Raw genomic sequence first — 225485 nt, 5'->3', positions numbered from 1 at the left:
GGTGGGGGAGGGGGGGGAAGGAGATAGGATGGTGGGGGAGGGGGGGGAAGGAGATAGGATGGTGGGGGAGGGGGGGGAAGGGAGATAGGATGGTGGGGGAGGGGGGGGAAGGAGATAGGATGGTGGGGAGGGGGGGAAGGAGATAGGATGGTGGGGGAGGGGGGAAGGAGATAGGATGGTGGGGGAGGGGGGAAGGAGATAGGATGGTGGAGTGGGGGTTGTGGAGCAGAGGGGCAAAGTCGAGGAGCAGCCAGCAGCAGGCAGGACAATTCCTGCACCTCCCGGCCACAGAGAAACTGTTACACAGAGAATAAATAGAAAGAACCTGTTTTTATATCCGACCTTTCACGACCTCGGGACATCCCGAAGCTCTTTACAGACAATGAAGAGTTTTTAAACTGTTGTAATTTAAGGAACACCACAACCAATTTGTGCACAGCAAGCTCCCACAAGCAGCAAAGTGATAATGACCAGATAACCTGTTTTCATGATGCTGGTTGATGGATAAATATTGTCCAGGACACCGGACGGAACTAATTCCTTGCATCATTCCCTCTGGAGCTTCCAGCAGTCCCTTTAAGGACCACAGGTTGGGCCATTCTACAGACTGTTCCACTGGGCGGGACTTGCACAGCTCACGCACCGACCAATGGAAGACCAAGATTGCACGGGGGTCCCATGTACATTCTGGGATCCGGTTTGCATCAACTAATGAGGCCTCCCCCATGTTTAGTGCGGAACGCTGGATTCCTATTTCACGGCTGTGGTATAATTTCCCGGCGGCCCTTAGTGGGAACCACTGCGGGTGATTTTTGTCTCATTACTGCTCCGTTTACGGTGTAAATCCGGACAATAGTGAAACGTAAATCACTCCCAACTACTTTATGTAGAGGGTATGGGAAGTAATACATTGTGAGAAGTGGTTTGAGATATTTGTCAGGAACATTGGAAATGTAAGTTTCTCTTTCAGATGTAATTACAGTGTGTTTATTTCCATCGCATTCCTTATACTGGACGCTGTCTTATCTGTGAAATATTTTATTCACAACACTACTTTCCTTGTGGCGTTTGGAAACAGCTGCCCCCCCCCCCGCCCCGCTCTCTCGCCCCCCTCCCTCCCTCTCCCCCTGCTCTTTCCTCCCCTCCCCCCTCTCCCCTCTCCCCTCCCACCTGCTCTTTCTCCCCTGCTTCTCTCTCTCCACCCCCCCACTTTCTCTCCCTCCTGCTCTCTCTCCCCCTCCTCCCCGCTCTCTGTCCCCCACTTTTCCTCCACCCACGCTCTCCCCCCCCCGCCCCCTCAACCACCAGCTCTCTTCCCCCTCCCTTCCCCCCTCTCTCTCCGCCTCCCTTCCCCGCTCTCTCTCCGCCTCCCTCCGCGCGAAGGCAGATTATCTTCTTAATGGCCAGATTAGGAAAAGGCGAGTTGCAACGAGACCTGGGTGTCATGGTACATCAGTCATTGAAAGTTGGTATACAGGTACAGCAGGAGGTGAAGGCGGCAAATGGTATGTTGGCCTTCATAGCTAGTGGATTTGAGTATAGGAGCAGGGAGATCTTACTGCAGTTGTACAGGGCCTTAGTGAGGCCTCATCAGGAATATTGTGTTCAGTTTTGGTCTCCGAAGCTGAGGAAGGATGTTCTTGCTATTGAGGGAGTGCAGCGAAGGTTCACCAGACTGATTCCAGGGATGGCAGGACTGACATATGAGGAGAAACTGGATCAACTGGGCCTGTATTCACTGGAGTTTAGAAGGATGAGAGGGGATCTCATAGAAATATATAAAATTCTGACGGGACTGGACAGGTTAGATGCAGGAAGAATGTTCCCAATGCTGGGGAAGTCCAGAACCAGAGGACACAGTCTAAGGATAAGGGGTAAGCCATTTAGGACTGAAATGAGGAGAAACTTCTTCACTCAGAGAGTTGTTAACCTGTGGAATTCTCTACCGCAGAGAGTTGTTGATGCCAGTTCATTGGATATATTCAAGAGGGAGTTAGATATGGCCCTTACGGCTAAAGGGATCAAGTGGAATGGAGAGAAAGCAGGAAAGAGGTACGGAGGTGAATAATCAGCCATGATCTTATTGAATGTTGGTGCAGGCTCGAAGGGCTGAATGGCCTACTCCTGCACCTAATTTCTATGTTTCTATCCCGCTCTCTCCAGTGGTTTTCGAGTCTTTATCTCCGGGCGCTGATTCGGGCCTGAAATCGACGTAAATCGCCCCCCAGGGCGTAAACCCTGGAGCAGTAGCTGATTCTATGATCACAACCCAGAGCCCGAGTGGGCACTTTAAACAGGAAAGTGTTTGAATAAATCACAGCAAGAAACTGAATCACTGACTGTTGTATTTTAACTTTCCCCAAGCTCCAGCCTCGATGACTCTGGATCCGAACACAGCAAATCTCCGGCTCATCCTGTCTGAGGACCCGACCCGTGTGAGACATGGAGACAAACGGCAGCTGCTCCCGGTCACCCTGGGGAGGTTTGATCCCTGGGGCTGTGTCTTGGGATCAGAGGTGGAGGTGTGGAACAAGGTGGGGTCTGGAAGTGGTCAGAGAGTCTGCCGGGAGAAAAGGGCTATTCACCCCGAGCACAGAGACCGGATACTGGATTGTGGGGCTGGATCCCGGAAGAGGCTATTTTGCCGGCACCTCCCCCTCACTAACCCACCTCACCCAGAGTGTGAAGCCCCTGACGATCAGGGTGTACCTGGACTATGAGGGTGGACAGATGTTATTTTACAATGCAGACAACTTGTCCCATCATGTCCCATCTCCACACTTTCACTGAGAGAATCTTTCCCTACTTCTCCCCGGGGCTGAATGATGGCGGGAAAAACTCCGCACCACTGACAATCTGTGGGGTTAAAGGTCACCAACAGGCCCATCCCAAAATTTCAACCTGCCACCTGCTGGCCATTGGTCCCAGTCACAGGTGGTGCGGGGAGGGAGCTGGGGAGCGAGGGAGAGAAAGCACGTGCGCGGAGGGGTGTTGGGGGGGGTGGGGAAGAGAGAAGAAACAAATCGATGGTGAATTGTAGACGGGGAGTTACTGGGTGGAATGAGCTGTGTAACACAAGAATCCGGTGATCTTGCTGCCTGTAATGTTGCTCCATAGGCAGAAGGTGACACTACATGGCGGTGTTTGAGATGAATTAGTGCAACACCTCTTCTGGCAAGCCTGTTATTAAACTACACAACAGAAGTGACATTGTTTTTTTTTTAAGTGAATTGGGGGCTTAACGACATCCCAGAGTCATGTACTAAACATTTTTATTTTAAATTTGCACCTTACCCATCCCTGGAATTTAGAAGTTTAAGCCGTGATTTGATCGAAGTTTTCTAGACATTAAGAACCAAGAGTAAGCCTTTCCGCTGCGTGGGTTGTCTAGGACTAGGGGCATCGTCTAAAAATTATAGCCAGGCCTTTCAGGAGTGAAGTTAGAAAATACTTCGACACACAAAGGGTGGGAGAAGTTTGGAATTTTCTTCTGCAAACCACAATTGATGCAGCTTCAATTGTTAATTTTAAACCGGAGGTTGATGGATCTTTGTTAACCAAAGGGATTGTGGGATATGGGCCAAAGGCGGGTTTATGGAGACAGGTCACAGATCAGCCGTGATCGCATTGAATGGTGGGACAGGCTCCAGGGGCTGAATGGCCTCCTCCTGCTCCTATCATGAACTAACAGGACTGATTTTAAGAGCCCCCGCCTGGTGTAACCGGAGCGATAGTCGCCTGGAAATGGCACTAAAGTTTACGCTGGTGCTTCAGCCATCGTCACCGTGGGTGGGGTCCTGAGATGGGCAGCGGGAACGCCTGCCTGTTTCAGGGGGGGAAAACTCATCAAACCCGGGTCCCATGATGTACAGAGGACCCTGACTGCAATTCTGAGGTACAAATGGGCGGAGTGAGGGCACGTTGAGCGGCCAAACCAGCTGCTCTTCAAACACTCGCTGGAGGCTGCTCAGAAATATTTTTTATAAAACAGATCTCTTTCCTAAAAACAAACACATTCCTGACATCGCAACCATTATATTTCTGATTTACTTCATTTTGTTCACAAATATTTTCAACCTTTCCCGTGTTCCACTCCCTTCAAGGCCGTTCCTTCATCTTTGTCCATGAAAGTGTGAACATTTCATGTTGAAAGTCTCTTCTGTATTTTTTTTCCATTCGTTGCTGGGATATGGTGGTGCAAGGCCAGCATTTATTGACCATCCCTAATTGCCCTCGAGAAGGGGGTGGTGAGCCACCTTCTTTAACCACTGCAGTCCGTGTGGTGAAGGTGCTCCCACAGGGATGCTAGGGAGGGAGTTCCAGGATTTTGACCCAGCGATGAAGGAACAGTTGATATATTTCCCAAGTGAGGATGGTGTGTAACGTGAAGGGGAACTTGTAGGTGAGGGTGTTCCCCTGCAACTGCTGGCTGGTAGAGGTCGCGGTTTGGGAGTTGCTGCAGTGCAACGTGTAGATGGTACACACTGCAGCCACGGTACACCCGTGGTGGAGGGAGTGAAAGTTGAAGGTGGTGGATGGGGTGCCAATCAAGCGGGATGCTTTGTCCTGGATGGTGTCGAGCTTCTTGAACTTTGTTGGAGCTGCACTCATCCAGGAAAGTGGAGAGTATTCCATCACACTCCTGACTTATGCCTTTGAGATGGGGGAAAGGCTTTGGGGAGTCAGGAGGTGATTGAAAGTGATTTGACCAAATCAGTTGTGAATATACTCGTGCATTAATTTTCCAGTTTTAAACCATGACAAACCCAGTGTAACAGGTTAATGATTTAGATCACTGCTTTTGTTTACTAATGAATGAATTCTAATGGCCGATTGCTTCTAAAATAGTTGTGATTATTAGATTGTTGCATTATAAATCATGAATCAGACATCAAATGCTGCCATTTCATCTATTTTCTTATTTGAAGGGATATGGATAATATTTACATTCTTTTACTCGTGTCTGGTATTCTTAAGATGTGCCTACTTATTGAGGGTTTTACGGGTTAAGTGAGAAACCAGGAAAGGCCCTCCGTATCAGGGTTGAGAATGTCCATTACATGTCTCCACACTCTATACTGGGTGGGTCCCTTAAATGCTTCCAGAGACAGGCTGCCTCCCGCTATGTTTGGCTGATAGTACGCTTCACTAATAATGTAAATATGAAATATTGAACAGCAGAAAATAAAACCGCTCTTCAATATCCTACTTTATAATGTTGTTCAGTTATTTTTGGAGCGTGTCGTACCTCTGCTCCTCCGGCGGACTCTCCTGAAATAGACAGAAACACAAATGTTAACGCACAGCAGACCACTGGCAGTGCTCAAACAGACTAAACAAGGCTCGACTTTGCAGCATGAGAGAGCTCGAGAGTCAATAGTAAAGTGTGGAGCAACTCACTGATCTCAGCTGCCCAAAACCTGAAGTGATATGCTCCTCCTGTACCATGTGGGAACTCAGGGACACTTCCGGTGTCCCTGACAACTACGTGTGCTGGAAGTGTATCCGCCTCCAGCTCCTGACGGACCGCGTTGTGGAATTGGAGCTGAGGGTGGATTCACTCTGGAGCATCCACGATGCTGAGAATGACGTGAGTAGCACGTGTAGCGAGTTGGTCTTACAGCAGGTGAAGGGTCCACAGCCAGATAGGGAATGGAAGACCAACAGGAAGAGCAGTGCAAGGAAGGTAGTGCAGGGGTCCCCTGCGGTCATCCTCCTGCAAAACAGATACACCGCTTTGGGTACTGTTGGGGGGCGGGGGGGGAAATGACTTACCAGGGGAAGGCAGCAGCAGCCAAGTTCAAGGCACCATGGCTGGCTCTGCTGCACAGGAGGGCAGGAAAAAGAGTGGGAGAGCGATAGTGATAGGGGATTCAATTGTAAGGGGAATAGATAGGTGTTTCTGCGGCCGCAACCGAGACTCCAGGATTGTATGTTGCCTCCCTGGTGCAAGGGTCAAGGATGTCTCGGAGCGGGTGCAGGACATTCTGAAAAGGGAGGATGAACAGCTAGTTGTCGTGGTGCACATTGGTACCAACGATATAGGTAAAAAACGGGATGAGGTCCTACGAGACGTATTTAAGAAGCCAGCAGCTAAATTAAAAAGTAGGACCTCAAAAGTAGTAATCTCGGGATTGCTACCAGTGCCACGTGCTAGTCAGAGTAGGAATCGCAGGATAGCTCAGATGAATACGTGGCTTGAGCAGTGGTGCAGCAGGGAGGGATTCAAATTCCTGGGGCATTGGAACCAGTTCTGGGGGAGGTGGGACCAGTACAAAACGTACGGTCTGTGCCGAGGCAGGATTGGAACCAATGTCCTAGGAGGAGTCCTGTTGGGGATGAGTTAAACTAATACGGCAGGGGGATGGGAACCAATGCAGGGAGACAGAGGGAAACAAAATGGAGACGGAAGCAAAAGACAGAAAGGAGATGAGTAAAAGTGGAGGGCAGAGAAACCCAAGGCAAAAAACAAAAAGGGCCACTTTACAGCAAAATTCTAAAGGGTCAAAGTGTAATAAAAAGACAAGCCTGAAAGCTCTGTGCCTCAATGCGAGGAGTATTCGGAATAAGGTGGACGAATTAACTGTGCAGATAGCAGTTAACGGATACGATGTGGTTGGCATCACAGAGACATGGCTCCAGGGTGACCAAGGCGGGGAATTCAACATCCAAGGGTATTCAACTATTGGAAAGATGGACAGAAATGAAAGGCAGGGTGGCGCTGCTGGTTAAAGAGGAAATTAATGTAATTGTAAGAAAGGACATTAGCTTGGATGATGTGGAATCGGTATGGGTGGAGCTACGGAATACCAAGGGGCAGAAAACGCTAGTGGGAGTTGTGTACAGACCTCCAAACAGTAGTAGTGATGTTGGGGAGGGCATCAAACAGGAAATTAGGGGTGCATGCAATAAAGGTGCAGCAGTTATCATGGGTGACTTTAATATGCATATAGATTGGGCTAACCAAACTGGAAATAATACGGTGGAGGAGGATTTCCTGGAGTGCATAACGGATGGTTTTCGAGACCAATATATCAAGGAAACAACTAGCGGGGAGGCCATCTTAGACTGGATTTTGTGTAATGAGAGAGGATTAATTAATAATCTCATTGTGCAAGGCCCCTTGGGGAAGAGTGACCATAATATGGTGGAATTCTGCATTAGGAGGGAGAAGGAAACAGTTAATTCAGAGACCATGGTCCAGAACTTAAAGAAGGGTAACTTTGAAGGCATGAGGCGTGAATTGGCTAGGATAGATTGGCGAATGATACTTAAGGGGTTGACAGTGGATGGGCAATGGCAGACATTTAGAGACCGCATGGATGAACTACAACAATTGTACATCGCTGTCTGGCGTAAAAATAAAAAAAGGGAAGGTGGCTCAACCGTGGCTATCAAGGGAAATCAGGGATAGTATTAAAGCCAAGTAAGTGGCATACACATTGGCCAGAAATAGCAGCGAACAAGGGGAATGGGAGAAATTTAGAACTCAGCAGAGGAGAACAAAGCGTTTGATTAGGGCAGGGAAAAGAGAGTACGAGAGGAAGCTTGCAGGGAACATTAAAATGGACTGCAAAAGCTTCTATCGATATGTAAAGAGAAAAAGGTTAGTAAAGACAAACGTAGGTCCACTGCAGTCAGAATCAAGGGAAGTCATAACTGGGAACAAAGAAATGGCAGACCAATTGAACAAGTACTTTGGTTCGGTATTCACTAAGGAGGACACAAACAACCTGCCAGATCTAAAAGGGGTCAGAGGGTCTAGTAAGAAGGAGGAACTGAGGGAAATCCTTATTAGTCGGGAAATTGTATTGGGGAAATTGATGGGATTGAACACCGATAAATCCCCAGGGCCTGATGCTCTGCATCCCAGAGTACTTAACGAGGTGGCCTTGGAAATAGCGGATGCATTGACAGTCATTTTCCAACATTCCATAGACTCTGGATCAGTTCCTATGGAGTGGAGGGTAGCCAATGTCACCCTACTTTTTAAAAAAGGAGGGAGAGAGAAAACAGGAAATTATAGACCGGTCAGCCTGACATCGGTAGTGGGTAAAATGATGGAATCAATTATTAAGGATGTCATAGCTGCGCATTTGGAAAGAGGTGACATGATAGGTCCAAGTCAGCATGGATTTGTGAAAGGGAAATCATGCTTGACAAATCTTCTGGAATTGTTTGGGGATGTTTCCAGTAGAGTGGACAAGGGAGAACCAGTTGATGTGGTGTATTTGGACTTTCAGAAGGCTTTTGACAAGGTCCCACACAAGAGATTAATGTGCAAAGTTAAAGCACATGAGATTGGGGGTAGTGTGCTGACGTGGATTGAGAACTGGTTGGCAGACAGGAAGCAAAGAGTAGGAGTAAATGGGTGCTTTTTAGAATGGCAGGCAGTGACTAGTGGGGTACCGCAAGGTTCTGTGCTGGGGCCCCAGCTATTTACATTGTACATTAATGATTTAGACGAGGGGATTAAATGTAGTATCTCAAAATTTGCGGATGGCACTGAGTTGATTGGCAGTGAGAGCTGCGAGGAGGATGCAATGAGGCTGCAGAGTGACTTGGATAGGTTACGTGAATCGGAAAATGCATGGCAGATGCAGTATAATGTGGATAAATGTGAGGTTGTCCACTTTGGTTGTAAAAACAGAGAGACAGACTATTATCTGAATGTTGACAGATTAGGAAAAGGGGAGGTGCAACGAGACCTGGGTGTCATGGTACATCAGTCATTGAAGGTTGGCATGCAGGTACAGCAGGCGGTTAAGAAAGCAAATGGCATGTTGGCCTTCATAGCGAGGGGATTTGAGTACAGGGGCAGGGAGGTGTTACTGCAGTTGTACAGGGCCTTGGTGAGGCCACACCTGGAGTATTGTGTACAGTTCTGGTCTCCTAACTTGAGGAAGGACATTCTTGCTATTGAGGGAGTGCAGCGAAGGTTCACCAGACTGATTCCCGGGATGGCGGGACTGACATATCAAGAAAGACTGGATCAATGGGCTTGTATTCACTGGAGTTCAGAAGAATGAGAGGGGATCTCATCGAAACATTTAAAATTCTGATGGGTTTAGACAGGTTAGATGCAGGAACATTGTTCCCAATGTTGGGGAAGTCCAGAACCAGGGGTCACAGTCTAAGGATAAGGGGTAAGCCATTTACGACCGAGAGGAGGAGAAACTTCTTCACCCAGAGAGTGGTGAACCTGTGGAATTCTCTACCACAGAAAGTTGTTGAGGCCAATTCACTAAATATATTCAAAAATGAGTTAGATGTAGTCCTTACTACTAGGGGGATCAAGGGGTATGGCGAGAAAGCAGGAATGGGGTACTGAGGTTGCATGTTCAGCCATGAACTCAATGAATGGCGGTGCAGGCTCGAAGGGCCGAATGGCCTACTCCTGCACCTATTTTCTATGTTTCTATGTTTGGGCCTTTGAGAGGAGCAGATGGGAACTAATGGGAGGAAACGGTTGGAAAGCTAATAAGCAAAGACCAGTGGATAGTATTGGACAAATTGAGTCAGTTTAGTGAAGTGCATGGGCTGGTACTCAATATTGAGGGCGAGTCACTGGGGAGCTGGGACAAGGATTTTTGCAAACAGGTACAGGGGCAGCAAGAAACAGAAATAACTGCTGGGGGAAACCGAGCACATAAGATAATAGAGGATGCTCTCATGGCAAGAAGAATGCTTGTAAAGACAGAGAAAGCCACAACAATGTGCAGATATAGGAACCTAGGAACAGGAGTAGGCCATTCAGCCCCTCGAGACTGTTCCACCATTTAATTAGATCAAGCACTAACTCCGAATGCAGAAGGCCATGTAACGGAGGAACAAGTAGTTCAGAAGCCAGAGAACATAGTTAGGACAAAGATGCAGTTCACAGAATCATTGAAATTTACAGCAGGGCAGGAGGCCATTTTGGCCCATTGTGTCCGTGCCGGCCGACGAAGAGTTATCCGGCCTAATCCCACTTTCCAGCTCCCGGTCCTAGCCCTGTAGGTTATGGCACTTCAAGTGCACATTCAAGTACGTTTTAGTAGTGGTGAGGTTTTCTGCCTCTACCAACCTTTCGGTAAGTGAGTTCCATACCCCAACCACCCTCTGGGTGAAAACATTTCCCCTCAAATACCCGCTAAACCTCCTACCAATTACTTTAAATTTATGCCCCCTGCTTGTTGACCCCACTGCTAAGGGAAATAGGTCCTTCCTATTCACTCGGGTCTCTCCTCAGCCTCCTCTTTGCCAAAGAATAAACAATCCCAGCCTATCCAGTCTTTCCTCAAAGCTAAAATTCTCCAGTCCAGGCAACATCCTCATAAATCCGATCTGGTACTGTAAAGCCCATGTGTGTCTCAGTGTCATCTCCTGTACATGTACAGTACACAGCGGGTAAAGGAATAATTCACTCCCGGCTGCTTCTGTAAAGTCCGTGTGTGTCTCAGTGCCAGCTCCTGTACACAGCGGGTAAAGAGGAATATTCACTCCACTCTGCTATTGTATAGCCCATGTGTGTCTCAGTGTCAGCTCATGTACATGTACAGTACACAGTGGGTAAAGGGGAACAATTCACTCCACTCTGCTATTGTATAGCCCGTGTGCCTCTCAGTGTCATCTCCTGTACATGTACATGTACAGTACACAGTGGGTAAAGGGGAACGATTCATTCCTGTCTGGTACTGTAGAGCCCGTGTGCCTCTCAGTGCCAGCTCCTGTACATGTACAGTACACAGCGGGTAAAGGGGAACTATTCACTCCCCTCTGCTACTGTAAAGCCCGCGAGTGTCTCAGTGTCAGGTCCTGTACACTGTCCCACCATTTAATGTGTATTCCCTTGCCTTGTTAGCCCTCCCCAAATGCATGACCTCACACTTCTGCAGATTGAATTCTATTTGCCACTGTTCTGCCCACGTGACCAGTTCACTGATATCTTCCTGCAGTCTGTTAATGTGCAGGGAGATTCTGGCTGTAGGGAGGTGGGTGGTGATGAGTGTGGTAATGATGATGAGTCGGTTACCCAGAGATAGGTCTGTGCACATTGAAGATAAATGACAAAAGGTACTGGAGGAGCAGGGGAGGGCTAAATGACAATGTATGAAATCCTGTAAGGGCTCTGAACCGTCCCATGCAAGGATGGCCGAGAAAATCAAGGCATGTTATACTTCCTGTTTTTGGTGACAAAGATGTTTGCAAAGAAAATCGCAAATTATGTCAATCTGCTGCGAAAATAATACTGGGACGCTGAAACATAAATGGCGCTGTTCCTGTGACAAAAAATGGGAGAGAGCTGACCAAATAAAAACAATGGAACTGGTCAGGAACATTGAAGTAGCTGCAAGAAGCATTTACATTGGAGGAGGGAGAAGGCCAGGAGGAAAGGTGATCCACATGACATTGATTACAGAGTGGAATCTAGACAGCAGGTGGGTGATATACAAGAACCAGGTAACATTAACAAGGGTAAACTAGGGGCCAAAAGATGGAACATCTACAGTAAGCTGTATCGATGTGAACGCTGAATGCATTCGGGATCAGCAATTCCAAAACACGAGGTTACTGCAGCACTCGGGAACTCCAGTGTTGTGGGAATATTATAAACATGGCTGACTGCAGAGGATGGTGCACAGGGACAGGAGGAGCCTATTCCACTATTCAGATAGATCTGTACCTCAACTGCATTTACCCACTTCTGCTCCATATCCTTTGATGTCCTTAACCAACAACAATCTACCCATCTCAGTCTGGAAAATGGTGAATTGTTTGATTCAAGCATTCAATTTTGAGATGAGTGTTTCAGATTTCCACAACTCTGTGAATGAATAATTTTTGTAAAAGTATTCAGGCACAGCAGAGTAGACAGCAGGGATGTGATGTGGGCCTGGATGTCAAAGACACCGAGGAGATTAAAGCTGTTGATCCTGTGAAAGAGCTGTCCAATTTATTCCCACACCCAATCCTTTCCCCATAACCCTGCAAATTAGTTCTCTCCAGCTACATGTCCCATTGCCCTTTGAACATCCCGATGGAAACTGCTTCCACCACCCTTTCAGGTTCCAAATCTGAAAACATATCTCCACATTTCCCTCTAGTTCTCTTGCCAATTATTTTAGATCTGTGACCTCTGGCTACCGGTCTGGTTGCCAGAAGAAATAGTTTCTCCCGTTTGCTCAATCAAAACCCCTCAGAATTTTGATTACCTCCATTAGGTGTCCCCTTGACCGTTGCTGCTCCAAGGAGAACAATCCCAGCTTCTGCTATCTCTCCACTTCACTGAAGTCCCTCATTCCTAATAAACCTCCTCCTTACTCTCTCCAAGACCTTGACATCCTTCCTCAAGTCTGGTTCCCAGAATTCTACACAATTCTCCAGCTGCGGCCTAACCAGTGACTTGTAAAGGTTCAGCATGACTTCCTTGTTTTTGAATTTAATGCCCCCGTTTACAAAGCCAAGTATCCCACAAGCTTTCTTCACTGTCTTATTAACTTGCCCTGCCACCTTCAAAGATTTGTGAACATTTACCCCAGTTCATTCTGTTCTTGCACAACCCTCAAAATAGCACTATTTAAGTTACACTGCCTCTCCATGTTGTTTGCCCCAAAGTGCATCACTTCACACTCAGCCACATTAAACTGTACCTGCCATGTGTCTGCCCATTTCTCCAGTCTGTCTTTGTCCTCCTGAAGTCTGCTTCCATCCTGCTCACTATTCACTACGTTGCCAAGTTTTCACTCGTCAGCAAACTTCAGAATTGTACTTTCTATTCCCAAGTTCAGGTCATTTATCTACAGCAAGGAAAGCTTATCATGAATGGTCTCGGATTTCTCGCAGATTTGTCTCCATTCTGAGTAAAATATCATCTTTTCCTCATTCAGTTCTTCAACCAAATTCTGTTCCTTTTCATCCAAAATATTGTGCAATGTAGAAAATTCAGAGTCGATGAGTTTCTGCGATTGATTCAACTGTTCCTGTGAAGACAAAAAGAGTTCAAGGAGGAAGCAAAACTATTGGTCACCAGCACATTTCTCACAATGCTTAATAAACGCCAAGCCACGCTGCTGAAAATGCACAGGGTTATAGTTCTGTTAGCCAGCATGGGATACATAACACGCTAACTGTACAGGCACAGCCCACATCAGCCCACTGAGAATTCACCGTTATTTCAGAGATGTTCTCTTGCTGCTCAAACTCAAAATCGTCAAGAGGTTTTCTTCTGCCTCGGAGAATGTAGGATTGTCTTCATTTTCTCCTGGGATTGAAACTCCGAGATCTGAAGATAATTGGCAAATAGCAAAAAACAATCCAGGGGGTAAATGAGGGGATACATTCTTACACAGCAAGTTATGGTGATCTGGAGTGCACTGCCTGAAAGGGTGGTGGAAGCAGATTCAATAGTAACTTTCAAAAGAGAATTAGATAAATAGTTAAATAGGCGACATTCGCAGGGCTCTGGGGTAAGAGCAGGGGAGTGAGACTAATGGGACAGCTCTTTCACAGGCACGATGGGTCGAATGGCCTCCTCCTGTGCTGTGTGCGTCGATGATTCTAGGAGCTGACAAGAGAGCCACGGCGCTGCTAAAATTAAAAAAATTAAAAGTAAATTTATAATTTGTACAATCGGCAAAGTGTTAAACTGGGCAATGTGACCCTCTTTCACCTCCGCATTCCTGTCCCATCTCCTCCTCACATCCCACCCCCTCCTCCTCACTGCCCCATCCTCTGCCCCCATCTCCTCACCCACCTCGTCACCGCCCCCTCAACCACACTGTCCCCCTCCTCACACACCACCCACATCCTCACCCCCATCCCCCCTCAACCACACTGTCCCCCTCCTCACACACCACCCACATCCTCAACCCCATCCCCCCCTCAACCACGCCGTCCCCCTCCTCACACACCACCCACATCCTCACCCCCATCGCCCCCTAAACCACACCATCCCCCTCCTCACACACCACCCACATCCTGCCCCGCATCCTCCCTCCTCCTCACTCCCATTCCGCCTCCTTAAACCTATCCTCACTGCCTGCCCACCCATCATCATCATCATCATCATCATCATCATCCTCATCCTCATCCTCATCCTCCTCCTCCTCCTCCTCAATCCCCGCTCCTCTCACCCCAGCCCCCCAGGTATAAAACCAGGCAGCCGCTCCCAGCGCCGCATCACTGACGCCCGGCCCAAACACACTGCCCGAGCTCCGAGTCCCACTGAGGCCGGGCCCGCCTCCCTCACTCTGAGTGACAGGCCCTCCGGCCAATCCCCTTCCCCCGGGAGCTCCTCACCGGGCCGCCCCTGGCCAATCAGCGCCGCCGGGAGGCGGGGTTTGCGGCCATGATTTGGGTTGAGCGAGGCTCGCGCTCGGAGCTTGGCGGTTGGGTTGAAATATTTGAATGTTTAATGGGCGGTGACCTTTGCCCCTGTGTTCCACTCCAGGACATTGTGACGTATTTACTGAGGCGGCCTCCAGCAGCCTGTCCCCGCCGCACAGCACTGCCCCCCAGTCAGCAAGGTCCACGGCGTGGCCCTGGACACCGGGGACCATTCCCCAAACCTCGGGAGTCTCTTATCAACAAGGGCAGGCATTGACCACCAGATCCAACACCGCCTCCAGTGCGCCAGTGCAGCCTTCGGCTGCCTGAGGAAAAGAGTGTTTGAAGACCAGGCCCTCAAACCTACCACCGAGCTCATGGTCTACAGGGCTGTAGTAATAGACGCCCTCCTGTATGGCTCAGAGACATGGACCATGTACAGCAGACAGCTCAAGTCGCTGGAGAAATACCACCAACGATGTCTCCGCAAGATCCTGCAAATCCCCTGGGAGGACAGACGCACCAACGTTAGCGTCCTCGACCAGGCCAACATCCCCAGCATTGAGGCACTGACCACACTCGACCAGCTCCGCTGGGCAGGTCACATTTTCTGCATGTCAGACACGGGACTCCCAAAGCAAGCACTCTACGCAGAGCTCCGTCACGGCAAACGAGCCAAAGGTGGGCAGAGGAAACGTTACAAGGACACCCTCAAAGCCTCCCTGATAAAGTGCAACAACCCCACTGACAGCTGGGAGACCCTGGCCAAAGACCACCCTAAGTGGAGGAAGTGCATCTGGGAGGGCACTGAGCTCTTTGAATCTCAGCGACACGAGCATGAAGAGGTCAGACGCAGGCAGCGGAAGGAGCATGTGATAAATCAGTGCCACCCACCCCTTCCTCCGACAAATATCTGTCCCACCTGTGACAGGGTCTGTGGCTCTCGTATTGCACTGTTCAACAACTAAAGAACTCATATTTTAGGAGTGGAAGCAAGTCTTCCTCGATTCAGAGGGACTGCCTATGAAAAAAGTGGGATTGGCAGGACAACAACAACAACTTGTGTTTATATAGCGCCTTTAGTGCAGTAAAAGGTCCCCAGGCGCTTCACAGGAGGGTCACAGATTGTTTTATCTATTCCGAGGTGGATCTGCGATTGTCACCAAACTAATCTGCCTCCCACAATATCTACAGAATCCCGGGAATACCCACAACTTCCCCGAGAATGGTTTTCATCATCAGCAGCGCTCCCTGGAACCAGGATGACTTGCTTCCACATGGGCTTGCAGATGTTTCAATGAAGGAGCCGATATTCCAGTCCTGAATTCCAATTGAAGGGTGGAAGATGCCTGTGCCTGGATTGTTTTAATGTGTGGTGACCGTCTCACACCAGCCACCACACGGGATTGACAGAGCTCGGCTTTTATCCAGTGGCAAGGGTTAACCACGATGGCTGGAGACCTGCTCTGCTTCAAGGACCTAGTGCGCACACATCGCAGTGTGGGCAGGTCCGTGCTACCCCTAGGCTCTCGGCTCTTCTGGGCCCCGAACCCTCATTCACAGCACCTCCGCCACGATCTCTCACCATTTCTCCGCCACGATCTCTCACCGTTCCTCCGCCATGATCTCTCACCGCTCCTCCGCCACGATCTCTCACCGTTCCTCCGCCACGATCTCTCACCATTGCTCCACCACGATCTCTCACTGCTCCTCCGCCACGATCTCTCACCGTTCCTCCGCCACGATCTCTCACCGTTCCTCCGCCACGATCTCTCACCGTTCCTCCGCCACGATCTCTCACCGCACCTCCGCCACGATCTCTCACCGTTCCTCCGCCACGATCTCTCACCGCACCTCCGCCATGATCTCTCACCGTTCCTCCGCCATGATCTCTCACCGCTCCTCCGCCACGATCTCTCACCGCACCTCCGCCACGATCTCTCACCGTTCCTCCGCCACGATCTCTCACCGCACCTCCGCCACGATCTCTCACCGTTCCTCCGCCACAAAAACATGCGCCACACCTCCGCCACGATCTCTCACCGTTCCTCCGCCACGATCTCTCACCGCACCTCCGCCACGATCTCTCACCATTCCTCCGCCACGATCTCTCACCGCACCTCCGCCATGATCTCTCACCGTTCCTCCGCCATGATCTCTCACCGCTCCTCCGCCACGATCTCTCACCGCACCTCCGCCACGATCTCTCACCGTTCCTCCGCCACGATCTCTCACCGCTCCTCCGCCATGATCTCTCACCGCACCTCCGCCACGATCTCTCACCGTTCCTCCGCCACGATCTCTCACCGCTCATCCGCCCCGACCTTCCCGCTCCTCCGCTGTACCTGGACCCCGCCGATGTTCCTGCCCACGCTCCAAACTGTGACCTGGGTTTTGATGATGTCATCCAGTCGCCCACCTCGAAGCCGTCGCACACTTGTAGCAGCTCACTCTGGAAGCTGCAGTGGTATGCTCTTTTATCCTCCCGACCTGCGGTGGCTTTTTTTCCTTCAAAAATATACTTTATTCATATAAAATTTTCACAATACATTGGAAAATAGTTCAGTACCTTGCGGTCAGCAATTCCATACAATTCGTTTGGATGCTGACAGCAGTTCCATACGATGCACTAGCGTGCATTTCATTTCAAGGTACAGTTTAGTACAATCCGTAAATCACGTTACATGTAGTACTGTGCAAATAAGGGTGTTACATGGAGCAGATAATAACAGGTTTACATTACATTCTGGGATACATTTCAATACCGATCACGAATCACGTTACATGTAGCACTATGCAGATGAAAGCAGTACACGGAACGGATGAGAATATGTCCTCTCACAGGTCGGGGTGACCCACGATATTCCAGGACCCACGCTGCTCTTTTATCCTCCCGACCTGCGGTGGTGTCCTCTCAGAGGTCGGGGTGGCCCACGATGAATGAATGCCCCGGGAATAAGTTGCCCTGATGTTGACGCTCAGATTGTAATTATTTCTGTGGTGCCCAACTTTAATATTCTCCTGAAAGTCCCACTGCAATCCAGTTCCAGTTCCATTGAGGGTGCAAAAGAAAAGATAGCCAGCCGTGGCTAACTAAATAAATAAAGGACGGTATCCAATTAAAAACAAAGGCATACAAAGTTGCCCAAACTAGTGGAAGGACAGAAGATTGGGAAGCTTTTAAAAGCCAGCAAAGAATGACTAAAAAAATCATTAAGAAAGGGAAGATAGACTATGAAAGTAAACTAGCACAAAATATAAAAACAGATAGCAAGAGTTTCTCTCAGTATATAAAAAGGAAAAGAGTGGCTAAAGTAAATGTTGGTCCCTCAGAGGACGAGAACGGGAATTAGTGATGGGGTACATGGAGATGGCAGAAACTGTGAACAAATATTTTGTTTCAGTCTTTACGGTAGAGGACACAAACAATATTCCAACAGTGGATAGTCAAGGGGCTATGGGGGGGGAGGAACTGATCACAATCACTAAGAAGTAAGGTAATGGGTCTAAAGGCAGATAGATCCCCTGGACCTGATGACTTGCATCCTAGCCTCTTAAGAGAAGTAACAGCAAGGATAGTGGATGCATTGGTTATAATTTACCAAAATTCCCTGGATTCTGGGAGGCCTCAGCAGATTGGAAAACCGCAAATGTAACGCCCCTATTTAAAAAAGGAGGCAGACAAAAAGCAGGAAACTAGACCAGTTAGCCTAACATATGTGGTTGGGAAAATGTTGGAGTCCATTATTAAAGAAGCAGTAGCAGGACATTTGGAAAAGCATAATTTGGTCAGGCAGAGTCAGCATGGATTTATGAAGGGGAAGTCATGTTTGACAAATTTGCTGGAATTCTTTGAGGATGTAACGAACAGGGTGGATAAAGGGGAACCAGTGGATTTGGTGTATTTGGACTTCCAGAAGGCATTTGACAAGGTGCCACATAAAAGGTTACTGCGCAAGATAAAAGTTCACGTGGTTGGGGGCAATATATTAGCATGGATAGAGGATTGGCTAACAGAGAGTCGGGATAAATGGTTCATTCTCGGGTTGGCAATCAGTAACTAGTGGGGTGCCGCTGGGACCCCAACTATTTACAATCTATATTAACAACTTGGAAGAAAGGACCGAGTGTAACGTAGCCAAGTTTGCTGACAATGCAAAGATGGGATAAAAAGCAATGTGTGATGAGGACACAAAATACCTGCAAAACGACATAGACCCGCTAAGTGAGTGGGCAAAAATTTGGCAGATGCAGTATAATGTTGGAAAGTGTGAGGTCATGCACTTTGGCAAAAAAAAATCAAAGAGCAAGTTATTATTTAAATGGAGAATAATTGCAAAGTGCTGCAGTACAGCAGGACCTGGGGGTAGTTGTGCATGAAACACAAAGGTTAGTATTCAGGTACAGCAAGTGATCAGGAAGGCCAATGGTATCTTGGTCTTTATTGCAAAGGGGATGGAGTATAAAAGCAGGGAAGTCTTGCTACAGTTTTACTGGGTATTGGTGAGGCCACACCTGGGATATTGCCTTGGTTTCCATATTTACAAAAGGATATAATTTCTTTGCAGGACAGTTCAGAGAAGGTTCACTAGGTTGATTCCAGAGATGAGGTTGTTGACTTACGAGGAAAGGTTGAGTAGAATGGGCCTATCCTCATTGGAATTCAGAGGAATGAGACGTGATTTATCGAAACGTATAAGATTATGAGGGGACTTGACAAGGTGGATGCAGAGAGGATGTTTCCACTGATAGGGGAGACTAGAACTTGGGGGCATAATCTTAGAATAAGGGGCCACCCAGTTAAAACTGAGATGAGGAGAAATTTCTTCTTGCAGGATTGTAAATCTGTGGAATTCGCTGCCTCAGAGAACTGTGGAAGCTGGGACATTGAATAAATTTAAGACAGCGGAGACAGTTTCTTAACCGATAAGGGATTAAGGGGTTATGGGGAGCGGGCAGGAAAGTGGACCTGAGTCTATAATCAGATCAGCCATGATTGTATTAAATGGTGGAGCAGGCTCAGGACCGTACGGCCTACTCCTGCTCCTATTTCTTGTGTTCTTATGTAAAAGGCCGATGATAATCAACCCTTGATGAATCGACTGACTCTGGCAGATATGGATGTGATCTTTGGGTTTGAGCTTCCCGTGTGCTAATCTTCTCTTCTAATACCTGTAAAAGGAGTTTACAAAAGTCATCACTGTAAGTCCAGGATAGAACTTCAGAACATTCTCTCCTTCTTGTCCCGTGGGCCATGCAGCGCCGATACACCTGGGTAATCTGGGCCTGTCACTGATGGTAAAACCCGCAGCTCCCGCCCCGCTGGACACACACGTGACAACCAATGGCCCAATGGTTTTCCTCGTGCCCTCCCCGCCCCTGGTGCCAGGTTCAATACACGGCCATCCTGTGGAGTCGGTGCCCTCCCCACCAGGCTACATGACGTCACAGAGACTGCGTTGCCAGGTTACTGATGTCACACAGCTTGCGTTGCTGGGGTTCTGACGTCACACACCCCTTGCTAGATTACAGATGTCACACAGCTCGCGCTCCGGATTGGTGACGTCACTGGCGCTGAGCGAGCGGCGGCGCGGGTTCGAATCGCAGACACGTGACCCGGAGCGAGCCCGCCTCCGACTGTGGGAGTGGGCGGGGTAAATGGCAGATACAGGGCCGCGATTGGTGGGCCGCCTGTCAATCAGGTAAATCAACCAATTGCAGGGGCGGACAACGCCTCCCTGAGCGCGCTGTGCCGCGCCACTGCGCATGTCCAGGATCCCCGGAGGTCGGCCGTTGGTGAAGGTAAACAAGATGGTGGAAAGTGAGCGGCAACGGGGAGGAGAGGGGGCCGAGGGAGAGTGTCTCGGGGGGAGAGGGGACCGAGGGAGAGTGTCCCGGGGGGAGAGGGGACCGAGGGAGAGTGTCCCGGGGGGAGAGGGGGCCGAGGGAGAGTGTCCCGGGGGGAGAGGGGGCTGAGGGAGAGTGTCCCGGGGGGAGAGGGGGCCGAGGGAGAGTGTCCCGGGGGGGAGAGGACACGCGCACACAGACTGACAGAGGCTCACCCCCAGAATGACTGGGGAGGGAGGAGACAGATGTGTGGGTGGGGGGAAAGCTGAGGGACTCTGAAATCGTTCCCCTCCTCCTCCTCGCCCCCTCCCCTCGGCTCTTCATCACGGTCCCAGGGGCCCAGTGAGATCAGACAGTGTGTAACCCGGGGGCCCAGTGAGATCAGACAGTGTGTAACCCGGGGGCCCAGTGAGATCAGGCAGTGTGTAACCCGGGGCCCAGTGAGATCAGACTGTGTGTAACCCGGGGCCCAGTGAGATAAGACTGTGTGTAACCCGGGGTCCCAGTGAGATCAGACAGTGTGTAACCCGGGGGCCCAGTGAGATCAGACAGTGTGTAACCCGGGGCCCAGTGAGATCAGACAGCGTGTAACCCGGGGGCCCAGTGAGATCAGACAGTGTGTAACCCGGGGCCCAGTGAGATCAGACTGTGTGTAACCCGGGGTCCCAGTGAGATCAGACAGTGTGTAACCCGGGGTCCCAGTGAGATCAGACAGTGGGTAACCCGGGGGCCCAGTGAGATCAGACAGTGTGTAACCCGGGGGCCCAGTGAGATCAGACAGTGTTTAACCCGGGTGCCCAGTGAGATCAGACAGTTTGTAACCCGGGGAGAATTCTGGTGATTTTCTGTAAGTCCAGACGGGCGGGAGAGATCTGAGGAAAAGGATAAAATCAAACAGAAATACTGGACATATGCTTTTCTGAAACTTTTGGAAAAACACTTTACACCAGATTCCACTTCACAACATTAATCTTCTAATTTTCTGCCCTGTGATAATTAGATCTCCTGGTGAATGGCGGAGTGATTGAGAAAGTTCCACAACTGGAAGGAAACAGGGATTGTGGACTGAGGAATAACAGCAGGTGAACCAGCACAGGATTGTGAGAGCGCCAACCAGTGAGCTCTTCTGATTGAAAGTGCTTCAATAGATCGACTGGGGAGAAAGGTAAGAGAAAGTGCCATTTACTCAGATACACACTGGTCCTGTAGACAGTACACACAGGTTACAAGGTAAGACAGGAAATGAGACCGGGAGAGACTAACCACCGAGCACAATTAACCAGCATGAGGCCGTGCAATGGGATGTGAAGTGAGATCAGTTTCTGTCTCTAAACACAGTCACAGTGAATCTTGTGTGTGTTTTAGAGTAAAGGGCTTTGATCTAAGAGGTGACTCCAGTTTGAGGCACAGCCCAGCAGATGGACCGGTCTCTACATTAGATGCGGCTGAACTCACACCGACACCATCAGATCTCAATGTTCAAATATTTCCCATCTGGTGAGCGAGCCAATGGAAAGATTGAACCGGAAGTACATCGTCAATTCACTGATCACGGTGCACAGACCGATCTGAAAGACCAGCACGGCCTATCACCCACAGAATCAATTATTCATTCATGAACATTTATAGAAACATAGAAAATAGGTGCAGGAGTAGGCCATTCGGCCCTTCTAGCCTGCACCGCCATTCAATGAGTTCATGGCTGAACATTCAACTTCAGTACGCCATTCCTGCTTTCTTGCCATACCCCTTGATCCCCCTAGTAGTAAGGACCTCATCTAACTCCTTTTTGAATATATTTAGTGAATTGGCCTCAACAACTTTCTGTGGTAGAGAATTCCACAGGTTCACCACTCTCTGGGTGAAGAAGTTCCTCCGCATCTCGGTCCTAAATGGCTTACCCCTTATCCTTAGACTGTGACCTCTGGTTCTGGACTTCCCCAACATTGGGAACATTCTTCCTGCATCTAACCTGTCTAACCCCGTCAGAATTTTAAATGTTTCTATGAGGTCCCCTCTCATTCTTCTGAACTCCAGTGAATACAAGCCCAGTTGATCCAGTCTTTCTTGATAGGTCAGTCCCGCCATCCCGGGAATCAGTCTGGTGAACCTTCGCTGCACTCCCTCAATAGCAAGAATGTCCTTCCTCAGGTTAGGAGACCAAAACTGTACACAATACTCCAGGTGTGGCCTCACCAATGCCCTGTACAACTGTAGCAACACCTCCCTGCCCCTGTACTCAAATCCCCTTGCTATGAAGGCCAACATGCCATTTGCTTTCTTAACCGCCTGCTGCACCTGCATGCCAACCTTCAATGACTGATGTACCATGACACCCAGGTCTCTTTGCACCTCCCCTTTTCCTAATCTGTCACCATTCAGATAATAGTCTGTCTCTCTGTTTTTATCACCAAAGTGGATAACCTCACATTTATCCACATTATACTTCATCTGCCATGCATTTGCCCACTCACCTAAACTATCCAAGTCGCTCTGCAGCCTCACAGCATCCTCCTCACAGCTCACACTGCCACCCAACTTAGTGTCATCGGCAAATTTGGAGATACTACATTTAATCCCCTCATCTAAATCATTAATGTAGAATTATAAGAAAATATATTGATAACTACTTATATTGATAACTACTAATATTGAAGCATTGATCACTAGAGATGTGTAGTATTCTAATGTACTGAAACACAGATATGGAGAGTTGCAATTTATTGATTGGCGTTGTACTTGACCCCGAGATGAGCTTCCGAACCCATATTCCCTCAATCACCAAGTCCGCTTACTTCCACCTCCATAACATCGCCGGTCTCTGCCCCTTCCTCAGCTCATCTGCTCAAACCCTCATCCATGTCTCTGATCGTCCTCACAACTCACACTCTCCGTAAACTTAAGCTTAAACTGAGGGGGCTTAGTTTTAAGGTGGTTGATGGGGATTTGAGGGGGGGGGGGGCTTTTTTACCCAGAGGGTTGTGGGGATCTGGAACTCATTGCCTGGAAGAGTGGTGGACACAGAAACCCTCACCACTTTTAAGTGATGGTTGGATGGGCACAAAGTGCAGTAACCTGCAGGGTTACGGACCTAGAGCTGGTAATTGGGAATAGACCAGATCACCTCTTGTTGGCCGGTGCAGATATAATGGTAAGTGCTGCAGGGAATTGAATATGGCCAGGGTGATCTGGACTAGTTTCGATCGCCTGGATGGGTAGGAGAGGAATTTTCCCAGATTTTTTTTTCCCTAAATTGGCCTGGGTTTTTGCCTCTCCCAGGACTTCACATGGCTCTGGTTGGGGTGGAGTGTGGAATTTCTCGGTGCAAGGGGTGTCGCAGTTCTGTGAGGCGGACTGGTTGGGCTGGGTGCTATTTACCTTTCCGCCATTGTTCATAGGTTTACATAGAAACATAGAAAATAGGTGCAAGAGTAGGCCATTCGGCCCTTTGAGCCTGCACCGCTATTGAATGAGTTCATGGCTGAACATGCAACTTCAGTACCCCATTCCTGCGTTCTCACCATACCCCTTGATCCCCCTAATAGTAAGGACTACATCTAACTTCTTTTTGAATATATTTAGTGAATTGGCCTCAACAACTTTCTGTGGTAGAGAATTCCACAGGTTCACAACTCTCGGTGAAGAAGTTTCTCCTCATCTCGGTCCTAAATGGCTTACCCCTTAACCTTGGACTGTGACCCCTGGTTTGGACTTCCCCAACATTGAGAACATTCTTCCTGCATCTAACCTGTCTAAACCCGTCAGAATTTTAAACGTTTCTATGAGATCCCCTCTCATTCTTCTGAACTCCAGTGAATACAAGCCCAGTTGATCCAGTCTTTCTTGATATGTCAGTCCCGCCATCCCGGGAATCAGTCGAGTGAACCATCGCTGCACTCCCTCAATAGCAAGAATGTCCTTCCTCCAGTTAGGAGACCAAAACTTTACACAATACACCAGGTGTGGCCTCACCCAGGCCCTGTACAACTGTAGTAACACCTCCCTGCCCCTGTACTCAAATCCCTCGCTATGAAGGCCAACATGCCATTTGCTTTCTTAACCGCCTGCTGTACCTGCATGCCAACCTTCAATGACTGATGTACCATGAAACCCAGGTCTCGTTGCACCTCCCCTTTTCCTCATCTGTCACCATTCAGATAATAATCTGTGTCTCTGTTTTTACCACCAAAGTGGATAACCTCACATTTATCCACATTATGCTTCATCTGCCATGCATTTGTCCACTCACCTAACCTATCCAAGTCACTCTGCAGCCTCATAGCATCCTCCTCGCAGCTCACACTGCCACCCAACTTAGTGTCATCTGCAAATTTGGAGATACTACATTTAATCCCCTCGTCTAAATCATTAATGTACAATGTAAACAGCTGGGGCCCCAGCACAGAACCTTGCGGTACCCCACTAGTCACTGCCTGCCATTCTGAAAAGTAGCCATTTACTCCTACTCTTTGCTTCCTGTCTGCCAACCAGTTCTCAATCCACGTCAGCACACTACCCCCAATCCCATGTGCTTTAACTTTGCACATTAATCTCTTGTGTGGGACCTTGTCGAAAGCCTTCTGAAAGTCCAAATACACCACATCAACTGATTCTCCCTTGTCCACTCGACTAGAAACATCCTCAAAAAATTTCAGAAGATTTGTCAAGTATAATTTCCCTTTCACAAATCCATGCTGACTTGGACCTATCATGTCACCTCTTTCCAAATGCGCTGCTATGACATCCTTAACAATTGATTCCATCATTTTACCCACTACTGATGTCAGGCTGACCGGTCTATAATTCCCTGTTTTCTCTCTCCTTTTTTAAAAAGTGGGGTTACATTGGCTACCCGCCGCTCCATAGGAACTGATCCAGAATCTATGGAATGTTGGAAAATTACTGTCAATGCATCCGCTAATTCCAAGGCCACCTCCTTAAGTACTCTGGGATGCAGTCCATCAAGCCCTGGGGATTTATCGGCCTTCAATCCCATCAATTTCCCCAACACAATTTCCTGACTAAGAAGGATGTCCCTCAGTTCCTCCTTCTCACAAGACCCTCTGACCCCTTTTATATCCGGAAGGTTGTTTGTGTCCTCCTTCGTGAATACTGAACCAATTGGTCTGCCATTTCTTTGTTCCCCGTTATGACTTCCCCTGATTCTGACTGCAGGGGACCTACGTTTGTTTTTGCTAACCTTTTTCTCTTTACATATCTATAGAAGCTTTTGCAGTCCGTCTTAATGTTCCCTGCAAGCTTCCTCTCGTACTCTCTTTTCCCTGCCCTAATCAAACCCTTTGTCCTCCTCTGCTGAGTTCTAAATTTCTCCAGTCCCTGGGTTCGCTGCTATTTCTGGCCAATGTGTATGCCACTTCCTTGGCTTTAATACTATCCCTGATTTCCCTTGATAGCCACGGTTGAGCCACCTTCCCTATTTTATTTTTACACCAGACAGGGATGTACAATTGTTGTAGTTCATCCATGCGGTCTCTAAATGTCTGCCATTGCCCATCCACTGTCAACCCCTTAAGTATCATTCGTCAATCTATCCTAGCCAATTCACGCCTCATACCTTCAAAGTTACCCCTCTTTAAGTTCTGGACCATGGTCTCTGAATTAACTGTTTCATTCTCCCTCCGAATGTAGAATTCCACCATATTATGGTCACTCTTCCCCAAGGGGCCTCGCACAACGAGATTGCTAATTAATCCTCACTCATTACACAACATCCAGTCTAAGATGGCCTCCCCCCACCCTGCCGAGTTGATTCCTCGAAGTATTGGTCTGGAAAACCATCCCTTATGCACGCCAGGAAATCCTCCTCCACTATATTGCTTCCAGTTTGGTTAGGCCAATCTATATGCATATTTTTATGTAACCTTCAGGGCTGCTGACCGAGGGCCGTGCAGCTCTTTGTTGGCCGGCTCGGACACGATGGTCCGAAATGGCCTCTTCTGCGCTGTAAATTTCTATGTTTCTTCAACACTCCTGCCCGTATCCTTACTCAAGAACACAAGAAGTAGCAGCAGGAGTTGGCCATACGGCACTCCCATCTGCTTCGCCATTCAGTAAGATGTCTCTTCGATGGAGAATTTTAAAGATTCACAACTCTGAGTGAAGAAATAGCTCCTCCTCATAGTCTTAAATGACCGATCTCTTATCCTAATACTAGGACCCCTAACTCACGACTATCCAGCCCTTGTCAATTCCTCTAAGAATTTTATATGTTTAAATGATATCACCTTCCGTTCTTCTAAACTCCAGAGAATATAGGCCTATTCTACTCAATCTGTCTCAGCCCTCTCATCCCAACTTGTACCAATTTCCGTTCATCCATCACCCCTGTGCTCGCTGAACTACATTGGCTCCTGGTCCATCAATGCCTCGCTTTCAAAATTCTCATCCTTGTTTTGAAATCCGTCCAGGACCTTGCCCCTCCCTATTGCTGTAACCTCCTCCAGCGCGACAACCCTCAGATCTTTGCATTCCTCCAATTCTGGCCTCTTGAGCAGCTCCAATTTTCATTCCACCATTCAGCTGCCGAGGCCATAAGCTCTGGAATTCCTCCCAAAACCTCTCCACCTTTAAAATGCTCCTTAATACCTACCCTTTGAACAAGCTTTCAGTCACCTGTGCTCATATTTCCTTGCGTGACTGGGTGTCAAATTTTGTTTGCTAACAGCCCTGTGAAGTGTCTTGGGACATTTTACTACGTTTAAGGCGCAATATAAATGCAATTTGTTGCTGATAACTGAAGATATTTTGAATTGTAATATAACGAGACTACAAGCATGGGGAATTGAAATAGATTGATAACTGCAGAGGAAGAGGTTTGTTATGTATTGCTAATAGCGTGAATTCTTTTAACGTGAGGTGGCCCTTGACATTAGCTACCACACAGGCTTGGCAGAGTACAATCTTGGTCCAATGGCAAGGAGATTCAAGATGACTGGAGACCAGGCTCTGCTGCATGTTTCCTCTGGCACTGATTCTCACTGGAATACAGTTTCCTCTGGCACTGACTCTCACTGGGATACAGTTTCCTTTGGCACTGACTCTCACTGGGGTAGTTTCCTCTGGCACTGACTGTCACTGGGGTAGTTTCCTCTGGCACTGACTCTCACTGGGGTACAGTTTCCTCTGACACTGACTCTCACTGGGGTACAGCTTCCTCTGACACAGATTTGCTGTGTACCTAATTTGTGCTGTCCCTGCCCTGAAAGTGCATGATGGGACAGTTTAACCTGAAACTGATCAGGAGCTGTGGATGGAAAGTTTTCATTGCAGTGGCAGATCGTACTGCTGCTGAATTTTAATTGATAAGCTGCTCAGCACGATCGGGACGGACACCGAAGTTTGCCCTGCGGCAGAGTAGAGGGAACTTTACTCTCTATCTAACCCATACGCCACCTTGTCTGTGGGAATTTAGTGGCATTTTGAAAGCAATTGCTCGGGTACATCAAGAGAAATTTATTCTGCTGCTTGGGGTGTTTAGGACGAGGGGACATAACCTTAAAATCCGAGTCAGGCCATTCAGGAGCGATGTTAGGAAACACTTCTTCACTCAATGGATGTTTGAAGTGTGGAACCCCACAATAAGCAATTGATGCTCACCCATTGAATAATTCTGGGCCGGTTGTGATGTCTGCCCAATGCCCGTTGCTTGTTCCCTTGGATTGGATCATTATTTATTCCCTTTGGTTTGTTTTCAGTTTCACTGCTGGACCCACCACTTAAAGCACTTTGTCTGATCTGCCTCTGGGAATGAGCAGACTCCTCCCTCATCTCCCACACTGCACCAGCTCTCCTCCTCTTCCACCCCCCCCCCCCTTGGTTGTGTTCCACACTTTGGGCCTTGGACCTTCACCGGGGATTCTCAGTATGAACGGGGGGATGTGTGTTGAGACAGGATGTCCCAGCTCTCCTCCTTTAAAGGGACATGGAGAGGACCCACTGGGCTGAATGGCCTTGCTTTGACATCACTGCAGTGCCTAGCAACCAACCTCCCTGAGCCCTGCTCATTATGGGCTGGCAGTGTCTGATGGGACAGTGTAGAGGGAGAAAGATTTAGATTTATTTGGCGCCTTTCATGACCACCGGAGCCCTCAAAGCGCTTTACAGCCAATGAAGTACTTTTGGATTGTAGTCACTGTTGTAGTAAGGGAGCTTTACTCTGTATCTAACCCGTGCTGTACCTGCCCTGGGAGTGTTTGATGGGACAGTGTAGAGGGAGGTTTACGCTGTAGCTCACCTGTGCTGTACCTGCCCTGGGAGTGTTTGATGGGACAGTATATAGAGAGTTTTACTCTGTATCTAACCCGTGCTGTACCTGCCCTGGGAGTGTTTGATGGGACAGTTTAGAGGGAGCTTTACTCTGTATCTAACCCGTGTTGTACATGTCCCGGGACTGTTTGATGGGATAGTATAGAGAGGGTTTTACTCTGTATCTAACCCTGTGCTGTACCTGCCCTGGAAGTTTTTGACGGGATAATGTAAAGGGAGCTTTGCGCTGTATCTAACCCATGTTGTACCTGATCTGGCAGAGTTTGATGGGACAGTGTGGTGGGAGCTTTTCTCTGAATCTAACCCATACTGTACCTGCCCTGGGAGTGTTTGATGGGATAATGTAGACGGAGATTTACTGTGTACCAAACCTGTGCTAACCCAGCAAGTTGTGAAGAGGACGCCAATAATCTACAAAGGGATATATATAGGCTGAGTGAGTGGGCTAAACTTTGGCAGATGGAGTATAATGTGGGAAAATGTGAGCTTGTCCACTTTGGTAGGAGAAATAAAAAAGCAAATTATTATTTAAATGGGGAGCGAATACAAAATGTCGTGTACAGATGGATCTGGGGGTCCTTGTACATGAAACACAAAAATTTAGCATGCAGTTACTGCAATTAATTAGGAAGGCAAATGGAATGCTGGCCTTTATTGCAAGAGGGATGGAGTATAAAAGTAGGGAAGCCCTGCTGCAACTGTATATAGCATTGGTAAGACCATACCTAGAGTACTATGTACAGTTTTGGTCTGCTTGTTTTAGGAAGGATATACTTGCAATGGAGGCAGTTCAGAGAAGGTACACGAGGTTGATTACTAAGATGAAAGGTTGAGCAGGTTGGGCCTATACTCCTTGGAGTTTAGAAGACTTAGAGGTGATCTCATTGAAACGTATACAATTTTGAGGGGGCTTGACAGGATAAATGCAGAGAGCATGTTTCCCTTCGTGGGGGAATCTAGAACTAGGTGGCATAGTTTCAGGATAAGGGGTCGCTCATTTAAAACGGAAATGAGGAGGAATTTCTCCAGGAGGGACGTGAATGTTTGGAATTTTGTACCTCCGAGAGCTGTGGGGGCTGGGTCATTGAATGTATTTAAAGTGGGGATAGACAGATTTTTGAAAGATAAGGGAGTCAAGGTTTATGGGGAGCGGGCAGGGAAGTGGAGTTGAGGCCTGGATCCGATCAGCCATGATCTTATTGAATGGCGGAGCAGCCTCGGGAGGCCAAATGGCCTACTCCTGCCCCTATTTCTTGTGTTCTATACCTGCCCTTGGAGCTTTTGATGGGACAGTGTCAAGGGAGCTTTACTCTCTGCCTAATCCGTGCTGTACCTGCCCTGGGAGTGTCTGATGGGACAATATAGAGGGAGGTTTACTCTGTTTCTGACCCGTGCTGTACCTGTTCTGGGAGTGTTTGATGGGCAGTGTAGAAGGAGCTTTACTCTGTATCCAATTTTGCTGTACCTGCCCTGGGAGTGTCTGATGGGACAGTGCAGAGGAAGCTTTACTCTGTATCTGACCTGTACTGTACCTGCCCTGGGAGAGTTTGATGGGATAATGTAGATGGAGATTTACTGTGTATCTAACCTGTGCTAACCTAGCAAGTTATGAGGGGGACGCAAGGAATCTACAAAGGGATATAGAGAGTCTAAGTGAGTGGGCAAAACTTTGGCAGATGGAATATAATGCGGGAAAATGTGAGGTTATCCACTTTGGTCAGAGAATAATAAAGCAAATTATTATTTAAATTGTGAGATTACAAAATGCGGTGGTACAGTGGGATCTGGGGGACCTTGTACATTAAACACAAAGTTAGCATGCAGTTACTGCAATTAATCTGGAAGCAATGGAATGTTGGCTTTATTGCAGGGGGAATGGAGTATAAAAGTGGGGAAGTCCTGCTGCAACTGTACAGGGTGTTGGTAAGACCACACCTGGAGTACTGCGTACAGTTTTGGTCTCCTTATTACAGGAAGGATATACTTGCACTGGAGGCAGTTCAGAGAAGGTTCCCGAGGTTGATTACTGAGATGAAGGGATTTTCATAATGAGAAAGGTTGAGCAGATTGGGCCTGAACTCATTGGAGTTTAGAATACTTATTGAAAAGTATAAGATTCTGAGGGGGCTTGACAGGGTAGATACAAAGAGGATGTTTCCCTTCGTGGGGGAATCTAGAACTAGGGGGCATAGTTTCAGAATAAGGGGTCGCCCATTTAAAACGGAAATGAGGAGGAATTTCTTTTCTGAGGGTTGTGAATCTCTGGAATTCTCTCCCTCAGAGAGCTGTGGGGGCTGGGTCATTGAATGTATTTAAGGTGGAGATAGACAAATGTTTGAACGATAAAGGAGTCAGTGATTATGGGGAGTGGGCAGTGAACTGGAGTTGAGGCCTGGATCTGATCAGACATGATCTTGTTGAATGGCGGAGCAGCCTCGAGGAGCCAAATGGTCTACTCCTGCTTCTATTTCTTATGTTCCATACCTGCCCTTGGAGTGTTTGATGGGACAGTGTAGCAGGAGATTTGCCCTGTATCGAACCCGCGCTGTACCTGCCCCGAGAGTTTTTGACAGGACAGTGTAGGCGGAGGTTTACTCTGTATCTAACCTGTGCTGCACCTGCCCTAGGAGTGTTTCGTTAGACAGTTTACAGAAGAACATAAGAAACAGGAGTAGGCTATATGGCCCCTCGAGCCTGCTCCGCCACACAATAAGATCATGGACTCAGCTCCACTTTCCCGCCCGCTCCCCATAACCCCTTATCCCCTTATCGTTTAAGAAACTGTCTATTTCTGTCTTGAATTTATTCAATGACCCAGCTTCTACAGCTTTCAGAGGCAACGAATTCCACAGATTTACAACCCTCTGAGAGAAGAAATTTCTCCTCATCTCTGTTTTAAATGGGCGGCCCCTTATTCTAAAATCATGCCCTCTAGTTCTAGTCTCCCCCATCAGTGGAAACATCCTCTCTGCATTCACCTTGTCGAGCCCCCTCATAATGTTATGCGTTTCGATAAGATCACCTCTCATTCTTCTGAACTCCAATGAGTAGAGGCCCAACCTACTCAACCTTTCCTCATAAGTCAACCCCCTCAGCTCCGGAATCAACCTTGTGAACCTTCTCTGAATTGCCTCCAAACCAAGTATATCCTTTCGTAAATATAGAAACCAAAACTGCACACAGTATTCCAGGTGTGTCCTTACCAAAACCTTGTATAGCTGTAGCAAGACTTCCCTGTTGTTATACTCCATCCCCTTTGCAATAAAGGCCAAGATACCATTCGCCTTCCTGATCACTTGCTGTACCTGCCTACTATACTTTTGTGTTTCGTGCACATGTACGCCCAGGTCCCGCTGCACTGTGGCACTTTGCAATCCTTCTCCATTTAAATAATAACTTGCTGTTTTATTTTTCCTTCCAAAGTGGATAACCGCACATTTTCCCACATTGTACTCCATCTGCCGAATTTTTGCCCACTCACCTAGCCTCTATGTCCTTCTGCAGATTTTTTGTGTCCCGGTCACACATTGCTTTTCCTCCCATCTTTGTATTGTCAGCAACCTTGGCTATGTTACACTCAGTCCCTTCTTCCAAGTCGTTAATATAGATTGTAAATAGTTGGGGTCCCAGCACTGATCCCTGCGGCACCCCACTAGTTACTGCTTGCTAACCAGAGAATGAACCATTTATCCCGACTCTCTGTTAGTTAGCCATCCTCTATCCATGCTAATATATTACACCCAACCCCGTGAACTTTTATCTTGTGCAGTAACCTTTTATGTAGCACCTTGTCAACTTATCTATTTTGTTACAAATGCTACGTGCATTTAGACACAGTGCCTTTAAGTTTGTTTTTTTACCTTTAAATCCTGCTTATTTCCTATCTCCTTCAAACTCACTTTCTTTATTTTTGCTTTCTAATTCCAGCTTTACTCCTCTCCCTACTGAATCTATTTTCAGGTTCCCATCCCCCTGCCAAGCTAGTTTAAACCCTTCCTAACAGCACGAGCAAACCCACCCGCGAGGATATTGGTCCCTGCTATGTTGAGGTGCAACCCGTCTCCCCTCAAAGCAGTCCCAATGCCTCAGGAAACTAAAGCCCTCCCACCTGCACCATCTCTCCAGCCATCTGCTCGATCCTCCTATTTCTGTACTCACTAGCTCGTGGCACCGGGAGTAATCCAGAGATTACTACCTTTTGAGGTCCTGCTTTTTAATCTCTCTCCTAGCTCCCTAAACTCTGCCTGCAGGACCTCATCCCTCTTCCTACCCATGTCATTGGTACCAATGTGGACCACGACCTCTGACTGTTCAACTCTCCCCCCAGAGTGTAGAGAGAGCTTTACTCTCCACATAACCTGTGGTGTACCTGTCTTGTGAGTGATTGATGGGATACTTCAGAGGGAGCTTTGCTCTGTATCTAACCCATGCTCTACCTGCCCTGTGAGCTTTGATGGGTTGGTGTAGGGGAAGCTTTCCTCTATATCTAACCCATATTCTACCTGCCTTAGTTGTGTCTGATGGGACAGTGTAGAGGGCGGTTTACCCTGTATCTAATCCGTGCTGTACCTGTTCTGGGAGTGTTTCAGGAGACAGTTAGAGGGAGCTTTAATCGGTACCTAACCCATGTTGTGCCTGCTCTGTGAGTGTTTGATGGATAATGTAGACGGAGATTTACTTTGTATCTAACCTGTGCTAAATTAGCAAGTTGTGAGGAGGACGCAAAGAATCTGCAAAGGGATATAGAGAGGCTCAGTGAGTGGGCAAAACTTTGGCAGATGGAGTATAATGTGGGAAAATGTGTGGTTATCCACTTTGGTAGGAAAAATAAAACAGCAAGTTATTATTTAAATGGGAAGAGATTACAAAATGCGACAGTACAGAGGGATCTGGGGGTCCTTGTACATTAAACACAAAAAGTTAGCATGCAGTTACAGCAATTAATTAGGAACGCAAATGGAATGTTATCCTTTATTGCAAGGGGGATGGAGTATAAAAGTGAGAAAGTCCTTCTGCAATTGTACAGGGCGTTGGTGAGACCACACCTGGAGTACTGCGTATAGTTTTGGTCTCCTTATTTAAGGAGGGTAAACTTGCACTGGAAGCAATTCAGAGAAGGTTCCCGAGGTTGATTACTGAGATAAAGGTGTTGTCATAAGAAGAAAGGTAAAGCAGGTGGGGCCTATACTCATTGGAGTTTAGAAGACTTAGAGGTGATCTTATTGAAACGTATAAGATACTGAGGGGTTTGACAGGGTAGCTACAGAGAGGATGTTTCCCCTCGTGGGGTAATCTAGAATTAGGGGGCATAGTTTCAGAATAAGGGGTCACTCATTTAAAACTGAAATGAGGAGGAACTTCTTAACTGAAGGACGTGAATCTTTGGGATTCTCTACCTCCGAGAGCTGTGGAGGCTGGGTCATTGAATATATTTAAGATGGGGATAGAGAGATTTTTGAATGATTAGGGAGTCGAGGGTTATGGGGAGCGGGCAGGGAAGTGGAGTTGAGGCCAGGGTCAGATCAGCCATGATCTTATTGAATGGCAGAGCAGGCTCGAGGGGCCAAATGGCTTACTCCTGCTCCTATTTCTTATGTTTATACCTGCCTTGGGAGTGTTTAATGGAACAGTGCAAAGGAAGCTTTCCTCTATCTAATCCAGGCTGTACCTGCCCTGAGAGTGTTTGATGGAACTGTGTAGAAGGAGATTTACTCTCGATCTAACCAGTACTGTACCTGTCCTGGGAGAGTCTGATGTGACAGTGTCGAGGGAGGTTTACTCTACCTAATCCGTGTTGTACCTGCCCTGGTGGGAGAGTGTAGACGGGGCTTTCCTCTGTATCTGACCTGTGCTATACCTGCCCTGAGAGTGTTTGATCAGGGTGTGTAGAAGGAGCCTTGCTCTTATCTATCCTATGCTATGCCTGCCCTATGTGTGTTTGATGGGACAGTGTAGAGGGAGCTTTACTCTGTATCTAACCCGTGCTGTACCTGCCCTGGCATTGTTTGATAGGGGAGTATAGATGGAGCTTTACCCTCTGCCGAACCCATGCTATACCTGCCCTTGGAGTGTTTGTTGGCCGGTGTAGAAGAATCTTTTCTCTGTATCTAACCCGTACTGTACCTCCCCTGGGAGTGTTTGATGGGACGGGATCGAGGGAGCTTTACTCTGTATCTAACCCGTGCTGTGTGGGCCCTTGGAGTTTTTGATGGGACAGTGAAGTGGGACCATTACTGTGTATTAAGACCCAAGATTGCAAGCCATCAGGTCCAGGGGACTTTTCCATCTTGAGTCCCATTATTTTACTGAGCCCTATTTTTGTGATAGTGATTGCTTTAAGTTTCTCCCTCACTATAGCCCCTTGATTATCTATTATTGGGATGTTTTTAGTGTCTTCTACCGTGAAACCTGATACAGATTATTTGTTCAAAGTCTCTGCCATTTCCCTGTTCCCCATTATTAATTCCCCAGTCTCATTCTCTAAAGGACCAATGTTTACTTTAGCTACCCTATCCTTTTTACTTACCTGTAGAAGCTCATACTATCTTTTTTATATTACTTGCTAGTTTACTCTCATAATCTATCTTCCCTCTATTATTTCTTTAGTCATTTGCTGTTTTTTTTAAAAAATTGCCAATGCTCCGGCCTCCCACTGATCTTGGCCACTTTGTATGACATTGTTTTCAAATTGATACCATCCTTTACTTCCTTCGTTAGCCACGGATGGTTCTCCCTTCGCTTAAAGTCTTTCCTTCTCACTGAAATATATTTTTGTTGAGCTATGAAATATCTCCTTTATTGTCTGTCACTGCTTCTCAACTGTCTTACACTTTAATCTATTTTCCCAGTTGACTTAAGCCAACGTTTTTTTTTATACGTTCCCGGGATGTAGGCGTCGCTGGCAAGGCCAGCATTTATTGCCCATACCTAATTGCCCTTGAGAAGATGGTGGTAAGCCACCTTCATAAACTGCTGCAGTCCGTGTGGTGATGGTAGTGCCACAGTGCTGTTAGGGAGGGAGTTCCAGGAATTTGACCTCGCGACGATGAAGGAATGGCGATATGCTTTCAAGTCAGGATGGTGTATGACTTGGAGGGGAACGTGGAGGTGGTGGTGTTCCCATGCGCTTGCTGCCCTTGTCCTTCTCGATGTTAGAGGTCGCGGGTTTGGGAGGTGCTGCCGAAGAAGCATTGGTGAGTTGCTGCAGTGCATCTTGTAGATGGTACACACTGCAGCCACGGTACGCCGGTGGTGGAGGGAGTGAATGTTTAAGGTGGTGGATGAGGTGCCAATCAAGCGGGCTGCTTTGTCCTGGATTGTGTCGAGCTTCTTGAGTGTTGGAGCTGCACTCATCCAGGCAAGTGGAGAGTATTCCATCACACTCCTGGCTTGTGCCTTGTAGATGATGAAAAGGCTTTGGGGAGTCAGGAGATGACACACTCGCCGCAGAATACCCAGCCTCTGACCTGCTCTTGTTGCCACAGTATTTATTTGGCAGGTCCAGTTAAGTTTCTGGTCAATGGTGACCCCCAGGATGTTGATGGTAGGGGATTCGGCGATGGTAATGCCATTGAATGTTAAGGGACGGTGGTTAGACTCTCACTTGTTGGAGATAGTCATTGTCAGGCACTCGTGTGGCGCGAATGTTACTTGCCACTTATCAGCCCAAGTCTGAATGTTGTCCAGGTCTTGCTGCAAGCGGGCATGGACTGCTCCATTATCTGAAGAGTTTCGAATGGAACTGAATATTGTGCAGTCATCAGCGAACATCCCCAGTTCTGCTTTCATACCTTTGTAGTCGCCTTTATTTAGAATCAGGACACTGGTTTGAGGTCTGCCTTTCTCGCTCTCCAACTGAATTTGAAATTCAACCATGTTATGGTCACTTTTTCCTAGAGGATCCTTTACTATGAGATAATTTATTAATCTTGTCTCATTACACAGTACCAGATCTAAGATAGCCTGCTCCCTGATTGGTTTCTTCAACTTACTGTTCAAGGAAACCATCCCGGATACACTCTTATAAACTCTTCCTCAAGTCTACCTTGGCCAATTTGATTTGTCTAATCAATATGAAGATTAAAGTCGCCCATGATTATTGCCGTACCTTTCTTACAAGCCTCCATTATTTCTTGATCTATACACCGTCCAACAGTGTAGCTACTGTTAGGGGGCCTATGGACTACGCCCACCAGTGACTTCTTCTCCTTATTTCTTATCTCCAGTCAAACTGATTCTACATCTTGATCTTCTGAGCCAATATCATTTCTCACTACTGCACTGATCTCATCTTTTATTAACAGAGCTACCTCACCTTTTCCTTTCTGTCTATTCTTCTGAATTGTTTAATACCCCTGAATATTCAGTTCCCAGCCTTGGTCACCTTGCAACCACGCTTCTCTAATGGCTATCAGATCATACCCATTTGTATCTATTTGTGCCGTCAACTCATCTATCTTGTTACGAATATTATGTGCATACAGATAAAGAGCTTTTAATTTTGTTTTTTTACCATTTTTACCTGCTTTGACCCTACTTTCTGTTACACTCTTATTTTATACATTCTGTCCCTTCCTGTCACAGTCTGGTTATCATTTCCCCCACCGCTACCCTGCTCTATTGCCTTCTCCATGCTCTTTGCCTTTTTAAATTTCTGCTCACCTGAACCCTCCCCCCACCCCCAGTACTGATGCCAGTGCCCCATGAACCGAAACCCATTTCTCCCACACCAGTCTTTGAGCCACACAGGCAACACAGCCTTCAGGACTCACGCTCTTGGCTACAGAGAACAGTATCTATCCCCCTAACTGTACTCTTTCCTACCACTACAACATTTATTTTTAGTCCCCCCCACTTGAATGGCCTGCTGTATCACGGCACTGTGGTCAGTTTGCTCATCCTCCCTGCAGCCCCTGCCCTCGTCCAAACAAGGAACAAGAATCTCGTACCTGTTGGACAATTGCAAGGGCTTTGGCTCCTCCACCACTACCTCCTGGGTCATAAGAACATAAGAATTAGGGACAGGAGTAGGCCATCTAGCCCCTCGAGCCTGCTCCGCCATTCAATAAGATCATGACTGATCTGCCCGTGGACTCCGCTCCACTTACCCGCCCGCTCCCCGTAACCCTTAATTCCCTTATTGGTTAAAAATCTATCAATCTGTGACTTGAATACATTCAATGAGCTAGCCTCAACTGCTTCCTTGGGCAGAGAATTCCACAGATTCACAACCCTCTGGGAGAAGAAATTCCTTCTCAACTCGGTTTTAAATTGGCTCCCCCGTATTTTGAGGCTGTGCCCCCTAGTTCTAGCCTCCCCTACCAGTGGAAACAACCTCTCTGCCTCTATCTTGTCTATCCCTTTCATGATTTTAAATGTTTTTATAAGATCACCCCTCATCCTTCTGAACTCCAATGAGTAAAGACCCAGTCTACTCAATCTATCATCATAAGGTAACCCCCTCATCTCTGGAATCAGCCTAGTGAATCATCTCTGTACCCCCTCCAAAGCCAGTATATCCTTCCTTAAGTAAGGTGACCAAAACTGCACGCAGTACTCCAGGTGCGGCCTCACCAATACCCTGTACAGTTGCAGCAGGACCTCCCTGCTTTTGCACTCCATCCCTCTCGCAATGAAGGCCAACATTCCATTCGCCTTCCTGATTACCTGCTGCACCTGCAAACTAACCTTTTGGGATTCATGCACAAGGACCCCCAGGTCCCTCTGCATCTCAGCATGTTATAATTTCTCCCCATTCAAATAATATTCCATTTGACTTTTTTTTCCCCAAGGTGGATGACCTCACACTTTCCGACATTGTATTCCATCTGCCAAACCTTCGCCTATTCGCTTAACCTATCCACATCTCTTTGCAGCCTCTCTGTGTCCTCTACACAACCCGCTTTCCCACTAATCTTAGTGTCATATGCAAATTTTGTTACACTACACTCTGTCCCCTCTTCCAGGTCATCTATGTATATTGTAAGCAGTTGTGGTCCCAGCACTGATCCCTGTGGCACACCACTAACCACCGATTTCCAACCCGAAAAGGACCCATTTATCTGTTCGCCAGCCAATTCTCGATCCATTCTAATACATTTCCTCTGACTCCGCGTACCTCTATCTTCTGCAGTAACCTTTTGTGTGGCACCTTATCGAATGCCATTTGGAAATCTAAATACACCATATCCATTGGTACACCTCTATCCACCATGCTCGTTATATCCTCAAAGAATTCCAGTAAATTAGTTAAACATGATTTCCCCTTCATGAATCCATGCTGCGTCTGCTTGATTGCACTATTCCTTTCGAGATGTCCTGCTATTTCTTCCTTAATGATAGCTTCAAGCATTTTCCCCACTACAGATGTTAAACTAACTGGCCCCCACAGCTGCCTCGCATGTAGTCACACCCTCCTGTCCCTGACCACAGACCAAATTTGAATTAATTAATCTAAGAGGTGTGACTGCCTCCTGGAACGCAGCTCAGACTCCAACTCATCAACGCGGAGCCGAAGTTCCTCGAGCAGCCAACACTTACTGCAGATGTGGTCGCCGTGGACCTCAATGGGGTCAACCAGCTCCCACATGTAGCAGCAGTAACACATCGCTGCCCTGCCATCTCGAATAGATTTAATTAAGTTTTCACGTTTTGAAAGTTTAGATTTTTAATCCCAGCTCTTAATTTAAACCAATGCCCAAGAAAGGAGGGAGAGAGAAAACAGGGAATTATAGACCGGTCAGCCTGACATCGATAGTGGGTAAAATGATGGAATCAATTATTAAGGATGTCATAGCAGTGCATTTGGAAAGAGGTAATATGATGGGTCCAAGTCAGCATGGATTTGTGAAAGGGAAATCATGCTTGACAAATCTTCTGGAATTTTTTGAGGATGTTTCCAGTAGAGTGGACAAGGGAGAACCAGCTGATGTGGTATATTTGGACTTTCAGAAGGCTTTCGACAAGGTCCCACACAAGAGATTAATGTGCAAAGTTAAAGCACATGGGATTGGGGGTAGTGTGCTGACATGGATTGAGAACTGGTTGTCAGACAGGAAGCAAAGAGTAGGAGTAAATGGGGACTTTTCAGAATAGCAGGGAGTGACTAGTGGGGTACCGCAAGGTTCTGTGCTGGGGCCCCAGCTGTTTACACTGTACATTAATGATTTAGACGAGGGGATTAAATGTCGTATCTCCAAATTTGCGGATGACACTAAGTTGGGTGGCAGTGTGAGCTGCGAGGAGGATGCTATGAGGCTGCAGAGTGACTTGGATAGGTTAGGTGAGTGGGCAAATGCATGGCAGATGAAGTATAATGTGGATAAATGTGAGGTTATCCACTTTGGTGGTAAAAACAGAGAGACAGACTATTATCTGAATGGTGACAGATTAGGAAAAGGGGAGGTGCAAAGAGACCTGGGTGTCATGGTACATCAGTCATTGAAGGTTGGCATGCAGGTACAGCAGGTGGTTAGGAAAGCAAATGGCATGTTGGCCTTCATAGCGAGGGGATTTGAGTACAGGGGCAGGGAGGTGTTGCTACAATTGTACAGGGCCTTGGTGAGGCCACACCTGGAGTATTGTGTACAGTTTTGGTCTCCTAACCTGAGGAAGGACATTCTTTCTATTGAGGGAGTGCAGCGAAGGTTCACCAGACTGATTCCCGGGATGGCGGGACTGACATATCAAGAAAGACTGGATCAACTGGGCTTGTATTCACTGGAGTTCAGAAGAATGAGAGGGGACCTCATAGAAACGTTTAAAATTCTGACGGGGTTAGACAGGTTAGATGCAGGAAGAATGTTCCCAATGTTGGGGAAGTCCAGAACCAGGGGACACAGTCTAAGGATAAGGGGGAAGCCATTTAGGACCGAGATGAGGAGGAATTTCTTCACCCAGAGAGTGGTGAACCTGTGGAATTCTCTACCACAGAAAGTTGTTGAGGCCAATTCACTAAATATATTCAAAAAGGAGTTAGATGAAGTCCTTACTACCAGGGGAATCAAGGGGTATGGTGAGAAAGCAGGAATAGGGTACTGAAGTTGCATGTTCAGCCATGAACTCATTGAATGGCGGTGCAGGCTAGAAGGGCCGAATGGCCTACTCCTGCACCTATTTTCTATGTTTCTAAAAGAGAGAAAAACTGACCAATCAATCACTTCCCTGCTTTCCTGTGACATCACACTTTGAATCTTTTTACTTCTTACCCTCCCAGGTCACTTGGTGCTGTTTCGGCTGTCTGCTCGGCTGACTCACGCCCTTTGTAGGCTTACCGCTGCTCTCACTCTCGGGCCCTTTCTGAAGTCCCGCTGCTCGGCTGACTCACACTCTTTGTAGGCTTACCGCTGCTCCCACTCTCGCGCCCTTTCCGAAGGGATGGGCGCAAGTAGGTTTTTCCCCCTCGTGTTGGTTCTCTCACCACCTGCTGCAGGCCCAGTCTGACAGCTATATCCTTCAGGACTCGGCCAGCTTGGTCAGTAGTGGTGCTGCTGAGCCAGTCTTGATGGACATTGATGTCCCCCACGCAGAGTACATTCTGTGCACCTTGCTACTCTCAGTGCTTCTTCCACGTGGTGTTAAACATGGAGGAGCACTGATTCATCAGCTGAGGGAGGGCGGTGGATGGTAATCAGAAGGAGGTTTCCTTGCCCATGCTTGACCTCGAGCCATGAGACTTCATGGGATCCGGAGTCAATGTTGAGGACTCCCAGGGCCACCCTCCCGACTGTATACTACTGTGCTGCCACCCCTGGTGGGTCTGTCCTGACGGTGGGACAGGACATACCCAGGGATGGTGATGGAGGAGTCTGGGACATTGGTTGAAAGGTATGATTCTGTGAGTATGACGATGTCAAGCTGTTGCTTGACTAGTCTGGGACATCTCTCCCAATTTTGGCACAAGTCCCCAGATGTTGGTGGGAAAGACTGGGCTGGGTGTCCCGTTGTCGTGTCCGTAACCGGGGCGGAGCTCGATGCCGGGTGGTCAGTCCGGTTTTATTCTTATTATTGATTTTCGTAGCGGTGGATCAATTGATGAATCAGTATGGTCTTGAATGGCGGAGCAGGGTCGAGGAGCCAAATGGCCTACTCCTGCTTCTAATTCTTATGTGTTTATATCTTAGCCCAGATCATTTCTCTATATTAAGAGCAATGGTCCCAACACTGACCCTGGGGAACACCACTGTTTACATCCCTCCAGTCTGAAGAACATCCATTAACCACTACTCTCTGTTTTCTGTCCTTTACCCAACTTCCTCTCCACGCGGCCCCACTCCCTTTAATACTGTGAGCCTTAATTTGATCAACAAGCCTCCTGTCCGGCACCTTATCAAACACCTTTTGACAATCCATCTACACAACATCCGCTGCATTTCCTTTCTCACTGCACTGTGTTATTTCCTGCAATAATCCCTGCTGTCTGTCCTGAATCAACCCATTTCACCACCAAATGTTGCAAAGTTTACTTCTGTAGCCAGAATCCCCCGCGCAGGGGTAAAGTGCTCTATCAATGACAACAGGAGCCCAGACGTGGGACCGTGCTGTGCTCTGAGCAGGCGCAGTGTCAGTGGTGGAGGTGGTCTGAGGCGGAAGAGACGTTCCGCGAGTCGGTAGGAGCTTGTGGGCTCAGCGGAGGAATTGGACCCCTGGGTGGGCTGGGCAGCTTCATAAATACCTGGTGTTGGCCTCAGGCCCCGAATACGAGCCCACAGGCCCCATGTTTGACCCGCGGTGATAGACCCGACCGCTCGGGGTAACTAGCCAAATTCTTGGACAGGATCAGGGTGCCTGCGCGGCCATCTTGCTACAGGAGCAGAGGGTGGGCGGCGCTTTAGCGTCCCAGTTACCAGAAGAGAAACTCATTCCTCATTTATTCTCAGTCTGCACACTAGGGATATAGAACTGAACTCAACCAGAGAAGAGGGAGTGAGAAAACAGCAGATGGAAGAAAGAAATGATGGAGATGGTGCGATGACTTTGGATTTCAGCAGCAGGAGGAGGGAGAGTGTGTGGGACGGGAATTTACAGCTTTGGGGGAACAAGAGAGGAAAGAATGTTCCATAGAAACTAGGATTGTCTGTCCTCAATTTCTATCCTGCACTTCCAGTGCTGACTTTTGTAAACTCCTTTTACAGGATATTAGAAAAGGAGGATTTGCAGACGGGAAACTCCAACCAATCATATCGAGATCTGACAGAGTCACTCGATTCACCTATATATCATCAGCCTTTGAATGTGGAAGGAGAAACATTTGTCTGTTCTGTCTGTGGGAAAAGATTTTCAACATTAGTGTGACTGGTAAAGCACCGAGACACACACACCCGAGTGAGAGTGTTCCAGTGCACTGACTGTGGAAAGAGCTTTAACCAGTTATACAGCCTGAAAAAACATCGCACTGTTCACAGCGGGGAGAAACCGTACACGTGCTCTGTGTGTGGTTGAGGCTTCAACTGATCATCTAACCTGGAGAGACACAAGGACACCCACACCATGGAGAAACCGTGGAAATGTGGGGATTGTGGGAAGGGATTCAATTGTCCCTCTGAGCTGGAAACTCATCGCTGCAGTCACAACGGAGAGAGGCTGTTCACCTGCCTCGTGTGTGGGAAAGGATTCACTTATTCATCCAGCCTGCTGGTACATGAGCGAATTCACATTGGGGAGAAGCCGTTCACCTGCCCCGTGTGTGAGAAGGGCTTCACTCAGTCATCCAACCTGCGGACACACCAACTCACTCACACTGGGGAGAGGCCATTCATCTGTTCCGAGTGTGGGAAGGGATTCACTTGTTTATCCAACCTGCTGAGACACCAACGCATTCACACTGGGGAGAGGCCGTTCATCTGCTCTGCGTGTGGGAAGGGATTCACTCGATCATGTGAGCTGCTGACACACCAACGCATTCACACTGGGGAGAGGCCGTTCATCTGCTCTGAATGTGGGAAGGGTTTCACTCGATCAACCCATCTGCCGACACACCAACGCATTCACACTGGGGAGAGGCCGTTCACCTGCTCCGTGTGTGGGAAGGGATTCACTCAATTATCCATCCTGCTGATACACCAACGCATTCACACTGGGGAGAGGCCATTCACCTGCTCCGTGTGTGGGAAGGGGTTCACTCAGTCATCCAACCTGCTGAGACACCAGCGACTTCACAAGTGACTGCGGGGGTTGGACTCTGCTGTTATTGTTGCCGTTAATCACATCCAGGTCTGAACCATGTTCACTCGGACAGTTGGGGTTTGTTGCCGCTGGTGTAATTAATCCCTACAACTGGGTTGGAGTTTAATTTTCTGGATATCATAGAATGGTTACAGCACAGAAGGAGGCCTTTCGGACCGTCGAGCCCGTGCCGGCTCTCTGCAAGAGCACTTCAGCTAGTCCCACTCCCTGCCCTTTCCCCGTAGCCCTGCACATGCTTTATTTCCGATACTTATCCAATTCACTTTTTGAAAGCCACGATTGAATCTGCCTCCACCAGCCTTTCAGGCCGTACATTCCAGATCCTAACCACTCGCTGCGTAAAAAAATATATATTTTCTCATGTCGCCTTTGGTTCTTTTGCCGATCACTGTTGTACATTCCTGTCTGGCGTAAAAATAAAAAAGGGAAGGTGGCTCAACCATGGCTATCTAGGGAAATCAGGGATAGTATTAAAGCCAAGGAAATGGCATACAAATTGGCCAGAAATAGCAGCGAACCTGGGGACTGGGAGAAATTTAGAACTCAGCAGAGGAGGACAAAGGGTTTGATTAGGGCAGGGAAAATGGAGTACGAGAAGAAGCTTGCAGGGAACATTAAGGCGGATTGCAAAAGTTTCTATAGGTATGTAAAGAGAAAAAGGTTAGTAAAGACAAACGTAGGTCCCCTGCAGTCAGAATCAGGGGAAGTCATAATGGGGAACAAAGAAATGGCAGACCAATTGAACAAGTACTTTGGTTCAATATTCACTAAGGAGGACACAAACAACCTTCCGGATATAAAAGTGGTCAGAGGGTCTATTAAGGAGGAGGAAATGAGGGAAATCTTTATTAGTCGGGAAATTGATGGGATTGAAGGCCGATAAATCCCCAGGGCCTGATGGACTGCATCCCAGAGTATTAAGGAGGTGGCCTTGGAAATAGCGGATGCATTGACAGTCATTTTCCAACATTCCATTGACTCTGGATCAGTTCCTATCGAGTGGAGGGTAGCCAATGTAACCCCACTTTTTAAAAAAGGAGGGAGAGAGAAAGCAGGGAATTATAGTCCAGTCAGCCTGACCTCAGTAGTGGGTAAAATGATGGAATCAATTATTAAGGATGTCATAGCAGCGCATTTGGAAAATGGTGACATGATAGGTCCAAGTCAGCATGGATTTGTGAAAGGGAGATCATGCTTGACAAATCTTCTGGAATTTTTTGAGGATGTTTCCAATAAAGTGGACAAAGGAGTACCAGTTGATGTGGTATATTTGGACTTTCAGAAGGCTTTCGACAAGGTCCCACACAGGAGATTAATGTGCAAAGTTAAAGCACATGGGATTGGGGGTAGTGTGCTGACGTGGATTGAGAACTGGTTGTCAGACAGGAAGCAAAGAGTAGGAGTAAATGGGTACTTTTCGGAATGGCAGGCAGTGACTAGTGGGGTACCGCAGGGTTCTGTGCTGGGGCCCCAGCTGTTTACATTGTACATTAATGATTTAGACGAGGGGATTAAATGTAGTATCTCCAAATTTGCGGATGACACTAAGTTGGGTGGCAGTGTGAGCTGCGAGGAGGATGCTATGAGGCTACAGAGTGACTTGGATAGGTTAGGTGAGTGGGCAAATGCGTGGCAGATGAAGTATAATGTGGATAAATGTGAGGTTATCCACTTTGGTGGTAAAAACAGAGAGACAGACTATTATCTGAATGGTGACAGATTAGGAAAAGGGAAGGTGCAACGAGACCTGGGTGTCATGGTACATCAGTCATTGAAGGTTGGCATGCAGTACAGCAGGCGGTTAAGAAAGCAAATGGCATGTTGGCCTTCATAGCGAGGGGATTTGAGTACAGGGGCAGGGAGGTGTTGCTACAGTTGTACAGGGCCTTGGTGAGGCCACACCTGGAGTATTGTGTACAGTTTTGGTCTCCTAACTTGAGGAAGGACATTCTTGCTATTGAGGGAGTGCAGCGAAGATTCACCAGACTGATTCCCGGGATGGTGGGACTGACCTATCAAGAAAGACTGGATCAACTGGGCTTGTATTCACTGGAGTTCAGAAGAGTGAGAGGGGACCTCATAGAAACGTTTAAAATTCTGACGGGTTTGGACAGGTTGGATGCAGGAAGAATGTTCCCAATGTTGGGGAAGTCCAGAACCAGGGGTCACAGTCGAAGGATAAGGGGTAAGCCATTTAGGACCGAGATAAGGAGAAACTTCTTTACCCAGAGAGTGGTGAACCTGTGGAATTCTCTACCACAGAAAGTAGTTGAGGCCAATTCACTAAATATATTCAAAAGAGAGTTAGATGAAGTCCTTACTACTCGGGGGATCAAGGGGTATGGCGTGAAAGCAGGAAGTGGGTACTGAAGTTTCATGTTCAGCCATGAACTCATTGAATGGCGGTGCAGGCTAGAAGGGCTGAATGGCCTGCTCCTGCACCTATTTTCTAGGTTTCTATGTTTCTATCACCTTGAATCTGTGTCCTCTGGTTCTCCACCCTTCCGCCAATGGGAATATTTTCTCTCTACTCTGTCCAGACCCCTCATGATTTTATCAAATCTCCTCTCAACCTTCTCTGTTCTAAGAACAACCACCCCAGCTTCACCAGTCTATCCATGTAACTGAAGTCCCTCATCCCTGGAATCATTCTTGTAAATCTTTTCTGCATCCTCTGTCAAATAACTGTCAAATAAATCAGCTTTGTTTCCTACATACAGTGAGTCGATTCCTTGATTTCTCCATGGGGGAGACTAATTGATGTCCTGTTACCGATTGTTTCAGTTTTGAACCTATTTTCCGTTGTTAAAGGAAGACTTGTATTTATAAAATGTTTTTCATGGCCTCTGTTTTAGTGATGTTGATTGAGGGATAAATGTTAGCCAGGACACCAGAGATCTCTCTTCTTCGAAATAACGTCATGGAATCTTTTACGCCCACTTGAGAGGTCAGATGGTTCTGATTCTTTTTTTATTCGTTCACAGGATGTGGGCATCGCTGGTAAGGCCAGCATTTATTGCCCATCCATAATTGCCCTTGAGAAGATGATGGAGAGCCACCTACTTGAACTGCTGCAGTCCATCTGGTGATGGTACTCCCATAGTACTGTTGGGGAGGAAGTTCCAGGATTTTGACCCAGCGATAATGAAAGAACGGCGATATGCTTCCAGATCAGGATGGTGTGTGACTTGGAGGGGAACGTGGAGGTGGTGGTGTTCCCATGCGCCTGCTGCCCTTGTCCTTCTTGGTGGTACAGGTCGTGGGTTTGGGAGGTGCTGCCGAAGAAGCCTTGGCGAGTTGCTGCAGTGCATCTTGTACCTGGTAAACACTGCAGCCACGGTACGTCAATGATGGAGGGAGTGAATGTTTAAGGTGGTGGATGGGGTGCCAATCAAGCAGGCTGCTTTGTCCTGGATGGTGTCGAGCTTCTTGAGTGTTGTCACAGTTGCACCCATCCAGGCAAGTGGAGAGTATTCCATTACACTCCTGACTTGTGCCTTGTAGATGGTGGAAAGGCTTTGGGGAGTCAGGAGGTGAGACACTCGCCGTAGAATACCCAGCCTCTGACCTGCTCTTGTTGCCACAGTATTTATGTGGCTGGTCCAGTTAAGTTTCTGGTCAATGGTAACCCCGAGGATGTTGATGGTAGGAGATTCGGCGATGGTAATGCCATTGAATGTTATGGGACGGTGGTTAGACTCTCGCTTGTTGGAGATAGTCATTGCCTGGCACTTTTGTTCGTGAATGTTACTTGCCACTTATCAGCCCAAGCCTGAATGTTGCCCAGGTCTTGCTGTATACAGGCATGAACTGCTCCATTATTTAAGTTGTGAATGGAACTGAACACTGTGCAGTCATCAGCAAACATCCCCACTTCTGACCTTATGAAGAAAGGAAGGTCATTGATGAAGCAACTGAAGATGGTTGGGCCTAGGACACTGACCTGAGGAGCTCTTGCAGCGATATCCTGGGGCTGTTGATGATTGACCTCCAACCACCACAACCACCTTCCTTTGTGCTAGGTATGATTCCAGCCAGTGGAGAGTTTTCCCCCTGATTCCCATTGACTTCAGTTTTACTAGGGATCCTAGATGCCACACTCGGTCAAATGCTGCCTTGATGTCGAGGGTAGTCACTCTCACCTCACCTCTGGAATTCAGCTCTTTTGTCCATGTTTTGACCAAGGCTGTGATGAGGTCTGGAGCCAAGTGGTCCTGGGGGAACCCAAACTGGGTATCAGTGAGCAGGTTATTGGTGAGTAAGTGCAGCTTGATAGCACTGTTGACGACACCTTCCATCACTTTGCTGATGATTGAGAGTAGACTAATGGGGCAGTAATTGGCTGGATTGGATTTATCCTGCTTTTTGTGGACAGGACATACCTGGGCAGATTTCCACATCGTCTGATAGATGCCAGTGTTGTAGCTGTACTGGAACAGCTTGGCTAGAGGCGCGGCTAGTTCTGGAGCACAAGTCTTCAGCACAACAGCCAGTATGTTGTCAGAGCCCATAGCCGTTGCTGTATCCAATGCATTCAGCCGTTGCTTGACATCACGTGGAGTGAATAGAATTGGCTGAAGACTGGCTTCCTTAGGAAGCGGCTGATATTGATCATCCTCTTGGCATTTCTGGCTGAAGATGGTTGTAAACACTTCAGCCTTTTCATCTCACAAGATCAAGATGTAGAATCAGTTTGTGTGGAGATAAGAAATAATAAGGGAAAGAAATCACTGGTGGGAGCAGTCTATAGGCCCTCTAACAGTAGCTACACTACAGGACAGCATATAAATCAAATTATTTTAATTTGGATTGGACAAATCAAATTGGCAAAGGTAGCCTTAAGGAAGAGTTCATAGAGTGTATTCGGGATGTTTTCTTAGAACAATAGGATGTGGAACCAACCAGGGAGCAGACTATTTTAGATCTGGTAATATGTAATGTGACTGGATTAATTAATGATCTCATAGTAAAGGATCCGCTTGGGAAGAGTGATCATAACATGGTATAATTTCAAATTCGGTTTGAGACTGAGAAACTTGGATCTCGTACTAGCACCCTGAACTTAAATAAAGGCAATTACAAAGGAAGGGTAAGATGGTAGCTAAGCAGTGGCAGACATTTAAGGAGATATTTTATAACTCTCAGCAAAGATATATTCCAGTGAGAAAGAAAGACTGAAGAAGGATGAACCAGCCATGGCTAACTAAGAAGTAAAGGATGGTGTCAAATTGAAAACAAAAGCATACAATGTTGCAAAGATTAGCGGAAGGCCAAAAGATTAGGAACAACTAAAAAAAGAAAAAAGGGAAAGGAGATAGATTGAGAGTATACTTGCAAGAAATATAAAAAGAGACAGTTAGAGATTCTACAGGTATATAAAAAGGAAGAGAGCAGCTAAGTTGGTCCCTTAAAGGATGAGACTGGGGAATTAATAATGGGAAACCGGGAAATGGCAGAGAATTTGAACAAATATTTTGTATCGATCTTCACTGTAGAAGACACTAAAAGCATCCCAATCATGGATAATCAAGGGGCTATCGGGAGGGTGACAAGATGGACAAGTCCCCTGGACCGAATGGCCTGCATCCTATGCTATTAAAAGAAGTGGCTATAGAGATAATGGCTGCATTTGCAAAAATCCCTGGATCCTGGAGAGGATCCCAGTGGATTGGAAAACAGCAAATGTAATTCCCCTATTTAAGAAAGGAGGGAGACAGAAAGTAGGAAACCATTAGCCTAACATCAGTCACTGGGAAAATGCTACAGTCCATTACATAGAAACATAGAAAATAGGTGCAGGAGTAGGCCATTCGGCCCTTTGAACCTGCACCACCATTCAATAAAATCATGGCTGATCATTCCCTCTACCCCTTTCCTGCTTTCTCTCCATACCCCTTGATCCCTTTAGCCACAAGGACCATATCTAACTCCCTCTTGAATATATCCAATGAACTGGCATCAACAACTCTCTGCGGTAGGGAATTCCACAGGTTAACAACTTTGAGTGAAGAAGTTTCTCCTCATCTCAGTCCTAAATGGCCTACCCCTTATCCTAAGACTATGTCCCCTGGTTCTGGACTTCCCCATCATCGGGAACATTCTTCCTGCATCTAACCTGTCCAGTCCCGTCAGAATCTTATATGTTTCTATGAGAGCCCCTCTCATCCTTCTAAACTCCAGTGTATAAAGGCCCAGTTGATCCAGTCTCTCCTCATATGTCAGTCCAGCCATCCCGGGAATCAGTCTGGTGAATCTTCGCTGCATTCCCTCAATAGCAAGAACGTCGTTCCTCAGATTAGGAGACCAAAATTGAACACACTATTCCAGGTGAGGCCTCACCCAGGCCCTGTACAACTGCAATAAGACCTCCCTGCTCCTATACTCAAATCCCCTAGCGATGACGGCCAACCTTCGCCGCCTGCTGTACCTGCATGCCAACTTTCAATGACTGATGAACCATGACACCAAGATCTCGCTGCACCTCCCCTTTTCCTAATCTGCCGCCATTCAGATAATCTGCCTTTGTGTTTTTGCCCACAAAGTGGATAACCTCACATTTATCCACATTGTACAGCATCTGCCATGCCTATAAAAGGCCGCGAGAGGCGTCAGTAGGTGCGTCGGAGAGTCGTGAGTCCGGGGTCGGCGAGAGGCCTACAAAAGGCGTGTCGGTGCAGCTACAGGGAGAGGGGAAAAAAGAAAGAAATAGAAAGGTGACGTCACAGCCAAGGGGGTAAGTGGCTGGTGATTGGTAAGTAGTTTTCCTTGTTCTTTTTTCTCTTCTATATCAGTGAGTAACTTTTAGCACTGTTGTTGCCAATTTAAGTGTATCTAAGGGTTAAGTCATGGCAGGAGAGCTCGGACACGTGTTATGCTCCTCCTGTACTATGTGGGAAATCAGGGACGCCTCCGGTGTCCCTGACGACTACGTGTGCGGAAAGTGTATCCGCCTCCAGCTCCTGATGGACCGCGTTGCGGAATTGGAGCTGAAGGTGGATTCACTCTGGAGCATCCACGATGCTGTGAAAAGCACGTGCAGCGAGTTGCTCTTACCGCAGGTAAAAGGTCCACAGCCAGATAGAGAATGGAAGACCAAGGAAGGTAGTGCAGGGATCTCCTGCGGTCATCCCCCTGCAAAACAGATACACCGCTTTGAGTACTATTGAGGGGGATGACTCCTCGGGGGGGAACAGCAGCAGCCAAGTTCATGGCACCATGGCTGGCTCTGCTGCACAGGAGGGCAGGAAAAAGAGTGGGAGAGCGATAGTGATAGGGGATTCAATTGTAATTCTGCGGCCGCAACCGAGACTGCAGGATGGTATGTTGCCTTCCTGGGTCAAGGATGTCTCTGAGCGGGTGCAGGACATTCTGAAAAGGGAGGGTGAGCAGCCAGTTGTCGTGGTGCATATAGGTACCAATAACAAACGTAAAAAACGGGATGAGGTCCTATGAGGCGAATTTAGGGAGCTAGGAGCTAAATTAAAATGTAGGACCTCAAAAGTAATCTCAGGATTGCTACCAGTGCCACGTGCTAGTCAGAGTAGGAATTGCAGGATAACTCCGATGGCTTGAGGAGTGGTGCAGAAGGGAGGGATTCAAATTCCTGGGACATTGGAAGCGGTTCTAGGGGAGGTGGGACCAGTACAAACTGGATGGTCTGCACCTGGGCAGGACCAGAACCAATATCCTAGGGGGAGTGTTTGCTAGTGCTGTTGGGGAGGAGTTAAACTAATATGGCAGGGGGATGGGAACCTATGCAGGGAGACAGAGGGAAATAAAAAGGAGGCAGAAGCAAAATATAGAAAGGAGAATAGTAAAAGTGGAGGGCAGAGAAACCCAAGGCAAAAAACAAAAAGGGCCACATTACAGCAAAATTCTAAGGGGGCAAAGTGTATTTAAAAAAAAACAAGCCTGAAGGCTCTGTGCCTCAATGCGAGGAGTATTCGGAATAAGGTGGATGAATTAACTGCTCAGATAACAGTTAACGGATACGATGTGATTGGCATCACGGAGACATGGCTCCAGGGTGACCAAGGCTGGGAACTCAACATCCAAGGGTATTCAGCATTTAGGAAGGATAGACAGAAAGGAAAAGGAGGCAAGGAGGCGGGGTGGCGTTGCTGGTTAAAGATGAAATCAATGCAATTGTAAGGAAGGACATTAGCTTGGATGATGTGGAATCGGTATGGGTGGAGCTGCGGAATACCAAAGTGCTGAAAACACTAGTGGGTGTTGTGTATAGACCACCAAATAGTAGTAGTGAGGTTGGGGACAGCATCAAGCAAGAAATAAGGGATGTGTGCAATAAAGGTGCAGCAGTAATCATGGGCGACTTTAATCTACACATTGATTGGGCTAACCTAACTGGTAGCAATGCGATGGAGGAGGATTTCCTGGAGTGTATTCGGGATGGTTCTCTAGACCAATATGTCGAGATACCAATCGGGGAGCTGGCCATCCTAGACTGGGTATTGTGTAATGAGAAGGGACTAATTAGCAATCTTATTGTGCGAGGCCCCTTGAGGAAAAGTGACCATAATATGGTAGAATTCCTTATTAAGATGGAGAGTGACAAAGTTAATTTGGAAACCAGGGTCCTGAACTTCAGGAAAGGTAACTTTGACGGTATGAGGTGTGAATTGGCTAGAATAGACTAGCAAACGATACTAAAAAGGTTGACGGTCGATAAGCAATGGCAAACATTTAAAGATCACATGGATGAACTTCAGCAAATGTACATCCCAGTCTGGAGTAAAAATAAAACTGGGAAGGTGGCTCAACCCTGGCTAACAAAGGAAATAAAGGATAGTGTTTAAAGCAAAGGAAGGGGCATATAAATTGGCTAGAAAAAGCAACAAATCTGAGGACTGGGAGAAATTTAGAATTCAGCAGAGGAGGACCAAGGGTTTAATTAAGAGGGGGAAAATAGAGTATGAGCTGAAGCTTGCAGGGAATATAAAAACTGACTGCAAAAGTTTCTATAAATATGTGAAGAGAAAAAGATTAGTAAAGACAAACGTAGGTCCTTCGCAGTTAGATGCAGGTGAAATTATAGTGGGGAACAAAGAAATGGCAGACCAATTGAACCAATCTTAGGTTCTGTTTTCACGAAGGAAGATACAAATAACCTTCCAAAGATACTAGGGGACAGTGGGTCTAGTGAGAAGGAGGAACTGAAGGATATCCTTATTAGGTGGGAAATTGTATTAGGAAAATTGATGGGATTGAAACATAGAAAAACATAGAAACTAGGTGCAGGAGTAGGCCATTCAGCCCTTCTAGCCTGCACTGCCATTCAATGAGTTCATGGCTGAACATGCAACTTCAGTACCCCCTTCCTGCTTTCTCGCCATACCCCTTGATCCCCCGAGTAGTAAGGACTTCATCTGACTCCCTTTTGAATATATTTAGTGAATTGACCTCAACTACTTTCTGTGGTAGAGAATTCCACAGGTTCACCACTCTCTGGGTGAAGAAGTTTTTCCTCATCTCGGTCCTAAATGGCTTACCCCTTATCCTTAGACTGTGACCCCTGGTTCTGGACTTCCCCAACATTGGGAACATTCTTCCTGCATCTAACCTGTCTAAAGCCGTCAGAATTTTAAACGTTTCTATGAGGTCCCCTCTCATTCTTCTGAACTCCAGTGAATACAAGCCCAGTTGATCCAGTCTTTCTTGATAGGTCAGTCCCACCATCCCGGGAATCAGTCTGGTGAATCTTCGCTGCCTCCCTCAATAGCAAGAATGTCCTTCCTCAAGTTAGGAGACCAAAACTGTACACAATACTCCAGGTGTGGCCTCACCAAGGCCCTGTACAACTGTAGCAACACCTCCCTGCCCTTGTACTTAAATCCCCTCTCTATGAAGGCCAACATGACATTTGCTTTCACGTCACCGCGCAGTTTAAATCCAATCAGTGACTGGACGGGCCAAGTGATATACAAGGTCGACGTCACACCTGACTTGGACACTTATTTCCTAAGTTTAGAAGGTATTCGCCAGATTGACCTGGATCTCGTTCAGACACTACCTGAGAACCAGCGAGTGGCTAAACTTTCCTCAGACTTTTGAAACCAGGGGAAACTGGAGCAGTATTGAAATCATACTCACTCCAGTGGCCACTTTCCCCTCGTCTCGTCCAAGGCTAGTCTGGCTCTTAATTCGCAAGTTTTCGGCAGTCGTCCGTTGAGATCCCTCTTCTGACACCAAATGTTGATTTCTAGATTCTTTTCCTTCAATCTGTTTCAGTGAATACACTGAGGCGAACACCAAAGGAGCTTGTAACAAAGCAGTCTTTATTTCTCTCACCGGTCGAGACTTATCAGACAGAAGGAATACTCTCTTGATAGAGCGTACACACTTCCTACGGACAAGTAAGTTTTCATTGTGAAGGCACACAGTTATACATTTTTTGGTACAAGATAACAAGATACAATTAGAGTGACATCCTAGTTCAGCCTATCCCTTTTGATCCCTCCTTTCCTTTGTCCACTCATGAGCCGACATCTATATGAGCTGTTTTTACTAAAGCTCGGGCATTGTTTCTAAATGTTACAATTTTACTGGCGTGACTAGTAACTGAGACCTTGCAATTCTGCTAATTGTGCTGATGTTGTAATATTTGCAATCTGACATTCTCTTAGTTATTTTTCCATGGCTTATACATTTTCATATATTCAGTTCACTTCACTGTCTTTATTTTCATATATCCAGTTCACATATCCACACCCGGGGAGCTGGCCAAGCACGCCGTGTCGGAAGGGAAAAAGGCGGTGACCGAGTACACCAGCTCCAAGTAAAACTCCACGCTGTCCTGACAGAACACCCCAAACACAACGGCTCTTTCAAGAGCCGCCCACAACCTCGCTGAAAGAGCTGCACAAGCATCACCCTTTAGACTCAATTTACTGTAATTATTTACTGTAATTATTTCCTAAACAAATGTGTTTGAGAACCTTTGCAGTTCCAGCTGTGGATTTAGTTTTGAATTCTCATAAGCAGCTTCACTGACCGGTTCGATGTTGAGCCGCTGTTGAATTTCCCGCCATTCAAGCTACAAACACAGTTCCTCTCGCTCTTTCCCATTTACAGTGCCTGCCGAAGAATTAAGAGCTTGTTTAGGGGATGAGAATCAGATTTCAGTCACCTCATTCTCTCGCAAGCCCTTTTCAAGTTTATTTTTCAATTCCTATTGTGGGTCAATCCGTTTATTAACCCGGGACTCCCCGCAGTGTAACAACCCAGAATGGGAGTTCGGACAGAGACCAGAACGGGAGCAGTGTGAACACTCTGTCCCTCTTATCTTTTCACAGAAGGACCCCCAGTTCTGGTCTCACTCCCGGCTGTGCGGAGGATCGATCCATGATCTGTGATTCCCAACTTTTACACAGTTTGAGCTGGAATGTGTCCCTGTTACAGAGTCAGTGGGGATTGATTGCTGTCCGTTACAAACAGTTTGAAAGTGAACGTGAATTTAATCCTGATTGTAACAGCCTGGAATTTGTAAGGGAAATATGGAATAAAATAAAAGGAAGTAAAACCTGTTTGTAAACCTTTGGCTAATGATGAATTTATTAACATAATCCGCACTTAAAAAAATTATTGGGGTTTTTGAAATTAAAAATGGTTCGAGGTCTGACTGTTGACAGGAATTTCCGCCCTCGTTTCATTGGTGGTCTCAACAGACTATGGGTAAGGCGAGAGGTTAACATTCAGCGGCGATTTGAGTGAAGAATCATCATGTCTGGCCAAGGTAAAGGAGGCAAAGGACAAGGTAAAGGCGGGGCCAAACGGCACCGTAAAGTGCTCCGTGATAACATCCAGGGCATCACAAAACCAGCCATCCGCCGCCTGGCTTGCCGTGGCGGTGTCAAGCGGATCTCGGGCCTGATCTACGAGGAGACCCGCGGGGTGCTGAAGGTTTTCCTGGAGGATGTGATCCGGGATGTGGTCACCTACACTGAGCACACCAAGCGCAAGACGGTCACTGCCATGGATGTGGAGTACGCTCTGAAACGGCAGGGCCGCGCTCTCTGTGGATTCGGTGGCTGAACAACTCGACCCTTTCCCCCCAACACAACATAAAGGCTCTTCTCAGAGCCGCCCACCGCCTCACAGAGAGAGCAGTGACCTGGGGAACGGGGCGGGGGCGAGACAGTTGATTTACATTTTGTTCAGCATAGATACGTTTTTCGCCAAGATCTGTATTGTGGCGTTAGGTTTATTAAATCAGCATATGCACGATGGACGCAGTGTCCTTTTAGTCTTCGAATCATAGACATTTACGGCATATTCCAGGTGAAGGTAATACTGAAACAACTAATGTAGTTACAGCAGTGACCGATAAGAAAGGTGTTGAATTAACCGGTGGGAGGACAGTGAGGGTCTCTTGCCCTCACAGAAGGATTCCCAAGTCCTGATCAGAAGTGACCCTCAGGCAATCTCGGATATAAACAGGTCAATGTCTGGAACATGTAGACATCTAGACCGACAAAGACAGCAGCGAGTTTGCTGTTCAGATTATTGAATATATATATATATATAGGAAAACACGTGAATGAACCTTCCTCACAAGACCGCCGTCAGTCACCATGTTTGCCTGAGAGCAGAATAGAAACATAATAGAATAAAAGGAAAAGGAGGTGGGGTAGCATTGCTGGTTAAAGAGGAGATTAATGCAATAGTTAGGAAAGACATTAGCTTGGATGATGTGGAATCTATATGGGTAGAGCTGCAGAACACTAAAGGGCAAAAATCGTTAGTGGGAGTTGTGTACAGACCTCCAAACAGTAGTAGTGATGTTGGGGAGGGCATCAAACAGGAAATTAGGAGTGCATGCAATAAAGGTGCAGCAGTTATAATGGGTGACTTTAATATGCACATAGATTGGGCTAGCCAAACTGGAAGCAATACGGTGGAGGAGGATTTCCTGGAATGCATAAGGGATGGTTTTCTAGACCAATATGTCGAGGAACCAACTAGGGGGGAGGCCATCTTAGACTGGGTGTTGTGTAATGAGTGAGGATTAATTAGCTATCTCATTGTGCGAGGCCCCTTGGGGAAGAGTGACCATAATATGGTGGAATTCTGCATTAGGATGGAGAATGAAACAGTTAATTCAGAGACCATGGTCCAGAACTTAAAGAAGGGTAACTTTGAAGGTATGAGGCATGAATTGGCTAAGATAGATTGGCTAATGATACTTCAGGGGTTGACTGTGGATGGGCAATGGCAGACATTTAGAGACCGCATGGATGAATTACAACAATTGTACATTCCTGTCTGGCGTAAAAATAAAAAAGGGAAGGTGGCTCAACCGTGGCTATCAAGGGAAATCAGGGATAGTATTAAAGCCAAGGAAATGGCATACAAATTGGCCAGAAATAGCAGCGAACCTGGGGACTGGGAGAAATTTAGAACTCAGCAGAGGAGGACAAAGGGTTTGATTAGGGCAGGGAAAATGGAGTACGAGAAGAAGCTTGCAGGGAACATTAAGGCGGATTGCAAAAGTTTCTATAGGTATGTAAAGAGAAAAAGGTTAGTAAAGACAAACGTAGGTCCCCTGCAGTCAGAATCAGGGGAAGTCATAACGGGGAACAAAGAAATGGCAGACCAATTGAACAAGTACTTTGGTTCAGTATTCACTAAGGAGGACACAAACAACCTTCCGGATATAAAAGTGGTCAGAGGGTCTATTAAGGAGGAGGAACTGAGGGAAATCTTTATTAGTCGGGAAATTGTGTTGGGGAAATTGATGGGATTGAAGGCCGATAAATCCCCAGGGCCTGATGGACTGCATCCCAGAGTACTTAAGGAGGTGGCCTTGGAAATAGCGGATGCATTGACAGTCATTTTCCAACATTCCATTGACTCTGGATCAGTTCCTATCGAGTGGAGGGTAGCCAATGTAACCCCACTTTTTAAAAAAGGAGGGAGAGAGAAAGCAGGGAATTATAGACCGGTCAGCCTGACCTCAGTAGTGGGTAAAATGATGGAATAAATTATTAAGGATGTCATAGCAGCACATTTGGAAAATGGTGACATGATAGGTCCAAGTCAGCATGGATTTGTGAAAGGGAGATCATGCTTGACAAATCTTCTGGAATTTTTTGAGGATGTTTCCAATAAAGTGGACAAAGGAGTACCATTTGATGTGGTATATTTGGACTTTCAGAAGGCTTTCGACAAGGTCCCACACAGGAGATTAATGTGCAAAGTTAAAGCACATGGGATTGGGGGTAGTGTGCTGACATGGATTGAGAACTGGTTGTCAGACAGGAAGCAAAGAGTAGGAGTAAATGGGTACTTTTCGGAATGGCAGGCAGTGACTAGTGGGGTACCGCAGGGTTCTGTGTTGGGGCCCCAGCTGTTTACATTGTACATTAATGATTTAGACGAGGGGATTAAATGTAGTATCTCCAAATTTGCGGATGACACTAAGTTGGGTGGCAGTGTGAGCTGCGAGGAGGATGCTATGAGGCTACAGAGTGACTTGGATAGGATAGGTGAGTGGGCAAATGCGTGGCAGATGAAGTATAATGTGGATAAATGTGAGGTTATCCACTTTGGTGGTAAAAACAGAGAGACAGACTATTATCTGAATGGTGACAGATTAGGAAAAGGGAAGGTGCAACGAGACCTGGGTGTCATGGTACATCAGTCATTGAAGGTTGGCATGCAGGTACAGCAGGCGGTTAAGAAAGCAAATGGCATGTTGGCCTTCATAGCGAGGGGATTTGAGTACAGGGGCAGGGAGGTGTTGCTACAGTTGTACAGAGCCTTGGTGAGGCCACACCTGGAGTATTGTGTACAGTTTTGGTCTCCTAACTTGAGGAAGGACATTCTTGCCATTGAGGGAGTGCAGCGAAGATTCACCAGACTGATTCCCGGGATGGTGGGACTGACCTATCAAGAAAGACTGGATCAACTGGGCTTGTATTCACTGGAGTTCAGAAGAGTGAGAGGGGACCTCATAGAAACGTTTAAGATTCTGACGGGTTTGGACAGGTTGGATGCAGGAAGAATGTTCCCAATGTTGGGGAAGTCCAGAACCAGGGGTCACAGTCTAAGGATAAGGGGTAAGCCATTTAGGACTGAGATAAGGAGAAACTTCTTCACCCAGAGAGTGGTGAACCTGTGGAATTCTCTACCACAAGAAGTAGTTGAGGCCAATTCACTAAATATATTCAAAAGGGAGTTAGATGAAGTCCTTACTACTCGGGGGATCAAGGGGTATGGCGTGAAAGCAGGAAGTGGGTACTGAAGTTTCATGTTCAGCCATGAACTCATTGAATGGCGGTGCAGGCTAGAAGGGCTGAATGGCCTGCTCCTGCACCTATTTTCTATGTTTCTATGTTTCTATAAAGAACAGAGTATAAATCTGGAGGGGATGTAACTGATGACCTCATACAAGAATTTGAGATTGTGGCGAGCAATAAATCTGATTGGATGTTTAAAGAGACCAATCAGAGACATATGGAACAATGGAAATTGACAACGCAACCAATGAACCAATCACATTCATTGCCTTCACCCATCCCTCATTAGCATAGGGCTGTGGGCGGAGTGTGGGGGCTGCCTATATAATGCGAGCCCGGAGCAAAGCTCCCTTCAGATCTGTGCCTGACTGAACAAGATGATGCCTGGAGAAAAGAAACAAGCTTCAAAGAAAGGCGCCAAGAAAGTAATCAAGAAAACACCACCGAAGGGCGGCAAGAAGCGCAGAAAGTCGAGGAAGGGAGTTACTCCATCTACATCTACAAAGTGATGTTCACCCCGACACCGGCATCTCCTCCAAGGCCATGGGCATCATGAACTCGTTTGTGAACGATATTTTCGAGCGCATCGCGGGTGAGGCTTCCCGCCTGGCCCATTACAACAAGCGCCGCACCATCAGCTCCCGGGAGATCCAGACCGCCGTGCGCCTGCTGCTGCCCGGGGAGCTGGCCAAGCACGCCGTGTCGGAAGGGACAAAGGCGGTGACCAAGTACACCAGCTCCAAGTAAAACTCCACGCTGTCCTGACAGAACAAACCCCAAACACAACGGCTCTTTTAAGAGCCACCCACAACATCGTTGAAAGAACTGCACAAACGCGTCATCCTTTAAACTCAATTTTCTGTAGTTATTTCCTGAGCAAATGTGTTTGACAACCTTTAAAGATCCAGCTGTAGATTTCGATTTGAATTCTCAGATAAGCGGTTTTACTGTCCAGTTCAACCTGAGCTTCGCTGATGAATTTCCCTCCCAGTAAACTACACACACTGTCCCTGGTCTCCTGCTGACGAATTATGATCTTGTTTTAGGGGGTGAGACTCAAACTTTAGTCACCTCATTCTCTCTCTTTATAGTTTAAAATAAAATTGTAGTTCGGGGTCAATCTGCTTATTAACCGAGACTCCGTGTGTAACAAGCCAGAATGGGAGTTCTTACAGAGACCAGAACGGGGGCAGTTTGAACACTCTGTCCCTCTTTTCTCACAGAAGGACTCCCAGTTCTGGTCTCACTATCGCCTGTGAGGAGGATCGATCCACCATCTGTGATTCCCAAATTGTACAAAGATTGAGCTGGAATGTGTCCCGTTACGGAAAATTCCAGCCCATTACATACTGTTTGAAACTGAACCCGAATTTAATCCTGATTGTAACATCCTGGAATTTGCAAGGTAATATAGAATAAGACAAAAGGAATTAAAACTCTTTGACTAATGATGAATTTATTAATATAATCCGCACTTGTAAAAATTATTGGCGGGCTTTTTGAAATTGAAAATCCGTCAAAGATCGGACTGTTAACAATAATTTTCGCCCTCTTTTCATTGGCGGGCTAAACAGAGGGTGTTCGCTCCCTACATCCCTCCAGGATGTATAAGAAGGGCAGATGTGGGAGGAGTTTCTCATTATTTCTCTGAACTTGTGGATTGTGGAAATGTCTGGAAGAGGAAAAACCGGCGGAAAAGCTCGGGCCAAGGACAAATCTCGCTCCTCCCGGGCCGGACTGCAGTTCCCTGTGGGCCGTGTTCACAGACTCCTGCGGAAGGGGAACTACGCTGAGCGTGTGGGTGCCGGAGCCCCGGTCTACATTGCTGTTGTGCTCGAGTATCTGACCACTGAAATCCTGGAGCTGGCCGGCAACGCGGCCCGTGACAACAAGAAGACCCGCATCATCCCCAGACACCTGCAGCTGGCCATCCGCAACGACGAGGAGCTCAACAAGCTGCTGGGAAAGGTGACCATCGCTCAGGACGGAGTGCTGCCTAATATCCAGGCTGTGCTGCTGCCCAAGAAAACCACCACTTAGTCCAAGAGCAAATAAAGCGGACAAAATTTAATCTAATAACCCAAAGGCTCTTTTCAGAGCCACCCACAGTATCTGTGAAAGGCTGGTTACTGGTCTATGGATTATAATTGTTCCAGATCTAATTTAACATATTGAATCTCCTGCAATCAAACTGCGAATTTCCTGATCAGAAATGAGGCTAAAACATTTTCAGTTTAAGTGAACGCATTGAACCATGCAGAATTTTACCCTTTTAATTTGTATACAGGAATGACCCAGAATTACAGCTCTGTTCACTTTAAAATATTCCAAATAGTATCCCACCTGTCGCCGCATTAAGAGTTGGGTTTTAAAGGCGGGATTCAGACTTCGTGCTCTCTCCTGAAAATCTATCCCAGTCTGTGGATAATTTACTTAGATTCCGACCCATGTTGAGCAAGTGCAGTCGGTATACTGGGCACCTCAACCAAACCCACATGGTCAGATATTCACCTCCTGCACTGTATAAACCCCCAGTTACAGAGACCCTGTCTCTGTTTATATTACACTTGACCCTGTCTCTGTTTATACTGCACTAGACCCTGTCTCTGTTTATTCTGCACTAGACCCAGTCTCAGTTTTTTGAACCTCGACCATGTTTTAGTTACTGCGGCACTAAACAACATCCACAAATATTGGAAATCGTTGGGGAGGAAACAGTGAAAGTAACAGTCAGAAAACGGAAGACTGTAGAGCGAAATAGTCCAAATTTCGCTGGATAGTTGCAAGTGTTTCATTCCTTCCCAAACGAAGGACATAACCAGTGAGAGAATGAGAGATTTATTAACCTCACGGCAGGTATAGATATAGTTTCACTTTTACCATCACTGGCACCAATCATCACACACTGGGGATAAATCTCAGGAGCTTCTGTGCGATGGTGAGATGATCACTGGACAATAAAGCGCAGAGACTGGTGGGGGACTGCTCATTATATTGGGGATTTAATCCCCTTTCCCACTGAATACTGTGGACAGACATGGTCACCTTGGTAACAGAATGGTCAGAGTGACATCACTTTCTATACAAGACAATGGGTTATCAATAAATGGTAAAGGTATTAAACATTCTGCAATTACATTGGAAACAAAATGGACTGTGCAGTGATTGTAAAGCTGCCTATTTCGGTGACTTGAGCCTTTCTAAAATGTCTCACTGTTTTCGATGATCCATTTAACTTGCTGCAGAATTTGGAAAGATTTCAGAATTGTGCAGTGTGAAGAAGGTTTCGGTTAAAGGTGGAGTCAAATTTGTTTCAAAATATTCTGTTCTTATTCTTCCCAAACCCCCCAAATTTTAGAACACTGCAATACTGACTGGTAAGGTCCCAAGTTCGATCCGTGATCTGGGCTGTTAGTTGATCTCAGCCAAGGCAGCAGTTCAGGGGTTCTAATTATCCTCAGTACCACTGGACTAATACGAGTGAAAATCAGCCAGTAGCCCTGCTCTTCGTACCGACCCAGTGACCTCAACTGGGAAGTGTGTGGATGTCATTTGAGGGCAGGATTTGAGGCTGTGATGCCTACCACAGTGGAAATCCTGCCGGCACTCACTGAGTCGACTGACAGCGAGGCACTAGAGGTTAACTAATGTCTGTGGAATTTCACCACACCCACCCCCCACACACACCCCACCCACCCCCTCCACACCCACACCCACCCCTCACACAGATACACCACACACACACCCCCCACATACACACACCCCACCCCCCACACATCATTACACACACAACCTCCCCCCACACACATACCCACAAATTACATCCCCCACACCCACTCCCCCACACACACACACGCCCCACACACATACACACTCCCCACATACACCCCTCCACACACCCCCACCCCACACACACACACGCACCCACACACACCTCCATACACATCCCCGACACACACACCTATACACCCCCACCCCACCCCCCCACACATACCTATCCACCCCGACCCCACCCCCCACACACACACATCCCGCCACACACACCCCCAGCCCCCCCACACACACACCCACCCTGCTCATACACACACACCCCCATACACACACACACCCACCCACACTACACTCACATCCCCCATACACACACCCCCCCACACTCACACACGCACACCCCCCCCCCACACACACACCCTCACACACATGGATATACACATACACCCCACACACACACCCCACCACACACAGCAACCCCCCCCCCCCCCCCCACACACACACACACCATTACAGGACAAGATTTCAGGCTGTATTGTCTATCACAGTGGAAATCCTGCTGGTACTCACTGAGTCGACTGACGATGAGGCACTAGAGGTTAACTAATGTCTGTGGAATTGCACCCAGCCAAATTCAGCACTTTCTGGAGATAAAAAATCTCAGATGCTGAAATGACTGTTGATTTTAGACAGTGAGGTTTGAGGGAGAGTGTCTAGAATAAGGAATTTACAGCTTAGGGGGGACAGAATGTTCTATCGAATCTAGAATTGTCCGTTCTGAATTTCTATCTTGTACTTAAAGTAATAACTTTTGTAAGCACCATTTATTTGCAGGGTATTAGAAGGGGAGGATCTGCAGCAGGGAAACTCAATCCATACATTGCGTCAAGATTTGACAGATTCCCGGATTGATCAGGATCACCTTCTCATCAGCCTTTGTAAAAAGATAGTGGATGCACGGTTGTAATCTACCAAAATTCCCTGAATTCTGGAGAGATCCCAGCGGACTGGAAAACCGCAAATGTACATCCCTAATTAAGAAACGAGGGAGACAGAAAGCAGGAAACTATAGACCAGTTAGCCTACCATCTGTCATTCAGAAAATACTGGAGCCTATCATTAAGGAAGTAGTAGCAGAACATTTAGGAAATTATATTGCAGTCAAGCAGAGTCAGCATGGTTTCATGAAAGGGAAATCATGTTTGACAAATTTCCTGCAATTATTTGAGGATGTAACAAGCAAAGTGGATAAAGGAGAACCAGTTGATGTCACATATTTGGATTTCCAGAAAACATTCCATATGGTGCCACACAAAAGGTTACTTCACAAACTAAGAGTTCACGGGGTTGGGGGTAATATATCAGCATGGATAGAGGATTGGCAAACTAACAGAAAACTAACAGAGAGTCAGGATAAATGGATCATTTTCAGCTTGGCAAACTGTAACTAGTGGGGTGCCGCAGGGATCAGTGCTGGGGACTCAACTATTTACAACTAATATAAATAACTTGGCTGAAGGGACCGAGTGTAACATAGTCAAATTTGCTGATGATACAAAGATAGGTTGTGAGGAGGACACAAAGTATCTACAAGGTGATATAGATAGGCTCTGTGAGTGGGCAAAAATCTGGCAGATGGACTATAATGTGGTAAAATGTCAGGTTATCCCTTTTGGTAGGATAAATAAAAAAGCAAATAATTATTTAAATGGGGACAATTACAAAATGCTGTCGTACAGAGGGATCTGGAGGTTCTTGTATATGAAACTCAAAAAGTTAGCATGCAGGTACAGCAAGTAATCAGGAAGGCAAATGGAATGCTGCCCTTTATTGCAAGGGGGATGGAGTATAAAAGTAGGGAGTCCTGCTACAACTGTACAGGGCGTTGGTAAGACCACACCTGGAGTACTGTGCACAGTTTTGGTCTGGACTTGTCTCTATTCCCGTGCCAAGGGGATTGCTACACCAGACGGGAGGGGCAACATTTAGGGACACTGATTCCCCACCAATTCCCATTCCCCTTCTTTCTGGTGGATAATGGAGGGGCCTCTGTGTGTAATGTGCAAGTCAGTAAGAATTGTCAGCAAGCTCTTTTTAATTGGAGATGTTATTCAGTGGAAACTTTGACACAATTGTAGATTTTGTACCAAAGATCAATTTAGAATTAAAGTAAAAGTTCATAATTTAATTGCAAACTAAATTTCTGTTGAGAGTTGCTGAATTAAGGGGAAAGCTAACACACAGCATTTCTTAAGTGGACACTGCAGCCCCAAGAACACAATCAGCAATATATCCAGAATATTAAAGTCCAGCCCAGTTATAGGGTTATTAACATCGGCAGAAATAAACCCCAAATGTCAGAATTAAACATAGAAACATAGAAAATAGGTGCAGGAGTAGGCCATTCGGCCCTTCTAGCCTGCACTGCCATTCAATGAGTTCATGGCTGAATATGCAACTTCAGTACCCCATTCTTGCTTGCTCGCCATACCCCTTGATCCCCCTAGTAGTAAGGACTACATCTAACTCCTTTTTGAATATATTTAGTGAATTGGCCTCAACAACTTAATGATACATGAACATGGTTCAGTCGGGATGTGATGAAAAGCAGCAATAACAGCAGAATCCCACCCCTGTAGTCACTTGTGGAGTCGCTGGTGTCTCAGCAGGGTGGATGACTGGGTGAATCCCTTCCCACACACTGAGCAGGTGAACGGCCTCTCCCCAGTGTGAACTCGCTGGTGTGTCAGCAGTGTGGATGATTGAGTGAATCCGTTCCCGCATTCAGAGCAGGTGAACGGCCTCTCCCCAGTGTGAACTCGCTGGTGTCTCAGCAGGGTGGATGACTGAGTGAATCCTTTCCCACACTGAGCAGGCGAACGGCCTCTCCCCAGTGTGAACTCGCTGGTGTTTCAGTAGGTTGGATTGCTCAGTGAATCGCTTCCCACACTGAGAGCAGGTGAACGGTCTCTCCCCAGTGTGAACACGTTGGTGTTTTAGCAGGTCGGATGATGCAGTGAATCCCTTCCCACACTCAGAGCAGGTGAACGGCCTCTCCCCAGTGTGACAGCGTCGATGCATTTCCAGCTCAGATGGTGATCTGAATAGCTTCTCACAGTCATCGCATTTCCACGGTTTCTCCGTGGTGCAGGTATCCTTGTGACTATCCATGGTTGGACAATCAGTTGAAGCCTCGCCCACTCACACAACACATTTACAGTTTCTCTGCGCTTTGAATGGTGCGATGTTTTTTCAGGCTGTGTAACTGGTTAGAGCTCTTTCCACAGTCAGTGCACTGGAATACTCACTTGGATGTGTGTGTCTTGGTACCTTTCCAGTCAGGATGATAATTGAAATCTTTTCCCACAGACAGAACAGACAAACATTTCTCCTTCCACTTTCAAAGGCCAACGATATTCAGCTCCTGATGAATCAACTGCCCCTGTCAGATCTTGATGCGATGTTTGGTTTGTGCTTCCTGTCTGAAAATCTCACCTCCTAATACGCTGTAAAACGAGATAACAAAACTCATCACTGTCAGTACAAGACAGAAATTCAGAATAGCCACATCTAGTTTCCATGGAACATTTTTTCCTCTCTCGTTCTTCCAAAGCTGTAAATCCCTGTCCCACACATTGTCCCTCCTGCTGTGCTGAAATCCAAACCATCGCACATTTCTGGACAGTTTCTCCTCCACACATAGTTTTCACCACCAATTCAGGCTGGGTTTAGGTCTACACTCACTGGTTTCCCATCCCCCTCCTCCCCAGAATGTACAGATACTGGCTGGGTTCAGATCTACACTCACTGGTACACTTCCTTCTCCAAAAGAAGTAGACTCTGGCTGAATTCAGTTCTACACTCACTGGTTCCTCTCCCCTGAGTGTGGTGATTCTGACTGGGGTCAGTTCCACACTCACTGGCTCCCCTCTCCTCCCCTGTGTTCGGTTCTGCACTCACTCGTTCTTTGATCTCTCCTCTCCTGAGGGTGCTGACTCTGATTAGGTTCAGTTCTGCACTCACTGGTTCCCCTTCCTTGAAGGTGCTGATTCTGGTTGGGTTCAGTTGCAGACATTGACATCACTCACTTTGTTCCTGCACCAAGATGGCCGCGCATGCGCCTTGCTACTCACTAAACCAAGATGACGGAGCGCTGAACCTGCTTTCCTGCACAAACATGGCCGCCGTTAGCCTGGGCCTGTGAACGGGAGAAAGCCCCGAAACTGCAACCGGCGATATTCCGGTTCTTATTCCGGGTTTGCGGCGGGCACCGGTTATTTATGAAGTCGCCCCGGCTCCCCGCTGGTCCATTACTCCGCTCCGTCCCGCTGGTCCATTACTCCGCTCCGTCCCGCTGAAAAACACAACTCTGAGGCGCTTGTCCGAAACGTGTCTTCTCCGCCATTACATGCATCACACATGCTCCAAACCCAGCCAGGGCCAGCGCCTGCGCACTGAGCTCCTGTAGTCTGGGTGAGGCACATTCTTATCGCGGGGAATGCTGGGTGAACATACCGCCATTGGAAGCCCATGTTATTGAACGAACATGATTTACTGGAATTGCATTGGTCACTGAACCATGTTCATTCTGGCAGTAAGACTTTGTTTCTGATGATCTCAATAACCCGTATATGTGGGCTGGAGATAAATATCCGACATAAATATTGAATAAATCAGCTTTGTTTCAAACACAATGTGTCGAATATTTGATTTCTCCATAATCAGAGGAGACTAGTTGATGTTCTGTTACCCACTGTTCCAGTTTAGGGCTTTTTCTTACTCTAACTTATATCACTTCTCACCTAGTTCGCCTTCTATCATATCAAACCTCAAAGTTGTTCCGTTTGAGTACATGACTTGTGGTTGCAGTAGACTTGACTGCAGTGTCTCACTTTACACTCAGCTGCAATCCTTTGAACAACCCCTTTATTGAACTATCTTGCATAAGATTTGAAATCCGTTATTTCTGTATCAGTTAAGCCGTTTTGGAACCGATTTAATTTAAAGAACTCATCCGCACATTTTGCATGTGATAGCCTGTGAAATATTCCAATATTTGTAATTGCCATTGTCACAATCTCCGTTCCCTAGCCACTGACTCCATCCCTCTCCCCAACTTCTGTCTGATGCTGAACCAGACTGTTCGCAACCTTGGTGTTATACTTGATCTTGAAATAAGTTTGTGACCATATATCTGTAGCATAACGAAGATTGCTTATTTCCACCTCTGACACATCGCCCGTCTACACTATTGCCTCAGCTCATCCACTGCTGAAGCCCTCATCCATGCCTTTGTTACCTCTGGACATGACTATTTCAACGCACTCCTCCCACATTCTACCCTACATAAACTAGAGTTGATCCAAAACTCGGCTGCCCATGCCCTAACTCGCAACAAGTCAAGCTCACCCGTCACCCCTGTTCTTGCTGAGCTGCATTGCCTTCTGGTTAAGCAGTCAGTGGGTGGGAATTGCTCTGTATCTGGCCCGTGCTGGACGTGTTCTGGGAGTATTTGAGGCAGGGTAGAGGGAGCTTTACTCTGTATCTAACCCATGCTGTACGTGCCCTGGAATATTGTAGACTGTGGTTTACTCTGTTTCAACCCTGGTAGTGCTTGGGATAGGATGGAGTGAGATTTATTCTGTATCTAAGCCGTGCGGTACTGGTAGTCATGAAATCCGTGGTAGAGAAAATGCTAGAATCGATTATTAAGCACGTGGTAACAGTGCACTTCGGAAGTAATAACAGGATTGGGCAGAATCAACACGGATTTATGAAGGGAAAATTGTACTTGACAAATCTGTTAGTGTTTTTGAGCTTGTTGGTGTTTCGGGCAGTGGGGTATCGCCCCTTTGGAATGTTGCATTCCTTACTGCGACTTTTGGTCGGCTCACGCTTTCTGGAGTTCACTACTCAGGCTTTCTTGCCCTTGTTCCTTCATTTATCCTCTTTAGTTATTTTCATTATTTTGAATTAATTTGATTAAGATTATGATCCTTTAGGTTCTAGTTTCTTTTTTGGTAAATTGAATTCTCTGATGCCCCCTGTTTATTGTGTCTGGACCACTGTGCTTTATGTGTCGTTCTGGACACTGATGCAATGCTCTGTATATAGATTTGATCTGGGGTGGGGTTAATATGGGTAATATACATTCTGTTCTAGCTTCCTTGTTTTAGTTGCTTGGGTTTTCTCCTGTCCATTATTTGCTGTATCAGAGTTGCTGTGGCTTTGTGTGTCGTTCTGGACACTGACGCCTTGTTCTAATTTTATTCTGGATACTGGTGTACCATTATATTTCTAGGGTTAGGGCCTTTGTTGTTTGGCACAGTGGGGTAATGTTCCTTTTGGAACTTTTATGGAAGTGTTTTATTAATAATTAAATTGATGGTAAATTGAGATTAACCAAGAGATTACATTGATGAAGATTGGATTGTATTTATATAAAGTCCCTCTTTGGGAGGTGTTGGGTTAGGAAGGGTTATTTTTTTTGGTGGGGTGGGGGGGGGGTTGGGTTTGTCAGTTAAAATTGGTTATTCGGTGGGATGTTAGTTCCTTACTTTGTATTCAATTTGATATTTGTGGAGTTAGGTAACTAATTAATTGTAAGTAAGCCAATTGTATTATTTGGATTTATTAATAATATTATTACCGGTGTTTTAAGTTAGGGATATTAATTGGGGGGTTATTGTTATTGTTTAAGCTGTTCAAGGATCCTGTGGAACCTGCCTATTGGAAACGGAGACTTGTTGCTGCTGTTGGGCAGAATGATGATTGGTCACAGCGTGGTGCCGCATGTCCCTGAGTCTGTGTCTTCCCATTTTATTCATTTAAACATTTGTGAATTTGTGGATTAAGTTTTGGTTACATGGGTGGGGAGGGCGGGGGTGGGGTGAGGATTTGGTGGGTTTGCTAAAGTTTTTTGGTTGTGGAGAACGAGTCCGTTGTTTATTTAATGGGGTTGGAGCGAGCAGTGGCTGAGGAAAAGAGTGTTTGAAGACCAGGCCCTCAAACCTACCACCAAGCTCATGGTCTACAGGGCTGTAGTAATACCCGCCCTCCTGTATGGCTCCGAGACATGGACCATGAACAGTAGACACCTCAAATTGCTGGAGAAATACCACCAATGATGTCTCCCCAAGATCCTACAAATCCCCTGGGAGGACAGATGCACCAATGTTAGCGTCCTCGACCAGGCTAACACCCCCAGCATCGAAGCACTGCCCACACTCGACCAGCTCCGCTGGGCGGGCCACATTGTCCGCATGCCAGACACAAGACTCCCAAAGCAAGCGCTCTACTCGGAGCTCCTTCATGGCATACGAGCCAAAGGTGGGCAGAGGAAACGTTACAAGAACACCCTCAAAGCTTCCCTGATAAAGTGCAACATCCCCTCTGACATCTGGTAGTCCCTGGCCAATGAACGCCCTAAGTGGAGGAAGCGCATCCTGGAGGGCGCTGAGAACCTCGAGTCTCATTGTCGAGAGCAAGCAAAAATCAAGTGCAGGCAATGGAATGAGCATGTGGCAAACCAGTCCCACCCACCTTTTACCTCAACGACTCTCTGTCCCATCTGAGAGAGAGTCTGTGGTTCTCGTACTGGACTGTTCAGTCACCTGAGAAATCACTTTTAGAGTGGAGTAAGTCTTCCTCGATTCCGAGGGACTGCCGATGATGATGATGACCTCCGTTTGTTTTGCTGGGATCTCCGATTTTATATTTTTGAAAACAAAATTATTTTTGTTTTTCTGCAATTGTATCTTGCTGTGAGGTCTCGGTTAGGTTGTGTGTGGGGGGGAGGGTCACGGTTAGGTTGTGTGTTGGGGTGGTGGTCTCGGTTAGGTTGTATGTTTGGGGTCTCGGTTAGGTTGTGTGTAGGGGGGGTTCTCGGTTAGGTTGTGTGTGGGGGCCTCGGTTAGGTTGTGTGTAGGGGGGGTTCTCGGTTAGGTTGTGTGTGTGCGTCTCGGTTAGGTTGTGTGGGGGGTCTCGGGTAGGTTGTGTGTGGGGGGGGGGTCTCGGGTAGGTTGTGTGGGGGTCTCGGTTAGATTGTGTGGGGGGGTCTCGGTTAGGTTGTGTGTGGGGGGGGTCTCTGGTAGGTTGTGTGTGGGGGTCTCGGTTAGGTTGTGTGTGGGGTGTCTCGGTTAGGTTGTGTGTGGGGGGGGTCTTGGGTAGGTTGTGTGTGGGGGTCTCGGTTAGGTTGTGTGGGGGGTCTCGGTTAGGTTGTGTGGGGGTCTCAGTTAGGTTGTGTGTTGGGGGTCTCGGTTAGGTTGTGTGTGGGGGGGTCTTGGTTAGGTTGTGTGTGGGGGGGGTCTTGGTTAGGTTGTGTGTGGGGGTTCTCGGTTAGGTTGTGTGTGGGGGGGTCTCGGTTAGGTTGTGTGTGTGTGGGGGTCTCGGTTAAGTTGTGTGTGTGGGGTGGTCTCGGTTAGGTTGTGTGTATGTGGGGGGGGTCTCAGTTAGGTTGTGTGTATGTGGGGTGGTCTTGGTTAGGTTGTGTGTATGTGGGGGGTCTCGGTTAAGTTGTGTGTGTGGGGTGGTCTTGGTTAGGTTTTGCGTGGGGGGGGTCTCGGTTAGGTTGTGTGTGTGTGGGGGGTCTTGGTTAGGTTGTGTGTATGTGGGGGGGTCCTCGGTTAGGTTGTGTGTATGTGGGGGGTCTCGGTTAAGTTGTGTGTGTGGGGTGGTCTTGGTTAGGTTTTGCGTGGGGGGGGTCTCGGTTAGGTTGTGTGTGTGTGGGGGGTCTTGGTTAGGTTGTGTGTGTGTGGGGGGTCTTGGTTAGGTTGTGTGTGTGCGGGGTGGTCTCGGTTAGGTTTTGCGTGGGGGGGGTCTCGGTTAGGTTGTGTGTGGGGGGTATGTCTCGGTTAGGTTTTGCGTGGGGGGGTCTCGGTTAGGTTGTGTGTGGGGGGGGTCACGGTTAGGTTTTGTGGGGGGGGCCATGGTTAGGTTGTGTGGGGGGAGGGGTCATGGTTAGGTTGTGTTGCGGCGGGGAGGGGTCACAGTTAGGTTGTGTGTGGGGGGGGCGAGGGGTCACAGTTAGGTTGTGTGTGGGGGGGGCGAGGGGTCACAGTTAGGTTGTGTTGCGGGGAGTCTCGGTTATGTTATGTGTGGGGGTTCTCGGTTAGATTGTGTGGGGTTGTGGTCTCTTTAATTTTTGTGGCTTTTAGGGATCGAGTAATCAGGTCAATTCGTTTTTAGTTATTTTTGGGCCTAGAGATGATTATAAGCCTCGGGTTGGATTTAACATGCGGCCGAGGAGGCGGGTTGGAGCGGAGGTCTTGTTGTTCCCCAGGAAAGGATTGGTCTCCGGATTTTGAAGGTGGTTGATTTTAAGTCGCTATTACCTTCTTTCAGGAAGATTGATTTATGTACTTTGATGTGCTGATTTTTATTTTTTAAATTTTAAATGTTATTAGTTGTTTTTTGTTATTTTTTGATTTATTTTAACAGTGTCTGTTTTTGGGTGAGGGTTGTTTTAATGAGTCATTCAGTTGTAGGATGGGGAAGGGGGGTTATGTCCTTTTATGGTCTTAGCTGGTTGATCAGGATCCTTGCCGCGTTGGAGGATCGTGTGGGGGGAGGGAAAATTTAGGAAGCACTTTTTCCTTTGATTGTTTTTAAATTTACTTTCATAATCTTGTGTGTTTCATCATCATAGGCAGTCCCTGGGAATCGAGGAAGATTTGCTTCCACTCTAAAAGTGAATTCTCAGCTGACTGAATAGACAAGGATCCGCAAAATCCTACAAATCCCCTGGGAGGACAGACACACCAACGTTAGCGTCCTTGACCAGACCAACATCCCCAGCATTAAAGCACTCACCACACTTGATCAGTTCCGCTGGGCAGGCCACATTGTCCGCATGCCCGACCTGAGACTCCCAAAGCAAGCGCTCTACTCAGAACTCCTTCACGGCAAACAAGCCAAAGTTGGGCAGAGGAAACGTTACAAGGACACCCTCAATGCCTCCCTGATAAAGTGCAACATCCCCACCGACACCCGGGAGTCCCTGGCCAAAGACTGCCCTAAGTGGAGTAAGTGCATCCGGGAGGGCACTGAGCACCTCGAGTCTCATCGCCGAGAGCAAGCAGAAATCAAGCGCAGGCAGCGGAAAGAGCGTGCAGCAAACCAGTCCCACCCACCCTTTCCCTCAACGACTATCTCTCCCACCTGTGACAGGTACTGTGGTTCTCATATTGGACTGTTCAGCCACCTAAGGACTCATTTTAAGAGTGAAGCAAGTCTTCCTCAATTCCGAGGGACTGCCTATGATGAACATTCCAATATGAGAATTACAGTCTCTGTCACAGGTGGGACAAACAGTCGTTTTGGGTAAGGGAGGGTGGGACTGGTTTGCCGCACGCTCCTTCTGCTGCCTGCGCTTAATTTCTGCATGCTCTCGGCAATGAGACTCGAGGTGACACTCAAGGTGTGTGTGCACGTAGTGGTTCGATGGCAATAGTATTGGGTAGGGTTGGGGAGTGGGGAGCAGAGAAATCACAGTCCCGCAGCAAACACTTATCCTACTAGTTCTAAATAGCAGTACAATTAGAGCTGGTACGGAGAACATTTTTTGTTAAGAACGAAGGGAAATGAGACATAGGCTTTTTTTAAAGAAAAAGACCAGCACGGTGGGTTGAAAGTGTGGAGAGAGTGAGGAAGAAGTCTTCTAAGGGTGGGGGGAGAAAAGTAAGGTGGGGGTTTTTCGGGGGCGGGGGGTGGGATTTATACTCACTTCACGATCCATCGTCTAGGTTGCTAATTGTAGTCTATAGGCCTAATGTTTCACCCTTACTGGGGCCTCATCAGAGACCAGGAAAAGCAAGTGGGTCGGGGGGTGGGGGGGGGGGGGGGGTTTCAAGGGTCAGAGGGTATCAGATTGATAACCTTACAGTGAGAGATTATGGAGGGTTTAGAGCTCCCTAACTTCCACCAGGTCAGTCGGAATGAGAAGGACTGGGATGAGGTGTTAATTGTGAGCTTTGTTTGGTGTTATGGTTCTTGTTTATACTCCTGGTGTGTTGTCTCTGTGTGCTCAGTGGTCCTCTCTGTTTTAGGTATAAATGTGGAGCTCTGCCCCCTTTTTGTTGTGTTTGTGTTTGTGTGATGACTCACCTGGTTGAATGTCCTGTTTCGGGTTTTTTTTTTTGTGGGGGTCTAATGTTTTGATTTACTGACAGTTTGTTTCTTTTAAGTCTTTTACCCCATTTTCCCCTTACGTCCTGTAAATTTTTGATTTTAATAAATTATTTTTTTTAATTAACATTTTTTGGATTTTTGTTTTGTACTTTTTTTGGTTATGTTACAGTTTGTGGGTTAGTTCTGTGATGTTTTTGTTATTATCATCTTCGTTCAATCCAGTGTTTTGTTTTATTTTCGATTTGGTTCCCTACGTCGTCTGTTGTCCCCGATTGTTGTAAACCCTTCTGTTTCCTGGTCTGCTCAGGGGGAGGTCGGTTTAGGCCTCTGTTTTACACACATTTCTGTTTAGTTCCTGTTTCCTTGAGCAGTAGGGAAGGGCCGGGGGTTGATTTAGAGTTGGGTCTTGGGGTTAGGGTCTGCATTAATATGTTTTAGGTTAGGGTTCAGTCTTTGGGGGGGTCTAGGGTCTGCGGTTAGGATTGGGTTTGCGAGCTGTGGTGTGGGCTGTTCAGGTTTCGGTTTCCGGGGTTTAGGATCCAGAGTTAGGGTTGGGGTTTTGGGGTTGGGGTCTGGACTGTTATGTTTTATGTTGGGGTTAGATTTTAGGGGGGTTAGGGTCCTGGGTTAGGGTTTGGTTTTGGGGCTGGGGGCTGTGTTTACAAGCTTTAGGTTTAGGTTTATGAGGGTTAGGGTTTGGAGTTCGGGTTAGGTTTTGGGGCTGGAGTATAGATTTAAAGGTTACAAGTTTTCGGTTTAGGTTTATGAGAGTTAGGGTTTGGAGTTCGGGTTAGATTTTGGGGCTGGGGTATAGATTTAAAGGTTGCAAGTTTGAGGTTTAGGTTTATGAGAGTTAGGGTCTGGAGTTCAGATTAATTATTTTTGTTGTTTTAAATTATTTTAATTAAGAGTATGATTCTTTCTGTTCTCGTTTCTTCTTTTTGGTAAATTGGATTCTCTGTTAAGGTTTGGGACTAGTTTTAGTGTTTATTGTTAAGGTCTGAGAACTAGGATTGGGTTTAGGGGTTATGGCTAAGGCCTGGGAGTTAGGCTATTCTGTCATCTGTGCTTGGGTATATGGGGCACATGATCAAAATCTCCAGGGAACGCCAAAAAGGGCCCATGGCCAACTGTGAAGAGGACTTTAAGTGCCTTCATTGTCAATACACAGGTTAGTAATTGGGGCAGGTAGATGTGAAATTAAATTTAATGCAGAGAAATGTGCTGCAATAGATTTTGGGAGGAAGAAAATGGGAGGAAATGTAAATTAAATGGTAAAACTTTCAATGGAGTAGAGAAGCAGCGAGATTTAGGGTTGTAAGATTCTAGCTAATTCCTTGTCTTATTAAGGATCGAGAGTCTAGTGTTAGAACACAAGAACATAAGAAATAGGAGCAGGAGTAGGCCATCTGGCTCCTCGAGTCCGCTCTGCCATTCAATAAGATCATAGCTGATCTGATCCTGGCCTCAACTCCACTTCCCTGCCCGCTCCCCATAACCCTTCACTCCCTTATCTTTCAAAACTTTGTATCTCCACCTTAAATATATTCAATGATTATCAGCAACTTTAATATCTTAAGAACTATAATTTGAGCAGATCCTCTGTGCTCTACCACATCAGAGTAAAGATACAATTCCTGCGTATCCACAGTAACTGACACCAGGTCAGCCCGCTGGATGCCCTGAGCTTGATCTCCGGTGTCTCCAGTCCCGACTGCCCCCTTACATCAGTCTCCCCTCACTTTTATACCCTGCACTGATCCACCTCTGGCACCGGACTCTTCTTTGTCTTCCCTGCTGGGTTTTGGCAGGAAGCGAGGAAAAGACAGCTGGAACTTCTCTAATCTGTGATTTACAAGGTCACTTTCCCTGGTTCCCAGCACTTACTTTTCTTTAGTAATTTTCTCATTATCTTTGAACTCCCCTGCCTGCTGTTAGTTGTTATTATAGTTTCACAATTATAGGTCTAAACAAAACACGTTATAATCTAATCTATTGTGTTACTCACTCTGGTTTGAGCTTACATTGTGGTTACTGACAGACAAACCCTGTTCTTTCCCCTGATCTGATTACAGATTCCAACAGTGGGTTCAGTGAATGGAATGTCTTACCAGTGTTGCCATGGTGACCTGTCTGCAGTGAATCGATTGTTTGAGTTTCGAACTCAGACTAAACTTCTCTTTCCCATGATGCACATTATATCAGCCAGTTTATGTCAATGTGTTTTAGTCATGTTATGTTAATATGTCTAAAACCTACAAGGGGATCAGTTACACAAATCTTTAAAAGTAGGAGGATACGTTGATAAAGTGGTTAAACAGCACATGGGATCCGAGTTTTATAAATAGGGGTGTGGAGTACAAAAGGGCAGAGGGCATGTAAACCTGCACAAATCAGTGGTTAGGCTGCAGTTCGAATATTGTGTCAGGTTTTGGGGATCTGACACCAGGAAGGATGTCGAGGCTATGGAGAAGGTGCAGAGAGATTCACTGAGATGGTGCCAGGGAAGAGAGGTTTTAGTTATCAGGGGAGATTGGAGAAACTGGGGCTCTTTTCATTAGAACAAAGAGGAATTGGAGATTTGAGGGAGGTGTTCAAAGTTTGATCAGGTAAATGGGGATAAACTATTTCCACCAGTCGATGAGTCGGTAACTTGAGGGCATCAAATTCAAATCATCACCAAAAGGCTCAGATCCAGGGAGGAACTATCGAGCACAATGTACAACAATGTTCGGGACACTCACTGTCCCTCCGGATCTGTGTCCAGGGGAGGAACTGATGGGTTTCTCTTATCTTTGGGATAAATTTTGTTCTCATCGAGGTGATGGATATCACTGCCATGGAATAGTGTATTCTGAGCACCAAGTGTCTGCCTGAAACACTCTCCAGTCAGGTACAGCACGGGTTAGATACAGAGTAAAGCTCCCTCTACACTGTCCCATCAAACACTCCCAGGGCAGGTACAGCATGGGTTAGATACAGAGTAAAGCTCCCTCTACGCTGTCTCACCAAACACTCCCAGGGCAGGTACAGCACAGGATTGCTGCACTGTCAGTGTAGCCATCTTTCAGATGAGTCATTCAACCGATGCCCCATCAGCTCTCAACCAATATCATTCAAACAGATTATATGGCCATTGCTGTTCATGGCAGCTTGCTGTGTGCAAATCATCTGCTGCATTTCCTATACTGCAACAGTGAATGCACTTCAAATGTACTTTGGTGTTGTTGTACTTCATTGGCTGTAAAGCACTTTGGGACATCCTGAGGTCAAGTGAGGTGCTACATAAGGACAGGTCTTTGTTAAATGAAGGAGAAAAGTTCCAAAAAAGGAACAGTTGGTAACAGAACAACAATTATTCTCCTCTTATATTGGAGAAATCAAGGAATGGACACACACTGTGTTGGAACCAAAGCTGATTTATTTGTCAGATATTCATAAAATTAAACTCCAGCCCAGTTACAGGGGAAACACAACCCAACTGTCAGAATCAACACGGTTCAGTCCGAATGTGATTCACAGCAGAATACAAACCCTGCAGTCACTTGTGAATGCACTGGTGTCTCAGCAGGTCGGATGATGTAGTGAATCGCTTCCCGCACTCTGAGCAGGTGAACGGCCTCTCTCCAGTGTGAACTCGCTGGTGTGTCTTCAGGTGGGATGAATTAATGAATCCCTTCCCACAATCAGAGCAGGTGAATGGCTTCTCCCCAGTGTGACTCCGTCGATGAATTTCCAGCTCAGACGGGTAACTGAATCCCTTCCCACAGTCCCCACATTCCCATGGTTTCTCCATTGTGTGGCTGTCCTTGTGTCTCTCCAGGTTGAACGATCAGTTGAAGTCTCGTCGACATACAGAACACGTGTACGATTTCTCCCCACTGTGAATGGTGCGATGTTTTTTGAGGCTGTGTAACTGGTTAAAGCTCTTTCCACAGTCAGTGCACTGGAACACTCTCACTTGGGTGTGTGTGTCTCGGTGCTTTTCCAATCACACAGATGTTTGAAATCTATTCCCAGACAAAACAGACAAAATTTCTCCTTCCACATTCAAAGGCCGATAATATTCAGGTCCTGATGCATCGAGTGACTGTCAGATCTTGACGTGATGTTTGGTTCCAATTCCCTGTCTGTAAATCCTCCCCTTCTAATACCCTGTAAAAGGAGTTTACAAAACTCACTACTGTAAGGGCAGGATAGAAATTTAGAACAGACAATTCTAGTTTCTACGAAACATTCTTTTCTCTCTTGTTCCCCCAAAGCTGTAAATCCCCATCCCACACACTCTCCCTCCTCCCGGAGCTGAAACCCAAACCCATCGCACCATATCCATAATTTATTTCTTCCCGCTGTTCTTTTCCTCCCCTGAAGGTACTGACTCTGGCTGGGTTCAATTCCACACTCACTGGTTCCCCTCTCTCTCTCTCCTCCCCTGAAGGTGCTGACTCTATCTGAGTTCAGTTCCACACTCACTGGTTCCCCTCCTTCTCCTCCCCTGAAGGTGCTGACTCTGGCTGGGTTCAGTTCTACACTTACTGGTTCCCCTCCCTTTCCTCCCCTGAAGGTGCTGACTCTGGCTGGGTTCAGATCCACACTCACTGGTTGCCCCTTCTCTCTCTCTCTCTCTCCTCCCCTGAAGGTGCTGACTCTGGCTGGGTTTAGTTCCACACTCACTGGTTCCCCTCTCTCTCTCTCCTCCCCTGAAGGTGCTGACTCTTGCTGAGTTCAGTTCTACACTCACTAGTTCCCCTCCCTCCGCTGAAGGTGCTGACTCTGGCTGGGTTCACGTCTACACTGTATTCTATGGGTATTCTGAACACCGAGTGTGTGCCTGAAACACGTTCTGGTCAGGTACAGAGTAAAGCTCCCTCTACACTGTCCCATCAAACACACCCAGACCAGGTACATCACAGATTAGATACAGAGTAAAGCTCCCTCTACACTGTCCCATCAAACATACAGAAAGTGAGTTTGAAGTCAGAGGAAACAAGTAGGAAAAAAGGGTAAAAACACAAATTGATAAGCTCTTTGTCTAAATGCATGTAGCATTCATAACAAAATAGATGAGTTGACGGCACAAATAGATCTGATAGCCATTACAGAGACATGGTGACCAGGACTGGGAACAAAATATTCAGGGTTATTTGACAATTCGGAAGGACAGACAGAAAGGAAAAGGAGGCAGGAGGAGTTTATTAGACTGTTAAATAAAGGATGGGATCAGTGAGTTAGTGAGAAACGATATTGGCTCAGAGGATCAAGAGGTTGAATCAGTTTGGGTGGTGATAAGGAATAATAAAGGGTGGACGTAGTCTATAGGCCCCCGAACAGTAGCTACACAATTGGACGGAGTATAAATCAAGAAAATATGGAGCCTTGTAAAGAAGGAACGGCAATAATCATGGGTGATTTTAACCTTCATATGTGTTGGTCTCTGTATTTAAGGATATACTTGCATTGGAGGCTGTTCAGAGAAGGTTCACGAGGTTGATTCCAGAGATTAGGGGATTGACTTATGAGGATAGGTTGAGTAGGTTGGGCCTCAACTCATTGGAGTTCAGAAGAATGAGAGGTGATCTTATTGAAACTTATAAGATAATGAGGGGGCTCGACAATGTGGATGCAGAGAGGATATTTCCATTCATAGGGGAAACTAAAACTAGGGGACATAGTCTTAGAATAAGGGGCCGCCCTTTTAAAATTGAGATGAGGAGAAATTTCTTCTCTCAGCGGGTTGTAAATCCATGGAATTCTCTGCCCCAGAGAGCTGTGGCAGATAGGTCATTGAATATATTTAAGACGGAGATAGACAGATGTTTGAGCGATAAGGGAATAAAGGGTTATGGGGAGCGGGCAGGGAAGTGGAGCTGAATCCATGATCAGATCAGCCATGATATTGAATGGCGGAGCAGGCTCAAGGGACCAAATGGCCTACTCCTGCTTCTATTTCTTATGTTCTTAAAGACTCCCAGGGCAGGTACAGCACGGGTTAGATGCAGAGTAAAGCTCCCTCTACACTGTCCCATCAAACACTCCCAGGGCTGGTACAGCACGGGTTAGATACAGAGTAAAGCTCTCTCTACGCTGTCCCATTAAACACTCCCAGGGCAGGTGCAGCACGGGTTAGATATGGAGTAAAGCTCCCTCTATACTGTCCCATCAAACACCCCCAGGGCAGGTACAGCACGGGTTAGATACAGAGTAAAGCTCCCTCTACACTGTCACATCAAATGCTAAACCCAGCCCATAATGATCAGGGCTCAGGAAGGTTGGTTGCTAGGCACTGCAGTGATGTCATACAGCAGGGCCATTCAACCCAGCGGGTCCTCTCCTTATCCCTTTAAAGGAGGAGAGCTGGGACATCCTGTCTCAACACACATCCCCCTGTTCATACTGAGAATCCCCAGGGAAGGCCCAAAATCCAGAGTGTGGAACACAACTAAGGGGGAAAGAGGAGGAGAGAAGGGGAGGTAAATCAAGGAGTCGGGACTGAGGGCCACCAAGCTTCAGTTTTAGAGCCTGTAGACTTCAGATGGGGGAAGAGTGAGTTCTGTAGTTTCAGGATCCAGGGAGAGAGAGCAAGGCACAAGGCACATTGCACAAATTCCTACTATTTTAACCTTCTCTCCTCTTCTACCCTGAAGGTGCTGACTCTGGCTGGGTTCAGTTCTATATTCACTGGTTTCTCTCCCTCTCCTCCCCTGAAGGTGCTGACTCTGGCTGGGTTCAGTTCTACACTCACTGGCTCCCCTCTCCTGAAGGTGCTGACTCTGGCTGGGTTCAGTTCTACACTCACTGGTTCCCCTCCCCTGAAGGTACTGTCTCTGACTGGGTTCAGTTCTAAACTCACTGGTTCCCCTCCCCTGAAGGTGCTGACTCTGGCTGGGTTCAGTTCTACACTCACTGGTTCCCCTCCCTCTCCTCCCTTGAAGGTGCTGACTCTGGCTGGGTTCAGTTCTACAATCACCAGTTTCTCTCCAATATGTGACCCATGTGCCCAATCTCCACGTGTGAACCTCGACAGTGAGTGTCGATAAGCTATTCCACTGTCCTCAACTGAGGCCTCACATTTGCATTTTCCAGCAGGGTCACAGGACTCTCCTCCCAATGGCTCAGTGGGTAAAGGTAACGTCAGTGTGACTGAGTCATAGGAACAGGAGGGACTCAGGTTTAATCCTGTCTGCACATCCTCCCCTTCTAATCCCCTGTAAAAGTTGTTTACAAATGTCATTGCTGTAATAGGAACATAGGAACAGGAATAGGCCATTCAACCCCTTGAGTCTGTCTCACCATTCAATTAGATTGTGGCTGATCAGTATTTTAACTCTGTCTACCTGCCTTGGTTCTATCGCCATTAATACACTTGCCTAAGGACAATCTATCAATCTCAGTTTTGGAATTTTCAATTGGTCCCCAGCCTCCGTTTTATGGTGAACAGAGTTCCAGATTTCCACTAGGCTTTAAGAGCATAAGAAATAGGAGCAGGAGTGGGTTAAACCGCCCCTCGAGCCTGCTGCATCATTCAATAAGATCAAGGCTGATCTTCTACCTCAGCTCCACTTTCCCGCACTACCCCGTATCTCTTCATTTCTTTAGTGTCCAAACATCTATCGATCTCAGCCCTGAATACACTCAACGACTGAGCATCCACAGCTCTTTGGGGCAGAGAATTCCAAAGATTCACAACCCTTTGAGTGAAGACATTTCTCCTCATCTCAGTCCTAAATGGCCGTCCGTTATCCTGAGACTATAACCCCTAGTTCCAGACTCTCCAACCAAGAGAAACAGCCAATCAGCATTTGTGTGAGGAAGTGCTTCCTGACATCACCCTGAACGGCCTGGCTCTGATTTTAAGGTTGTGTCCCCTTGTTGTGGACTCCTCCACCAGAGGAAATCGTTTCTCTCCATCCATCAACTGCTTTAATCATTTAAACACCTCAATTAGATCACCCTTTAATCTTCTATATTTCTCATAATTTACAAACTTCATCACTGTAAGTACAAGATCATAGAATCACAGAAGTTTACAGCATTGAAGCAGGCCATTCAGCCCATCATGAACATGCCAGCTGACAAAGAGCTATCAAGCCAAATCCCAATTTACAGCTCTTGGTCCGTAGCCTTGTAGGTCATGGCACTTCAAGTGCATATCCAAGTTTGTTTTAAATGCTACGAGGGTTTCTGCCTCTACCACCCTTTCAGGCAGTAGGTTTCAGACCCCCACCACCCTCTGGGTGAAGAGATTTCCCCTCTAAACCTCCCACCACTTTAAATCTATGCTCCCTGGTTGTTGACCCCCTGCTAAGGGAAATAGGTCCTTCCTATCCACTATATCTATGCACCCCCATAATTTTATACACCTCAATTAGGCCTTCCCTCAGATGCCTCTGTTCCAAAGCAAACAACTCCAGCCTATCCAATCTTCCCTCATAGTTAAAATTCTCCAGTCCAGGCAACATCCTCGCAAATCTCCACTGTACCCTCTCCAGTGCAATCACATCTTTCCTGTAATGTGGTGACCAGAACTGCATGCAGTACTCTAGCTGTGGCCTAACCAGTGTTTTATACAGTTGAAGCATAACCACCCTGCTCTTGTATTCTATGCCTCAGCTAATAAAGGCAAGTATTCCGTATGCCTTCTTAACCACCTTATCTACCTGAACTGCTACCTCCAAGATCCCTTTGTTCCTTTACACTTCTCAGTTCCTACCATTTAATGTGTATTCCCTTGCCTGTTCGCCATTCCCAAATGCATTACCTCACACTTCTCCAGATTGAATTCCATTTGCCACTGTTCAGCCCACCTGATCAGTTCATTCATATCTTCCTGCAGCCCACAGCTTTCTTCTTCATTATCAACCACACAGCTGATTTTTGTATCATCTGCAAAGTTCTTAATCATACCCCCTGCATTCAAGTCTAAATCATTGATATATACCACAAAAAGCAAGGGACCTAGTACTGAGCCCTGCAGAACCCCACTGGATACAGCCTTCCAGTCACAAAAACACCCATCGACCATTACCCTTTCCTTCCTGTCGCTGAGCCAATTTTGGATCCAACTTGCCACTTTGTCTTGGATCCCATGGGCTTTAACTTTCCTGACCAGTCTGCCACGTGGGACCATCAAATGCCTTGCTAAAAATCAATATACACTACATCAAATGCACGACCCTTATCAACCCTCTTTGTTACCTCCTCAAATAATTCAATGAAGTTAGTCAGACCCGACCTTCCCTGAACAAATCCATGCTGACTGTCCTTGATTAATCCGTATCTTTCAAACTGAAGATTTATCCTGCCCCTCAGAATTTTCTCCAATAATTTTCCCACCACTGAAGTTAGACTGACTGGCCTGTAATTACTCGGTCTATCCCTTTCTCCCTTTTTAAACAACAGTACAACATTCGCAATCCTCCAGTCCTCTGGCACCACACCTGTAGCCAGAGAGGATTGGAAAATAATGGTCAAAGCCTCTGCTATTTCCTCTTTTGCTTCTCTTAACAGCCTGGGATACATTTCATCTGGGCCTGGGGGTTTATCCATTTTCAAAGCTGCTAAGCCCCTTAATATCTCCTCTCTCACTGTTTATTTCATCTAATATTTCACACTCCTCCTCCCTGATTGCAATGTCTGCATCACTCCTCTCTATTGTGAAAGCAGATGCAAAGTATTCATTAAGAACCATACCCACATCTTCCGTCTCCACACACAGGTTACCTTTATGGTACCTAATAGGCCCTTCTCTTCCCTTAATTAGCCTCTTCCTCTTAACGTATTGATAAAACATCTTTGGGTTTTCCTTGATTTTACTTGCCAACATTTTTCATGCTCTCTCTTTGCTTTCCTAATTGCACCCCTGCACTTTCTAACTCCTGAGTTTCTGCAGTATTGAGCCCTCGGTATCTGTCATAAGCCTCCCTTTTTTCTTTATCCTACCCTGTATGTCCCTTGACATCCAGGGAGCTCTAGATTTATTAGTCCCATCCTTTTTCTTTAAAGGAACATACTTGCTCTGAACGCTCACTATCTCCTCCTTGAAAGCCTCCCACTGCTCTGAGACTGATTTACCATCAAGTAGCTGTTTCCAGTCCACTTTGGCTAAGTCCCATCTCAGCTTAGCAAAATTGGCTTTTCCCACAATTGAGAACTTTTATTCCTGGTCTATCTTTGTCCTTTTCCATAACTACCCTAAATCCAACTGAATTATGGTCCCTACCACCAAAACGCTCTCCCCTTCCATCTGCCCAGCTTGATTCCCTAAAACAAAGTCCAGAACCACCCCCTCTCTTGTTGGACTTGTTACACACTGGTTAAAAAAGTTCTCCTGAATGCATTTTAGAAAGTCCGCACCCTCTATACCATTTTTAAAAAAGGAGGGAGAGAGAAAACAGGGAATTACAGACCGGTCAGCCTGACATCGGTAGTGGGTAAAATGATGGAATCAATTATTAAGGATGTCATAGCAGTGCATTTGGAAAGAGGTAATATGATAGGTCCAAGTCAGCATGGATTTGTGAAAGGGAAATCATGCTTGACAAATCTTCTGGAATTTTTTGAGGATGTTTCCAGTAGAGTGGACAAGGGAGAACCAGTTGATGTGGTATATTTGGACTTTCAGAAGGCTTTTGACAAGGTCCCACACAAGAGATTAATGTACAAAGTTAAAGCACATGGGATTGGGGGTAGTGTGCTGACATGGATTGAGAACTGGTCGTCAGACAGGAAGCAAAGAGTAGGAGTAAATGGGGACTTTTCAGAATGGCAGGCAGTGACTAGTGGGGTACCGCAAGGTTCTGTGCTGGGGCCCCAGCTGTTTACACTGTACATTAATGATTTAGACGAGGGGATTAAATGTAGTATCTCCAAATTTGCAGATGACACTAAGTTGGGTGGCAGTGTGAGCTGCAAGGAGGATTCTATGAGGCTGCAGAGCGACTTGGATAGGTTAGGTGAGTGGGCAAATGCATGGCAGATGAAGTATAATGTGGATAAATGTGAGGTTATCCACTTTGGTGGTAAAAACAGAGAGACAGACTATTATCTGAATGGTGACAGATTAGGAAAAGGGGAGGTGCAAAGAGACCTGGGTGTCATGGTACATCAGTCATTGAAGGTTGGCATGCAGGTACAGCAGGCGGTTAAGAAAGCAAATGGCATGTTGGCCTTCATAGCGAGGGGATTTGAGTACAAGAGCAGGGAGGTGTTGCTACAATTGTACAGGGCCTTGGTGAGGCCACACCTGGAGTATTGTGTACAGTTTTGGTCTCCTAACCTGAGGAAGGACATTCTTGCTATTGAGGGAGTGCAGCGAAGGTTCACCAGACTGATTCCTGGGATGGCGGGACTGACCTATCAAGAAAGACTGGATCAACTGGGCTTGTATACACTGGAGTTCAGAAGAATGAGAGGGGACCTCATAGAAACATTTAAAATTCTGACGGGGTTAGACAGGTTAGATGCAGGAAGAATGTTCCCAATGCTGGGGAAGTCCAGAACCAGGGGACACAGTCTAAGGATAAGGGGGAAGCCATTTAGGACCGAGATGAGGAGGAATTTCTTCACCCAGAGAGTGGTGAACCTGTGGAATTCTCTACCACAGAAAGTTGTTGAGGCCAATTCACTAAATATATTCAAAAAGGAGTTAGATGAAGTCCTTACTACTAGGGGAATCAAGGGGTATGGTGAGAAAGCAGGAATGGGGTACTGAAGTTGCATGTTCAGCCATGAACCCATTGAATGGCGGTGCAGGCTAGAAGGGCCGAATGGCCTACTCCTGCACCTAGTTTCTATGTTTCTATTCACACTAATTCTATCCCAATTAATATTAAGGCAGTTGAAATCCACGACTATTACTGCCCTATTATTTTTGCACCTATCAGAAATGTGCCTACATATTTGCTCTTCTGTCTCCCTCTGACTGTTTGGGGGTCTATAGTACATCCCCAGCAGTGTGATGTTTTGTTCTTCAGTTCTCCCACGTGGCCTCATTTGATGATCCTTCTGACATATCATCCCTCCTCACAGCTGTAATTGTTTCTTCAATCAATACTGCGACCACTCCCCTCCTTTTTTACCCCCTCTCTATCCCATCTGAAAACCCTGTAACCAGGAATGTTGAGCTGCCATACCTGCCCTTCTTTCAGCCATGTCTCAGTAATAGTTATATTATACTCCCCCGTGTCTATCTGTGCTCTCAGCTCATCTGCCTTATTCCCTAGACTCCATGCATTGAAGAATATACCATTCAGTACTGCCAAACTGCCTTGTGGTCTATTTTATAGCCCTTGTTTCCCATGTATTCCAAATTCACTTTTTACTTTTTTGATTTCCAATTTCAGCTTTGCTTCTCTCCGTTCTGAATCCATTCTCAGATTCCCATCCCCCTGCCAGATAATTTAAACCCTCCTCAACCACACTACCAAACCCTACCATGAGGATATTAGTTCCGGCTATGTTGCCAAACACCTTAAATCCCTGTCCTCTGGTTACCGACCCTTCTGGCACTGAAAATTGGTTCTCCTTATTAAGAGGGTTTATGGGCTGGAGGAGGTTACAGAGGTAGGGAGGGGTGAGGCCTTGGCGGGATTTTAAAGGCTGAAGCCACCAGCCATCTCCCCCAGTGCAGAATGTGACTCACTACTAACAGGAAGGATTTTCGTTTAACTACTAAAGATGCATAATGAGGGGTAAATCAATCTCTATATCTTTAACTAACAGCGATATGGGGGAAATGAATGACCTTTAAACACCTGGTCCACTTGGCACTGAAGTGTCTGAAACACATTATAGGAAATCCAAGAAAACAAAATACTGACAAATATTAAATTGTTATGCTGACAAAAGAAATATCGATTTAACTTTTAAAAGATGAATTGTTTAACAGGGGTTCACACAGATTTACCTGACAGGCCGACTCAGGATCCACCCCTCAAACACCGCGATTGATTGCAGAACACGCTGCTCCCTGGGCCCTCCGGCCTCTGAGCTCCCTTCCTGTTGGTTCCCAGGGCAATCAATCAGCAATCGCCAACATTATGCTGCCAGATGAAGTTGAGGGGCTCAGAGGAAGAAATAAAATGAGGTTGTGAATCTGAGTTAAGAAATAAAATTGGAGAAGCATGATTAAACTTATAAACAAAACTATTTAAAGTCAAATCAAATGAATTGTTGCAATTAATATATTCCTTTTGGGCCAAGTGATGTGTGGGCTGCACAGAGTGTCTGTGCCCGGTTACACAGCGTGTCCCCGGCTCTCCGCTCCAAGTGCACATGTTTCAGCTCACATCCAACTGACTGGATAAACCTCGCCCGTCTAAACCCCAGCACACAAATATCAGCATTTGATGTTTTGCTAAATATCTTGGTTCCTGCAACAAGGTGGCCGCACATGCGCCATGAACCGTCCAAGATGGCGGCCAGTGACCCCGCTGACCCGGGCCTGTCACCGCGGGGCCATCCCAGGGCCTGGGACCTAAAGCAGGTGTTTATGAGGCTCACCAGCCCACTCGCAGCTCCAATTCCTGCCCCGCACCGACAACCGACCGTCTCCTGTCCAACATCATCTGGGCTCCACCAATGTAACAAACAGGGTGGATAAAGGGGAACCAGTGGATGTGGTGTATTTGGACTTCCAGAAGGCATTGACAAGGTGCCACATAAAAGTTTACCACACAAGATAAAAAAAAAACATGGGTTTGGGGGTAATATATTAGCATGGATAGAGGATTGGCTAACTAACAGAAAACAGAGAGTCGGGATAAATGGTTCATTCTCGGATTGGCAATCAGTAACTAGTGGGGTGCCACAGGGATCAGTGCTGGGACACCAACTATTTACAATCTACATTAACGTCTTGGAAGAAAGGACCGAGTGTAATGTAGCCAAATTGTTGGGGTGGAATCTATATTGAAGAATATGACTCAGACACCCATCTGCTCAAGTGGAAAACACACAAGTTTATTATACGTATACAGAGATTCGGTCGAGTTGGAGATCAGTCTAAAAGCTTCGCAGCCTGTTGCGCCTGAATTCGCTGGCTGGGCCTGGCCGTTCCATATTTAATCTCACAACCCACAAGCACATGCGTCATTGTGGTTACAATGGTAGAAGAAAAACCTTTCACAATAAAGTACATGGGACCCTGAGGTCAGCGTTTAGGGCATTCGGTTCCTCCTTATCAGAGAAAAACATGCACACATCTGTTTGCACTGCAACCATACTTCGTCCAACTTCTTCTTTCCCCATGACTCAGAATCAGCAGACTTTATTTGACCATTTTAACATCGCCAGAATGCATAAAGCGGGGTTTCTAAAAATTCCCACTACACTGATGATACAAAGATGGGAGGAAAAGCAATGTGTGAGGAGGACACAAAAAATCTGCAAAAGGACATAGGCAGGCTAAGTGAGTGGGCATAAATTTGACAGATGGAGTAAAATGTAGGAAAGTGTTAGGTCATGCACTTTGGCAGAAAAAAAAATCAAAGAGCAAGTTATTATTTAAATGGAGAAAAATTGCAAAGTGCTACAGTACAGTGGGACCTGGGGGTACTTGTGCACGAAACAAAAGGTTAGTATGTAGGTACAGCAAGTGAACAGGAAGGCCAATGGAATCTTGGCCTCTATTGCAAAGGGGATGGAGTATAAAAGCAGGGAAGTCTTGCCACAGTCATACAGGGTATTAGTGAGGCCACACTTAGAATACTGCGTGCAGTTTTGGTTTCCATATTTATGAAAGAATATACTTGCTTTGGAGGCAGTTCAGAGAAGGTTCCTAAGTTGATTCCGGAGGTGAGGTGTTGACTTATGAGGAACGTTTGAGGAGCTTGGGCCTCTACTCATTGGAATTCAGAAGAATGAGAGGTGATCTTATCGAAACGTATAAGGTTTTGAAGCGGCTTGACAAGGTCGATGCAGAGAGGATGTTTCCACTGATAGGGGAGACTAGGACTAGGGAGCATAATCTTAGAATAGGGGACCTCCCATTTAAAACTGAGATGAGGAAACATTTCTTCTCCCAGAGCATTGTAAATCTGTGGAATTCACTGCCTCAGAGAGCTGTGGAAGCTGGGTCATTGAATAACTTGAAGAGATAGACAGTTTCTTAACCGATAATGGATTAAAGGGTTATGGGGAGTGGGCAGGGAGGTGGACCCGAGTCCTATTAAGCCATGATCCTATTAAATGGCGGAGCAGGCTCGATGGGCCGTATGACCTACTCGAGCTCCTATTTCTTATGTTCTTATGTTACCCTCCCCTTAAGTGCTGACTCTGGCTGGATTCAGTTCCACTCACTGGTTCCCCTCTCCTCCCCTGAAGCTGCTGACTCTGTCTGGGTTCAGTCCCACACTCACTGGTTCCCTTCCCCTGAAGGTGCCGACTCTGGCTGGGTTCAATTCCAGACACGAACATCATTCACTTTGTTCCTGCACCAAGATGGCTGCGCATGCGGTGTGCTACTCACTGAATCAAGATGGTGGAGCGCTGAACCTGCCTTCCTGTACGAAGATGGCCGTCATTAACCCTGGCCTGTGACCGCCGATATTCCGGTTACTGTTCCGGGCTTGCGGCGGGCACCAGTTGTTTATGAAGCCTCTCTGACTCCCCGCTAAAAAGGACACTTCTGAGGAGCCCATCCAAATCTTGTCTCCTCCGCCATTACACGCACCGCGCATGCTCCAAACATAGCCAGGGCCCACGCCTGCGCACCGAGTTCCTGTAGTCTGGGTGCGGCACATTCTCCCCCGCGGAGCATGCTGGATACATAAGACCATGAGGCATAGGAGCAGGAGTGGGCCACCGGCCCCCCCGAGCCTGCTCCCTATTCAATAAGATTTGATGGAACAGTCTAGAGGGAGCTTTACTCTGTATCTAATTCGTGCTGTACCTGTTCTGCAGTGTTTGATGGGACAGCATACAGGGAGATTAACTCTGTACCTAATCAAAGCAGTACCTAACCTGGGAGTGCTTGGGACAGGCTGGAGGAAGATTTAATCTTTATGTAACCCAAGCTGCATCTGCCTGGGAATGTCCGGTGAGACAGCATCTAACCTGTGTTGCATCTGCCCTGGGAATCGTTAATGGGACAGTGTAGGAGGAGCTTCACTCTTTATCCAACCAATGCAGTATCTACTCTGGAATGCTTGGGGCAGGGTAGGGGGAGATATACACCGTATCTAACCTGTGTTGTGCCTGCCTTTGAAATGTATGGTGGGACAGTGTTGAGGAAGCTTTACTCGGTATCTAAGCAAGGCAAGTATATCCTTCCTGAGATAAGGAGACCAAAACTGTGCACAGTACTGCAAGTGTGGTCTCACCAAGGCCCTGTACAAATGTAGAGTGAGATTTGAGAGGGTTACCCTTTATCTAAATTAAGCTGTACTTGCCCTAGGAGTGTTTATTTGGAAAGTGTAGAAGGAGCTTTACTTCGTATCTCACCAATGCAGTACCTACCCTGGGAGTGTTTGATGGTACAGTGTAGATGGAGCTTTACTTGTATCTGAGTCAGGATAAATCGGTAATTTTTCTATTGGCAAACTAGCTCCAGCGTTGTCATAGGCATCAGTGCTCAGTCCTCAATCTATATTAATGACTTGGATGAAGGGACCGAGTGTAATCTAGCAAGGTTTGCTGATGATACAATGATGGGTGGGAAAGAAACATGTGAAGAGGACACAATAATCTGCAAAGGGATATAGACAGGCTAAGTGAGTGGGCAAAAATTTGGCAGATGGAGTGTAATGTGGGAACATGTGAGGTTATCCACTGGGGCAGAAAAAATAGAAAAACAAATTATAATTTAAATGGAGAAAAATTGCAAAGTGCTGCAATACAGTCACAACTTGGGGTCCTTGTGCATGAAACACAAAAAGTTAGTATGTAGGTACAGCAAGTAATCAGGAAGACAAATGGAATCTTGGCCTTTATTGCAAGGTGGATAGAGTATAAATGCAGGGAAGTCCTGCTACAACTGTACAGGATATTGGTGAGGCCACACCTAGAGTATTGCATACAGTTTTGGTCTCTCTATTTAATGAAGGATATACTTGCTTTGGAGGCTGTTCAGAGAAGGTTCACTAGGTTGATTCTGGAGATGAGGGGGTTGACTTATGAAGATAGGTTGGGCCTGTACCCATTGGAGTTCAGAAGAATGAGCGGTGATCTTATTGAAACATATAAGATAATGAGGGGGCTCGACAAGGTGAATGCAGAGAGGATGTTTGCACTTATAGGGAAAACTAAAACTAGGGGACATAGTCTCAGAATAAGAGGCCACCCATTTAAAACTGAAATGAGATGGAATTTCTTCTGAGAGTTGTAAATCTATGGAATTTCTGCCCCAGAGAGCTGCGGAGGCTGGGCCATTGAATATATTAAAGACGTAGATGGACAGATTTTTGAGGGATAAGGGAATAAAGTGTTATGGGAAGCGGGCACGGACCTGGAGTTGAGCCCAAGATCAGATCAGCCATGCTTTTATTAAATGGCAGAGTGGGCTCGAGGTACCATGTGGCCTGCTCCTGCTCCTATTTCTTATATTATAATCTACCCTGTGCTGTACCTGCCCTGGGGTTGTCTGTTGGGACAGTGTAGAGAGAGCTTTACTCTGTATCTAATCCGTGCTGTACCTGCCCTGGGATTGTATGTTGGGACAATGCAGAGAGAGAGATTACTCTGTATTTATCCCGTGCTGTACTTGCCCTGGGAGTGTTTGATGGGACTGTGTAGATGGAGCATTATTCCGGATCTAACCAATTCTGTATCTACCCTGGAATGCTTTGGACAGTGTACAGGGAGAAATATTCCATACCTAACCAGTGTTGTACCTGCCTTTGGAATGTCTGGTGGAACAGTGTTGAGGGAGATTTACTCAATATTTAAACCATGTTGTACCTGTTCTGGGAGTGTTTGATGCGGCAGAGTAGAGGGAGCTTTACTCTGTATCTATCCCATGCTGTAGTTGCCTTGGGAGTGTTTGATGTGACAATGTAAAGGAAGATTTATTCTGTACCTCTCTTGGAGTGTTTTATGGGTCAGTGTAGAGGGAGCTTTATTCTGTATCTAACCAATGCAGTATCTACTCTAGAATGCTTGTGACAGGGTAGAGGGAGATATACTCCATATCTAGCCTGTGTTGTACCTGCCCATGGAATGTCTGGTGGGACAATGTTGAGGGAGCTTTACTCTATATCTAAGCAAGGCAAGTATATCCTTCCTTAGATAAGGCGACCAAAGCTGTGCACAGTACTCCAGGTGTGGTCTCACCAAGGCCCTGTACAATTATAGAGTGAGGTTTGAGAGGGTTACCCTTTATCTAAATTATGCTGTACTTGCCCTAGGAGTGTTTATTTGGAAAGTGTAGAGGGAGCTTTACTCTATCTAATCAAAGCAGTACCTGCCCTGGGAGTGCTTGATGGGACAGTGTAGAGGAAACTTTACTCTGTATCTAACCTGTGCAGTCCCTGCTATGGGACTGTCCAGTGGGAAAGTGTATAGCGATCCTCACTGTGTATCTAACCTGTGCTGTACCTGCCCTGGGAGTGTTTCATGGGACAGTGTAGAGGGAGCTTCACTCTTTTTCTAGCCCGTGCTGTACCTGCCTTGGGAGTGTTTGATGGGGCAGTGGAGATGGAGCTTAACTTTGTATCTGAGTCGGGATAAATGGATCATTTTTCTATTGGCAAACAGTGACTAGTGGGGTGCCACAGGGATCGGTGCTGGATCCTCAACTATTTACAATCTATATTAATGTCCTGGATGAAGGGACCAAGTGTAATGCAGCCAAGTTTGCTGATGATACAAAGATGGGTGGGAAAGCAAATAGTGAGGACACAAAAAATTTGCAAAGGGATATAGACAGGCTAAGTGAGTGGGCAAAATGTTGGCAGATGGTGTACAATGTGGGAAAATGTGAGGTTATCTACCTTGGCAGATAAGATAGAAAAGCAAATTATAATATAAATGGAGAAAAATTGCAAAGTGCTATAGTGCAGTGGGACCTGGGGGTCCTTGTGCATGAAACACAAAAAGTTAGTATGCAGGTATGGCAATAATCAGGAAGGCAAATGGAATGTTGGCCTTTATTGCAAGGGGAATAGAGTATAAAAGCAGAGAAGTACTCCTACAACTGTACACGGTATCGGTGAGGCCACACCTAGAGTACTACTTCCAGTTTTGGTCTCCGTATTTAAGGAAGGATAGACTTGCACTGGAGGCTGTTCAGAGAAGGTTCACTAGATTGATTCTGGAGATGAGGCGGTTGACTTATGAAGATAGGTTGGGCATATATGATAATGAGGGGGCTCGACAAGGTGGATACAGAGAAGATATTTCCATTCATAGGGGAAACCAAAACCAGGGGACAGGGTCTCCAAATAAGAGGCCGCCCATTTCTTCTCTGAGGGTTGTAAATCTTTGGAATTCTCTGCCCCAGAGAGCTGTGGAGGCTGGGTCATTGAATACATTTAAGGCAGAAATAGACAGATTTTTGATCGATAAGGGAATAAATGGTTATGGGGAGCAGGCAGGGAAGTGAAGCTGAGTCCATGATCAAATCAGCCAGGATTCTATTAAATGGCGGAGCAGGCTCGAGGGGCCAAGTGGCCTATTCCTGCCCTTGGAATGTCAGGTGAGACAATATTAAGGGAGCTTTACTCTGTATCTAAGCAAGGCAAGTATATCCTTCCTTAGAAAAGGAGACCAAAACTCTGTACAGTACTCCAGGTGTGGTCTCATCAAGGCCCTGTACAATTGTAGAGTGAAGTTAGAGAGAGAATTATATTGTATCGTAATTGTGCTGTACCTGCCATAGGAGTGTTTATTTGGACAGTGTAGAGGGAGCTTTACTTGGTATCTAACCAATGCAGTACCTGTTCTGTGAGTGTTTGATGGAAAGTGTAGTGGGAGAAGTTACTCTGCATTTAACCCGTGCTGGAGCTGCCCTGTGACTTTTGATGGGACTGTTCAGAGAGAGTTTTATGCTGGACTTAACCTGTACTGTACCTTCCCTGGGAGAGTTTGATGGGACAGTGTAGAGGGAGCTTTACTCTGTATCTAACCCGTGTGTAACTGCCCTGTGGTGTTTGGGATACTGTAGACTGAGATTTACTCTGTATCAACCCTGGACATGATGGAATGGGATTTACTTTGTATCAAACTCTTGCAGTTCCGGTAGTCCTGACATCAGTAGTCAGGAAAATGCTAAAATCTATTAAGTACGTAGTAACAGGGCATTTCGGAATTAATAACAGGATTGGGTAGAATTAACACGGATTTATGAAAGGGAAATTGTCCTTGAAAATCTGTTAACATTTTTTGTGATAGATAGCAGGATAGATAAGGGGGAAACCACTGGATGTGGTATATTTAGATTTACAGAAGGAATTCAATGAGGTGCCACACAAGAGATTATTAAACAAAGTTATGGCTCATGGGATTGGGTGTGAAATACTTGCAAGGATTAAGGATTGGAAAACAGAGAGGAGGAATAAACAGGTCATTTTTGGGTTGGCAGGCTGTAACTGGTAGGGTCCGAGCATCCCTTGGGAGCACCGAAGCAAGCCTCCCATGCTGTACCATCACTCGAGTTTGAATAAAGGAGCTAAGGTCACACTTACTCATGTCTACACTACTCAGTTACATTGCTTTATTATGAACATAAAAACTGGCAATGAGATAACGAACAATCACGCGAAAATGAAGAGAACTGTTGGTATCCTGGAGACATTCTCAGAAGGGGACGATTGGGAGGCCTTCGTGGAGCGACTCGACCATTATTTCGTGGCCAACGAGCTGGAAGGGGATGAGAATGCTGCCAAACAAAGGGTGATCCTCCTCACTGTCTGTGGGTCAACAACCTATAGCCTCATGAAGAATCTTCTAGCTCTGGTGAAACCAACAACCACATTGTATGAAGAACTGTGTACGCTGGTCCAGGAGCACCTAAATCTGAAGGAAAGCGTTCTGATGGCAAAGTATCGATTTTACACATATCAACGGTCTGAAGGCCAGGAAGTGGTGAGCTATGTCTAAGGCGCCTTGCAGGACATTGCGAATTCGATGGATTCCTTGAGCAAATGCTAAGAGACTTCTTTGAGGTTTGGCATTGGCCACGAGGTTATCCTTCGCAAACTATTGACTGTTGAAACACCGAACCTGAGCAAAGCCATAACGATAGCCCAGGCATTTATGTTCACCTGTGATAACATGAAACAAATTTTGCAACATAGAGGTTTTGGCAAGTACTGTACACAAAGTAATGTCGTTTTCAGACAGGAATGCAAATGGCAGAACGTACACACCTGCAGCTGCACGACCTCAGATGACCCAGAGTCTACCATCAAATGTTAATGCACGGCAGTTAACACCTTGTTGGCGCTGCGGAGGTGATCATCGAGCCCATCAATGCCGCTTCAAACACTATGCTGTGGAACAATGGGACACCTCCAGCGAATGTGCAGACGAGCTGCGAACCCTGCTAACCACCACGTTGCAGAGGAGGATCGATCCATGGTGGATCAGGCTAAACTAGAGACTCGAACCGAGGAGGCAGAAGTGTACGGGGTACACACCTTCACCACGAAATGTCCACCGATCATGCTAGAAGTCGAACTGGATGGATTTCTAGTATCCATGGAACGGTACATGGGTGCGAGCCAGTCTATCATGAGCAAAAAGCTCTTCGACACCCTGTGGTGCAACAAGGCACACAGGCCCAAACTTAGCTCCATTCATACCAAGCTAAGAACTTACACTAAAGAGCTGATCCCTGTAATTGGCAGCGCAGCAGTAAAAGTCTCCTATGATGGAGCAGTGCATGAACTCCCACTATGGATTGTAGCAGGAGATGGGCCCACACTGTTCGGCAGAAGCTGGCTGTGAAAAATCCATTGGAACTGGGATGACATCCGAGCGCTCTCGTCCGTCGACTATGCCTCATGTGGCCAGGTTCTGAGCAAGTTCCCGTTGTTGTTTGAGGCAGGCATCGGAAGTTTCTCAGGGGCGAAGGTGCAGATCCACTTGGTTCCCGATATATGACCCATCCACCACAAGGCACGAGCGGTGCCATATATGATGCGAGAGAAAGTGGAAATTGAGCTGACAGGCTGCAGCGAGAAGGCATCATCGCCACGGTGGAGGTCAACAAGTGGGCCAGTCCGATTGTTCCAATTCTCAAAGGCAATATCATGGTCAGAATTTGTGGGGGCTATAAAGTAATGATTAACTGTTTTTCGCTACAAGAGCAGTACTCGCTACCCAAGGCAGACGACCTATTTGTGGCCCTGGCTGGAGGAAAGACGTTCACCAAATTGGATCTGACCACGGCCTACATGATGCAGGAGCTGGCAGAATATTCGAAAGGTGTCACCTGCATCAACACACATAAAGGTCTGTACATCTACAATAGAGGCTCGTTTGGGATTCGATCAGCCTGCTAAAGTTGGTTCTGCGCACCGTGGTTTTCCAGGATGACATACTGGTCACAGGTCGGGACACCATTGAACACTTGAAGAACCTGGAAGAGTTTCTAAGTCAGCTAGACCGCTTGGGACTCGGGTTGAAACACTCAAAGTGTGTTTTTCTGGCACCAGAGGTCGAGTTCTTTGGGAGAAAAATCACGGAGGCCATTAAGAATGCACCCAGACCACAGAACGTGACAGAGCTGTATCATTCCTGGGACTCCTCAACTATTTGATAATTTCCTACCTGGGTTAAGCACCTTGCTAGAACCCATACATGTGCTGCTACGCAAGTGAGATGACTGGGTATGGGGGAAATCACAAGAGGCTGCTTTTGAGAAAGCAAGAAAACTGTTATGTTCCAACAAACTGCTTGTTCTGTATAACCCATGCAAACATTTACTGCTAGCTTGCGATGTATCTTCGTATGGGGTCGAGAGTGTGTTACAGCAAGTAAACAAATCAGGAACATTGCAACCAGTCGCCTATGCATCTAGGAGTCTGTCCAAGGCCGAAAGGGCCCACAGCAGGATTGAAAAAGAAGCTCTGGCATGCATTTACGGGGTGAAAAAAATGCACCCGTATCTGTTTGGTCTCAAGTTTGATTTAGAAACCGACCATAAGCCGCTTATATCGCTACTCTCAGAAAACAAAGGGATTAATACCAAAGCCTCTGCCCGCATCCAAAGATAGGCGCTTACGCTGTCTGCATATAACTATGTAATCCGCCACAGACCAGGCACAGAGAACTGTGCTGATGGTCTGTTGGCTACCATTGCCCACCACTGGGGTGGAAATGGCACTGCCTGCAGACTTGCTCTTGGTGATGGATGCATTCGAAAATGAAAAGTCACCCATTGCAGCTTGCCAGATCAGGACCTGGACCAGCCAGGATCCTTTACTGTCCCTTGTAAAAAAAAAAAACTGTGTCCTCCATGGGAGCTGGTCCAGCATCCCAGCGGAGATGCGTGAAGAGGTCACGCTGTTCCAGCGGCGCAAAGATGAAATGTCTATACAGGCGGACTGTCTTTTATGGGGCAATCACGTAGTTTTGCCTAAGAAAGGCAGGGAAACATTCATACGCGACCTACACAGTACCCATCCAGGCATAGTAATGATGAAAGCAATAGCCAGATCCCATGTGTGGTGGCCCAGCATTGACTCAGATTTGGAGTCATGCGTGCACCAATGCAACACTTGCTCTCAACTGAGCAATGCACCCAGGGAGGCAGTTTGTGGTCATGGCCCTCTAAACCGTGGTCTAGGATCCACGTTGACTTTGCGGGCCCGTTTCTAGGCAAAATGTTTTTGGTTGTTGTGGATGCTTATTCAAAATGGATTGAGTGTGTAATAATGTCTGTAAGCATGTCCACTGTCACCATTGAAAGCCTATGAGTCATGTTTGCCACACAAGGCCCGCCTGATGTCCTTTTCAGCGACAATGGGCCGTGCTTCACCAATGCTGAATTCAAGGAATTCATGACCCACAATGGGATCAAGCATGTCACATCTGCCCCGTTCAAGCCCACATCCAACGGCCAGGCAGAACGGGCAGTCGAAACCATCAAGAAAAGCTTGAAACATGTGTCGGAAGGCTCCCTGCAGAACCACCTGTCCCGAATCCTGCTCAGCTACTGCACCAGACCCCACTCACTCACCAGGGTTCCCCCATCCGAGCTGCTCATGAAAAGGGCGCTCAAAACAAGGCTCTCGCTTGTCCACCCTGATCTCCATGATCACGTCGAGGACAGGCGGCATCGACAAAGCATGTACCATGATCACGCAAACTTGTCACGCAATATTGGAGTTAATGACCCTGTATTTTTATTCAGCTATGGACATGATCCCTAATGGTTTGCTGGCACTGTCATAGCCAAAGCAGGGAGTAGGGTGTTTCAGGTCAAACTTGCTAATGGACTAACTTGCAGAAAGCATTTGGACCAAACCAAACTGCGATTCACAGACAGCCATGAGCAACCCGAAGAGGCCACCACCAACTTCGGCCCTCCAACACGCACACAAGTGGCAACTGACATCACGGTTGACCACAAAGCTGAACTCACCATCCCCAGCAGCCCAGCAAGGCCAGCTGTCCAGCGAAGAACAGACCAACTCACCCACACCTGCATTTGTACCGAGACGATCGACAAGGGAGCAAAAAGCCCCAGATCGTCTCACCCTGTAAATAAGTGTACTATTGACTTTGGGAGGGAGTGATGTTATGTATGCAACCTGTATCAATCCACCACCAGAGGGCATATCTGTTGGAGTCCTAATGGATCCCAACATCCCTTGGGAGCACTGTATATAAGCAGGCCTCTCATGCTGTGCCATCACTCTGGAGTTTGAATAAAGGAGATAAGGTCACACTTACTCATGTCTACGGTACTCAGTTATATTGCTTTATTATGAACATAACAACATTGGCCTTTATTACAAGAGGATTTGAGTATAAGAGTAAAGATGTCTTACTGCAATTATATAGGGCCCTGGTGAGACCGCACCTGGAGTATTATGCACAGTTTTGGTCTCCTTACCTAAGGAAAGATAAACTTGCTATAAAGGGAGTGCAAGGAAGGCTCACCAGACTGATTCCTGGGATGGGGGTATTGTCCTATGAGAGATTGAGTAGACTAGGCCTATATTCTCTAGCATTTAATGAGAGTCAATGCCCACATCACATGAACTAATTTTAAAAAGAGATGAGTGAGGTGTTTAAATTTGATCAAGGACACCAGACAAATTATTAGAGACACTCACTGTCCTTCAGGACCTGTGTCCAGGGGAGAAGCTGATGGGTTTATCCGATCATCTTTGGGTTAAATGTTGTGCTCATTGAGCTGAGCACCTCATGCCAGCATCAAACTCTCTCCAGTCGGGCTCAGCACGGCTTAGGATACAGAGTGAACCCATCGGTCGCTCCCCAACACAGATACTGAGGGACAGGGAGTGTCCGGGACAATAACATTTCTCACTCAATAAGATACAAATTGATCCTGTACCTCTCCCCATTAATCCTGGGCTCCACACGTGTCGAATCCTGCTCCTGTTTCCCTTCCTGCAACAGCACTGAGCTCAACCCAGCCCATAATGAGCAGGGCTCAGGGAAGGTGGTTGCTAGGTACTGCAGTGAAGTCATAAAGCAGGGCCATTCAGCCCGGCGGGTCCTCTCCTTGTCCCTTTAAAGGTGGAGAGCTGGGACATCCTGTCTCAACACACATCCCCCTGTTCATACTGAGAATCCCCGGGGAAGGCCCAAGGCCCAGAGTGGAACACAACCAAGAGGGAAAGAGGAGGAAAGAAGGGGAGGTAAATCAAGGAGTCGGGACTGAGGGCCACCAAGCTTCAGTTTTGGAGCCTATAGACTTCAGGAGGGGAAGAGCGAGTTCTGTAGTTTCAGGATCCAGGAAGAGAACAAGGAACAGATGGGGAAACTGGTGTGGATTCCAGCACAGTGAGGATGTAGGGGGAGGGAGATTGTGTCGGGCCGTGTATTAGGGGTGTAAGAGGGACAAGAGAGGAAAGGTCAGAGGAGCAATTACTGCAGCAGTGTCCATCAATAGTGAGAGAGAGAAGGTGGGGGTCAGAGTGGGCCCTGGACAGGCCGGTAAATTGTTTGTTTGTTGTGACCAGCTTTCCTTCTGTCACAAATAGCCTCCTGTAGCCCAGTGACACAAACAGCCCATTAAACGCCACCAATGTCCTTTGGTCTTGTGAGGTCTCCCTTTGTGAAACATCGGTTGTTGTTAAAGCTTCTCATTCTGACTCGCTCACTGTCCGTTTTATTCCATGGGCTTCATTTTTGCTGGTATTGGTAACACGCCCGGGATCACGAAACACAAAACCCAGTCTGTTAATCGCTTTCAGCTACTGGACTTAGCATATGCCCCACAGCATCTCTTCCACGTTCAATGTATGAATAGAGCATCACACCTGCAAAACTGGTTTAAGTTTATATCCACGCAGCAAATATATTTGAGAAAAGCCTGTCGGCCGATGAGGCACTGTTCAGGTGCCAGTATGCTGCTGGTTTGCCCGGCATTTTGCCTGTAATGGAAAATAACTGAACATTTCTCCCTTTGCTGTAATTAAATGTGTCTTTTAATAAGCCTCACGTCCTTGCTCATGTCTGCTGCAATTGTGTAGAAAGGGGATGTGTGAAGTGATGGTTTTTGTATGGAGACGTGAAGCAAGAAAACGCTATCTGTGTATGGCAGTGACACAGTCTTGTGGTCACAGGCAGAACAATGCAGCAATATCCTTCTGGTTATTGTTTGAGCAAGGTCAGTTCATGAATGCTCAAGCTAAGAGGTGGCAGGGATTGGGAGCAGCGCCAGTAAATACAATCTAATAACTTTTGCTGAATGTGGCCCACGCCAAGTGCCAGGATATTGGATCAGGCCCACCATAGAAAATGAGTTTGACACCCTGAGGTAGACAATGTCAACCGGATTCCCCCATCCACCAACCTAACAACTTCTTTACAAACTCAAGCTAGTTTGTAAGACATGACCATGTTTACCAGAATCCATGTTCAGTATCTCTAATGGCCCCTTCCCTTTCCCCATGATCAAAAACAGCACCTGTCAGGATCCCTTCAAGCACCTTCCCGATGATCGAGGTCATGTTGATGGGCCTTTAGTTCCTGAGCTCAGACTTGTGCCCAATTTGGAAAATGGGAACTACGCGTGCTGGCTTCCAATCTCAGAACAATCCCTGACTCTACTAAGCTGTTGAGAAATATGGGCAAGGGGCTGACAGAGCACCCGTCCCATCTCTTTAAACACCCTTGGGTGGATATTATCCGCACCTTACATACGTCAAGATTAACCCGCACGGCGACTTTGCTGTTAGTGATGAGAGATGAGAGAGACCAAAGTGCCATTTGCCCCTCTCAGTGACCCTGAAGGACTGCGTCCAGGATGAAGTTCTCCCCCAATAAGATCCCCTCCCCCCTCCCCCGCAGATTGTCCTCTCTGAGCTCCAGCCAGCTGATGCTAAACACTCAGATGGGAAAGACAAAAATCTACAGCAATGTGTTGAAAGCAACACTCATTTATTTGATTATCCCAAATATTAACCTCCAGTCCAGTTAGAGGAGTTATTATCAGCGGAAACAAACCCAACTGTCAGAATGAACACGATTTAGTCCTGGATGTAATTAACAGCAGCAATAACAGCAGATTCCAACCACTATAGTCACTTGTGAACTCGCTGGTGTGTCAACAGGTGGGATGACCGAATGAATCTCTTCCCACACTCAGAACAGGTGAACGGCCTCTCCCCAGTGTGAATTTGCTGGTGTCTCAGCAGGCTGGATAACTGAGTGAATCCCATCCCACACACAGAGCAGAGGAACGGTCTCTCCCCAGTGTGAACTCGTTGGTGTGTCAGTAGGTTGGATAACCGAGTAAATCCTTTCCCACACTCAGAGCAGAGGAACAGTCTCTCCCCAGTGTGAACTCGCTGGTGTGCCAGCAGGTTGGATGACTGAATAAATCCCTTCCCACACTCAGAGCAGAGGAACAGTCTCTCCCCAGTGTGAACTCGTTGGTGTGTCAGCAGGTTGGATAACCGAGTAAATCCTTTCCCACACTCAGAGCAGAGGAACAGTCTCTCCCCAGTGTGAACTCGCTGGTGTGCCAGCAGGTTGGATGACTGAATAAATCCCTTCCCACACTCAGAGCAGAGGAACAGTCTCTCCCCAGTGTGAACTCGCTGGTGTGCCAGCAGGTTGGATAACTGAGCGAATCCCATCCCACAATCGGAGCAGGTGAATGGCCTCTCCCCAGTGTGAATTCGCCTATGTGTTTCCAGCTGGGACGGGTAGTTGAAACATTTCCCACAGTCCCCACATTTACACAGTTTCTCCCCAGTGTGACTGCACTTGTGTCCCTCCAGGTTGGATGATAGGCTGAAGCCTTGTCCACACACAAAGCATGTGTGCAGTTTCTCCCCGCTGTGAACGGTGCTTTTTGCTTTCATGGTCAAAGGTCGATGATATTCCGTTCCCGGTGAATCGAGTGACTCTGTCAGGTCTTACTGTGATGTTTGGTTTGAGCCTCCGGTCGACAAATCCTCCCCTTTTAATACCCTGTAAAGTGAATTTCAAACAGGAAAAAGGGTGGATGAGAGGGAACCCACAAAAACATAAAGACAGGTTGTGAAATTGAACTTAGTGAACCGGGTCATTTGTGGGGCCGGCACTAGAAACTGTGACCATGAAAGTTGCCAGTTTGTGGTAAAATCCAAATGGTTCATTAATGTCTTTTAGGAAAGGGAACCCACCTCCATTGACAGTTCCACATGGGGAATTGTTGGTCCCACTGGGCCCAGAAGTACTGGGGGTGAAACCCAGCAGCTTCTCCTCCACCTCCACTCCAGCTCAAACTGATGCAACAAACAGACCCACACAGGAGGCCAGGTATCCAAAGCGTCTTTGTTACATTTGTAGCAGAGGTGAGCGGCGATCTTTTCTAAATTGCCCTAGATATGGAGACTTGAGAGTCTAGATTTTGCTTTGTACCAGAATCCAGGTCTCCGATTGGAGCATGGGCAGGACCATTGGAATGTCCCAGGTACAGCAAGCAGCAGAGAAGCAGTGAGGTTGGGGTGGAGTAGCGGTGAGAGTTTGGGGCAGAGGGATTGGGGCCAAGGAGAGGCGAGAGTTCAGGGTGGAGAGATTGGGCCCACGAGAGGCGAGAGTTCAGGGCGGAGAGATTGGGTCCCACGAGAGGCGAGATTTCGTGGCCCGGAAGAGGCGAGGGTCCAGGGGCAGCACGGGCCAGCCCACACTGCGATCTGTGGGCAGTAGGAGTATGTGCGCCAGGTCTGTGCAGCAGAGCTTGGTCTCCAGTTGTCTTAGTTAACCCTTTCCACTGGACCAAGACCTAGCTCTCTCCAGCCCGTGTGGTGGTCGGTGTGCAGCAGCCAACCACGTTAAAAGAATCCACGCACAGGCACCTTCCATCCTTCAATATGGAGTTCTGTACCTGGAATATCAGCTCCCATATTGAAACACCTGTGAACTCATCCCTTTTTGGTGTGGAAGTGGGTCATCCTCGACACAAGGGACTACCTAATTCTATACTATGCAGGAGGCCAGGGAGCGACTTCCGCATCCAGCGTCCACCCTGACACAGAGCGGCTGGGAATTTCTGAGCCTGCTGTATAAATGGAAGTTTTGTTTTTCTGGTTTGAGGGAGGATCTACCCTCAGGGTTTGCTGGTGCCGGGCCCGGCGGCTCTGACTCGGGGACTGAGAGCCGCACTCGGTGTTGCCCGGGGCCAGAGAGCCGCACTCGGTGTTGCCCGGGGCCCGAGAGCCGCACTCGGTGTTGCCCGGGGCCCGAGAGCCGCACTCGGTGTTGCCCGGGGCCCGAGAGCCGCACTCGGTGTTGCCCGGGGCCCGAGAGCCGCACTCGGTGTTGCCCGGGGCCCGAGAGCCGCACTCGGTGTTGCCCGGGGCCCGAGAGCCGCACTCGGTGTTGCCCGGGGCCCGAGAGCCGCACTCGGTGTTGCCCGGGACCTGAGAGCCGCACTCGGTGTTGCTCGGGGCCCGAGAAACATGGAAACATAGAAAATAGGTGCAGGTGTAGGCCATTCGGCCCTTCGAGCCTACACCACCATTCAATATCATGGTTGATCATTCACCTCAGTACCCCTTTCCTGCTTTCTCCTTTAGCCGTAAGGGCCATATCTAACTCTCTCTTGAATATATCCAATGAACTGGCATCAACAACTCTCTGCGGTAGGGAATTCCACAGGTTAACAACTCTCTGAGTGAAGAAGTTTCTCCTCATCTCAGTCCTAAATGGGTTACCCCTTATCCTTAGACTATGTCCCCTGGTTCTGGACTTCCCCAACATTGGGAACATTCTTCCTGCATCTAACCTATCCAGCCCTGTCAGAATTTTATATGTTTCTATGAGATCCCCTCTCATCCTTCTAAACTCCAGTGAATACAGGCCCAGTCGATCCAGTCTTTCCTCATATATCAGTCCTGCCATCCCGGGAATCAGTCTGGTGAACCTTCGCTGCACTCCCTCAATAGCAAGAACGTCCTTCCTCAGATTAGGAGACCAAAACTGAACACAATATTTCAGGTGAGGCCTCACTAAGGCCCTGTACAACTGCAGTAAGACCTCCCTGCTCCTATACTCAAATCCCCTACCATTTGCCTTCATCAACACCTGCTGTACCTGCATGCCAACTTTCAAAGACTGATGTACCATGACACCCAGGTCTCATTGCACCTCCCTTTTTCCTAATCTGCCGCCATTCAGATAATATTCTGCCTTCGTATTTTTGCCACCAATGTGGATAACTTCACATTTATCCACATTATACTGCATCTGCCACGCATTTGCCCACTCACCAAAATGTTCAATTCACCCTGCAGCCTTTTCGCGTCCTCCTCACAGCTCACACTGCCACCCAGCTTAGTGTCATCTGCAAACTTGGTGATATTACACTCAATTCCCTCATCCAAATCATTAATGCATGTTGGAAATAGCTGGGGTCCCAGCACTGAGCCTTGCAGCTCCCCACTAGTCACTGCCTGCCATTCTGAAAAGGACCCGTTTATCCCGACTCTCTGCTTCCTGTCTGCCAACCAGTTCTCTATCCACGTCAGTACATTACCCCCAATACCATGTGCTTTAATTTTGCACACCGATCTCTTGTATGGGATCTTGACAAAAACCGCACTTGGCGTTGCCCGGGACCTGAGAGCCACACTTGGTGTTGCCCGGGGCCTGAGAGCCGCACTCGGTGTTGCCTGGGGCCCGAGAGCCGCACCTGGTGTTGCCCGGGGCCCGGGAGCCGCACTCGGTGTTGCCCGGGGCCCGAGAGCCGCACTCGGTGTTGCCCGGGGCCTGAGAGCCGCACTCGGTGTTGCCTGGGGCCCGAGAGCCGCACCTGGTGTTGCCTGGGGCCTGAGAGCCGCACTCGGTGTTGCCCGGGGCCCGAGAGCCGCACTCGGTGTTGCCCGGGGCCCAAGAGCCGCACTCGGTGTTGCCCGGGGCCCGAGAGCCGCACTCGGTGTTGCCCGGCGCCCGAGAGCCGCACTCGGTGTTGCCCGGGGCCTGAGAGCCGCACTCGGTGTTGCCTGGGGCCCAAGAGCCGCACCTGGTGTTGCCTGGGGCCTGAGAGCCGCACTCGGTGTTGCCCGGGGCCCGAGAGCCGCACTCGGTGTTGCCCGGGGCCCAAGAGCCGCACTCGGTGTTGCCCGGGGCCCGAGAGCCGCACTCGGTGTTGCCCGGCGCCCGAGAGCCGCACTCGGTGTTGCCCGGGGCCCGAGAGCCGCACTCGGTGTTGCCCGGGGCCAGAGAGCCGCACTCGGTGTTGCCTGGGGCCCGAGAGCCGCACCCGGTGTTGCCTGGGGCCTGAGAGCCGCACTCGGTGTTGCCCGGGGCCCGAGAGCCGCACTCGGTGTTGCCCGGGGCCCAAGAGCCGCACTCGGTGTTGCCCGGGGCCCGAGAGCCGCACTCGGTGTTGCCCGGCGCCCGAGAGCCGCACTCGGTGTTGCCCGGGGCCCGAGAGCCGCACTCGGTGTTGCCCGGCGCCCGAGAGCCGCACTCGGTGTTGCCCGGGGCCTGAGAGCCGCACTCGGTGTTGCCTGGGGCCCGAGAGCCGCACTCGGTGTTGCCCGGGGCCCGAGAGCCGCACTCGGTGTTGCCTGGGGCCCGAGAGCCGCACTCGGTGTTGCCCGGGGCCCGAGAGCCGCACTCGGTGTTGCCCGGGGCCCGAGAGCCGCACTCGGTGTTGCCCGGCGCCCGAGAGCCGCACTCGGTGTTGCCCGGCGCCCGAGAGCCGCACTCGGTGTTGCCCGGTGCCTGAGAGACGCGCTCGGTGTTGCCCGGCGCCTGAGAGCCGCAGTCGGTGTTGCCCGGCGCCTGAGAGCCGCGCTCGGTGTTGCCCGGGGCCCGAGAGCCGCACTCGGTGTTGCCCGGCGCCTGAGAGCCACGCTCGGTGTTGCCCGGGGCCCGAGAGCCGCACTCGGTGTTGCCCGGCACATGAGAGCCGCACTCGGTGTTGCCTAGGGCCCCCGAGAATCGCACTCGGTGTTGCCTAGGGCCTGAGAGCCACACTCCGTGTTGCCGACGCCGCGCTCACTCTGTTCAGTCCCCGGGAGCAGCTCCACACAGGGAGGTGCTCTCCAGGGACAAGCCCTTCCCATGCGCTGCCCCCCTGCTGATGAAGATAGAGCGTATTCCCCCAGGCGGAGCACTCTGGGTAAGATCATCCGCCATTGTTTGGGAGTGGTACAGCACAGGAGGCCATTTGGCCTATCGTGTCTATGCCGGCTATTTGGTTGAGCTGTTCAATGAGTCTCACTCCTCTGCTCTTTACCCATGGCTCGGTATATTTTTCCCTTCAAGTATTTATCCAATTCCATTTTGAAAGTTACTATTGAATCTGCTTCCATCACCCTTTCAGACAGTGCATTCCAGATCATAAAAATCCGCTGGGTAACAACTAACCTCTAATTTTTTTGCCAATCATCGGAAGTTTGACTCCTCTCGTTACCTACCCTAATGCCACTGGAAACACTTTCGCCATATTTATTCTGTCTAAATTGTTCATAATTTTGTACATTTCCATCAAATCTCCTTTTACCCTTTCCTGCTCTCTGGAGAAAACTTCACCACTCTCTCCACATAATGGAAGTCCCTCATCTCTGGCACCGTTCCTTCTGCACCCTCTCGAAAAGCTTGGCATCATTCCGAAAGTTTGGAGCCCAAACTTGAACACAATACTCCAGCTGAGGCCTAACCAGTGTTTTATAAAGATTTAGAAAACTAAACATCAAATGCTGATATTTCTCTGATGCGGTTTAAAGGGCGACGTCCATCCTGTCAGTTGGATGTGTCAATAAGACTGTGAACCGTAAGAAGCTCATTTGCAGTGGAGAGCCAGACACACGCTGTGTAACTGGGCGCAAACACTCCCGCACAGCCCAGACATCACTTCTTCCCATTTGGCATGTAAGTAATGTGTTATTTGCAACAATACATTTGATTTGATTTCAAATAGTTTAGTATATAAATTGAATCATGCTTCTATGATTTTTTTTCCAAACTTACATTCAAGGCCTCAATTTTTCTATTCATCTGTGTACAGTCACAGGATTCCAACCCTGGGACTGTACATGGGGATTCCAACTCTGGGACTGTACCTGGGGATTCTAACCCTGGGACTGTACATGGGGATTCTAACCCTGGGACTGTACATGGGGATTCTAACCGTGGACTGTACATAGGAATTCCAACCGTGGGACTGTACATGGGGATTCTAACCCAAGGAGTAAACAGTTCTGGGGCTTCTTTGTTACATAGAAACATAGAAAATAGGTGCAGGAGTAGGCCATTCAGCCCTTCTAGCCTGCACCGCCATTCAATGAGTTCATGGCTGAACATGAAACTTCAGTACCCTCTTCCTGCTTGATCCCCCGAGTAGTAAGGACTTCATCTAACTCCCTTTTGAATATATTTAGTGAATTGGCCTCAACTACTTTCTGTGGTAGAGAATTCCACAGGTTCACCACTCTCTGTATGAAGAAGTTTCTCCTCATCTCGGTCCTAAATGGCTTACCCCTTATCCTTAGACTGTGACCCCTGGTTCTGGACTTCCCCAACATTGGGAACATTCTTCCTGCATCTAACCTGTCTTAACCCGTCAGAATTTTAAACGTTTCTATGAGGTCCCCTCTCATTCTTCTGAACTCCAGTGAATACAAGTCCAGTTGATCCAGTCTTTCTTGATAGGTCAGTCCCACCATCCCGGGAATCAGTCTGGTGAATCTTCGCTGCACTCCCTCAATAGCAAGAATGTCCTTCCACAAGTTAGGAGACCAAAACTGTACACAATACTCCAGGTGTGGCCTCACCAAGGCCCTGTACAACTGTAGCAACACCTCCCTGCCCCTGTACTCAAATCCCCTCGCTATGAAGGCCAACATCCCATTTGCTTTCTTAACCGCCTGCTGTACCTGCATGCCAACCTTCAATGACTGATGTACCATGACACCCAGGTCTCGTTGCACCTCCCCTTTTCCTAATCTGTCACCATTCAGATAATAGTCTGCCTCTCTGTTTTTACCACCAAAGTGGATAACCTCACATTTATCCACATTATACTTCATCTGCCATGCATTTGCCCACTCACCTAACCTACCCAAGTCACTCTGCAGCCTCCAAGCATCCTCCTCGCAGCTCACACTGCCACCCAACTTAGTGTCATCCGCAAATTTGGAGATACTACATTTAATCCCCTCGTCTAAATCATTAATGTACAATGTAAACAGCTGGGGCCCCAGCACAGAACCTTGCGGTACCCCACTAGTCACTGCCTGCCATTCTGAAAAGTACCCATTTACTCCTACTCTTTGCTTCCTGTCTGACAACCAGTTCTCAATCCACGTCAGCATACTACTCCCAATCCCATGTGCTTTAACTTTGCACATTAATCTCTTGTGTGGGACCTTGTTGAAAGCCTTCTGAAAGTCCAAATATACCACATCAACTGGTTCTCCTTTGTCCACTTTACTGGAAACATCCTCAAAAAATTCCAGAAGATTTGTCAAGCATGATTTCCCTTTCACAAATCCATGCTGACTTGGACCTATCATGTCACCATTTTCCAAATGCACTGCTATGACATCCTTAATAATTGATTCCATCATTTTACCCACTACTGAGGTCAGGCTGACCGGTCTATAATTCCCTGTTTTCTCTCTCCCTCCTTTTTTAAAAAGTGGGGTTACATTGGCTAACCTCCACTCGATAGGAACTGATCCAGAGTCAATGGAATGTTGGAAAATGACTGTCAATGCATCCGCTATTTCCAAGGCCACCTCCTTAAGTACTCTGCGATGCAGTGCATCAGGCCCTGGGGATTTATCAGCCTTCAATCCCATCAATTTCCCCAACACAATTTCCCGACTAATAAAGATTTCCCTCAGTTCCTCCTCCTTACTAGACCCTCTGACCCCTTTTATATCTGGAAGGTTGTTTGTGTCCTCATTAGTGAATACCGAACCAAAGTACTTGTTCAATTGGTCTGCCATTTCTTTGTTCCCCGTTATGACTTCCCCTGATTCTGACTGCAGGGGACCTACGTTTGTCTTTACTAATCTTTTTCTCTTTACATACCCATAGAAACTTTTGCAATCCGCCTTAATGTTCCCTGCAAGCTTCTTCTCGTACTCCATTTTCCCTGCCCTAATCAAACCCTTTGTCCTCCTCTGCTGAGTTCTAAATTTCTCCCAGTCCCCGGGTTCGCTGATATTTCTGAACAATTTGTATGCCACTTCCTTGGCTTTAATACTATCCCTGATTTCCCTTGATAGCCACGGTTGAGCCACCTTCCCTTTATTATTTTTACGCCAGACAGGAATGTGCAATTGTTGTAGTTCATCCATGCGGTCTCTAAATGTCTGCCATTGCCCATCCACAGTCAACCCCTTAAGTATCATTCGCCAATCTATCCTAGCCAATTCACGCCTCATACCTTCAAAGTTACCCTTCTTTAAGTTCTGGACCATGGTCTTTGAATTAACTGTTTCATTCTCCATCCTAATGCAGAATTCCACCATATTATGGTCACTCTTCCCCAAGGGGCCTCGCACAATGAGATTGTTAATTAATCCTCTCTCATTACACAACACCCAGTCTAAGATGGCCTCCCCCCTAGTTGGTTCCTCGACATATTGGTCTAGAAAACCATCCCTCACAATTGTGTGAGACGTAAACCGTAAGGTCGGCACTAAGCAGCGCCTTTGGGAGAGACGGTGAGAAATCCGTGGTGTGAAGAGTGAGAATAAAATATCTGTGTCAGGACTTCACCCATGAAGACCCGGTTGGAAACAGAGACTGACATCGCTCACTTTGTTCCTGCACCAAGATGGCCACGCATGCGCTGTGCTACCCACCGAATCAAGATGGCGGAGCGCTGAATCTGCCTTCCTGCATCAAGATGGCCGCTGCTAGCCTGGGCCTGTGACCGGGGGAAAGCCTCGAAGTTGTAACCGCCGATATTCCGGTTATCATTCGGGGCTTGCGGCGGGCAGCAGTTGTTTATGAAGCATCCCCGGCTACCCGCTGGTCCATTACTGCCCTCCGCTCCGCTGAAAATGAACCCTTTTGCGGAATTCACATTTCGTGCGTGTGACCTCCGCCATTACACGCACGACCTCCGCCATTACACGCACCACGCATGCTCCAAACCCAACCAGGATGCGCGCCTGCGCACTGAACTCCTCTAGTCTGGGTGCGGCACATTCTCTCCCGTCTGGCATGCTGGGTAAATATCCTGCCATTGAAGGGCATGAGTGAATAGTACAGTATTTCCTGGCATTGAATTGGGCAGTGAACCATGTTCATTCTGGCAGTTATTGTTTGTTTATGATGATCTTAATAATCCCTATACACGAGCTGGAGATTGATGTTGTGTATAAATATTGAATAAATCAGCTTGCTTCAAACATTTGATTTCTCCATAATAAGAGGAGACCAATTAATGTTCTGTTACTGACTGTTCCAATTTGGGCCTTTTCTTACTCTAGATTACTTCACTTCTCACTCAGTTCATCATTTAACACTTCAAATCCCAAGGTTTTTCTGTTTGAGTGTTCTTGTGGGTGTCATAGACTGAACATGGTGTGTCTCACTTTACACTCATCTGACATTCCTTTCAACCAACCATTGAAAGAACGATCTTGCTTAAGACCGAAAATCTATTATTTTGTATATTGTTTAACGCTTTTTGAATGTGATTACTGCATGTAATAGTCTTTGAAATGTCTGATCTTTGTAATTGTCTTTGCTGATTTTGATAGTTTTGTTGATATAATTACTTGTTACTAACATACCTTGCAGTATTTCTTGCATCAAGATAATTGTTTAAATACTTCCATTATCAGGTCTTTAGATCCTCCACTGATCCCTGTCAACAATCCTTGGTTAGGGGCTGGCGTTAGTGTTAATGGTTGCAGTTATTTGTTAGAAATGGGCTTAGTGGTTGGGATAGTCAATAGGATATTAGGCAGCTGGGCATCCCTGGCCCAAGATCACCATAAGTGGAGGAAGAGCATCGAGGAGGGCGCTGAACACCTTGAGTCTTGTCGCCGAGCATGCAGAAAACAAGCACAGGCAATGGAAGGAGCATGTGGCAAACCATCCCACCCACCCTTTCCTTCAACGACTGTCTGTCTCACCTGTGACAGCAACTGCAATTGCCAGATCAGACTGTACAGTCACCTGAGAACTCACTTTTAGAGTGTAAGTAAGTCTTCCTCGATTTCAAGGGATTGTATATGATGAGATGATGGAGGCTTAGGAGATAGTGATTAACTTAGAAAGCATTATTGACAATATAAGTGTCAGTGGACGTGCCATTTTCCATTTCATGCTTTTAACCTCATGCAGACGAGTCATAAAACAGCCTCATAAACGGTTCATTCAAGGAACCTTCATTCCTGCAAGCCTCATTTCCTCCCTTCTTACGCATCTCGACAAATCTCACCGAACATTTAATTAGGGACATTAGATTTTGGGATTTTGGAACAAGAACAGATGGATACATTTGTTGTGCTGGTTACAGCTGATTATCAGCCTGTCTGAAAAGTGCTTCTGACAATAACTTCTCACCAAATTGGCAGAAAAAATAGAAAAGCAAATTATAATTTAAATGGAGAAAAATTGCAAAGTGCTGCAGTACAGAGGAATCTGGGGGTCCTTGTGCATGAAACACAAAATGTTAGTATGCAGATACAGCAAGTGATCAGGAAGGCAAATGGAATGTTGGCCTTTATTGCAAGGGGGTTAGAATATAAACGCAGAGAAGTCCTGTTACAAATTTACAGGGTATTGGTGAGGCCAAACCTAGAGTACTGTGTACAGTTTTGGTCTTGTATTTAAGGAGGGAATACACTTGCATTGGAGGCAGTTCAGACAAAGTTCACTAGGTTGATTCCAGAGATGAGGGGGTTGACTTATGAAGATAGGTTGAGTAGGTTGGGCCGATACTCATTGGAGTTCAGAAGAATGAGAGGTGATCTTATTGAGACATAGAGGATAATGAGGGGGTTCGACAATATGGATAGAGAGAGGATATTTCCACTCATCGGGGAAACTAAAACTAGGGGGCATAGTCTCAGAATAAGGGGCCGCCCATTTAAAACTGAGATGAGGAGGAATTTCTTCTATCAGAGGGTTGTAAATCTGTGGAATTCTCTGCCCAGAGAGCTGTGGAGCCTAGGTCATTGAATATATTTAAGGTGGAGATAGACAGATTTTTGAGTGAAGGGAATAAAGGGTTATGGAGAGCGGGCAGGGAAGTGGAGCTGAGTCCATGATCAGATCAGCCATGATCTTATTGAATAGCAGAGCAGGCTCGAGGGGCCAGGTGGCCGATTCCTGCTCCTATTTATTATGTTCTTGTACCAGGCCCCATCAGTCGCCATGTGATTCCACTGCCATATCTTCATCCATTACTCAATTTTTGCCCTCACTCGAGCTGGTTTCACCACCATGAGCATTACCCACACTGAGGTTCTCTAATTCCTGAGTAGAGCATAGATGCTGGCATGGACTGGTTATTTCAAATGGCCCGATTCCGTGCCATATATCCTATGTAAATTTGTAGTTTCAGTGGATTTGGTGCTTCCATGTAAGTGGTCCAAGGATTTAGTGTCACAGTATAAGTGGTCCCTGGATTTGGTGTCACAATGTAAGTGGTCCCTGGATTTGGTGTCACAATGTAAGTGGTCCCTGGATTTGGTGTCATAATGCACGTAATCTCTGGATTTATTGTCAAAAGCACCTCATCACTGGGATTGAGGGCAAATGCGCAGCTCAGCAATGCAGTCAGTACAGAATGAGCCCACTCAAATCTATTCCCAATTAACACACCCCACATTAATTCACCAGTAACAGCCCAGTGCCCGCAAGTAACTGTAGCCCCGCATCTAACTTCATTGAAACAAACAATTCTAAACATTTTAAAGGGAAAATAAACCCCATCACAGCTCAACAAAGGTGATTAATGGGCAGTAAGTCCCCATCACTCAATACCTCCTTCACCCCTACTCACCAACTCCCTCTACATACACCTTCACCCCTACTCTCCAACTTCCTCTCTACATACACCTCCTTCACCCCTCCTCTCCAACTCCCTCTCTACATACACCTCCTTCACTCCTACTCTCCAATTCATAAGAACATAAGAACATAAGAATTAGGAACAGGAGTAGGCCATCGAGCCCCTCGAGCCTGCTCCGCCATTCAACAAGATCATGGCTGATCTGGCCGTGGACTCAGCTCCACTTACCCGCCCGCTCCCCAGAACCCTTAATTCCCTTATTGGTTAAAAATCTATCACTGACTTGAATAGATTCAATGAGCTAGCCTCAACTGCTTCCTTGGGCAGAGAATTCCACAGATTCACAACCCTCTGGGAGAAGAAATTCCTTCTCAACTCGGTTTTAAACTGGCTCCCCCGTATTTTGAGGCTGTGCCCCCTAGTTCTAGTCTCCCCAACCAGTGGAAACAACCTCTCTGCCTCTATCTTGTCTATCCCTTTCATTATTCTAAATGTTCCTATAAGATCACCCCTCATCCCTCTGAACTCCAACGAGTAAAGACCCAGTCTACTCAATCTATCATCATAAGGTAACCCCCTCATCAGCCCAGTGAATCGTCTCTGTACCCCCTCCAAAGCTAGTATATCCTTCCTTAAGTAAGGTGACCAAAACTGCACGCAGTGCTCCAGGTGCGGCCTCACCAACACCCTGTACGGTTGCTTTTGTACTCCATCCCTCTCGCAATGAAGGCCAACATTCCATTCGTCTTCCTGATTACCTGTTGCACCTACAAACTAACTTTTTGGGATTCATGCACAAGGACCCTCAGGTCCCTTTGCACTCAGCATGTTGTAATTTCTCCCCATTCAAATAATATTCCCTTTTACTGTTTTTTTTCCCCCAAGGTGGAGGAGCTCACATTTTCCGACATTGTATTCCATCTGCCAGACCTTAGCCCATTCGCTTAACCTATCTCAATCGCGTTGCAGCCTCTCTGTGTCCTCTACACAACCCGCTTTCCCACTAATCTTTGTGTCATCTGCAAATTTTGTTACACTACACTCTGTCCCCTCTTCCAGGTCATCTATGCATATTGTAAACAGTTGTGGTCCCAGCACCGATCCCTGTGGCACACCACTAACCACCGATTTCCAACCCGAAAAGGACCCATTTATCCCGACTCTCTGCTTTCTGTTAGCCAGCCAATTCTCTATCCATGCTAATACATTTTCACTGGCTCCGCGTACCTTTATCTTCTGCAGTAACCTTTTGTGTAGCACCTTATCGAATGCCTTTTGAAAATTGAAATACACCACATCCATCGGTACACCTCTATCCACCATGCTCGTTATATCCTCAAAGAATTCCAGTAAATTAGTTAAACATGATTTCCCCTTCATGAATCCATGCTGCGTCTACTTGATTGCACTATTCCTATCTAGATGTCCCGCTATTTCTTCCTTAATGATAGTTTCAAGCATTTTCCCCACTACAGATGTTAAACTAACTGGCCTACAGTTACCTGCCTTTTGTCTGCCCCCTTTTTTAAACAGAGGCGTTACATTAGCTGCTTTCCAATCCGCTGGTACCTCCCCAGAGTCCAGAGAATTTTGGTAGATTATAACGAATGCATCTGCTATAACTTCCGCCATCTCTTTTAATACCCTGGGATGCATTTCATCAGGACCAGGGGACTTGTCTACCTTGAGTCCCATTAGCCTGTCCAGCACTACTCCCCTAGTGATAGTGATTGTCTCAAGGTCCTCCCTTCCCACATTCCTGTGACCAGCAATTTCTGGCATGGTTTCTGTATCTTCCACTGTGAAGACCGAAGCAAAATAATTGTTTAAGGTCTCAGCCATTTTCACATTTCCCATTATTAAATCCCCCTTCTCATCTTCTAAGGAACCAACATTTACTTTAGTCACTCTTTTCCATTTTATCTATCTGTAAAAGCTTTTACTATCCGTTTTTATGTTTTGCGCAAGTTTACCTTCGTAATCTATCTTCCCTTTCTTTATTGCTTTCTTAGTCATTCTTTGCTGTCGTTTAAAATTTTCCCAATCTTCTAGTTTCCCACTAACCTTGGCCACCTTATACGCATTGGTTTTTAATTTGATACTCTCCTTTATTTCCTTGGTTATCCACGGCTGGTTATCCCTTCTCTTACTGCCCTTCTTTTTCACTGGAATATATTTTTGTTGAGCACTATGAAAGAGCTCCTGAAAAGTCCTCCACTGTTCCTCAATTGTGCCACCGTTTAGTCCGTGTTTCCAGTCTACTTTAGCCAACTCTGCCCTCATCCCACTGTAGTCCCCTTTGTTTAAGCATAGTACGCTCGTTTGAGACACTACTTCCTCACCCTCAATCTGTATTACAAATTCAACCATACTGTGATCACTCATTCTGAGAGGATCTTTTACTCGGAGATCGTTTATTATTTCTGTCTCATTACACAGGACCAGGTCTAAGATAGCTTGCTCCCTTGTAGGTTCTGTAACATATTGTTCTAAGAAACAATCCTGTATGCATTCTATGAATTCCTCCTCCAGGCTACCCCGTGCGATTTGATTTGACCAATCGATATGTAAAATCCCCCATGACTACTGCCGTTCCTTTTTCACATGCCTCCATTATTCCCTTGATTATTGCCCACCCCACCGTGAAGTTATTATTTGGGGGGCCAATAAACTATGCCCACCAGTGACTTTTTCCCCTTACTATCTCTAATCTCCTCCCACAATGATTCAACATTTTGTTCATTAGAGCCAATATCGTCTCTCACAACTGCCCTGATATCATCCTTTATTAACAGAGCTACCCCACCTCCTTTCCCCTTCTTGTCTATCTTTCCGAATTGTCAGATACCCCTGTATGTTTAATTCCCAGTCTTGGAATGTGGGAAGGGAGGACCTTGAGATAATCATTGTCACTAGTGGGGTAGTGCTGGACAGGCTAATGGGACTCAAGGTAGAAAAGTCCCCTGGTCCTGATGAAATGCATCCCAGGGTATTAAAAGAGATGGCGGAAGTTATAGCAGATGCATTCGTTATAATCTACCAAAATTTTCTGGACTCTGGGGAGGTACCAGCGGATTGGAAAGCAGCTAATGTAACGCCTCTGTTTAAAAAAGGGGGCAGACAAAAGGTAGATAACTATAGGCCGGTTAGTTTAGTGGGGAAAATGCTTGAAACTATCATTAAGGAAGAAATAGCGGGACATCTGGATAGGAATAGTGCAATCAAGTAGACGCAGCATGGATTCATGAAGGGGAAATCATGTTTAACTAATTTACTGGAATTCTTTGAGGATATAACGAGCATGGTGGATAGAGGTGTACCGATGGATGTGGTGTATTTCAATTTTCAAAAGGCATTCGATAAGGTGCTACACAAAAGGTTACTGCAGAAGATAAAGGTACGCGGAGTCAGTGAAAATGTATTAGCATGGATAGAGAATTGGCTGGCTAACAGAAAGCAGAGAGTCGGGATAAATGGGTCCTTTTCGGGTTGGAAATCGGTGGTTAGTGGTGTGCCACAGGGATCGGTGCTGGGACCACAACTGTTTACAATATGCATAGATGACCTGGAAGAGGGGACAGAGTGTAGTGTAACAAAATTTGCAGATGACACAAAGATTAGTGGGAAAGCGGGTTGTGTAGAGGACACAGAGAGGCTGCAAAGAGATTTAGATAGGTTAAGCGAATGGGCTGAGGTTTGGCAGATGGAATACAATGTCAGAAAGTGTGAGGTCATCCACCTTGGGGAAAAAAAACAGTAAAAGGGAATATTATTTGAATGGGGAGAAATTACAACATGCTGCGGTGCAGAGGGACCTGGGGGTCCTTGTGCATGAATCCCAAAAAGTTAGTTTGTAGGTGCAACAGGTAATCAGGAAGGCGAATGGAATGTTGGCCTTCATTGCGAGAGGGATGGAGTACAAAAGCAGGGAGATCCTTCTGCAGCTGTACAGGGTGTTGGGTGAGGCCGCACCTGGAGTACTGCGTGCAGTTTTGGTCACCTTACTTAAGGAAGTATATACTAGCTTTGGAGGGGGTACAGAGATGATTCACTAGGCTGATTCCGGAGATGAGGGGGTTACCTTATGATGATAGATTGAGTAGACTGGGTCTTTACTCGTTGGAGTTCAGAAGGATGAGGGGTGATCTTATAGAAACATTTAGAATAATGAAAGGGATCGACAGGATAGAGGCAGAGAGGTTGTTTCCACTGGTCGGGGAGACTAGAACTAGGGGGCACAGCCTCAAAATACGGGGGAGCCAATTTACAACCGAGTTGAGAAGGAATTTCTTCTCCCAGAGGGTTGTGAATCTGTGGAATTCTCTGCCCAAGGAAGCAGTTGAGGCTAGCTCATTGAATCTATTCAAGTCAGTGATAGATTTTTAACCAATAAGGGAATTAAGGGTTCTGGGAAGCGGGCGGGTAAGTGGAGCCGAGTCCACGGCCAGATCAGTCATGATCTTGTTGAATGGCGGAGCAGGCTCGAGGGGCTAGATGGCCTACTCCTGTTTCTAATTCTTATGTTCTTATATTCTGTATTGTGCAGTGATTGTAAAGCTGTCTATTTCAGTGACTTGAGCCTTTCTAAAATGTCTCACTCTGTTTGATGGTCCATTTAACATGCTTGTATAATTTGGAAAGACTTCAGAATTGTGCAGTGTCATGAAGGTTTCGTTTAAAGGTGGAGTAAAACTTGTCTTAAAATATTCTGTTCTAACCCTCCCCCAACGCCCCAAATTTTAGAACACTGCAGTACTGACTGGGAAGGTCCCAAGTTCGATCCTTGATCTGGGCCGTGAGCTAATCTCAGCCAAGGCAGCAGTTCAGCGGTTATAATTGTCCTCAGTATCACTGGGCTAAATACAAGTAAAAATCAGCCTGCTCTTCGTACCGATCCAGTGACCTCAACTGGGAAGTGTCTGGATATCATTTGAGGGCAGGGTTTGAGGCTGTGATGCCCACCATAGTGGAAATCTGCTGACACTCACTGATTCGACTGATGGTAAGTTACTAGATGTTAACTCATAAGTGGTCCCTCAAAACGAGGATGACTTGCTTCCACGCCCCAAAAAAAAGCAGTTCACAGGTGTTTCGAAAGAAGAACCCGAACTACATCCTCAAGGGTGGAAGAGTCCTGTGCGTGGATTTTTTTTAACGTGGTGGCCATTGCACACCAACCACCACATGGGCTTGACAGAGCTAGGTCTTGGTCCAGTGGCAAGGATTACTCAAGACAACCGGAGACCTGCTCTGCTGCATGGACCCAGTCCGCACCCATATCGCAGTGTGGGCTGGCCCGTGCTGCCCCTGGGCCCCTGGTCCCAAACTCATGCCTCCCCTGGGCTCCGATCACATCCCTCCAGTCTCTCGCCGCTCCTTCGCCCTGATCTCATCGCTCCTGCTGCACCTGCCCACGCGCCAATCACCATCCTGGACCTTGCTGACGTCATTCTTCGCTGCTGTTGCCCTCCTGCACCAGCTCGTGCTGTACCTTGTAGTGGCATGTCTCCATACTGCTCCCTGGGCCGTCACTCGCCGCTCCTTTTATGGCTCCGACCTGCCGCTGATGGTCTCCTGCAGTTCGGGGCCTCCACGCTGCGTAGATGAAAACGTGAAAAAAAAAAACGCATTAAAACGTGCATTAGGCTGGCTAATTTCGGGCATAATGTCTCCTAGTTCTAAACTCTCCTACCAGGGAAAAAACAGCCTCAGCATCTACCCAGACAGCCCCTCTCAATCTCAGACATAAGGATACACGAGTTCAGTTCTCTTTTAAAATACAAGTTCTGATTCCTGCAGGTAAGAGAGTTCATGATAAATTAAGGGTCAAATAAGGGTCTGTTATGAGTGATATTGCAGCAACTGTTTTAAAGATGAAAGCACTGGCACAAAACCGATGGGACCAAACAGGGCAGTTTTATGGACTGAGAAAATATGTTAAAGAGTAAGACTGTAGAAATGCAGTGGCAAATATTTAAGGAGATATTTCATAATCACAGCAAAGATTTATTCAAGTGAGAGATAAAGATGCTAAGAGAAGGATAAACCATCCCTGGCTAACTAAGGAAGTAAAGAATGGTATCAAATTGAAAAAAAAAGGCATACAATGTTGTGAAGGACATAGAAACATAGAAACATAGAAACATAGAAAATAGGTGCAGGAGCAGGCCATTCAGCCCTTCTAGCCTGCACCGCCATTCAATGAGTTCATGGCTGAACATGAAACTTCAGTACCCCCTTCCTGCTTTCTCGCCATAACCCTTGATCCCCCGAGTAGTAAGGACTTCATCTAACTCCCTTTTGAATATATTTAGTGAATTGGCCTCAACTACTTTCTGTGGTAGAGAATTCCACAGGTTCACCACTCTCTGGGTGAAGAAGTTTCTCCTCATCTCGGTCCTAAATGGCTTACCCCTTATCCTCAGACTGTGACCCCTGGTTCTGGACTTCCCCAACATTGGGAACATTCTTTCTGCATCTAACCTGTCTAAACCCGTCAGAATTTTAAACGTTTCTATGAGGTCCCCTCTCATTCTTCTGAACTCCAGTGAATACAAGCCCAGTTGATCCAATCTTTCTTGATAGGTCAGTCCCGCCATCCCGGGAATCAGTCTGGTGAACCTTCGCTGCACTCCCTCAATAGCAAGAATGTCCTTCCTCAAGTTAGGAGACCAAAACTGTACACAATACTCCAGGTGTGGCCTCACCAAGGCCCTGTACAACTGTAGCAACACCTCCCTGCCCCTGTATTCAAATCCCCTCGCTATGAAGGCCAACATGCCATTTGCTTTCTTAACCGCCTGCTGTACCTGCATGCTAACCTTCAATGACTGATGTACCATGACACCCAGATCTCGTTGCACCTTCCCTTTTCCTAATCTGTCACCATTCAGATAATAGTCTGCCTCTCTGTTTTTACCACCAAAGTGGATAACCTCACATTTATCCACATTATACTTCATCTGCCATGCATTTGCCCACTCACCTAACCTATCCAAGTCACTCTGCAGCCTAATAGCATCCTCCTCGCAGCTCACACTGCCACCCAACTTAGTATCATCCGCAAATTTGGAGATACTGCATTTAATCCCCTCGTCTAAATCATTAATGTACAATGTAAACAGCTGGGGCCCCAGCACAGAACCTTGCGGCACTCCACTAGTCACTGCCTGCCATTCTGAAAAGTACCCGTTTACTCCTACTCTTTGCTTCCTGTCTGACAACCAGTTCTCAATCCACGTCAGCACACTACCCCCAATCCCATGTGCTTTAACTTTGCACATTAATCTCTTGTGTGGGACCTTGTCGAAAGCCTTCTGAAAGTCCAAATATACCACATCAACTGGTTCTCCTTTGTCCACTTTACTGGAAACATCCTCAAAAAATTCCAGAACATTTGTCAAGCATGATTTCCCTTTCACAAATCCATGCTGACTTGGACCTATCATGTCACCATTTTCCAGATGCACTGCTATGACATCCTTAATAATTGATTCCATCATTTTACCCACGACTGAGGTCAGGCTGACCGGTCTATAATTCCCTGTTTTCTCTCTCCCTCCTTTTTTAAAAAGTGGGGTTACATTGGCTACCCTCCACTCCATAGGAACTGATCCAGAGTCAATGGAATGTTGGAAAATGACTGTCAATGCATCCGCTATTTTCAAGGCCACCTCCTTAAGTACTCTAGGATGCAGTCCATCAGGCCCTGGGGATTTATCGGCCTTCAATCCCATCAATTTCCCCAACACAATTTCCCGACTAATAAAGATTTCCCTCAGTTCCCCCTCCTTACTAGACCCTCTGACCCCTTTTATATCCGGAAGGTTGTTTGTATCCTCCTTAGTGAATACCGAACCAAAGTACTTGTTCAATTGGTCTGCCATTTCTTTGTTTCCCGTTATGACTTCCCCTGATTCTGACTGCAGGGGACCTACGTTTGTCTTCACCAACCTTTTTCTCTTTACATACCTATAGAAACTTTTGCAATCCGCCTTAATGTTCCCTGCAAGCTTCTTCTCGTACTCCATTTTTCCTGCCCTAATCAAACCCTTTGTCCTCCTCTGCTGAGTTCTAAATTTCTCCCAGTCCCCATGTTCGCTGCTATTTCTGGCCAATTTGTATGCCACTTCCTTGGCTTTAATACTATCCCTGATTTTCCTAGATAGCCACGGTTGAGCCACCTTCCCTTTTTTATTTTTACGCCAGACAGGAATGTACAATTGTTGTAATTCATCCATGCGGTCTCTAAATGTCTGCCATTGCCCATCCACAGTCAACCCCCTAAGTATCATTCGCCAATCTATCCTAGCCAATTCACGCCTCATACCTTCAAAGTTACCCTTCTTTAAGTTCTGGACCATGGTCTTTGAATTAACTGTTTCATTCTCCATCCTAATGCAGAATTCCACCATATTATGGTCACTCTTCCCCAAGGGGCCTCGCACAACGAGATTGCTAATTAATCCTCTCTCATTACACAACACCCAGTCTAAGATGGCCTCCCCCCTAGTTGGTTCCTCAACATATTGGTCTAGAAAACCATCCCTTATGCACTCCAGGAAATCCTCCTCCACCGTATTGCTTCCAGTTTGGCTAGCCCAATCTATGTGCATATTAAAGTCACCCATTATAACTGCTACACCTTTATTGCATGCACCCCTAATTTCCTGCTGGATGCCCTCCCCAACATCCCTATTACTGTTTGGAGGTCTGTACACAACTCCTACTAACGTTTTTTGCCCTTTGGTGTTCTGCAGCTCTACCCATATAGATTCCACATCATCCAAGCTAATGTCTTTCCTAACTATTGCATTAATCTCCTCTTTAACCAGCAATGCTACCCCACCTCCTTTTCCTTTTATTCTATCCTTCCTGAATGTTGAATACCCCTGAATGTTGAGTTCCCAGCCCTGATCATCCTGGAGCCACGTCTCCGTAATCCCAATCACATCATATTTGTTAACATCAATTTGCACAATTAATTCATCCACCTTATTGCGGATACTCCTTGCATTAAGACACAAAGCCTTCAGGCTTGTTTTATTAACACCCTTTGTCCTTTTAGAATTTTGCTGTACAGTGGCCCTTTTTGTTCTTTGCCTTGGGTTTCTCTGCCCTCCACTTTTCCTCATCTCCTTTCTGTCTTTTGCTTTTGTCTCCTTTTTGTTTCCCTCTGTCTCCCTGCATTGGTTCCCATCCCCCTGCCATATTAGTTTAAATCCTCCCCAACAGCACTAGCAAACACTCCCCCTAGGACATTGGTTCCGGTCCTGCCCAGGTGCAGACCGTCCGGTTTGTACTGGTCCCACCTCCCCCAGAACCGGTTCCAATGCCCCAGGAATTTGAATCCCGCCCTGCTGCACCACTGCTCAAGCCACGTATTCATCTGCGCTATCCTGCGATTCCTACTCTGACTATCACGTGGCACTGGTAGCAATCCCGAGATTACTACTTTTGAGGTCCTACTTTTTAATTTAGCTCCTAGCTCCTTAAGTGGTTTGGGAAATTTTTATAAACCAGCAAAGGACGACTTAAAAAAAATGATAAAGACAGAGAAGATAGCATATGAAATATAAAGACAGACAGTAAGAGCTTCTACAGGTATATAAAAAGGAAACGAGTAGCTAAAGTAAACGTTGGTCCCTTAGAGGGGGAGATTGGAGAATTAATGGGAAACATGGAAATGGCAGAGATTTTGAACAAATATTTTGTATCAGTCTTTACGGTAGAGGACACTAAAAACATCCCAACAGTTGATAATCAAGGGGCTATTTGGGAGGGGGGGTGGGGGAAGTAGACTTAAAACAGATCACTATCACTAGAGATAAGGTACTAAGCAAACTAATGGGACTAAAGGTGGACAAGTCCCCTGGACCTGATGGCATGCATCCTAGGTCTTAAAAGAAATGGCTGCAGAGATAGTGACAGTATTGGTTGTAATCTAGCAAAATTCCCTGAATTCTGGAGAGGTCCCAGCGGACTGGAAAACTGCAAATGTAACACCCCTATTCAAGAAAGGAGGGAGTCAGAAGGCAGGAAACTATAGACCAATTAGCCTACCATCTGTCATTGGGAAAATACTGGAGTCCATCATTATGTTGTAGTCGTAGCAGGACATTTAGAAAATCATATTTCAGTCAAGCAGAGTCAGCATGGTTTTATAAAAGGGAAATCATGTTTGACAAATTTGCAGGAGTTGTTTGAGGATGTAACGAGCAGAGTGAATAAAGGAGAACCAGTTGATGTCATATATTTGGATTTCCAGAAAGCATTCGATAAAATGCCACATAAAAGGTTACTATATAAGATAAAAGTTCATGGGGTTGGGGGTAATATATCAGCATGGATAGAGGGGATTGGCTAACTAACAGAAAATAGAGAGTCGGGATCAATGGATCATTTTCAGATTGGCAAACTGTAACTAGTGGGGTGCTGCAGGGATCAGTGCTGGGGCCTCAACTATTTCATTTTATATTAATGACTTGGATGAAGGGACCGAGTGTAATGCAGCCAAATTTGCTGATGATACAAAGATAGGTGGGAAAGCAAGTTGCGTGGAGGATGCAAAGAATCTACAAAGGGATATAGATAGGCTCAGTGAGTGGGCAAAAATCTGGCAGATGGACTGTAATGTGGTAAAATGTCAGGTTACCTCCTTTGGTCAGAAAAAAGAAAGGAAATTATTATTTAAATGGGACAATTACAAAATGCGGCAGTAGAGGGATCTGGGGGATCTTGGTGCATGAAACTCAAAACGTTGGCATGCAGGTACAGCAAGTAATCAGGAAGGCAAATGGAATGCTGACCTTTATTGCAAGGGGGATGGAGTATAAAAGTAGGCAAGACCACACCTGGAGTACTGTGCACAGTTTTGGTCCGGCCTTGTCTCCATTCCCGTGCTGAGGAGATTGCTACACCAGACGGGAGGGGCAACATTTGGGGACATTGATTCCCCACCAATTCCCATTCCCATTCTTTCTGGTGTTTAATGGAGGGGCCACTGTTTGTAATGTGCAAGTGAGTAAGAATTGCCAGCAAGCTCTTTCAGTAGCAACTTTGACACTATTGTAGATTTTGAACAAAGATCAATTTAGCATTGCAGTAAAAGTTCATAATTTTATTGCAAACTAAATTTCTGTTGAGAGTCGCTGAATTAAGGGGAAAGATAACACACAGCGTTTCTTAAATGGACATTGCAACCCCAAGAACACAATCAGCAATATATCCAGAATATTAAAGTCCAGCCCAGTTTAGGGTTATTATCATCAGAAACAAACCCCAACTGTCAGAATGGGATGTGATTAACAGCAGCAATAACAGCAGATTCCAACCTCTGCAGTCACTTGTGAACTCGTTGGTGTCTCAGCCGGAAGAAGACCAAGTGAATCCCCTCCCACACTCTGAGCAGGTGAACGGCCTCTCCCCAGTGTGATTGTGTTGATGAATTTCCAGCGCAGACGGTGATCTGAGTACCTTCCTACAGTCACCACATTCCCACAGTTTCTAAATGGTGGGGTTATCCGTGTGACTCTCCATGGTGGGACGATCAGTTGAAGCCTCGTCCACACACACAACACGTTTTTGTGCGATGTTTTTTCAGGCTGTGTAACTGATTAAAGCTCTTTCCACAGGCAGTGCACTGGAACACTCTCACTTGGGTGTGTGTGTGTCTCGGTGCTTTTCCAGTTACAGTGACGTTTGAAATCTTTTCCCACAGGCAGAACAAATAAATATTTCTCCTTCCACTTTCAAAGGCCGATGATATTCAGGTCCTGATGAAACGATTGACTCAGTCAGATCTTGACGTGATGTTTGGTTTGTGTTTCCTGTCTGAAAATCTCCCCTTCTAATACTCTGTAAAAGGAACCAACAAAACTCATCACTGTAAGCACAAGACAGAAATTCAGAATAGACAAACTGTAAGGGATTAATTGTAAGAGTTGCAAATAGGTGGTCAGAATTATGCTGAAGGTAGTGAACTTATCTGTATTAGGAGGGTCTGTATAATTGCCTATGTATGTAACACTTGCTTATGTAGGTATAGCACAAATGTATAACGCATTAAACTCAATCCGTAACCTCTAATACTTAAGCAGCAAACTCAGCAGTTGTTGATCAGAAGTCTCTGAGGAAGAGATAAGGAAGCCAGTTTAGGCATCTATTATACTGTGGCAAAGTGCAAGTTGGAACAACACCATAGAAGATGGGAATTGCATATACCACTCACAGTTTGATAAGAGTCGACAAATCAATGTAACTTTGCTGATAGAATTAGACCTATTGAGGATTTTGTAGGAGGGTGCTCCTCTCCAAAACCTGTATAAATTGTACTTGAAACCTCTTGTATTTCGCAGGTTTTAGGCTGAACCTTCCCGTGCATTACTCGTAATAAAACCGGTAAACCTGAGGTTTCGTTTGTTTACTTCCATGGTCGTTATACAGTGGGAGCTGGGCGAGGTGTCGATTAACTATATCAGTTAATCCACCTTGAGGGAAAGAAGCCTCCTTTTACCCCAACTGACGGGCAGGTGTCGATTAACTATATCAGTTAGTCCACCTTCGAAGGAGAGAAGCCTCCTTTGTACCCCTACATTTGGCGTAGTCGGCAGGATATAGACCCTCTGACCTGGATGATGTGACAGCTGAATGGCAGTGAGTATGATTGTGTATCACCTGCAGCTGTAGCATTGACGGGGAAGGAGGTAATCTGTATAAAGAATTAGAAGGCGTAATCTGTAGAACAAGTTATAGCGAACCACAGAATGACAAAAACCAAGGTCGGGAATAGGTGTATTGCCTGAAAAAGAAGGAATACAATCTAAGGGGGAGAGGACCCCAGCGATCGTTAGAGGAAAAATAAGGTGAATGTCCCGAAGCATGACACAGTAATAACACGGAGAAGCCGGTATTGATCGTGCAAACAAAGAAGGAATACAACCTAAAAAGTGGGGTGGGACCCCAGGATCCTAGGAAAACTGGCCAATGGGATAAAATGCTAGCTGAGAAAAATGGAAAATTAATAAAAGAAAAGAAAAATGGTGGAAAAACACATTGAATTTACAAAGGACAGCGTCTTTTTATCAAAAGATAAAAATACGACCTTGAAAGTTGTTAGAAAGAGAAACAAAGATGTTTAGGAAAATGGACTGGAGGAAGATCATCAAAATACAAAATCTAATTTGAAGAAAGGAGATTTAAATTGGCTGTGAAAAAGATATTGGTTTAAATATAAAAACTTACGAGTTGAACCCGACACAGAAGTTTTGTGCCGAGAAAGAGAAACAAAGATGTTTAACTATGGATTAGAGGAAGGTCATCAAAAAATTATTACATTCGGATTCAAAAGGAAAAAAAAAAATCTAAGTTATGCAAACTCAGCAAAGGAAGGAAAAAACTGGGAATGAGAGAATTCTTAAAAAAGATGGAACCAGCACGGAAGTTTAGATTTTGTGCCGAGAGAAATAAAACACAAGATTTGCTCAGTGAAATGCTGGAATGTACATAACTTGTGTGAAAATTGGATTTCAGTAAACAAAATAGCTATTAAAAAAGTATAGTCTCATATTAAATCAATGAAAAAATCTTTGGCAAGTATTTGAATTGGAATTTGGATAAATTGGAGTTTACTCTAAAATGCTGTCTTTCCCGATGAGATGGTTTTATAATGACAACTTTACGAATGATTTCTGCTGTTTTAACGGATTCCTAATTTCGAAGCAAGTTTTGAATGCGCAAAGAATTGGGGAAAATTTTTTGGATGATTATGCAAAATCACGTAATGACGTCAGGGCTTCTTACAAACCTGTAAAGGAGTTAACCCTTTCCATTGACAGCTGTTTTATACTGGATATTATTAATTTGGATTTCTTAATAAAAGAAAAACTCATCTGACAGACAGAGGAAATGGTGGGATAGTCAGAATAAAAATAAAATGAAGAAAGCCTATGTAATAATACTCCCCTGCTACAGAGGACAGATAGATACTGAAACAAAACAAATTCAAGAGTTAGAAGCTAAGATCAATAAGCTGGAAGAGATAAAGACAGGACCAGGCGGATAGTGCAGTGCACAGCCATTGCACCATCACCTATGGTAATAGAGCCAATGTACCCCACGGTGGGTAAGTGTAGTCCACAAACATAACCTAACAGTAAAGCAGACCGGAGTAAAGTGGCCCCCGGCACATGATAATGGCTATTTATCAGTGGCACCGATATGCACTACCACCATTCCCACCAATGGACATAAAGCAGCTCACATTACCATGCAGGTGGTACCCCTCAGCCCACTGGAGAGACAAATTCTATTGAATAAGTTACCAACCCCTAAAGCAAAATAGTAGAAATACAGAATTCTGACAAAAGATTAGAGTAGAATACAGTGACTCAAAAGGCAGGTGAAAGGGTAGGGGAGGACAGGGAACAAAAGTGGATTGAATACAAAAACCACTCTGGGGCTGATGACCCCAACAAAAATGATGCAGCATTCTTGAAAATGTTTAAAGATGGACTAGGAGAGGCACATCAAAAGATAATTATGTTAGTATTTAAGATAGGAGATGATTACGATGAAACTTTGGAATGGGCAGATCATGAAGAAGAGTTAAAGTCAAAACAAAGGGAGAAGGTAGCAGCAGAGATGAAGGGGGAGGAGACACGCCCCGGCGCAGCTCGCCTGATGTTTTAGCTGCAATAAGGGAAGAGGCGCAGGAAGGCGAGGCCCACTCCAGGCAAAGAAGGGAGCACCCTTTTGCAGTATGTGGATGATATCCTTATTGCCTCCAGCACAGAACAACACCTATTAGCTGCAACTACAATGCTAGGAGCTGTACAGAGTGCAGGATTAAAAATAAATCCTAGGAAAGTGCAGGTGGGAAGGAGTGAAGTAACATATCTAGGATACATAATATCACAAGGGAAGAGACAGATGCCCAAGGACAGAAAGGAAGCAATTCAATCAATGCCCAGGTCAGGAACCGTGAAAGTGGTCAGGGCTATTCAACTACTGCAGAAAGATCAGGAAATTGTGGTTGTAAGTTTAAAACAAGCTCTCACAGGTGTTCCAGCCTGGGATTACCCGACCAGAATAGACCCTTCCACATCTATACCCACCACAGTAAGGATCATTACATGGGGACAGGCACAGGCCAGTGGCATAGTAATGTCGGGACACATACCCAGCATACCTTAGTAGAATTGCTTAACACAGGAAGGCTAAATCTGGTATCCGACACACGAAGGGCAAGGTGGGAAGCATGCTCTTACCCCCCAACGGGACGGTAACAATAAAAGACAGCTGTAACAACCCTGCAGGATGGATCATTACGCAGGGGAAGGAGCAGCAGTGTAGCCCGACAGGAGAAGACGAGGGAAGTAGTCAGGCTTGAGGAGGCAGACATGGATCTATATGTAGATGGGTCTCAGCACTATGTGGGACTCCACGGACGGGCCGTGGTAGATAGCAGCAAACAGGTCAAAAGTGAAGGACGGTTTGAAGGGGGTCAATCAGCTCAAGTGGCTGAATTAGTGGCTCTCACTGAAGCTCTGAGGCTGGCTCGGGGAAACGGAGTAAACATCTATACAGACACTCGATATGCTTTTGGAGTAGTGCATGATTATATGATAGCCTGGAGCAGACGGGGATACATGATCTCAGGAGGAGGGCCGATTGTTAAACACTTAGTGGAAGCCTCCCTCCTACCCAAAGAGTGTGTGATCAACATCAACAGGGGAACGCATGGGCAGATGAAGCAGTGGCAGAGACAGGTACACTGGCCGGGGAAGCCCAAGTTGGAGCATGTACAATCAGGCCTGAGGAAGTAAACATGCTTAAGGCACAGGGAGAAGCCACTCCACAGGAAAAGGAGGGGTGGAAGCAGAGGGGCCCAACAAGAGACTGACGGGATATGGAAGAAATAATGGGAATGTGGTGGCCCCGGAATGCATCCAGGGGAGACTATTAAATTTATACCACAGGTATGTCCATACAGGTAGAACCAACATGATAAGCCCGATGTCCAGATGCCGGTGGTGAAAGGAAATGGGTAAAGAGATAGAGGACCACTGTAGAAGGTGCGTGATATGCACAAAATACAACCCGGGGGGAAAGTAAAGGTCAGAATGGGGCATCAGCCCCGATCGAAAGGACCCTGGGAAAACTTGCAGATAGATTTAACTGGACTGTTACCCAGCAACAAAGGGAAGACATACTGCCTAGAAGTAATAGACCAGTTTACGAAGTGGGTAGAGGCTTTCACCACTAGAAATTGTTCAGCAGGAACCATGGCCAGGATCCTAGCAGAAGAAATAATGCCACTACAGTAGACTTAAATCAAGGTACATACTTCACAGGGAAGATAATGAAACAGGCCTGCGCTTTACTAGGGATCAGGCACAAATACCCCATATCAGAGACTGGATAGGAATGGGTAGACAGGATACCCTGAGTACTAATGAAGCTCAAGGCAACCCCTAGTTGGATGACAGGACTGACACCCTTTGAACTAATAGAGACAGGATACGGAAATTTGTAATGGAACTCTGTAAACAGTGACATGATTTAAAGACACAGGCTAGAGATTAGCAAATCAAGAACTTGGAGAACGACACGAAGGAACTGAAGGTCCAACACCCCAAATAGGCAGTCAGGTGATTACCCCAGAGAGGTCCAGGCTGGCACCCAAATGGACCAGACCCTATCGGGTAATAATGGTAAGTTATGGTAGTTAGAAGGGGCATTGGCAAATGGAAACACTGGACCCAGTTAAAAAAGCATGGTCACTAACTAACCGGTGACGACCAGGAAATATTGTTTTTTTGTTGGACTCTAGTGCTCGTGGAAACAACGTGGGGTAACGCTGCCTCATATCAAGGACAACAGGCTGAGGGACGGCAAGGCCTGTATTACAGGGACTTGGGTGACATTAGTTTAAAAAGAATCAAAAAAAACTGATGGTGACGGATGGACCAACAGTAGACTTAAATAACGGGCATAAAACAACGTAACAAGAAAACGAAACAACATTGGGGATGGGCCAGTAATACGGGACCAATAATTAGTGGGAATAAGACCAGAGTGTGTTTTATAATCAGGAGGGACAGAGATATTGCACCCGGGGGAAGGGGGTGCAGATTTTACTCAACATCTATGAATGGTGGTGGAGGGATATCTCCCGAGATAGACCCACCAACACGGCCCCACCCACTACTTTAGCAACAGTGAGCACTACCAGGGCCCCGACTATCACACCCCCAGTGCCACAAACGTGTCCAACTATGAACACTGGGGCAAAAGGGGGATTGATAAGGCAGACCAAGGCTAAGATACACTTTGGGATACGTGGCGGGAGTTACAACGGTAAACACTACAGACCTACACACGATAGATAATCGAGTTAACGCTCCAACACACACCTTACAGGGATTGCTGGAAAGGGATGAGGATAATGAAAAGATACAGGCACAACTGGGTAATGGCGCAGAAAGGGAATTATTACAAGTGGCCCACACATTGTGAGACCACGCCAGAACTATAAATTCGATGAATAGAGCAGAACGGAACTTAAGTAAAACCATACAGACAGAACTAGTATGTACAGCGTATGGAATACAACATAACCTAGAGCAGCTTCAGAATTGAAAGGTGCCGGATTGGATAACACTTGATGTATTTACCAACTGGACATGACTCATGCCTGCGAGGTGCGTAGAAACAGTCATGCTTGGGTCCCAAAGGCCTGATGTGTAAACGGACATTTAAATATAATAGATTTTGTATTATCTATACCACAGTATGATTTGACAAAGGGAGGTCCTCTATACCAAACAATGCAGGAGAAATAAGAAATCAAACTTGCGTGCGGTACCATGACAAACCAGAAATGTAACTGAAGAGAACAGGACTAAAAGTCTCAGCATAGATGATTGTTATAAAAATCACCCCCCTAATACAGGATTACTAAATATAAACGGGTTTATTATAACCCCTGAGCTTAAGGAGGAAAGATCGATGGGACGATGATGGACCTTACCTGAACAGGTTATGCGAAGGCCATCGGGCCACAAGGAAAACCGACACTCGAACTGAAAGAGGAACAAACTCGACTGAATTGGACACCATTCGACAACATAGAGGATACCCCAGGCGGGGCAGAAATTCGGCAGAAGAGAGAAGATCCCAAGTGGAGGAAATATAGAAGAAACAGAGGATCGCCCAGGCGGGGCATAATTCGAACACGGAGATAATGTTGGGTAAAAAGGACTTATACACGAACTATGCTGGACTAAATGTAATGGTTGTAGTGCAAGGGAACTCATCTTGTTAGTATTATCCTGTAAAAAGGTGTAACTGACGGAAGAGGCAGGCCTGAGCCCGTACTATAGTTAAAACATTGAATAAAGAGAAATCAAACAGTCCGGCAGAAAGGACTTACTTAGTATAACCTTGATGGGAAAGCCAACAGGTACATCCTGCAGCTCGGGAAGTAGCGCTACCCAAGTGAATGGACAACCCTGAAAGCTCACCCGTGAGGTATTAATTGGGAAATGGCCTATCTTGGGCATATAGCCAAGGGCCATTAGGGGGGGGAATTGTAAGGGATAAATTGTAAGAGTTGCAAATAGGTGGTCAGTATTATGCTGAAGGTAGTGAACTTATCAGTATTAGGAGCGTCTATATAATTGCCTATGTATGTAACACTTGCTTATGTAGGTATAGCACAAATGTATAACGCATTAAACTGAATCCATAACCTCTAATACTTAAACAGCAAACTCAGCAGTTGTTGATCAGAAGTCTCTGAGGAAGAGATAAGGAAGCCAGTTTAGGCGTTTATTATACTGTGGCAAAGTGCAAGTCATGGAACAACACCATAGAAGATGGGCAATTGCATATACCACTCACAGTTTGATAAGAGTCGACAAATCAATGTAACTTCGCTGATAGAATTAGACCTATCGAGGATTTTGTCGGAGGGTGCTCCTCTCCAAAACCTGTATAAATTGTACTTGAAACCTCTTGTATTTTGCAGGTTTTAGGCTGAACCTTCCCGTGTGTTGCTCGTAATAAAACCGGTAAACCTGAGGTTTCGTTTGTTTACTTCCGTGGTTTATATACAGTGGGAGCTGGGCGAGGTGTCGATTAACTATATCAGTTAATCCACCCAGAGGAAGAGAAGCCTCCTTTTACCCCAACTGATGGGCAGGTGTCGATTAACTATATCAGTTAGTCCACATTGAAGGAGAGAAGCCTCCTTTGTATCCCTACACAAACCTAGTTTCCATGGAACATTCTTTCCTCTCTTGTTCTTACAAAGCTGTAAATCCCTGTTCCACACATTGTCCCTCCTGCTGTGCTGAAATCCAAACCCATCGCACGTCTCCAGACTGTTTCTCCTCCCAGTTTTCACCACCAATTCTGGCTGGGTTCAGTTCTACACTCACTGGTTCCCCTCCCTCTCCTCCCCTGAAGGTGCTGACTCTGGCTGGGTTCAGTTCTGCACTTACTGGTTCCCCTCCCTCTCCTCCCCTGAAGGTGCTGACTCTGGCTGGGTTCAGTTCTGCACTCACTGGTTCCCCTCCCCTGAAGGTGCTGACTCTGGCTGGATTAAGTTCAACACTCACTGGTTCCCCTCCCTCTACTCCCCTGAATAAGCTGGATCTGGCTGAGTTCAAGTCCGCACTCACTGGTTCCTTTCCCTCTCCTCCCCTGTAGGTGCTGACTCTGGCTGGGTTCAGTTCTACACTCACTTGTTCCCCTCCCTCTCCTCCCCTGAAGGTACTGACTCTGGCTGGATTCAGTTCTACACTCACTGGTTCCCCTCCCTCTCCCTCCCCTGATCATGCTGACTTTTGCTGGGTTTAATTCTACAATCATTGGTTTCCTCTCCCTCTCCTCCTCTGAAGTACTAGCTATCTTCGATCTGGTCTTTGAGACAGGATTAATAAACAATCTCCTAGTAAAGGATCCCCTTGGAATGAGTGAGCAAAGCATGATTGAATTTCAAATTCAGATGGAGAGCGAGAAAGTTGGATCTCAAACCAGCGTACGAAGCTTAAATAAAGGAGATTACAAAGGTATGAGGGCAGAGTTGGCTAAAGTGGACTGGGAAAATAGATTAAAGTGTAAGACGGTTGATGAACAGTGGTGTACATTTAAGGAAATATTTCACAACTCTCAAGAAAAATATATTCCAGTGAGGAGGAAAGGGTGTAAAAGAAAAGATAGCCATCCGTGGCTAACTAAAGAAATAAAGGATGGTATCCAATTAAAAACAAGGGCATACAAAGTGGTCCAAACTACTGGGAGGACAGAAGATTGGGAAGCTTTTAAAAGCCAGCAAAGAATGACAAAAAATGATTAAGAAAGGGAAGATATGTTATGAAAGTAAACTAGCACGAAATAGAAAAACAGATAGCAAGAGTTTCTACAGGTATATAAAAAGGAAAAGAGTGGCTAAAGTAAATGTTGGTCCATTAGCGGATGAAACCAGGGAATCAGTGATGGGGAACATGGAGATGAACAAATATTTTGCATCAGTCTTTACGGTAGACGACTAAAACGATCCCAACAGTGGATAGTCAAGGGGCTATAGGGGGGGGAAGGAACATACCACAATCACAATCACTCACTGGTTCCCCTCCCTCTCCTCCCCTGAAGGAACAGTGTGGATGGAGCTTTACTCTGTATCTAACCCATGCTGCACCTGCCCTGGGAGTGTTTGATGGGACAGTGTAGATGGAGCTTTACTTTGTATCTAGCTCTTGCTGTATCTGCATGGGAATGTTCGAACGGACAGTGCAGAGGGAACTTTGCTCTGTATTTATTCTCTGCTGTACCTGCCCTGGGAATGCTTGCGAGGACAATGTAGAGGGATCTTTGCTTTGTATTTAACGTGAGCTGTCCCATCCTGGGAGTGTTTAATGGGACAGTAGATGGAGCTTTACTTTGTATCTAACTCTTGCTGTATCTGCCTGGGAATGTTGGATAGGACAGAGCAGAGGGAGTTTTACTCCATATGTAATCCATGTAGGACTGGCCCATGAAATGTTTCATGGGACAGTGTAGAAGGAGCTTTACTCTTTACCTAACCAATGCTGTACCTGCACTGGGAATAGTTGAAGGGCCAGGGTAGAGGGACCTTTATGCCATATCTGTACCTAAACCATGCTGTATTTGCCCTGGGAGTGTTTGATGGTAATTGCAGAGCAAGCTTTGCTCTATATCTAAACTGTGCTGTATCTGCCCTGGAAGTGCCTAATGAGTGAGTGTAGAACATAAGCACAAACAAACATAAGAAATAGGAGCAGAAATAGGCCATATGGCCCATTGAGCCCTGCTCCGCTACCCAACACGATCATGGCTGATCCGATCATGGACTCGGGTCCACTTCCCTGCCCACTCCCATAACCCTTTATTCCCTTATCGGTTAAGAAACTGTCTATCTCTGTCTTAAATTTATTCAGTGACCCAGCTTCCACAGCTCTCTGAGGCAGCAAATGCCACAGGTTTAGAAACATAGAAAATAGGTGCAGGAGCAGGCCATTCAGCCCTTCTAGCCTGCACCGCCATTCAATGAGTTCATGGCTGAACATGAAACTTCAGTACCCCCATCCTGCTTTCTTGCCATAACCCTTGATCCCCCTAGTAGTAAGGACTTCATCTAACTCCCTTTTGAATATATTTAGTGAATTGGCCTCAACTACTTTCTGTGGTAGAGAATTCCACAGGTTCACCACTCTGGGTGAAGAAGTTTCTCCTCATCTCGGTCCTAAATGGCTTACCCCTTATCCTCAGACTGTGACCCCTGGTTCTGGACTTCCCCAACATTGGGAACATTCTTCCTGCATCTAACCTGTCAAAACCCATCAGAATTTTAAACGTTTCCATGAGGTCCCCTCTCATTCTTCTGAACTCCAGTGAATACAAGCCCAGTTGATCCAGTCTTTCTTGATAGGTCAGTCCCACCATCCCGGGAATCAGTCTGGTGAATCTTCGCTGCACTCCCTCAATAGCAAGAATGTCCTTCCTCAAGTTAGGAGACCAAAACTGCAAACAATACACCAGGTGTGGCCTCACCAAGGCCCTGTACAATTGTAGCAACACCTCCCCTCGCTATGAAGGCCAACATGCCATTTGCTTTCTTAACCGCCTGCTGTACCTGCATGCCAACCTTCAATGACTGATGTACCATGACACCCAGGTCTTGTTCCACCTTCCCTTTTCCTAATCTGTCACCATTCAGATAATAGTCTGTCTCTCTGTTTTTACCACCAAAGTGGATAACCTCACATTTATCCACATTATACTTCATCTGCCATGCATTTGCCCACTCACCGAACCTATCCAAGTCACTCTGCAGCCTAATAGCATCCTCCTCGCAGTTCACACTGCCACCCAACTTAGTGTCATCCGCAAATTTGGAGATACTGCATTTAATCCCCTCGTCTAAATCATTAATGTACAATGTAAACAGCTGGGGCCCCAGCACAGAACCTTGCGGCACCCCACTAGTCACTGCCTGCCAGTCTGAAAAGTACCCATTTACTCCTACTCTTTGCTTCCTGTCTGACAACCAGTTCTCAATCCACGTCAGCACACTACCCCCAATCCCATGTGCTTTAACTTTGCACATTAATCTCTTGTGTGGGACCTTGTCGAAAGCCTTCTGAAAGTCCAAATATACCACATCAACTGGTTCTCCTTTGTCCACTTTACTGGAAACATCCTCAAAAAATTCCAGAAGATTTGTCAAGCATGATTTCCCTTTCACAAATCCATGCTGACTTGGACCTATCATGTCACCATTTTCCAAATGCACTGCTATGACATCCTTAATAATTGATTCCATCATTTTACCCACTACTGAGGTTAGGCTGACCGGTCTATAATTCCCTGTTTTCTCTCTCCCTCCTTTTTTAAAAAGTGGGGTTACATTGGCTACCCTCCACTCGATAGGAACTGATCCAGAGTCAATGGAATGTTGGAAAATGACTGTCAATGCATCCGCTATTTCCAAGGCCACCTCCTTAAGTACTCCGGGATGCAGTCCATCAGGCCCTGGGGATTTATCGGCCTTCAATCCCATCAATTTCCCCAACACAATTTCCCAACTAATAAAGATTTCCCTCAGTTCCCCCTCCTTACTAGACCCTCTGACCCTTTTTATATCCGGAAGGTTGTTTGTGTCCTCCTTAGTGAATACCGAATCAAAGTACTTGTTCAATTGGTCTGCCATTTCTTTGTTCCCCGTTATGACTTCCCCTGATTCTGACTGCAGGGGACCCAAGTTTGTCTTTACTAACCTTTTTCTCTTTACATACCTATAGAAACTTTTGCAATCCGCCTTAATGTTCCCTGCAAGCTTCTTCTCGTACTCCATTTTCCCTGCCCTAATCAAACCCTTTGTCCTCCTCTGCTGAGTTCTAAATTTCTCCCAGTTCCCGGGTTCGCTGCTATTTCTGGCCAATTTGTATGCCACTTCCTTGGCTTTAATACTATCCCTGATTTCCCTAGATAGCCACGGTTGAGCCACCTTCCCTTTTTTATTTTTACGCCAGACAGGAATGTACAATTGTTGTAATTCATCCATGCGGTCTCTAAATGTCTGCCATTGCCCATCCACAGTCAACCCCCTAAGTATCATTCGCCAATCTATTCTAGCCAATTCACGCCTCATACCTTCAAAGTTACCCTTCTTCAAGTTCTGGACCATGGTCTCTGAATTAACTGTTTCATTCTCCATCCTAATGCAGAATTCCACCATATTATGGTCACTCTTCCCCAAGGGGCCTCGCACAATGAGATTGCTAATTAATCCTCTCTCATTACACAACACCCAGTCTAAGATGGCCTCCCCCCTAGTTGGTTCCTCGACATATTGGTCTAGAAAACCATCCCTTATGCACTCCAGGAAATCCTCCTCCACCGTATTGCTTCCAGTTTGGCTAGCCCAATCTATGTGCATATTAAAGTCACCCATTATAACTGCTACACCTTTATTGCATGCACCCCTAATTTCCTGTTTGATGCCCTCCCTCAGAAGAAATTCCTCCTCAGCTCAGTTTTAAATGGGTGGCCCCTTATTCTAAGATTATGCCCCCTTGTTCTCCTCTCCCCCATCAGTGGAAGCAGCCTCTCTGCATCCACTTTGTCAAGCCCCCTCATAATCATATGTTTCGATAAAATCACCTCTTATTCTTCTGAATTCCAATGAGTAGAGGCCCAACCTACTCAACCTTTCCTCATAAGTCAACCCCCTCATCTCTGGAATCAATCTAGTGAACCTTCTCTGAACTGCCTCCAAAGCAATTATATCCTTTCATAAATATGGAAACCAAAACTGCATGCAGTATTCTAGGTGTGGCCTCACCAATACCCTGTATAACTGTAACAAGACTTCCCTGCTTTTATACTCCACCCCTTTGCAATAAAGGCCAATATTCCATTGGCCTTCCTGATCACTTACTGTACCTGCATAATAACCTTTTGTGTTTCATGCACCAGGACCCCCAGTAGGTAACCTTTATCATTGTTGTTGCCAAATTAAGTTAATCCAAGGGTTAAGTCATGGCAGGAGAGCTCGGACACGTGTCATGCTCCTCCTGTGCTGTGTGGGAACTCAGGGACGCTTCCAGTGTCCCTGACGACTACATGTGCGGGAAGTGTGTCCTGCTGCAGCTCATGATAGACCGCATTGCATCACTGGAGCTGCGGGTGGATTCACTCTGGAGCATGCGCAATGCTGAGGATGTTGTGAATAGCACGTTTAGTGAGTTGGTCTTACACAGACAGATAGTGAATGGATGACCAACAGGAAGAACAGTGGAAGGAAGATAGTGCAGAGGTCCCCTGCGGTCATCCCCATCCAAAACAGATACACCGCTTTGGATATTGTTGTTGGGGGGGGGGGGGGGGGGGGGGATGACTCATCAGAGCAGGGCAGCAGCAGCCAAGTCCATGGCACCATGGGTGGCTCTGCTGCACAGGAGGGCAGGAAAAAGTGTGGGAGAGCTATAGTGGTAGGGGATTCTATTGTAAGGGGAATAGATAGACGTTTCTGCAGCCACAATCGAGACTCCAGGATGGTATGTTGCCTCCCTGGTGCAAGGTTCAAGGATGTCTCAGAGCAATCGCAGGACATTTTGCACCAGTTGTCGTGGTGCATATAGGTACCAACGATATAGGTAAAAAACGGGATGAGGTCCTACAAGCTGAATTTAGGGAGCTAGGAGTTCAATTAAAAAGTAGGACCTCAAAAGTTAGTAATCTCAGGATTGCTCCCAGTGCCATGCGCTAGTCAGAGTAGGAATCGCAGGACAGCTCAGATGAATAAGTGGCTTGAGCAGTGGTGCAGAAGGGAGGGATTCAAATTCCTGGGACATTGGAACCGGTTCTGGGGGAGGTGGGACCAGTACAAACCGTACGGTCTGCACCTGGGCAGGACCGAAACCAATGTACTAGGGGAGTGTTTGCTACTGCTGTTGGGGAAGGGTTAAACTAATATGGCAGGAGGATGGGAACCTATGCAGGGAGACAGAGGGGAGTAAAATGGGGGCAGAAGCAAAAGATAGAATGAAGAAAAGTAAAAGTGGAGGGCAGAGAAACCCAAGGCAAAAATCAAAAAGGGCCGCATTGCAGCAAAATTCTAAAAGGGCAAAGTGTGTTAAAAAGACAAAGCTGAAGGCTCTGTGCCTCAATGCGAGGAGTATTCGTAATAAGGTGGACGAATTAACTGCACAGGCAGCAATTAATGAATATGATATAATTGGCACCACGGACACATGGCTCCAGGGTGACCAAGGCTGGGAACTCAACATCCAGGGGTATTCAACATTCAGGAAGGATAAACAGAAAGGAAAAGGAAGTGGGGTAGCGTTGCTGGTTAAAGAGGAAATTAACGCAATAGTAAGGAAGGACATTAGCTTGGATGATGTGGAATCGGTATGGGTGGAGTTGCGGAATACCAAAGGGCAGAAAACATTAGTGGGAGTTGTGTACAGACCACCAAACAGTAGTAGTGAGGTTGGGTACAGCATCAAACAAGAAATTAGGGATGCATGCAATAAAGGTACAGCAGTCATCATGGGCGACTTGAATCTACATTTAGATTGGGCTAACCAAACTGGTAGCAATACAGTGGAGGAGGATTTCCTTGAGTGTATTAGGGATGGTTTTCTGGACCAATATGTCGAGGAACCAACTAGAGAGCTGGCCATCCTAGACTGGGTGATGTGTAATGAGAAAGGATTAATTAGCAATCTTGTTGTGCGAGGCCCCTTGGGGAAGAGTGATCATAATATGGTAGAATTCTTTATTAAGATGGAGAGTGACACAGTTAATTCAGAGACTAGGGTCCTGAACGTAAGGAAAGGTAACTTCGATGGTATGAGACGTTAATTGGCTAGAATAGACTGGCAAATGATACTTAAAGGGTTGACGATGAATCGGCAATGGAAAACATTTAAAGATCACATGGATGAACTTCAACAATTGTACATCCCTGTCTGGAGTAAAAATAAAATGGGGAAGGTGGTTGAGCAAGGGAAATTAAGGATAGTGTTAAATCCAAGGAAGAGGCATATAAATTGGCCAGAAAAAGCAGTAAGCCTGAGGACTGGGAGAAATTTAGAATTCAGCAGAGGAAGACAAAGGGTTTAATTCGGAGGGGGAAAATAGAGTATGAGAGGAAGCTTGCCGGGAACATAAAAACTGACTGCAAAAGCTTCCATAGATTTGTGAAGAGGAAAAGGTTAGTGAAGACAAACGTAGGTCCCTTGCAGTCAGATTCAGGCAAATTTATAATGGGGAACAAAGAAATGGCAGACCAGTTGAACAAATATTTTGGTTCTGTCTTCACAAAGGAAGACACAAATAACCTTCCGGAAGTACTAAGGGACCGACGGTCTAATGAGAAGGAGGAACCGATAGATATCCTTATTAGATGGGAAATTGTGTGAGGGAAATTGATGGGATTGAAGGCCGATAAATCCCCAGGGCCTGATAGTCTGCATCCGAGAGTACTTAAGGAAGTGGTCCTAGAAATAGTGGATGCATTGGTGATCATTTTCCAACAGTCTATCGACTCTGGATCAGTTCCTATGGACTGGAGGGTAGCTAATGGAACACCACTTTTAAAAAAAGGAGGGAGAGAGAAAACATGTAATGATAGACCGGTTAGCCTGACATCAGTAGTGGGAAAAATGTTGGAATCAATTATTAAAGATGAAATAACAGCGCATTTGGAAAACAGTGACAGGATCGGTCCAAGTCAACATGGATTTATGAAAGAGAAATCATGCTTGACAAATTTTCTAGAATTTTTTTTGAGGATGTAACTAGTAGAGTGGACAAGGGAGAACCAGTGGATGTGATGTATTTGGACTTTCAAAAGGCTTTTTACAAGGTCCCACACAAGAGATTGGTGTGCAAAATTAAAGCACATGGTCTTGGAGGTAATGTACTGACTTGGATAGAGAACTGGTTGGCAGACAGGAAGCAGAGTCGGGATAAACAGGTCCTTTTCAGAATGGCAGGCAGTGACTCGTGGGGTGCTGCAGGGCTCAGTGCTGGGACCCCAGCTATTTACAATATAGATGAATGATTTGGATGAAGGAATTGAGTGTAATATCTCCAAGTTTGCAGATGACACTAAACTGGGTGGCGGTGTGAGCTGTGAGGAGGACGTTAAGAGGCTGCAAGGTGACTTGGACAGGTTAGGTGAGTGGGCAAATGCATGGCAGATGCAGTATAATGTGGATAAATGTGAGGTTATCCACTTTGGTGGAAAAAAAACAAAAGGCAGAATATTATCTGTATGGCGGCAGATTAGGAAAAGGGGAGGTGCAACGAGACCTGGGTGTCATAGTATATCAGTCACTGAAAGTTGGCATGCAGGTACAGCAGGCGGTGAAGAAGGCAAATGGAATGTTGGCCTTCATAGCTAGGGGATTTGGGTATAAGAGCAGGGAAGTCTTACTGCAGTTGTACAGGGCCTTGGTGAGGCCTCACTTGGAATATTGTGTTCAGTTTTGGTCTCCCAATCTGAGGAAGGATGTTCTTGCTATTGAGGGAGTGCAGCAAAGGTTCACCAGACTGATTCCCGGGATGGCAGGACTGACATATGAGGAGAGACTGGATCAACTGGGCCTTTATTCACTGAAGTTTAGAAGGATGAGAGGGGATCTCATAGAAATATATAAAATTCTGACGGGACTGGACAGGTTAGAGGCAGGAAGAATGTTCCCGATGTTGGAGAAGTACAGAACCAGGGGACACAGTCTAAGGATAAGGGGCAAGCCATTTTGGACTGAGATGAGGAGAAACTTCTTCACTGAGAGTTGTTAACCTGTGGAATTCTCTACTGCAGAGAGTTGTTGATGCCAGTTCATTGGATATATTCAAGAGAGGTTAGATATGGCCCTTACAGCTAAAGGGATCAAGGGGTATGGAGAGAAAGCATGAAAAGGGTACTGAAGTGAATGATCAGCCATGATCTTAATGAATGGTGGTGCAGGCTCGAAGGGCCAAATGGCTTACTCCTGCATCTATTTTCTATGTTTCTATGTTTCTGTCCTCCCACTATTTTCAGCCACTTTATATGCCGCTGTTTTTAATTGGATACCATCCTTTATTTCTTTAGTTAGCCACAGATGGCTATCTTTTCTTTTACACCCTTTCCTCCTCACTGGAACATATTGTTCTTGAGAGTTATGAAATATTTCCTTAAATGTACACCACTGTTCATCAACCGTCCTACACTTTATCTATTTTCCCGATCCACTTCAGCCAACTCTGCCCTCAAACTTTTTTAGTCTCCTTTATTTAAGCTTAGAACGCTGGTTTGAGATCCAACTTTCGCGCCCTCCATCTGAATTTGAAATTCAACCATGCTATTATCACTCATTCCGAGGGGATCCTTTACGAGGAGATTGTTTATTAATCCTGTCTCATTACACAGGATCAGATCTAAGATAGCCTGCCTCCTGGTTTGTTCTGTTACATACTGCTCAAGGAAACCGTCCCTTCTGCACTCCATGAGCTCTTCCTCAAGGCTACCCTGACCAATTTGATTTGTCCAATCAATATGGAGGTTAAAATCACCCATAATTATTGCTGTTCCCTTTTTACAAGCCTCCACTATTTCCTGGTTTACACTCCGACCAAAAGAGTTGCTGCTGTTAGGGGGCCGATAGACTCCGCCCACCAGTGACTTTTCCCCTGGTTATGCCTCATCTCCACCCAAACTGTTTCAACATCCTGATCATTTGAGCCAATATCATTTCTCACTATTGCATTGATTCCATCTTTTATCAACAGAGCTACCCCACCTCCTTTTCCTCTGTCTGTCCTTCCGAATTGTCAAGTACTCCTGAATGTTTAATTTGCAGTCCAGGTCACCTTGCAACCACATTTGTGTTATAGCTACCAGATCATACCCATTTGTAACTATTTGTGCCAACAGCTCATCTAATTTGTTATGAATGCTGCGTGCATTCAGATAGAGTTTTTAAAATGTGTTTTCTTACCATTTTCTCTTGCTATGGCACCTCGGGCATACTCTCCTGAAATAGACAGAAACACAAATGTTAATACACAGCAGACCACTGGCAGTGCTCTAACAAACTTTGCAGCACGACAGAGCCCGAGAGTCAATAGTAAAGTGTGGAGCAACTCGCTGATCTGGGAAGCTAATGATTAAAGGCGAGTGGATAGTATTGGACTAATTGAGTCAGACTTTAGTGAAGTGGATGAGTTGGTACTCAATATTGAGGATGAGTCACTGGCGAGCTGTGACGGGGATTTTTGCAAAAGGTACAGGGTCAGCAAGAAACAGAAATAAGTGCTGGAGGAAACCGAGCACATAATATAACGGAGGATGCACTGACAGCAGGAAGAACACTTGTAAAGACACTGAGAAAGCAAGAACAATGTGCTGATATAGGATCATAGGAACATGAGTAGGCCATTTAGCCCCTTGAGACTGTCGAACCAGTCAATTAGATCAAGGACTAACTCTGAATGCAGAAGACCAAGTCATAGAGGAAGAAGTAGTTCAGAAGCCTGAGAACACGGTTAGGACAAAGCTGCAGTTGGTGAGATGCAGGTGGTGAGTGGTGATGAGTGTGGTAATGATGATGAGTTGGTTACCCAGGGATAGGTCTGTGCACATTGAAGATAAATGACAAAAGATACTGGAGGAGCAGGAGGGGCTAAATGACAATGTAAGAAATCCTGTAAGGGCTCGGAACCCTCCCAAGCAAGGATAGCCGAGAAAATCAAGGCAATTCCCTGTGTTATACTTCCTGTTCTGGGTGACAAAGATGTTTGCAAAACAAGTCGCAAATATGAATAACTGCCAGTCAACTTGCGGCTAAAATAATACTGGGACTTTGAAAAGTAAATGGCGTTGTTCTTGTGACAAAAAATGAGAGAGATGACCAAATAAAAACAATGGAATTGGTCAGGAACGTTGAAGTAGCTGCAAGAAGCATTTACATTGGAGGAGGGAGAAGGCCAGGAGGAAAGGTGATCCACATGACATTGATTACAGAGTGGAATCTAGACAGCAGGTGGGTGATATACAAGAACCAGGCAACATTAACAAGGGTAAACTAGGGGCCAAAAGATGGAACATCTACAGTAAGCTGTATAGACGTGAATGCTGAATGCATTCGGAATCAGCAATTCCAAAACACGAGGCTACTGCAGCACTCGGGAACTCCAGTGTTGTGGGAATATTATAAACATGGCTGACTGCAGAGGATGGTGCACAGGGACAGGAGGAGCCTGTTCCACCATTCAGGTAGATCTGTACCTCAACTGCATTTACCCACTTCTGCTCCATATCACTCGATACCCTTCACCAACAACAATCTACCCATCTCAGTCTGGAAAATGGTGCATTGTTTGATCCTCGCATTCACTCTTTTAAGGGAGAGGGTTCCAGATTTCCACAATCCTGTGAATGAATTTTTTTTTTTTATTTTTTAAAGTATTCAGGCACAGCAGAGTAGACAGCAAGGATGTGATGTGGGCCTGGATGTCAAAGACACGAGGAGATTAAAGCTGTTGATCCTGTGAAAGAGCTGTCCAATTTATTCCCACACCCAATCCTTTCCCCATAACCCTGCAAATTAGTTCTCTCCAGCTACATGTCCCATTGCCCTTTGAACGTCCCGACGGAATCTGCTTCCACCACCCTTTCAGGTTCCAAATCTGAAAACATATCTCCACATTTCCCCTCTAGTTCTCTTGCCAATTATTTTAGCTTTGTGACCTCGGGCTACAGATCCGGTTACCAGAAGAAACAGTTTCTCCCGTTTGCTCAATCAAACCCCCTCAGAATTTTGATTACCTCCATTAGGTGTCCCCTTGACCTTTGCTGCTCCAAGGAGAACAATCCCAGCTTCTGCTATCTCTCCACCTTACTGAAGTCCCTCATTCCTACTCTCATCCTAATAAACCTTACTCTCTACAAGACCTTGACATCCTTCCTCAAGTCTGGTTCCCAGAATTCTACACAAAACTCCAGCTGCAGCCTAACCAGTGATTTGTAAAGGTTCAGCATGACTTCCTTGTATTGAATTCAATGCCCCCGTTTACAAAGCCAAGTATCCCACAGGCTTTCTTGACTGTCTGATCAACTTGCCCTGCAACCCTCAATATGTGAACATGCATCCCAGTTCGTTCTGTTCTTGCACATCTTTCAAAATAGCACCATTTAGATTACACTGCCTCTCCATGTTGGTCCCCCCAAAGTGCATCACTTCACACTCAGCCACATTAAACTGTACCTGCCATGTGTCTGCCCATTTTTCCAGTCTGTCCATGTCCTCCTGAAGTCTGCTACTATCCTGCTCACTATTCACTACATTGCCAAGTTTTGTATCATCTGCAAATTTCAAAATTATACTTTCTATCCCCAAATTCAGGTTATTTATCTACAACAAGGAAAGCTTATCGTGAATGGTCTCAGATTTCTCACAGATGTGTCTCCATTCTGAGTAAAATATCATTCTTTTCCTTAGAGTTCTTTGACCAAGTTCTGTTCCTTTTCATCCAAAATATTGCGCATATAGAAAATTCAGAGTCAATGAGGTTCTGCGATTGATTCGACTGTTCCTGTGAAGACAAAAAAAGTTTGTTAAAGAAGGAAACAAAACTATCGCAGGTCACCAGCACATTGATTACAATGCTTAATAACCACCAAGCCACGCTGCTGAAAATGCACAGGGAAAGAGTTCTGTTAGCCAGGCATGGAGTGCATAACACGCTACCCGTACAGGCACAGCCCACATCGGCCTGCTGAGAATTCACCTTCACTTTGGAGATGATCTCTTGCTGCTTAAACTCAAAATCATGAGATTTCCTTCTGCCTCAGAGAATGTAGGATTGAGTTCATTTTCACCTGCAATTTAAATTAAATGAGGTCTGAAGTTAATTGGCAAAAAATCCAGGGGGGAAATGAGGGGAAACATTTTTACGCAGCGAGTTATGGTGATCTGGAGGGCCCTGCCTGAAAGGGCAGTGGAAGCAGATTCAATAGTAATTTTCAAAAGGGAATTGGATAAATAGTTGACTAGGAGACATTCACACGGCTCTGGGGAAAGAGCAGAGGAGTGAGACTAATGGGACAGCTCTTTCAAAGAGCCAGCACAGGCACAATGGGCCGAATGGCCTCCTCCTGTGCTGTGTGTTTCTATGGTTCTAGGTGCTGACAGCAGAGTCGGGGCTCTGTTAAAATTAGAAAGATTAAATGTGAATTTTAAAATAAATTCTTAGCTAAACCAACTATTTTAATTTCACTTCATAATGGTTGTAGCTGATGCAAAGCTGAAGTGGAGTCAAACTCTCTCCTGGCCCACGGTCAATGGAAACTATTGATCTTCAGAGTTTCTCTGCACATCTCCCCTCGCCATCAATCTCAAACTGCTTTGCATCAACACAGAGTATGTGGCATGACTGTCCCAATCACACTGAGCCGGGACATACTGAGTTAAGACAGGCAGAATCAGCTGAACTATGAACAGAAGTACTGAGCTTTCTATACTTCAACAACATTAGATTCACAGTAAGATTGCTGCCCTCCTCCAGCTCACAAGATATCCTGAAATTTAAATAAAATGCAAAGTCAGGTAACACCAAGTTTCCTATTGGGAAGTTCACCTCAGTGTCCTGGGTCAATATTTATCCTTCAACCAACATCACTAAAACAGATGAGCTGGTCATTGTCACATTGCTGTTCATGGAATCTTGCTGTGCGCTAATTGGCTGCTGCGTTTCCTACTTTACAACACTGACTGCGTTTCAAAAGTACTTCATTGGCTGTAACGCACTTAGGGATGTCCTGAGCTTGTGAAAAACGCGATATAGTCTTTCTTTCTACAGGATTAACACACACCATTATTGCAGCATGACATGTCCTCTGCTAGAAACTGTCAGACACAAGTCAGCGACAGTGTGTGACTGAGATAGTCCTGATACAGCATCATTTCCTGTCGTTGCTGATTCCATAATTTCTTACCCATACTTCAGCTATGAGCAGATTCTTCACACCACGAGTCTAATTTAAGCACACACATACACACCTTACAATAGATGACAGCCCCCCCCCTCACAAAAACAGAAGATCCCATGCATAGATTGCCTTTAACCCATGACTAAGATTACCCACCATTATATTATGGGGATTATTTGCATCCTTCCTCCACCTCACCATTCCCCCTCCTCATCCCATCCCCCTCCCCTCCCCATCCACCTTCCTCTTCTTCCCCCTCCTCATCCCATCCCCCTTTCTCTCCGCATCCACCTTCCTCTTCCCCCCCCCTCACCCTCCTCATCCCATCCCCCTTCCTCTCCCCCTCCCCCTCCCCATCCCATCCCCCTTCCTCTCCCCCCTCCCCATCCCATCCCATCCCCCTTCCTCTCCCCCCTCCCCAATGCATATTGGGCCCATACTCTCTGGAATTAAGAAGAAAGAGAGGTGATCTCATTGAGACACAAAATTCTGAGGGGGACTGACAGGGTAGATGCTGAGAGGTTGTTTTCCCTGTCTGGAGAGTCTAGAACTAGGGGACATAGTCTCAGGATAATAGGTCGGCCATTTAAGACCGAGATGAGGAGGAATTTCTTCACTGAGAGGGATGTGAATCTTTGGAATTCTCTAACCTAAAAGGCTATGGATGCTGAGTCTCTGAATATATTTAAGGCTGAGATCGATAGATTTTTGGACTCTGGGGGAATCAAGGGATATGGGAATTTGGCGGGAAAGTAGAGTTAAGGTCAAAGATTAACCATGATCTTATTGAACGGGGGAGCAGGCCCGAATGGTAAAGGGGGAGGGAGGGGACCCTGATAATAAAGGATGACAATAAAGAACCTAGTTTCCCCTTAATTGCATCTGTGCTATTCGCCTCAACAACTCCATGCAGCAGCGAATCCCACATTCTCAACACTCTCTGGGTAAAGAAGTCATCCTCTTAAAACTGTGCCTTCATATAGTGTGACAGGAGGGAGATAATTGCACCAAGATCTGCCCCCAACTCCTCCTGTCTATTTTTCTGTATTACCAGTTTGGTTTTTTTTAAGACTCAGAAGGTTATGGGTTTAAGTCCTGCTCCAGAACCTTGAGCACAAAATCTAGGCTGACACACCAATGCAGTGCTGAGGGAGCGCTGCACTGTCGGAGGTGCCGTCTTTCGGATGAAATCTTAAACCGAGCCCCCCGTCTACCCCCTCAGGTGGATGTAAAAGATCTCACGGCACTATTTTAAAGAGCAGGGGAAGTTATCCACAATGTCCCTGGCCAATATTTATCCCTCAACCAACATCAACAAAAACATATTATTTGGTCGCAAACACATTGCTGCTTGTGGGAGCTTGCCGTGTGCAGATTGACGGCCACGTTTCCGACATTACAACCACAAGTACACTTCAAAAGTAGTTCCAGATCACAACAACTCGCTGTGTTTATAAAAAAAAGTTGCATTTCACCCCGCTTCTTAAATCGGTGTCAACACTGAGCCACGTGAGGAGATATTAAGACAGGTGACCAAAAGCTGGTAAAAGAGGGAGGTTTTAAGGAGCGCTTTAAAGGAGAGGGGTAGAGAGGCGGAGAGGTTTAGGGAGAGAATCCAGAGCTCAGGGCCCAGGCAGCTGAAGGCACGGCTGCGGTTTGTGAATTTAAAAATTATCCGCTATATGGTGCCCACTCCAAATAACAGACTTGGCAGGTCCGGAATTAGGTGCATTACCTTCCAATAGATGAAACATTTGATCTGTGCCCTCTGCAGCACATCCTGTACCCAGCAGCCAGGCCTGTGGCTCACTCACTGGGCAGCAGACCCTGTCATTGCAAACACTATTTCAATGTGTTTCCCCTCTGTAACAATCCACAACAACATTCAACACATTATATATAGTACAGACTGGAGCAAACACATCCCCCTCCTCCTCAATCCCCCCTCCCCTCATCCCCCGGGTATAAAACCAGGCGGCCGCCCTCAGCCGCTCCCACCGGCTCCAACTCACCGACACAAGGGCCCAGCGCCGCGTCACTGGCGCCCGGCCCAAAACACACTGCCCGAGCTCCGAGTCCCAGTGAGGGCCGAGTCCGCCTCCCTCACTCTGAGTGACAGGCACTCCGGCCAATCCAGTTCCCCCGAGAGAGACCGGCCCCGAAAACCCGCCTCACTCACTCTAAGTGACAGGCGCTTCGGCCAATCCCCTTCCGCCGGGAGCTCCTCACCGGGCCGCCCCTGGCCAATCAGCGCCGCCAGGAGGCGGGGTTTGCGGCCATGATTTGAGTTGAGCGAGGCTCGCGCTCGGAGCTTGGCGGTTGGGTTGAAATATTTGAATGTTTAACGGGCGGTGACCTTTGCCCCTGTGTTCCACTCCAGGACATTGTGACGTATTTACTGAGGCGGCCGAGAGCTCGGGCCTTACACTAAACATCCGTAAGACAAAGGTCCTCCAGCAGCCTGTCCCCGCCGCACAGCACTGCCCCCCAGTCAGCAAGGTCCACGGCGCGGCCCTGGACACCGGGGACCATTCCCCAAACCTCGGGAGTCTCTTATCAACAAGGGCAGGCATTGACCACCAGATCCAACACCGCCTCCAGTGCGCCAGTGCAGCCTTCGGCCGCCTGAGGAAAAGAGTGTTTGAAGACCAGGCCCTCAAACCTACCACCGAGCTCATGGTCTACAGGGCTGTAGTAATAGCCGCCCTCCTGTATGGCTCAGAGACATGGACCGTGTACAGCAGACAGCTCAAGTCGCTGGAGAAATACCACCAACGATGTCTCCGCAAGATCCTGCAAATCCCCTGGGAGGACAGACGCACCAACGTTAGCGTCCTCGACCAGGCCAACATCCCCAGCATTGAAGCACTGACCACACTCGACCAGCTCCGCTGGGCAGGCCACATTGTCTGCATGCCCGACACGAGACTCCCAAAGCAAGCGCTCTACGCTGAGCTCCGTCACGGCAAACGAGCCAAAAGTGGGCAGAGGAAACATTACAAGGACACCCTCAAAGCCTCCCTGATAAAGTGCAACATCCCCACTGACACCTGGGAGACCCTGACCAAAGACCGCCCTAAGTGGAGGAAGCTCTTCGAATCTCAACGTCGCGAGTGTGAAGAGGTCAGGCGCAGGCAGCGGAAGGAGCGTGTGATAAATCAGTGCCACCCACCCCTTCCTCCGACGAACATGTGTCCCACTTGTGACAGGGTCTGTGGCTCTCGTGTTGGACGGTTCAACCACCAAAGAACTAATTTTAGGAGTGGAAGCAAGTCTGCCTCGATTCCGAGGGACTGCCTATGAAAAAAGAGGGATTGGCGGGACAACAACAACAACTTGTGTTTATATAGCGCCTTTAACGCAGTAAAAGGTCCCCAGGCGCTTCACAGGAGGGTCACAGATTGTTTTGTCTATTCCAGGGCAGATCTGCAATTGTCACCGAACTAATCTGCCTCCCACAATATCTGCAGAATCCCGGGAATACCCGCAACCTCCCCGAGAATGGTCTTCATCATCATCATTGGCGGTCCCTGGAACCAGGATGACTTGCTTCCACATGGGTTCGCAGATGTTTCAATGAAGGAGCCAATATTCCAGTCCTGAACTCCAATTGAAGGATGGAAGATGCCTGTGCCTGGATTGTTTTAATGTGTGGTGACCGTCTCACACCAGCCACCACACGGGATCGACAGAGCTTGGCCTTTATCCAGCGGCAAGGGTTAATCAGGACGTCAGGAGACCTGCTCTGCTGCAAGGACCTAGTGCACACACATATCGTAGTGTGGGCAGGCCCATGCTGTCCCTGGGCTCTCGGCTCTTCTGGGCCCCGTACCCTCATTCTCCGCACCTCCGCCACGATCTCTCACCGTTCCTCCGCCACGATCTCTCACCGTTCCACCGCCACGATCTCTCACCGTTCCTCCGCCACGATCTCTCACCGCACCTCCGTCACGATCTGTCACCGTTCCTCCGCCACAAAAACATTCGCCACACCTCTGCCACGATCTCTCACCGTTCATCCGCCCCGACCTTCCCGCTCCTCCGCTGTACCTGGACCCCGCCGATGTTCCTGCCCACGCTCCAAACTGCGACCTGGGTTTTGATGATGTCATCCAGTCGCCCACCTCGAAGCCGTCGCACACTTGTACCAGCTCACTCTGGAAGCTGCAGTGGGATGCTCTTTTATCCTCCCGACCCGCGGTGGGTTTTTTTTTCTTCAAAAATATATTTTATTCATATCAAATTTTCACAATACATTGGAAAATAGTTCAGTACCTTGTGGTCAGCAATTCCATACAATTCGTTTGGATGCTGACAACAGTTCCATACGATGCACCAGCGTGCATTTCATTTCAAGGTACAGTTTAGTACAATCCGTAAATCACGTTACATGTAGTACTGTGCAAATAAGGGTATTACATGGAGCAGATAATAACAGGTTTACATTACATTCCGGGATACATTTCAATACCGATCACGAATCACGTTACATGTAGCACTATGCAGATGAAAGCAGTACATAGAACGGATGAGAATATGTCCTCTCGCAGGTCAGGGTGACCCGCGATGTCCCAGGACCCACGCTGCTCTTTTATCCTCCCGACCTGAGGTGGTGTCCTCTCACAGGTCAGGGTGGCCCACGATGAATGAATGCCCCGGGAATAAGTTGCCCTGATGTTGACGCTCAGATTGTAATTATTTCTGTGGTGCCCATCTTTAATATTCTCCTGAAAGTCCCACTGCAATCCAGTTCCAGTTCCAGTTGAGGGTGTAAAAGAAAAGATAGCCATCCGTGGCTGACTAAAGAAATAAAGGATGGTATCCAATTAAAAACAAGGGCATACAAAGTGGCGAAAACTAGTGGGAGGACAGAAGATTGGGAAGCTTTTAAAAGCCAGCAAAGAATAACTAAAAAATGAGTAAGAAAGGGAAGATAGACTGTGAAAGTAAACTAGCACAAAATATAAAAACAGATAGCAAGAGTTTCTATAGGTATATAAAAAGGAAAAGAGCGGCTAAAGTAAATGTTGATCCCTCAGAGGATGAGAACGGGAATTAGTGATGGGGAACATGGAGATGGCAGAAACTGTGAATAAATATTTTGTATCAGTCTTTATGGTAGAGGACACTAACAATATTCCAACAGTGGATAGTCAAGGGGCTATAGCGGGGGAGGAACTTATCACAATCACTAAGCAGTAAGATAATGGATCTGATGACTTGAATCCTAGGGTCTTAAGAGAAGTAATGGCAGGGATAGTGGATGCATTGGTTCTAATTTACCAAAATTCCTTGGATTCTGGGAGGTCCCAGCAGATTGGAAAACGGCAAATGTAACACCACTATTTAAAAACGGAGGCAGACAAAAAGCAGGAAACTAGACCAGTTAGCCTAACATCTGTGGTTGGGAAAATGTTGGAGTCCATTATTAAAGAAGCAGTAGCAGGACATTTGGAAAAGCATAATTCGGTCAGGCAGAGTCAGCACGGAATAATGAAGGGGAAGTCATGTTTGACAAATTGCTGGAATTCTTTGAGGATGTAACGAACAGGGTGGATAAAGGGGAACCAGTGGATTTGGTGTATTTGGACTTCCAGAAGGCATTTGACAAGGTGCCACATAAAAGGTTACTGCGCAAGAGAAAAGTTCACGGGGTTTGGGGTAATATATTAGCATGGATAGAGGATTGGCTAACAGAAAACAGAGAGTCGGGATAAATGGTTCATTCTCGGGTTGGCAATCAGTAACTAGTGGGGTGCCGCTGGGACCCCAACTATTTACAATCTATATTAACAACTTGGAAGAAAGGACCGAGTGTAACGTAACCAAGTTTGCTGACAATGCAAAGATGTGATAAAAAGCAATGTGTGAGGAGGACACAAAAAACCTGTAAAACAATAGACAGGCTAAGTGAGAGGGCAAAAATTTGGCAGATGGAGTATAATGTTGGAAAGTGAGGGTCATGCACTTTGGCAAAACAAATCAAAGAGTAAGTTATTATTTAAATGGAGAAAAATTGCAAAGTGCTGCAGTGTGGCGGGACCTGGGTTATTTGTGCATGAAACACAAAAGGTTAATATTCAGGTACAGCAAGTGATCAGGAAGGCCAATGGTATCTTGGCTTTTATTGCAAAGGGGATGGAGTATAAAAACAGGGAAGTCTTGCTTGTTGTACAGGGTATTGGTGAGGCCACACCTGGAATACTGCCTTGGTTTCCATATTTACGAAAGGATGTACTTGCTTTGGAGGCAGTTCAGAGAAGGTTCCCTAGGTTGATTCCAGAGATGAGAGGGTTGACTTACGAGGAAAGGTTGAGGAGAATGGGCCTATACTCATTGCAATTCAGAAGAATGAAAGGTGATCTTATCGAAACGTATAAGATTATGAAGGGGCTTGACAAGGTGGATGCAGAGAGGACGTTTCTACTGATAGGGGAGACTAGAACTTGGGAGCATAATCTTAGAATAAGGGGCCGCCCATTTAAAACTGAGATGAGGAGAAATTTCTTCTCAGGGTTGTAAATCTGTGGAATTCGCTGCCTCAGAGAACTGTGGAAGCTAGGATATTGAATAAATTTAAGTCAGAGGTAGACAGTTTCTTAACCGATAAGGGATTAAGGGGTTATGGGGAGTGGGCAGGAAAGTGGACCAGAGTCTATAATCAGATCAGCCATGATTGTATTCAATGGCGGAGCAGGCTCCAGGGGCCATTTGGCCCACTCCTGCTCCTATTTCTTATGTTCTTATGTAAAAGGCCGATGATAATCAGCCCTTGATGAATCGACTGACTCTGGCAGATAGGGACGTGATCTTTGGGTTTGAGCTTCCCGTGTGCTAATCTTCTCCTTCTAATATTCTTTAAAAAGAGTTTACAGAAGTCATCGCTGTAAGTACAGGATAGAACTTCAGAACATTCTCTCCTTCTTGTTCCTGTCCTATGGGCCATGCAGCGCCGATACACCTGGGTAATCTGGGTCTGTCACTGATGCGAAAACCCGCAGCTCCCGCCCCTCTGGACACACACGTGACAAGCAATGGGCCAATGGTTTTCCTGGTGCCCTCCCCTCCCCGCCCCTGGTGCCAGGCTCGGTACTTGGCCATCCTGTGGGTAGGTGCCAGGCTCAATACACGGCCATCCTGTGGGGTTTGTGCCCTGCCCTGGTGCCAGGCTAGACACACGGCCATCCTGTGGGGTCAGTGCCCTCCCCTGCTGCCAGGCTAGATACACAGCCATCCTGTGGGGTCGGTGCCCTCCCCTGGTGCCAGGCTCAGTATATGCCCATCCTGTGGGGTCGGTGCCCTCCCCTGGTGCCAGGCTCAGTATACCCATCCTGTGGGCTCAGTGCCCTTCCCGCCAGGCTACATGACGTCACAGAGACTGCATTGCCAGGTTACTGATGTCACACAGCTCGCGTTGCTGGGGTTTTGACGTCACACACTCATTCTTGCCGGGTTGTTGACGTCACTGGCGCTGAGCGAGCGGCGGCGCGAGTTCGAATCGCAGCCGCGTGACCCGGAGCGAGCCCGCCTCGGACTGTGGGAGCGGGCGGGGTAAGTGGCAGATACAGGGTCGCGATTTGTGGGCGGCCTGTCAATCAGGTCAATCAGCCAATTGCAGGGGTGGACAACGCCTCCCTGAGCGCGCTGAGAGGCGGCACTGCGCATGTCCAGGATCCCCAGAAGTTGGCCGTTGGTGAAGGTAAACAAGATGGCGGAAAGTGAGCGGAGCTGAGAAGCATCGGGGGGAGAGGGGGACGAGGGAGAGTGTCCCCGGGGGGGGAGAGAGAGGGGGCCGAGGGAGAGTTTCCCCGGGGGGGAGAGAGGGGGCCGAGGGAGAGTTTCCCCGGGGGGGGAGAGAGGGGGCCGAGGGAGAGTGTCCCCGGGGGGGAGAGAGGGGGCCGAGGGAGAGTGTCCCGGGAGGCAGAGAGGGGGCCGAGGGAGAGTCTTCCCGGGGGGGAGAGAGGGGCCGAGGGAGAGTGTCCCCGGTGGGGAGAGAGGGCGCCGAGGGAGAGTGTCCCCGGTGGGGAGAGAGGGGGCCGAGGGAGAGTGTCCCCGGTGGGGAGAGAGGGGGCCGAGGGAGAGTGTCCCCGGTGGGGAGAGAGGGGGCCGAGGGAGAGTGTCCCTGGGGGGGAGAGAGGGGGCCGAGGGAGAGTCTCCCCGGGGGGGAGAGAGGGGCCGAGGGAGAGTGTCCCGGGGGGAGAGGAGGGAGAGTGTCCCCGGGGGGGGAGAGAGGGGGCCGAGGGAGAGTGTCCCTGGGGGGGAGAGAGGGGGCCGAGGGAGCGTGTCCCCGGGGGGGAGAGGGGGCCGGGGGAGAGTGTCCCGGTAGGGGAGGTGAGACATGGAATGGGGGTGAGGGCGAGAGAGACACGGACACGCGCACACAGACTTGACACAGGCACATCCCCAGAATGACTGGAGAGGGAGGAGATAGACGGGGAGGGTGGGGGGGTTCGACAGACGAGGGGGAGAGAATGGGGGGTCTTGGGAAACTGTCCCCCTCCCCTCCTCCTCGTCCCCCTCCCCTCGGTTCCTCGTCCCCATCCCCGGGGCCCAGTGAGATCAGACAGTGTGTAACCCGGGGGCCCATGAGATCAGACAGTGTGTAACCCGGGGGCCCAGTGAGATCAGACGGTGTGTAACCGGGGGGCCCAGTGAGATCAGACTGCGTGCAACCCGAGGAGATTTCTGGTGATTTTCTGTAAGTCCAGACGGGCAGGAGAGATCTGAGGAAAAGGATAAAATCAAACAGAAATACTGGACATATACTGTTCTGAAACGTTGGAAAAACACTTTATATTACATTCCACTTCACAACATTTATCTTCTAATTTTCTGCCCTGTGATAATTAGATCCCGGTGAATGGTGGAGTGATTGAGAAAGTTCCACAGCTGGAAGGAAACAGAGATTGTGGACTGAGGAACAACAGCAGGTGAACCAGCACAGGATTGTGAGAGCACCAACCAGTGAGCCCCTTCCGATTGAAAGTGCTTCAATAGATCGACAGGGGAGAAAGGTAAGAGAAAGTGCCATTTACTCAGATACACACTGGTCCTGCAGACAGTACACACAGGCTACAAGGTAAGACAGGAAATGAGACAGGGAGAGACTAACCACCGAGTACAATTATCCAGCATAAGGGCCGTGCAATGGGATGTGAAGTGAGATCAGTTTCTGTCTTTAAACACAGTCACAGTGAATCTTGTGTGTGTTTCAGAGTAAAGGGCTTTGATCTAAGAGGTGACTCCAGTTTGAGGCAGAGCCCAGCAGATGGACCGGTCTCTGTACATTAGGTGCGGCTGAACTCTCACCGACACCATCAGATCTCAATGTTCAAATATTTCCCATCTGGTGAGAAAGCCAATGGAAAGATTGAACCGGAAGCACATCGTCAATTCACTGATCACGGTGCACAGACCCATCTGAAAGACCAGCACAGCCTCTCGCCCACAGAATCAATTATTCATTCATGGACATTTAGAATTATAAGAAAATATATTGATTACTAATATTGAAGCATTGATCACGAGAGATATGTAGTATTCTAATATACTGAAACACAGATATGGAGAGTTGCAATTTATTGATTGGTGTCGTACTTGACCCCGAGATGAGCTTCCGAACCCATATTCCCTCAATCACCAAGTCCGCTTACTTCCACCTCCATAACATCGCCGGTCTCTGCCCCTTCCTCAGCTCATCTGCTCAAACCCTCATCCATGCCTCTGATCGGTCTAATACCTCGCACTCTCCGTAAACATAAGCTTAAACTTAGGGGGCATAGTTTTAAGGTGGTTGGTGGAAGGTTTAGAGGGGATTTGAGGGGGAGGTTTCTTTATACAGAGGGTTTTGGGGATCTGGAACTCACTGCCTGGAAGAGTAGTGGATATAGAAACCCTCACTACTTTTAAGAGATGGTTGGATGGGCACTTAAAGTGCCGTAACCTGCAGAGTACGGACCTAGAGCTGGTAATTGGGATTAGACGAGATCACCTTTTGTTGGCCGGCGCAGATATAATGGTAAGTGTTGTAGGGAATCGAATACAGCCAGGGTGATCTGGACTAGTTTCGATCGCCTGGATGGGTAGGAGAAAAATGTTCCCACATTTTCTTTCCCTAAATTGGCCTGGGCTTTTACCTGTTTTTTGCCTCTCCCAGGACATCACATGGTTCTGGTTGGGGTGGAGTGTAGAATGTTTCGGTGCAAGGGGTGATGCAGTTGTGTGAGTTGGGCTGGGTGCTATTTACCTTTCCGCAATTGTTCATTGTTCATAGGTTTATATGTAATCTTCAGGGCTGCTGACCGAGGGCCGTGCGGCTCTTTGTCGGCCGGCGCGGACACAATGGTCTGAAATGGCCTCCTTCTGCGTTGTAAGTTTCTATGTTTCTTCAACACTCCTGCCCGTATCCTTACTCAAGGACACAAGAAGTAGCAGCAGGAGTTGGCCATACGGCCCCTCCCATCTACTCCGCCATTCAGTAAGATCTCTATTCGATAGAGAATTTTAAAGATTCACAACTCTGAGTGAAGAAATAGCTCCTCCACATAGTCTTAAATGACGGATCTCTTATCCTAATACTAGGACCCCTAACTCTAGACTATCCAGCCCTTGTCAATTCCTCTCAGAATTTTATATGTTTCAATGATATCACCTTCCGTTCTTCTAAACTCCAGAGAATATAGGCCTATTCTGCTCAATCTGTCCTCAGCCCTCTCATCCCAACTTGTACCAATTTCCATTCACCCATCACCCCTGTGCTCGCTGAACTACATTGGCTCCTGGTCCATCAGTGCCTCGCTTTCAAAATTCTCATTCTTGTTTTGAAATCCATCCAGGACCTTGCCCCTCCCTATTGCTGTAACCTCCTCCAGCGCGACAACCCTCAGATCTTTGCATTCCTCCAATTCTGGCCTCTTGAGCAGCCCCAATTTTCAGCAATATTGGTGGCTGTACCTTCAGCTGTCGAGGCCATAAGCTCTGGAATTCCTCCCTAAACCTCTCCACCTTTAAAATGCTCCTTAATACCTATCATTTTGAACAAGCTTTCAGTCACCTGTGCTAATATTTCCTTACGTGACTGGGTGTCAAAGTTTGTTTGCTAACAGTCCTGTGAAGTGTCTTGGGACATTTTACTACGTTTAAGGCGTGATATAGATGCCATTTGTTGCTGATAACTGAAGATATTTTGAATCGTAATATAACGAAACTACAGGCATGGGGAATTGCAATAGATTGATAACTGCAGAGGAAGAGGATTGTTATGTATTGCTCATAGTGTGAATTCTTTTAATGTGAGGTGGCCCTTGCACATTCGCTACCACATGGGCTTGGCAGAGCAAGGTCTTGGTCCAATGGCAAGGGAATCCAAGATGACTGGAGACCAGGCTCTGCTGTATGTTTCCTCTGGCACTGACTCTCACTGGGATACAGTTTCCTGTAGCACTGACTCTCACTGGGGTACAGTTTCCTCTGGCACTGACTCTCAATGGGGTACAGTTTCCTCTGGCAGACTCTCTCTCGCATACAGTTTCCTCTGGCACTGACTCTCGGGTACAGTTTCCTCTGGCACTGACTCTCTCTCTCTGGGGTACAGTTTCTTCTGGCACTGACTCACTGGGGTACAGTTTCCTTTGACACAGATTTACTGTGTACCTAATTCGTGCTGTCCCTGCCCTGGGAGAGCTTCATGGGACAGTTTAGAAGGAGCTTTAACCTGAAACTGATCAGGAGCTGCGGGTGGAAAGTTTTCAGTGCAGTAGCAGATTGTACTGCTGCTGAATTTTAATTGATAAGCTGCCAGCAGTGCGGTTGGGACGGACACTGAAGTGTGCCCTGCGGCAGTGTAGAGGAAACTTTACTCTGTATCTAACCCATATGCCACCTAGTCTCTGGGAATTTAGTGTGAATTTGAAAGCAATTGCTCGGGTAGATAGAGAGAAATTTATTCTGCTGCTTGGGGTGTCTAGGATGAGGGGACATAACCTTAAAATCCGAGCCAGGCCATTCAGGAGAGATGTTAGGATACACTTCTTCACTCAATGGATGGTTGAAGTGTGGAACATCCCACAATAAGCAATCGATGCTTGCCCATTGAATAATTCTGGGCCGGTTGTGATGTCTGCCAAATGACCCGTTGCTTGTTCCCTTGGATTGGATCTTTATTTATTCCCTTTGTTTGTTTTCAGTTTCACTGCTGGACCCACCACTCAAAGCACTTTGTCTGATCTGCCCCTGGGAATGAGCAGACTCCTCCCTCCTCTCCCACACTGCACCGTCTCTCCTCCTCTTTCCCCCTTGGTTGTGTTCCACACTCTGGGCCTTGGGCCTTCCCCGGGGATTCTCAGTATGAACAGGGGGATGTGTGTTGAGACAGGATGTCCCAGCTCTCCACCTTTAAAGGGACATGGAGAGGGCCCACTGGGCTGAATGGCCCTGCTTTATGACATCACTGCAGTGCCTAGCAACCAACCTCCCTGAGCCCTGCTCATTATGGGCTGGCAGTGTCTGATGGGACAATGAAGAGGGAGAAAGACTTGAATTTATTTGGCGCCTTTCACGACCACCGGAGCCCTCAAAGCGCTTTACAGCCAATGAGGTACTTTTGGATTGTCGTCACTGTTGTAGTAAGGGAGAGTTACCCTGTATCTAACCCGTGCTGTACCTGCCCTGGGAGTGTTTGCTGGGACAATGTAGAGGGTGCTTTACTCTGTATCTAACCCGTGCTGTACCTGCCCTGGGATTGTTTGATGGGACAGTGTAGAGGAAGGTTTACTCTGTATCTAACCTGTGCTGTACCTGCTCTGGGAGTGTTTGATGGGACAGTGCATACGGAGTTTTACTCTGCATCTAACCTGTGCTGTACCTGCCCTGAGAGTGTTTGATGGGACAGTTTAGAGGGAGCTTTACTCTGTATCTAACCCGTGCTGTACATGTCCCGGGACTGTTTGATGGGATAGTATAGAGAGAGTTTTACTCTGTATCTAACCCTGTGCTGTACTTGCCCTGGGAGTTTTTGACGGGATAATGTAAAGGAAGCTTTGCGCTGAATCTAACCCATGTTGTACCTGATCTGGCAGAGTTTGACGGGACAGTTTAGAGGAAGCTTTTCTATCTATCTAACCCATACTGTAACTGCCTTGGGAGTATTTGATGGGACAGTGTGGTGGGAGCTTTTCTCTGAATCTAACCCATACTGTACCTGCCCTGGGAGTGTTTGATGGGATAATGTAGACGGAGATTTACTGTGTGCCAAACCTGTGGTAACCCAGCAAGTTGTGAAGAGGACGCCAATAATCTACAAAGGGATATAGATAGGCTAAGTGAGTGGGAAAAACTTTGGCAGATGGAGTATAAAGTGGGAAAATGTGAGCTTATCCACTTTGGTCAGAGAAATAATAAAGAAAATTATTATTTAAATTGTGAGATTACAAAATGCGGTGGTATAGTGGGATCTGGGGGTCCTTGTACATTAAACACAAAAAGTTAGCATGCAGGTACTGCAATTAATCTGGAAGGCAAATGGAATGTTGGCCTTTATTGCATGGGGGGTGGAGTATAAAAGTAGGGAAGTCCTGCTGCAACTGTACAGGGCGTTGGTAGGACCACACCTGGAGTACTACGTGCAGTTTTGGTCGTCTCATTTAAGGAAGGATATACTTGTACTGGAGGCAGTTCAGAGAAAGTTCCCGAGGTGGATAACTGAGATGAAGGGGTTTTCATAATGAGAAAGGTTGAGCAGATTGGGCCTGTACTCATTGGAGTTTAGAAGACTTAGAGGTGATCTTATTGAAACGTATAAGATTCTGAGGGGGCTTGACAGAGAGGATGTTTCCCCTCGTGGGGGAATCTAGAACTAGAGGGCATAGTTTCAGAATAAGGGGTCGCTCATTTAAAACTGAAATGAGGAGAAATTTCTTATCTGAGGGATGTGAATCTTTGGAATTCTCTACCTCAGAGAGCTGTGGGGGCTGGGTCATTGGGGATAGACAGAATTTTGAACGATAAGTGGGTCAAGGATTATGGGGAGTGGGCAGTGAAGTGGAGTTGAGACCTGGATCCGCTCAGCCATGATCTTATTGAATGGCGGAGCAGGCTCGAAGGGATAAATGGTCTACTCCTGCTCCTATTTCTTATGTTCCATACCTGCCCTAGGTGTGTTTGATGGGACAGTGTAGGCGGAGGTTTACTCTGTATCTAATCCGTGCTGCACCTACCCTCGGAAAGTTTCATTAGACAGTGTACATAAGAGCATAAGGAACAGGAGTAGGCCATACGGCCCCTCGATCCTGCTCCGCCATTTAATAAGATCATGGACTCAGCTCCACTTCCCCGCCCGCTCCCCATAACCCCTTATCCCTTTTCGTTTAAGAAACTGTCTATTTCTATCTTAAATTTATTCAATGTCCCTGCTTCTACAGCTTTCTGAGTCAGCAAATTCCACAGATTTAGAACCCTGTGAGAGAATAAATTTCTCCTCATCTCTGTTTTAAATGGGCGGCTCCTTATTCTAAAATCATGCCCTCTAGCTCTTGTCTCCCTTATTAGTGGAAACATCCTCTCTGCATCCACCTTGTCGAGCCCCTTCATAATCTTACATGTTTCGATGAGATCGCCTCTCATTCTTCTGAACTCCAGTGAGTAGAGGCCCAACCTACTTAACCTTTCCTCATAAGTCAACCCTCTCATCCCCGGAATCAACCGAGTGAACCTTCTCTGAACTGCCTCCAAAACAACTATATCCTTTTGTAAATATGGAAACCAAAACTGCACACAGTATTCCAGGTGTGGCCTCACCAAAACCTTGTATAGCTGCAGCAAGACTTCCCTGCTTTTATACTCCAACCCCTTTGCAATAAAGGCCAAGATAGCCTTCCTGATCACTTGCTGTACCTGCATACTATCCTTTTGTGTTTCGTGCACAAGTACCCCCAGGTCCCGCTGTACTGTGGCGCTTTGCAATCTTTCTCCATTTAAATAATAACTTGCTCTTTGATTTTTTTCTGCCAAAGTGCATGACCTCACACTTTCCAACATTATACTCCAACTGCCAAATTTTTGCCACTCACTGAGCCTCTCTATGTCCTTCTGCAGATTTTTTGTGTCCTGCTCACACATTGCTTTTCCACCCATCTTTGTATTGTCAGCAAACTTGGCTACGTTGCACTCAGTCCCTTCTTCCAAGTCGTTAATATAGATTGTAAATAGTTGGGGACCCAGCACTGATCCCTGCGGCACCCCACTAGTTACTGGTTGCTAACCAGAGAATGAACCATTTATCCCGACTCTCTGTTCTCTATTAATTAGCCAATCTTCTATCCATGCTAATATATTACCCCCAACTCCGTGAACGTTTATCTTGTGCAGCAACCTTTTATGTAGCATGTTGTCAAATGCCTGCTGGAAGTCCAAATACACCTTATCCACTGGTTCCACTTTATCCACTCTGTTCGTTACATCCTCAAAGAACTCCAGCAAATTTGTCAAACATGACTTCCCCTTCATAAATCCATGCTGACTCTGCCTGATCGAATTTTGCTTATCCAAATGTCCTGCTATTGCTTCTTTAATAATGGACAAGGGCAACATTTTCCCAACCACAGATGTTAGGCTAACTGGTCTATAGTTTCCTGTTTTTTGTCTGCCTCCTTTTTTAAATGGGGGCGTTACATTTGCAGTTTTCCAATCTGCTGGGACCCCTCCAGAATCCAGGGAATTTTGGTAAATTACAACCAATGCATCTACAATCCCTGCCGCTACTTCTCTTAAGACCCTAGGATGCAAGCCATCAGGTCCAGGGGATATATCTGCCTTTAGTCCCATTATCTTACTGAGTACCACCTCCTTCGTGATTGTGATTGTGTTAAGTTCTTCCCCTTCCTCCCCCATAGCCCCTTGACTATCCACTGTTGGAATATTATTGGTGTCCTCTAACCTAAAGACTGATACAAAATATTTGTTCAGAGTTTCTGCCATCTCCATGTTCCCCATTATTAATTCCCCGGTCTCGTCCTCTAAGGGACCAACATTTACTTTAGCCACTCTTTTCCTTTTTATATACCTATAGAAACTCTTGCTTTCTGTTTTTATATTTTGTGCTAATTTACTCTGTCTATCTTCCCTTCTTCATTTTTTTCGTCATTCTTTGCTGACTTTTAAAAGCTTCCTAGTCTTCTGTCCTTCCATTAGTTTTGGTCACTTTGTATGCCCTTATTTTTAGTTGGATACCGTACTTTATTTCTTTAGTTAGCAATGGATGGCTATCTTTTCTCTTGCACCCTTTCCTCCTCACTGGAATGTATTTTTCTTGAGAGTTGTGAAATATCTCCTTAAATGTACACCACAGTTCATCAACCGTCCTACACATTAATCTATTTTCTCAGTCCACTTTACCCAACTCTGCCCTCATACCTTCATAGTCTCCTTTATTTAAGCTTAGTGCGCTGGTTAGAGATCCAACTTTCTCACTCTCCATCTGAATTTGAAATTCAATCATGTTATGATCACTCATTCCGAGGGGATCCTTTACTAGGAGATTGTTTATTAATCCTGTCTCATTACACAGGATCAGATCTAAGATAGCCTGCCTCCTGGTTGGTTCTGTTACATACTGCTCAAGGAACCTGTCCCTTATGCACTCCATGAACTCCTCCTCAAGGCTGCCCTGACCAATTTGATTTGTCCAATCAATATGGAGCTTAATATCACCTATGATTATTGCTGTTCCCTTTTTACAAGCCCCCACTATTTCCTGGTTTATGCTGCGACCAAAGAGTTGTTACTGTTCGGGGGCCTATAGACTATGCCCACCAGTGACTTTTTCCCCTTATTATTCCTTATCTCCACCCAAACTTTCTCAACACCCTTATCATTTGAGCCAATATCGTTTCTTACTATTGCAGTGATTCCATCCTTTATCCATAGAGCTACCCCACCTCCTTTTCCTTTCTGTCTGTCCTTCCGGATTGTCAAGTACCCCTGAATATTTAATTCCCAGTCCTGGTCACCTTGCAACCACATCTCTCTAATGGCTATCAGATCATACCCATTTGTCTCAATTTGTGCCGTCAACTTATCTATTTTGTTACAAATGCTACGTGCATTTAGACACCGTGCCTTTAAGTTTTTTTTTTACCTTTTTTTCTTGCTTGTATCCTCTCTCCTTCAAATTCACTTTCTGTATTTTTGCTTTCTAATTCCAGCTTTACTCCTCTCCCTATTGAATCTTTTTCAGGTTCCCATCCCCCTGCCAAGCTAGTTTAAACCCTCCCCAACAGCACTAGCAAACCTACCCGCAAGGATATTGGTCCTTGCTATGTTGAGGTGCAACCCGTCCGGCTTGTACAGGTCCCGCCTCCCCCAGAAGCAGTCCCAATGCCTCAGGAAGCTAAAGCCCTCCCGCCTACACCATCTCTCCAGCCATCTGTACTCACTAGCTCGTGGCACCGGGAGTAATCCAGAGATTACTACCTTTTGAGGTCCTGCTTTTTAATTTCTCTCCTAGCTCCCTAAACTCTGCCTGCAGGACCTCATCCCTCTTCCTACCCATATCATTGGTACCGATGTGAACCAGAACCTCTGGCTGTTCAACTCTCCCCCCCCAGAGTGTAGAGAGAGCTTTACTTTCCACATAACCCGTGCTGTACCTGTCTTGTGAGTGACTGATGGGACACTTCAGAGGGAGCTTTGCTCTGTAGCTAACCCATGCTCTACCTGCCCTGTGAGCTTTGATGGGTTGGTGTAGGGGAAGCTTTCCTCTATATCTAACCCATACTCTACCTGCCCTAGTTGTGTCTGATAGGACAGTGTAGAGGGAGGTTTACTCTGTATCTCATCCAAGCTGTACCTGTCCTGGGAGTGTTTGATGGGACAGTGTAGAGGGAGGTTGACTCTGTATCTAATCCATGCTGTAGCTGCCCTGGTAGTGTTTGATGGAACAGTGTAGAGGGAGGTTTACTCTGTCTAATCCATGCTGTACCTGCCCTGCAAGTGTTTGATGGGACAGTGTAGACGGAGCTTTACTCTGTTTCTGACTCGTGCTGTACCTGCTCTGGGAGTTTTTGATGGGACAGTCTAGAGGGAGATTTCTTCTGTATCTAATTTTGCTATACCTGCCCTGCGAGTGTTTGATGCGGCAGTGTAGAGGGAGCTTTACTCTGTATCTAACCCGTGCTGTACCTGCTGTAGCAGTGTTTGAGGGGACAGTTAGAGGGAGCTTTAATCAGTACCTAACCCATGCTGTACCTGCCCTGAGAGTATTTGATGGGACAATGTAGAGGGAGCTTTACTTTGTATCTAACCCGTGTTGTACCTGCTTTGCGAGTATTTGATGGATAATGTAGATGGAGATTTACTCTGTATCTAACCTGTGCTAACTTAGCAAGTTGTGAGGAGGACGCAAAGGGATATAGAGAGGCTAAGTGAGTGGGCAAAACTTTGGCAGATGGAGTATAATGTGGGAAAATGTGTGGTTATCCACTTTGGTCGGAGAAATAAAACAGCAAATTATTATTTAAATGGGGAGAGATTACAAAATGCGATAGTACAGAGTGATCTGGGGGTCCTTGTACATTAAACACACAAAGTTAGTGTGCAGTTACAGCAATTAATTAGGAACACAAATGGAATGTTGTCCTTTATTGCAAGGGGGATGGAATGTAAAAGTAAGAAAGTCCTTCTGCAACTGTACAGGACATTGGTGAGACTACACCTGGAGTACTGCGTACAGTTTGGTCTCCTTATTTCAGGAGGGGTATACTTGCATTGGAAGCAGTTCAGAGAAGGTTCCCAAGGTTGATGACTGAGATGAAGGGGTTGTCATAAGAAGAAAGGTGAAGCAGGTGGGCCTATACTCTTTGGAGTTTAGAAGACTTGGAGGTGATCTTATTGAAACGTATAAGATTCTGAGGGGGCTTGACAGGGTTGATACAGAGAGGATGTTTCCCCTTGTGGAGGAATCTAGAACTAGGGAGCATAGTTTCAGAATAAGAGGTAGCTCATTTAAAACTGAAATGGAGGAATTTCTTATCTGAGGGACGTGAATCTTTGGAATTCTCTACCTCAGAGAGCTGTGGAGGCTGGGTCATTAAATGTATTGAAGGTGGGGATAGACAGATTTTTGAATGATAAGGGAGTCCAGGGTTATGGAGAGCGGGCGAGGAAGTGGAGTTGAGGCCAGGATCAGATCAACCATGATCTTATTGAATGGCGGAGCAGGCTCGAGGGGCTGAATGGCCTGCTCCTGCACCTATTTTCTATGTTTCTAAATGGCCAACTCCTGCATCTATTTCTTATGTTCTATACCTACCCTTGGAGTGTTTGATGAAACAGTGTAGAAGGAGATTTACTCTGTATCTAACCAGTACTGTACTTGCCCTGGGAGTGTTTGATGGGACAGTGTACAGGGTGCTTTACTCTGTATCTAAGCCGTGCTGTACCTAACTGCAGAGTGCTTTAGGCAGACACTAGGGGCTCAGAATATCCCATTCCCCAGCAGTGACATCCATCACCTCGATGAGAACAACATTTAACCCAAAGATCAGAGAAACCCATCAGTTCCTCCACCGGACACAGATCCGGAGAGACAGTAAGTGTCCTGAACATTGTTGTACAGTGTGCTCGATAGTTCCTCCCCGGGTTTGAGCCTTTTGGTGATTATTTGAATTCGATGCCCTCGAGTAAGGAAGTGGCCCTAGAAATAGTGGATGTATTGGTGGTCATTTTCCAACATTCTATAGACTCTGAATCAGTTCCTATGGATTGGAGGGTAGCTAATGTATCCCCACTTTTTAGAAAAGGAGGGAGAGAGAAAACAGGGAATTATAGATTGGTTAACCTGACATTGGGAGTGGGAAACATGCTGGAATCAATTATTAAGATGAAATAACAGTACATTTGGAAAGCAGTGACACGATCGGTCCAAGTCAGCATGGATTTATGAAAGGGAAATCATACTTGACAAATCTAGAATTTTTTGAGGATGTAACTAATGGAGTGGACAAGGGAGAACCAGTGGATGTGGTGTATTTGGATTTTCAAAAGACTTTTGACAAGGTCCCACACAAGAGATTAGTGTGCAAAAGTAAAGCACATGGTATTGGGAGTAATGTATTGACGTGGATAGAGAACTGGTTGGTAGACAGGAAACAAAGTGTAGGAATAAACGGGTCCTTTTCAGAATGGCAGGTAGTGACTAGTGGGGTACCGCAAGGTTCAGTGCTGGGACCACTGCTATTTACAAGATACATTAATGATTTAGGTGAAGGAATTGAATGTAATATCTCCAAGTTTGCAGATGACACTAAGATGGGTGGTAGTGTGAGCTGTGAAGAGGATGCTAAGAATCTGCAGGCTGACTTGGACAGGTTAGCTGAGTGGGCAAATGCATGGCAGATGCAGTATAATGTAGATAAATGTGAGATTATCCACTTTGGTGGCAAAAACAGGAAGGCAGAATATTATCTGAATGGTGACAGATTAGGAAAAGGGGAGGTGCAACGAGACCTGGGTGCCATGGTACATCAGTCATTGAAAGTTGGCATGCAGGTGCAGCAGGTGGTGAAGAAGGCAAATGGCATGTTGGCCTTCATGGCGAGAGGATTTGAATATAGGAACAGGGAGGTCTTACTGCAGTTGTACAGGGCCTTGGTGAGGCCACACCTTGAATATTGTGTGCAGTTTTGGTCTCCTAATCGAGGAAGGGCCTTCTTGCTATTGAGGGAGTGCAGTGAAGGTTCACCAGACTGATTCCCAGAATAGCAGGACTGACACATGAAGAAAGACTGGAGTGACTAGACTTATATTCACTGGAATTTAGAAGAATGAGATGGGATCTCATAGAAACATATAAAATTCTGACGGGATTGGACAGGTTAGATGCAGGAAGAATGTTCCCGATGTTGGGGAAGTCCAGAATCAAGGGTCACAGTCTAAGGATAAGGGGTAAACCATTTAGGACTGAGATGAAGACAAACTTCTTCACTCAGAGAATTGTGAACCTGTGGAATTCTCGACCAAAGAAGGTTGTTGAGGCCAGTTTGTTAGATATATTCAAAAGGGAGTTGGATATGGCCCTTACGGCTATGGAGAGAAAGCAGGAATGGGGTACTAAAGTTGCATGTTCAGCCATGATCATATTAAATGGTGGTGCAGGCTCGAAGGGCCGAATAGCCTACTCCTGCACCTATTTTCTATGTTATTGACTCACTGACTGGTGGAAATAATTTTTCTTCATTTACTTGATCAAACTTTAAGCACCTCCTTCAGATCTCCAATTAACCTTTTGTTCTAATGAAAAGAGCCCCAGTTTCTCCAATCTCCCCTGATAACTAAAGCCTCTCTTCCCTGGTATCATCTCCGTGAATCTCTCTGCACCCTCTCCATGGACTCGACATCCTTCCTGGTGTAATATCCCCAAAACCTGACATAATATTCGAACTGCAGCCTAACCAATGATTTGTGCAGGTTTACATGACCTCTGCCCTTTTGTACACCATGCCCCCCAGTGCTTCTCCCAACCAAACCTTGGTCTACCTACTATCAAGCGCGCTACCCAGTGCCGAGCCTGTGACCAACATCTCGCCATAGGCAACTAGGCCCATACAGCAGTGCCTGGTCTCCAGTCATCATGGACCCACTTGCCACTGGACCAAGACCTTGCTCAGCTTAGCCCGTGTGGTACCCAGTGTGCAACGACCACCCCACGTTAAAAGAAATCACGCACAGGCGTCTTCCATCCTCTAACATGAAGTTCAGGACCTGGAACTTCAGGACTCTCATGCACAACCCCAACAGCGACAGACCGGAACGCCACAGTTGCCCAGGAACTTAGATGCTTTGATATTGACATCACCGCCCTAAATGAGACCCAGTGGGCAGGGGAAGGCCAGCTCAAGGAACAATGTGGAGGTTACACCTTCTGGAAAGGCAAACCAGAGGCAGAACGCCACCTCCACGGAGTCGGCTTCGTTATCAAAAACGAGCTGATCAACTGCCTCAAAGACTCCCCCTGCGGGGCTAACGAGCACCTCAGGAAGCTTTGACTCACCCTATCCCGGAACCAGTGCGTCACAGTCAACAGTGCATATGCCCCAACACTTGATGTAATGGATGAGACCAAAGAGGGTTTTTATTCCAACCTCAAAACATCCCTGACCTGCGTCCCTGTGGGCGACAAACTGATCCTCCTTGGCAACTTCAACACCAGGGTCGGCAAGGACACAGCCCTTTGGGGAGGCATGATTGACAGAGGGGCTAGGGAAAGACAACTCCAGCGGTACCCTACTCCTGACAAAATGTCTAGAACACGAACTCCTCATCAACAACACCTTGTTCCGACAGAGGAACAAATACAAGGCACCGTGACAACATCCTCGCTCCAAATACTGGCACCTGCTCGACTATATCATCGTCCAAGCCCGTGATCGCAAGAATGTGCACATCACTCGGGCCATGACAGGAGCTGACTGCTGGACGGACCACCGCCGAATCCGATCCATCATTGACATCAACGTAGCCCAAAAGTGAAGGGCGCAGTAGAAGCAGTGTCACAAAAAAAGTCACTGCTGGGGCACTTAAGGACCCAACTAAGAGAGCCCTTTACAGTCAGCACCTCACAGCTAACCTGGCGTGCCTTGAGGACCCCAAGACGCAGAATTCCCACTGTGCTATTATCTGAATGGTGACAGATTAGGAAAAGGGGAGGTGCACTGAGACCTGGGTGACATGGTACATCAGTCATTGAAGGTTGGCCTGCAGGTACAGCAGGCGGTTAAGAAAGCAAATGGCATGTTGGCCTTCATAGCGAGGGGATTTGAGTACAGAGGCAGGGAGGTGTTACTACAGTTGTACAGGGCCTTGGTGAGGCCACACCTGGAGTATTGTGTACAGTTTTGTCTCCTAACTTGAGGAAGGACATTCTTGCTGTTGAGAGAGTGCAGCGAAGGTTCACCAGACTGATTCCCGGGATGGCGGGACTGACATATCAAGAAAGACTGGATCAACTGGGCTTGTATTCACTGGAGTTCAGAAGAATGAGAGGGGATCTCATAGAAACGTTTAAAATTTTGACGGGTTTAGACAGGTTAGATGCAGGAAGAATGTTCCCAATGTTGGGGAAGTCCAGAACCAGGGGTCACAGTCTAAGGATAAGGGGCATGCCATTTAGGACCGAGATGAGAAGAAACTTCTTCGCCCAGAGAGTGGTGAATCTGTGAAATTCTCTACCACAGAAAGTTGTTGAGGCGAATTCACTAAATATATTCAAAAAGGAATTAGATGTAGTCCTTACTACTAGGGGGGATCAAGGGGTATGGCGAGAAAGCAGGAATGGGGTACTGAAGTTGCATGTTCAGCCATGAACTTATTGAATGGCGGTGCAGGCTAGAAGGGCCGAATGGCCTACTCCTGCACCTATTTTCTATGTTTCTATGGTCTGTCCTCCAGGCCTCCATAACCAGTGCCTGCAACGAGATGCTCGGTCACTCAACCAGGAAATGCCAGGACTGGTTTGATGAGAATGATCAGGAGATTCAAGCGCTAATAGATTGCAAGCGCAGGGCATTTCTGAGCCTTAAACAGCAACCCAACTCTGGAGCAGCAAAACAGCATTACAGATGGCTAAAGGCTAAAGTCCAACAAAAAACCTGGTACCTAAAGAACAGGTGGTGGATGGAGAAAGCACAGGAGATACAGCAGCTGGCCGACAGCCATGATATACGAGGACGGGGTCTGCACCTGGGCAGGACCGGAACCAATGTCCTAGGGGGAGTGTTTGCGAGTGCTGTTGGGGAGGAGTTAAACTAATATGGCAGGGGGATGGGAACCAATGCAGGGAGACAGAGGGAAACAAAAAGGAGACAAAAGCAAAAGACAGAAAGGAGATGAGTAAAAGTGGAGGGCAGAGAAACCCAAGGCAAAAAACAAAAAGGGCCACTGAATATAAAGGGGCTGCAGGAGGGGTCAAAACTAAAAATCATGGTTTAAAAACTAGGATTAAAGCACTCTACCTAAATGCACGCAGCATTCGAAATAAAGTAAATGAGTTGACGGCACAAATCATTACAAATGGGTATGATTTGGTGACCATTACAGAAACATGGTTGCAGGATGGCCAAGACTGGAAATTAAACATACAGGGGTATCTGACGATTCGGAAAGATGGACAAGAAGGGAAAGGAGGTGGGGTAGCTCTGTTAATAAAGGATGATATCAGGGCAGTTGTGAGACACGATATTAGCTCTAATGAACAAAATGTTGAATCATTGTGGGTGGAGATTAGAGATAGTAAGGGGAAAAAGTCACTGGTGGGCGTAGTTTATAGGCCCACAAATAATAATTTCACGGTGGGGTGGGCAATAATCAAGGGAGGCTTTATGTCTTAATGCAAGGAGTATCCGCAATAAGGTGGATGAATTAACTGTGCAAATAGATGTTAACAAATATGATGTGATTGGGATTACGGAGACGTGGCTCCAGGATGATCAGGGCTGGGAACTCAACATCCAGGGGTATTCAACATTCAGGAAGGATAGAATAAAAGGAAAAGGAGGTGGGGTAGCATTGCTGGTTAAAGAGGAGATTAATGCAATAGTTAGGAAAGACATTAGCTTGGATGATGTGGAATCGATATGGGTAGAGCTGCAGAACACCAAAGGGCAAAAAACGTTAGTGGGAGTTGTGTACAGACCTCCCAACAGTAGTAGTGATGTTGGGGAGGGCATCAAACAGGAAATTAGGGGTGCATGCAATAAAGGTGCAGCAGTTATAATGGGTGACTTTAATATGCACATAGATTGGGCTAGCCAAACTGGAAGCAATACGGTGGAGGAGGATTTCCTGGAGTGCATAAGGGATGGTTTTCTAGACCAATATGTCGAGGAACCAACTAGGGGGGAGGCCATCTTAGACTGGGTGTTGTGTAATGAGAGAGGACTAATTAGCAATTTCATTGTGCGAGGCCCCTTGGGGAAGAGTGACCATAATATGGTGGAATTCTGCATTAGGCTGGAGAATGATACAGTTAATTCAGAGACCATGGTCCAGAACTTAAAGAAGGGTAACTTTGAAGGTATGAGGTGTGAATTGGCTAGGATAGATTAGCGAATGATACTTAAGGGGTTGACTGTGGATGGGCAATGGCAGACATTTAGAGACCGCATGGATGAATTACAACAATTGTACATTCCTGTCTGGCGTAAAAATAGAAAAGGGAAGGTGGCTCAACCGTGGCTATCTAGGGAAATCAGGGATAGTATTAAAGCCAAGGAAGTGGCATACAAATTGGCCAGAAATAGCAGCGAACCTGGGGACTGGGAGAAATTTAGAACTCAGCAGAGGAGGACAAAGGGTTTGATTTGGACAGGGAAAATGGAGTACGAGAAGAAGCTTGCAGGGAACATTAAGGCGGATTGCAAAAGTTTCTATGGGTATGAAAAGAGAAAAAGGTTAGTAAAGACAAACATAGGTCCCCTGCAGTCAGAATCAGGGGAAGTCATAACGGGGAACAAAGAAATGGCAGACCAATTGAACAAGTACTTTGGTTCAGTATTCACTAAGGAGGACACAAACAACCTTCCGGATATAAAAGGGGTCAGAGGGTCTAGTAGGGAGGAGGAACTGAGGGAAATCTTTATTAGTCGGGAAATTGTGTTGGGGAAATTGATGGGATTGAAGGCAGATAAATCCCCAGGGCCTGATGGACTGCATCCCAGAGTACTTAAGGAGGTGGCCTTGGAAATAGCGGATGCATTGACAGTCATTTTCCAACATTCCATTGACTCTGGATCAGTTCCTATCGAGTGGAGGGTAGCCAATGTAACCCCACTATTTAAAAAAGGAGGGAGAGAGAAAACAGGGAATTATAGACCGGTCAGCCTGACCTCAGTAGTGGGTAAAATGATGGAATCAATTATTAAGGATGTCATAGCAGCGCATTTGGAAAATGGTGACATGATAGGTCCAAGTCAGCATGGATTTGTGAAGGGGAAATCATGTTTGACAAATCTTCTGGAATTTTTTGACGATGTTTCCAGTAAAGTGGATAAAGGAAAACCAGTTGATGTGGTATATTTGGACTTTCAGAAGGCTTTCGACAAGGTCACACACAAGAGATTAATGTGCAAAGTTAAAGCACATGGGATTGGGGGTAGTGTGCTGACGTGGATTGAGAACTGGTTGTCAGACAGGAAGCAAAGAGTAGGAGTAAATGGGTACTTTTCAGAATGGCAGGCAGTGACTAGTGGGGTACCGCAAGGTTCTGTGCTGGGGCCCCAGCTGTTTACATTGTACATTAATGATTTAGACGAGGGGATTAAATGTAGTATCTCCAAATTTGCGAATGACACTAAGTTGGGTGGCAGTGTGAGCTGCGAGGAGGATGCTTTGAGGCTGCAGAGTGACTTGGATAGGTTAGGTGAGTGAGCAAATGCATGGCAGATGAAGTATAATGTGGATAAATGTGAGGTTATCCACTTTGGTGGTAAAAACAGAGAGACAGACTATTATCTGAATGGTGACAGATTAGGAAAAGGGAAGGTGCAACGAGACCTGGGTGTCATTGTACATCAGTCATTGAAGGTTGGCATGCAGGTACAGCAGGCGGTTAAGAAAGCAAATGGCATGTTGTCCTTCATAGCGAGGGGATTTGAGTACGGGGCAGGGAGGTGTTGCTACAGTTGTACAGGGCCTTGGTGAGGCCACACCTGGAGTATTGTGTACAATTTTGGTCTCCTAACTTGAGGAAGGACATTCTTGCTATTGAGGGAGTGCAGCGAAGATTCACCAGACTGATTCCCGGGATGGTGGGACTGACCTATCATAGCAACATAGAAACATAGAAAATAGGTGCAGGAGTAGGCCATTCGGCCCTTCTAGCCTGCACCGCCATTCAATGAGTTCATGGCTGAACATTCAACTTCAGTACCCCATTCCTGCTTTCTCGCCATACCCCTTGATCCCCCTAGTAGTAAGGACCTCATCTAACTCCTTTTTGAATATATTTAGTGAATTGGCCTCAACCACTTTCTGTGGCAGAGAATTCCACAGGTTCACCACTCTCTGGGTGAAGAAGTTCCTCTGCATCTCGGTCCTAAATGGCTTACCCCTTATCCTTAGACTGTGACCTCTGGTTCTGGACTTCCCCAACATTGGGAACATTCTTCCTGCATCTAACCTGTCTAACCCCGTCAGAATTTTAAATGTTTCTATGAGGTCCCCTCTCATTCTTCTGAACTCCAGTGAATACAAGCCCAGTTGATCCAGTCTTTCTTGATAGGTCAGTCCCGCCATCCCGGGAATCAGTCTGGTGAATCATAGCATCCTCCTCGCAGCTCACACTGCCACCCAACTTAGTGTCATCCGCAAATTTGGAGATACTACATTTAATCCCCTCATCTAAATCATTAATGTACAGTGTAAACAGCTGGGGCCCCAGCACAGAACCTTGCGGTACCCCACTAGTCACTGCCTGCCATTCTGAAAAGTACCCATTTACTCCTACTCTTTGCTTCCTGTCTGACAACCAGTTCTCAATCCATGTCAGCACACTACCCCCAATCCCATGTGCTCTAACTTTGCACATCAATCTCTTGTGTGGGACCTTGTCGAACGCCTTCTGAAAGTCCAAATATACCACATCAACTGGTTCTCCCTTGTCCACTCTACTCGAAACATCCTCAAAAAATTCCAGAAGATTTGTCAAGCATGATTTCCCTTTCACAAATCCATGCTGACTTGGACCTATCATGTCACCGCTTTCCAAATGCACTGCTATGACATCCTTAATAATTGATTCCATCATTTTACCCACTACCGATGTCAGGCTGACCGGTCCATAATTCCCTGTTTTCTCTCTCCCTCCTTTTTTAAAAAGTGGGGTTACATTGGCTACCCTCCACTCCATAGGAACTGATCCAGAGTCAATGGAATGTTGGAAAATGACTGTCAATGCATCCACTATTTCCAAGGCCACCTCCTGAAGTACTCTGGGATGCAGTCCATCAGGCCCTGGGGATTTATCTGCCTTCAATCCCATCAATTTCCCCAACACAATTTCCCGGCTAATAAGGATTTCCCTCAGTTCCTCCTCCTTACTAGACCCCCCGACCCCTTTTATAACCGGAAGGTTGTTTGTGTCCTCCTTCGTGAATACCGAACCAAAGTACTTGTTCAATTGGTCCGCCATTTCTTTGTTCCCCGTTATGACTTCCCCTGATCAAGAAAGACTGGATCAACTGGGCTTGTATTCACTGGAGTTCAGAAGAATGAGAGGGGACCTCATAGAAACGTTTAAAATTCTGACGGGTTTAGACAGGTTAGATGCAGGAAGAATGTTCCCAATGTTGGGGAAGTCCAGTACCAGGGGTCACAGTCTAACGATAAGGAGTAAGCCATTTAGGACCGAGATGAGGAGAGACTTCTTCACCCAGAGAGTGGTGAACCTGTGGAATTCTCTGCCACAGAAAGTGGTTGGGGCCAATTCACTAAATATATTCAAAAGGGAGTTAGATGAAGTCCTTACTACTCGGGGGATCAAGGGGTATGGCGAGAAAGCAGGAAGGGGGTACTGAAGTTTCATGTTCAGCCGTGAACTCATTGAATGGCGGTGCAGGCTAGAATGGCCTGCTCCTGCACCTATTTTCTATGTTTTCTATGTTTCTATGAATAATGGAGGCATGTGAAAAAGGAACGGCAGTAGTCATGGGGGATTTTAACCTACATATCGATTGGTCAACTCAAATTGCACGGGGTAGGTTGGAGGAGGAATTCATAGAATGCATACGGGATTGTTTCTTAGAACAGTATATAACAGAACCTACAAGGGAGCAAGCTATCTTAGATCTGGACCTGTGTAATGAGACAGGAAAAATAAACGATCTCCTAGTAAAAGATCCTCTCGGAATGAGTGATCACAGTGTGGTTGAATTTGTAATACAGATTGAGGGTGAGGAAGTTGTGTCAGAAACGAGCGTACTATGCTTAAACAAAGGGGACTACAGTGGGATGAGGGCAGAATTGGCTAAAATAGACTGGAAACACAGACTAAACGGTGGCACAATTGATGAACAGTGGAGGACTTTTAAGGAGCTCTTTCATAGTATGCAACAAAAATATATTCCAGTGCAAAAAAAGGGTGGTAAGAGAAGGGATAACCAGCCGTGGATAACCAAGGAAATAAAGGAGAGTATCAAATCAAAGACCAATGCGTATAAGGTGGCCAAGGTTAGTGGGAAACTCGAGGATTGGAAAAATTGTAAACAACAGCAAAGAATGACTAAGAAAGCAATAAAGAAAGGAAAGATAGATTACGAAAGTAAACTTGCGCAAAACATAAAAACAGATAGTAAAAACGGAAAAGAGTGACTTAAGTAAATGTTGGTCCCTTAGAAGATGAGAAGGGGGATTTAATAATGGGAAATGTGGAAATGGCTGAGACCTTAAACAATTATTTTGCTTCGGTCTTCACAGTGGAAGACACAAAAACCATGCCAAAAATTGCTGTGGGAATGTGGGAAGGGAGGACTTTGAGACAATCACTATCACTAGGGGGGGTAGTGCTGGACAGGCTAATGGGACTGAAAGTAGACAAGTCCCCTGGTCCTGATGAAATGCATCCCAGGGTATTAAAAGAGATGGCAGAAGTTATAGCAGATGCATTCGTTATAATCTACCAAAATTCTCTGGACTCTGGGGAGGTACCTGCGGATTGGAAAGCAGCTAATGTAACGCCTCTGTTTAAAAAGGGGGGCAGACAAAAGGCAGGTAACTATAGACCGATTAGTTTAACATCTATCGTGGGAAAATGCTTGAAACTATCATTAAGGAAGAAATAGCGGGACATCTAGATAGGAATATGGCAATCAAGCAGACACGGCATGGATTCATGAAGGGGAAATCATGTTAAACTAATTTACTGGAATTCTTTGAGGATATAACGATCATGGTGGATAGAGGTGTACCGATGGATGTGGTGTATTTCGATTTCCAAAAGGCATTCGATAAGGTGCCACACAAAAGGTTACTGCAGAAGATCGAGGTACGCGGAGTCAGAGGAAATGTATTAGCATGGATCGAGAATTGGCTGGCGAACAGAAAGCAGAGAGTCGGGATAAATGGGTCCTTTTCGGGTTGGAAGTCGGTGGTTAGTAGTGTGCCACAGGGATCGGTGCTGGGACCACAACTGTTTACAATATACATAGATGACCTGGAAGAGGGGACAGAGTGTAGTGTAACAAAATTTGCAGATGACACTAAGATTAGTGGAAAAGCGGGTTGTGTAGAGGACACAGAAAGGCTGCAATGAGATTTGGATAGGTTAAGCGAATGGGCTAAGGTTTGGCAGATGGAATACAATGTCGGAAAGTGTGAGGTCATCCACCTTGGGGGAAAAAAACCAGTAAAAGGGAATATTATTTGAATGGAGAGAAATTACAACATGCTGAGGTGCAGAGGGACCTGGGGGTCCTTGAGCATGAAACTCCTTGAGCATGAATCTCAAAAAGTTAGTTTGCAGGTGCAGCAGGTAATCAGGAAGGCGAATGGAATGTTGGCCTTCATTGCGAGAGGGATGGAGTACAAAAGCAGGGAGGTCCTGCTGCAACTGTACAGGGTGTTGGTGAGGCCGCACCTGGAGTACTGCGTGCAGTTTTGGTCACCTTACTTAAGGAAGGATGTACTGGCTTTGGAGGGGGTACAGAGATGATTCACTAGGTTGATTCCAGAGATGAGGGGGTTACCTTATGATGATAGATTGAGTAGGCTGGGTCTTTACTCGTTGGAGTTCAGAAGGATGAGGGGTGATATTGTAGAAACATTTAAAATCATGAAAGGGATAGACAAGATAGAGGCAGAGAGGTTGTTTCCACTGGTCGGGGAGACTAGAACTAGGGGGCAGAACCTCAAAATACGGGGGAGCCAATTTAAAACCGAATTGAGAAGGAATTTCTTCTCCCAGAGGGTTGTGAATCTGTGGAATTCTCTGCCCAAGGAAGCAGTTGAGGCTAGCTCATTGAATGTGTTCAAGTCATAGATAGATAGATTTTTAACCAATAAGGGAATTAAGGGTTACGGGGAGAGGGCGGGTAAGTAGAGCTGAGTCCACGGCCAGATCAGCCATGATCTTATTGAATGGCGGAGCAGGCTCGAGTGGCTAGATGGCCTACTCCTGTTCCTAATTCTTATGTTCTTATGGATTCTTCATCGCAGTCAAGGCCACCTACGGTCCAAACACCCAAGGCCCCATCCTGCTTCTGGCCAAGAACAGGGAAACACTCATCAAGGACACCGAGGCAGTCAGGGCCCGCTGGAAGGAGCACTTCAAAGATCTCCTCAACCGAGACTCTGCCTTTGACTCGAGTGTTCTTGACTCCATTCTGCAGCATGCTACCCGCCACCACCTCAGTGAGACCCCAACACTGCACGAGGTCGAAAAAGCCATAAGACAGCTAAAAAAACAACAAGGCTATGGGAGCGGATGGAATCCCTGCTGAGGCACTGAAGTATGGCAGAGAGGCACTGCTGGCGTGAATACACAACCTCATCTGATCTGGAGGGAGGAGAGTATGCTGGGAGATCTTAGAGATGCAGTGCTTGTGACCATCTTTAAAAAAGGGGACAAGTCCGACTGCGGGAATCTCCCTGCTATCAGCCACTGGGAAAGTCGTAGCTAGAGTCCTCCTCAATCACCTTCTCCCCATGGCCGAGGAGCTCCTCCTGGAGTTACAGTATGGATTTCGTCCCCTCCGGGGCACAGCTGACATGATTTTTGCAGAACGACAGCTGCAGGAAAAATGCAGGAAACAGCGTCAGCCCTTATACATGGCATTCTTCGACTTACAAAGGCCTTTAGCACTGTCAGCCGCAAGGGTCGATGGAGCATCCTCCTCAGTTTCAGATGCCCCCCAAAAGTATGTCACCATCCTTCGCCTGCTCCACGACAACATGCAGGTCGTGATCCTTGCGTGGATCCATCACAGACCCAATCCACGGCCGGACTGGGGTCAAGCAGGGCTGCGTCATTGCCCCAACCCTCTTCTTAATCTTCCTCGCTGCCACGCTCCACCTCACAGTTGACAAGCTCCCCGCTGGAGTGTAACTAAACTACAGAACCAGTGGGAAACTGTTCAACCTTCGCCATGTCCAGGCCAGGACCAAGAGTACTCCAACCTCTGTCGTTGAGCTACAGTACGCGGACGATGCCAGCGTCTGTGCACACACACAGGCTGAATTCCAGGACATAGTCAACGTACTTAACAAGGCATATGAAAGCATGGGCCTTATGCTAAACATCAGTAAGATAAAGGTCCTCCACCAGCCTGTTCTCGCCACACAGCACTGCTCCCCCCCCCCCCCCCCCCCCCCAAGATATCAAGATCCATGGCATGGCCCTGGACAACGTGGACCACTTCCCTTATCTCGAGCACCTCCAATCAACAAGAGCAGACATTGATGACGAGATCCAACACCGTCTCCAGTACGCCAGTGCAGTCTTCGGTTGCCTGAGGAAAAAAGTGTTTGAAGACCAAACCCTCAAAACTGTCACCAAGCTCATGGTCTACAGGGCCGTAGTAATACCCGCCCTCCTGTATGGCTGAGACATGGACCATGTACAGTAGACACCAAGTCGCGGGAGAAATACCAGCAACGATGTCTCCGCAAGATCCTACAAATCCGCTGGAAGGACAGACACACCAATATTAGCGTCCTCATCAAGGTCAGCATCCCCAGCATTGAATCACTGACCACACTTAATCAGCTCCGCTGGGCAGGCCACATAGTTCTCATGCCAGACACGAGACTCCCAAAGCAACCGCTCTACTCTTAACTTGCCCACGGCAAACGAGCCAAAGGTGGGCAGAGGAAATGTTACAAGGACACCCTCAAAGCCTCCCTGATAAAGTGCGATATCCCCACTGACACCTGGGAGTCCCTGGCCAAAGACCGCCCTAAGTGGAGGAAGTGCATCCAGGAGGGTGCTGAGCACCTCAAGTCTCTTCGCCCTGACCTGCGAGAAACCACCAGCGGCAGGTCGGGGCCACAAAAGGAGCGGAGGTGCGGCGGCCTGGGAGCAGCGTGGAGGCCACTTCAGGGAGCAGCACGAGCTGGTGCAAGAGGGCGACGACTTGGAGAAGGGCGACTGGATTGGAAGTCACCAAAATCAAGGTCACTGATTGGAGCATGGGCAGGTACAGCAGGAGAGGTGGCAAGCAGCAGAGGAGCGGCGAGGTCGGGGTGAAGGAGCGGTGAGAGATTGTAGAGGGACGTGATCGGGGCCCAGAAGAGGCGAGGGCCCAGGGGCAGCACGGGCCCAGCCCACACTCTGATATGTGTGTGCACGAGGTCAGTGCAGCAGAGCTCGTCTCCAGTTGCCACTGGAACAAGACCTAGCTCGGTCAAGCCCGTGTGGTGGCTGGTGTACAACGGCCATCACATGTTAAAAAAAATCCATGCACAGGCATCTTCCACCCTTCAACATGTAGTTCAGGAGCTGGAATATTAGGTCCTTCATTGAAACACCTGTGAACTCATCTCTTTTTGGTGAGGAAGCAAGTCATCCTCGATACAAGGGACCTCCTAAGAAGTGATCACATCCAGGGCTGAATCATATTCACTATGGCAATCGTGCTTTATTTCTGCTGACATTAATAACCCTATAACTGGGCTTGAGTTTAATATTCTGGATAAATATTACATAAATCAGCTTTTTTCAAACACAGTGTCGATTATTTGATTTCTCTATGATAAGAGACTTATTAATGTTCTGTTACCAACTATTCTATTTTTGGGCCTTTTCTTACACTAGATTATTTCAGTTTTCATCTAGTTCGCATTCTATCACATCAAATCCCAAGCTTGTTCCGTTTGTGTACATGGCTTGTGGGTGTGATAGACTGAACTGTGGTGTCTCACTTTACACTCATTGGATGTTCTCAGACCCACCCCTTTATAGAAATATCTCAAGATTTTAAATCTGTTATTTTCTGTACCAGTTATCCCTTTTTGGATCTGATTTTTTAAAAACTCCTCCACACATATTGCATGTGACAGCCTTTGAAATATTCTGATCTTTGTAATCGTCATTGCTGAATAGGATGGTCTCGATGATTGAATCTCTTGTCACTATCATACATTGCACTATTTCTTTAATCGAGATCATTGTTTCAAATGCTTCCTTTATCATGGCATTAGGTCCTCCATTGATCCCCGTCAATAATCGTTAGTTACAGGCTGGGATTTGGGTATAGGTTTAGGGGTTCGTGGTTGGGGCTGGTGGTTATTGGTTAGGATTGGGATTAGTGATTGGGGCCAGTGGTTATTGGTTAGGATTGGGGCGAGTGGTTGGGGCTGGTGGTTATTGATTGGGGTTAATGGTTGGGGCTGGTGATTATTGGTTAGGATTGGGGTTAATGGTTTGGCCCGCTGGTTATTGGTTGGGGATAGTCGATACGATGTTTGGTTTACGAGTTAGTGATTAGGGTTAGAAACCACTATTGACAACGCAGTGTCACTAGACCCGTCGATTTTAATTGAATTTTTTTTATAAACCTCGCAGACGAGTCAGAAAACAGCCTCATGAATTGTTCATTTCAGGAACCTTCTTTCTGACCGAGTCCCATTTCCTCCCTCCTTTCACATCTCGACATTTCTCATAGAAAAAACACAGGGACATTAGACTTTGGGACAAGAAAATGTATATCCAGGTTGTTATGTATGTAAACATTGTAATTGTGTAAGACTTGCCACCAGAGGCCGCAACTGTTGGAGGCCCCAGGGTCACCTGCACACCTCGTGCAAGGGAATATAAAAGGTTGTCTGCCATGCTGCTTAGGCACTCTGGAGTTGTATTAAAGAGACTAAGGTCACATCAGTTTTTGTTCACAGTTGTCAGTCTTGTGGAGTTCTTCCATACTTAACAATTGGCGACGAGTAACAGATCACAGATTTTCACGCGGTCATGGCTGCCGTTGGTATTTTAGAGAGATTTGTGGAGGGCGATGGTTGGGAAGCCATCATTGAGCGCCTCGACTAGTACTTCGTAGCCAACAAGCTGGATGGGGATGATAAAGCGATCTAGCGTAGGGCAATTCTCCTCATCATGTGTGGGTCCACAATATACGGCCTCATCAAGAATCTGCTAGCACCAGAAAAACCAGCGGAGAAGACATATACAGAGTTGTGTACGCTGGTTCGTACCCATCTCAAGCTGAAGGAGAGCGTCTTAATGGCCAGGTATCGCTTCCACACGCACCACCGCTCCGAGGATCAGGACGTGGCGAGTTATGTCCCCGACCTGAGACACCTGGTGGGAACTTGCGAATTTGATGGATTTTTGGGGGAAATGCTGCGGGACTTTTTCGTGCTTGGCATCGGCCATGAGGTCATTCTTCGCAAGCTTCTGTCCACCGAATTCCTAGACCTGAGCAAGGCTATCACGATAGCCCAGGCATTCATATCCACAGGCGATAATACCAGACAGATATCTTCCCAGCATCGAAGCTCACCGGCAAGTACTGTGCATAAAATAATGTCACTAGCAGGCAGAACTGTGTATGGCAGGGCCTACACGCCTGCAGCTGCAAGATCTAGGCTGACTCAGAGTCCGCCATTGGACGTGAATGCAAATCCATTCGCACCATGTTGGTGCTGCGGAGGTAATCATCGAGCCCGTCAATGTCGATTCAACCACTGCGTGTGCAAAGGCTGCGAAACAACTGGGCACCTCCAGCGAATGTGCAAGAGTGCTGCAACTCACCTCGTGGCAGAGTTGGCAGAGGATGATCGATCCGGCATGGATCTCGCAGAACAAACAAGAGAGGCAACTCAAGCCGAGGAAGAAGTGTATGGGGTACACACCTTCACCACTAAGAGCCCTCCTATCATGCTGAAAAGCAAATTGAACGGTATTTCGGTATCAATGGAGTTGGACACGGGGGCGAGTCAGTCAATTATGAGCCAGAAGGCTTTTGAGAAACTGTGGGGCAATAAGGCACAAAGGCCCAAACTGAGCCCAATTCAGACAAAGCTGTGCACCTACACCAAAAAGCTCATACCAGTCATTGACAGTGCAGCAGTTAAGGTATCGGATGATGGAGCTGTGCATGATTTATCACTGTGGATTGTACCAGGTGATGGCCCAATGCTATTCAGCAGAAGCTGGCTGGGAAAGATTCAATAGAATTGGGATGACATCAAAGTACGATCTTCAGTGGATGATGCCTCGTGCGCCCAAGTACTGAGCAAGTTTCCGTCACTATTTGAACCAGGCATCGGCAACTTCACAGGTGCCAAGGTGCAGATCCATCTAGTCCCCGATGCAAGGCCCATTCATCATCAGGCCCGAGCAGTTCCGTACATGATGAGGGAGAAAGTCGAGATCGAGCTGGACAGACTTCAATGAGAGGGAATCATATCACCAGTCGAGTTCAACGAGTAGGCCTGTTTGATTGTTCCGATGTTAAAAGCGATGGCATGGTCAGAATCTGTGGAGACGACAAGGTAACAATCGAGTCTCGTTACAAGACCAGAACCCGCTACCCAAGGTGGATGACCTGTTCGCAACATTACTGTGGGAGGAAGTCGTTTACCAAGTTGGACCTAACCTCCGCCTACATGACACAGGAGCTGGTTGAATCTACGAAAAGATTGATGTGCATCAACACGCACAAAGGACTGTTTATATACCACGGATGCCCTTTTGGGATTTGATGGCTGCTGCCATCTTCCAGAGGAACATGGAGAGTCTGCTGAAATCGGTTCTGTGCACCATTGTGTTCAAGACGACATCTTGATCACCGGTCGAGACACCACTGAACACTTGCACAACCTGGAAGAGCTTCTAAGTTGACTAGACAGAGTGTGACTTAGGCTGAAACGCTCCAAGTGTGTTTTCCTGGTGTCAGATCGAATTTTTGGGGAGAAAGATTGCGGCAGACGGCATCAGGCCAACGGACTCAAAGACAGAGGCCATCAAGAATGCACCCAGACCACAGAATGTGATGGAGCTGCGTTCGTTCCTGGGATTCCTCGCTATTTTGGTAACTTTCTACCCGGGTTAAGCACTTTGCTGGAACCGTTGCACATGTTGCTACTTAGGGGTGACGACTGGGTTTGGGGTAAATCACAAGAGACAGCCTTTGAGAAGGCCAGAAACCTACTTTGTTCTAATAAGTTACTTGTACTGAATGACCCGTGTAAACGATTAGTGTTAGCTTGTGATGCATCTTCGTACGGGGTCAGCTGTGTTACAGCAAACCAATCTATCGGGCAAACTTCAACTGATTGCATATGCATCTAGAAGTCTGTCTAAGGCTGAAAGAGCTTACAGTATGGTTGAGAAAGAGGCATTAGCATGTGTATATGAGGTTAAGAAAATGCACCAAAACCTATTTGGACTTCGGTTTGAGCTTGAAACCGACCACAAACTGCTCATTTCACTGTTTTCAGAAAACAAAGGAATAAACAATAATGCTTCATCCCACATCCAAAGATGGGCATTAACATTGTCTGCCTATGACTGTGTTATCTGCCACAGTCCAGGCATGGAGAACTGTGCTGATGCCCTCAGTCGGCTACCATTGCCCACTACTGGGGTGGAAATGGCGCAGCCCGCAGACTTGCTTCTGGTCATGGATGCTATTGAGAGCGAGGGATCACCCGTCACTGCTCGCCAGATCATGACCTGGACCAGCCAGGATCCTGTGCTATCACTTGTAAAAAGTTGCGTCCTCAATGGGAGCTGGTCAGCCGTTCCCGGGGAAATGCAAGATGAAATGAAGCCATTACACCGACGCAAAGATGAAATGTCCATGCAGTCGGATTGTCTCTTATGGGGTAATCATGTGGTTTTGCCCATAAATAGGCAGGGAAACGTTTATACGTGATCTACACAATATCCACCCAGGCATAATCACGCTGAAGGCTATAGCCAGGTCGCATGTTTGATGGCCGGCATTGACTCGGACTTGAAGTCATGCATACACCGTGCAACACGTGCTCACAACTGAGCAATGCACCAAGGGAGTCTCCATTGAGTCTGTGGTCATGCCCCTCCAAACTGTGGTCCAGGATCCACACAGATTTTGCTGGCCCTTCCTCGGAAAGATGTTTTTAGTTGTAGTGGACGCTTACTCTAAAAGGATTGAATGTGTAATCATGTCATCCAGCACATCCACTGCCACCACTGAAAGCCTGCGGGCTTGCCCGATGTCCTTGTCAGTGCCAATGGACCATGTTTCACCAGCTCGGAATTCAACAAGTTTATGACCCGCAATGGCATCAAGCATGTAGCATGTCAGGTCTTCCCTGTTTAAGCCCGCATCCAATGGTCAAGCAGAATGGGCAGTCTAAACTATCAAGCAGAGCTTGAAATGTGTGACGGAAGGCTCCTTGCAGACCCGCTAATCTCGGGTTCTGCTCAGCTACCGGATGTGACCCCACTCACTCACTGGGGCTCCCCCTGCAGAATTGTTAATGAAGAGAGCACTCAAAACCAGGCTCTCCCTAGTCCACCCGAATCTAAATGATCATGTGGCAACCCGACATCACCGGCAAAACATGTACCACAATCGCGTGGCTGTATCATGTGACATTGATAACGACCCTGTGTTTGTCCTTAATTACAGTCATGGTCATAAATGGATCGCTGGCACTGTCTTGGCCAAGGAGGGGAATAGTGTGTTTGTAGTCAAACTATTGAATGGACAAACGTGCAGAAAGCATTTGGATCAGACCAAACTGCAGTTCACCGACAACCAGGAACAACCTGAGGAGGACATCACCACCATCGACACACGAACACACACCCAACCATCAATCGACCTCACTATCAATCAAGAGGATGAACCCACCATTCCCAACAGCCCTGTCAGACCAGCTGTGCCGCAGTGCAGCAATAGTCCAACCAACTCGCCCATGCCAGAGTTTGAACTCAGATGATCAACCAGGAAGCGTAGGGCCCCGGATTGTCTCAACTTATAAATAATTTGTATCAAAGACTTTGTTAGGGAGTGATGTTATGTATGTAAACATTGTAACTGTGTAAGACTTGCCACCAGAGGGTGTAATTGTTGGAGGCCCAACGGTCACCTGCACAACTCGTGCAAGGGAGTATAAAAGATTGTCTGCCATGCTGCTTAGGCACTCTGAAGTTGTATTAAAGAGACTAAGGTCACATTAGTTTTTGCTCACAGTATTCAGTCTTGTGGAGTACTTAACACCCTGCCTGCTCACCATAACCCTTTACTCCATTATTGCTCAAAAATCTATTATTTCCGCCTTAAATATATTCAATGACCAGCCTCCACGGCTCCCTGGGGCAGAGAATTCCACAGATTTACAAACCTCTGAGTGAAGAAATTGCTCCTCATCCCAGTTTTAAACGGGCTGAGGAGAAAGGCTGCATTTGTAAATAGAACAGGATTTACTGTGATTGCATTGGGCACTGAACCATGTTCATTCTGGCAACTCTTCTTTGTTTCTGATGATCTTAATAACCGCTATACCTGTGCTGGAGATTAATATTGTGCATAAATATTGAATAAATTATCTTGTTTCAAACACTGTGCCGAATATTTGATTCATCCATGATCAGCGGAGACGAATTGATGTTCTGTTACCGACTGTTCCATTTTAGTGCTTTTTCTTAATCTAACTTATATCACTTCTCACCTAGTTCACCTTCTATCAAACCCCAAACTTGTTCTGTTTGAGTACATGAGTTGTGATTGTAGTAGACGGCAGTGTCTCACTTTAAACTCAGCTAAAATCCTTTGAACTACTCCTTTATTGAACTGGTTTGCATAAGATTTGAAATCCATTAATTTCTGGAAAAGTTAATCCGTTTTTGGAACCAATTTAATTTTAAAAAACTCATCCACACATTTTGCACATGAAAAGGCAGCAAAATATTTTGATATTTGTAATTGTCATTGCCACAAACTCAGTTCCCTAGCGACTGATACCATCCCTCTCCCCAACTTCTGTCTCAGGCTGAACCACACTGTTCGCAACCTTGGTGACATACTTCACCTTGAAGTCAGTTTTTGGCCATATATCCGCAGCATAACTAAGATTGCCTATTTCCACCTCTGTAACATCGCCCATCTCTGCTCTTGCCTCAGCTGTAGCCCTCATCCATGCCTTTGTTACTTCTGAACTTGTATATTGCAACGCACTCCTCCCATATTCCACCCTACATAAACTAGAGTTGATCCAAAACTCAGCTGCCCGTGTCCTAACTCACACCCTGGATGTGTTTGATGGAACAATATAGAGGGAGATTTACTCTGTATCTAACCCGTGCTTTACCTACCCTGGGAGTGGTTGATGGGGCAGTGTAGAGGGAGTTTTACTCTGTATCTTACCCGTGCTGTACCTGCCCTGGGATTGTTTGATGGGGCAGTGTCGAGGGAGTTTTACTCTGTATCTATCCCGTGCTGTACCTGCGATGGGCGTGTTTGATGGATCAGTCCATGGGGAGCTTTACTTTTTGTCTAACCTGTGCTGTGCCTGTTGTGGGACTGTTTGATGAGACAGCATAGAGGGAGATTAACTTTGTATCTAACCCATGCTGTACCTACCCTGGGAGTGTTTGGGACCGTGTAGAGGGAGCTTTACTCTGTATCTAACCAATGTAGTATCTGCTCTGGAATGCTTGGGACAGGTTAGCGGGAGATATACTTCGTATTTAACTTGTGTTGTACTTGCCCTTGGAATGTCTGGTGGAACTGTGTTGAGGAAGCTTTACTCTGTATCTAAACAAGGCAAGTATATCCTTCCTTAGATAAGGAGATCAAAACTGTGCACAGTCCTCTAGGTGTGATACGGGAGTAAAGGGTTCTGGGGAGCGGGCAGGGAAGTGGAGCTGAGTCTATGATCAGACCAACCAAGATCTTATTGAATGGGGAGCAGGCTCGGGGGTCCGGGTGGCCCACTCGTACTCCGATTTCTCATGCTCTTATGTACCCAGCATGCCCCGCAGGGGAGAATGTGCCTCACCCAGACTACAGGAGCTCAGTGCGCATGTGCTGTGTTTGGAGCATGGGCGGCGCGTGTAATGGCGGAGGAGACACATTTTAGACAGGCTCCACAGAAGTGTTGTTTTCAACGGGACAGAGCGGAATAATGGACCAGCGGGGTGCCGGGGAGGCTTCATAAACAACCGGTGCCCGCCGCAAGCCCGGAATAATAACCGGAACATCGGCGGTTGCAGCTTCGGGGCTTTCTCCCGGTCACAGGCCCAGATTAACGGCGGCCAGCTTGGTGCAGGAAGGCTGGTTCAACGGTCGGCCATCTTGATTTAGTGAGTAGCACAACGCGTGTGCGGTCATCTTGGTGCAGGAACAAAGTGAATGATGTCAGTGTCGAGAACTGAACCCAGCCAGAGTCAGCACCTTCAGGGGAGGGGAACCAGCGAGTGTGGAACTGAACCCAGCCAGAGTCAGCACCTTATAAGAACATAAGAAATAGGAGCAGGAGTCGGCCATACAGCTACTCGAGCCTGCTCCGCCATTCAATAAGATCATGGCTGATCTGATCATGGACTCGGCTCCACTTCCCTACACGCTTCTCATAACCTCTCATCCCCTTATCGTTTAAGAAACTGTCTATTTCTGTCTTAAATTTATTCAATGTCCCAGCTTCTACAGCTCTGAGGCAGTGAATTCCACAGATTTACAACCCTCTGATAGGAGACATTTCTCCTCATCTCTGTTTTAAATTGATGGCCTCTTATTCTAAGATCATGCCTTCCAGTTCTAGTCTTCCCCCATCAGTGGAAACATCCTCTCTGCATCCACCTTTACAAGCCCCCTTATATCTTATACATTTTGATAAGATCACCTCTCATTCTTTTGAATTCCAATGAGTAGAGGCCCAACCTACTTAATCTTTCTCCCTCATCCACGGAATCAACCTAGTGAACCTTCTCTGAACTGCCTCCAAAGCAAGTATATCCTTTCGTAAATCTGGAAACCAAAACTGTACGCAGTATTCCAGGTGTGGCCTCACCAATACGTTGCACAACTGTAGCAAGACTTTCCTGCTTTTATACTCCATTCCATTGTCCTTCCTGATCACTTGCTGTACCTGCATACTATCCTTTTGTGTTTCATGCACAAGTACTCCCAGGTCCCACTGTACTGCGGCACTTTGCAATCTGTCTCCATTTAAATAATAACTTGCTCTTTGATTTTTTTTCTGCCAAAGTGCATGACCTCACACTTTCGAATATTATACTCCATCTGCCAAATTTTTGCCCACTCACTGAGCCTGTCTGTGTCCTTTTGCAGATTTTACTTGTCCTCCCATCTTTGTATCATCAGCAAACTTGGCTACGTTACACTCAGTCCCTTCTTCCAAGTCGTTAATATAGAATGTAAATAGTTGGGGTCCCAGCACTGATCCCTGTGGCACCCCACTAGTTACTGGTTGCCATCCAGAGAATGAACCATTTATCCCGATTCTCTGTTCTCTGTTAGTTAGCCAATCCTCTATCCATGCTAATATATTATCCCCGTGCCCGTGGACTTTTATCTTGTGCAGTAACCTTTTATGTGGCACCTTGTCAAATGCCTTCTGGAAGTCCAAATACACCACATCCACTGGTTCCCCCTTATTCACCCGGTTCGTTACATCCCCAAAGAATTCCAGCAAATTTGTCAAACATAACTTCCCCTTTATAAATCCATGCTGACTCTGCATGACTGAATTTTGGTTTTGCAAATGTCCTGCTACTGCTTCTTTAATAATGGATCCAACATTTTCCCAATCACAGATGTTCGGCTAACTGGTCCATAGTTTCCTGCTTTTTGTCTGCCTCCTTTTTGAAATAGGGGCATTACATTTGCAGTTTTCCAATCTGCTGGGACCTCCCCAGAATCCAGGGAATTTTGGTAAATTACAACCAATGCATCCACAATTACTGCCGCTACTTCTCTTAAGACTCTAGGATACAAACCATCAGGTCCAGGGGTTTTATCTGCCTTTAATCCCATTATCTTACTGAGTACCACCTCCTTAGTGATTGTGTTAAGTTCCTCCCCCCCCGTATCCCCTTGACTATCCACTGTTGGAATATTAGTGTCCTCTAACGTAAAGACGGATACAAAATATTTGTTCAGAGTTTCTGCCATCTCCCTGTTCCCCGTTACTAATTCCCCGGTCTCGTCCTCTAAAGGACCAACAATTACTTTAGCCACTCTTTTCCTTTTTATATACCTATAGAAACTCTTGCTATCTGTTTTTATATTTTGTGCTAGTTTACTTTCACAGTCTATCTTCCCTTTCTTACTCATTTTTTAGTTATTCTTTGCTGGTTTTTAAAAGCTTCCCAGTTTTCTATCCTCCCACTAGATTTGGTCACTTTGTATGCCCTTGTTTTTAATGGATAACGGCCTTTATTTCTTTAGCTCGCCACGGATGGCTCGATTTTCTCTTGCACCGTTTCCTCCTCACTGGAATAGACTTTTCTTGAGAGTTGTGAAATATCTCCTTAAATGTACACCACTGTTCATCAACCGTCCTGCACTTTAATCTATTTTCCCAGTCCAAGTTACCCAACTCTGCCCTCATACCTTCATAGTCTCCTTTATTTAAGCTTAGTACGCTGGTTAGAGATCCAACTTTCTCACCCTCCATCTGAATTTGAAATTCAGTCATGCTCTGATCACTCATTCCGAGGAGATCCTTTACTAGGAGATTGTTTATTAATCCTGTCTCATTACACAGGACCAGATCTAAGATAGCCTGCCCCCTGGTTGGTTCCGTTACATACTGCTCAAGGAACCTGTCCCTTATGCACTCCATGAACTCCTCCTCAAGGCTGCCCTGACCAATTTGATTTATCCAATCAATATGGAGATTAAAATCACCCATGATTATTGTTGTTCCCTTTTTACAAGCCTCCACTATTTCCTGGTTTACGCTCCGACCAACAGAGTTGCTACTGTTCGGGGGCCTATAGACTATGCCCACCAGTGAATTTTTCCCCTTATTGTTCCTTATCTCCACCCAAATTGTTTCAACATCCTTATCATTTGAGACAGTATCGTTTTTTACTATTGCAGTGATTCCATCCTTTATCAATAGAGCTACCCCACCTCCTTTTCCTTTCTGTCTGTCCTTCCGGATTGTCAAATACCCCTGAATATTTAATTCCCAGTCCTGGTCACCTTGTAACCACGTCTCTGTAATGGCTATCAGATCATACCCATTTGTCTCAATTTGTGCCGTCAACATATCTATTTTGTTACAAATGCTACGTGCCTTTAAGTTTGTTTTTTTACCCTTTTTTCCTGCTTGTTTCCTCTCTCCTTCAAACTCACTTTCTTTATTTTTGCTTTCTAATTCCAGCTTTGCTCCCCTCCCTACTGAATCTATTGTCAGGTTCCCATCCTCCTGCCAAGCTAGTTTAAACCCTCCCCAACAACACTAGCAAACACCCCCACCCTCCCACAAGGATATTGGTCCCGGCTCTGTTGAGGTGCAACCCATTCGGTTTGTACAGGTCCCACCTCCCCCAGAAGTGGTCCCAATGTGTCAGGAATCTAAAGCCCTCCCTCTTGCACCATCTCTCCAGCCACGCATTCATCTGCTCTATCCTCCTATTTCTGTACTCGCTAGCTCGTGGCACCGGGAGTAATGCGGAGATTACTACCTTTTGAGGTCCTGCTTTTTAATCTCCCTGCTAGCTCCCTAAACTCTGCCTGCTGGAGAGGGGAGGGAGGGGAAACAGTGAATGTGGAATTGAACACAGCCAGAGTTAGCGCCTTAAGGGAAGGGGCGGATGGGAGGGAGGGGAACATGCGAGTAAACAACTGAACTCAGCCATAGTCAGCACCTTCAAGGGAGGGGAGGGAGGGAAACCAGTGAGTCTAAAACTGAACCCAGCCAGAGTCAGCACCTTCAGGGAAGAGAGAGAGGGGAACCAGTGAATGTAGAACTGAACCCAGCCAGAGTCAGCACCTTCAGGGGAGGAGTGGGAGGGGAACCAGTGAGTGCAGAACTGAAACCAGACAGAGTCTGCATCTTCAGGGGAGGCAATTCAGAGAAGGTTCACGAGGTTGATTCCCGAGATGAGGGGGTTCTTATGAGGAAATGTTGAGGAGGTTGAGGGCAATATATTAGCATGGATAGGGGATTGGCTAACTAACAGAAAACAGAGAGTCGGATAAATGGTTCATTCTCGGTTTGGCAATCAGTAACTAGTCGGTTGCCGCAGGGATCAGTGCTGGGACCCCAACTATTTACAATCTATATTAATGACTTGGAACAAGGGACCGAGTGTAACGTAGCCAAGTTTTCTGATGATATAAAGATGGGAGGGAAAGCAATGAGTGAGGAGGACACACAAAATCTGCAAAAGGACAGAAGCTTAGTGAGTGGGCAAAAATTTGGGAGATGGAGTATAATATTGCAAAGTGTGAGGTCACGCACTTTGGCAGAAAAAAATCAAAGAGCAAGTTATTATTTAAGTGCAGAAAAATTGCAATGTGCTGCAGTACAGTGGGACCTGGGGGGTACTTGTGCATGAAATACAAAAGGTTAGTATGCAGGTACAGCAAGTGATCAGGAAGGTCAATGGAATCTTGGCCTTTATTGCAAAGGGGATGGAGTATAAAAGCAGGGAAGTCTAGCTACAGTTGTACAGAGTATTGGTGAGGCCACACCTGGAATACTGCATGCACTTTTGGCTTCCATATTGAAGAAAGGATATACTTGCTTTGGAGGCAGTTCAGAGAGGGTTCACAAGGTTGATTCCGGAGATGAGGGGGTTATCTTTTGAGGAAAGGTTGAGTAGGTTGGGCCTCGACTCATTGGAATTCAGAAGAATGAGAGGTGATCTTATCAAAACACATATGCGATTATGGGGGGGCTTGACAAGGTGGATGCAGAGAGGATGTTTCCACTGATAGGAGAGACTAGAACTTGGGGACATAATCTTAGAATAATGGGCCGCCCACTTAAAACTGAGATGAGGAGAAATTTCTTCTCTGAGGGTTGTAAATCTGTGGAATTTGCTGCCTCAGAGAGCTGTGGAAGCTGGGACATTTGTATAAATTTAAGACAGAAATAGACAGTTTCTTAAACGATAAGGGGTTATGGGGATCGGACGGGGAAGTGGACCAGAGTCCATGATCGGATCACAAATAATCGTATTAAATGGCGGAGCAGGCTCGAGGGACCGTATGGCCTACTTCTGCTATTTCTTATGTTTTTATGTTAACCAGTGAGTGCAGAACTGAAACCAACCGGAGTCAGCATCTTCAGGGGAGGGGAGGGGAACCAGTGAATGCAGAACTGAACCCAGCCGGAGTCAGCATCTTCAGGGGAGGGGAGGGGAACCAGTGAGTGCAGAACTGAACCCAGCCGGAGTCAGCATCTTCAGGGGAGTGGAGGGGAACCAGTGAATGCAGAACTGAACCCAGCCGGAGTCAGCATCTTCAGGGGAGGGGAGGGGAACCAGTGAATGCAGAACTGAACCCAGCCGGAGTCAGCATCTTCAGGGGAGGGGAGGGGAACCAGTGAGTGCAGAACTGAACCCAGCCAAAGTTAGCATCTTCAGGGGAGGAGAGGGGCGGCTATTCAGAGGAGGTTCACGAGGTTGATTTCAGAGATGAGTGTGTGAACTTATGAGGAAATATTGAGGAGGTTGGGAGCAATATATTAGCATGGATAGAGGATTGGTTAACTAACAGAAAACAGAGAGTCGGGATAAATGGTTCGTTCTTGGGTTGGCAACTAGTAACTAGAGGTGTGCCGCAGGGATCAGTATTGGGACCCCAACTATTTACAATCTATATTAGCGACTTGGAAGAAGGGACTGATTGTAACGTAATGAAATTTGCTGATGATACAAAGATGAGAGGAAAAGCAATGTGTGAGGAGGACACACAAAATCTGCAAAACGACATAGACAGGCTAAGTGCGTGGGTGAAAATTTGGCAGCTGGAGTATAATGTGGAAAGTGTGAGGTCATGCACTTTGCCAGACAAAAATGAAAGAGCAAGTTATTATTTAAATGGAGAAAGATTGCAAAGTGCCGCAGTACAGCAGGACCTGGGGGTACTTGTGATGAAACACAAAAGGATAGTATGCCGAAACAGCAAGTGATCAGGAAGACCAATGGTATCTTGGCCTTTATTGCAAAGGGGATGGAGTATAAAAGCTGGGAAGTCTTGCTACAGCTATATAAGGTATTGGTGAGGCCACACCTAGAATGCTGCGTGCACAGTTTTGGTTTCCAATTTTACGAAAGGATATACTTGCTTTGGGGGCAGTTCAGAGAAGGTTCACAAGGTTGATTCCGGGGATGAGGGGGTTGACTTATGAGGAAAGGTTGAGTAGGTTGGGCCTCTACTCATTGGAATTCAGAAGAATGAGAGGTGATCTTATCGAAACATATAAGATTTATGAGGGGGCTTGACAAGGTGAATGCAGAGAGGATGTTTCTACTGATGGGGGAGACTGGAACTAGAGGGCATAATCTTAGAATAAGGGGCCGCCCATTTAAAACTGTGATGAGGAGAAATTTCTTCTCTCAGAGGGTTGTAAATCTGTGGAATCTGCCTCAGAGAGCTATGGAAGCCGGGCCATTGAATAAATTTAAGACAGAAATAGACAGTATCTCAACCGTTATGGGGAGCGGGCGGGTAAGTGGAGCTGAGTCCATGCTCGAATCAGCCATGATCTTATTGAATGGCAGAGTAGGCTCGAGGGGCCGTATGGCCTACTCCTGTTCCTATTTCTTATGTTCTCTGCCCACTCCCCATAACCCCTTATCCGCTTATCGTTTAGAAACTGAGTAATTGGGAGGAGGGTCCAGTGACCCTGCTGGAAAATGCACGTGTGAGGCCTCAGGTGAGGACAGTGGAAAAGCCTGTCAACACTCACTGTTGAGGTTCACACAGGAAGATTGGGCACATAGGTCACTACTGGAGAGAAACTGGTGAGTGTAGAACTGAACCCAGCCAGAGTCAGCACCTTCAGGGGAGGAGAGGGAGGGGAACCAGTGAATGTAGAACTGAACCCAGCCAGTATTGGTGGTGAAAACTAGGAGTGGAGGAGAAACAGTCTAGAAATGTGCGATGGTTTTGGATTTCAGCACAGCAGGAGGGACAATATGTGGGACAGGGATTTACAGCTTTGTAAGAACAAGAGAGGAAAGTATGTTCTATGGAAACTCGGGGCCAAGTTTCAACCGACCCGTAGAATGGTGCACCTCCGAGAGGTCCGCCGACTTTCTGGAAGGAAAAGCGCACCTAATACTCACCTCGTGATTCTCCACGATGATCAGGCCTGCTTTGGACTGGGTGCAGCGCAGCAGAAGCAGGGGGGGGCGGAGCTACAGCCCTTCGCCGAAAAAGTGCCGGCAGCTGCGCGCGTGCGCAGTGGAGTCTGCGCGCATGCGCAGTAGTTCCTGGCCCTTCCAGCGCATCGTGGCTCCGGGTGACCCTATCCCTGGCCAAGTGGCCTGCCTGCCTCACTGTCCCTCACCTCGCTGCTGCCTAAACCCGGGCCTCACCTCGCTGCTGCCCAACCTCGGGCCTCGCCTCACCGTCCCTCACCTCGCTGCTGCCCAACCTCGGGCCTCGCCTCACCGCCCCTCACCTCGCTGCTGCCCAACCTCGGGTCTCGCCTCATCACCCCTCGCCTCGCCGCTGCCCAACCTCGGGCCTTGCCTCACCGCCCCTCGCCGCTGCCCAACCTCGGGCCTCACTTCGCCACCACTGCTCTTACCTCAAGGCCTCCTCGCCGGCCCGCCTGAACACCTCCTCCGCGATGGGGCCGCCCGACCACCTCCTCGGCAGCGGGCCCCACCGGACCACCTCCTCGACGGCGGGGCACACCCGAGCTCTTCCCCTTGAAAATGTAATCAGGCAGGCAGGTAGGGCTGAGTGTGGGCCGTGTGCTGCTGGAGGGCTCCCGGTGCTCCCCAACGCATAGGTGCTGCAGTAGGTGAGGTAGGAACTTCTAATTTTTGATTTATTGATGTTTTTTGTTTATTGATTTATTTATTGATTGATTTATTGATCATTTATTATTGATGATGGTTCTTTATTTTTAAAAGTGAAATGTTTGGAAAATCCTCTAACTTCCCTCTAAGTTCACTTCCCCCTCCCCTTAACTCTGGCTACCTGCGCCTGATTGCTAAAGTGTCCGCAAGGTTTTTCTGAGCATATCAAAGTGGACATTTACTCAGGCCTAAGTTAGTTTGGAGTAACTTTTCGCTGTCTAAACTTACTTCAATGGCCAAAACAGGCGTAAGTGGCTGGTAACGCCCTCTTTTGGAAAAAAAAACTGAACTAAAAAGAAACTGAACTAAAAAAAAAACTGAACTAACCGACTGAAACTGGAACAAACTAAATGGGGAGAATTGCGATTTCTAGGATACTCAAAAAAAAACTAGTTGTTCCAAAAAAATAGGAGCAACTCCTGTCGAAACTTGGTCCCTAGATTGTCTATTCTGAATTTCTGTCTTGTACTGACAGCGATGAGTTTTATTATCTCCTTTTACAGAATATTGGAAGGGGAGATTTTCAGACAGGAAGCACAAACCAAACATCGCATCAAGATCTGACGGAGTCAATCGATTCTTCAGGACCTGAATATCATTGGCCTTTGAAAGTGGAAGGAGAATTGTTTGCCTGTTCTGCCTGTGGGAAAAGATTTCAAATGTCAGTGTGACTGGAAAGGCACCGAGACACACACACACCCGAGTGAGTGTTCCACTGCCTATGGAAAGAGCTTTAACCAGTTACACAGCCTGAAAAAACATCGTACCATTCACCGCGCGGAGAAACTGTAAACGTGTTTTATGCGTGGACGAGGCTTCAACTGATCATCCAACCATGGAGAGTCACAAGGACACCCGCACCATGGAGAAACCGTGGAAATGTGGTGACTGTGGGAAGGTATTCAGATCACCGTCTGAGCTGGAAATTCATCAACGCAATCACACTGGGGAGAGGCCGTTCACCTGCCCCGTATGTGGGAAGGGATTCACTCAGTCATCCTACCTGCTGACACACCAGCGAGTTCACACCGGGGAGAGGCCATTCACCTGCTCTGAGTGTGGGAAGGGATTCAGTCAGTCATCCCACCTGCTGAGACACCAGCGAGTTCACACTGGGGAGAGGCCGTTCACCTGCTCTGAGTGTGGGAAGGGATTCACTCAGTCAGCCGACCTTGTAGTTCACCAGCGAGTTCACACTGGGGACAGGCCATTCACCTGCTCCGTGTGTGGGCAGGGATTCACTCGGTCATCCAAACTTGTAGCTCACCAGCGAGTTCACACTGGGGAGAGGCCATTCACCTGCTCTGAGTGTGGGAAGGGATTCAGTCGGTCATCCCACCTGCTGAGACACCAGCGAGTTCACACTGGGGAGAGGCCATTCACCTGCTCTGAGTGTGGGGAGGGATTCACTCAGTCATCCAACCTGCTGATACACCAGCGAGTTCACACTGGGGAGAGGCCGTTCACCTGCTCTGAGTGTGGAAAGGGAGTCACTCAGTCATCCCACCTTGTAGCTCACCAACGAGTTCACACTGGGGAGAGGCCATTCACCTGCTCTGAATGTGGGAAGGGATTCACTACATCATCCACCCTGCTGAGACACCAGCGAGTTCACACTGGGGAGAGGCCATTCACCTGCTCTGAGTGTGGGAAGGGATTCACAGATTCATCCACCCTGCTGACACACCAACGAGTTCACACCGGGGAGAGGCCATTCACCTGCTCTGAGTGTGGGAAGGGATTCACTCATTCATCCCACCTGCTGAGACACCAGCGAGTTCACACTGGGGAGAGGCCGTTCACCTGCTCTGAGTGTGGGAAGGGATTCAGTCAGTCATCCAACCTGCTGATACACCAACGAGTGCACACTGGGGAGAGGCCGTTCACCTGCTCTGAGTGTGGGAAGGGATTCACTCGTACATCCGACCTGCTGACACACCAGCGAGTTCACACTGGGGAGAGGCCATTCACCTGCTCTGAGTGTGGGAAGGGATTCACTCGGTCATCCGACCTGTTGACACACCAGCGAGTTCACACTGGGGAGAGGCCATTCACCTGCTCTGAGTGTGGGAAGGGATTCACTCGGTTATCCCACCTGCTGACACACCAGCGAGTTCACAAGTGACTGCAGGAGTTGGAATCTACTGTTATTGCTGCTGTTAATCACATCCCAACTGAACCATGTTCATTCTGACAGTTGGAGTTTGTTTCTGATGATAATAACTCTATAACTGGGCTGGACTTTAATATTCTGGATATATTGCTGATTGTGTTCTCGGGGCTGCAGTGTCCATTTAAGAAACGCAGTGTGTTATCTTTTCCCTTAATTCAGCGACTCTCAACAGAAATTCAGTTTGCAATAAAATTATGAACTTTTACTTTAATCCTAAACTGATCTTTGGTACAAAATCTACAATAGTGTGTGAAAGTTTCCACTGAATAAAATCTCCAATTAGAAAGAGCTTGCTGACAATTCTTACTGACTTGCACATTACACACAGTGGCCCCTCCATTATCCACCAGAAAGAAGGGGAATGGGAATTGGTGGGGAATCCGTGTCCCCAAATGTTGCCCCTCCCGTCTGGTGTAGCAATCCCCTCGGCACGGGAATAGAGACAAGTCCAGACCAAAACTGTGCGCAGTACTCCAGGTGTGGTCTTGTCAATACCCTGTACAATTGTAGCAGGACTTCCCTACTTTCATACTCCATCCCCCTTGCAATAAAGGCCAGCATTCCATTTGCCTTCTGATTACTTGCTTTACTTGCATGCTAATCTTTTGAGTTTTATGTACAAGAACCCCCAGATCCCTCTGCACTACAGCATTTTGTAATTGTCTCCATTTAAATAATAATTTGCTTTTTTATTTTTCCTACCAAAGGGGATAACCTGACATTTTACCACATTATAGTTCATCTGCCAGATTTTTGCCCGCTCATTGAGCCTATCTATATCCCTTTGTAGATTCTTTGCGTCCTCCTCACAACAACCTATCTTTGTATCATCAGAAAATTTGGCTATGTTACACTCAGTCCCTTCATCCAAGTCATTAATATAAATTGTAAATAGTTGAAGCCCCAGCACTAATCCCTGCGGCACCCCACTAGTTACAGTTTGCCAACCGAAAAATGACCCATTTATGCTGACTCTGTTTTCTGTTAGGTCGCCAATCCTCTATCCATTCTGATATATTGCCCCCAATCCCTTGAGCTCTTACCTTGTGCAGTAACCTTTTGTGTGACACCTTCTCGAATGTTTTCTGGAAATGCAAATATACAACATGAACTGATTCTCCTTTATCCACTCTGCTTGTTACATCTTCAAACAACTCCAGCAAATTTGTCAAAACATGATTTCCCTTTCATAAAACCATGCTGACTGCCTGACTGCTGTATGATTTTCTAAATGTCCTGCTACTACTTCCTTAATGCTGGACTCCAGTATTTTCCCACTGAGATGGTAGGCTAACTGGTCTATGGTTTCCTGCTCTGTGCCTCCCTCCTTACTTGAATAGGGGTGTTACATTTGCAGTTTTCCAGTCCGCTGGGACCTCTCCAGAATTCAGGGAATTTTGGTAGATTACAACCAGTGCATCCACTATCTCTGCAGCCACTTCTTTTAAGACCCTAGGATGCATGCTATCAGGTGTAGGGGACTTGTCCACCTTTAGTCCCATTTGTTTGCTGAGTACTTTATCTCTAGTGATAGTGACTGTTTTAAGTCCCGCTTCACCCCACCCTCACCACCGCAATAGCTCCTTGATTATCAACTGTTGGGATGTTTTTAGTGTCCTCGACCGTGATCAACAATACAAAATATTTGTTCAAAATCTCTGCCATTTCCGTGTTTCCCGTTATTAATTCTCCAGTCTCATCCTCTAAGGGACCAACATTTACTTTAGCCGCTTGTTTCCATTTTATATACCTGTAGAAGCTCTTACTGTCTCTTTTTATATTTCTTGCTAGTTTGCTCTCATCTTCTCTGTCTTTATCATTTTTTTAGTCGTCCTTTGCTGGTTTCTAAAAATTTCCCAATCTTCTGGTCTTCCACTGTGCTTCGCAATATTATATCAGACAGGAGGGGATTGGTGACATGGAATCATAGCAGTTTACAACACAGAACGAGGCCATTCGGCCCATCATGTCTGTGCGACCGACAAAGAGCTATCCAGCCTAATCCCATTTTCCAGCTCTTGGTCCGTAGCCCTGTAGGTTAACGCACTTCCAGTGCATATCCAAGTACTTTTGTAAATGCGATGAGGGTTTCTGCCTCTGCTGCTCTTTCGGGCAGTAAGTTCCAGACTCCCACCTCCCTCTGGAGGTTATGCTCGAACTGTGTAAAACACTAGTTAGGACACAGCTGGAGTACTCACACAGTTTTGGTCATTACATCACCCTATTGGTCTAGCCCGGGCTCACCCTATTGGGCCAGCACAGAAGGCCCAGTATCCAGCAGAGAAAATGAGCAGCTCATTAATTTTATTCTCATCTGCGCACTGAACCCAACCTTATAAACTGGAAATGCATCGTCGCAGTCACATCGGGGAGAGGCCATTCACCTGCTCTGTATGTGGGAAGGGATTCACTCGGTCATCCCACCTGCTGAGGTACCAACGAGTTCACAAGTGACTGCAGGAGTTGGATTCTACTGTAATTGCTGTTAATCGCATCCTGACTGAATCGTGTTCATTCTGTCAGTTGGGGTTTGTTTCTGCTGATGTTAATAACCCCTATAACTAGGCTGGAGTTTAATAGTTTGATATTTCAAATAACAAAGTGTGTCAATATTTGATGTCTCCACTAAAGAGGAGACCGATTTATGTTCTGTTACCAACTGCACCATTTTGGGCCTTTTCTCCTTTTTAACTCGAGGTTATTTCAGTTCTCATATCTTCGGTTACTCTCTGGGACAAGTCCCAGTTCTCCATACCTTCCAGAGTGCCTCTCCTAGCCTTGGTATCCAGGGAAGGTGTTGGTAACACGCCCAGGATCACGAAACATAAAACCCAGTCTGTTAATCACCTTCAGATACTGGACTTAGCGTGTGCCCCACAGCATCTCTCTCACCTTCGATGTGCAAATGGAGCATCACGCCTGCAAACCTGGTTTCAATTTGTATTTGAATCCACTCAGCAAATGTATTTTTAAAATATGTACATATAAACTGATCACATCAAATAATTGGCGATGGTTTAGAGTCAACAAGATGAATAAGTAAACACATCACAGCCCAATAAACCAGCTCTATATTCACAGGAGAAAGTCTGTTATCTAATTACTCAAATGTCAGTTGGTGAGATGAGCGACTGAATCACTTTCCATGTACAACACCATCCATTCCCACTGTGCCCACATTTACAGTGTTGAGTCAGGTGGGGGCACGAGTCTCACAGGCTGAACGATTGGTTGAAGGTGTATCCACACACACAACATGTGTCCTGTTTCTCCCCGCTGTGATTGGTGTTTTTACAAAGGTTGATGATAAGGTGATCCTGATCAATCCGGGAATCTGTCAAATCTTGAGGCGATGTTTGGATTGAGTTTCCCAGCTGCAGATCCTCCCCTTCTAATACCCTGCAAATAAATGGTGCTTACAAACATTGTTACTTTAAGTACAGGATAGAAATTCAGAACAGACAATTCTAGATTCTACAGAACATTCTGTCCCCTCCTGTCCCTCCTTATTCTAGACACTCTCCCTCCATCCTCACTGTCTAAAAATCAACATTCCTTTCAGCATCTGAGATTTTTTATCTCCAGAAAGTGCTGAATCTGGCTGTGTGCAATTCCACAGACATTATTTAACCTCTAGTGCCTCACCGTCAGTCGATTCAGTGAGTGCCAGCAGGATTTCCACTGTGGTAGGCATCACAGCCTCAAATCCTGTCCTCAAATAATGCAGAAGATAGAGGTACACGGAGTCAGAGGAAATGTATTAGCATGGATAGAGAATTGGCTGGCGAATAGAAAGCAGAGAGTCGGGATAAATGGGTCCTTTTCGGGTTGGAAATCGGTGGTTAGTGGTGTGCCACAGGGATCGGTGCTGGGACCACAACTGTTTACAATATACATAGATGACCTGGAAGAGGGGACAGAGTGTAGTGTAACAAAATTTGCAGATGACACAAAGATTAGTGGGAAAGCGGGTTGTGTAGAGGACAGAGAGAGGCTGCAAAGAGATTTAGATAGGTTAAGTGAATGGGCTAAGGTTTGGCAGATGGAATACAATGTCGGAAAGTGTGAGGTCATCCACCTTGGGAAAAAAAACAGTAAAAGGGAATATTATTTGAATGGGGAGAAATTACAACATGCTGAGGTGCAGAGGGACCTGGGGGTCCTTGTGCATGAATCCCAAAAAGTTAGTTTGCAGGTGCAACAGGTAATCAGGAAGGCGAATGGAATGTTGGCCTTCATTGCGAGAGGGATGGAGTACAAAAGCAGGGAGATCCTGCTACAACTGTATAGGGTATTGGTAAGGCCGCACCTGGAGTACTGCATGCAATTTTGGTCACCTTACTTAAGGAAGGATATACTGGCTTTGGAGGGGGTACAGAGACGATTCACTAGGCTGATTCTGGAGATGAGGGGGTTACCTTATGATGATAGATTGAGTAGACTGGGTCTTTACTCGTTGGAGTTCAGAAGGATGAGGGGTGATCTTATAGAAACATTTAAAATAATGAAAGGGATAGACAACACAGAGGCGGAAGGTTGTTTCCACTGGTCGGGGAGACTAGAACTAGGGGGCACAGCCTCAAAATACGGGGGAGCCAGTTTAAAATCGAGTTGAGAAGGAATTTCTTCTCACAGAGGGTTGTGAATCTGTGGAATTCTCTGCCCAAGGAAGCAGTTGAGGTTAGCTCATTGAATGTATTCCAGTCACAGATAGATAGATTTTTAACCAATAAGGGAATTAAGGGTTACGGGGAGCGGGCGGGTAAGTGGAGCTGAGTCCACGGCCAGATCAGCCATGATCTTATTGAATGGCGGAGCAGGCTCGAGGGGCTAGATGGCCTACTCCTGTTCCTAATTCTTATGTTCTTATGTTCTTATCCACACACTTCCCAGTTGAGTTCACTGGATCGGTATGAAGAGCAGGGACACTGGCTGATTTTTACTCATATTTAGCCCAGTGGTACTGAGGACAATTATAACCCTTGAACTGCTGCCTTGGCTGAGATCAACTAACATCCCAGATCAAGGAACGAACTTGGGAACTTCCCAGTCAGTACTGCAGTGTGTTCTAAAATTTGGGGGGTTGAGGGAGGGTAAGAACAGAATATTTTAAAACAAATTTTACTCCACCTTTAACCGAAACCTTCGTCACTGGAACATCAAAAACAGTGAGACATTTTAGAAAGGCTCAAGTCACTGAAATAGACAGCTTTACAATCACTGCACAGTACAGAAGGGAGCGACTGTTAATGGGAGCTCTGTTAGTGAAGTCCTCCGACACCCCAAGATAAACTGGACTGTCCCTTTAACTATAAATAGGCAGAGAAAGGGGAGTCGCTGCCCCTTAAAATATCTGCCCCATTCCCCCAGGCAGTGGGAGGAGGAACAGCGCGCAGTCTCTTTCTATCCTGACCCAGCAAGCACCGCCGGATAGGCTGCCGCAGGGTCCAAAAGATCACAGAAAATATATACATCGGGTGCAGCAGAACAACTGAAAAGCGCACACACAGAGCCTTTGCTATATATATATATATGTTTGTGTGTGTGTAAACAAAACACATCATTCTTAAAGTTTACTAGTCAATACCACAGATAAATTATCTTCAGCAATTATTTTCCAGCATTTTATTTCCATTTTCTTCACAATGTAATTGCAGTGTTTAATACCGTTACCATTTATTGATAACCCATTGTCTTGTTGCTCTTGTATAGAAAGTGATGTCACACTGACCATTCTGTTACCAAGGTGACCATGTCTGTCCGCAGTATTCAGTGGGAAAGGGGACTAAATCACACTGAGGATAATGAGCAGCCCTCCACCAGTCTCGGAGCTTTATTGTCCAGTGATCACCTCACCATCACACACAAGCTCCTGAGATTTACCCCCGTGTGTGATAATTGGTGCCAGTGATGGCAACAGTGAAACTGTACCTATACCTGCCGTGAGGTTAATAAATATCTAATTCTCTCACTGGTTATGTCCTTCGTTTGGAAAGGAATGAAACATTTGCAACTATCCAGCGAAATTTGCTCTGTTTCTGTCTCCAGTCTTCTGTTTTCTGACTGTTACTTTCACTGTTTCCTCCCCAACCACTTTCAATATTTGTGGATGTTGTTTAGTGCCGCAATAACTAAGACATGGTCGAGGTTCAATAAACTGAGACAGGGTCTAGTGTAGTATAAACAGAGAGAGGGTTTAGTGTAATATAAACAGAGACAGGGTCTAGTGTAATATAAACAGAGACAAGGTCTAGTGTAATATAAACAGAGATATAGTGCATTAATAACTGAAACAAGGCCTTGTTTTACACTCGAAACAAGTCTTTAAGAATCTAAAGTTTTTTTACAATAATAACTGAAAGAGGTGATGGTGTCACACTAACAGAAGCCGGGTCTACTTTAACAATATCAGAAACATACTCCATTGAATGCAACAGAGACAAGATCTATAGTTGTAATAGAGGTGTGCACTAGAACTGGAATAACAGTGACAGGTTATTTTCCAATCATAGCAGAGGAAGGGTCTAGTGTAACAATTCCAGAGACAGGGGCCCATACAATAAGAGTGGAGACAGGGTCCAGAGTAATAACAGCAAATGCATGGCCCACTGTGAGAGTAACAAAGACAGTGTTTGATCCAATAATAACAGAGGCAGACTCAAGTGTTATACTGAACACAATGCTGGATCTAGTGTGATGGTCACACAGCCAGTATCTAGTGCAACAAAACAAAGATTGGGTCTCATCTAATAATGTGCGCAAGTCAGGGCCTATTGCTATAATCTCATTCACCCATCACCCCTGTGCTCACTGACCTACATTGGCTCCCAGTCAAGCAACGCCTCAATTTAAAAATGCTCATCCTTGGTTTCAAAACTCTCCATGGCCTCGCCCCTCCCTATCTCTGTAATCTCCTCCAGTCCCACAACCCTCCGAGTTCCCTGCGCTCCTCCAAATCTGTCCTCTTGAGCATCGCCGATTTTAATCGCTCCACCATTGGTGGCTGTGCCTTCAGCTGCCGAGGCTCCAAGTTTTGGAATTCCCCGAAACCTCCACCTCCTCTTTCAAGGTTCTTTTTAAAATATACCTCTTCGATCAACCTTTTGGGAATCGGTCCTGATATCTTTCTCTGTGGCTCTGTATCAAAAATGTTTCTTTTATTGATATCGATCTTGTTAAGCACCGTGAGAAGTTTCACTGAGTTAAAGGCGCTATATTAATGTAAGTTCTGGTTGTTTTATTGTTGTAGCAAATGCTTTGCCGAATGTCTAATAACAGAGTGAAGGCCCAATGCAGTATGAATGGGTGGGGTTAGTGTAATAGCACAGGCACGGTCTAGTGTAATGGGAACAGGGATCAGACCATGTCAGCCTTGGCTCAGTGGTAATACTCTCGTCCCTGAGTCAAGGGGTCGGGGTTCAATTCCCAATCCAGAGACCTGAGCACATAATCTAGGCCGAGACTCCAGGTGCAGTACAGAGGGAGTGCTGCACATCAGAGGTACTGTCTTTCAGATGAGACATCAAACCGATGTCCCCTCAAGTCCATAAGTTGGACATAAAAGATCCCATGGCCACAATTCTGAGGAAGAACAAGTGGAGTTCTCCACGGTGTCCTGCACAATGTGTATCCCTCAACTAACATCACTGAGAATGGATTATCTTGTCATCATTACATTGCTGTTTGTGGGATCTGGCTGTGCACAAATTGGCTGCTGCATTTCCTCCATTCCAACACCCCCCACCCGAACTCCTATTCTCCAACCCCTCCTCATCTTCCATTCACTTCAATTGAAAAGAAATAGACAGGTTGTACCAGTGAGGATTTGAAACATATTTACAACAGATTCTAGATATTCTTAGAGTCCCGATCTTTCTCTACCACTCGAGGAGTTAGATAACAGACTTTATCCTGTGAATACAGAGCTGGTTTATTGGGCCTTGGTGTCGCTGCATCTTCATCTTGTTGACTCTAAACCGTTGCCAATTATTTGATGTGATCTGTATACTTGTATGTATTTTTTTTAAATGCACGGAGTGGATTTAAATTTAAATTGAACCCAGGTTTGCAGGCGTGATGCTCCAATCACACATCGAAGGTGAGAGAGATGCTGTGGGGCACACACTAAGTCCAGTAGCTGAAAGTGATTAACAGACTGAATTTTGTGTTTAGTGATCCCGGGCGTGTTACTGATACCTTCGCTGAATACCAGGGCTAGGAGAAGCACTCTGGAAGGTATGGGGAGCTGGGATTTGTCCTTGAATAACCAAAGGTATGAGAACTGAGCTAATCTAGAGTCAGAAAGGAGAAAAGGCTCAAAAATGGTGGTATAGTATTAGGCCATCCCTCGTATCGAGGATGTCCTGATTCCACACCAAAAAGGGATGAGTTCACAGATGTTTCAATGAGTGACCTGACATTCGAGGTCCCGAACTACACACTGAAGGGTGGAAGATGCCTGTGCATGGATTCTTTTAACGTGGGGTGGCCGTTGCACACCAGCCACCACACGGGCTTGACAGAGCTAGGTGTTGATCCAGTGGCAAGGGTTAACCAAGATGACTGGAGACCAAGTCCTGCTGCACGGACCTAGTGTGCACGCATGCTCCGACTATCCACAGATCACAGTGTGGGCTGGCCCATGCTGTTTCTGGGCCTTCGCCTCTCCTGGGCCCCAAAACCTCATTCCTGGGCCCCGATCTCTCACTGCTCCTGCGCCCCAATCAGAAACAGGACATCAATTAGTCTCCTCTTATCTTGGAGATATCAAATATCAACACTGTTAATTGAAGTATCAAAATACTAAACTCCAGCCTAGTTGAAGGGTTATTAACATCAGCAGAAACAAACGCCAGCTAACAGAATGAACACAGTTCATTAGGATGTGAACAACAGCAGCAACAACAGCGGAATCCAAACCCTGCAATCATTTGTGAACTCGCTGGTGTCTTAGCAGGTTGGATGACCGAGTGAATCACTTCCCACACACTGAGCAGATGAACAACCTCTCCCCAATGTGAACTCGCTGGTGTGTCAGCAGGTTGGATGACTGAGTGAATCCCTTCCCACACACTGAGCAGGTGAATGGTCTCTCCCCAGTATGAACTCGCTGGTGTACCAGCAGGTTGGGTGACCGAGTGAATCCCTCCCCACACTCAGAGCAGGTGAACGGCCTCTCCCCAGTGTGAACTCGCTGGTGTACCAGCAGGTTGGGTGACGGGGTGAATCCCTCCCCACACACAGAGCAGGTGAACGGCCTCTCCCCAGTGTGAACTCGCTGGTGTGTCAGCAGAGTGGATGACCGAATGAACCCCTTCCCACACATGGAGCAGGTGAATGGCCTCTCCCCGGTGTGACTGCGTCGATGAGTTTCCAGCTCAGATGGGTAATTGAATCCCTTCCCACAGTCTCCACATTCCCACGGTTTCTCCATGGTGCGGGTGTCCTTGTGTCTATGGAGGTTGGACGATCAGTTGAAGCCTCGACCACACACAGAGCACGTGTACAGTTTCTCCCCACTGTGAATGGTGCGATGTTTTTCAGGCTGTGTAACTGGTTAAAGCTCTTTACACGGTCATTGCACTGGAACACTGTCACTCGGGTGTGTGTGTGTCTCGGTGCTTTTCCAGTCACACTGATGTTGGAAATCTATTCCCACAGACAGAACAGATAAACATTTCTCCTACTTTGAAAGGCCGCAGATAGTCAGGTCCTGATGAATCGCATGACTCTGTCAGATCTTGATGTGATGTTTGGTTCACGTTTCCCGTCTGTAAATCCTGCCCTTCTAATACCTTGTAAAAGGAGTTTACAAAGGTCAGCACAGGATAGAAATTGACAGGCAATCCTAGTTTCTATGGAATATTCTTTCCTCTCTTGTTCCCCCAAAGCTGTAAATCCATGTCCCACTCACTCTCCCTCCCTGCTCGTGCTGAAATCGAAACCCAATCGTAACATCTCCATCATTTCATTCCTCCATCCCCAGTTTTCTCCCTCCCTTTGCTGAGGTTGGGTTCAGTTCTACACCCGCTGCGTGTAGAGTGAGAATAAAATCAATGAGGCAATGATTTTCTCTCTGGTCACTGGGACCCTGAAGCCCCGCCCACCCTCTGCTCCTGTATCAAGATGGCCGCGCATGCACTGTAGCCTGGGTCTGTCTCCGGGGAGAAAGTCACTAGCAAGATGGCCACGCAGGAGCCCTGATCCCTCCCTGTCCAACGTGGCGGCCAGTTACCTGGAGCGACGGGGCCTATCACTACGTTGCAAACTCGGGACCAATGTGCTCTTATTCGGGGCCTGTGGGCTTTTATTCGGGGCCTGAGGCCTTTACCGAGAGTTTATGAAGCTGCTCAGCCCACCCAGGGGTCCAATTACTCCCCTGCACCCACAAGCTCCTACCACCTCGGGGAACCGTCTCTTCCGCCCGTGACCATCTCCATCATTGGCACTGCACATGCTCAGAGTACAGCTCAGTCCTGCGCCTGAGCACTGGGCTCCCGTTGTCATTGATAGGGCACTTTCTGCCGGGCGGGGGACTCTAGGTAACAATTCCGCCATTGAAAACCCTAATTGCTGAGCCAGTCTGGGGAGGGCCAATCAGCCCAAGCATTAAACCACCTCATGGGCAAGGGCCACATAGTTCTGAGCATTCATCCACCCCAGGGTCCCGTAGACCCGAGTATTAAACCACCCCTGCCATACAGATATAGAATTTACAGCATAGAAGCAGGTTATTCAGCCCAACTGGTCTGTGCCAGTGTTTATACTCCATACGAACCTCTTCTCACTCTAATGATCTTATCCCATCCTGTCCCCATATCCCTCTATTCCCTTCTCCCTCATGGATACATCAAGCCTCCCCTTAAATGCTATCTGCTTCAACCACTCCTTGTGGCAACAAGTTCCACATTCTCACCACCCTCTGAGTAAATAAATTGCTCCTAATTCTTTATTTGATCTGTCAGTGACTATCTTATGTTTCTATCTCCTTGTTCTGACTCAGCCATAAGTGGAAACAGTTTATCCACATCTACCCTATCAAACTCCTTCATATCTTTCTGGTCTTTTCTTAGTCTCCCCTTTTCCAGAGAAAGCCCAAGCCCCAGCCCGCTCAATCTTGCCTGCGAGTTGCATCCTCTCAATTCTGGTAACATTCTTGTAAATCTTTTCAGCATTTTCTCCAGTGCATCAATATCCTTTTATAGTGTGAAGCCCAGAACTACTCTCAGTGCTTCAACTGTGTCTAACCAACGTTCAATATAGAGTACATGTTACCTCTTTGCTTTTGTATTTGTATTCTGTTCTAGAAATGAGCCCAGTATTTTCTTTGCACTGTTTATGGCCTGTCCAAATTGTGTTGCTAATTTTTTATGTCTTTTTTCCCAGGTCTTTTTATACCTCTCGTTCATTTAATTTCTTCCCTTCTAAGGAATAAGTGGTCTCCTTATTCCTTCTACCAAAATGAACCAGCTCACATTTCACAATGTTGAATTGCATCCCCCATTCCTCTGCCCACTTTGAAAGCCTGTTTATGTCTTCCTGTATTTTGGTGCATTCCCAACACTATTAGTTACACCATCCAATTTGGTGTCATCTTCAAATTCTGACACCATACTCGAAGTTCTGAGTCTAAACCATGGTAAACAGCACTGGTCCCAGCAGCACAGATCCCTGTGGGACACCACCTCTCACTTTCCACCAGTCTGAGAAACGTCCTTAAACTTCTACACTCTGATTTCTGTTTTGTAGCAATCTTTTCATCCATTCTGCTACGTCAATATGTACTATATATACTATCGGACTGCTTGACCAACATCCAGCACTGGATGGGTAGAAATTTCCTCCAATTAAATATCGGGAAGACTGAAGCCATTGTCTTTGGTTCATGCCACAACCTCCAGTCCCTTTCCATTGATTCGATCTATCTTGCTGGCAGCTGTCTGAGGCTGACCAAGTCTGTTCGCAACCTTGGTGTGATATTTGATCACAAATTGTGCTTCCCGTCTCATATCCATTCTATCACGAATACCGCCCTTCATAATATCACCTGTCTCTGCCCTAACTCAACTTATCTGCTGCCGAAAGCCTCATCCATCAGCTCTCGTCTTGACTATTCCGATGCACTCCTGGCTGGCCTACCTAGTTCTACCCTCTATAAAGTTGCGGCCATTCAAAATTTGGTTGCCCGTGGTCCTAACTCTCACCAAGTCCCGTTCTCCCATCACTCCTGTGGTTTCTGACCTACATTGGCTCTCAGTTAAGCAACACATCAATTTCAAACTTCTCATCCTTGTTTTCAAATCCCTCCATGGGCTTGCTTCTCCAAAGCTTTGGAATCTCCTCCTGCCCGATAATCCCCCAGATTTCAATACTCCACCTATTCTGGCCTTTTGACCATCACCGATTTTAATTGCTCCACCATTGACGATCGCGCCTTCAGCTGCCTCAGTCCTAAGCTCTGGAATTCCCTACTTAAATCGTTTCACCTCTCCATTTAACTTCACTTTCCACCTTTTAAGTGTTCTTTAAAACCTACCTAACATGAAGGCACAGCAAGCAATTAGAAAAGCAAATGATATGTTGGCCTTTAATACAAGAGGATTTGAGTACAAGAGTAAAGCCATCCGAATGCAATTATATAGGGCCCTGGGTAAGACCGCACTTGGTGTATTGTGTACAATTTTGGTCTCCCTACCTAAGGAAGGATACACTTGCCATAGAGGGAATATAATGAAGCATAGAAACATAGAAACTAGGAATGCACCACCATTCAATAAGATCATTCACCTCAGTACCCCTTTCCTGCTTTCTGTCCATATCCCTTGATCCCTTTAGCCATCAGGGCCATATCTAACTTCCTCTTGAATATATCTAACGAACTGGCATCAACAACTCTCTGCAGTAGAGAATTCCAGAGGTTAACACTCTGAGTGAAGAAGTTTCTCCTCATCTCGTTCCTAAATGGCTTACCCCTTATCCTTAGACTGTGTCCCCTGGTTCTGGACTTCCCAACATCGGAAACATTCTTCCTGCATCTAACCTGTCCAGTCCCGTCAGAATTTTATATGTTTCTGTGCGATCCCCTCTCATTCTTCTAAACTCCAGTGAATGCAGGCCCAGTCGATCCAGTCTCTCCTCATATGTCAGTCCCGCCATCCCAAGAATCAAGTTGGTGAACCTTCGCTGCACTCCCTCAATAGCAAGAACGTCCTTGCTCAGATTAGGAGAACAAAAAACTGAACACAATATTCCAGGTGAGGCATCACCAAGACCCTGTACAACTGTATTAAGACATACCCTGCTCCTATACTCAAATACCCTAGCTATGAAGGCCAATATGTCATTTGCCTTCGTCTCCACCTGCTGTACCTGCATGCTAACTTTCAATGACTAATGTACCATGACACCCAGGTCTCGATGTACCTCCCCTTTTCCTAATCTGCCGCCATTCAGATAATATTCTGCCTTCATGTTTTTGCCACCAAAGTGGATAACCTCACATTTATCCACATAATACTGCATCTGCCATGCATTTGCCCACTCACCTAACCTGTCCAAGTTACCCTGCAGCCTCGTACCATCCTCCTCACAGCTCACATCGCCACCCAGCTTAGTGTCGTCTGCAAACTTGGAGATATTACACTCAATTCCTTCACCTAAATCATTCATGTATATTGTAAATAGCTGGGGTCCCAGCACTGAGCCCTGTGGCACCCCACTAGTCACTGCCTGCCATTCTGAGAAGGACCCATTTATCCCTACTCTCTGCTTCCTGTCTGCCAACCAGTTCTCGATCCACGTCAATACATTACCCCCAATACCATGTGCTTTAATTTTGCACACTAATCTCTTGTGTGGGACCTTGTCAAAAGCCTTTTGAAAGTCCAAATATACCACATCCACTGGTTCTCCCTTGTCCACTTTAGTAGTTACATCCTCAAAAAATTCTAGAAGATTTGTCAAGCATGATTTCCCTTTCATAAATCCATGCTGACTTGGACCAATCCTGTCAATGCTTTCCAAATGCGCTGCTATTTCATCTTTGATAATTGATTCCAACATTTTCCCCACTACTGATGTCAGGCTAACCGCTGTATAATTCCCAGTTTTCTCTCTCCCTCCTTTTTTAAAAAGTAGTCTTACATTAGCTACCCTCCAGTCCATACGAACTGATCCAGAGTCGATAGACTGTTGGAAAATGATCACCAATGCATCCGCTATTTCTAGGGCCACTTCCTTAAGTAGTCTGGGAGGCAGACTATCAGGCTCTGGGGATTTATCAGCCTTCAATCCCATCAATTTCCCTAACACAATTTCCTGACTAATAAGGATTTCCTTTAGTTCTTCCTTCTCACTAGACCCTCGGTTCCCTAATGTATCCGGAAGGTTATATGCTTATATGTGTCTGCTTTCGTGAAACAGGACCAAAATATTTGTTCAATTGGTCTGCCATTTCCTTGTTCCCCATTATAAATTTACCTGAAGGCTCGCCAGACTGATTCCTGGGATAGGGGGATTTACCTATGAGGAGAGATTGAGTAGACTCGGCCTATATTCTTACAGGGCTTGATAGGGTAGATGCAGGGAGGATGTTTCCCCTGGCTGGGGAGTCGAGAACCAGGGGTCACAGTCTCAGAGTAAAGGGTCAGCCATTTAGGACTGAGATGAGGAGAAATTTCTTCACTCAGAGGGTGTTGAATCTTTGGAATTCTCTACCCCAGAGAGCTTTGGAACCTCAGTTGTTGAGTATATTGAAGACAGAGATCAATAGATTTTTGGATATTAAGTGAATCAATGGATATGGGGATAGTGGAGCAAAGTGGAGTTGAGGTAGAAGACCAGCCATGATCTTACTGAAAGGCAGAGCAGGCTCGAGGGGCCAAATGGCCTCTCCTGCTCCAATTTCTTATGTTCTCCTCGCCCAATCTCATGTGCCCTGACATCTCTTGGGCTTCAGGATCCCAGTGACTAGCAGAGAAACAACAAATTAGAACCATAGAATGGTTACAGCACAAAGAAGGCCATTCGGCCCGTCGAGCCTATGCCGACTCTCAATTAGTCCCTCTTCCCCGCCTGTAAATTATTTTCCATCAGATATTTATCCAACTCCCTTTTGAAAGATAAGATTGAGTCTGCCTCCACCACCCTTTCAGGCTCTGCATTCCCGATCTGAACCACTCTGCATAAAAAAAGTTTCTTCTTAGGTCACCTTTGCTTCTTTTGTTAATTACCTTACACTATATGTCTTCTGGTTCTCGATCCTTCTGCCAATGGGAACAGTTTACCTCTAGCTCCATGTCCAGAGCCCTCATCATTTTGAAAACCTCGATCAAATCTCCTCTCCATCGTGTCTGCTTCAATGAGAACAATCCCCGATTCACCAGTCTATCAACGTAACTGAAGGCTCTCATTCCTCGAATCATTCTCATAAATCTTTTCTGCACCTTGTCTAAGGCCTTTACAGCCTTCCTAAAGTGTGGTGCCCAGAATTGGACACAAAACTCCAGTTGGGGGCCGAACCAGTGTTTTATACAGGTTCATCATAATTTCCACACTCATGTTCAAGATCCTGTAAGCTTTTTTAATTGCTTTCTCAACCTGCCTGCCACCATCAACAATTTATGCACATATACCCCCAGGTCTCTCTCTTTGTGCACCCTTTTCAGGATTGTACCATTTCGTTTAGATGTCCTCTCCTCATTCTTTTTACCTCATCCATTACACGACTTGGTGTATTCTATAGACCACCAGATAGTGGGAAAGATATGGGCTATGGGGAAAGGGCAGGGGAGTGGGCTGAGCTGAGAGTCGGCACGGGCTTGACGGTACCTGAATGACCTTCTTCTGTGCTGTAACGATTCTATGATTCTAAAGGGCCATTAATGGCCTTTTTAAACATCGATTGAGACAAACAAACTTGCATTTATATAGCGCCTTTCATGATCATTGGACGGTCCAAAGTGCTTGCACCCAATTTTCAAGTGCAGTCACTGATGTAAAGTGGGAAATGCGGCAGTCAATATCTACAATATAATAATGACCAGATAATCTGTTTCAATTATGTTGATTGAGCGATGAATATTGGCGAGGGAACCAGGGTTAACTCCCCTGCTCATCTTCATAATTGTGTCATGGAATCTTTTACGTCCACCTGAGAGCGCAGAAAGGACCTCGGTTTAAAGTCTCATCCAAAAGACGGCACCTCCGACACAGCAGCACTCCCTTAGCACTGCACTGGAGTGTCAGCCTAGATTTTGTGTTCAAGTCTCTGGAGTGTGACTTCAACCCACAACCTTCTGACTCAGATGTGAGAGTGCTACCCACTGAGCCACGGCTGGCTCGAACACACAGAGGAGGTGAGCAAAGAGGAAAAGACCAACACATATTCCTATATTTGAACCAAAGCTAGCCTGTGGGACCCCCAACTGAATCATGTCGATATCCTCTCAGTTGGTGAATAGTGTGTTGGGACAAAGAGATGCTCAAGAAACCAGAGGGCTTTCTTGACTGTTTCTATCCTCCCACTCAATATAATATTGCTTTCTCAAAAGTTGCTCTATTTTTATTTAAAAAACGATTAATTTTTTTCGGGGGGTGGGGGGGAAATGCCCAAACAACCCATCAGCAGAAACTTTAAAAATGTTGTCTCTTGTCGCCCTGTCCCAGCACTGGGATAGCGAAGCTGATTTTCAGGCCCAGCTGCCGCACAGATTGGTTGAAATGACGAACAGTAATGGTGGCTACGGTACCCACAAACCCCCGCGCTACAGAAAGCACTCCGTCCCCCGCGTTGAGTTGTGGCTGACACCTCGCAAGCGCCCCCTGCACCCACGACAACACCACACACACAAGCGCCCGGCCCGCACCGCGCATGCTCGGCACAAACACCACCCAAGGGCCCGGATCACCGGCGGATAGTGAATTTTATGAGGGTTTTTTAAATAAATAACGGAGTGAAGCGCGGGCGGGGAAATAAATAAAATACAAGCCGCAGAGACCGAGCGCCCCCGGCACCGAGTGGAGCGGATTGAGCGGCCGCAGCACGGGGTCTCCAGACTAGGCCACGTGATCAACTCCACGGCCGTGACTGACGTGAGCTCCCACCAATAGGGAGAGACGGAGGGGCTTGGAGGCCTGAGGTGGCGGCGGGCCCTCCAAATAATCGGGGGGTCCGAGGGGCGGGACTTCCACTGCACAGACAAGAATAATGCAGCAGAATTTAGGAGTGAACTCCTGAATGGAATGGATACATGTAAGGGAAAACTTCTGAGGAAAACACACGAAGGAAGAAAGGAATAGAAGCTTGTGAGACAAGTGAAATAGCTTTTTAAAATTTGTTTATGGGATGCGGGCATCGCTGGCGTTTATTGCACTCGAGAAGGTGATGAGCATGAAATTATATTTAAATAAACTTGTGTGGTGAAGCTGCTGTCCCTCTGGCCCTTCGAAAGGTTGCTCACTGTGGCCGCTCTCCCAGATTCCAGACCCAGCTCTGTGCTCACTGTGGCCCCTCTCCCAGATTCCAACTCTGTGCTCACTGTGGCCCCTCTCCCAGATTTCAGCCCCAGCTCTGTGCTCACTGTGGCCCCTCTCCCAGATTTCAGCACCAGCTCTGTGCTCACTGTGGCCCCTCTCCCAGATTTCAGCCCCAGCTCTGTGCTCACTGTGGCTACGTTCTCAGATTTCAGCCCCAGTTCTGGGCTCACTGTGGCCCCTCTCCCAGATTCCAGCTCTGTGCTCACTGTGGCCCCTCTCCCAGATTCCAGCTCTGTGCTCACTGTGGCCCCTCTCCCAGATTCTAGCTCTGTGCTCACTGTGGCCCCTCTCCCAGATTCCAGCCCCAGCTCTGTGCTCACTGTGGCCCCTCTCCCAGATTCCAACTCTGTGCTCACTGTGGCCCCTCTCCCAGATTCCAGCCCCAGCTCTGTGCTCACTGTGGCCCCTCTCCCAGATTCCAACTCTGTGCTCACTGTGGCCCCTCTCCCAGATTCCAGCCCCAGCTCTGTGCTCACTGTGGCCCCTCTCCCAGATTCCAGCTCTGTGCTCACTGTGGCCCTTCTCCCAGCTTCCTGCCCCAGCTCTGTGCTCACTATGGCCTCTCTCCCAGATTCCAGCTCTGTGCTCACTGTGGCCCCTCTTCCAGATTCAAGCTCTGTGCTCTCTCAGCTGCTCTCACCCGTGGCCAGCGCCACACAATCGTCCCCAGCACAGCTGAGCTGGACACCAAGCCCTGCCCCCTAGTTGCACCACCACTAATTGGAGGACCCGCCGCCAGTTTGCTCCTCCCACCTCCGCCGGGCTCTTCCCATTGATCAATGCTCCCGTCAGTCAGGCCGGGCCCCGGTGTCACGTGCTCCAGTTCACTCCGCCCCCTCACAACACCAGGTGACAGGAGGCTGAATCCGCTCCATTCGGTGTCCGGGGAGCTCTCGACCGACTCTCGGGTTTGGATGTCACTATATTCCCTCTCTCCGCACCCACCTCGAGTTAAATCGGTTTAGAAAACGCATTTTCTGTTGGTAATTCGGCCTCAACGGCCGATCTTTCCCAAGACACTAATAAAAAAGTAAAATACTGCAGATGCTGGAAATCTCAGCGTCTGTGGAGAGAGAAACAGAGTTAACGTTTCAGGTCGATGACCCTTCGTCAAATCTGGCGAATGTTTGAAATGACACCGAGCCCGGTGCGCAGGCGCAGGAGAGGCCGGTTTGTGGGACTCCTGAGCATGCGCGGTGCTGAGCAGGTGAGCTGGACATTTAAAGGGACCCTGTCTCTGCCTGTGTTGTGGTTAATTCCAGGAACACTCTCCCAGAGTCATTCTAGAATACAAAGATAAACCCCAGCTTCTATTCTCCACTACCAACCATCTTCTTAAACACCTCTCCCCTAGCTCTTCCACGTTTAATCCGAGATCTCAGGGAACAAGAGGGGAAGATTCGTGAAACAATGGAGAAAAACCTTTGAGAAATTCAAGAGAATTTAAATTCTATTCAGGAGGAGCTCTCAACGTTGCAGAAACAGATGGAGCAAAAAGACAGACTGATGTTTCTGAAGGTGAGGATTATATTGCGGGTCAGTTCAGTGAAACTTTCCACAGTCACAAAATAACCGACGATAACGGAAATAAATACAGCATTTGCTGAACATTTCTAAACTGATTTAAACCCATTGTTTTATCTGTTCATGGGCGGTTCTGCTATCGACATGGAATGATCCCACTCCCACACTGTCTGTAGAATCATAGGAATGAATTGCCGTGATTGTAGTACTTTGCTTATAATTATTTGTGTGCTGCCCCATTGTTTAATATCTGCCGGAACTCTCATTGCAATCCAGTTACAGTTCCATGTTGTGAGTGTGTGGGTGTGTCTGGTACGGTGGGTGTGACAGTCACCGTGTCTGTGAGTGGCACTGATGTATAGTTCCAGTATCTGACACACGAATCGGAATGTTTAACTACTTGCAATCATAGAATCCTACAGCACAAATGGCCCATCGTGTCTGTGCAGCTCTTTGAAACAGCGATCCAATTAGTCCCACTCCTCTTTCCCCATAGTCCTGCATTTATTTCCTTTTCAAGTGTATTTCCAATTCCCTTTTTAAAATTACTATGGAATCTTCTTCCTCCACGCTGTCATTCAGTGCATTCCTGATCATCACGTCATTGTGGAACATCATTATCATAGGCAGTCCCTCGGAATCGAGGAAGACTTGCTTCCACTCTTAGAATGAGTCCTTAGGTGGCTGAACAGTCCAATACGAGAACCACTGTCCCTGTCACAGGTGGGCCAGACAGTCATTGAGGGTAAGGGAGGGTGGGACAGGTTTGCCACACGTTCTTTCCACTGCCTGCACTTGTCTTCTGCATGCAATCGGCAATGAGACTCGAGGCACTCCGCACCCTCCCGGATGCACTTCCTCCACTTAGGGCAGTCTTTGGCCAGAGACTCCCAAGTGTCAGTGCACTTTATCAGGGAGGCTTTGAGGGTGTCCTTGTAACGTTTCCTCTGCCCACCTTTGGCTCATTTGCCATGAAGGAGTTCTGAGTAGAGCGCTTGCTTTCGGAGTTTTGTGTCTGGCATGCAGACAATGTGGCCTGCCAAGCGGAGCTGATCAAGTGTGCTCAGTGCTTCAATGCTGGGGATTGCCTGGACGAAGACACTGATGATGGTGGATTTGCAGGATCTTGCGGAGCCATCGTTGGTGGTATTTCTCCAGCGACTTGAGGTGTCGACTGTACATGGTCCACGTCTCTGAGCCAACAGAGGGACCTTGGAGTACATGTCCACAGATCCCCGAAGGTAGCAGGACAGGTAGATAAGGTTGTTAAGAAGGCACACGGAAAACTTGCCTTCATTCACCGAGGCATTGAATACAAGAACAGGGAGATTATGCTTGAACTGTATAAAACACAAGTTAGGCTGCAGCTGGAGTACTGCGTACAGTTCTGGTCACCACATTACAGGAAAGATGTGATTGCACTAGAGAGGGTGCAGAGGAGATTTACAAGGATGTTGCCTGGATTGGAGAATTTTAGCTATGATGAAAGATTCGATAGGCTGGGGGTTGTTTACTTTGGAACAGAGGAGGCTGAGGGGAGACCATATTGAGGTGTATCGAATTATGAGGGATCTAGATAGAGTGGATAGGAAGGGCCTATTTCCCTTAGAGGGGTCAACAACCAGGGGGCATAGATTTAAAGCAATTCGTGGCAGGTTTAGAGGGGATTTGAGGGGGAAATGTTTCACCCAGAGGGTGGTGGGGATCTGGAACTCACCACCTGAAACGATGGTAGAGGCAGAAAACCTCACCACATTTAAAAGTATTTGAACATGTACTTAGAGGCGTAACCTTTAGACCTACGTACCAAGAGCTGGAGCGTAGGATAGGCTGGATAGCGCTTTGTCGGCCGGCATGGACACAATGGGCTGAATGGCCTCCTGTCGTGCTGTACATTTCTATGATTCTATGATTAATTTAAAACCAATCCCCACACTCCTTTGAGATTTGTGTATGTGACCCCCAGGTCTCTGTTCCTGCACCCTATTTAAAATTGTACCATTTAGTTTATATTGCCTCTCCTCATTCTTTCTTCCAAAATGCATCACTTCACACATCTGTTTTAAATTTTATCCGCCCTGTATCTGCTCATTTCACCAGCCTGTCGATGGCCTCCTGAAGTTTTTTCCTAACCTCCTCACTGTTTGTCTTTTATTTATTTCAGGAGGAAGCTTGTCGGAAGAGGAGGTAAGACATGTTCTTTACTGAAACTCTGCAGTTTGGTAAAGTGTTTATGGTCAATTTATAATATCAACTGTGTAATATTTACAGGATTAGTGAGGACTATCTCAAGCTGTCAGTAGCAGATGACCCTTTACAATACACAATGTGGAGAGACATGATAGACGACATTAACCCCAGTAAATCTCCTATATTCCTTTTCCTGCTTTATATCACAGGTGGTCCATTGAACAAGGATGACTTGCTTCCACGAGTTCACAGGTATTTCGATAAAGGACCCGATGTTCCAGTCCTGAACTCCAATTGAGTGGGTGGAAGATAACTGTGCCTGGATTTTTTTTTTTTTTTAAATGTGTGGTGACCGTTGCACATCAGCCACCACACGAGCTTGACAGAGCCAGGCCTTTATCCAGTGGCAAGGATTAACCAGGACTGGAGACCTGCTCTGCTGCACGGACCTAGTGTGCGCACATATCGCAGTGTGGGCTGACCCGTGCTACCACTGGGCCCTCGGCTCTTCTGGGCCCCGTACACGCATCTGTCGCACCTCCGCCACGATCTCTCGCCACTCCTCCGCCATAAACATTCACCGCATCTCGCCACAAACACTCACTACTCATCCGCCCTGACCTTCCCACTCCTCTGTACCTGGGCCCTGCCAATGTTCCTGCCCTCTTGCCAAAACAGCAACCAGGATTTTGATGACGTCGCCCATCTCAAAATCATCGCATACTTGGAGCAGCTCGCGCTGGAGGTTGGAGTGGTCCAGCTCTTATACTTGCCGACCTGCGGAGCTGTTCTCTCGCAGGTTGGGGGTGGGGGGGCGGGGGCCACAATGTCCCAGGCCCAGCGCTCCAGCACTTATACTTGCCGACCTGTTCTCTCGCATTTCTCAATCCAGATGAGAACGGCCTAAACCGGCTTCCAGACCCTGGATTAAAAGATCGCTGATGTCCGTGTCTAGTCTGGAAGTCAGGAGTCTTTGCATTGGATAAGGGAGGGCTTGGGATGATCTTACTGAAGTATTCAAGATCCTTAGCCACAGAGAGAAGATAAACATCCAGAGATTTAACACAGTCAGAGTCGACAACAAAGTAGCGATAGTCTCGAACTCAGAGAATGGCGGGAAAATATAGCAGGGGGAGGGGGAAGGAGATAGGATGGTGTGGGGGGGAAGGAGATAGGATGGTGGGGGAGGGGGAAGGAGATAGGATGGTGGGGGAGGGGGAAGGAGATAGGATGGTGGGGTGGGGGTTGTGGAGCAGAGGGGAAAAGTCGAGGAGCAGCCAGCAGCGGGCAGGACAATTCCTGCACCTCCCGGCCACAGAGAAACTGTTACACACAGAATAAATAGAAAGAACCTGTTTTTATATCCGACCTTTCACGACCTCGGGACGTCCCGAAGCTCTTTACAGACAATGAAGAGTTTTTAAAGTGTAGTCACTGTTGCAATTTGTGCACAGCAAGCTCCCACAAGCAGCAAAGTGATAATGACCAGATAACCAGTTCTCATGATGTTGGTTGATGGATAAATATTGTCCAGGACACCGGACGGAACTAATTCCTTGCATCATTCCCTCTGGGGGTTCCAGCAGTCCCTTTAAGGACCACAGGTTGGGCCATTCTACAGACTGTTCCACTGGGCGGGACTTGCACAGCTCACGCACCGACCAATGGAAGACCAAGATTGCACGGGGGTCCCATGTACATTCTGGGATCCGGTTTGCATAAACTAATGAGGCCTCCCCCATGTTTAGTGCGGGAACGCTGGATTCCTAGTTTGCGGCTGCGGCATAATTTCCCGGCGGCCCTTAGTGGGAACCACTGCGGGAGATTTTTATCTCGTTACTGCTCTGTTTACGGTGTAAATCCGGACAATAGTGAGACGTAAATCACTCCCAACTACTTTATGCAGAGGATATGGGAAGTAATACATTGTGGGAAGTGGTTTGAGATATTGGTCAGGGACATTGGATATATAAGTTTCTCCTTCAGATGTAATTGCAGTGTGTTTATTTCCATCGCATTCCTTATACTGGACGCTGTCTTACCTGTGAAATATTTTATTCACAACACTACTTTCCTTGTGGCCTTTGGAAACAGCTGTCCCTCTCCCTCTCCCTCTCCCTCTCCCCTCCCCCCACTCCCCCCGCTCTCTCTCCCCTCCCCCTGCTCTCCCCCCCTCACCTGCTCTTTCTCCCCCCTCTTCTCTCTCTCCACCCCCTCACTTTCTCGCCCCCCTGCGCTCTCTCCCTCTCCCCTTAATCTCCCTCCTCCCCGCTATCTGTCACCCACTTTTCATCCCCCCGCGCTCTCTCTCCCCCTACCCCCATGCGAAGGCAGAATATTATCTGAATGGTGGCAGATTAGAAAAAGGGGAGGTGCAAGGAGACTTGGGTGTCATGGTACATCAGTCATTGAAAGTTGGCATGCAGGTACAGCAGGCGGTGAAGAAGGCCTTCCTAGTTGGGGGATTTGAGTATGGGAGCAGGGAGGTCTTAATGCAGTTGTACAGGACCTTAGTGAGGCCTCACCTGGAATATTGTGTTCAGTTTTGGTCTCCTAATCTGAGGAAGGACGTTCTTGCTATTGAGGGAGTGCAGCGAAGATTCACCAGACTGATTCCCGGGATGGCAGGACTGACATATGAGGAGAGACTGGATCGACTGGGCCTGTATTCACTGGAGTTTAGAAGGATGAGAGGGGATCTCATAGAAATATATAAAATTCTGACGGGACTGGACAGGTTAGATGCAGGAAGAATGTTCCCGATGCTGGGAAAATCCAGAACCAGTGAACACAGTCTAAGGATAAGGGGGAAGCCATTTAGGACTGAGATGAGGAGATACTTTTTCACTCAGTTGTTAACCTATGGAAATCTCTACTGCAGAGAGTTGTTGATGCCAGTTCATTGGATATATTCCCCAAGGGAGTTAGTTCTGGCCCTTAGGGCTAAAGGGATCAAGGGGTATGGAGAAAAAGCAGGAAAGGGGTACTGAGGTGAATGATCAGCCATGATCTTATTGAATGGTGGTGCAGGCTCAAAGGGCCGAATGGCCTACTCCTGCACCCAATTTCTATGTTTCTCCCCCCGCTCTCTCCAGTGATTTTCGATTCTTTATCTCCGGGCGCTGATTTGGGCCCAAAATCGACGTAAATCGCCCCCCAGGGCATAAACTCTGGAGCAGTAGCTGATTCTATGATCACAACCCAGAGCCCGAGTGGGCACTTTAAACAGGAAAGTGTTTGAATAAATCACAGCAAGAAACTGAATCACTGACTGTTGTATTTTAACTTTCCCCCAGCTCCAGCCTCGATGAGTCTGGATCCGAACACAGCGAATCCCCGGCTCATCCTATCTGAGGACCGGACCCGTGTGAGATATGGAGACAAACAGCAGCCGCTCCCTGACACCCTGGAGAGGTTTGATCCCTGGGGCTGTGTCCTGGGATCAGAGGTGGAGGTGTGGAACAAGGTGGGGTCTGGGAGTGGTCCGAGAGTCTGCCGGGAGAAAAGGGCTATTCACCCCGAGCACAGAGACCGGATACTGGATTGTGGGGCTGGATCCCGGAAGAGGCTATTTTGCCGGCACCTCCCCCTCACTAACCCACCTCACCCAGAGTGTGAAGCCCCTGACGATCAGGGTGTACCTGGACTATGAGGGTGGACAGGTGTCATTTTACAATGCAGACAACTTGTCCCATCATGTCCCATCTCCACACTTTCACTGAGAGAACCTTTCCCTACTTCTCCCCGGGGCTGAATGATGGCGGGAAAAACTCCGCACCACTGACAATCTGTGGGGTTAAAGGTCACCAACAGGCCCATCCCAAAATTTCAACCTGCCACCTGCTGGCCGTTGGTCCCAGTCACAGGTGGTGCGTGGAGGGAGCGAGGGAGCGAGGGAGAGAAAGCGCGTGCGCGGAGGGGGGTGGTGGGGGGGGTGCGGGGAAGAGAGAAGAAACAAATCGATGGTGAATTGTAGACGGAGAGTTACTGGGTGGAATGAGCTGTGTAACACAAGAATCCGGTGATCTTGCTGCCTGTAATGTTGCTCCACAGGCAGAAGGTGACACTACATGGCGGTGTTTGAAATGAATTAGTGCAACACCTCTTCTGGCAAGCCTGTTATTAAACTACACAACAGAAGCGACATTGATTTTTTTTTTTAAGCGAATTGGGGGCTTAACTACATCCCAGAGTCATGTACTAAACGTTTTTATTTTAAATTTGCACCTTACCCATCCCTGGAATTTAGAAGTTTAAGACGTGATTTGATCGAAGTTTTCAAGATATTAAGAACCGAGAGTAAGCCTTTCCGCTGCGTGGGTTGTCTAGGACTAGGGGCATCGTCTAAAAATTATAGCCAGGCCTTTCAGGAGTGAAGATAGAAATTACTTCGACACACAAAGGGTGGGAGAAGTTTGGAATTTCTTCTGCAAACCACAATTGATGCAGCTTCAATTGTTAAGAAGCGTGATCTCATTGAATGGTGGGACAGGCTCCAGGGGCTGAATGGCCTCCTCCTGCTCCTATCCTGAACTAACAGGACTGATTTTAAGAGCCCCCGCCTGGTGTAACCGGAGCGATAGTCGCCTGGAAATGGCACTAAAGTTTACGCTGGTGCTTCAGCCATCGTCACTGTGGGTGGGGTCCTGAGATGGGCAGTGGGAACGCCTGCCTGTTTCAGGGGAGGAACCCTCATCAAACCGGGGTCCCGTGATGTACAGAGGACCCTGACTGCAATTCTGAGGTACAAATGGGCGGAGTGAGGGCACGTTGAGCGGCCGAACCAGCTGCTCTTCAAACACTCGCTGGAGGCCGCTCAGAAATATTTTTTATAAAACAGATCTCTTTCCTAAAAACAAACACATTCCTGACATCGCAACCATTATATTTCTGATTTACTTCATTTTGTTCACAAATATTTTCAACCTTCCCTGTGTTCTACTCCCTTCAAGGCCGTTCCTTCATCTTTGTCCATGAAAGTGTGAACATTTCATGTTGAAAGTCTCTTCTGTATTTGTTTCATTCGTTGCTGGGATATGGTGGTGCAAGGCCAGCATTTATTGCCCATCCCTAATTGCCCTCGAGAAGGGGGTGGTGAGCCACCTTCTTGAAACACTGCAGTCCGTGTGGTGAAGGTGCTCCCACAGGGATGCTAGGGAGGGAGTTCCAGGATTTTGATCCAGCGATGAAGGAACAGCTGATATATTTCCCAAGTGAGGATGGTGTGTAATGTGAAGGGGAACTTGTAGGTGAGGGTGTTCCCCTGCAACTGCTGCCCTTGTCCCTCTGGGTGGTAGAGGTCGTGGGTTTGGGAGTTGCTGCAGTGCAACGTGTAGATGGTACACACTGCAGCCACGGTACGCCAGTGGTGGAGGGAGTGAATGTTGAAGGTGGTGGATGGGGTGCCAATCAAGCGGGATGATTTGTCCTGGATGGTGTCGAGCTTCTTGAACTTTGTTGGAGCTGCACTCATCCAGGAAAGTGGAGAGTATTCCATCACTCCTGACTTATGCCTTTGAGATGGGGGAAAGGCTTTGGGGAGTCAGGAGGTGATTGAAAGTGATTTGACCAAATCAGTTGTGAATATACTCGTGCATTAATTTTCCAGTTTTAAATCATGAGAGAACCCAGTGTAACAGGTTAATGATTTAGATCACTGTTTTTGTTTACTAATGAATGAATTCTAATGGACGACTGCTTCTAAAATAGTTGTGATGATTAGATTGTTGCATTATAAATCATGAATCAGACATCAAGTGCTGCCATTTCATCTATTTTCTTATTTGAAGGGGTATGGATATTATTTACATTCTTTTACTCGTGTCTGGTATTCTTAAGATGTGCCCACTTATTGAGGGTTTTACGGGTTAAGTTAGAAACCAGGAAAGGCCCTCCGTACCAGGGTTGAGAATGTCCATTACATGTCTCCACACTCTATACTGGGTGGGTCCCTTAAACGCTCCCAGAGACAGGCTGCCTCTCGCTATGTTTGGCTGATAGTATGCTTCACTAATAATGTAAATATGAAATATTGAACAGCAGAAAATAAAACCGCTCTTCAATATCCTACTTTATAATGTTGTTCAGTTATTTTTGGAGCGTGTCGTACCTCTGCTCCTCCGGCGGACTCTCCTGAAATAGACAGAAACACAAATGTTAACGCACAGCAGACCGCTGGCAGTGCTCAAACAGACTAAACAAGGCTC

The 225485-nt window shown here is 46.8% G+C and overlaps 3 protein-coding genes and 1 long non-coding RNA gene across 21 annotated transcripts; 2 read left to right on the top strand and 2 right to left on the bottom strand.

Moving 5' to 3' along the window:
- The first annotated feature begins 20032 nt into the window (after nt 1–20032).
- LOC139256583 (zinc finger protein 229-like) lies at nt 20033–223174 on the top strand. 15 transcript variants are annotated; one of them, XR_011592177.1, is made up of 5 exons: nt 20102–20128; nt 21155–21319; nt 50198–50356; nt 53872–53996; nt 54337–55174. XR_011592177.1 is itself a non-coding variant. In XM_070874254.1 (3 exons), the coding sequence occupies exon 3, from the start codon at nt 196693–196695 to the stop codon at nt 197980–197982; it is 1290 nt and encodes a 429-aa protein (XP_070730355.1). In that variant the 5' UTR covers nt 20033–20109; nt 21155–21319; nt 196361–196692; the 3' UTR covers nt 197983–198302. The 15 variants fall into 15 exon arrangements, 7 of the variants coding, with proteins under 7 accessions (XP_070730355.1, XP_070730354.1, XP_070730357.1 ...); XR_011592181.1 differs by lacking the exons at nt 20102–20128; nt 21155–21319; nt 50198–50356; nt 53872–53996; nt 54337–55174 and adding exons at nt 155167–155552; nt 155705–155868; nt 216920–217083; nt 219254–219276; nt 222576–223174; XR_011592178.1 differs by lacking the exons at nt 20102–20128; nt 21155–21319 and adding an exon at nt 46934–46962.
- Nucleotides 55363–55674, top strand: LOC139256582 (histone H4-like). The gene has a single exon (XM_070874249.1). It carries the CDS (start codon nt 55363–55365, stop codon nt 55672–55674), a length of 312 nt encoding a protein of 103 aa, XP_070730350.1.
- Nucleotides 101275–110414, bottom strand: LOC139256586 (zinc finger protein 436-like). The gene is made up of 2 exons (XM_070874258.1): nt 110168–110414; nt 101275–102329 (listed from the first exon to the last, which is right to left on the bottom strand). The coding sequence occupies exon 2, from the start codon at nt 102218–102220 to the stop codon at nt 101435–101437; it is 786 nt and encodes a 261-aa protein (XP_070730359.1). The 5' UTR covers nt 102221–102329; nt 110168–110414; the 3' UTR covers nt 101275–101434.
- Nucleotides 123534–148935, bottom strand: LOC139256585 (uncharacterized). 4 transcript variants are annotated; one of them, XR_011592187.1, is made up of 6 exons: nt 148867–148927; nt 148590–148717; nt 145322–145458; nt 142863–142898; nt 131369–131420; nt 123534–125193 (listed from the first exon to the last, which is right to left on the bottom strand). It is a non-coding gene; the product is annotated as an uncharacterized lncRNA (long non-coding RNA). The 4 variants fall into 4 exon arrangements; XR_011592185.1 differs by lacking the exon at nt 148590–148717 and having other exon boundaries at nt 148867–148935; XR_011592186.1 differs by lacking the exon at nt 148867–148927 and having other exon boundaries at nt 148590–148773.
- Nucleotides 223175–225485: the final 2311 nt, after the last annotated feature.

The sequence above is a fragment of the Pristiophorus japonicus genome, unplaced genomic scaffold (assembly GCF_044704955.1).
Source record: "Pristiophorus japonicus isolate sPriJap1 unplaced genomic scaffold, sPriJap1.hap1 HAP1_SCAFFOLD_739, whole genome shotgun sequence".
Taxonomy (NCBI): Eukaryota; Metazoa; Chordata; class Chondrichthyes; family Pristiophoridae; genus Pristiophorus; species Pristiophorus japonicus.
This window is presented reverse-complemented; position numbering and strand designations above follow the sequence as displayed.

Excerpts from the sequence above, each read along its gene's own strand:
- LOC139256582 (XM_070874249.1), top strand. The coding sequence starts at position 55,363 with ATGTCTGGCCAAGGTAAAGGAGGCAAAGGACAAGGTAAAGGCGGGGCC.
- LOC139256586 (XM_070874258.1), bottom strand. The coding sequence starts at position 102,220 with ATGAAAGCAAAAAGCACCGTTCACAGCGGGGAGAAACTGCACACATGC.
- LOC139256583 (XM_070874254.1), top strand. The coding sequence starts at position 196,693 with ATGGAGAGTCACAAGGACACCCGCACCATGGAGAAACCGTGGAAATGT.